This window comes from Lissotriton vulgaris, chromosome 10, assembly GCF_964263255.1.
Source record: "Lissotriton vulgaris chromosome 10, aLisVul1.2, whole genome shotgun sequence".
Classification (NCBI taxonomy): Eukaryota; Metazoa; Chordata; class Amphibia; order Caudata; family Salamandridae; genus Lissotriton; species Lissotriton vulgaris.
In genome coordinates, this window is record NC_141698.1 from 97,323,004 (window position 1) to 97,611,361 (window position 288,358).

The 288,358-nt window shown below is 43.8% G+C and overlaps 1 protein-coding gene across 1 annotated transcript; it reads right to left on the minus strand.

The window, feature by feature from the left end:
- Nucleotides 1-67,185: 67,185 nt before the first annotated feature.
- Nucleotides 67,186-222,241, minus strand: MICALL2 (MICAL like 2). The gene is made up of 17 exons (XM_086940595.1): nucleotides 221,561-222,241; nucleotides 155,238-155,286; nucleotides 145,815-145,956; nucleotides 133,921-134,114; nucleotides 130,841-130,971; nucleotides 127,710-129,644; nucleotides 127,181-127,431; nucleotides 118,424-118,517; nucleotides 108,669-108,856; nucleotides 97,755-97,907; nucleotides 91,405-91,469; nucleotides 87,206-87,329; nucleotides 86,258-86,348; nucleotides 84,662-84,735; nucleotides 81,484-81,598; nucleotides 68,068-68,114; nucleotides 67,186-67,974 (listed from the first exon to the last, which is right to left on the minus strand). The coding sequence occupies exons 1-17, from the start codon at nucleotides 221,701-221,703 to the stop codon at nucleotides 67,862-67,864; spliced, it is 3,909 nt and encodes a 1,302-aa protein (XP_086796721.1). The 5' UTR covers nucleotides 221,704-222,241; the 3' UTR covers nucleotides 67,186-67,861.
- Nucleotides 222,242-288,358: the final 66,117 nt, after the last annotated feature.

Sequence of the window (288,358 nt, forward strand, 5' to 3'; positions counted from 1 at the left end):
CGCTCACTCTATCCGTCTTAATCAGTGTTTTCTGCCCACCTGGGAGATCTAGTTAGCGAGGAACCTGAAACCCTGACCTGATGAAAGAACCAACTCTGAGATATATCAGTGTCAAATGTGAGCAGAGGCTGATGAATGGAGCAGGCTGTGTTCGCCTCTCAGTTACTGTACACAGACCTGGGGTCCCAGAGAGAGTGGCTCAGATCCACCATCTTGGATCTTCTGGCTTTAATGCTGACAGAGACACCAGCCCTGGGTCTCCATTAGAGATAAACGCACAGTGCTTTTTTTCACTATAGTTATTTGTGCTCTAAACCTCCCCCCACAATCTTGCCATCCCCTAGTAACGTTGTGCCATGCCCTGAAGACTTTTTACTTTTCTTGGAGGAGTAAAAAGTTTTCAAAGATCTTCCACAGTCTTCATTAAAATACTGGAGGCTTAGCTAGGTATCTGAAAGTCAAATCGTCCTCAGCCAAAAAGTAGGCCTGGGAGAAATCTTAATTACGCTGGAGTGATCAGTGTCCTTTCAGTAAGCATTACTTCTTGTGATGAGAAATTACCGAAATTACGCAGTTATGCCAGCTTGAGTAATTAAGAGTAATTTGGGGCAAAAATCCTATCGCCGGAGCACAGAAAATATGAACTAAGGGAGAGAGAGCGGCTGCTGTTCATGTCCTGTAGCATTTAGGGCCACATGTATCATGCATTTTACAGGTCACAAACGGCCCAATTCGCCGTTTGCGACTGATAAAATGCATTTTGGTATGTATGAATTCCAATTTGCAATTCGGTAACATGTTACCGAATCTCAAATTGGAATTGCGAATATATACTGATTAAATATTTGGAAGGGGCGTGTTTAGGGCGTCCCTTCCTAATACCGAATCGCAGCAGTATGTAAGAATATTTTGCAACCGAAATGTGGTCACAAAACATTTGTATTTTACCATCTACTTCAAGTAGGTAGTAACCCATTTGCAAATGGGAAGGGGTCCCCAAGGAACCCTTTCTCCCTTCGGTATGGTAGCAAAAACGTTTTATCACACTGCCCGCACTTAAAAAATGAAAAAAAAAATACTTTTCATTTTTGTTTTTTAAATGCAACCCATTTTCCTTTAAGGAAAACATGCAGCATTTAAAAAAAAATGATTGCTGTATTTAAAAGCAATCATGGACATGGTGGTCTGCTGACCCCAGAAGGCCACCATCCCCATGATTTCAGCGATTCCCAATGGGTCCAAAATTGCAACCCACCTCATTAATATTCATGAGGTAGGTCGATTTGCAACCCATTCGGTATCACATTAGGAATAGCGATTACCTAATTGCGATTCGCAGAGAATCGCAATTTGGTAATCGCTTTTTCCACTATTTGAACATGTGGCCCTTAGTGCTATTTTAATGGCGCAAAGTGCATTCTCGGGCCCAGTTGAACACAAAGATGCACTTTGCACTAAGAAAATAGTGCTAAATGCAGGATTACAATCCTCACACAGTAATGCATAATTAGGAGTCATTTTGCAGTCATTACAACTAGAGAGAGTTATGCCAGTTACTCCCACCCCTACCAAAAAACTCAGCTCGCTGGTTACCTATGCTGACTGCTAGGGGGCAACAACATGAATTCACCCTCACAAAGATGGGCATATTTATCAGGCCATAGATAGCAGATCACATTTTCCACCAATAAAAAGCCATACTCGAATATACCAACTGTAAAAATGCCAATATAAGTGCCATGTAGCACTGCACCCACCTTAAAAAGAGGAATATACATATTGATGTGCTGATAGATCTAATATTATTTTTTCCCCTGTGATTGGTCACTAACAAGTACATTGCCACTGGTGTGTCTCATACTCCCAAGTTTAAAGCATTTTTAGAAATATGTCTCTGAAGGCAGAATATTCTCTGAACTGTTCTTATATGTTAATATCATTTGCTAAATGAATCAGTGTCTGTTAAGGAATGGAAGATGGGTGCAATGGTTTACTGCTGTGATTCATACTTAAGGCTAACATGTGGCATGCCAACAACAGAGGAATATAGAAGTGAAAGATCATGGTTTAGAAAAACAACAACATTACCTTGATTTTGAATGATCAAAAAAGGCATCGATTTGTGGGGATTTATTTAGATTGAAATTACGTCTTTTTTCAGAGAATGTAGGGCCATATTATCAAGAACTGCGTTAAAAATTATTGTCGGTTTAGTGGCAGAAAACTGCTGCTAATGCGGAGATAATGGGCTGGATAATATGCCCTTGTGAATTCCCATAAAAGTCCATGCTCTGGTGTGAACATGGGCTTCTATTGGAATTCTCCAGGGCATATTATCAAGCCCATTATCGCCGCTTTAGCAGAATTTTTTTGCCGCTAAACAGGCGATAATTTTCACGCCGTTCTTGATAGTATGCCCCCTGGTCCAAAGCTTTTTGTGCCAGGTAGAATTACACTTTTGTTCACTTGCAGTATTAGTGAAAACAGCGACTGTCAGTATTCCAAAACAATACAGAAAATAGATCAATATTGTTCTTCAGAGAAGCAGTTATGGGAATGTGGAGAACTGCACCTGAAATGCCAAATGAAAGGTGGGAGTTCATCTTCTACTAAGTATGATCCAGGCATCGTTAAAGTGCCTCATCTGATTTACTTTTCACCACCAGCCATCTCAAGGAGTAAATCTGTCCCATTCGTCTTTGACATCCAGACAATTTTGGTCCACCTACTGGTGTTGAACCATTTGTCTGGTTGTATATCCTACCCATTCCCATGATCTGTGTTAGTTTCTCATCTTTCATCGATTATATTTTGTGTAGTGGTGCCCAGATTAATCGGAAGGGGCATGTGAAATTGCAAAGCGCTAGGGACTGGATTTCTTGGTATCTCACTAGGGTATTGCCTTGTGATGTGCCTTATCACTAGTTTTGTTGTTTAGGTCTGACATTAGCCAAGACCTTTTGATTTCAATAAAATTAATTGTATAAAATAGGGGTTTCAGCAACTCTTGCATCCATTGGTCTGTCAGTGTGTCACTCACATTTGTGTTCCACCAACCACAGCATAAAGCATGCGGCATAGGATCACTTCAGGCATTAACTTACCTCTCTGTGAGCGAGGGCACTATGGGCCAGATGTTCGACCATTTTTAGCAGTCACAAATGTACAATCAAGCCGTTTGCAACCATTAAAACTGCTTTTGCTAAGTACTAACCCTATTAGGAGAGTTGGTGACCTATTACCAACTCCCAAAATAGGGTTTGCAAGTCGCTATTAGAAAGGGGGCGTTTCAAGGTAGCTTTTCATTTTTATTTTTGAAATGCACCCCGTTATCCTTTAAGGAAAACTAGGTGCATTACAATAAAACTGCTTTTTTTTAAAAAAAGCAATGACAGGCATGGTGGTCTACTGACCCCTGCAGGCCACCATCCCTGTGAGTTCTGGCCATTCCAATTGGGTCGCAAATTGTCACCTGCCTCGTGAATTTTGATGAGGCAGGAAATTTGCAAACCCATTGGGAATCGCTAAATGTGTCTGAGACACATTAGTATATTTCATTTTGCAAGTCTATAATTGCTAGTCGCAAAGAAACGCAATTAGCGATTCCTGAAAACTATACATCTGGTCCTATGCCTTTGTTCAATGTGCACTTACACACAAAGTGAAGTTTATTGCTTGATTTTAATTAAAACCGTTGCACGTAATTACAGCACTTAAAATGATATAATGTATCAAGTTCCAACAATTAAGACTGTGCAAAGCCAGCCAATTTTGTATAAAAGCCGAATTAATACATATAGTCCTTGCACCCCATATGGCGGTTAAACAGATCAATTGAAAACAGCAAACCAGAACATGGCCGGCTTTCCCCATATTAACATTAAAGAAAGTGTTAAAAACAATACTCTTAAAATGGAAAAAAAAGAAAAGAGAAAGAAATGCTAACTGGTCAACATAAGCCCAATCCGTTACACAACTCACAGAGTTGTGGCAGTAACATGTTTTTAAAAGGGTGATAGTGTGAACTAAGTAGTTTTTGTGCTTTCCTGTTTTTTTAAGAGCTATCCCAGTGGGAGTACCCTTATGTCTAAAAGCTCACCTTTTGCTTTTCATTTGGCCTAGTAAAGATTACAACTGACATTAGGTGAAGGCGAGGTTATAACTAGAGATGCTCCGGGGTAAAGCACTGTTGTGCCTGGAGCCCAACCAGTTGCTCTTTATTAAAAATTATGTTTAACTGTTTTGTGCTTTCCAAATTAACTAAGATAAGGCGCTTGTACCTTGGCTGGTAAGGTGCTAGTGCCCAGTTTTGCCCTCCAAAGACAAGAAATTCAGATGTGCTGGGGCAGCCACCTCTTGCTGTGTCCTGAAGTTAATCTTTAGGCTACCCAGTACCACCCATATCACCTCGCTGTTGAGGTGCTTATATTTTGGATGATAGTAGTGTTTGTGCTCTTTCAAGTTGTCCGATCTTATGCTTATAAAGGGTAAAGTGTGATTGTGTCTATACATTAGCCTATTTCTATTCCTTACAGTTAGGAAAGCATTCTGACCAACTCGGTGTAGGAATGGTTTTCGACCACATTGGATTCAGGAAGTCCAACCGACTGATTACAATGCTTTCATACACCATTCGTTCGGACTTCCATTGACTTAAATGGGAGCTTGTGTTCTAACCGACAACACAGGCTCTCATTGCAAAGCAGGGTGGTTGCAGAAAACCTTGTACCCTGTGGTGGGCAACCCATGGTGACTGCCACACTGTGCATGGTTGGAAACAGGGGACCCATGGGTACCCCCATGGGCCCCAACCTGAGGCCTCCAGGTGAAGGGGGGCCTGCTACAGCACCCAAAAGTCAGATTCCGACTGCAGATCCATGCCGGCAAACCGATTCAGAGTGGTTGTCCGAATCTGACATCATAATTGCTCAGTTGGAAATGCTGTCCATCGAGCTGAATGAGTCAGCTTCGACTGTCTCGGTTTCTCGGAATACTGGCCGGAGCCGAGTTGGAAGGACCGAACCGTTAACTAACATCGTAATCAGTCAGTCGGAAATGGTTCCGAGTTGGTCGGAAACACGAGTTCCGAATCGGATACAGACAAACCGAATGCCGGTCGGAGCCTTTTCAACCGACATCTTAGTCTTTCAACTATTCTGTGTTATCAGGGTTGAGTGACTATAAAGGTCAATCTATCAATCAATCAAGTGTTTGTTAAGCATGACTACTCCCCCGTGAGGGTCTCAAGGCACTGGGGGGGGGGGGGTGTACTCAGGTTCTAGTCCATCAAGGAGGGGGTCTGTCGAAGAGCCAGGTTTTGAGGTTTATTGCAAAGATGGGGAGCGATGTTGTCTGTCTGAGGTGGAGCGGAAGGTTGTTCCAGGCTTTGGCCGAGAAGAAGTAGAAGGAGCGGCCTCCTGATCTGGTCTTTCTGGTGTGGGGGACCACAGCGTAAGAGAGCAGGGCTGATCATAGGGTCCTTTGGGGTGCGTGGAATTTGAATGAATGAATGAAATTAGTTTTATCATGCGCAAACTTTGCCCAATGGGCGTCAAGGCACCTAATTCAAATAATACAGCTCGCAAATCAAACCAGCATTCTCTCATTGGTAGGCTTTGGTAAAGTACCATGTCTTAAGGGCCTTTTTGAACAACTCAATTGAGGGTAGGGTTTTGACCTCAATTGGGAGAGAGTTCCAGAGCTTAGGAGCAGCGTCAGAAAAAGCTCTCGCTCCCCATCTGGCTAGCCTTGGACGGGGCACTACCAGTTGAAATAACCCAGCAGATCGAAGAGATCTGGTTGGGATATAGCGGGTAAGCAGGGACCCAAGTGCATCGTCCGTGCCAGCCGCAAGAGCTCTGTATGTAAGACATAGAATATTAAAAAAGACTCTATGCTGAACAGGGAGCCAATGTAGATCTCTCCTGGCAGTCGTGGCTGAAGATGCCAAAGGAAGGGCCAGAACAAAACGCGCTGTAGCATTCTGCACGATTTGCAGTTGATGGATAAGGCCCTTGTTGGACTCCACATACAGGGAGTTGCAATAGTCGAGCCTGGAGCCAACAAGAGCAACTGCAATCTGCTTACGAGCCTGGAGAGAAAGATAGTTACGGATCCTATTTAGAATCCTGATAACACCCCAGCATGTGGCCACGGTCCTATTTACTTGGAGCGTCATAGAAAGTGAGGTGTCAAAAACCACGCCGAGATTTCTGGCTGATTGGGAGGGAGTGGGGCAGGTGCCAAGAGATGAAGGCCACCACTCGCTCGACCAAACATCTTGGTCTTTCCCAAAGACCAAGACCTCTGGCTTGTCATTTGAGTCGACTGTTCAGGTATGCTGGTCCGGTGTCATCGAGGGCCTTGTGAGCATCGGTGAGTATCTTGAAGGTGACTCTAGCTTTGATTGAGAGCCAGTGGATTGTGCGCAGGTGCTGGGAGATGTGTCAGTGTCTTGGCAGGTTGAGGACCATCCTTGCTGTGGCGTTTTGGATGTTCTGTAGCTTGCGGTGAGGTTTTTGTTTATTCCGGCTCAGAGTGTGTTGCCGTAGTCGAATCTGCTGGTGACCAGGGCGTGAGTGACGGTACTCATGTCTTGGCTGGAAAAGTGCTAGTGCTTTTACTTGACTCCCAATTTTGCACTCCAAGAGATTAGGTGCAAATGTCCCTTGAGCTTCCACCTCTTACCCTTCCTGCCATAGTTGTAAAGTGCTGGTGCTCTGCAAATCTTCTGCTCTTAAGCTTAGGAGAGATAAAGTGCAGTTGTGCCTTGGCGATAGCCTCTTCGATTCCTTACAGTTAGTGTTTGAGCTGCCCTGATCAATCCAGGTCAATTAGCTGTTAAGGTGTTTATGCCTTAGCTGGTATACTGCTAATGCTCCTGCTGTCACACAATTCAGATCCAGAGAAATCGCAGAGGACTTGACTAGAGGATATCCTCCTGAGGCCTGTTGTCTAGAGCTCTCTGGCTGAACTCTTTCAGCTACTAACTAGTATTAGCCATGCTAGCATTGTAGAGTGCTATAATGAGTGGCCATTGGCACAACAATATTATTATGTTTGCAGATCATTCTGCTTCAGCAATAAGATTCTCTGAATGAATCGCAGCCAGTTCATGGGCCCTTTACGACTTTGGCGAGTTCTTTAGACAGCACCCTTTTTTCAATTCTCTGAAGGAAGTTTACCACCGCACAATTCAGTCGATGATCACATGGATTAAAACAGGCTCCCTCTGCCTCTCTGCATGTCCTTAAACCTCTCTCATTCAGTTTCCTGCACAGGAGTGCACGGTAGTCTACCATGGTAGCTTTGCACAGACACAACACATAAATAATGTCCTCCGTTCCTAGGAGGCATAGCCCACAGGTTCCTTGGCCTTCAGTTCTTTCCCAAGGATGATAATGCTTTATAGCAGGCAGTACAACTAGCCTGTATTTTAGAAACTTTTCCTAGATCTGGTTTCCGTAAGTTTAGCCCAGGTGGCTGAGTCTCAGCGCCACGTTCATCATCTCCTTGTGTATGCTTAGCTCTGAGTCTTAGCCATGGAATGCCAGCTGAGAGTCATCCAGCCATGACTGCACCTAGCCAGGCTGTTTTTATCCTCCAAAAGTGACAGTGCTTGAGGGTTAGTCTTTATTATTTTTTTTTATTCCAAATGACTCAGTGATAAGGCCCAGGCAGAAGAAAGGCTGAGGGTCGTTAGAGTCAGATGTAGATAAGCTTTGACAAGGGAGCACGCCCTAGCTTGTATTTCCAGCCAAAATACCATAGGGAGACCTCAAGTGGAAGTTTTAGACCATAACAGCAATTCACGAATGCCGCCTGCCGTGCCAATACTTGCTTCTCTAGACCAAACTCCAATCTGATTTGAGCAGGTGGCATGTATACTGGCAGAGGAAAAATGGACCTTTACATTTTGGTTACTACATTGTCCAAAATGGCGCTGCCCTGACCCCTCAAGGCCTCACTCCCATAGGTCACTGTAGGGTGAACCTTGGCTTGAGCCACTCATAATATAGGACTTAGTGATGGCCTATTCCGCTTCCTGTGCAGGGACCCGAGGCCAACTGCCAGTACATTGCCTCTCTTTTTAATTTCATCCAGTTGGTCAGTGAACCTTCCGTTAGCGTTGACGAGCACGCCAAGATACCTGTAGGCATTACCAGGCTCTATCTTATCTCTGCCCAAGAACTGTGGGCTTCATTTATGAGAAATGACGCATCGCTGCGTGAAAGCAGCGATGCGTCACTTCTCAGTGCGCACTCCTTGCGACATTCCTGATGCGTCATATTTAACGTATGACGCATCATGACGCAAGGAGCTACAGATACGTCAGTATTTCTGACGTATCTGTAAGCGTAAATGTGACGCATTGCTGGATTGTGTCACAAAAGTGACGCAACTCCAGCAATGCGTCCTTTCACATGGGGCAAGCCCCATGTGAAAGGGCCTGCGTCAGTCTTACGCCTGCTGTGAGGCAGGCGCAAGATTTTGACGCAACGGTGTCCTAAAAGTGACGCAGTGAAATCTCATAGATTTCACTGCGTCACTTCTACGACCCTTCATTGCGTCAATACGCCCCCCTTGCATACATTATACCTGGCGCAGGTATAATGTGGCGCAGGGGTTTACAATGTGACGCATCTCACTAGATGCGTCACTTTGTAAATATGGCGCAACAAGGCGCATTTTTTACGCCACTGGTGCGTCACAAAAACTGACGCACCAGCGGCGTAAAAGTGACGCACGGCCTCATAAATGAGGCCCTGTGTGTTTTAAAAAAAAAAAATTCTTGAATTGCTCATGTTTTAGTCTTTTTGCTATTACCAGTCAGGCATTTGGCCTTGGCGTAGGCCAAGGTGGCGTCTAAAAGTCGTTGAAGGCCCACCTTGGTCCTTCTGACCAGTACCAAAATCATCAGCATAGAGTAAAAGCAGTACCCATGTTTAGTTTAACAAAAATTATTCACAAACAGTAATAACACAAAGGTCAGCAGCCAACGTCAGCCCAATTGGCTTTGCCAATACTTGGCTTTTTCTTGATGTCAAATACTTTTTTGCTGTACTTAATTTATAGGCCGTAGTAGAATCCTAAGCACATCCTAAGGTTTTTGACCCTCATGTTCAATACTTATCTTCAACGTTCCCAAAGTCCTGCATGTTCTCTTCTTATCTCTCTTTGGGAATTGCTGAGGACTGCCCAAGTACCAATCAAAACATCTTTGTCTGTCTGTAGGCCCTGTCCGCGTTATCTTCTATGTTTTTTTGCCTTCCTTTCCCTTTTTTTCTTAAGTATGCTCCGACGCTATTGATGGCTGTCAGATCATTAATCTCACAGTTTCAACTCCAAAACTTGAAATGTAGGAACTCAGGGGCATATTACCAAGCAATAGCGATAATTATCGCTATTGCTTGGTAAGAGACAAAAATTTACCGCTGAGCTGCGGCGATTTTTATCGCAGATAAACCTTGGTATTACCAAGGTTTATCGCAAATGCGATAAAAATCGGCCGCAATGCATGAATATCGCTGAAAAGTCAGCGATATTCATGCATTACCGAGCTAATGCTCTTAGCCATGTTATCCACCTCCCAGTGGATAACATGGCTAAGATCTGCTCAGGGCAGGTGTTAGCTTTTGGAGATATTCGCGCTTAGCGCGAATATCTCCATAAGTTGGTAATAGGAGATAGCGATGTTAGCGACTGTTTCCAGTCGCCCACTTTGCATGTCATTAGTGATAAATATCACTGACATGCAAAGTGGGGCCCAAGATGGTCGCTGTCTCCTACTAGCTGTCGCTAACTGGTGTTAGCGACAGCTAGGTAATAGGGAGATAATTTTATCTCCGCTTTCTTGGCTTTTAAAGGCAAAAAAGCGGAGATAAACCCCCTTGATGATATGCCCCCTAATCCAGTAACCTGTTATTCAAGGGATTTGAGGCTAAACAGATTATTTGATACATTACACAAGGACACTCATTTTTGGTAGGTACGGGGGAGATTAAGTGATTTGCCCAGAATCACAGAATGTTGAGCCGACGCTGAGACTCGAACCTTGTTCCCCAAATCTAAAGTCAGCTGCTCTAGCCGTTACACCACATCCTGTGATCCAGTGAAAGGGTAGGAGGTATGGCTGATAGATGAACTGTTGAGGTCGGCATGACTCGCAGCTGGGGAGGGCAGTTGGGGGGTTTGTGCGAGAGTTCGCGCAGGGGTTCGTGCAGGGGGCAGTAATTAAAAAAATTAAATGACTTTCCCGGTCCTGGCCATCTCAGCTCCTGGCCAGTGCCGCAGGAACAGGAAGCCGACAGCTCCCCTCCTCTCCCCTCCCCTAAGCCAAACACAATGCTGCAATGGTAGCGTTGTGATTGGTGGGAATGCTGACCAGCCAGACGTCTATGGGGAAAGACATTTTCTCCATGTAGGTTGCATGCAGCCTGGGGGGAGAGTGCGCATGACTGGTTTGGTCGGACGCAGCGGGCCCACCAAACAGTCAGGGCCCACAGCATTGGGCAAGCCACTCCTCTGTCTGCCCTCGAGCAGACCCACCCACTCACGCGCCTGCCCCCAACCAAACCCTTCTGCTCTCGCAGTGGGAGAAGCAGAAGCATAAAATGGTAGTTTTCTCGCACTGCGAGAAAGGAATTGGGCGACGCTCCTCTGCCCTAATAGTGGAGCCGCCCCTGTAGATGAATGATTCAAGCAAACCATCACATCATCTAGTAGATTCAATTATATTGAATTGCATTTGTATTTATGTCGCGTTTTACCTCTATCAAGGCCTAAAAATATAATGTCGAATGGAACTGCTTTAGCTGTCCCTATTCCAAATTACAGAGATACAGGAAATCTGCTGACAGTTCCACAGAGGGGACTATGATCCACCAATGTCCACATATGAAATGGCTTATCCATTTCCAAACTTTTTCGATGACTGTGACGCCGATTGTAAACTGAATAACCGCAAATATTCCCTAAATAAAGCTGTCAAATGTATCCTGCGATCATGCGAACTTTATATATGTTATGAGCTCTGGGAATATTCAGTATCATGGGTAATGTACGAGAATATGTTTGTAGTCTGATAAAAGATATTGAAACATACAAACGATGGCCACAAAATTTAGAATTGCACTTGTAACTTCCAAAGTCTTTACTGATTAATTTATAACCGTATCAGAAACTGTCACATTGGTCAAGTAGTTTGAGCATTTGCAAGTGCGGTCTCAAAGAACTTGCAGGGCAAAAAAAAGGAAAATTGGAAAATAGCTAACTCACTCATATATAAACACACACTCTCTCACTCTCTTCTCTCTCTCTCTCTCTCTCTCTCTATATTATATATATATATATATATATATATATATATATATATATATATATATATATATATATATATATATATATATATATACATAGAATAAAAATGCTATTTATTACCACTATTCTGAGGGGCCACTATGCAACGAGTTAAATGTGTGCAGTATGGTAAAAACACCTTGAAGGGGCCTCATGACTATTAGGAGAGTTGTTTCCACCTGTAAAGTAAATGTAAGATGGTATGCAATTATTTTATTATCTGAATGTCATGGTACTGAGATAATAAACTGGAATTTCACCTATTCTCTGCAGTAATGAATGTGTGTTTATTAGTAAAGCTGTTCTAATTAACATGAGCCATTAGGCCACGTTTATTTTTACTGCCATGGCATAAATATATTACAGATGTGGTGATAGTACCTCTGTAGTAATAGCTGGGTCTGAGTTTCGATTGGAGAGGATTTGTTTTCTTAAAGCGTTGGTGCAGTTTGAAAAATCTGCACAAAACTTTCCAGTAATAAGTCAATCCAATCTGAGTTCTTAATATAGAGCTGTGTGCAGATCAGTCAAGCATAGAGATAAAAAAATGGAGGGGGTGTTCCAAAAGTGACATTTTCCATGTTAACTCCTCTAGGATTTCTTGCTCCTCGATACAAAAAAGCAGCAGAACAGAATTACCTTTACCTTGGTATATAAAAAAACGTTAGTCAATTTTGTGCCTTTGCTTGGTTTGGTGTAAATCTGTTCAGTGGTTTCGAGAAATAAACATTTAAAAAGTGTTCTGGTCTGGGCATGAAGATGCTACAGTTTAGAAATATCTAGACCGTAAATTCACGATTCTTCTAGTGATTTGTGCCTCCACAGTGGATTCGTGAATCCAGTTAACAAACTAAAGCTCTCCATTGGATGAGGGAGCCTTTTCTTCTGTCGTGCATTGTGAATCCGCCTTTGTGCTTGTGAATGCCTGCACTCTGATTGGCTGGCCATCACAGAAAAATTTGTGTTGCGCCAGTCATTACCAAACATGGTGCACCGAGCACTATGTTGGAAAAAATAAAAACGTCACAAGGGGGAGGAGTGAAGTACCTTATTCCCCAACCCCTTATTGAGGTGTGGGTGGCTTCATATTTATATTGTGGGATTCACAAATCCTATGCTGGATTTGCCAATCCTGTGAAAAAAATGAAACAGAAGAATTCAGTGCAAAACTGCTTTGCTTGGCCAACTGTCGCATGTGGGCATAAGCCACATGCAGAGTTTTGGAAGCAGGATACTGACGCAGTCCAGTCCCTGCTGCTGAGTATTGTGTGCAGCGGGAGATGACCATCTGCACCACAGTGGCATCCTACGACCAATCCCCTCTGTGCATTGCCTGCATCCATATGCAGAGTGGGTTGGCCTCCTACAGAGAATTCTGCGCCTGGTCTGGCCCAAGGCCATGAGTTGTGGCACTTGCCCCTCTATGCACAGCCAAAGCCAATGTGCCAATGTGACCACCCGTGGAGGGCTGAGTGCAGTCTCCATGGCCAGGTTTCACTGTGCAAGGCTGAACGCCAGGCACAGCGAGAGCTAGCTGCTTGTGGTTGGTTGAGCGAAGGGAACTATTAAGTGGGGCATAGGATATAAAAAACAAAATTCACTGAAAAAAAACAAAGGGTAAAATGAATTTATGGGGAGCTTTGGTTCTAACAAATACACCAAAAGTGACGAGACTAATGCTTACAAATAATCTAACCACTGGCAATTGTTTGCAGTAGCATTCCATCTGATCTTTTTTTTCTGCAATTATGCCATTTAGATTAGACCTAGCAATATGCAAATCAGCCTTGATACTCCTCCAGTTGGAACATTCCATCCCAAAGTGCCTGGCAGAACACAAGCAAGCCAAGACCGGCTGGCTCTAATGTGAGATGGCTCGGTGAGCAAAATAATGATGGAATGGAATGTTACCCCAAGTGATTGCCAGTGGTTAAGAGGTGGTGAAGAGGTGTGGGGCAGCAGCTGAGGCAACTGACGCCAGACGCTGGGGATCACGGTTAGATCCCCGGCACCGGCGGCAGGGGTCTGCCCGGCACCATGTGACTCTGGGTAATAGCTTGCTTAATCTTCCCGACGGCCCCCAGCGCCGGGAAACCTACGGGTAGCTGTGCGCTTTACAAATAAAGGATTATTATTATTATTATTGCCAATGATTATATATATTGCACACATTCCTTCCATCACCTTTTGTGTGCTTGATGTAACACCCTAAGTGGGCAAGTTTATGACCAGATGTGGGTCCCTTGCTCACTGTGCCACTAGAACCAATCTACACCTGATTAAAAGGCTCCAACCATGCTGAAATCAGTCATGGATTGCATGTGTTCCATTTCAGAGAATACCTGACTTGGCAGGTCGGACTGGACTGTTTCTAATGGAGCAGAGTCAAGACTTATTTTTATATAGCTGGGATTTTCATATCGCTGGGTCTAATCTAAGGAGGCAGAATGGGCAAAGGAACAATGGGCTGGAATGCTACCTTGAGCAATCGCCAGTGGTTGGACTTATTACAAACATTCCTCCCATTACCTTTTGTGTGTTGGATAACTTTGTTTCTAACACATTAGCCTATTTTTTTTATCTTAGAAATTCTCTTATAAACCCACAATTAAAGTGCAGTTATAGTTAGAAATGAGCACTCTTAATAAACTCGGTTCCATTCCAACATTTAGGAATCTGAAGTATTTTTTATATTTTTAACATAACTGACCTTTGGCCGGGTGGGCCTTAGCGCGCACATACCACCGAGGTTGCTACACACACCACTGTAAATATTGTCACACGCTGGTCCTGACGAATGCCTGATGGAACATTTCACATAGGCTGAAACATGTTGACCAATCTCTCACTAAGATAACAGTGGACCTTTAATTTGTGGCCGTTGTCCTTTCATTTTTTACTCTGACCAATTGGCGAAACTAATGAACCTTTTTTTCGACTCAACTGGCCATTTTAATTTTCACTTCACAATCACAATCACAATACCAGCTCCGCAGTAACCTGGCGTTGAAGCACACCAGGGTGGCACTTGGCCACTCCTGGTGGGGCCCAATGATGAAGCATGTCACCGACTAGGTCGGTGAGTGAGGGCCTTCCTAATAAACGTATTGGGTTTTTTCCGAATAACAAAACAACAATGTGTTAAGAAACCTTTTTGTTGCCTCTATCTTGTAGTCACTCCTTTTTGGTAATTTTTGATGCTCCTCCGTTGTTGATAAGTATCATAATATTCATGCCAATAAATAACTATATCTAAAAGAAAAATGTAATTAAACAAACACATGGTCAAACCATTCAATGATACTACATCCATAGTTGTCTCTGTGAGAGTGGTAAGACTCATATGATACAGAAACTCACCTGTAAGATGATTTATACCATTTGTAATTGCATCATTCTGTAAGGTGAGGTTATGAGCCTTGCATTTGGTATAAGAGTTAGAATTTGCATGGCTTTTGGGTACCCAAAGATTGTGATCCTAACCATAATATGCAAATTGCTGTGTGTTTTTACAGTACCTGAGAGGGCTGCTGATTTTTCCCAGAACAGTTCACAGCTGCCTAGTTGCATGGTTCACAATAACCAACAGAGCATCATTGTACATTCCCAGGAGTACAAAAAGAGCAAGGACAACTGACAGCCCCCAAATCTTGTTGTAAATTGCAGACAAGACTCTCAATATGCTGTCATAAGGCTATAAACGTTCTACCAAATTCGTAGAACCACATGTTTCTCTGGCTCTGCCCACTGGTTTAAAAAACATTGAATAAATGCTGGGCAAAAGAGGGAGGCCAGTATAACAGACAGGATGGTAACAGCTAAAGAAACACACAAAAGGTGATGGGAGGCTGCTTGCAATAAATCTAACAATTGGCGATCGCTCAGGGTAGCACATCGTTCTTTTGCTCACCATGCCATCTCAGTTTGAACCAAGCCATATGCAAATCACAGTAGACCCTGCTCCTCACGGGAACAATTCAGCCCGAACTGTTAAGCCAGTCCTCCCCAAACTGGAAAACAAGCAACCCAGGACCAGTTTCACCCTAGTTACGGTTCAACCTCAGGCCTTTCTGAAAACTAGAGCCAAATGGAAATCCAGAGAAATGCGACCCACGTGGATTCCACTGTCTTTTCCTACCTTGTTTGATGCAAAGCAAGCAAGGGCATTGATGTTTAGAAGGTACATGACTGGAGTATGTCTTGCACTGAAAAGTATGGCATGGCTCATGAGGTATAGAAATACCCAGATTCCCTACCTGTAATTTTCATTACACTGGAGGTATTCTCCACTTTGTCACAGTCCTCACTAATTAGCTTTATCTCCCTTCATGGGCTTAATAACAAGCAGATAGAAAAACTACATGTTACTCACCCCACACAGAGAAAATTAACAAAATGGTCTTTTCCCCCCAAAGTACTACCTGTACATAGCAGCTCTATATGGAAAGGTGGGAAGGGTGTGAAACTGTGACAATGAAAAGTAGGACACAGAGTAATGAAGAATACTGGTAAGTAATCAGTACATTTCCCCCTACTCACTTCATGCTCAACCAAGTCATTACTAAAGAGGATATCAAAAGGAGAAAGCATTTGTCTCGAAAACATGTACACAGAGCCAAACAAACCAAGTGCAATGCACAAAAAGTTTAATACACTTCAGATAATAACATCTTAGTTCAGACGCCCAAGCAAATATACAGCCTAAGTAGAAGAAACTGGAAGCTACACTGAATACAATGGTTGCAAAGGAAGCTGTAGGCACATCCAATTTATAATGTGAAACAGGCTTATGCAGGGAAACCCAAGTAGGTGCTCCACATATATCATAAGTGGAGACTCCCTTACATTCTAAATAGGATGCTGCCATCCCACTGCAAACAACCCTGAACAGAAATAGAAGAGGCACCACAGACTCACTATAAACTGAAGCAATCACTTGATGGAGCCAACCCCTAATTGTGGACACAGTAGGCTTGATGCCCACATGACCTAGGCCATAGGAAATTTTAAAAAGGGCAATTGTCTAAAGAAATGCAACTGTTTGAGTTAAATACACTCTAGCAACTCAATCCATATACAAGGAATGGAAGATATGTACAATCACATCAAAACTCTCAGAGGTATATAGGGCCATATGCATGAACACATTTTCCCATAGACACAGAATGGGTAAAACCCTTTGATACATCTGGCCCTTAGAGGCAACACTGAGACATGGACAGGTGAAAGCGATGCACATGACCTAATTTCAAAAAGAAGGAGAAGATCTTAAAACCAACATCTCATGACAACGAAATCATATGAGACTTCCTACACAAAAGAGCCCCAAGCTACCCAGATACCTGGTTGGGAGATGGCCTTCAGAAAGTCACTAGTCCAAGTCAGAAATTTAAGAGCAACTGCTCAAATGAAGCACTCATCAGATTCTGAAGAACCATGGGAAGAGGAAGGGCGCACAGAATAGTAATTTGGACTCCCCAAGGCTTACTTATATATCCTGCATGCTGCTAATTAGACATGAAAAGAGAAGGATACGTCCAACTGAAAGCCATCTCACAAGAAGTCCAAAAACTTCAAAGGATGACTTCCAAAAGGAGATATATTGCAAGCAACACACCAAGAGCAGGACGCACTCAAATGCTGCATATATACTCATAGGGCCTCATTTACAAGAACTGACGCATCACTGCGATGCGTCAACATTTTTTGCGATTTGCTATATCACTTTTAAACGCCTGGATGTGCCATATTAACGGTATGGTGCACCATGGCGTAAGGATCAGGCAGAGTAAAAAAAATTATGTTGCAGCAAGCGTGTTTTCGCACATTGGGAGCAAAACTGAGGTACAGTTGGTTAGCGGCTCTTAAAGCTATGCTAGCCACCCTAGCACCACGTTTCACTGCGTCAAGCTTAAAAAAACATGCTTTGGAAAAAAAACATTGGCACACTTCACAGAAGGCAGCCATGGATTGGGGAGAACAGAGCAGCAGCTAGGACAACAACCCCAGCAACTCCGGCACCAGACAGGATGTCCAGACAGACTTCCAGGGAACGAGGAAGAGGAAGTGCAACTTGAGTGAGGAGGAGAATTAAATCTTGATCACTGAGGTGCATCAACATCAGCTTTTCGCACCTCAAGATTGGCATTAGGAAAGAATGAAGCCATTTGGAAGTCCATAGTGGCCAAGATCAACAGTGTGGGACAAGCCAAGAGGACAGTCACCAACTTCGAAAAATGCTGGCATGACTATAAGCGCAGATCAAAGGATAAACTTCCCAACAACCTAGTGGAATGTATAACATGAGTCACCAGAACTACAAGTTCCAGAATAAAAGTAAAAAACATGGAATGGAACAACACATCATGCATGGACACATCAACCCTGCCCAACCTGACTGTTACGATGCAGGCCACCTTGCACCATGAGACACTGTGTCCAGATTGGGCCCAGGCACACAAATATGGACTCTAAAGAAATTGAATGGAATGGGCTTGTGAGAGGAGAAACTGCAGACCCGAGAGGGAGGTCAGGTGAGGGACATGTGAATGATTAACACATAGGAACATGCCAAGAGTCATGTGTATGGTAGGCTGCTGGAAACTACATTGCACAGAGCTTGTCCCGACGTGCGGTTTGAGATCACACAGGTGTCCCCACCCTTCGTAGGGACCTGCCAAACTCCTGAAATTACCTAAATTGGATTGGGTGTGGGGTGAATGTAAGTGATGCACACCAGACGACCATGTGTGTTGAAACAAAAGATGGTGTGTGGGCCTGGTGGGCCCCTGGTAGTGCAGTGCATTGTAGGTGCTGCCTCAGCACACTGACCTGCCATTGAGTGTGAATGAATGGGGAGACATGTCATAGCAAATAGGAGAAAAGGGATATGTTTACTGCAATGTAGCCTGTCCAAAACGCTTGTACTGATGTGTCTGAGACTGTCATACTTGTGTCGCAGCTGGGAAGGGATGATAGAGAAGAGACCATTGTGGAAATACATCTTAGAGGTGATGTGACCCTGAGTGAAGATGTAGCACATGGCAGAAGGGAGTCTGAAGGCAAAATGTCTCACCGTGCCACATATGTCAAAGTCGGAGGATGTGAAACGGGTATCTGTAAAAGTATAGGATGAACTAGTCTGCCACCACAAAGGACAGGAGTCAGGGATGATTGGAGGCTAAGGTGGATGGGCTAAGATGTGTGGCAAACATGGGTAGGTACATGTCACCAGCACTACAACCATGTGGACTACAGCTCATTCCTTAGCCCACAAAAACAGCCAGCCATGCGAGTCCAATGGATATGGTAATGCATTTTATTGGTGTTGCAGGCACATCAGAGTCAATGTATTATCTGTGTCCCATCTGTGTGTGGCAGTACATTGAGTGCCTGGCCAAAATCAGGTTTGGCAAATGATGCATACACCCCATACAAGTGAGGGGCCCTGAGTAAAAAGATGTGTGAAACTCTGCAGATGACCTACTTTGTCAATGATAAAATGGGCAGAGTGTCAGGTTTAGCAATCTACCTAGTTTGACTGGGCCCATCCCTTCAGAGTTTCTACACAGTGCACACTGTCAACATATCTGTTGCCAACTGTTGTGATATGAGATCACTTGAGTAAATACAAATAGGAAACCCATGGCAAGTACTTGCCCTCACACATTCCTGCAGTGTAGCAAGGTTGAAAGCTGGATAGAGGTGTGCAGGATAAGTGTGAAAAACGGAACCCATGACCACATGAAAGTACAGTGTGCATGCAAGACAGCACAACAAGGCAGAGTCCTGTGGGCTATTGTATGAAAGGCTGACTGCAGAATCATAACTAATTCATGTACACCCACTTCACCTTCACAGGAGCTGTGGGATGAGTACTGGTCACAGGGAATGCAGGAAGCCTGGGGACTAGGTGCAATGTACACAGTAGGTGTGTCAATATGTCACAACACAATCAGTATAGACATCATGAAAATCACCAAGGCAGAGATGGACTCTCTGTACCTCATATCACACATGCAGGAATGGCAGGGCCAGCAAGCTGTTTAACTGTGTTGTAACATGTGCCTTGACATGGCAGGTCAGCTCTGTCACACAGTGGTTGTGTGAACAATGCAGAGAGATACTGGCATCTGAAAGGCAATTGCACTCCAACTTGACCTCTAAACCTATGAGGAGCAGATGTTGTAAGCATTAATGTTGACCTGACTGGGAGTTAGTAGGTAGTCTGAATGCCATCCAGATTACTCAGGTCACCATCTAACATAAATTCACAACATCATATATCTATTGCATTGCAGAGGATGTACCAACAACTCCTGACCCGCTGCCTGTCCTGGATGAGGATCCTGCCGGCAATGACGCATGCCAACCCTCGACCAAGACACCCTCCTCCAGGAAACCTTTCACTTGTTCGTACACCATCTCTAGTCGCAAGAAGGTGCGACAGCGCCACACTGTCTTGAGAGGATCCGACTATCACCCAGCAAACACCGCCTGCCAGCCCACCCCAGCCTTGGACTTCGAGGACCCCAAGTTGAATTTCAACGTTGTGCGGTAGGAGTCCAGCAAGAGCTGGTAGATACAGTACGGGCTGACATGGAGACTGTGGTGGGCCCCCTTTAGAGAGTTTGTAGGAGCCTCAGTCCCAATAAGGATACCTCGAAGGCCATAAGAGGCAACCATCCTCAGCTCCATGGCTAATGTGGGGTTTTTGCCCACAAATTGGCCTTTCAACAGTTTTCGTCCACTAATGTCAGAATTGTATCGCCTTCACACTAGCGTTAGCGGCAGTTTTTACTACGGCTAACTGAAACTATTGCCATGTAGTGATGTATTGTAAATACATTGCTAACAGAGTGATAGTTTTTGGTGATAGGCCGCGTTAAGAAAACTGCTGCTAACTAACACTAACACTAATTAGCGACAGTATTTGCACATATACCCCTTTGTTTCTAGGCCAAATATCTGCCTGTTATTGAGCCTGAGGTGGTAGGATTGAACCTCACTAGTGGGAAGTTGGTCTAGGAGGAGTGTAGTTCACCAGGGCGTGTTGGTGTCACAGAAATCTGTATTAGACAGAGCAGCAAGAGTTGTGCTTCTTGGTGATTTGAAGTTGCAAGGATGAAGAACGCTCAGTGTGACAACGGTAAAGGGCCATGCGTGAGGGAAGTGATGCTTTCAGATCATGCTGCCGCAAATGGTGCATCAAATGGTGCACGGTTCAGCAAATGGCGCATGGTGCAGCAAATGTAAGCATGGAAGCTCGGCAGGGCCTCTGGATGATGCACTAGAAAGGCAAGAAGTTGCACAGTTTTCTGTAGTTTCAGAAACGTTTACAATAGCATTCATGATAAGCTTTCATTACATGTATAGTACTGAATGTTGTAACATGAATTCTGCATACTAATATATGCGATAAACATTCGATTGAACCAGGGCTCGAGTTGGGGGTACACGCGGGTGGACGGCGTCCCCCCACTCTTTTCACTGGGTGGACACCGTCCCCCCTGCCAAGAAGCTGGGCCCCACAGAAATAAGGTGAACGTGTCCCGGTGTCATTTTGAGACAGCGGCACATGTTGAGAACATGGCGTCATTGATTCATTTGCATATTGTCAGTCCCTCCACTTCTTTTAATAGAACTTGTGCCCTGGATTGAACAATGCACAATTACTAATGGCGCCTGCCTTGTGATGGGAGTGGACCATGCATTCACAGGGGAGGCCTGTCAGACCCAGGGTGACGCTTCTTGCATAAAAATGTTTACTTGCAATTCCAGTCCCCAACACCTGAGAGCTATGAAGCCGTCAAAGACACCAAAAAAGGAGCAGGTAGGAACTTATTTCCAATCATCAATGGGGAACTTTTTCAAACGGGATACAACCTGAGGACGCTGGAGTTAGAGGAGGAAGAACATATCACTTCTTTCTGGCTCATTAAAATTCAAAAGGTGTAATTCGGAATTTGGCCGCTTTGCTCAAAAACAAATTTTGTGAATTAAAGTGCAGTAACCACACTGATACAAAGGGTTAAAAGGTGAATAATACAACATTATTACTCAAAGTTTGCACTGTTAAAACATTCAACACACTATTTTGGGGCTGTTCTATACTTTTATATTAGGGAATGGAGTCTACAGGTTTTACTCCAAATATTGGCTAGTCCATACAATATGCAATTTTAGAAATGTACAAAAAAGGGTGCAAACTACAGTTGCACAATATGTGCTGCACCCATTAGGGAAGGAGCTAACTTTAAGCAAAATTAGTGCGTTCTATGATCAGATTCGGAAAGCATCGTGAAAGATCATTCTAGCGTTCGTGCCTCAGTCTTTCAGTACAATGTTCTTGAGCTGAAATGTGCTTGTTCCAGTCTGTGATATGGGATCAGCAAGAGTGATGCAAAAAGGAATTGTACTATTTGTGCGTTATGTAATTAATACCATAGCTTTGCGGGTCACGTTTTATTTATCGAGAACCTTGGTCAAAGGTGTACGGTGTATGATGCATCTATTAAAAAATGTCACTAGGTGGCGCCATAACATAATGTACCTCCTTCCCTAAAAGGAAAATGCAGTGGCCACATTTGTAATAACTTCAGCTCAGAAGTTTTAGAGGCACCAATAGTGTTGGCACAGACAGGTATAGCAAATGGGACCTTTAACAGTGCGGTAAATGTTTCCTGGAGACGGATGCCTTCACTTCATCAGGGGCCCAATTCAATCACTTTTTGATAGTCGAGCAGGTAGAATGTATAGTCTGAAAGTGGGAAATGGCCATTATGTCGGATTTTCAGCTGAAATAAGCTTACGAAAGGGGTGGGCTCGCTCGCATAGGGAGATCGAAGACGTGGCCACTGCTAGGGTTGATGTAAAGGTTCTTGGCGGTCCAATAAAAATACATGCGAGTGAGAACTAGCCATATTTTTGAAAATACCTACAATGCTGTATGTAACCCGACCGTGGGATGTAAAAACGACATATGCACAAGGCAACTGTTAAAAGGTTATTTTTTCACTAGTGCAAACTTCTTCCTGGCACTAGTCAGTCAGTGTAAATGACAGTGCAAAATAAAACCACTGTGGAGCAGATTTGATCATTGCAACCTTTGCCATGTAAATGTAAATGTAAAAATTCTGGAAAATATCAGGAAAAGTAAATGAAGTGCTTGTTGCAGTTAAGCTCCATGGGGTTTATTTACAAGCCCATTGTGCCACCGGTGCGTCACTTTTTTTTACACACTGTCAGTGCAGTGTGCTGCTCCATATCTACAAGGCCACCCTGCGTAGCTTTTCGTGACCTTGTAAATACGGCCCCTCTTCATGCAGCACTTTGCGTGAAAGGGGCGTGCCATGGGTGTTGCTGTAGGTGTTCCCCTGCAACCAGAGGCGGTTTCTAGGGGTGGACACAGGGGCTACGTCCTTCCAATTATGTGCAATATGGATGGTAAATGCAGAGCACAATTACCATCCTATTTGCATTATTTTAAAAGCAGTCACTGGCACTGCACTGGTCCGTCTTCCCAGTCCGTTCTCTAAAGTATTCGTCATGCCCTCAAACAGTTTCAATTATACGTGCTGGAAAGTTTGGTATAACTTTTAAAACATAGCTATCCAAGAAGTGTGCAGCACTTAAACGCAAATGCAGAGTATAGCAATATATGTATTCCAGAGAGCAGAACCGTGATGCACATCTCAGAGGTCGTCTGCACGTGCAGTTAAAAACCCAAGACAGCAGTCTTTTGTTTGGAGTAATTTAGGCATTTGTAGCATAATAATTCTAAATTCTGCCCGGTCGAAAATGCTTATTAAAGTAATTAATCACGGCATACGTTCTGTGTCTACAAAGCACGTTACATAAATGAATCGCATCGCTGCGGCGGTTATTTTTCCGCTGTGCGGCTTTTTTCGGAAAGCCGCGTTAGATGACGAGCTCAGCTCGTCATCCGCACACGACCACCATGGCTGATGACGAGCTGAGCTCGTCATCAGCAGCGAAGGGGTTAACAACGTACTTTCTGGACATAGAATATATATTTTCTGAGATGTCATTTATCCTGCACAGATGTATGTTTGATGTCTAGAAAGCAAGCTTCCAATTTAATTGGATAACTTGCTTTCTAGACACAGAAGTATGTGCCAGATCAGAAACATTGTTCTTGTTTGCTTCTTAGTTAGGCCTAAATTAGAATTCTGCCTGCTAATATGATCTGCACTGTGCGCTGCACTCAGAGGCCAAGGACTGGATGACAGTGTAGTCAAACAGCTTTTTGACCCACTGACAATCAAACACAATATGTTTTTTATACAACTGATATTCTGAACTCATGCATGAAACTGAAGAAAATGGAGTTGTGGTGAAAGAAAATATTTGCATTAGATCACAAAATTCAAGTGGGGAATCTGTGATTTATTCAGATTTTATGGTTTCACTTTGTACAAATCAGCCACTAAATAGGTATCTATTGATCTTTCAATGTGTTAGGGCTTTGTTTTGAACCTCTTTCTGCAGTTGTTTTATAGCTCAAACTCGACCCAAAGGCATTGAAGCACTTTACCTGAGCACCAATTATATAACACAAGGTCACATTAATTCGATTGTGTGTGTGTGTGTCAGTGATACCTCGTCCTGAGGCGGAAGCCGGGACTCTGTGTGTACTGTCTGCAGAATTGTTAATTTTAAAATCGTCGCATTTTTAAAAAAAGTACCTCGAAAAATCTGCTATCAGCATTTTATTTACCTGCTCGCCCTGTTGTATCTTGGTGCTTTTAATCACTCTCTATACACAGACTCGCTCTTAAAAATTAGGGGATCTCTTGGCTGCTGATCGCGCTTGATCTCACCCCTCGCAGCTGATTGGACGCTGCTCGGGGGGCCGCCATCTTAGGTGAGGAGCCGGACCAGGGTCAGCATTCCTGTGCTTCGCCCCTCCCGCCCTCCCGCCCTCGATCACTACAAAATGGAGCCCCCATTCTGTCGGCGCAGCGGACGGGCGCAGCGGGCGCGCCGGCGGCGCGCCAAAGGCGAGCCCGTCTTCGCCCGTCCGCGCCCGCCCGGGCCCAGGGGCCACAACCCCTGGCCCCCTTATCACATACCCTGCGAAAACTCTCAGGGATCTGCAGTTTTCCAACTGCCCTTTGCCGCCTGGTGTGTGGGAGCGCACTGCCCTCCTGGAGATCACTAGTAAGCTCTCTGACCCTGGCACCCACTCTGACCATGGTCTAGTTCATTCTTGTCCTATGGCCCCCCCTCTGGCATCTAACAATGACACCCATCTCCGTGTGCTCTACCTTAACACTCGTTCCATGGTGAAGCATCAGCTTGATTTATTCTTGCTGCTCAACATGGATAAACCCGACATTTTGCTCCTAACGGAGACCTGGCTCACGCCGGACTCCCACCCGGATATCCTGGCGACCCTCCCCCCGGACTATTACATCCTCAATGTAAACCGCCCTCTTAGTCGCCCGGGAGGGGGAGTAGCGGCCATCATACACAAGAACCTTAGATTCCTAACTTCCGCTTCACTTACCCTACCAGGGGCAGATAACATAGTTATCAGCGTGGAAACCTCTGGGGGTGTCTTGGCGATTGTACTCCTCTATCGCCCCCCCCAGCCAATGCCATCATTTCCACTGTCCTTCAGTGAGCAAGTAGCCGACCTGCTCACCCACCATTCCCGACTCGCCGTATTCGGCGACTTCAATTACTGGTTTGACGATGACCAAGCCGGTCCCCATGCCATCGAGCTGTTTGAAATCTTGACAAACCTAAATCTGTCCCAACACATCTCTTCCCCAACTCATATCAAGGGCCACATTTTGGACCACATCTGGACTCACAACCTTGTCCTGTCCTGCCCAGTCATCTCCCCCTGCCTCTGGTCTGACCATCACCTGATTGACGTCACTATCTCAATTAAAGGGAAACTTAAGGCTCCTCCCCTCCCCGGGGGACTGAGCCGCAAATGGAATTCTTATGATTCCCAGGGATTTATTGATCACCTGACCAACACCTACCCCACTACCCTCCCCGAACCAGATATTGATTCTATGTCGGATGGGATCACCACCTGGCTGTTATCAGCCAGCGACATATTTGCCCCTCTCACCAAATTTGCTCATACTAGACATGGTAACTCTCATCGCTGGTTCTCAGAGGAACTGAAAGCACAGAAACTCAAACTGCGTCACCTGGAACGAAACTGGAGACGGGGCTACTCTAAGGAGGACCGCACCGAGTTTGTGAGGGCCCGGAATGAATATAAGAACGCTATTACTAAAGCCAAGGCCTCACACATCACGGAAAGAATCGATACAGCTAGTGATAAATCCAAAGAAATCTTTAAAATCTTCAACGATTTCTCATCTGACCACAGAGTACTCCCAACCCAGGCCCCCACCCAGGAAACCTGTAATTCGCTCAATTCTTACTTCATCCAAAAAATTGTAAACATCAAGAATGCTATTCCTCTCTCTACCCCTCTTAGCCTTTCTGACTCCCCCCCTCTTAATCCTTGCTCTTTTATCCAGTTCCCACCAATCACCGCCAGCACTCTCGCTGAGCTTACCACTCGTGTTAAATCCGGATCTCCTAGGGACTGCTGCCCCCCTCAAGTTCTTAGGGCAACTTTCTCTGCTCTGCCTGATTGTATTCTCCCCCTTTTGAATACCTCCCTCAGTTCCGGCTCGGTCCCCAGGGCTTTTAAGGAAGCCATATTGGTCCCCCTCTTAAAGAAGACAGGAGCCGACCCCGCCAATCCTGCCAACTATAGGCCCATTTCTCTTCTGCCTTATATCTCTAAACTTCTCGAGGCCTACGTCACCACCTGCCTCTCGGCATTCGTCGAGAGCTCCGGGTTCTTGGTACCTAACCAGGCAGGCTTCAGACCGGCGCATTCAACCGAAGCAGTCATTCTAAAAGTTCTGGACACCCTTCGGGAGAATGCCGATAGAGGGTCCCCTCAGGCGTTGGTCCTTTTGGACCTCTCGGCCGCCTTCGACACGGTGGATCATGACATCCTTCTCCACCGTGTCAGACAGGCAGGCATCAAGGGACCCGCCTGGGAATGGATCAAGTCCTTCCTCTCGAGCCGTGCCCAAACAGTCCATCTAGGCCCCTTTACCGCCACCCAGGTCCCCACCACCTGTGGAGTCCCCCAGGGCTCCTCTCTGTCTCCATTACTGTTTAATTTATATCTGCGCCCACTTATCCATTCACTGAGCTCTTGGAATTGCACTGTCCTCAATTATGCTGACGACATGCAAATCATTTTCCCATTAGATTCCCAGGATGCTGTATCTAACTTTCAGGGAGCAATGCTGCATATCCAACAATGGATGATCTCCAACCAGCTCAAATTAAACCCTGAGAAGACGGAACTCCTCCTGCCTGGTACCAGCCCTCTACACTGGGGCCCTCACTTCTGGCCTAAGGAGCTCGGCATTCCACCTAAACCTTTGAATTCGGTAAAAAGCCTGGGCGTTACCATCGACACTGATCTCTCCCTTAAAACTCACGTTGGTACCACCATCTCTGCCAGCATGTTCCAGTTACGCAAAATTCGCAAGATTTCCCACTTATTCTCCCACGAATCCCTGGTGCAAATTGTCATCTCCCTTGTCCTTTCCCGCCTGGATTTTTCTAATTCAATCTACTGGGGGCTACCCAAGTTCCTCCTCAATCGTCTCCAGCTGGTGCAGAACCAGGCAGCTAGACTTATCTGCAAAACTCCCAAATGGCAATCCGCCAGGCCTCTCCTGGCCAAGCTGCATTGGTTGCCTATCGAACAGCGAGCTGCTTTTAAAATTGGCTGCCTGGTATACAAGGCCCGGCAGTCCAAGGGCCCTGCCTTTTTAGAATCCCTTCTGAACCCTCATTGTCCGGTTCGTAACCTCCGTTCTGCCCACCTTCATCTCCTCACCACGCCGACGGCCAAACTAAAAAAACTGGGCGGCTGTAGATTCAGCTATCTGGCACCTAAATTATGGAACTCCCTCCCTCTCCACATTAAAACTTCTGGTACCCTACTAAGCTTCCGAAAGAGCCTAAAAACATGGCTCTTTTCAAAACTCATGTAAACTATGACACCCACCTCCAATCTCAATCATAGCGCCAGGAAACCTTTGGTGTCAGTGCGCTCTATAAATACAGCATAAGATAAGATAAGCACATGGGAGATTAAGTGACTTGACCAGAATCACAGGATATTCAGCCAAAGCCAAGAACTGAACCTGGTTCCCCAGTTCCAAAGTCAGCAGGTCTGGCCTTAACACAACATTGTGAGTAGAGGGAGGTTGGCAAGCTGAAGCCAGTTTGAGAACTATATTTGTCATACATTTATCACAGAAATAGTGCTGAAAATTGCACAAAAATACACCCATTTATGGGACACCTTCATGTACATAAACAAGCATTCATGGTGATTTGCTCTTTCTAATGTGCTGCAGAATGAATTAATGATTTCTTCTTGTAGCGCCATTCTAACATCTGGTAATACATGGCATTAGAATGGCACTGTTTTTGGCACTGCCTCAGCTTTGTAAATCTGAGGCAGTGTCAAAAAGCAATGTGTGTTGCGGTGGAACGCCCACATTAACACCCATTGCGTACCCCTTTGCCGCAGAGGACTGCGGCGGAAAGGGGCATATTTGCAAGGTGGCCTTAAGCCACGTTAAGTGACTTACTGCCACCTTGTAAATGGGGGAAATGGCACTACGCCACTGAAACGTCAAAAAAACATGACTCTCCGGTGGTTGTACATATGCCCCCTAGTGCAGCTTTCAATTGAGTTTGGAGGAGGTATCTCCAACATCGGCCTATAAATGGATGAGAGCCAAATGGTTACTCTGCATGGTGAGCACAACCTCCTTGTTTCAATATTTGTGGTCCCTACTAGCCTCCATCCACAGTGACACTCAGCACTATCTTAATACCACCTACAGTGATCTGGGTGTGGAAGAAGTGCTCTCAAGTCATGCCTCTGGGACCTTGACAGACCCGGGATTTGTAGAGGATCAGCACCCAGCTAGTTTTCTACGCAGCCACATGTGCAGTTCAAGGAAAGTCCTAAGCAGTCCGTGGGTGCCTGTTGTCTTTGTTGGTTTACAGCTTAATTCAGCTCAGAATCGATCCCCCTGCCATGGCCTTTGGCGCTCACCGCTCGGCACAAGATGTGGCAATTGGCCACCCACCTATACTCCATAAAGCCGTCAGTTGTGCACAGTGGACACTGGGACAGATCTTGCCATTTGGCCACATAAAGCAACCATCCCCCATGCCCTTAGCCCAATTGTGCACAGCCATTGACAATGCCCATTAGGCACTGGACGCACAGCAGGTCATCGAGCTAGCCTTATGTCAGTGACACCACTGTTCTCGGTCTTCTGCAATATGCAGTGGTCACTGGGTCCTATGTGTAGTCTGTGGGCTTTTCAGCTTTTCCAATATTTTGCAATGGTCGCTGAGCACAGGGAGTGTCCTCCGACTACATCCTTTCTTCAGTCATGGTGGCCTCCAACACCGGCACACATCCTTTGGCCATTCGATGGAGCCACTAGGCACGGGGTGTGGCCTCTGGCCATGTCCTGGACCCAATCATCAATCCCTTGATCCTCAGGATCACTGCATTTGGGCATGTGCCAAAGCCACTGTGGGTAGTGTGTTGCCTCTGGCCACATTCTACATACAGTCTTTCCCCCTGAACTCACTCCTCATCATCTTTGGCCATGCAGGAACCACTTTCCGTGGTTGTGAACACTCAACCAGTGTTCAGCATGTGTGGGAGTTTACGATTAGTAGCTATCCAGTAGAATATGAAGGGTTTTAACGTTTTGTACCCATAACACTGAATGACAAAAATTCTTCATTTCATTTGATTACATTTACCGAATGCTTCTAACTAAACCTTACCTTAAGCGTATCTAAGTTTTTTAAAGTTAATTCCTGTTCCCTTGCGTCCCAACCGTGCTCTGCAAAGCCTTTGGTCCTGATCATTGGTGGTTAACAGTAGTGCACGGCCTTTGCCTACACACAATCTATTCTACACCCAAACTGACTGCACACAGCCTCCGACTGTGTACAGTGGCCATTCAACACACAGCATACCATCCAGTCCCTGTAACTCAACCCCACTGAGCACAGACTTTAGCCATGCTCAGAGGTCACTGAGTGCAGAATGTGGCCTTCTTTTGACAACAAACCCAGGGGCAGATTTATGTTAACTGGCGCATCCCCAGGGATGCGCCAGTTAACGTGCGCCACAGTGGGCCACAGCTCCGCCACCCATGGTGCGCCGCATTTACAATGCGGCGCACCATGGTGCAAAAATGGCACAGATGCGTGACGCATCTGTGCCGGAAAGGTGGCGCATTGCTGGAGTTGTGTTGCAAGCGCAACGCAGCTCCAGCAAGGCTCGGGGGTGCCCCATCTTCACAATGCTGCGTCAAGACCTACACCTGCTTCAAGCAGGCGCAGGGTTTTGACGCAGCATTGGCCTGAAAGTGACTGAGTGAAATCTCATAGATTTCACTCAGCCACTTTCAGGAGGCGTTCCTGCGCAGGAACGCCCCCCTCCCCCAGCGCAGGAACGCCTCCTTATGGCGCAGGGCTTTACAACGTGACGCATCTCTTAGATGCGTCACGTTGTAAATAGGGCGCATTGTTTGTGCCGCCGTTGCGTCAAATAAAGTGATGCAATTGCGGCGCAAAGAGGTGCAAGGTCATCATAAATCTGCCCCCCTTTTGATTATAACCTGTGGCCTTAGACAGTGGAAAATGGACAACTACTGGCACTGACTTTAGACATTCAACTAGGCACTGGGTGCAATCAGAGGATTCCAGCCATACAATGGGCACAATTCCCATGTCCCAAAACCCACTGTGCACTTCCTTAGCCCATGTATGGTAGTCACTAAGCACAGGGAAAAGTCCCTGCCAACACTTGTGTCCAGTCGTACTGCCCCAAACCCGCTGTACGTGGGCTGAGCTGTGTAAAGCAGCTATTAGGATCAGAGCATAATGTCTGACCATGTCTTGCATCCTTTTGACGTTGCCCCAACTCCTGTGGACAGTCTTCAGTTTTACAGAGTGCCCAGAAAAGTCTATTGTGTCATGTCCACCCATGCAGCACACCCCGTCTTCCTGACACCAAGCCAACTGAACATAATGTACTTGCATTGTAATCAAAATTTGCTTACTGTAGCCTCCGGACACAGCTTTCACCCAGCCTCCCTACACCAGAGCCCACTGCACATACCCTGGACTTTGTGCAGTAGCCACTCGGTTCATGGTTGGTCTCTGGCTATGCACTGCCATTCGTTTAATTACGACCCTACTGTATGCACCCTTGTGCTATGCACTATGGCCACCGAGGGGATGATGTGGGCCCTGACCATCCCCACAGCCTCTGATGCCGCTTGCTGCAGATGTGTGCATGGTATTCCCTCCTCTTCTGCCTAGTGACCCTTGCGGCATTAAGCCTTTTTTTTTTAATAATGTAGATCACAATGTAGTTCAAAAACTGATGCCATTTGAAACTGATCTTGATCACTTTTAAGATGGAGCTTTGCATATTGTTTACCATGTTTTAAATCACTCACAATGATCTCCTATGACTGAGGGAGCTGGCTCTGTGCGGGCTGCTGCAGTTGGGAGAGAGGAAACTCAGACAAACACAAGGAGATGATTGACAGAGCTTTGAAACTTTTCAGACACTCACCCCCAGTCACAGATCTGGGTTGAATCCATCATCATTCTTTAGCCCACTCTGCCACCTCAGTTCAGACCCAGCAAATCAGTCTGACCCTGTGCCTCATGGGAACAGTCCAGCCGAACTACCAAGCCAGGTCTTCCCTGAACCAGAAACAAGCATCCTGGGACCGGTTGCTGGGTAACCCCCTTCATCAGCCAGGCTAGCTTCAATTCAGTGGCAAAGTGAACAAGGGACCCACGTCTGGGCACACCCTGCCAACTTAGGGCGAACAAAGCAAACACTAGGAGATGATGGGTGGAGCGCTGAAACTTTTCAGACACTCAACCCCAGTCACAGATCACAGACTGTGCAGGCTGCAGCAACTGGGCGTGTCTGTCAGAGTGCTGAGATGGGAGAAAGGGTTGCATGGGGGCGGAGGGATCGGGTTTTTATTCAGGTATTGTTATTGGACTCTGTGGGGTCACATGGCAGCCCTCATGGTAATATGGTGTTATTATCATTTTATTTTTCCTTTTTGCACTTCTCAGAGAGCAGTGGGCCACGCTCCTCCGCCTTAATGGAAGAGCTGCTGCTGCACATGACTGACCGAGGAGCACAATACCTCTGCACTCCCTAGTGTGCAGTATGTGTAGATAAGTACAAGACTTTGAACTTGACCCTTATGTTCACTGGAAGTGGGTTCATAGCAGAGTAATGGAGTAAATGTGCCTATCCTCCCACGGTGTGTCTCAACCTGGGCTGATGCCGCTTCAGGACACGCTGCTGCTGTGGGTTGTGTGGGCAGTGGCTGGTGCCTTATCCCAGCCTCATCTGAGCATTTCACTGGACTTTATAATTGTGTTCCTTCCTGCATAAAAACAATCAAAAACAAATTACTTTTTGCAACTTGTATGTGTGATGCATTAAGCCTCACACATAAAAGTTACAAGACACCATTTAAAGATTGTCTATGTTCAGGAAGGAAGACCTTCCTGCACGTAAACAGTCTTCCCCTCAATGCAGACACCCTTGCACTATGGTGCGGGGGTGACTGCGTTGGCGCTAGGCTGCTAAATTTGCGTTTCTGAAGTGGCGGAGCACTGCGTTACGCCAAGGAGGCTAACGCCGCGCTTCGCCTCTCCATTGTAATTATGCCCCTACATCTCCCCTTTTGTTAAATAAAAGTACAAATAATACAAAAATACATCACAACTCTTCAATAGGTCTTTTCGGTATTCGAATCAGTCGCACAGATCGTGTCATTTGAGGCTGCGGAGATACCGGAGAAGTGTCAATGATGACAGGGACATTGATACAGTCATTGGGCCACCCAGATTCTCAGGTGGATAAGTCACACCTCTGACATCTGGAGTTGGTGAATGTCGAGGCAGGTTCTTGAAATACGAAGAACCTCAAGTAATGGGCTTTTCAGGATGGTGAGCAGTCGCCATGTGTCCTTTATTAGTCATAACTCTCAGTGGGTCAGCAACAAAAGGAGTATCAGACTTGCATGTCCTTTTCTCCCTTACAGTAACTTGGGGCCGGATTTAGATCTTGGCGGACAGGTTACTCTGTCACAACGGTAATGGATATCCTGTCCGCAAAATAGAAATCCTATTATTTCCTATGCGATTTACATTTCAGCGGATTGGATATCCGTCACCATTGTGATAGAGTAGCCCATCCACAAGATCTAAATCAGGCCCATGGTCTTCTCTTTTGAAGACAGTGCACCGAGCACAGCAGTGTTTATCCGAAAAGGTCTCCTTGTGAGACGAATCAATGGTGCGAAGGTTATCAATGTCAATAGATTTTTCAGTGGTCAATTGTGGCAATTTGGTGCCAACGGCTCTCCCAAACATTAAGTTGGCGGGGCTTTCCCCTGTGGCAGAATGGGGAGCTGACCTGTATGCATGAGTAGACTGAAGAACTGATTTGAGTTCAAGCTTTTCCAGTGCAGCACGCTGAACAGTCTTCTTGAGGGTGCTCATAAATCTTTCGACAACACCGTTCGCCTGTGGCCAGAGAAGTGTGCTTTTCGGATGCTTGACATTTATATGAGTGAAAAAATCTTTAAATTATCAATTATTGAAAGGCAGGGCATAGTAAGATGTAAAAATCGAAGGAACACCCCTGGTTGCAATAATAATTTCTAATCTCTCAATAACTCTGTCATGAGTAGTTGATGACAGATTTTCCACAATTACTAGTAGATGATGTCCATTGTCAAGGGGTCCAAAGAAATCTATTGCAACCTTCTCCTCTGCATGCTTTGGAAGATCAGACATGTTTAACCAATATGGGGCTGTTTTGGATGACAAGCAGTTGCATAATTGATATGCCCTTAACTCATTTTCAACTCTTTCATCAAGATGAGGAAACCACACAGTCCTGCAAAGCTTGTTTAGTAGCAACAACGCCACAGTGTCCCTCATGGGCCAGTTCAATAATGTGTTGTCTCAGACTCTCTGGTATGACAATTGTCGACCCTCATAAGATAAGGCCTTATGGGGTAACTGAAAGTTCTTCCTACAAATTTAGATTCCTTGTATTCAAAGTCATCATGAAGAGGTCAAGTGTGTTTTTCCTATGATTGGTGTGTAATAATGTCTTTGAGTATCAGCAAATCTCTGTCAGTGTTAGTGGCAGCGAGGATGTGATACACTGATATGCCAGCTAGGGCACTGGATTTCACCATGAAGTTAACATAAGTATCAACCGCTTTAGAATTAGTGCCATGACACAGTATTGGTGCATGTGAGAAGTAGCAGGATTTTGATCTTTTCCCCGGACGATGCACAATCGTATAATCATACTATTGCAATTGCAACCCCCACCTTTCAATGCGAGGGGGCATCTTGGCTTTAGGTTTGACGAAAATGGTGAGCAGTGCTTGGTGGTCGGTGACGACTATGAAATGCTTTCCATACAGGAACACATGAAAATGCTCACAAGCTCACACCACAGCAAGACTTTCTTTTTCAGGTTGGGAATAGGCACGTTCTGTTGGCTAGCATAAGTCACAATGTGTCTTGGGGCATTGGGATGTCCAGTGTGCTGAAAAGGATCGCACCCATCCCCACTGGGCTTGCATCAACAACAACCTCCATCTACAATTTCGGAACAAAGTATGCCATTTCAATGGTGTTCTCAACAGCATGCTTGAATTTCTTGAAGCTTTGTTCACATTCATGTAACCATCAAAATGGAACATTTTGGTTTTATTAAGTCTCTCAATGGGGCACTTACAGTGGCAAAGTCACGTATACACCTTTAACAGTAACTTGACATACCAAGGAAGGATTGCAGCATAGTCACAACTTGTGGAGGAGAAGTGGATGACAAGGTGTGTACTTTATTAGAATCCAGTCATTCCCTCATCAGAAATGATATGACCAAAGAACTTGAGTTTGGTTTGATGAAACTTACACTTTGCAGCAAGTGAGACCTGCATCGACAAGTATACAACACACTTGTGTAAGAGCTTTATCACATTTCTTTCATGTGACCCCAAAAACTAATATGATTTAGAAAGGGGGTGGTGATGAACAGAGTGTCTGAGTTAAACAGACCACTCTTACCCAGTCCAAAGATCAGGGCTTGATCCATCACCGTTATTTATCTCACTGCCCCATCCCAGCTCAGAACCTGGCTATATGCAAATCAGTCTGTCCCTGGCCCAGTGCATCATGGGAACAGGGCAGACTAAACTACCAAGCCAATTCTTCACCAGAAAGGAGACAAGCTACCGGGGACCGGTTTCTGGCATTTCAGCCTTCTTCGGCCCGGCTTGCTTGAATCCTGATGGAGCAGTGAGAAAGGGACTCATGTCTGAGTATACCCTGCCACACCTATAGTGGCCAAAAACGATTTAGAAAGGGGGTGGTGATGAACAGAGTGTCTGAGTTAAACAGACCACTCTTACCCAGTCCAAAGATCAGGGCTTGATCCATCACCGTTATTTATCTCACTGCCCCATCCCAGCTCAGAACCTGGCTATATGCAAATCAGTCTGTCCCTGGCCCAGTGCATCATGGGAACAGGGCAGACTAAACTACCAAGCCAATTCTTCACCAGAAAGGAGACAAGCTACCGGGGACCGGTTTCTGGCATTTCAGCCTTCTTCGGCCCGGCTTGCTTGAATCCTGATGGAGCAGTGAGAAAGGGACTCATGTCTGAGTATACCCTGCCACACCTATAGTGGCCAAAAACGATTTAGAAAGGGGGTGGTGATGAACAGAGTGTCTGAGTTAAACAGACCACTCTTACCCAGTCCAAAGATCAGGGCTTGATCCATCACCGTTATTTATCTCACTGCCCCATCCCAGCTCAGAACCTGGCTATATGCAAATCAGTCTGTCCCTGGCCCAGTGCATCATGGGAACAGGGCAGACTAAACTACCAAGCCAATTCTTCACCAGAAAGGAGACAAGCTACCGGGGACCGGTTTCTGACATTTCAGCCTTCTTCGGCCCGGCTTGCTTGAATCCTGATGGAGCAGTGAGAAAGGGACTCATGTCTGAGTATACCCTGCCACACCTATAGTGGCCAAAAACGATTTAGAAAGGGGGTGGTGATGAACAGAGTGTCTGAGTTAAACAGACCACTCTTACCCAGTCCAAAGATCAGGGCTTGATCCATCACCGTTATTTATCTCACTGCCCCATCCCAGCTCAGAACCTGCCTATATGCAAATCAGTCTGTCCCTGGCCCAGTGCATCATGGGAACAGGGCAGACTAAACTACCAAGCCAATTCTTCACCAGAAAGGAGACAAGCTACCGGGGACCGGTTTCTGGCATTTCAGCCTTCTTCGGCCCGGCTTGCTTGAATCCTGATGGAGCAGTGAGAAAGGGACTCATGTCTGAGTATACCCTGCCACACCTATAGTGGCCAAAAACGATTTAGAAAGGGGGTGGTGATGAACAGAGTGTCTGAGTTAAACAGACCACTCTTACCCAGTCCAAAGATCAGGGCTTGATCCATCACCGTTATTTATCTCACTGCCCCATCCCAGCTCAGAACCTGGCTATATGCAAATCAGTCTGTCCCTGGCCCAGTGCATCATGGGAACAGGGCAGACTAAACTACCAAGCCAATTCTTCACCAGAAAGGAGACAAGCTACCGGGGACCGGTTTCTGGCATTTCAGCCTTCTTCGGCCCGGCTTGCTTGAATCCTGATGGAGCAGTGAGAAAGGGACTCATGTCTGAGTATACCCTGCCACACCTATAGTGGCCAAAAACGATTTAGAAAGGGGGTGGTGATGAACAGAGTGTCTGAGTTAAACAGACCACTCTTACCCAGTCCAAAGATCAGGGCTTGATCCATCACCGTTATTTATCTCACTGCCCCATCCCAGCTCAGAACCTGGCTATATGCAAATCAGTCTGTCCCTGGCCCAGTGCATCATGGGAACAGGGCAGACTAAACTACCAAGCCAATTCTTCACCAGAAAGGAGACAAGCTACCGGGGACCGGTTTCTGGCATTTCAGCCTTCTTCGGCCCGGCTTGCTTGAATCCTGATGGAGCAGTGAGAAAGGGACTCATGTCTGAGTATACCCTGCCACACCTATAGTGGCCAAAAACGATTTAGAAAGGGGGTGGTGATGAACAGAGTGTCTGAGTTAAACAGACCACTCTTACCCAGTCCAAAGATCAGGGCTTGATCCATCACCGTTATTTATCTCACTGCCCCATCCCAGCTCAGAACCTGGCTATATGCAAATCAGTCTGTCCCTGGCCCAGTGCATCATGGGAACAGGGCAGACTAAACTACCAAGCCAATTCTTCACCAGAAAGGAGACAAGCTACCGGGGACCGGTTTCTGGCATTTCAGCCTTCTTCGGCCCGGCTTGCTTGAATCCTGATGGAGCAGTGAGAAAGGGACTCATGTCTGAGTATACCCTGCCACACCTATAGTGGCCAAAAACGTTCATTCATGTAACCATCAAAATGGAACATTTTGGTTTTATTAAGTCTCTCAATGGGGCACTTACAGTGGCAAAGTCACGTATACACCTTTAACAGTAACTTGACATACCAAGGAAGGATTGCAGCATAGTCACAACTTGTGGAGGAGAAGTGGATGACAAGGTGTGTACTTTATTAGAATCCAGTCATTCCCTCATCAGAAATGATATGACCAAAGAACTTGAGTTTGGTTTGATGAAACTTACACTTTGCAGCAAGTGAGACCTGCATCGACAAGTATACAACACACTTGTGTAAGAGCTTTATCACATTTCTTTCATGTGACCCCAAAAACTAATATGTCATCACTGTAATTGAAAGCATTTGTGAATGTCCGTATTAAGAGACAAATGACATCCTGAAAGATTTCTGCAGCTGATGACACTCCAAAACTTAACCTTTTATATCTAAATAAACCAATATGAGTTAAAAAGGTAGTAATGTACCTGCAATTTTCATACTGATCAAGTTGGTGTTATCCTTTGTTCACATCAAGGCGGGAAAAGACTTTACCTCTATTCAGCTGCATAATCATGTCAAGTCAAGTCAAGTCAGGAGATTTGTATAGCACGCTACATACCCGGAGGGTCTCAAGGCGCTTGAAGAAGGGTGGGGAATTACTTGTCAAATATCCAAGTTTTAAGTTGCTTTCTGAATGCTAGGTGGTTCTGAGTGAGACGAAGGTGAGTGGGGAGTGAGTTCCAGGTTTTAGCTGCGAGGTAGGAGAAGGATCTACCTCCCATGGTGGTTTTATTGATGCGGGGAACGGTAGCAAGGGCTTGGTTGGAAGATCGTAGCTGGCGAGAGGGGGTGTAGAAGGAAAGTCGTGTGTTGAAGCATTCGGGTCCAAGTTCGTAGAGTGCTTTGTGAGCGTGGGTTAGGAGGCGGAAAGTAATCCTCTTATTGACGGGGAGCCAGTGGAGGTTTTTCAGGTGGCTAGAGATGTGGTCTTTACGCGGGATGTCTAGTATGAGTCTGGCTGATGCGTTCTGGATGCGTTGGAGTTTTTTCTGGAGTTTTGCGGTGATACCGGCGTATAGGGTGTTTCCGTAGTCCAGGCGACTTGTAACCAGTGCATGGGTGACTGTTTCGTCATTCTCTTTCAATCATCTTGTTCGCGTGGCGCATATCAATGCAGATGCGCATGGCTCCTCCACTATCCTTCTTTGGCACTACCACTATGGCTGATATCCAGGGCGTTGGACCCGTGGTCCGCTTAATGATTCACAACACAAAAGTACCAAAGGGTCTAAATATAATGACGTACACTCGCGGTGCGAACTGACACTAGACACATTGCTCCTAAATGTCTACAAAGTAATAGTTATTCTAAAAACCTCAGTAGATGGTCAAGGATACCCATCAGTCACAACTCGGAACCGCCCTTCATCATTTGGGATTCCTTACAGACCCATACACATTGAATCCCTATTCCCAGAGAGAGGAAGACCAAGATGGAAAAAGGTCCCTCCTACTGAGATAGGAGACAAGTATGGCCTGACCACTCTATTGCAAGGGTCATTTTGTGGATGCGGGGTGACCAAAGGTGCAGTGCAACAAAGAAAAAGAATATCTGAAAATAGAAAAGTGTGTTAAAATTGGATGAGGGAGTACTGAACAACTTTATTCTGGTGATACTCGCTCTACCAATATTAAAAATAGTCAAGATAGTTTACTAAAATAACTGTCTAGAAGTGGTACAAGGTCGACATGTTTCAGCAAATAGCGACGTGTTCGTCCTTGCTTTCATCAGGACCCAAAACAAGTATAGCTACTGCAGAAAAAAAGTATATGTGAGGTATATGCACAGTGAAAATTAGGAAAAAAGGTTTCAAGACAAGCACAGAGATCACCTGAATATTCTAGGTGCCACGTCTAGTCTTTTCTCGCAAGTCATGTATTTCACTGAAATATAAAAGACAGGTATTCAGTGCCAGTGCCTGTAAGTCACACATGAATGTACATACAATACTAGGTTACTGCTCATGAACCTTAATATAACGTAACCAACAGGTTACCGTTGCCACTCATTAAAGAAGAAGGCTGTTACTACCCTCCTGGAATACACTTATATTCCACATGAAGGAAAAATTAATCTTACCGAACTTGTAAGAAGTGAAGACCTCACCCCACCTGGCAGCGGCTCAGGGGTAGAGTGAAGCACCGCTCTGTAGTGAGGCAAGTAAACATTAAAAATGAGAACACGCCATTCATTGTCACAGACCCACACTCACACAGTGCTGGACTACCAGCCACCAAATAAAACTTCTTCAGATGGAACACTCTCCATTGTAAAAACTTTATAGATAGATGAGCGAAGAGACAGAAGAGACTTCACCCGCCCCTAAACGCTGTATGCTGTTATCGTTGGCGTGTAGATTGTGTCTGAGCACAATCCAAAATTAGGCGGCTTTGAAAGTGCTTCTATCAGTTTGCAACAGACCCGGTGTTTTTTAACTATTTTTACAGGTCCCGCGTTTGGTTGCTGATTACTGCTAAAGATAATAATGTAGCCCAAGGATACCACTAAAAGCGGGACGATCGTGTCAAAATATGAAAAAAGGGCGTAAGAGCTCACCTGTCCGTCGGTACTTCTATGCCGGCTTCTGGGCCGACTGGGGAGGTACCGGGACTCTGGGCATCTGCGTTATAAAAGGTTTCCCGCTATTGGTGAAACAGGCCATGTGACCTCCGCACCTTGATTGCGATTGGAAGGTCTCTCTGCAAGGTTGTAACTACACCGTTTATTGGATGTTGCTCTTCTAGGTTGACCAATAACCGGTCGCCCACAATAAACAAGAGGTATCTGTACTAGCGCTCTTCACGAGTCAATTCCCATATGCGGTTGAATTTGAATACATGCTGAAAGATGACACGTGTTAAAGGGACGCCTCAAACCACAAATAAATAGTCGATCTGGGGAACTGTTCATGGAAATAGACTCAAGCACAGAGAATGTCTAGAAAAACCAAAGATGAATGAGCTATCGCAATCTAGATGTATTATAAAAACGTCATATATTGAAAAACCATTACTATGCCCTAGAACATGACACAATTGAGACCAGATTAAGACCAGAAAATATATATATTTGGCTACTCTCTAACTACACTAGATGGAAACAGTAGACTACATATACATGTATTTGAGAATCTACTCAGTAAATGTGGGGCACACCATATCTGAGTGTGTACCACGATATAGAGGAAGAAATGTTGTCATATGTGTATTCACAGGGAGGACCATGGTATCTCATCATTCAAACCCACACAGTGTGTATTAAGTCTCAGGAACCACTTTTGTTCTTTTAGTAGGAGTAATCTAGTTACATCCGCTGTATGTTCAGGAATGGACGGTGTTCGAGGACTGTCCACTGAAAAGCAGTGGAGGGGTGGCATGCGTCTAAAAAGTGACTAGTCAGCGTGGTGGCCTGCCTCCTACACCTGATCGTACTTTTATGTTCTGATATCCTGATCCTTATTTTGCGGGTTGTCATCCCCACATATTTCAACCCACAGGGGCATGTAATGAGGCAGATCAGTCTTTCGCTATTACAGTTAGTAAATCTGGTCTGTATCCAGGGTCTTGATGTGCCTTGATCGAATTGATTGATTCGTAACTCGGTTGTTATAGAGCTTGGCCTCAACTTGGCACTCCTGCATACATTAGCAGGACCATCATATTTAGATGTAATTCCTTAAATTTACTTTCTACCTGGACTTCACTTTTGGGACTAACCTTATATAAACATAGGCTGTGTACTGTTCAGCCTGGAGGGATTACCCGCATAAGAGATAACCGAACTTCACCCATGTACAGATATTGTTGAGATTCTGGATGTTGCAATTGACATTTAGATCGGGATTATCATTTTCCAGACCAGAACTTTTGGTCCATCCTACAAGTCTACGAATTTCTATTTGCCCTGATGAAGTTCCTTCAATAGGAACGAAACGCGTTGGCTGTTGTCCTGTGTTTTTATGAAGATTAATAAAGAACTTTTGTAATAGAGTGGCTGAATTGTGACTTCCTCCCTGGTGCTGCCTCCACCTTCGTAGTGAAGAGCGGAAGAAGTTGGCTGAAGATTGAACCCGAAGTGGAAAGAGAGAGAGGAAGATACTTGAGGATGAAAGAGGGGGATACCGAGGCATGCGCGAATCAGAGGAGAGAGAGGTAACAGAGAAGAGAGAAGGAAGACATATGGGAAATGAAGGAAAATGTAGAGCAACACAGCGTTATAGGTCAAATATGTTATTGCACAGTGTTTAATAGTCGTGTTTAGTTTGCTTATTGGAAAACCAAATCTGTCCAAAAAAAACTAAAGTTCCACATCACACAGTTTCAAGTTCTGATTCCCTGATGTGACAAAAGGTAAGCTAAGCTTTATAACATGCATCTTACCCACCTTACTATTCTGTTGATCTCTCACTGTCAGGTAACTACAAATAACACACACCTTAACTGAAATATATACAAAAGTTAAACTAATCAGTGGGAAATGCACTATTTTATGTAATGAAACATTTATTGGTTAATGTGATCACTACAGATGTATACATGTGCAACCAGAGGCCCAAAGAATTGAATCTGTTTGGTGCAGCAAGGATTAGTGACATGTATTTTTAGTGCTAGGAGGTCCCTGAAAGCAATATGAATGTTTAAGTCATTCATTAAAACATGCATTCTACACAGTAACTAAGTGCACAAATAGAAATCAGGTTAGGGATAAAAAGTTTTTCTAAAGCATAGATTTCAATAATATGCGTATTATGTTAATGTTATTCTGACTTATATAGCGCACTATCACCCAAATGGCATTCTGGCGCGGAGTACCCTAGTCTAGCCGTGCACGGAAATTGCATCAAGTGCCTAGCTGATAGAAAGACAACATTATACAGTAGCAGTGAGGAGGATCCAGGTCTTACGTTTTTTTTCTAAATTGCACAAGAGATCTCCCGTCTGGCTGATGCTATATGGTAATGTGTTCCATATTCGGGCAGCTGCCACGCTGAAGGCTCTACCTCCAAGTTTCGTCCTTTTAAATTTGGGTACTATTATTAATTTAGCTGAGGACGAGCTCAGATTTCTGTTAGGGGTATACCAGTTAAACTTTTGCTGCAATGGTTTAGGCCCCAGCCCGTTGATGGCCTTCAAGACTATACACATTGATTTAAACTGAATCCTCTGCATCATGGGGAGCCAGTGAAGTTCCCTTAAAGCCATGGATGCTGATGATCTACAGGGTTTCTTAAGGGCCAGCTTGGCCGCCATTGTCTGACATCTCTGCAGTATCTCAATGAGATATTTCAGGGCCTCCAGCAGCAAGGAATTACAGTAGTCCAGACGGCTTAAGATCACGCTTCTAACTACTTGTGCCCTAGTTGCGTCTGGCAACATTGGGAGAATTTTCCGTAGCACCCTTATCAGGTTAAGACAAGTTCCCGCCAATTTCTTTACTTGAGATTCTAGGTTGCATTGGTCATCTACCACTACTCCCAGATTACAGACCGCTTTGGATGGTGTTAGTGGCTTGTCTGCTGACATAGGCCAGAAGTTTACCGGGAGTGGGCACGGGACTTTCTTAGATGGGCAGCAGACAATCTCGGTTTTCTCTCCGTTAAATTGGAGAGAATTCTCTTTGAGCCAGAATGCAGTATCCTGCATACATGCATGGAAGTTATCCAGGGATGTTGCTTGGCCCCCTTCTAGCGTTGAGCTGAGTGTCATCCGCATAGTTCACCAGGCTAATATTGTGTGATTTAATAATAGCAATCAGGGGACTCATATAGGTGTTCAACAGAATCGGGCTAATTGCTAAGCCCTGCGGAACACCATGCTGGATACTGACAAAGTCTAATTGATACTGATGTAAGGCTACTGCCTGTTGTCTGTTTGCCATATAGGATTGAAACCACTGTAGTGCTGTACTCCTGTACTCTGTACCCCCACATCACTCAGTCTCTTCATGAGGATTTTGCGGTTAACCATATCGAATGCGGCAGTCAGATCTAATAGGATCAGTATGACTTGTTGACCCTTGTCTACTCGCATTCAAAGTTCATCCAGGACAGTCATCAGAGCTGTTTCCGTTCCATGTCCTGGCCTGAAACCAAACGGTACATCTTCTAGTTTGTTATTACATTCCAAGAACTTTGAGAGTGATTTACTGACCAGAGGCTCTATGATTTTCACAGGGTATGGTGGAAGTGAAATTGGTCTGTAGGTTTTTGGGTTCAGGGGGTCGAGAGTGGCTTTTTTCAACAGTGGTGTCACAATTGCTTGTTTCCAGCGCGCTGGTACATGTCCGCTGCTTAGGGACTGTTCGCGAAATTGCTGAAGCGGTGGGAAGAGTTCTGGCTTTAATTCCTTCCAGATTTTATGGGGTAGTGGATCTAATGGGGAGCCTGAGGAAATACTTAAGGCTAGTTTATTAAAATCCTCTTCTGAGGGGATATTAAAATGATCTAGAATCGCTGATCGCTCTCTATCTAGACCTATCTCTTTCTGAGGTGATGGTAGGAAGCCTTTCTGTGCGTTATCCGGGTCTTCCACTTGTTCTGTCACGTCTGATCTACGGCCATCAATAATATTATTAATTGTATCCACAAAGAAGACTGCTAGTTTATCACATAGCTCTTGAGTGACAGTGATCTTACTACTTGTGCAGTCTGGTTTGGAAAGGTCATTTACTATTTTAAAGACACTCTTTGTCCTATAAGTGGCCTTTAATATAACGTCTGCATAGTAATTAGCTTTAGTCATAGTGATTTCTTTTTTGTAATTATTTCTGACTTTTCGTAGGGCGACTTTATCCTCCTCTGAGTATTTTCTCCTCCATCTCTGCTCTGCTTGCTTGCAGCCCTTTTTTAAATCTTTTAGAGTTTCACTAAACCATGGGGCAGACTTACGACAAGGTTTTTTGAAACTTTTCAGAGGGCAACCTGGTCTAACAAGTTATTTATTTGGTCACAAAGCATTGTGTAGTTTTCATCTACCTGTTTATTAGAGTCTAGAAGTCCTAGCTCAGGGCAAATGGACAAGTGTTTTACATTTTCCAAAAATTCCTTCCAGTCTCTTTTCCTACCAATATTGAATTTGTTAGTGGTGGAGGAATTGCATCTAGGTATAAATGCCAAAAAATTGACCAAATAATGATCAGACCAGTCTACAGGCAGAATGTCCCACAGAGAAAATCAGGTCCAATGCATGTCCTCCCTTGTGTGTTGGGTCTGTTACCCACTGTTGCATGTTCAAATTTTCACAGGATTGTAGAAGGTTATTAAACGCAGTATCTAAGCTTCCATTATGCCACAGGTTGAAGTCCCCAGGATTATTAATCTCGCATGAGTGAGTGCCATATTGCCAAAGACATCAATGAGTGCTTGCTGCAGATGACTAACTGAACCTGGGGATCTATAACAGACAATTCCGGTCAGTAAATGTCCTTCATGGTTCTTCAAAGAGAATCCCAGTAAATCTGAGCCCTCCACCTCATCAATATCCAAAGAGGTGACATTCCATTTGTCTTTGAAGATTACCCGAACCCCACCTCCTCTGCCACGTTTCCTGGGCTTATGGAAAGCTTTGTATCCAGGTGGGCAAGATAGCCCTAACTCAAGATCTGAGTCCGGGCGCATCAAAGTTTCTGTTATACATAATATATTGAGATCAAAGTTTTCCAAAGTGAGTTGGATCTCTGGGTGGTGTTTCACCAGGGATCTGCGTTAATCAGGCCACACTTCAGCTTATCCTCCCCCATGTGTTTAGGCTTGGTCATGTCACTTACCGGCTCACCTAAACTCAGGAGTTGTTCGCTAGAGTAGCACAGGCGTCTGTCCCCCTTTATGTTTCTGTCACAACATGCAGCATGGCTGATGCTGTTCATGGTCGATGCGCGGACGGGCGCAGACGGGCTTGCCTTTAGCGTGCCATTGGTGCACCACCGGTGTGCCCGCTGTGCGCGTCCGCTGCGCGCGTCCGCTGCACGTCTGAGCTGTTATCCCGTTTTATGGAGGGTGTTTAGGCAGCTAGACCGCCGACCTCCCTTCCCAGCCGGATATAGCCCTAATCTCCCTCCACGGACTGGGGAGCAGTGGCGTTGCAGTGAACAGCCCTCAATTCGGAGTAAGAACGAGGTACAACACTGTTTAAAAGATATTTGTGTCATTTCAGCACGTGATTCTAAAAATAAGTTCCAAACAATCTTAAGCAATATCGGGGATTTTTAAATCAGTTTCTTAAAAGCATTCTGCAAATTCAATTCGTAAAATGAATAAAAGGTTCCAAGTAATTTAAACAATAATGTGCGCCAGCTAGCCTAAGGTGCGCAATCCTGACCTTACTTAGGCGCGTCCGCCTGAATTGTCCATTCAAAGCATGCACTTCATAGCTCAGCTCTGAACACCCTTAAAGTACCTTCACAAAAAGAACATATCTTGTGATCAGGAAGGTTCGTGACTCCATCAATTAATGCTTTCCAAGCAGCCTTTACATTTGCTGATTAACCAATTGCACACATTTGCATTTATTTCAGGAAGCAGACACCCTGACAAGAAGGCTTATTTATTTTTGACTGTCTGCCCCCTCTCTGAAATGCAGCACAGTAGACTTCCTTCCTTCCACTTCAGTTGGGAAATCTCATTTGTGGAATTAATTGTGTCCTTTACCTGAGAGGCTTAAATTACGAACAAATGCCATCCGTCAAGACATCAGTCATGGACATCGGACGTTAGGGCTAATTTTTGGACAGTCCGTGAAAATTTTGTCAAAGCATAGAATTTTGTCCTGGAAGGATACCCTTGTGGTATAATTACAGAAAGAAATGGTGGCAGTGGAATAATCAAAACAGCCAGCACCTCTGCTATGTTTGCATTAGGGTCTATTTGTAGTTCTTTCTTTTCGAGCGTGCTCTATGTCTTATACCGTGCCACCCACAGTATAATCTCATATATAGCGGACCTCTCCGAATATATTAATCAATCAAAAAACAAAGACAGAGCACACCACTCAGTAGGTAAACAGCCGATTGAGCCCAACCAGCAGAAGTATTTTAATACAAAATTCATAGAGTAGATTCTGTTCAGCAAGCAATCTATGATATGAAGAATCCGGTCCCCGTCGGCGAACACTCGTATCTGTGTCGTCTGGACTAACAACTGATGTCTGTACGTGACCGGTATTTCCAAGCGATTCACATTCTGGACTACCACATCCGGACCCCTCATGTATTGATCTGTCCATTTGGATATCACATTTTGAATATAGACTACACTTCATCTAAATCCTTGAGAAAGTCGCGACTGGCGACGAAACACGTGTCGGCTGTAGCTGTATCAATTTGTAACCAAAGAACAACTGTGATGAAGATTGCTTGCTGAACATAATCTACTCTATGAATTTTGTATTAAAATACTTCTTCTGGTTGGGCTCAATGGGCTGTTTACTTACTGAGTGTTGTGCTCTGTCTTTGTTTTTCCCTTGTGGTATAAAACTGGTATTCAAACACCCTTTCACTATGGTGCAAGGGTGTGTGCATTGGTGCAAGGCAGCCAAAGGTCAGCCAGCACTAGAGGAGAGAGCAACATCACCATATCTTAGTAGATTCAATGCGGTTGTGTTTGCTTGTTTTCATGCAACGCAGAGCAACAACTTTGCTTAATGTGAATCTTTAAAAAATAATTAATCTCCCTTTTTGTTTCTTCAGACTAAGCATTTCTAACATATAATGCCTACCAGTATGAATGACATGTGATTCCTACACTTTGCAGTTCTCATTTTCTTAATTCACATTTCCTATACATTGATTTACTCACTTGTTGACTCATTGTCTCTGTTTGTGATGTAAAGCGCTTTGACAGTCTACATTGGGATTAGTAGCGCTATGAAATAAATAAATATAAGAGAGGGTCAAAGGAGCGAGGGGCACCATTGGAGGGTAGTAGTGAGGGAATAGTGAAGCCGGTGTTCATTGGTGAGGGCCAACACAGACTGTCCCACTGGACACCGCCCTGTCCCAATTGACACACAAAAAGTAGTTTCACTTAAAGAAGGCATTCTTACAGGGTTGAATCATTCTCATCTTTTTCATGAGCTTCTGAGATCAAGATACCTTTCCTTGAGATTGCCATTTCAGGGCAATGACCTAATGTGTCCCAAATTACATGATGTTGCCAACTGCCAACCTACTGACTACATAAACCATAAACCGCTTTCCTGAAATAATTCCCTAATGTGAAAATGAATGGTGCTTTTCAGCAGCTTCTAAATTATCAATTCCAGCTAGGCCCCTCTGGAGCTATTGTGGGGCGCCCCCTGGTGGCGGCTCCATAACACAACCAACAATCACAGGTTATCGCCAGCTCACACCGAGGATGCCCTTTCAGTCTCTGCCTGTGCACACTGCAGGTTTGTTTACAATAATGCATAGGAAAAAGGAAGGCAGCCTTTGTTCGTAGTGGCCACAATAATGAGAGATATGTATGTATGTGGGGGGGGGGGGGTTGGGGGAGGTTTGGGGAAGTGGGAGCAGTGACACAAAAAATTAAGTTGTTTGCAAATTTTTTAAAATTCTGTCCCTGGAATTATTTACAGCTGCAGGCGATGTTAAACTATGTATAGCAAGTGTCCTCATTTACATGCTAATTCAGTTATACCCTCTGGATTGATTTCTCCAATTCATTTTATTCCAGTAACTCTTCTGATATGAATTAAGTGAGCACCTCCAGGAAGGCAGGCACCGGGGATGGGTACCGAGGGAGCGACGGAGGCCATAGCCAGAACATTCCGCGTCCCCGGGCCTGTTTCCTCATCGTTCATATCTGAGGATGTGTCCGCAGCACGCTCTGCCGTGCTGTGCGCGAGCAGCCCGAGGAGCACGCGCTCTGCCCTCGCAGCTTCCGGTCGTCGCTGTGAGGTCACCAGGCCTGCTGTAACATAATAAACAAATTAGTAATACAGGCTTCCGAACTGACAGGCGTAGGAAAGATGGCGAAAAACAGCTGTCAGCAAGCGGGGAGGAGAAAGGGGACTCTTTGTGACCCGTGATCAAGGGAGCAGCAAAATACCCCCACTTCAAACCTAAGCTCTTATCGCACCAAGCAAACGAAGCAAGTCATCACAACCCCCTCCCCAGAAGAGTTCTCTTGTCTCTTCAATCTAAGCATCTATCCATTCATCCTTTCATCCTATCATCCACCTATCTATTTATCTACCATTTCATCTGTACATTCTGTCATCCATTCATTTTTTCATCCATCATTAACAGCCAGATTCATCAAGCCAAAATCGTCTCGCAAAGGGCCAGATTCTGAGAATCTGGCCCTTTGCAAGCGCTATTTTTGCATTTGGGATTCATCATCCCAAATGCAAAAATCGCAATTCTAAAAATCGCGAAATTGCGATTAATTGCATTTAAGGAATCTCAATTTGAGATTCCTTAATGCAATTCATGAAGCATTATAAAATTGCGAATTCGCAATCAGGGGCCGCTATTTACCGCGAAGTCTAACTACGTGGTAAATAGCAAAAACTTAGAAAAATGCACTTTAGTGCATTTTTCTAAGGTGTATGTTACACACACACATGTCCTTTGGACATGTGTGTGCGCAACACCAGTGTACATTACCATTTCAGGGGTGCAACAGGGTCTTTGGACACCCTGGCACCCTTGAAATTGCGGCACATTTGCGTTTCGCTAATTGCTAATCGCAAATAAGGAATGACTCACCATTCATTCCTATGGGCCTTTAGGAATGAATGGGAAAGCCATTCCTTATTTGCGATTAGCAATTAGCGAATCGCTAATAAGGAAGCAGTAGGAATCGCTAAAAATATTGCGATTTCTACATGAATCCCGTTTTGCGAGTCTTTAATAGTGAGTCCTTAAAAATCGCTATTAAGGACTCGCAAAACATGACAATGATGAATCTGGGGGATAGTCTTTCACCATTCCTTTCACCTGCCCATCCATATCAAAACCTATCCCTCCATCTCAGACCTATACATTGAACCCTATCCATTAAACCCATTCGTTCCACCCTTTCACTCATTCATCCTTTCAGTCATTCATCCATCCATCCATCCACCCACATGCTCATTCACCCGTTCACTCTTTCGCTCCATTCATCCATTCACCCTTTCACTCCATCCATCCATCCATCCATCCTCCCTTCCACTCATCCCATCCATACATCCCTTCACTCATTCACTCATTCATCCAACATAATCTACCGTTCTACTCATCCATCAAAAAACCTTTTCCCCCATCCATCCATCCCCCTTTCACTCATCCATCCTCATAATCCATTATACTCATCCATCCAAACACTTTTTCATCCATCCAAACACCTTTTCATACAACCATTCACCCCCTTTCACTCATCCATCCATCATAATACTCCATTATACTCATCCATCCAAACACATTTCATCCATCCATCCTCCCTTTCACTCAACCATACATTCTTTATTTCATCCATCCTCCATTTCATCCATCATCCACCCTCCCTTTTATTCATCTATCCATTTTTTCACTCATCCATCCTTACATCCACTCTTTCACTCAGACCCATCCATCCATCCTTTAATTCACCTTTGTCTGCCAAGTTGCAGACAGAATAGGCCCATCAAGAACTTCGCCCCGCTGTAGCTGCTAAAGTTAGGGGTTAATGAAACCCCAGCATCCATCCTTTTAGTCCTCATCCATCATTCCTTTTGCTCATCCACCCTTTCACTTCACCCTTTTCACTTCACCCATACATCCATTTACCCTTTTACTCAACCATCTATACTTTCACTTATTAGCCATTTACCCTTTCACTTATCAATCCATTCACCTTTTCACTTATCCATCCATCCATCCACCCTTTCATCCATACATCCACCCTCCCTTTCATTCATCCATCCATTTTTTCACTTATCCATCCATCCATCCATCCTCTCTTTCACTCATCCATTCTTAAACTCATTCATCCATCCATCTACCTATCCTTCCTTTCACTCACCCATACATCCACCCTTTTACTCACACACCCATCCATCCATTCGCTTACTCAGCCACCCACCTTTGCACTTTGTGTGCCGAGTTGCAGACAGAAGAGGCCCATCAAGAACTCCAACCCACAGCTGCTAAAGCGAGGGGAAAGGGGGATAGTGGGACAATAAGTCACTGCCGCTTTAATGGGCAGGGGTGGTAATTCTGGCACAATGGGAAAGCAAATGTAGACACAGGGGTCAGCTGTCCCTTGCAAGCCTCACCTGCATTCACATGTAAGGAGGTGAGATTCATAAAAACAAGCAGTATAAAAACCACTCCTTGTCCGGACGGAATAGGAAGCACCCAGTTTTCCCTAAGCCAATCACAACTCTGCAATGCAGCGTTGTGATTGGTTTGAGCGCCGTGGTTCGGCATTCAGACGGGGACTGGGAGCCTGGGCATGTTCTCCAGCCAGTAATACAGCCTGGGTGGAGCACATGCAAAATGCACCTGACTGTTTCGCTGGCCCAAGACAGCGGGCCAAACATTCATGCGCACTTACAGTGTCTACCACTCCTCCCCCTGCTCTGTGAGCACAGCAGCCCTGCCCTGCAAAGCTGTCGCAGCAGGAAAAAATAAAATGATAAGAACATCGAGTTATCATTGTATTTTTCCTTTATTTTCACTGCGAAAAGCAGCGGGGTGGTGATTCTCCGTCTTAGTGAGGAGCTGCCACTGCTCCAGGGCCTGGCCAAATGATCCATCTGACCTTGGCCTATTTAGACTGTAAGATTTTATGTCTTGTGCTATTAGTATGTTACATTTTTCAAGGTGCATCAGGGTTAACATTTGAAGTTATTCTAGTGGTTGTGAGATGTGCTCATGGTGTCTTTGATCCACTGCCAATATGGCTGCTGTGCAGTGGGCAAATTGGTGTGAGTGGAGCTTAAGTGTCTTAAGCCTAGAACGAGTGAGTTTCACAGACAGAACAAGAGAAACAAGACTGACTGAAACCATTTACGTAACACACTTTTCCATAAACAGAGCCCAAACACGGATGACTATTTTATTTTGAAGTGGTTGCAAGGGAGAAGGGACTGCAGTCTGGTGTGGTACAGCAGAGCTCTTTGGCTTTCTTCATTAGGGAATACAGACCTAATGGGAGCTAAGTAAGATTAACAGGGACTTAACCAGTAGTCGGATGCTTGGTAAAGTATAAATTGATGATGGCTGGTTAAAAAAAAGGATCCTCCTTGACGGCAGATTCTTTTAAAAGTTGATCAAACGAAAACCTTCTTTAGTACCATTTGGGAAGAAGATGGTTGGGATGCAGTTGGCTTGCAGTTTCGCCTGGGATGAACCTTAACTCCATGATTTGTGGGACTAACTGAGTATGTCTGGTGTGGGACTCCATATACTAAATCCTCCTAAAGATGCTGTTTTGCTGGAAGAGTGGTTACAAATGGTTGCCGTTTCCTTTGATTAGAGGCAGTAGGTTGATGTTGGGCAGATGTCAAGGGTTTTGGAACTGGAGAGGTTTTTGGGGACAGGATTGGCTTTAATTGATCAGATAATGGTCTAGCAATAAGTACATAGATAAAAATACTGATATGCTGTGGTAGGGTTAACAGGGGCATTTTGGTGTGTGGTTTGGGCATGGGGTAAGAAAGTGGGGTCAATACAAAACGCCACCCAGATTATTCGTTTGGGGAACCAACATAAATGCATTGGTGAGAGGGAGAGCTATCCATCTTATTGGTGAGGTGGTCAGTGTGGGGCCAGTGGCAGCCTGAATTTGATGAACAGTGTTTTACATTGTGGTTGAAAAAATCAGTAGGGAGTGGATGTGAGAGGTGGTGTTTTTCATACTGCAAGGATTTGTGAGATCCAAGACAGGGTTAAACAAATCTTGGGAAAACATTGGGTTAAGCACCCAGTGTATGGCTTAAGAAGGTTGTTTTTGTTTGCCCTACCATTTTGACTGTAGGATTCAATACCCTTTTTTTATGACTTGGGCTGTTGTGCTATTTGAGCTACATGACACTCTGTGGACAGTTAAGTCAGACTTAAAAATGCCTAATGCAGTATTGACTCAATATGTGATTTAACTTTGGCATGCACTCGGAGTATTGGCTGATTGTGTGATTTTTCATGCAAGAAGAGGTGACAGTGTAGTGAGTGGATCGGTGGCTTTCAATGACCCCCCCCCCAACAAGGGAGATGGGCCTTTCACCGTCCACACTGCATATCCTTCCGTCAATGACAATGGAAGCCTAAAGCCTTCCTCTTCTCGGCCTGGCCATTCCGTTCCTACTGTCAACCACTTCACATGCGTGTATTCTTCTACTTGTTGTCTACGGAAAATAGGTTTTTCCTTACCACGTATGATTTTTGGGTGCTGATACGCAACCCGGTGAGATTTTTTCAACGTGGTCATTCTCGACAGTTTGTGTTGAAAAAGCTGCCGCTTGAGTACAAAATCTACTTGAGCGGTAGAAAGAAGCAGTGCTCTCTGGCACGCTGCGTGGTGCCTCTCGTGCTCATTTTACAGTGCAGAACATGCTCCCGGCGCTAAAAATCAACATGAGCAACGCGACGTGCCGAATTCCACCCACTCGTGGAACTCTGCAGAATCTTCTGTGTGAAAGTTGATATTGCACAATGTTTTAAGCTAATCAGCCAACAACTCTCCTAATGCTCTACACATAACTTCATATATGTCAGAAATGGCATAACAAATCATCACTGGAGACATCACATTCGCATCATCATTAACATCGTTCATCACTGAAGATGCTCAATGTCTCCTCTTCCGAGAGTGCACTAGACTCAATGTTTTGTCATCGGTAACAGGCCCTGGGTGCTGGGATTAGCTTCAGTCGGGCCTAACAAAAATGAGAAGGGGTACTAAGCCGAAAGCTCCTTTCAACTATATCCATCCAGCTATGTCCACAGGGAGTGTCAATCAACCCAGGCTCTTACTATGTAGGAAAGTCTACATTGAATTTCTAGTCTCCAGGTTTCCAGGACTTGCTGCTTCTGGTTAGAGAAATTGTCCAAACCCTGTAAGATTTCCAGGAATGATGACCACATTCAATATTAGACAAACACTCTTAGGTGTTAGTTAGTTGTGTCGTACTTTCGTTAATGTGTGTTTTTAAGATAGCGCAGCCAATATGTTTCACCTTACAAAGGCTCCATCAGGGCTGCAAGCATGAAGAACATGTATATGTCACAAATCATGAAACACATGTATGATCTATTGACAAGAAACAAACACTAATACAAAAATTCGTAAACACAACAAAATCTGTCATTGGAAAAACTCATTAAACAACAGTAATGTTCCATGCTACACAAACAGAGGAAAGGTATCTAAAAATGACATCTACTCAGTTGATACTATTGGAAGAGCTAGAAAGCTAACATGTATATACCACTGCAGTACAAAAGGGGGTGGTGATGGACGGAGCATCTGAACCAATCAAACACTCACACCCAGTCAACAGATCTAGGTTTAATCCATCACCGTTCTTTAGTCCACTCTGCCACCCCAGTTCAGACATGGCCACATGCAAATCAGTCTGACCCTGTGCCTCATGGGAACAGTCCAGCCCGAACTGCCAAGCCATGCCTTTCTTGGACCGGAAACAAGCTACAGAGGACCGGTTTCTGGCATTACAGCCGTCTTCAGCCCGGCTTGCTGGAATCCAGTGGCAAAGTGAGCAAGGGACTCACATCTGAGCATACCCTGCCAACTTATGGCGAACAAAGCGGTACAAAAGAGGGTGGTGATGGACGGAGCATCTGAACCAATCAAACACTCACACCCAGTCAACAGATCTGGGTTTAATACATCACCGTTCTTTAGCCCACTCTGCCACCCCAGTTCAGACATGGCCACATGCAAATCAGTCTGACCCTGTGCCTCATGGGAACAGTCCAGCCCGAACTGCCAAGCCATACCTTCCCTGGACCGGAACACGCTACAGAGGACCGGTTTCTGGCATTACAGCCGTCTTCAGTCCGGCTTGCTTGAATCCAGTGGCAAAGTGAGCAAGGGACTCACGTCTGAGCATACCCTGCCAACTTATGGCGAACAAAGAGGTACAAAAGGGGGTGGTGATGGACGGAGCATCTGAACCAATCAAACACTCACACCCAGTCAACAGATCTGGGTTTGATCCATCCCATGAGGCACAGGGTCAGACTGATTTGCATATGGCCATGTCTGAACTGGGGTGGCTCAGTGAGCTAAAGAATGGTGATGGATTAAACCCAGGTCAGTTGACTGGGGGTGAGTGTTTGATTTGCTCAAACACTCCGTCCATCATCCCCTTTTGTATCGCTTTGTTCGCCCTAATTTGGCAGGGTATGCTCAGACGTGAGTCCCTTGCTCACTTTGCCACTGGTTTCAAGATAGCCTGGCTGATGAGGATTATGAATCCAAAACCGGTACCAGGATGCTTGTTTCCGGTCCAGGGAAGATATGGCTAGGCAGTTCGGGCTGGACTGTTCCCACGAGGCACAGGGTCAGACTGATTTGCATATGGCCATGTCTGAACTGGGGTGGAGGAGTGAGCTAAAGAATGGTGATGGATTAAACCCAGATCAGTTGACTGGGGGGGGGGGGGGGGGGGGGGGGGGGTGTTTGATTTGCTCAAACGCTCCGTCCTTCATCCCCTTTGGTATCGCTTTGTTCGCCCTAAGTTTGCCGGGAGCCCAGACGTGTGTCCCTTGCTCACTCTACCACTGGATTCAAGATAGCCTGGCTGATGAGGATTATGAATCCGAAACCGTTCCCAGGATGCTTGTTTCCGGTCCAGAGAAGACATGGCTTGGCAGTTCGGGCTGGATTGTTCCCCATGAGGCACAGGATCAGAATGATTTGCATATGGCCATGTCTGAGCTGGGGTGGTGGAGTGAGCTAAAGAATGGTGACGGATTAAACCCAGATCAGTTGACTAGGGTTGAGTGTTTGATTTGCTCAAATGCTCCGTCCATCATCCCCTTTGGTATCGCTTTACTCAGATGTAGGTCGTGTCTCCCAAAGCGTCTAATGTCATGCTCTGACAATCTCAGATACTAGACTGTCACCTACCGGAAGCAAGGTCTAATAACTGTATGCCATGCTTCGACATAAGTGTGCTTTCTAAAACAACCAACTTGAACCCAGACACTGGACTGTCACCTACCGGAAGTGAGGTCTAGGTATTTGTTCTACTATGTGCCATAATCTGACACAAATGTGCTGCTTAGAACAACCGACTTATACACGGGAAATACTCCAAACATGTTATGTTGTCATCATGTCCATCCAAGTAACTGGACCACTACATACCATACGCACCAGCCAAATATGTCCATGTACAAAGGTTCCCACCAGCAATAAAGGGTGCTGGTCCATTAAAGAATTAAAAATCAGTATACTATTGATTGTTTCTGACCAAATCGGGGGACCCAGTTGTAAGAGGCACTCAAAGGGCAGGTAAAGTGAAACCCAGACAGGTGGTGAGGGACAGGTAATATAGCCTGAAAAAATAGAAAACAGTAGAAAAGCCTAATAAAGATGTAGAGAAACGCAGTGTGGTGCATGACAAAGACACACGTCAACATATCTTCTTGGCAGTTGACATCATTGTTTCAAAACAAAATGACAGATAAATGGCCTGGATGTTACGTCCTTTACAAACAATCCAGTAAATGCCAAACCACTTATCAAGCCAAGGTCTTACAGAAAATAATGTAGTTCATTGTCCAAGTTTAGACCTCTTTGTACTGCTCCAAGTCTACAAATCCATTTGGTTTCAGACTGTTGCAAACATAATTTCTTATCGCCCACTCTTGGGTCTGGACGATCCAATTCAATACCATGGAAGTGGAAGTTGGCTTTGCTTACCCGCTTTTCACAGTCATGTGATACTAATGAGTAAGAGGTATCTTGTGTGATGCATGATCTACGATGTACCTGGATACATGATCTCAGTTGACGTGCCGTGCTCCCTACATCAATTTTAGATCAGACACAAACAATATCAAATACCAAAAACGTTGGCTGGCAATTAATAAAATGGCAAATGTCAGACCTGTGGCAGGTATTGTATGTGAAGCTCTTCTTCTTGTTCATACCTAGATGACAGACATTGCATTACCCACATGTGAGAACCTGTTGGACTTCTCAACCAGGTTCCCAACTCTTGTGTCTTAGGCACTGTGTAACTTGGACAGAGAAGTTCTCTAATGGTCTTACTCCTTTTGTATGTTATGGAGGGTTTAGTATTGATCAATGCCCCTACTCCTAGAAATCCCTTCAGAAGTAGCAGATGTTTGTGTAAGAGCTTGAAAACTCATGGTTCATTCTGGAGTGAGTGGTGATAAAAGATAAACTGTCCTTGGTTTCTGGTTTTACTCTTAACGTGTTGGCTCTTTCTGTACTTCTCGCCCTGTTAACCGCCTTTACCAGATCTAACCACCCGTAGCCCCTTGTTTCTAGTCTGTTTATTGTTTGACTCACATGTTGTTCAAACTAATAGTCCTCACTGCAATTTCTGTGCATTCTGATCATTTCCCCAAAGGGGATTGTGTGTTTTGTGCACGGAGAATGGGTCATGTCATAGATCAAAAGAAGTGCATAAGGAATTGTATTGCTGTTGTCTACTTATCCATAACTGGCAATTTTCAAGAATCTTTTGATTTTGGAGTATTACCATAATGTCCCTTTAAGAGAGTATTTGTACTCAACTCTCTTAGTTTATTACTAGATAGATTATTATGTGTGTTAAGAACCATAACTTCCTTTTAACTAAATATTTCTGGGTGTAGTGCTGGGCATCTTTCCATGCCCTGTGCTCAGGAAATCTGTCCTAAAGACCTACTGAGGATACCTTCAGCAATGCACAGTGGGGTCTAACTATCGGTTCACAGCATACCAGTCAGTCATACCCTGCCCCCAATGCTCCCTTCTTCAGACCTAGCTGCACATTGGGGTGCAACACTCATCATGGTCTACCGGCACTCCATTACCCCCCTACTCACTGGTTATAAGACATGGCCATTTGCCACTCCCTGCATGCAGTGTATTTACTCCAGGATTTAATGAGCATTGTCATCATTTGTGCCTTACAGCCCGTGCCACACCCCTAGTGGGTATTGAGCCCATAGTGTGCCATTTAGCCATACATGACCTATAGTCTTTCCATCCATCCATCCACAGCTAACCCCCGTGGGCAGCCAACCCCACACCAGGCACAGCCTTTGGCCGTGTGCTATGTGGGGTTAGGAACACAACCCATCATGGTAGCGAACTCCGCGGCCCTCTTTTGTTTTTTCACAGCACCTCGGATCTACAGTTCTGCTGGGGAATCACATAGGAGCCATACTGAGTGCTGCAGAGGACGTGTGGCGCCACAAAATAAGATTTTTTTTTCTAGGAACTCAGGGTAGGTCACCCACTACAGCGAGGTGGTCAAGGTTCCCATACCCTGGCCACTCATGCTTTTTTTTATCATTGTTTTTAAGACACAGGGAACAAGTACCCGAGTCCTAACATGGGGGCCACAACATATTCTTTAGGTTGCAGCCAGCCAATAAGTTTCACGTCACGGAATCGCGGATCTCCACAGTCATAGTGTGCAATGTGTTACATTTTGAATCTTAATTTCTCAAAAACTACAGAACAGATTTAGACCAAACTAAAAAAAAGCACGCTTTCTGGGTAGAGTTCTAGCTTCTTTCAAATTTGATATAATTTCATTCAGCCATTTTTTCGCTGTTCAATTTTCCTAGGGAAAATTGCATGGGGAATACGCTTTTTGGTACCACCCTTTTTCTCAGGCCCTGCTAGCCAGATTATACCGAAACTTTCCAGGAAGGAAGGGGCTAAGATGGGTGAGACTTTTTTGGGAAAGTTGCGTAACAATCCAGCAAACTGCGCCAAAGTTATTGCCAAACGAAAAAATCAACTTCCTATGAAAAGATGGTCATAACTATAACCATCCATTGGTGACCACCACAGGTTATATGTGTGACTGTGTGTGTATTATATATATATATATCCTCCAGGAGCACTCTCCGAACCTCCACACTGGCGAACAGAGAGAAACGGACCCGGATAATTATGGCAGGTAAAATGTTTTTATTGTCCTCTCACTCCGTGATGCGTTTTGAGCACCTTGTGCCCTTGTTCACACATAAAAAACACAATCCACCATTACAATTTTAAATGCTAGGTGTCCACCCCCCTGTGTCACATGACAAATGCAATGGAAGAAATACTTTGGTGCAGGCAGATGGCGCGTTATGCACAACTCTACAATGTGATCCCACATAGGAGGAAAACTGTCAGGGTATTCTCGGTTGACACTAATACTTTTATATGTATATGTATATATATATATATATATATATATATATATATATATATATATATATATATATATATATATATATATATATATATATATATTACCTACTGGCGGTTGCCAGTAGGTAGTTATAGTTAGAATTTTTTTCAATGCAAAATCTCAAAATTCTATTGTGAATAACTTTGGCGCCGGTTGACGAATTTGCCTGAAAATTTCCTCAAATTTGCCTCGCGGCGCTCCGGTCCTTCCTTGAAAGTTTGGGGGGGATTCGTCAAGCGGGGGCCGAGATAAAAGGGAGGTCCCAAAACGTGTTTTCCCCATGTTAATTTCCATAGGGCGGTCGACCTCACTTTTAGCCCGAACGGCTGAACGGATTTCCACCAAACTTGGCAAAATTGTAGGGACTGGTAGCCCGATGTGCCTTTGCTATGTCTCAAGATATGTGCTCCAGTGGTTTTTGAGTAATTTAGGTTCAAAAAAATATATATATCTATAGGCGCGCCCCGGTACGCGCACAAAAACAGGGAATGGAAACTGCTCAACAGGAGCAAAAAATAAGATAAAAATTAGGGCTGGGAATGGCAGCAATGGTTCTCCAATGCTCGAACCATGAGCAGAACACTTTGCTCCCCAATGCAAAGTAGCTGATCACAGTATCTGCATTTAAGGACGCCTTTGTTAAATGCAGGCTGAATGTTCGGAATCAGCTCTTGTGATCTCCCCCTCACCGATGTTGTTGGTCCTCCTGTTGATGTAGAGGCCCCATCACTGGGAACCTCTTGTGCCAGAGCCCTGACACTTTCCCGGGCAAAATTCTGGGGGAGCATTGTGGAGTTCCCAAAAGAATATTTCTTAGTGGGGTCACCCAGTGACAGGACTGTATGACAGATCCTGCACTCCATTTTTGGAGCATTGACCTTCTTTTGGTCATCAGGTATGGAAAAAAAAATTCCAGATGAAATGCTCTTTGACCTTCGGCTGAGGAGGCTCTTCATCAATGAAATCATGGAAGTCATCTTCACTGCTGGATGGTCTGGCAGCCATGATTATCCAAGATATCCTAAGGCAGGTCTTTCAGTCACAAAAGTGAAAGAAGAAGTGAAGGAAATGGGTGGGGATTGGGGAAGCGCGCACCGGAGCGCTTCCGGGGGCGCTTACGCGGCGCGAACGTAGGCGCTTCCGGGGGCGCTTACGCGGCGCGCCTAAGTGACGTTTTGATAGTTTCACGGAAATACAAAATTATTTTCATTTCCTTATTCAAAAAAACTGCTTTTATATGAATGGTACTAAATGTCTTGCGTTATTATTTACTTTTCATTCATATTTTTTTACACGAACGCAAGTAGCGCTCTGGGTGTGCTTTCCGGAGAGCTTACCGGTGCGCGCACCCAAAGCGCCCCAGGAAAAAATGATTAAAAAAAATCAAAATGTTAAATATTATTATAAAAAAAAATAATACTCATTAATACACAAAACAGCAAATTTAAAAACAAATCGTAGGTTACAAACTTGATATAGAAAGGAATTAGCATTTAAAAAACCTATGAAATTCACTGAAAAAAAACATAGGTTTCACACCAGTTATAGTTAGGAATTAGCATTTTAAAAACCTATTAAATTCACTGAAAAAACCAAAGGTTTCACACCAGTTCTAGTTAGCTTGAAATTTTACTGACATAAAACCATTGAAATTCCCACGTTATAGTTAGTTGGACTCACTATAACTTGCGCGCCTGCAATGCACTGCTGATGACGTCACATATTACATCACTCATGACATGGTCAGTGACATCACTCATGACATCACTGATGACACCATCCTTGTGACAGAGTGACAGACCTCCTTTCAGTGTAATGTAACCCTTGAAACACATATTCAAAAATAGAAACTAACATTTTCAAAAAATAGAGATACCCATACCAGTTACAACAACCAATTCAGTAATACCACCATCTATATACACATCCACTCATTCACCACACCAACAGTTCTACATAGTCACTCATACATATATTCACTCATCATATTCTACTCACCAACCCATGCAGCCATTTATACACAAAGTGAAACACTGATACATATATTTAAATATTTAAACATTACTCGCTAATAAATGTATTCACTAAAATACACTTAATAAGCCAGTTAACCAATCAATTTTATTTTTAAAAAACATCCATTAAGACACTTATTTAAACATTTATTCTTCCATCGACCTTTACATATACATTTGTAAAACATATTTATTTTTCAGAAACACACACATTCACTGAGAAAGCCAGACTTTCATAACTATTAACAAAGTGGTGTTGATCAAATATTTTTTCTATAAAAAATTCGCTTTTTGATTTTTCATCATAAATGTTTGCAGTAATTGGATTATTTTTGGGTTCTTGCTTGACACTGAACAATTCTTTAGCAGATCAAGCATGGAAAGCAAGACCACTTTTAAACCCCAGTGCAAAGCTGGCAAAGGCTAAGGTGGGATCAGAGGTTTTCAACTCAAAGGAGTGAAGACGTCCGTGGAGAGGTCTAACATGAGGGACGACCATGATCTCTTAAACTGCGTTGCATTAAGAGATGTCTTTAAATTTTAGATGGCTAGGAATGAGAGTTCCTGGCCCCATCAGATTTAGGAGTTCCATTAAACACTGCAGATTAATGGTATTTCACCCTGACATTTCAGCTTCTAAAATCTGCCGAAATCTACAGGTGAAACTTTGGGGCAAAAGAAGGAATTTTCAAGGGAACTAGATGCAGAATTACTGATTGCTCATTTCTCAGGGTATCTCAAGGGATCCACCTGTAATCCCCATTAACTCCATCTGTGATGGCAAAGATCACCACATATTAAGCGAGCACTGGCAAAGTCAATACGCCTGGCCTTAGTTGGCACAATATGTCATTTGCCTAAAAAATACAAAAAAATATAAAACAAACAATTTAAAACCAAGGAGTGGCACAGGAGCCCAGGCACACCAGTCTTGCACAGAAGTACACTCCTTTTTAGGCAGCTGTTCACTAGTGATAAGGATAAGAAAGATTTATGACAATCACAATGCAATGCAGCTAATGGTTGAAGTAGACTAACCAACTACGCAACTACTCCATACTATATGCTATGGTGTTTGAAGCTAAATGTGAATGGGCCACCTAATGAAGGATTGACTGAAAGCCTCTCAATGTATGGAATATATATGTATGTATTGCTATGCGGCAAGTTTGGAAAACGGGAGGCTGACAAGACCGCTAAAGTGGTTGCTGACCACAAAAATAATTAAATGTTTACACGCTCATGCGAGTCAACCGAGTGTGAGAGGTATTGTTGGCTTGGAATATAAAGTTACTGTCTATGACACAGGCCCAGGAGGACTCCCCTGAATGAAGGGGTGATAAGGTGTTTCTATTCTGCTGAGATTGTAATTTGCCTGCATAAGACGTGGAATTGGTAGGCTGTGTAGAACTATTACAGGTTCCTCGTGAGATATCTGTGGAGATATGTTGGTGGGTGGAGGGAGGAGGGGTGTATGAGGAGGGTGCATCCCTCGACCCTTTGTAATAGGGGGTCCTTGTATTAATATAGGATGCGGTGTGCTATATATGCTTTTTTGTGTAACCTATGTACGAACAGTGATGACCACCGCCTGGTTTGTGCCGATATTACACATTTTACTTAGTACTGCTAATAAAGAAATACATTTAAAAAAAGATGTGTGAGCATCTCCCTATTAATCCTATGATGACTGCGCCCATTATTCTGGATCACACATCTAATCAATGGGGTAAGGCAGTCTTGAACTCTTCTGTTCAAGGGTTAGAGGTGAGCCCATACCCCAGTCCCACTTCTGCCGCTTGCTGACAGCGCAAAGAAAAGTAGGCTCAGGGCAAACCAGTGACAGATTCCACGTCTATCTCAGGGAGCTGGTGAGTATGTGCACAATCACCAATGTGGACAAAAAAGTGAGGGTACGCCTTCCACCAAAGTGTGAGAGATCACCATCATGGAGACGGGCATTCCACACAAGAAAATTGTGGAAATGGAGGGATGTGCAACAGGGTGCCTCAGTCCGAACAGAATCGGATTGACCGGCCGGTTTACACTCTGACCGCCGACATTGTAATTCAGCAGTTGGACTGTAAACCCACCATGTTGGTTGGTAATCCTTCGAGAGCGGTCAGAGGCTTACCGACCAAAATGATAATTAGGCCCTATGTTACATACATAACAATCATTTTCGGATTACTTCACCTGTGTGACTTTGCTATTTATCAGACATGAATTTATGCACTCATTAAGCTATCAGTGAATTTGAATCTCCTCTCACTACCAAGGAACAGGAAAGTTATATGGAATCAAATATTTTAGAGTTATAGCCTCCTGGCTGCTTCTTCCTTTAAAAGAACAATCCAATTTGATGAAATTCAGAAAGTCAATTAAGATGTAACTGTTTGTGCTGACCATTTAATCTGGTCTGTCTGTTTCTACATTTTGTGAATCTATGAGATGTCAACAAATTTTATGTCTACAGTGTCTAGAGACATCAGTCCTGCGGTGTTATCACTGTGCAGTAGAAATATTCCCCCAAACAGATACAATATCTTTAATTTTTTCATCCTTCCCCATCCAAGTAAATTCTCCACTGTATGTTACAAGAGAGAATCTCCTTGGTAGGGGCAAGGTGGAAAAATATAAAATAAATAAAAATAAACAGATCTCACAATCTCAGGCTCTAATGCAGTAGCAGAGATACACAGCCTGTAAATGCTTATATACCAATGCTACATTTCTGGTTATGCTGTCCTTTGACGTGTTACATACAAAGCAGGCCTGGCTGCTTGTTAACATGTGATGTTTCATGCATTGAGTGTGTGAGTGGACGAGAGGGCCTGAAAAGACAGGCCTGTTCATGGCTAACATGAACTAGTTAGAATATTTCAGACTTACACAATAAATGGGTTACATTCTACATATTCTTCAGTTGTTTACAATAAAAGTCTTAATAAGGGATTGCTCCACTCTTGGCGGTATTTTAAATTCTACATATTCTTCAGTTGTTTACAATAAAAGGCTTAATAAGGGATTGCTCCACTCTTGGCGGTATTTAGGCATTACAAACTAGTTAGGGATCTGATTCTTGAGTGCAAACGACCTTGTGTAGCTTCTCCAAGGGAAAGCCTAAAATAGCCAGCCGACAGCACCTTCTATGTGCTTCCTGTAGCCATAATGGAGGCGCTGTTTAATTGTTCTGGGTAGGAAGTGCTGGAGCCAAGTAGGGATATCCCCCCCCCCCCCAGGCTCCATAGACCACCATATATTAAAAAAAAGTGTAAAATATACCGGTGTTTTGGCACGGGCAAAAAGATGGAATGGCTGCCAGAGGGATGCCGACGTGATTTTCCTACTTCAGGCCTAGTGGGATCTAGGTATGAGGGAAGCCATATATAATTCCACAATAGAATACCTCTAACAGGCTATTAGTATTTAAATAGTACCATTTGTGCAGGTATGAGTGATAAAATATGATTGGGGTGTTTTGAGGTTTCGCTGTAATAACAATTTTGTATGCTGAGTTTCAATAATTATTATGGTGATTTTTACTCACATTGTTCATAGAATAATAATATATAATACAGGTTTTTATAGATTACGAATACTGATTTGGGGTATGAACCAGGGCATTCAAAAAAACACCTGCTGTTGATGTGCTGATAGTTGCTGGAAGGAGGAAAACATCTGTTGTAGGTTCAAGGAGCCCTGTAATCTATGACAAATGTGGCTTTGAACATGCCCAGTGTTGAAAGAGCTCCAATATTAAGGTCTGTGGTGCAGAGCTCAGCTTTACTGCCCCTAGAGCCAACTCATCAAGGAACATGACAAAATCATCAGTGATAATTGTCACAGTGACAGTCAGTGAGGTTGAAGTGTTCTTCCAAGTTAGATAGGCGTATCTCTTTCAAGTTTTGTATCACAAGACTATCATATTTAATTCTCTACTAGACTTGGGCCACATATTTTGGGACCTTACTGATGTCATGGGATTCCTTAGGGAGCACAGCGCTCCCATTAGTTCACTTCTTTGGGTTACTCTGAAAGATAGAAAAGCATTGATAGCGAAGACTATGTTGATGTTGAAGAGGTCTTGCCTTCAATATCCTCAATGCCTTAACGGTGAAGAGCATCTCTGCATTGAGTAGGTCCCTCAAACACCATCACATTGAGCAAGTAGATGGTATTGCAGTATTTCTTGTTGATCACTTCTGGACTAGATTGGGATGGTCATGTCCCTCTTTGAAGTGCTGGTATGACCTTCCTCTCTGTGGAATATATGGGCAGACCGGCTATCCTGTTGTACTGGGTGGAGTTTCCTTTGTCATCCTACAATGCTATGTGCCTTTCTTTGCTATTTCGAAAGGGGGTGGTGATGGACGGAGCAGCTGAACCAATCAAACACTCACACCCAGTCAACAGATCTGTTGACTGGGTGTGAGTGTTTGATTGGTTCAGATGCTCCGTCCATCACCACCCCCTTTTGTACTGATTTCTTTGCTATTTGGCAAAAGTCAGGCAAATTCTTTGATTGTCTGTGAGGTTCCTCCTCAACATACTTGGAGCTGATATTTGGGAGACTACACAAAACACAGAATAATCTTTTTGTTCCAGTTTTCCAAACAGGGCTGACACTTCCCAAATAGTAAGGATATAGTGCCAGAAAGGAGGTCAATAGTTGACACAAAAAGGAGTGGGAATAAAATATTACTAAAACGCACCATAGTACTTGAAAGACAATAGGAGAATGCACCGGAAATAAACTCGAATAACACCCCCCCTCACCCCTCCCAGATTGATGGTAATCAGGAATGTAATCTTGAGAGTATGAGTAGTTTTTGCATACATCTACCAACGTTTCTCACTTTTATTTAATGAAATGCCTGAGCTGCTTCCATCCCTGTGTGGGAGCAGTTTTCTTTACAGGTCAGCACTTTGCTAATGTCATATACAACCTGTTTCCCTCCCACTCAAGAGAAATGTCAGATTTTAAGAAAAGCCCACATCATTAGCACATATGCGATTTGACAGCTATGAAGAAATAAAGTATGTTTTATTATATCAATAATTAAAAACAGGGAAATATACAAACACGGTTTTAAAAAAAGCATAGGTCTCGTATAATTACTAGATAAACACACTGTGACTGTCACAATCTGCTTTGACATTTTCCTTTCGCTCTTGAGGTCCTTGCCCAGCTGGCGACAGTCACTGCCACCTGGTGGACAAAGATATATCGACACACATTTCTTCACAGTACCTGGTGCACCACCAATCTCCAGAAACAGCCCATGACGGCCATATGCAAGGCCATGCTGCGAGTGCAAAACAAAGACAGCATCCCCCAAAGCCGGTCAGTCAAGCAGGGTGGTGTGATGAAGATAACAACAACAAAAAAAGAATCATTCGACGGGATTCCAATATTGAACTTGGCCACACACCATTACATTTTTGTGAGTGGGTTTGCAAAAACATACGTAAACCTCACCGTCACTTCTGCATCTACAAGCCACTTGCCTTCATGCCATATATTGTAAACCAAACAAAAATCTTCCACTGCTGGAAACTTGAAAAACTTCTATTCAGGCAGCCACTCTTTACAGCAACCAGTAAACTTTAACAGAATAGAGCAAAGCATTTTTTTTCTGGAAAAAAAAGGCTAGTAAACAATGCGATTTTGAGCTTATATACGTGACCATGTGTGCAAAGCTGTTGCAAATGAAAGATTAGCGTTGTAGTTTGTTTTAGCTTAGATGCGGTATGAAATCAGTGAAATGGTATTTAACGAAATGTTGGCTCACCCAACAGGCGCCGACTATAAGTTGCATGGTACAGATGTCCCGATTGGTTAGAATCACTGATTCGAGCCAATCGCTCATTCAGGCCAATAATTGCATCATCGCACCATGCTATTAGCAATTTTTGGCCTGGAATAGGAAATAATAATGTGGACCTGGAACTACTTGGCCCTTTTCTGCATGGTCATCAGTGATTCCTCAGACAAATCCTTTTGCATTTACCACCCGGCTATATGTAGGCATCAAAATGGAGCTGGGAGGTCCATGCAGACCGCAGGCAGGAAACATGACAATGTATGGTCATCTTGGTTGCAGAAACACTGGGACAGAGCGCTAACCCCCACACCATACTTTTTCAGCCAACTTTAATCGCCCCCCAAATAGAATTTTTATCAGATCCGATTTTTTTGTTTGGGTCACTTGAGAAACTTGAATTTTCATGGCAATGTAAAATTATTACGGATGTTGTGATAGAACAATACATTTTACACGAGTAGTAAGACTCTCCCTAAAGAAAACCAGCCCAATGCTCTGCAGAAAACCTCAACACGAATAGATGCCTCTTTCAGTCCTTGTTCTAGGACAACCCCTGGTACGAAGAGCCTTTAGGACAGATCTCCATGCACAGAGGGTACGTGCCCACACCTGGTTAGCAAGCTTAGAGGTCAACTAGGACTTCCATCCACGGAAGGTGGATAAAAAAAATGTGAAATACACGTGTAACATTATAAGCAAACAATTACTTGGTTGTAAATAACTTTGGATTCTGGACACAAAATCTATTTTCTAAACCATACACAGACCCTCAGCAAGTCCTCACTTTAATAAAGGAATTATTAGCTGGAGTGACAATTGAACCATTGTGCACCCATAGTTAACTTATACAAAACAGCGTCTAGATAAAAAATTCTTGGCAACAATTAACCTATAGGGAAAAAAGGTGAGATTCAGAGCTACTGTATTACACAATATTCACCACTACATTTTTACTAGATTTTGATTTTATTATTCCTCGGGTATCCAAAACCTGTTTACAAACATCATAATGTTTCATTATCTTCCCAGACTGCATTGTCACGAAGAAATCTATGAAGGAACATAAAGATATTGGCACGTATAGCTGTGTTTTTGATTGTGAAAAAGAAAGATACTGATTCCAAGAGGCACAGCCCCTAGGTTCTGGCGGAGTGTGTTTTTATAAGTATACACGCTACAGGCGCAAAAAAACGGGTGCAAACTATTTCAAATGTTTTGCCCGACTTTTCTGCAATCAATAACAGCAGTTCGTGAACCCTCCATCTCCAGCACATGTGCACTGTCATAGTCTTCAGTCACGTCAACTAGGCAAATATTCCATTGTCTCTGACATGCTTCCTGTTCTTTGAGGCCACTTCCGGTTTCTTGGCTCATCCTCTGCATGCGCGTCATGTCCTATGTAAGTTGTCGAGCTTGTTTCCTCGCTCTGCTGGTGACACCTCCCACCCAATATTGATTTCTCTTTTTCCAGTGACCAGTGTTTGGATGCCATTTTAAGTTAGACCAGTACAGTGGATTTGTTTTCCTTTACATCGATGCAGGGGGCGTTTACCCTTGCAAGTGCAAGGAGCCAATCCCCTGTCAGCCCAGCATTACCTGTCCTCGCTCAAGGGCGTCAGATTTTCACTCCGAGCTTTTATTTTTATCTTTTGGTTTGAATAAGTTTGAAAGGCGAAATGTTGTTTTCCTCTTGAGCCCCGGCGTGTTGTCCTTCTCTGGAGTGTCTTTCGAAGTATCTGTCGAGAAAAAAATGGCGGAACAGACACTCAGTCTCTTTTGCAAAAGTCAACAATGTAAAGTCTGAATATTTGTAATGAGTGCGTCCTCACCGTGCCTCTGGATCATTTCATTCACCATACGGTCCTCTTCAATCTCTCTGTAAATGAAAGGAAAAAGATTGAACTTTTGTTTGGATACTGAAATCTGTGCCTCATACATGAAGCTTTAGGCTTCATACTCCTGACACTGCTATAAGATATTATTGAAAGGATGCCTAACCCTGAAACAGACCAATACAGGGTCAGAAGACATGGAGAAAAGAAAGCACCAAGGGAAGGGATGGGAACATTTTATAACATGGAAACTCAAAAGGCAGGAAAGCAATTAGATGGAATTAAAGGACCGGAGCAATGAAGAGCAAGGCAGAGAAATGGAAAGAGGTGAAAATCTAAGAAAGAAAATGAAAAAGTTAATGTGAAAATGAAATTCAAAAAGAAAAGAAAGGGAAAAAGATAAGGAAAGGAGAAAAAAGGCTAGGGAGAAAGAATGAAAAAAGGCCTTGACAACTAGTAACCAGGAAATAATGCAAAATGTATTCTTGAGTATTACTGAAACAGACTAGAATGATTCTTGAGTATTACTGAAACCTACTGGAATGATGTGTAGTGCTTATATTATGTTATTGCCAAATATCAATCACATTGTAAGTGTTAACATGCTCCAGGATACGGACCACCTGCTAGGCCCACATATGGCATACAGTAAAGAGTAGATGATATACAACAGCGGTGAAGCCCTTACACAAAAAAGCTGAAATTAGGCAACGGACACGAGTTGCCCAAGTAGGATAACTGCTCATGAACGACATCGTTTCAAAGTTTTAAAGTATGAGCTTAGAAAGAAGAACTTGTGATGCAAGATATTCGGAAGCGAGTCATAAACCTGATTGGTGCTGAGCGACAACTGTGGCTGAAGAAACCTGCTTTAAGGACAGCTAGTGGATTGTGGACCATGAGAAGATTACAGAACTTCTATTTGAGGCGGGATCGTCCTGTACGGACACTCGGATGATGCGTTTTTTTGGTACACTGGTGTCTTACGATCAACAGCATACTTCTCTTTCCCATTACAGCCTCTTTGGCTTCAAGTCAAGTCGATAGCACTTTATTTCGATTAGTAAAAATCATAAAAGCGATCACACAGTTATATTACACACAAAAATATTAAAAACATTAAAATATAGTCATGAATGATACACAGTATTATACATATAACATATATAAAATACATAAAATCAAGTCTTGGTAATAGGCTCATCCAAAAGTTAAAATTCTCTGGCTTCTCCAGTACAGGTTCCATATTTTCACCTCTGGAGTTTTAGGGTTGTATGTCACAATATTGCTGTCCAAATATTGACCTTCAAAACGACTACAACCACTATATCTTCCATCATCATGTTAAGCATGTATTTATTACTCCTAAGTTAACATCCATTCACCTTGTGATGTAGTGCTAACTAAGATCCCTAGAAAGGATGCAAAATAATTGTAGATCGATATTTTCAATCTCAACTACACATATTGAAACAGACGCCACCAGAGGCCAAAACTTTATTTGAGCTGCTTTATACTATACCATGCAGTGCACAGTGGACTTAATACACGTATAAATCCCTTGTATGGGAGCGCTTCATATAATTTTATCCTTTACTGGTCAGAACATTTAGGTCCTGAAATGGGATTGGGCGTTTTCTGAAGGAATTGTTGACTCCAAAGGAGAATCCACCAGTGGAATTCCCTCAGCCATCTGGCTAATATGGTGGAAGAAATAGAGCCGGGGTCTCGCCTAAACTAGCACTTACTCCAGAAATAGTCTGGTTTCACATGCCCACCTGAATCTATCTACGGTCATTAGACAGCATCTCCAAAGTACAATTCCTCTAAATGGTTGGGATTTATTATCTAGTCTAACAGTACAGAAAGGGGTATTTTAGGAAAAGGCCAGAGTTAATTGACGCCAACAATCTTCCAAGAGCATTGGCAAGGCCAATCAGTAATACTCAGGCACCGAGCTACTGGCGTTGCTAATTTTGGTTTACTTGGCATTTCTTATTGTTTAAAATTATCTATAGGTCAGAAATGGCCTTTGCCTTCTTGGAATGGTAAACTATTAATAAAGTATAACAAAAATAACATGAAAGCCAGTGCTGGTGTGCCAACATTCGTGCATATGCTGCGTACACACAGGTGGACAATAAAAACCACTCCAAGATGCCCACCCAGGTGCGTGCATGCATGTGATATCATCTTGGAAAAACAAATATCATTATAAGGTGGCCCCCTATACATATGTATGCGTGCCGACGCACCAGTGACAATCTGTGGATTTTTTTGTTTTTATAGATTATCGATAACAAGGTTGAAATCCATTTTCAAACAGTAAATTAGGAAATAAAGGGCAGGCTAATGGATAGTGAGCACCCCGTTAGCCGAGTGCAGCCCGCGCAAAAACAATTTTAGAAAAACAGGAAGTGGAGTCCAAGAGAAGTAAGGGAGTTCAGAAAGCATTAGATGAGTGGGCACCACGAAGAGAGACTCCAAAGACAGAAACAGAGGTAGAAGGCAATAAAAGCAAGGCGCCCCATGGAGAACTAAAAGAGAAATGAAATGGCAGCCTGAGAAATAAAAGACAATAGTTCCCTCGCGTCAGCAATGAAAGGATATAACTCATCCAATGAGAAACAATGGCAAAGTGGAAATACACCAAGAGCTGATTAAACACCAGAATGTAAGGAAGGGTGTGGATTAGAGAGCGGGAGCACAGGTCAAAATAGACGGGATCTCTTAGGAATGACATTCTCAAACCATTATTTTTCTTTTTTTTTTACAAAAACATATCCTATACTTTTTGTTAAAAAAAGCAGTGCTGAAGTGAGGCTTCCTGTATGGCAGACAGCTAAAAGTGTAACAAGCATTGGCAAAGCCATTAGGTCTTGCCTATGCAAGAGCTATTGGCTTTTCCAATGTATTTTAGTCATCTTGTAACCCACAGTGGCTGCCATTCAGCATGGCTAAAAGTTAGTGGTGTGGCGTGGAGGAGAGGGGCGTGGAGTCCCAGAGTGGAATGGCAAAGAGTGGAGTAGTGTGTTGTGGAGTGACACTGAGTGTCGTGTTTTGAAGTGGCACAGAGTGGAGTAGAGTGATGTACAGTGGACTGGCGTAGAGTGCATTGGTGCAGTGTTGCAGAGTATAGTGGCACAGAGTGCAGTGGCCTAGAGTACAGAGGCCTAGAATTCAGTGGTTCATAGTAGCGTGGCATTGAGTGAGGTGGCGTAGAGTGGTGCAGAATAGAATATAGTGTTGTAAAGTACAGTGACAGAGTTTAGAGGCATAAAGTGGAGTACTGAAAAGTAGAGTAGCATAGAGTGCATTGGCATAGAATGATGTTGTTCAGTGTAGAGTGGCATAGAGTGCAGTGGTGTTGAGTGTCATAGAGTGCATTGGCGTAGAGTAGAGTGCTACAGAGTAGAGTAGAGAGGCGTAGTGTGAAGTGGCATAGAGTTTAGGGGCGTAGAATGGAGTGGTGCAGAGAGTGAAGAGGCAGAGTGAAGTGGTGTGGAGTGTTGTAAACCACCAGTATCCAGCAAGATCGTCAAATAAATCCTCTCACTTTGAAGTCAGAGAAAGAAATGTAAACACTAAAGTCCCTAATACAGAGCCTGACATTTGAAATCTGTCTTTGAATGCCCATCAAATGTGATAGGATAAGAACACGATTCACAGGCCTGTTTACGGAAAGGGCACACGAGGAAGAATACAAGGGGAATGGTGTGAAAAGTCTTTGCTCCCTGGGAGGGACAAACTCACCATGGACACCCTAAAACACAAAGCCAGCAAATAGAAAGCCAGAAAATTAGAGTCACAAACCACAAAGCCAATGGTAAGCAACATGTGGAGTGCTTTACCCAGGGAAGCTTTCCGAATGTCCTCAAGATGTTGCTAGTAAACCAGACAGCTGCACTGTCTAGTAGGCTTTGACCTAAAAAGTATTTGTATTTTTGCCAGACTTCCAACTAAATGAAAAAAATGTAAGCGTGTGCATTTGGCTAATCAGCAAATCTAAAGTCTGCTTGCGAGTAAGAACTGGCTGTAATATTAAATTGGAGTAAGTAGAAGCTTCACGATTATAAGTTTTTTTTGTTTTTTTTTAAAGAGGTAAAGTAAGGGTGTTAGCAGCTGAGTCGGGAGTGCTTCTTTCTAATATAAAGTACGAAAAAAGATTCCCATTAGGTACAGTTTGGTTACGTTATGCTAAAAGTATATATTTTGAAAGTACTTTATTTTAGCTTCAACTCTGAATCCTGTTTCACATTTTCTCCTTCACTGACTGGACTCTAAACTCCCACTGCTTCACATGTACTTTTTTCTAATCCACCGATAGCGCTATGAAGTAGCTGCAGCGCTCCGCGTAAATTAAATAGGAAGGAATGAGGCTTCAAATAAATAGGAAGGAATGAGGCTTCAGTTCTAGATCGAAGCACTCACAGCTTTAGCCGCACCTATGAAGTACAAGTTTACTAAAACGTATTTATTTAATTTTAGGAAATAAAACTGAATATTCAAAATAAAAGGGTAGACTAGGGGATCTCGGGAAATGTACATTTGCAGGCCACCTTCAGGTCATGGAAGCAAATTAAATTATATGATGCTTACATTTTTTTAATATTTAAATTAATTACAAGGAAAGACAACATCTTTTTTTTTTAATCAAGCAAGAAGAATGTTTACTTAAAAACAAGAGAAGTTACTCAAAGACGGAGGCTGGTTCTCCCCGTGTTCAGCAGTCTTCCTGCTTTGCAATTAATAGCGCGCGCTGGCGGAAGTTGAACATGTGCCCCGAGGTCTTTAGTTCCGGGTTCGCGCACCGCGCTTTCCTGCAGTCCTGGCCCTGGTAAAGGCAGCTGATGGTGCCTCTGATACCGGAAGAGGCCCTACGTACCCGGACCCAGCTGGGATTCTCATTCCGTCAGCTGTGGCTCCTGGTGGGTTCCAGATGTTTAACCGCCATGTGTGATGCTCTTTTCACCTTCCTGTTACCCCGGATGCTCCTTAAACCGTGTCTAGCAGGATCGCCGCGCTTTAAATACTTCCTGACGGAGCCGTCTCGGTGACGGATAGAGTTCCCTTTGCAGGTGACAGCGCTGCATTTAGGGCAGGTTTACACTTGACAGTTTATTATCGACAGTTATGCAGCATGTAACCGGGCTTGCTTTTTGAGACTTGGGTAAAACATTTAAAAAAAACATAATTGGCAAAGCAAATCGGTCTGGTGTTCGCTGCCAGGCCTTTGGCTTGTTTAGTTTTGTCCTGGGTTCTGTAAAACTTTATTGTTGTAGAGCTGCTCAGCTCCCTGCTAATATAAAAAACAACTATCTAAAAAGCAAAAATGAGTTTTGGTCTCAAAAACACACATTGCCATGGTAGGCCCTTGCATGGAAGGGAACTACAGATCGTCAAACTGGTCAAGTGTAAGCAGCCTGGCAAGCTATACACACAATTGTCAGTGTTGCATAGATGGCAATAATATGTAGCTAGTAATGTACCTCTCCAAGTACAGCACCCTAAGACAGGTTTCGAACAGCAACCACCCACTCAACATGGCACTGAGCAAACCAGCAGACCAACACCTTCCTCTTCCAAATTTCAAGGATAAGGTTACAGAACAGTCAATCGACTCGCTGCTATGGTTTTGGAGAACCATGCGTTTTTAATTTTCACAGTGGAGTAAGAATGGTGATTTTGCACCTGATGTCATTGTGGTGCAGTATAAATGGCTATGTAGTCCACTGTAAGGATCTAGGCAACAATCTAGATACTAGTCACCCTACTAGTTAAGTTGTGGAGTGACGTGTGACCTCAGAAAGTCTCTCCTCCCAGACCGTGCAAGCTGTCTGGTTGCATTAAACCTAAAGTGGACATACCATGAATTAACAGTGGGTTTAGCTGCGGCGGACATTCCGCCGCGGTGCGGGAAAAAATTACGCGCGCACAGGGGCCATCTGACGCACACGCCCACCGTGACGTCGGATGGCCGCCGGCCGCCCGACGCATGGAAAAGGTTAAAGCCCGCCCAATGTTTACCATTGGTTGGCTTTGTTGTAACTCACATTTACTTGATTCTTATTATAGGACCCGGATCCCCCAGGGTGCTCCCCGCCCGCCCAGACAACCATACAACCCACAGGTAAATCATCCACAGAGATTGAGTGGGTGTAAAAACGGCCATGTTTAATATCCACATTTCATAAACATTACAAAACATTTCATATTCATCCTTAGATAAATAAATGACAAAAAGGGGACGCAGCTCCAGGGAGCGCACAGCCAGTCCGGTGCAGGAGTGGAAGAAGAGACCAGGACCACAGCTCCCAGCACCTAAATAGGTCTTAGTCCCCGCCCTCTTCCTCTCCCCCACCGGATGTGGTCACGCGGTGTTCCACGGAAGTAAAAGGCGGCCGGTCGCCCATTGGGCTAGCCGGCCGCCTACCTGACTAGGGGGCGTAATGGGGCCGGGCCCTAGAGGCGCGCTCCTCGAGCATCGCGCTCGGCAGATGGCATACCTTCTAATTGTTTTGTTCCTCTTTTGAGTATTGCCTCTTTAACAATTTTTATTGGTTCAAGATATACCTTCACTGCTCACTCTTAGGGAACTACCTTTTATTTTTGGGATAAGCCCGCCATGAGAGTGCATATGTTTTCCGGCTCTCTCCCTCGCATGCTTCTCCTCTGGCCAAATATCCACCCCTGTCCTCCGTGTTGTGCTCTCTTCCTCAAGTGTTGCTCTCTACCTCATATATGCATCTCTCCTTCAAACTCAGTGTTGCTCCATCCCATATGTGCTTCATCTCCTACTACGATGTTGCCCTCTCCCTCATCTGTTTCTTTCATGCCCCCACTCCATGTAGTTCTCTTCACCATGTGCTTTTCTCCCACTCTGTTAATGCTGCAATACATCAGCAAACAGCATTTGCAAAGGGGATAGGTCCAAAAGGGGAGACCTATTGGTTTTGCTAATGTTTGTTTTTGCCCAAGTTCATTATTGGAATGTTGTTTTTTTAATGAAACATGATAGAGCAAGTCTTCAGAGTTTTGTTTTCAGTACTCTGGTTCTAGTATAACTATGGCATGATGTGGCGTACAGCTGGCTCCATGCAGAATAGGATAATTGCAAATTTGGGTCATGACTGGTCGCGGCTAGCCTCATATTGTGGCTAACCCGAGGACTGGGGTTGCGAAGTAGCTGAGTGATACTGAAGATAAAGAACCCATGGCTTATTAATAGCATATGCATGTGAGCATGTGAAGACGAAAAGCACACGCTGACTCATTTTGTTGGCAAGCAGCAAGAGGAAAATCTTCTAAAGTTAAGTTTTTTTTCAAGTGTAGAACACAAAACAAACACGAGAGGATGAGATGGGAGGTCGAAGAAACACCATTTCCAGATCTGTGCTGCAAATAAGGGGGTACCTATTGATTATAATGAACCGCTTCTAGCTCCTATGGAATCTTCAAAGCATGGTCTCCAGTATACAACAGTGATGGAAAGAAATGAAACCCACATCTGCAACAGTGTGCAAAAAGGTATAAATCAAAAACAGAATCTCATCAATTGTACAATACTCAAAAAATGATAAAACCAATAGACAGAGGTATGGCTAAAGAACATCAGAAATAAATCCTTGTATGTGTTTAAGTTTTTCCAAACAATCATAGACAGCATCAAATTGGATTAAAAGACAAGTGCTCAAAGTGCAGGATGAACACGCAGTGCTTGTAAAAGTAATGCGGCGGCGCAAAATGGTTACCAATAAAGAAGAAAGACTGTGAAAGGAGTTACAGCTTGGCAATATACATGGATAATTTGGGGGTAACAGTTCATAATTATTCAAGTGTGCATTAAGTAATTATTAACATAATTTTCCACCAGGATACTGACAGCGTTTCAACCTTTCATGATTCAACTGGTCATCATCTGGACAGAGCAATGAGAGCGCACAAAAATAAAAGATTCCTGCTAGTTGAGCACGCAAGCAATGAATTAATCTTGTAAAACACCCACTCTGTAAGGACAGAATTAGAAATGGGTAAACGCTGCGCACATTTTGATAGGGGGGATCCTTCAGGAGACAGGAGTGGAAGCAAAACATATACGGAGCCTCACAAAGGCAAATGCACTAATGAGCAACCTCACACAGAGATAGCCCTGATGGGAAAACTCAGAAAAGGGCAACCTCCAATGAGTGAAAACAAACAGGGATAGTAAACTAGGTGTGACTTCTCATCGGAATATGTTCAAGAGTGTGACTTCATGTAGGGTTATCCTCTCATGTGCAAAGTCCCAGAAGGACGGCCACCAATGCGTTAACTAAAAAGGGAAAGACACCAATGCGAGAACTCCAAAAGGGATAGCCCATAATGTGTGAATTCTAAAAAGGGATAACCCCCAAAATGTGAATACACGAGGCAATAGCTAAAGATGTGTGAATTCTCACAGGGATAGCTGCTAGTGAGTGACTTCACAAAGGGTTACTCCACCCCTCAATGTGTTAACCCCTTTGATGCTGATGACGAGCTCAGCTCGTCATCAGCCACGGGGGCGTGTGCGGATGACTAGCTGAGCTCGTCATCTAACGCGGCTTTTAGAAAAAAGCGTTGTAGCGGAAAAATAACAGCCGCAGCGATGCGGTTAAGTCACCAAAGGACAACTACCAATGTGTAAACTCAGAAAGGGATAGTGACCAATGTGGATAGTGACCAATGTCAGAAGTCGAAAAAAAGATAATACCCAAAGTGTGGACCTTCAAAGGGATAGTAAGTATGTGAGAGTCCACACATGGTTAACCCCGGATGGTTGAACTCACAATGGATAGGCAACAAATGCATGCACTCACAAAGCGATCGCGACTGGTGTGTGAATTATCACACGGATGACCTCCAATACGTGATTTAACATAAAACTAACCCTCAATGAGGAAAGCCACATGATGCGTGATTTTAAGAAAACATAACCCAATGTCAGACCACACAAAGACTACCCAATGTGTAAATTCACGAAAGGATAGCCCCCATCTCTCCGGTGATCTAGAAATATTTAGATGGGGATCGACGCCTTTCTTGTTGAAGTATAGTTTGCACGTTGGATTACAGACATGCATAACTCTTCTCACGAATATTAGTTTCGCAGAATGAATATTTCTTTTCCTGACAAAGCACATCTTAGGTAAGGAAGGGGTTTTCGAATTGGTTATAAATTCATGTTATCATTCGTTCCATACTTTTTATTTTCCAAGTTCGTTGCACACCTATCTAAAAGAAGAATCTTTGACTCGCCATGTCTATGCATAGGAGTTTAAGCAGGTTTGACTGGCTTGGGATGCTGTAGGCTGTTTTTGTTTGAGCCAGCCATGCCTGCTACATGACGTCCTAAGAAGAAATAACCAACTTGTAGGTGGGACTGGCCACTCGTGAATAAGCTGGTTAAATATGGTCTACATTCTCGGAGTCATGTGAAGCTGCGAATGGTGGTACTATAGCTTGCAAGTTTAAAAAAGTTTTTTAGGTCTGGCCTTCACACATTTTGGCTGCCTCAACAGTCTGTTTTATAAAGAACATATATTAAAAATTAATAGCTATATATAAATACAGGGGATTTGGGCCAGCCTTCTTCGTCCAATCCTTCTGTTCAACCGCCATTCACATTTTAACTTCTGCCCATCACACTATACAGCATGGAGAAGGGGGTCCGCCCATAGCAGTCACTGTCTCTCTTCTTTGTGAATGACAGATTATTTCTTGAGCCCATTTGCACATCCACCAACCACTTCGGTGCTAAGGCTAGTGACACAGTACATGGTACCTTTAGACAGTGACATTTTAAATTGTAATTACTTTGACAGTTGTATTGCCAGTTTATGTTGAAAAATAAATAAATAAAGGCTTGCAAAGGCCACAATTATTGGCTTTTTCTCTGCTTGTTATGAAATCCATTCAATGTATGGCACAGATACTGGTTAACACGGGTAAAAACAGGACACCGCACTACCCATTACGTGTGTGACAAACCCACTGCATTAAAAGTACAACTTTTCCGCACGTTTGTTCCACAATCACGTCCACCATAGTCAAACCAGGCAAAGTGAATCAATGTCTAGAATAGTGGAGGACCTATCAAGTTACCTTAGAGAAATAGGCAGGGAAAATCCCGGCCTCCAGTCTCAGATGGGAACAGTAGTAAAAAAAAAAAAAAAAGCATTCCCTCCAGCCAGATCATGCTCCACTAAAGAGCCCTAGTTTTCCTATCAGCTGAGAAGGTTCTCACACTAGTCGTCTCTGTCTGCAACCCTACAGCAATGCCTTCTAGCTGAAAATAATTCAGGAAGTACAGAATGCCTTATCCTTTGCCAGAACAAATACACCAGCCCATCTGGAAGACCCCACTTGGTCCATTGAGAGTGCAAGGATGACAAAATTAAGCCTGATCTGCAAATGCCTAAACGACTCTGTCCCCCAAAAACCTCTTGATCAAGGTTTACCCCCAATCTCTTTCCGACCAAGGCTATTATCAAGAAGATTTCAAAACAAGGCCTATGCACCTACGTAATGTGTAAAATGTATGGTGCTCTCTTGCGTGCAGGGTCGGATTGGTAAAGCGTGCACTCGGGCAACGGCCGAGGGGCCAGTATCCCAATTCCAGCTGTGGGCTGCTTTTTTGGGCAGCCTGAGGGGGTCCGATCTGGGAGGTGCCTGCGTTATTTGGATGCTGCCAGTGGCCCAGTAAGGACCGGAGTGGCCTTTCTGGAGGCAGATGGGCCTCTATTACCTCCCTTTTACCAATGGGGCAGAGGTGTCACTCCTTTTCTCTCGCTGGGCCAGCCCATTAGTGTATGCAGATTGAGCGGGGAAGGGGGCCTGAGCAGAGGTGGTCTCACTTGTTTTCAGGTGTGTTTCACCAGTGTGAACTAATCCCTGCATTTATTTTTTATTTAAGTGAAGTTAAGAAAACAAGCCTCTGTCAGAGACCCCCCTTGCTATAAAACTTGCTGAAGCAGTGTTTTGCAGAATGGCACTATGTAAATGTGGGCCACTTTTTTTTTACCATGCACTTTTTTTTACCAGGCCTATTTTTGATCCCAATCCAAACCTGCTTGTGTGTGTAGCTGCAGTTTCATTTTGCAGCACACTCTGTAATAAATAAGTGCCAAATTGAATGGCGTCTTAGTCTCCTTTTTTCACAGCAAAATGGGTGCGTCAACTTGGACCATGAAACTCACTTTTGTTGATCCAGTGATGGGTTTCACCAACCTTCCTCCTTAATGCCACATATGGAGTTCTGGGTGGTCTCCGTTCCAGTTACATTGTGGACTATCCATTTGCGATTGCACTAAAATATGGCTTTGCATATGTAAATTGGAACATCAGTGGCTTGCTATTAGTGAGTTCACACATCAGAAGCTATCCCGGAGTTGATTCATAAATTGGTGGCTATCTGTTGGCGGATTCACAAGTTGGTGGCAATCCGTCAGAGAATGCACAAATTGGTGGTTATCCTTTTCGGGCCCACATTTCAGAGGCTATCGCTTGATGAATTCACACATTGTGTTTATCCCTCTATGAATTCAAACATTAGAGGCTGACCTATGGTGAGTTCTCATATGGGCAACTATCCTTTGGTGAGTTCACATATCATGGCCATCCCTCTTCCAATTCACAAAGGGTTACCCCTATACTTTGCGAATTTACAAATCACACCTATCCCTTTATCGGGCCTATCCCTTGGTGTATGCACACATAATGGCTATCCTGCTTTGAATTAACACAAGAGGGCTATTATCCCATTGTGAATTCACACTCTGGATCTATCCCGTTGGGCTTATCCCTACGCGAGTGTGCACCTCTGCACCTGGATCTTAAGGCAGCTTTAATTAATTCACCAATTGCTTGCAAAAAACAAAGTTCTGCCAAAGGTCTTTCCTACCATTCCCATTTTGGTTTCATTTCAGAAGACATCTTTAGTGCAGCGGGAAAAATACTTTAGCCCAAATACCTTAATCAAGGCATTTCCTCCCAATCATTAAAGCACATAATCTAGGCACCGGTAACAAAATGGTCAGTGAGTAACTATGAGAAAGATTTAGCTTTAAAGAACGCATGTAAGTGCGCAGAACAGGTATTATCTAAAAACTGAGTCATATGGAATGCTTCTTTGTCAAACAAGGACAGATGGATCTCAAAGAAGTTTATTTATCCCTTAAATGTAACCTGTTTGAGGCTCATCACTGTAGTAAGATCAAATGCTCTGAAAAGAAATGCGCGGAGAGTGTGAATAATTCTAAGTACCGTAACCACCCTGACAGGAAGCACTGAAAGGGAAATCTCCTCCATCAGCAGAAAGGAGTAATATCCCCATAGTCCTCTACACTAAACCCAGGCAAGAGATTGAGCAGTTACCCTCTGATCAAGGCACAAATGGAAGTTCTGTGCATATAAAACAAATTATCACCAGCTAAGGAAAACTGTTCAGGTTTAATGATACCAAGTATGAGGTTAGAAACATGTGTCAGTTGAAATACGAGTTCACCAGCCTAAGACATAGCTCTCAGAAGTGTCCAACTATCACACAAGGGGTTGTCCTGTGTAGGACTAGTCTGTATGACAAACATGTCATACTTAAACAGAAATTAATCTCTGGAGCAAGAAATAGTTCAAGCAATGTTTAATGAAAAAGGGTGAAATCGCCCCTTCTAGAGTGCAATAGCCAAGCTATAATATTCTATGTGATCATTAACATTTTCTCATGAAAAATAGAGTCCGGTACATTAAAAAGCATGAGTCACAACTCACTGTAAGGTTACACGTGATCACCCCTCATTGCGTGAGCTAAAAGATTTACAATCATTCAGGAAAGCCTTGCTTTATACACTTTAGGTGGACTTATTATCACTTCAATTGTGATAGTGCAACTAGCTGTAGCCCTACATGAAATTTTAAATCTGAAAATTCTATCAAATACCGATTCCTTAAATTAGGATTTTGGAACTACTACAGGAAATCCATTTTTACCAGTGGTAATCTACACAAAAGGTTTTCAACATTAGTCTGAAAAAAAGTGTGTACCATCAATATCTTCACATCGTTGTGCATGCTCAAATTAGAGGCATAATGAGGGGCAAGTAGGAAGATTACTTAAAGGGCAGAGGGCAGAAAAGGAGTATAGATAAATCCATGTGTATACATTTTTAACACACTAGGGGCTCTATGTACACTCTTTTGGTCAAAATCTAGTTCAATCCTCCTACGCTGCATGAAACCGACAAAAAAAACATGAGAAGTAAGAAAAGTTCTGTTTGCAGTCCATATCACCAACCTGCTGTCTCCAGCAACTGTCCAACGTGATGAACCATCCAGAAAACAAATAGGAAAAGAAAGGCTGAAGGACAGAAAGCCTAAACGTTGAAAAACATTGCTCACCTCAGTCGATCATCATCCAAGCAGTCGATAATTTCACTTCTGTTGTTGACGATGTTCAAGTACTCCTCCAGCAGTTTCTGTTCACGATCCCGGTCGCGAGGAGTCTTTAATTTATCTGAAGGAAGCAAAAGAAATGTATCCCTTTGTGGTGAGACAAGAGTAACAAGTAACTTAAACTAAAGGAGAGAAGTTACATGTAACTGTACTATGCAGCTTATGGTAGTAAGTGAGGTGGAACTCTTCAAACTCTCACAAACCGGACACCTTTAAAATGGATTGGGAGGGATAAATTGATGACTGATTACATCAACAGCCATAAGTGCTTTCTGTGTCCTCATTTCATGCGTACTACACTGGGCTATATTCCATATTGCTTCTAGTCAACCTAACATTATTGGGCATCTCCACACTAAATTCTTTAAAGTCCTACTTGAAGAAACAAAGAGGCCTTCGATGGTTAATCCCGGTCATCGTATTTTACCAGAGTGTTTTTAAATCTGTATGGCGCTCTGCAGCGGCACTGATATAGCACTTAAATTATTTTCAGGAGAGTACAGGCAAATACTTTCATGTGCTCCTCTGTTCTCAGCAGCAAAGAAAATGGTAAGAAGAACTGACATCAAAGATTAAGCTAAACATTAGCTAGATTAATTGCCTGGCCTGGCCCAGCATCTGATTTGGACCTCACGTACAGCGTGGAGTTTTTCCAAAATGCCTGTAATGTAGCTGTTCTGCAGATTACAGTTAATGGGACGGTAATCTGGAAACAATAAAAGCAGTGCATGTGGTTTCATGCAGCTAAGGCTCAAACATCACGCCTGGAACAAAGCTTCTAAGCGCGCGGAAGTATCAGAACCCAATCATTTAAGCCATTATAGATGTAGTCTCAATCTAAAATCATAACAAGGTAAGAAATGGCAAATGAGAGAACCATGCAACATTTTTGCAAGAAAGATACAATTTCCCAGACCAAGTGTTTTGTGAATTTGAAGTTTTGAAAAGATGCAGCTAGCTAGAAGTTGAAGATGCTTTTCTTGCTATCTCCATTGTCTCCCCTTGTTGGGTAGGGTGATTGAATCCAGGAACAAATCCTACATGCTGCACTGCAAACTCTCTTGGAATTGAACTAAACAAGGTGTCCACGTAAAGTAAAAGATAAACAACGAAGACCACCTTCTGCATTTGTACGTTTCTTGAAAGTTACAGAAGACACTAGAAAGGGAAGCCTAAGCAAGCAGATCTTTCCAACACAAAATAACGTAAGTTTAATACAAGACCATTTCAGAATATAAAAAAGCGCTCATCATTGAAGAAAGCTGGTTGCCCGTTCATCCCTATATTTTGCCTTCCACTTGATAGTATAGACTAAACGAAATGCTTCAAAAAGTCAAATTGGCATTCCATTCTCAGCATTGGTAAGAACAGATACACTCTATTCAGAGGATCGAAACTACTACTTACTGAAGACCCCAAACTGCATTAAATGTTTGAAAGCAAGAAGGGAGCACTGATCCTGAACGATAAAAACCGCACTTAAGCACTCATTACAAGTAGTTAGGAGTAGGATTACTGGATAGGTTTAAATGGTAATACCACTTTACCCAAATGTTACTGGATGTGGTAATATCAGGTCATTTATCACACCAAATATTACTAGGTCCAAGTAGGTGGCATTTGTGAGTGGGGAAAAAGCCAGAAATGTGTGAACAAAACATGCTGCAAATAGCTCATACAAGTGAGTCCCATATTTTATTGCTTGTTCGGTGCCTCATACTTGCAGTGGACAGTAAATAGGGTGACAATGCCTCTTAGAAATACTGGGCCCAGCATTAGCAACCACATTTTACTTGATTTGACAGTCAAGTAGACAATAGTAGTTGAGAAAAGATGGATGAACAAGAACCTTGTCTTCAGTATCAGCATTGTGATTTAGGCCTGCATGGCATGCAGTCAGAGATGTACATCAAAGGAAACCTGCACCTGCCCCACTGATGAAAGACTCCTTTATCCTCAGTGTCCCCTTCAGGGAGTTCTGAAATTGGACTTCTCTCCCACAGGTATAGGATACTTGAAAAGCATAGCATATCCATTTGTTTGGCAGAGGAATGGCTCACGCCTTGATACACAATGGCACCCAAAGACCTAATCTGACTGTATGCATTGATTCATGATGAGGAAGATGGGTGCCCCAATCACTAAATTCAACTGAGAAAAAAAAACAAAGCAACCATCCGTACCGGGTGGTAGGATGACAGAAAGTGGCATGGCCTCCAAGTCTCCACTGGACAGGACAGCAGACAAAACCTAGTTCAGGATAATGAATGCAGGGGACATAACACTTTGGAGGATGCAGGCATGCAGATAAGAGCACTCACAGCTCTGACATGTACATGTATTTTTAATAGTTTTGTTACATAATTTGGTCAGCTCACAGAGAAACTTGACGCAAAAGTAGTGGTTGTCTCACTGCTCTGTATTAGCAACTGTGAGATCTGGTAATGGCACCTCAAGCTAGCAGTGACAGGGGCACATTTCAAGAGGCAAAGTCTTCAAAGTGAATAGCACTGCAGTTAAAGATTTGAGGAACAAATTGGGAATCCTGATGTGACAGGTTTCAACGTCCCTGCTTTACCCAGTGTCTCTGGCCCTGTTTGGTCTCTACGTCCGCAACAGCGGATTCAGCACTGTGCCAGTTTCTGCTTTCAGCCTCAGCATTATGTTTGTGCCAACGTCACTTCAGGCAACAATTGTCCCCATCATGGAACCAGCCTTGTCATCGTTCCTTCAACTGTGTAGATGTCACCTCCTTCACCTTGCATTTGAAGGAAGAGAGCATGACAATAATCGCTAAAAAGAGAGCACCCATCCAACCAGGCCATCTCTGATCAACTCCCACAGAAGCCATTTTTTTAATGGACTGTAGGTGGGTAACCACACACTATGCAATTTTGGGTAGCTGTATATATTCTGTAACTGTGTAATAGTTTTCTTCTAAACCTTTCACAGTCATCTGGCAGACAGACGGAGTTGCTTACAAACTATTTTCTTTAAAAAAAGGCATTTTTTAAAAATAATAAATATCAATTTCTAGAATTAAAGTGCTGATAGTTTACTTATGAAAGAGCTTGTGGGTCGGCCTTGGGACATTTACTGAGAAACATAAAAATGCTTCGCTCACCAGGTTTGCTCATTAGATTACGGAGCTCGCTTTCCACACTCCCTTGCTGGTCTTCAAGCGCCTGTTGTTTGGATCTGAAAAGGCAACAAAAATAAAACATCTTTCTACAATAGTAGACAGGTTCGGTAGTTATGAATTTGAGGTATTACAGTAGATACCATTACATCAGAATATAGAGTTGAATATTTTGTGCGTGGCTCACAAGTTCTGCTATGTTAGCGTCCCAGATTACCCAAAAACCCAAAAAGTTCGCTAGTGTCTTGATGTATGATTTACAATATATACGACAGACTCATAAATCAGCCCAACTCATTGGGCTCCAAAAATGTAGGGACAGAATTTTCAAATATCAAGTCATCTGCCTCTGAATGACCTTCCCATTTCCTGCATCAGCAAGATGGATATTTTAAGTTAAAACTTACGAAAAACTACTCTTTAGGACATACCCACCAATTGCCAAAAGGCATCACTTTAGATCAAGGGGCCTAATTGCCCAATTATATGGGGTTTGTCATAGTGTGATGATATTAGTAACCGGTTTGTCCTTGATGCCAAACACTTTGGGGTCACAGCCAGAACAAAACACTAAGGGCCCCATTACGATATCGGGCGGATTGCCTCCGCCAGGGTGGCGGTGGCCACCGCCACCCAGGCGGAGATTATCCGCCCGACAACCACTCTCGTGTTCCCCTCCGCCTGATTAGGATGGCGGAGGGGACAGCGGCGGACGGAAAGACCGTCCGCCACTTTACCGCCGCGGTCGGTTTGCGACCGCGGCGGTAATAGATTAATATGGTGGCGGTGTGCAATGGACACCGCCAGCCATATTACAATTGCAAAAAGCAGAGGCCTTTCCTTGGCGGCAATGTCGCCACGGAAAGCAATGCGGTGATTGCTGCGGGGGCCCCCGGCAGGGCCCCCAGGTTGGCGCCACTGTCTGGGGGGCACATGGGGGTACCCATGGTACCCCCCCCCCACATTTGCATATGCAAAGCGGCAGGCACCGCGCGATGCCTGCCGCTTTGCATATGCAAATGAAAAAGAGCATTTTTTACATTGTGGCGGGCGGTGCAGAGTGCACCGCCCGCCACAATGCAAACATTACAGGATGTGCCCGCCACTGTGGCGGGCACATCCTAATTCCCCCCACGGGACCCCCGCCCTTATGGCGGGCGGTCCCGTTCTACGATAGGGTGGCGGGCGGACAATGTCCGCCCGTCATCCTAATGGGGCCCAAAGTATTTGGTTCACCGTTTGCTTTCGCTTGAAGCAAAATAGTATACTCATCTTCAAAAAGGGAGGAGATAAGTTCTAGTGGGAAGTTGCAAACTTTGAAACTAAGACATGGCTTCATATGTAGGCCTCTATACTTGACTAATCACAGGTATCAATCACTGCAGTACCAAGGCTTGAGTCGCATGTACCACGGCATATGAACGGAGGAACAGTAAAGCGGCACCCAAGTTGAGCCAACAGCATCTTTCTTGTTTTCCCCAATAAGAGTTCCCAGAAGGCCTTTTCTCTGCGTTCTGAAAATCATAGTGATTGAAGATTATCTTTTAAGCAAAACACAAAGTATAGTTGGATAGCACTTACTTGTACATTAGCTCCGACTCCTGTCGTAACAGAAGCTGCTTCTCGTGGATCAGCTTGAACCACTCCACCATGAGCGCATCTTCTGTTTCATCTACATACAAAACAGAAACCTACTTTGAGACCAGAATACGTACTGCTCCACCACACACTAAGTCGCTTAAAGAAACACAGACATTACAACCAGAGATTGACAGAAACCGCTAAGAAACCACGTAAGCCCGCAGGGTTGGCACATGGCCTCTCCTCATCGCTACGCAGACATTGCTTTTTCTCCAACAGCAGTTTCCATTTGGAATTAAATAGCAATATTTACAATAGAAGAAAACTGAAGTGCAAGCCCCCAACATGCAAAGCGATAATGGCCAAAAAAAGCAACATCTTGATAGCTCCTGATGACATGGGACAAGTGGGCAATTCTGACCTCAGGTTAGTGACAAAGGAAGATCAAACGGCAAATCACACTATAAAGTGAATTGGCAAAGCCCACTGTTACCTGTCCACGCATTTACTATTTAAATCTTTCCCATGGACTGTTTTTCAAAACTATGTTTCACAGGTCCCCAGTTTATCAGCTAGACTACATCTGAAGCATGTTTAAAGCTGATCTGGTAACGAATAATGATTATAAATGATTTGTAAAGGGATCTCCTACCCAAAGATTTGTGACCTGGTGATCCACATATTGCCTTCAGTGTAATGAGTAATTCAGCAGAACTACAATGAGCACATATGACATTAATGACCGGATCAGGCTGAGAATTGCATACATGCTAAACTATTTCCATAAGTAACTGCAGATTACATCTCACAAAATTCTTCTTAGTCCCTGGAAGCCAAGATTAAATGGCTTCATGCTTCGGGCAACACAGATTCCATCTTATCACGTAATGAAGAAGTAGTCCCATTTCAACCAACGTCCTTCAAATTAAAGGCACCAAGACCACTTGCCTCCTTCACATTTGCGCAACTGCTTCTCGAGGTCGACCCCCTTGAGCTCCAGCACGTCCAGCTGCTTCTCGATGTCCCGGAGCTGCTGCTGAATCTCCTCTTCTGGGACATAATCTGGTCGGAACTGGAAAGACGATCACAGAAAACACACCAACTCAGACATTTGTAATCATAGATACATATTTTTTGAGTAGCCTACAAAGAAAGCATCTAAGCAAAGCAGCCCTATTAGTAGCTTTTTTCTGTAAAGTGTAATTACAAATTACTGAACTCAAGTTGTAGAAGGCTGTTAAATTAAAGAGGAACCAATTAAATTGAGCACAAATTAGCGACAGTACCAAATGAGTACAACAAACATATTCAGCAGTGATGTTCTCCACTAACCAGCCTTATTACATACATATTACTGGACCACCGTGTTGTCAGGGTATACATTGGAGTTCCAATTTATCCTAGAAAACTGTTTTAACTGTGTGTAATCATTGCAGATTTGCAGGCATAAACAAATTCTCGGTTATGCTGGTAGCCACCAATATTGAAATACTATTGAAATACTCACTGGTCAACATGGTCCTTAAGCCTGCTCTGAAGAGCCCCTATTGAGCCTCTCTGGTTGGGTGAGTGTTCAGTGTGAATGTTAAGGCAGTAGAGTAGGTAGAGATTATCTTGTAAAATATAAAACATATCACAGAATATCTTGCAGATCTCCTAACCACCCCATGTCCTACAGGGAGGGAAGGCTCTACCCCCAGCAGCATCCTTTATCTCAGTCAGTGGCTGGTGCTGCAGCTCTATGCCAAGCAAGGTTCCTTCTCCTTTGTTCTCAGTGTTGTTGGTTGTCAGCCATGAGCAGAGTTTTGTTTTAGCTAATGGTAATGAAACACCCTTTTCCGCTAATATTGCATTATAGCACTGCTTTTCTATTGGGAAAGTCACAGAATCATAGAAATTATACATTATTTATGTTTGTTTTGTAGATTGCTTCATTGAACTCAGAGAAGGGGTCTCTTGGTGCTACAAAATCATATCACAAGTAACATATGGCGAAACAAAAGACCAAAGTAAACAACTGCAAATCACCAATGTTTGAAGACTTTTCCAAAACTTGAACAGGTCAGACAGCTACCACAACTCAGGTGGCAAATAATTCAATTCCTCGGCTGCAGCTACAGAAAAGGTTTTAAGGTGAAATCTTGGAACTATCAACAATCGTTTGACCTTTAATCTCAAGACACTTGGTTCTTTATAGAAGCTTAAACAAAAATGAAGCAAAGAGCTACATGAGTAATTCAATATTTCGGTATTAACCCGTTAACCGCGGCGGTAATTCCGCCGCGGTGCGGGCGTTTTCGTGCGCGGGTGGAATGCCGTCGGCCAATGGCCGACGGCAGGACTGGGTGAGGTAGTGCTGCCGTCGGCCATTGGCCGACGGCAGCAGGGAAAGGGTTAAACACATAGGTCTGAATACAATTCGGTCTTCACTGGAAGCCAATGTAGGGCAACCAGTGCTGGGGAGATGTGGTCTGAGCCTTATGTGGTGCACCTGTCTAGAAGCAAAATGTGGAGCCTGTGGAAGCTTTTGAATCAGCAGGCCAAGACAGACTCAGTTGCCAAGATAGACTAAGTTGCAGTAGTCAAGACACGCTGGCACAAATGCATTGACAGTTTGCACTTTGTGGGTAAAAATAAACAGATCCGAAATATGTATCAAGGTGCAAAGTTGTAAAGAACAGGTCGACTACTGCATTAACGTGGTACGTGATAGATAAGCAGAGTCTATATTTATATCTAGATTTTTTACACAAGCTGAAAGACCATGCTTGAGGTATCCAGAGTAGGGCCAAAAAGGTTGACCCCAGAACTTTGAGGGCCTGGCAGGACAAAGGATCTCTTTGTTGTCGCTGTTCAGTTTCAAGCAGTTGGACCTCCTCTGTCCCCCAAATGTATACCAGCATCTATGTAGTTGTGTGGCTTATGAATTAACATCACCCTAATTCTTTAACACAATTTCTGTATCATCCATTCTTAAGAAACAAACCACAGCCAAAGGAACAGATCAAGTGAATTAATGGTACCATATATAGATTGAATAACAGAGGAGATAACATTGAGCCCTGAGGAATGCCACAATTCTTGTTTCTAGTATTAGGAATTAATGAAGAGGCAGAGATTTGAGAAGTTGCATATTGCTAGTAAGCCAATAGACAAAGGTTAGATTATCTACTGAGATCCACTATGTCCAGGGGAAAATAGGGGCTGCTTTCTGACATTTTTAACTTAAGTTTATAAAATAATGAGGCATGGCAGAGAGAGAACGAGAGGCTACAACGGCTGCAGTAGACATGTAGAAACAGTACCAGACTATTGAGAAGGTGGGATGCTGCACTTTAGGCAACAGCAGGATCCCTTAACCTTAAGACAAAGAAAAGGGGATGGATTAAAACAGAGGTCAGCGAAGGAGCAAAAGGTGATTAATTAAATTAGTTAAAAACACAGTTTTACTGGCACTGAGGTAAAGGCAAATCTCAGTGAAAAGCAGTAAGGAAGAAAGAAAAAGTACACAACCAGGATTGAGTGATAAGAAAATGAAGGTCTGAAACACCGGTTGTATTTCTAGGTGTTTTCTGAAGCTGTGGTCTATTTATATGTTCTTGCTCATGCCGTAGTCAACCACAGGTTTGACTCATATTTGACCGGGGGATTTACATAATGACTTTCAAAGGTTAACCACAACCCACAACTAGACTCATCAAAAAATGTTCACCTTTGTCTGAAATTGTCATTTTATTGTTTAAAGACTTGCAGCCTGATTCATGAAAGACCCGTTTTGCGAGTCTCTAATAGCGATTCATAAGGAATCGCTATTACAGGCTCGCAAAACGGGATTCATGTAGGAATAGCCAAAAAAAATGCAATTCCTACTTATTCCTTATTTGCGATTAGCAAATTGCTAATCGCAAATAAGGAATAACTCCCCATTCATTCCTATGGGCCAAAAGGCCCATAGGAATGAATGGGGAGTATTCCTTATTTGCGATTAGCAATTAGCTAATCGCAAATAAGATAGCGATTTAAAGGGTGCCAGCGGTGTCCAGAGGACACCCTGTAGCACCCCTTAAATGCTAATATAAACAGGGGTTGCGCACACACATGTCCAAAGGACATGTGTGTGTGCAACATGCAACTCAGAAAAATGCTTTTAAAAGCATTTTTCTGAGTTTTCGCTATTTACCACGAGGTTTGACCTCGCGGTAAATAGCGGCCCGAAACTGCGATTTCGCAATTTGAAAATGGATGATGAATTGCATTTAAGGAATCTCAAATAGAGATTCCTTAAATGTAATTCATCGCAAATTTGCGATATCGCTATTACCGATTTTTGCTTTTGGGATGATGAATCCCAAATGCAAAAATCGCACTCGCAAAGGGCCAGATTCTCAGAATCTGGCCCTTTGCGAGCGCTATTCAGCTTGATGAATCAGGCTGATTGTCTTGGCAGCTTCTGTTATGTGTGGGTCCAAGCAACAACATGCTTCAATCAGTTCAAAATAAGGTAACCTTGAGGAAGTTCGTACTTTCAGTTAACACCAATATATTAATAAATTGCACAGATAAACCAACCTGCATTTGCATCAACTTATTGGCTGCAACGACTGTCTAACAAGGAAACACCTTCCTACAGTGAGCGCTTCTTCCATAAGGCTAGACTGCCAGATTCCCAGTTGCTTGTCAGAATCTGTTGCCCCATTCTTAATAGGTAGGGGATGCTTTCCTACATTGTTTACACGGTAGCCTGAAGCCATCTTGCATATATATCATCCTCACCAGTTCATACAATTAGAGGCGAGACAAGAAAAAAACTGTCTACTTCGAAACATTCGTAGGAGCAAAAAGTACACACTGGCATTAAGTAGGGGAGGACAAGAACTTTCACGGTCACTTTTCTACTTTTGATCCTATGAAGGCGTTCTGCACGATGGTCACTCATTCAACAGTGAAATAGGAGGACTCGATACTGGAGCACATTTTACCGCAACAGATTGTTTTGGGGAATTGTGTCCCAATGAGCCAAAATGCAGCATTTACTTCCAAGGACAAGCTTTGTCATCCACCAGTGGACCTGCTCATACATAGATTTAATTTTACATTTACTCAGAGTATGTGGCAATGACATCAGAGGAACTTAAGCTACTGCTTACCTTCACAGGAGACTTTTCATCATTCAAAGTTTGCTCCTGTGCCCTTCTTTGATTGGTGTCTTTACCTAAAAAAAAACAACAATAATGATAGGTAAATCACAATAAGAACACATACATTTACAAGCTTACTGAATAGCAATCCCTAGGCCCATAACCTGTTCTTGGTACAGTGTCTCAGAGTCAAAAACCTGGACAAAACACTAAAACAGTAACAATCATAAGAAATCCCTTGCAAGATCAGGGCATGTGGCAATTGCAAACCACCCCACACAATCATAGTTTCTCTTCCATGTGTCGTGTCAACACCTCCTATTCCCATATACTTACGCTAGCAATGATGCTGCCATACACATCTAAGGCTGGGCAACCTTTTTAGTTAGCCCACTTACCAATATTTGCACCTGAATATCAAAGGCTTGGACTCCCACACAAATTCTGTATTTTTTCCTACATATAAAACCCAGCAGGGGGAGCAATGGACAGTGAGGCTTTTTACCCAACTGAGGGCGAGAGTAGGTCACTGCAGGGCACCGAAGACTACAAATGAAAAAAAAAAGCTTCCTAATGTTTATGCCAAAACGAATATACTGCCTCCTTTGAAAGAGTCGTATGAAGACAACAGTCTAGTTGATTATGCCAAAAAGGTTGAAGGTTTGGCAAAGGTAGTCAAAATACCTTCTGTGGGAGCTGGAATTGGCAAGGACCTCAAAATACCTACTGTGGAAGCTGGAATTGGCAAAGGTACTCAAAATACCTACTGTGGAAGCTGGAATTGGCAAGGGCCTCAAAATACCTACTGTGGAAGCTGGAATTGGCAAGGGCCTCAAAATACCTACTGTGGAAGCTGGAATTGGCAAGGGCCTCAAAATACCTACTGTGGAAGCTGGAATTTCAGAACCAGTCAGTCCTGAAGGGATGTGACCTACACACAGATCTTAACCCCTTCCACGCTCATGACGAGCTGGGCTCGTCATGGCGTAGCCTCCTCGCACGCTGATGACGAGCCCGGCTCGTCATGTAAAGTGCGTATCACAAAATCTCAGCATGCCAGCAGAATAACGCTAGCGCGCATGAGGTTAAGGTGAATGCACAACTAACTGAGCCATTGTACTACCATTTAACATGTAAATACAAGTGGGTTAAAAACTACTAATCAAACAGAAAATGCAATGAGCTTGTGGAGGGTGCCAAAATGAAGTTTCAACAGATCAGGATTGTGAATATCACCACTTTTGTACTTTTGCAGGTGTACTTTTATCACATCTATTGCTATGGTGATGGAGAACATCTGCATCTCAAATCTGCTGGCATCTCAAATCTGACCGGAGTAGTTTTGTACAGGACTCATGCTGCATGACAGTCTTTTTAAAGCACTGACAATGAAGGAAAGGTGAGTGGTGGGTCTGAGTGGGTGGCTTGTTGGTACCATATTAATGTCTATTGTATGAACAACCGACTGGGTCCTTCTATGCCAAACAATAAATATTCAACGTTGCCACACTTGCCCTCTTTTTTTGGATCCCGTAACTCTTCCAAAGGGCAGACTCTCTTGCAATGGGAAGCCTTAGTTCGCAGCTCACGGACTCTACCCAGGCAGCAGACCGGGGAAGATGGAGAGCGCATCAAGTCCTCTTTCTAAGCCTTGTGTAGTTCTTGATTGGCAGATGTTGGCTTTCATCGCATATAGCTCAACTTGTGGGAGTGGAAGGAGGCGGGATGAAGTGCAACCCAATCACAGCAAGGGAAAGAATGAGAAAGGCAATGAAATAGAGAAGGGGAAGTGAGAAGCGGGGGGAAAAAAGGCTAGAGCTGAAAATGAGCAAAGACCGGGAGCGCCAGGCAAGAAAAGATACAGATGCGCAGAAAGTGAGAGCATCATGGAGTATTAGTATCCAGAAAGAAATAGCCACTGGGGTCGGAAAAAAAAAGATGCAGCGGCATGAAAAAACTCTGTGTAGACCCTTATAAATAACTGCAATGCCATATGTTAGTCCAGTGCTTTTTATATTTAAAGGGACAAACACTATGGACTTGGAGGCCCATCATTATCCTGGGAAAAAAAGAACTACGAACCCCAGAATCGATGATGATGCTGGCCAAATGTGATCGAGAGGACTTGGCGCCATTTGAGCAGCGGCTAGAAACCATATAATAAGCACTCAACCTTTAGTGGAGTCTCTGACAGGGTCTGAAAACATCAAAACCGCTAAACACCTTTATTATAAATGTGCTTATTGCATCTATAATTCATAACTTAATTATTGTATTTTAAAACAGCTCTGTTGCTATATGTTATGATAATGCAGGACTATTGCTTTTGTGACAAAAACACACACATATTCTCTTTATTTAAACTCGTCACAACTCTTCCCTGGCAGCATTAGGAGGCAGCAGGGCAAACTTTAAAAAGCCACGACACAAAACAAACAAACAAGAGCATGAAAAAGCTGAATTTAAATTTGGAAGGCACAACTTTAAACAAGACTCAGATGCTATGCAAAAAGGTGGTTCCTTGGAAACTGCAGATTCCGTTTTCGTAACATGCCAGAGAGCCACAGTCTGGTAACGAAGGGTTGTTATGGAGTCTGACACATCAGCACTTCCTAGAGAATTATAGTTTAAGATTATGTTTTCACAACACAAACCACAGGGAAGGACCACAAAGAGTTTGACTTAACTACCACTCTCTGAAGAGAGGCACATTCCTGAACTAAGCTCTTATTGTGCTGCAGCCAGGGATGCCATGCTGATGAGAGGACACACTCCATTAAAGCAGCTCATAAATATATCACCATGGTGGGGGGGATCGGGTTGCCCGGTTGAAGGCGTAAGCTGAAACACGTAGACGTCCTGTGTTGGCTGTTGCCGCATGTTAAAATACAAGTAAAAACAAAATCAAGCATTCGGGCTAACCGGTGTCTCCCGTGCTATAATTGTGGGGAAAGTGCGGTTGGATGGAGGTGGTGGTTGTGGAGTGTGGAATATGGAATATATATATATATATATATATATATATATATATATATATATATATATATATATATATATATATATATATCCACACAGTTCAGGTTTGCCCAAAGCGGAGAGACCACAGGAGGTTTTCAGTAACGCTTTTAATCTTAAATTGCAGGTTGCAAGCAGACACGGCAACAGTAAAATCACTCCAGAGTTTAAAGAGGCCAGACGCGTTTCAGGACAGTAGCAGTCCTTTCTTCAGTGGCAAGTGATTTGTGGGAGGCTGGGAGCACATTTTTCATCACGCACAAGTCAAATATAAACACCTGCCTGTGAGGGCGTGGCTGTAAGCACAGCCTTCTGGTTGTTGAAGTACGCGATGATTATTTCCAAGTGGGCGTGCTGCCAAAGTCTTCCAAATTACACAGAAATGTTTCCCCAGTGGGTAGGTGTGAGCACTGTGCATTATCTGCCCCGCTTTGTTGCTGCAATTTACAAGCAATCTGGCTTCCTTCCTGAAAGGCGCCAGATCTCCTCCTTCCTGGTTGTAGGTGCAAATGGAACCATCAGGACCCGCACTTCAGCGAGGGGCCATCTCCCCGACCGGGACCGGCCGGAAAACATCCACACAGTTCAGGTTTGCCCAAAGTGGAGAGACCACAGGAGGTTTTCAGTAACGCTTTTAATCTTAAATTGCAGGTTGCAAGCAGACACGGCAACAGTAAAATCACTCCAGAGTTTAAAGAGGCCAGACGCGTTTCAGGACAGTAGCAGTCCTTTCTTCAGTGGCAAGTGATTTGAACCCGCAAATTTTCCAATTGCAACCTGGAGTGGCTCGTTTCTTCTGCGCTATCTGAAGGGATATATATATATATATATATATCTGCAATACCTCGTAGCGCTCCGCCTCTCAGGTGAAAAAACAAGGCATGGACCACTTCTTTGTAGCTTGTAATTTATTCACCCCAACAGCTAGTCATGACGCGTTTTGGCCGTCCCTGCGGCCTTGGTCACATCATATATATATATATATATTTATAGTTAAATAAACACCTATATTTAAATAAATGGTCACATCATATATATATATATATATATATATATATATATAGTTAAATAAACACCTATATTTAAATAAATGTAATGGTTCAGGGAGCATATGTTTATAGCAATTGTGCTAATAAGCACACAGGTATTACTACAGTGCAAATGTCAAATTCCAGTTTATTAACACAGTCCTCAAAAACTGGCACTATACATCGAAACTACTCTCTTACTAGTCAGAGGCATCCTCATTGTGATTTATGGAACACATTTAAATCCTTGTTTTGGTTAAATACTTTTCCTTAAAACCAATACATATGATAAACAAATGCCATGGGACAAACCATGAATGCAGAGCTGAAGAGTGTAATATACTATTTAATGCCACTATTGGGGGAAGGGAGGGGTTTCATGACCAGCTCAAGGTTTGGCCGCGATTGAGTTATAACCCCTCCCACTCTCTGGTACCGTAGCATTTATTGCTTCGCATGAAGAAATCCTGCATTTGGAAAACGGATATTAGGGAACCATGGCGCATAAAGATTACCATATAATTAGCATTATTTAGTCATGTCAAAACAAATGTTTACTCCTGAATGATTGACCTTAGGTGTCATGTTGCTGCATTTCGTGGAGAACTATGATCATTTCTTTATCAAGGAGATTTGGTGTAACCAAAATGATTTATGGAAAGTTGGAATTAAAATCATAATTAGAATAATTGCTAGACTCAATAATTCCTAGACTAGAGGGAGTCCTGCAAATTCTGGTCTGCGTGCTTAGGAATGAATCAATGTCCCTCTGTTGGGCATCAATGTGCATCAAAATGCTTGGGTATAGGGAATATTAAATAATAAGGGGTTCCTAATATCAGGAGCTACTCTACATCCAGGTAACAGTCCCCCAGACGCCCTTTCAGGGTGATGATGGGTCTCTCCTTAGCATCAACTCCCATCCATCCTCAACCGTGCAAGCTACATTCTCTGCACTTCAAGTGTTACTTAATTCCCCTGCTCCTCTTTATTTCAGCTGACAGAAAATGGACACTCCTGACATCACTCTCTTGAGCAAGGCCAATGACTAGATTATTACAGAGTCTCAGCTAGATCCTGGAATTGGAAGTAAAAATGTAAAAAAAGAGGTAATTGAAGACGCTTGCGGTAGGTTACAGGACTTCAAGCTCAATGCGGAAGTCTTTGAGAAGGACTAAAATCGAACACTAAATTCACCCAAACATGAGACACTTCACCTTACAGTACGTGCTCACTCACTTGTGAAGGCTTATATGCCAAACTGAGACATACAGACTGGAAGCTAAAAATACATCAGCAAATGTGTGAAAACCTGTGCCATGTTGCAGCCGGCTAGCTTAGGCTGCATGTCCAACTTATCCACGGTTGGATTGAGGCAGTCCAGGTTCTCCACCACTCCAAGGGCTTATTTTGTTTTTTAATGGGCCCACGTGATTGTCTTAAAGGCATGTTTCAAATCCACTGGTTAAAATCTATAGATTTTAGGGACTTTTCTTAAGTAAACTCATAAAATATTTTAACATTTTAGAGCCTGGAACAGTACCTGGGATCGGTATTTTTCTACTGAAGTAATTCATGTAGACATCTGCATGAAAAAGTTTCTCTGCTCCGTACCAGCTATGTCTAAGGCGGGCGGACTAAGGAGCTCTCATCCCACCCAGCCTTGACAGCAGCCAACTGACCACAATCCTGCATGGATTTTCCTATGCAGAGAAAAACCAAAGGAAATGATGGACGGAGCGTTGACACTACAAGCACTCACCCCCAGTCAACTGATCTGGGTTTAATCCATGGATTTTCCTATGCACCATGCAGCTGAGCCATCACTCAGCACTAGACAGGTAACCACGCTGACTTCAGAATCAATAGCCCTGCAACTACCTAGGGTGATAACCATGCAGATCGTGTCAAGCCACAGGGCCCCCTTGCTTTAAATCCATAACTTATTTTATAGAGATCAAGTGTACTGTTAATGAAGTGGTCATAACACTGAATGAGGCGAGTAAACACGTTTTCCACTAGCTGACCTATCTTCAAAATGTTTCTTCATGGAAATTGTAATGTATGGTTCTTAAAAATTGCTGCCTACTTGTTTGTTCAGCCAATACTATGTGTGTCACCGTGAAATGAAGAGTTGCCATTGTAGCTTGCTTTTCTAAAAAGAAGTTTACTAAAAATTCACAGACATAATAGATATATCTATGAGCAAAGACCAAGGGTATTTTTAACTATATAGAGGCAACTTCCGAATCAGTCCATGTACCAGCAAATATTCACATCCTAAAGTGGAAGCTCAAATTAAAGCGGTAAACCCACCTTGACTGGAAGCCTGCTTGTTCTGGTTGGCGTTATCCTTCGCAGAAGGGATAGTAGGAATGTCCCATTTCTGTTCGGTATGGTGCCAGTCTTTTAATAAGTCGCCTGGAGGGACCAAGCGCTTCTTCATTGGACTTGGAGAAACAGAAGGAACTGCAAACAAATCAAACCCACAGAACTGTTAGCTGTTAAAATACTCTAAAAACCACTACATGAACTATATAGCACGCTTATTTGAGTCCAATCCCTTATTTTATGTTAATTCCACTTAAATTATGATGCTTTTCTCAGGTCTGTAGCTGAAGTTTGGCAAGTTCATCTGAAAACACCATTCAACACAGTCACAAACATCACAGCTTTGACAGGATACATTTAGGGCACAGAGAAATGACAACCAATATACTTAAAGAGCAATGTTCCTAGAGACTTGGGTAGGTGCATGAACGCAAGTGATGTGAGTGCAAGGAGATAGTAGATAGATATATTCTAATTTAAACTTCCTGATTGAAAATGTTCCTTTTATATATTACTTTTCACCTTTGATTGATCTTTTTCGTTTGGAAAAAAGTAATAAATACATTTGCAAAAATTAATCTAACGAAAATCCTTGACTTTTTGAGAAAGGTGTGGGTAACTTTGTTCTTCCAATTTAGATCTTTTTCCGAAAAGTTTCACACCGACTTGTAAAGTGGGGACCAAGAAAAAAGGGGGAACCCAAATTGTTTTTTCCTCCCCCCCCTGAATTTTCCATAGAAGAAATTAGACAATACTGATGAAAAAGGGCTGAACAGAATTACACCAAATTTGACAGAAAGCTAGATCTTTATCCAAATGGATGCTTTTTGTGAAATGGTGTAAATTTGTTTAGTTATTTAATGCTAAATTAAGGTTCAACATTAATAGATATATTGATAGTTGAACCTGCGACACTCCCATGGGAGACATGCAGGATCGCAAGTTGAAAAACTGGAGTGATCTGATAGGTTGTGAGTGCTTTTCTTCCTGTTGGCAGTTTCCCGGTCGCACTGGAGGGAGCAATCTGATTGGTTGGCCGAAACATGAAAGAAAATGTGGCCATTCTGGGTCTTGAGAATTGAAAAAAACATTCAGTCCACGATTTACAAAGAGCCTCTGCACTCGTGGCGGAGGCTTCTCATTCGCTGTGGGATCTCCGCACTGCGGTTTCGCATTGCAGAGATCCTGCCAGAACTGTAGAGATTCCACAGCGACTCAGGAACCTCTGCCCGAGTGCAGAGGTTATTTGTGAATAAGGGGGCCATACGGAGCAAGGTAGGGATTCTTTGACTCCCTCGAACTATGTGGTTGTGGTCCAAGAAGGACCCCCCTCAGGGTTCAAATATAAAAAAAATGAGAGGGGGCACTGTGACCCCATGGGAGTCCCAAAGGATTCTCGCTATGCAAAATGTTGTGATCAATGATGTAATTTCAGTTGTGAAAAGTGATGTTATCAATGATGTCATAGAACATGTCATGAGTGTTGTAATATGTGAGGACATAAGCAGAGCATGACAAGGGCGTGAGTTATACTTATTCCAGTTACCTGAAACTGCTGAATTTCACTGGTTTTTTGAATTTATGTTATTTTTTAACTGACATTTTCACCCAACTATAATGGCACTTTAACCTTTGGTGGTTTTTGTTCAGTGAATTTCTGAGATTTTTTTATAAGTAAGATATTATCTCCAGATCTAACTATAACATCATTTTAGTCTTGGCTTTTCTCAGTGAATTTCAGAGTTTTTTATTAACATAAAGTAAGAATATAAAGAGATGTCAGTTCAATTAAGGCAGACCTACTGGCTTTGACAAAGAGTCACAACAGCACAATATAATAATCTGGCCTACTGGCTTTAGCAAGGAGTTAGTATATCAACATATATGAAGGAGACCTACTGACTTTGTTAAAAAGTCTCCACAATAATTTATCAGTAGCCATATTCCAAAGTAAACCTTATTAATACACACCTGGCAATGCATATTAGTTTTCTTAAAAATATTTAAAATAAAGCATTTTTGTTTCAAACAACTTTAAATATGTGTATAAGTATTTCTTTAACACTCTACAGACCACAAAATGCAGCCACAGAACCAACCATAAGTGGTACTACACTCCAGATGCAGTTCCAGCTTGGAGTTCTTTAAAAATAATGACATGCTCTCCTGCGATCATGCATTTAATGGCCCTGGAAATTTAAAGTTTTCTTTTTTGAAAAATTCATGAGGGACTGCTGTGCTCCCTGCAGCCCCCACAACACTCCCCAATAAATACGTTTTCGGCCCCAGGGATAGGGTCCCCGATGTCCATGCCGGGGAGGGGGCCCCAAGCAGGTGCCCAATACCAATATTTATCTTTTAAAAAAAGAAGTGCCAATCACCCGGGCCCGGGCCCACTCCAAGGGCTTTAAATTCAAAAGGGCAAAAGCCTGCCCTTATGTTTTTTTGCTTTTTCCATAAATGGTACCTCAGATCTGCAGCACTACCGCAGTATGGCTAAAAAAAAACACTTTTGGCCCCACTCTATATGTTTTTTTTTAAGGAAATGGGGCTGCCAAATATCATTTTTTTTATACGAGTCAGTCAATCCGATCATATCTTTTGATCTGCTGCAGCACTACAGCGTCTCTCTCTCGCTATACATATATATATAGACATGTTGAACCCTAATTTCTCAAAAACTATTGAAGTAATTTACACCAACTCACAAAAATCACGTATCTGAATAAAGACCTGGGGGCCGATTAGGATTGCGGTGATTCTCCATCCTCCGGGCCGGCGGAAGCCACCGCCGGCCCGGAGGAAGCCACCGCCGGCCCGGAGGATGCGGAATCACCGCAGCAGTGCCTCCAAAGACCCCCGCCAGATTAGGATGGCTGGGGGTCCTCGGCGGACGGGAAAACCGTCTGCCGCTTTTACGCCGCAGTCACCTTCCGGCCGTGGCGGAAAAGCTCTAATATGGTGGCGGTGTCTATCAGACACCACCAGCCATATTAGGATGGGGCAGGAAACATGCTTTTCCACACGGCTTTTCCGCCGTGGAAAAGCATGTGGTCTTTTCAGTTTGGGGTCTTGCGGGCCCCCAGGGTGTCAGGGGGTGCATTTACATGTACAAAGCGGCAGGCACCGCGCGGTGCCTGCCGCTTTGTGCATGTAAATGCAATACATGCATTTTCAACCTTGCGGCGGGTGCTGCTTCAAGCAGCACCCGCCGCAAGGTTAAAGGTACGGAATGTGACCGCCAGGGTGGCGGTCACATCCTAATTTGCAGGGAGGGACCGCCGCTGCCCATGCGGACGGTCCCTCTACCTCGGGGGTGGCGGACGGGCGCAGGTCCGTCCGCCATCCTAATGACCCCCCTAGTTACTGCCAAATTTGGTGTAATTCCGTTCAGCAGTTCTTGTTGTTCAATTTTTCTATGGAAAATTGAAACGGGAACATACATTTTGAAACCCATCCTTTTTTAAGGTCCAGGTTGACAGATCACCCCAAAACTTTCAAGGAAGAAGCTAAGATGAATAAACCTTTTTTTTAGAAAGTTTCATGAAGATTTGACAAAAGGCGCCAAAGTTATTACCAAACTAAAAACATTAATTTGCTATGTAAAACTGTTTCTAACTTTAACTACACAGTCGAGAAATTCTTAGGTTATAGTTATACTTTAAAATTATACAATAATGCATACATTTACACATTAACAATAACTCGCCATTCTACCATGCACTGTGTTCCCACAAAAGATTCTATTTGCAATAAGATGAAAATGCTTCTAAATATTATAACTTTACATGGCATAAGTGAGATAATATAAAACAATATAAGCAGTGCACGGAGAAGGCATGTAGTAAGGCTACCGAGTTGAATACACTGTATAAGGAGGTACGCGTGTTATAATAATTTAAATGTGTTACGTAAATTATAAGTATAAGTTTAGAAATTAAAACATTTCTGTACTTTAACTTTTGTTTTAAGCTAAAGATTAAATAAAGTTTTTTATTTGAAGGTGGTGTGTAAATTTAAGGTATAACTTAAGAATTTCTAATGTTTGTGTAATTTAAGTTTGGTTTATATAAAAAGAATGATTTAAGTTTTCCTCACTATATCATAGGCTTAGCCTTTGTTTTTTCATTACATTTCAATGTTAGTTTTATTTTTAATAAAACAGCATTTTGAAAATCGTAGAGTTTACTGTTGTTGAGCTGTGATTAAGTGGAGTGTGGTACGTTACAGTGGAAGGGAGTATCATAAAGTGTACTGTTGTGGGGTAGAGTGGAGTAGAGTAGAGTGCGTAGTACAGTGGAGTGGCATAGAGTTGAGTGGCATACAATGGAGTGGTGTGGAGTGTTGTACAGCGGAGTGCGATACAGTGGAGTGGCGTAGAGTGGCATAATATAGATATGAGTGTGGTAGAGTGTAATAGCGTACAGTAGAGTAGTGTAGAGAGCTGTGCCTTAGAGTGGAGTGGTGTACAGTGGAGTGAGGTTCAGTGTAGTGGCATACAGTACAACAGTGTGGAGTGCCAGAGTGGAATAGCATATAGTGGAGTGCTGTAGAGTGTAGTGGCGTGCAGTGGAATAGCGTGGAGTATAATGGCAAGAGTGGAATTGCGTTCATTGGAATAGCGCAGAGTGGAGCAGAGTAGAGGGGACTAGCATAGAGCGCAGTGCCATAGACTGGAGTGGCATAGAGTGGAGTGGTGCAGTGGAATGGCATAGAGTAGAATGGGGTAGATTAGTGTGATGTATAGTGCAGTGGCAAACAGTGGAGTGACGTACAGTGAAATACTGTATATTAGAGCAGCACACAGTGGAGTGGCATAGTCTGGAATACCATAGACTAGAGTGGTGTACAGTGGAGAGGCATAGAGTAGAGTGGCAACAGTGGAGTCTTCTAGAGTGTACTGGCATAGAGTGGAGTGAGGTACAGTGTAGTGACGTACAGTGGAATGATGTTGAGTGGAGTTACGTACACTGGAGTGGTATACAGTTAAATAGTGTACATTGGAGTGGGGTAGAGTGGAGCAGTATAGAGTGAAATGGCATAGAGTAGAACAGCGTACAGTAGAGTGACAGAGTGGCACAAAATGAAATGGCATACAGTGAAGTGGTGTAGAGTGTAAGAACCTTTAGTGTTCAGTGTAGTGACGTAGAGTGCAATGGCATATAGTGCAATGGCGTAGAGTGGCGTGTTACGTAGTGGAATAGTGTGGTACGGTAGAATCGATTGGCGTAGAGGGCAATGCCATAGAATGGAGTGATATACAGTGTAATAGCGTACAGTGGATAGTCGTACATTGGAGTTGTGTATTGTGGGGTGGCGTATAGTGCAGTGCCATAAAGAGGAATAGCATACACTGCAGTGGTATACACTTAAGTGGCATACAGTGGAGTGGCATAGAGTGGAATAGCGTAGAGTGTAGTTTCGTAGAGTGGAGTTCCATAAGGTGGAACAGCGAACAGTGGAATCTGCAGCAACACAAGTCACCACCAATCCTCCTGGCAACACAGTACTGACATTAGCTAGGTGGTGCCGTCCCGTACTGCCGTGAAATGTAGTTTAGTTCTCCAATACCCACAGAGAAGAAGGAGGGGTCTGTTTGCAAAAATCTCACAATCGTGTATTACGACTTAGAATATCATTATCTTACTTCCTGGAATTACAATTATTATGCGTATTAGTTCTCTTCTCAGATCCTATATAGAGATTCCTTTGCATACTACTAATAGTACTATTATTAGTACCCTTTGTATGTCTTGCCCTAGAGTTACATAGTATTGGTCAGCAGATACTGAAACTATTTTTTTCTTTTGCACACAGGATCAAACTGTGGCCTTAAAATCCATTTCACAAATGACCCACTAAAAGCATTATGTGCTACCTTTGATTTAACTAAGTTATCATCGACTTAATGCTTCAGAATTTTTTTAAGTTCATGAATTGTATTACTATTCCTGGTTGTTAAACATTAACCATGTTGAACTGAGGTTTGTTGTTGCCAAAGACTTGTGGACGACTCTCCATTTGTAGCCTCACAATACATTTTTGGTTTATACCCACTTATGCAGATCCAGTTTTTCACAATGTCAGAAGGTGAACAACCTTGAGTCCAGTGAAAAATGCACAGACAATAGCTTGAACTACACCCAGTGCTTTGTTCAAATCCTTTGCACTAGGCTGAGGTGTCATATCTGTTAATTATGCTTCTTTTAACTAAGAGGAGATGGGTCTTTGGCTCATTGTTGGAGGTCTCATTTAAGGACTGCTATTACAGGAAACCTTTAGCACGCAGTCCTAGGTCTTCACACAAATGAGAACAGAAGCATGTCACTACCTGCACATTATTGTGTCAAGATATTCACAATGATAATGTTTAGGATCTTGGAACCAGCATGAAATACCATCAAAGCAACAAAAACAACTTTGAAGCTAAAACACACTCACATTCAGGATTGTCGACATATTTCTTTTAAAATAGCTTTGTTTTGACTCCAGTATAAATGCATTTTGGCATTATCTGTAGTACAACCAAGATGGGGAAATGAGGACTCAAACAGACTGCCAAAAATGAATTGCCCCAGAAGACTAGTGACTCCAGGAGTAAGGAGCCTATTGGCTATTAACCTACACCCAACAATGCCCCTAAATCTAGCATTTAAGGGGAGCCCCTGGCACCAGAAAATCAGACTCCTGCAGACCTAAGAGGAAGAAGGACACCGAAGAGCTGTGGATAAGCAACTGACTTGGCGCCAACCCTGCTGGCCTGTTTGCTGTTCCCACCAGATTATGCAAAACTCATCTTATCCTGCAGCTGCTGTGCCTCCAAAAGCCTGGGAGGACTGCCTGCCTTCAAGAAAGACCCAGGAACTCCCATGGAGCAGCAGAGCTGCTCCCCTGCATCCTGCAGGCACTTCAAAAGAACTGTGAGGTCACAAACCTGACATAGTAAAGCACCACTGCACCCGTGCCCCCTAGCCCGAGTTGAAGAGGGCCAACGAGCCAGTGTGGTCCCTCGACCCTCCAGAGACCATGCCCACCTTGGCTTTGTCCACAGTGGAATCACCGATGCCGCCTGCAGGCTTTTTTTGAAGGCCCCCTCTACCACAAGTGCCTCTGGTGAGGAAAACCGAAACCTCAGCACACCTCTGTAACCGGCTGCCCTGGCCTGAGGAGCCCCACATCCCTGAGCATCGTCAGACCTGAGCCCTCTTGTTGGTTCAGACTGACTGGTCGTGCAGCCCCAGCTTGCAGCTTTTCAGCAACCCGACTTCTCCATTAAAGTGAATGGGACACCCGACGCCGGAACACATCCCTGCACCCAGGCACCACAGAGCCTCCAGAGTAACCTGTGGGTGTGATGTTGGTCCTTGCCCCATACTTACCTTAAGTCCAGGAAACTGGTCTCGTAAGTCGCTGTTAAGTGCCCGAAAGCAGTACATGTTTTTCCCTCATTGAATAACATTGGTCACCAATGCAGAAAAGCACCTCTGCACCCGGCTGCCCCAGTACCGCCCGAGGTGACCCGTTGTTGCTGCCTTGGACCTTGCCCTATAATTACCTTAAGCTCGGGAGATTGGTTGCGTAAGTTACTCTGAAGTACTTGTATGCAATGTATGTCTTTCCTCCATTACTGCTTCAGAAATTGCTCTGTGTCCATTTTTAAAAACTGCAAAAATTAATCGGCAAAAACTACTTACCTAATTCCGATGATCTTGGCATCTAAATTCATATAAATCATGTTATTTTTATAAAGTGGTGTCGGATTTCTTTATTGAGTGTGGTCTTAGTTACTGCCTTTGTGTGCAATACATGCTTAGCACTATCCTCTGACATGCTTAGCTGCTCGCCCACACTACCGCAAAAGAGAGCATTGGGGTGTCATGTGTGCCTCTGTAATTCCATTGGGGTTTGCCTTAAGTCTTTACACAGTGTACCTGTTTATCATCCACTATATAAAGAGCCAGCTCCCCACACTCACTGATTCACTCAGTGCCACTCATTACGATTCACTCAGTCTCACTCTAGCTTACTCATACTAGCAGAGTCTCACTCAATCTCACTCCAACACACTCAGTGTCACTCATTCTGACTCTGTGTCACTCATGATCAGTCAATCTCACTCATTTTCACTCAGTCTCACTCACCCAGTCTCACTCATTCTCTGACTCACTCACACTGTGGCTCATTCAGTATCGAACACAGTAATACTAAGTTACAGTTACTGTCATTCTCCCTCCCTCTCATTCACTGTCACTTGTATTTACTCTTCCTATCACTCAATCTCATGCACTCTGGCTCACCGATTCATTGACTCTCTGTCACTCACACATTCGGAAATAATCACATATGCACACGTTGTCTCACAGACACACACTCTCACCCTAACATACAAATAATGTAAAAGTTTCTGTTACCTATCTTGCTGCCTGCAGAGGCCCCATTTGGAATCCTGCTACTTCTCTCTAGAGCATGAAACTGACCCTCGAATCTGCACAGTCACAGATTTGAAGTGTCAGTCTCTGCTCTTTCACCCCCACCCGTTCCCAACTCTGTTAGAAGTTGGGAAAGGGTGGGGTGACAGGCTGAGCTAGGTGTAGTGATAGGCACTGCAAGGCTTAAACCTGCAGCACCCGTGGCTACCTTTAGCTGTGACGCATTTGGATGTCACAGATGGGGCGTCACGGAGGCGTGCCAGGGCCCTGAGGCCAGGGCAGAGTGTTTTACTCTCTCTGAGGTCTGGTGTGCTTGTTCCAGCAATCAGACAATATCACAAACAGTCTCAGGCTCTTGATGGATGACTTTTTTTTTACCAAGAGTGAATAATACAGTATTATTTACTCTTGCTATAATAAAAACTGGCCAGAAAGCTAGCAAGGCATAGCCCTGGATTCCATAAGGAGTAGCCACCACTGGGAGTGGGGGCTGGTGTTGTTTGCCTCGGATATCCCGGGATCCGTCCTTCCATTGCTCTGCAAACAGGGCCAAGTACAACCCTTTCAGTCCCTCAGAGGAAGCAATGGCGAGCAATAACAGTCTTCCCAGGGAGGCTAATGTGGGGGTGCAACAAGCTAAGGACTCAACAAACACCCAACAGCGTAATAACGGATTGCCAACCCAGTGCTTGTCGTTATAAAAAAAGGACTTGAATACACAATACTACACACCACAAGATGCAGGTGCTGTGAGTCATTGGCATGGGGCCACACTGAACGTGTGTGTCAGTTCTCCTTTCATGTGTCCTTCTCAGACTGACTTCCAGACTCAGCCTTTGTGTAGAGTGATGTTCCTCACAGCAAGGTTGTCTCCAGATTGGAGGGCAGTTACAAAATACAAAAAGACGGCCTTAAGGAAAGGACCATTCATTCTCTGGACAACAAGGGCTGCAGTCCAACCACCACCTCCACTATCCACCGAATGGCAGGGCTCAAGGAAATAAATCAGCAGCCCTTTGCGGCAAAAAGGACTTAATCAAATTTCCAAGGGAAGCTCTGTCTTCTTTTCTCCCATTTCAGTGCCTAGGTCCCCTCCCCACAGTCTTCGTAATGTCAACAATACACTCCAGTTGTCTGGAAAAGAAGCCTCATCTTAATCTTAAGCATATGGAGTCCACAAGCCTCCTTCATTCTGGTTCACTCACAGACCTTCCTTGTATGTAGAACACAAGCCACACACATACACACAAGCATAGGTGCACTGGGATGTTGGCACTCGGATCCAGGTTAGCTTGTAGCAGATTAGCTAAAAATGAGAAAGCCGGTAGGCTCCCACTTGTGCGACACAGAAAATAAGGTCTGGTTCCAACCACTGATTCACTAAAACAAGGTACGCTACCACCATCAACCTACATGCCAACTTCTGATGTGGATGGTAGCCTGCTGTCCCAAAGCAGAATGAGTTTGGTGCACCCCTCTGAGACTAAAACAGGTCCAGAATCTCACTCTTTTTAAAGGATAAGCGTAGGCCTTCATACACACACTAGATCAGCATGAGGATGGGGCTAAAAATTCAAAAAACAGGATTCCAGATACTCACAGTTGGATACTGAGGGCAGGGGAAACATCTGTACACCAGAGTGGACCTTCCTGCCCGAACAACTGTTTTATAAATCAGCCGTTCAACTAACACAACAGATTACAGCTGTAACTCCCCCCGAGGAGCAATGTGGAAAGTTTTGTATAACACATTCCTTGGGGCAACCACGCAACAATATTATGAATCATAAATGTACAGCAGTTTGTTGTAGGTAAGCCACAAAACTACATTTTGTGCCGAAGGTTGGGAAGGAAATGGTCAGGAAAGCTTGGCCTATCGATCCTTATAATACCCCCGTTGACTATGCATACAAGAATCAACTTTAAAGTTCTCCATACCACACTAGGCTGATTGGGAAAAGAACTGGAAAACCTGCACAAATACCCTGCTATGTGCTGATCAGGATTATATGTGCTTTGTAACTGTACACATGATCTGCCAGCTATCCTTCAAATAGCTTATGACTTATGCACAGATATATAGAACCATTGGAATTCAGGGCCTTCTACTGTGTAATGATTATAACCATAACCCATTGAAAGAAAATCTACTTGTGTTTGAACAATTCATACATCCAAACGAATTTGACTTGCGTAAAGCTAAACCACATGCAAATGATAGTTTCAACTGAAACAAATTGGATAGGTACACTATCTTTCTCTAATGGTTCGCTTGCATAAGTACAGCACACTGAAGTGACGGAAAGGTGTTGTGTGGAGTTCTTTCACTATTTTCTTACTTTTTTTTTTTTAAATCAAGGTACTTTAAGTTTTCAGGTTGAAAACAGTTTTCAGTTTCAGGCATGGTACATAAAGAGAAAGTAACCTTTTCTGCATTCATATTAACTCTTCTCACCAGAGCACAGTTTACCTGTCACGGCGGTGCCCTGCCCAGGAGGGACATTCTTGGATTCTTCAGGTTTGTTCTCCTTCCCAGTTGGGCTTGGGCTGATGTTGATGGTCACCTTCTGGTTCACGATGCTGAAGGTAGGGTTCTTCGGAACAGCAGTGCCAACTGAGTCACTCACGGGCAGCTTGTCTCTTGAATCCGCAGCCCTGCTGGAAGGTGGATAAACCAATAAAAATAATGAAATTGTACAGAATACCTGTGACCGCTTGCCCTGCAGTAGTTCTCTGGTACAATACAACTAGGCTTACCAAAATCTGCTGCAACATTTTCAGATTCCTCCAGCAAATTCTGGCAGGTTAGATCTGCAAAGCATGGACTTAAGAAATCCTCTAAATTGTGCAAAAGAGTAACATTGCTATTTAAATACTCACTTTCTGTGTCATTTAGGAAACAATGCACCATGCAGACAACTTTGGAGAAGGAAATTAGACTTCAAATAATTTTGAATGTTCCCAATTTTTTTCTGTATTCGTTTCTTATGTTTTGCTTTTGGATTATCAGCATGTAAGTTTTGTTGAAAACCACAGTCTTAATTTCAAAATGTTGAAGTGAAAAATATAGGAAGGATTATGCCAGAAATCAGTTTCCTTCTCACTGTAAAGAATCCCCATTCCAACATGACTTTTGTACTCACATCAGAGGGAAGACTGCCAGAAATCACACTGCACCAAAAACAAACTGAAATAGTAGGATGTATTTTTGTTTTTGAAGTTGAAGATTTCAAATAAGCTGAAATTCCTCCATGAAGCAAGACTCTTTATGCTGCTTAACATGCACATATGCACCTAAGCATGCTAACTGAGTCACACAATTTAAAGCTCTGGATGTACACACAGTCGCCCAAGTCTAAATGTTTGGAGCAGATTTACAACCAGATGGCAGAAAACTGTTAGTGTCTTAACCCCTTCACTGCGGCGGCTATTCCGCCGCAGTGCTAAGGGGGCGGGGCGGCCGCGCGGCGGGTCCATGCTGCTGACGGAACCGCTCAGTCACCAGCCGCGGTTGCGCTGTGCTCATGACGGAGCGGTTCCGTCACGGCCCGCCCGCTCAATGGAACGCTTAGTGCAGGCGCGGAATCCACGCCGCGCAGGCCGTGACGGAACCGCTCCGTCATCAGCACAGCGCGACCGCGGCTGATGACAGAGTGGTTCTGTCACCAGCAGGGGAGGAGTTAAAGAGGTCAAGTCAAAGGTGTTGACAAAGGGCATGAACAATAGACTCCTCCTTACATGACAAAGGGTCAACCATTGTGCATAATGCAAAGAATCAAGTTGTCTTGTTTTACAGAGCTTTCTTTTATTCCTTTGGTCAATGCAGCTGTGCATAGCATAAATGGGCAAATTAACAATATGTGGAATTCCAGCACTAAATATGGACTCTGCCTCAAAAAACACATTTTTGAACTAAGAGGCTGCAGAACAAATGAAATAGAATGCCTGAAACTCAAAACACACACGCATAACCCACACATTCCATTTGCTCCTGCTGTAAAAATCAAGAGGAGTCCAGGAGGACCAATAAATCCTTGGTGGAGACGGATGAGAACGGGAACGGTGTCGTTGATTCTCCCATGCTCATCAGTCTCTGGAGGTTGTCCTGGACTCATCATGGCAACTCGCCTCCATTTGGACACACTGCGACTCACCCCATAAAACTAACAGCAAATTTGCTTGAACTCCTTGTGTCATATGCGAATTGCATCGCCGTTGAGCCTACCAGAATTCTTGTGATGGACAATTACCCTGACTCCTCCATGCGGGACCGGTCATACTACCTCATCTTGGAATCCGTCTCAGGCATCAGTTGATATGTCCTGATGATGATCCCATTATTCTGTTAAAGGATCGAAATGTCATTGACTTCGAGTTCCTTGACACAATATCATACTTTTATTATTAATATGTGCTATGGTTCTACCAGGTATGTTCTTTGGCCTAATCACTGAATTGCATTACCATGTGGGGTCCCGCAGGGCTCTGCGCTATCCCCATGCTCTTCAACATATACCTTCAGCCTGGTTGAAACACTGGCAAAACTGAATTGTCAGGTGTTCAACTACGCGGATGACACGCAGTTAATCATGTGGTTTGACAGCTCTTCACAGGCACAGTCCCACGTGCAAAATATTCTCCGGCTAACTATGAATTGGATGACCAATAACTAATTGAAAGTAAACCCTGACAAGTCGGAGGTGCTTGCTATCACTGCAGGGGCTAACCCCTGGTCTAACTCCTTCCGGCCGCAAGAGCTAGGCACTACTTTGACACCGGTGCCAGTTGTGAAGAGCCTGGGCATTAGGCTGGACACCAAGCTAACACTGAATAATCAGGTGACCGCCGTAGTGGGGAGCTGTGTGAGCCTTATGAGGCAACTCCGAAGACTTGTACTCTTGCTGTCATTTTCCACCATGCGCACTGTTGTGTCGGCCCTAATCGTGTCGCTCCTTGATTACGGTAACGCTGTATATTTAGGGCTACCAGACAAACTGTTTGGGAGACTTCAGGTGGTTATGAATGATGCAGCAAGACTAATTGTCAAACTCCCAAGAAGGGCACATGCCATACCCCTGCTACAACAATTGCACTGGCTTCCAATCAAGCAGAGGGTCAGGTTCAAGTGGCTATCCATTGCACATGAAGCCCTCCATGGAGCAGCACCCGGTTACATCAAAGACCGTTTGAAGAAATATATGCCAGGACGATGCCTCCGATCGGCTAAGGCATGTCTGCTGGCATGCCCACGCTTTGATAAAAACACTCTGGGGGTCGAGATTTCTCATTTGTGATTTCTCAGCTTTGGAATAAGCACCCGGATAGCCTGCGGAGGGAAGTTACCTTACTCCCATTTTAGGAAGGGTCTTAAGACCTTTCTTTTCATTTCGTTTGGATAAGCTCATCCGGAGATGCTGAGCTTTGGGAAGCATGTTAGGCGCCAGGATTAGGGTTTGTCTTAGCGCTTAAGAGACCTGCAGGTGATTTGGCGCTCTACAAATAGAAATTAACATAACATAACATAACATAACATTCAGGCCACTACATGCCAATGCCTAAGTTTTGTTCCTCGAATTCTTTGATGTAAACTGTCCCACTTGTATGTCCTGTTTGTACTCTCTACATTAAAAGATTACGTCCACCTGGACATATGAACATAGAGATCCTTGTATTTCTACGTGAATTACAGTTATAATTGAATGTGAATTACAGTTATAATTTTAGGTTGTGAGGGACCATTGTTTCTTGAAAAATGCAATTAGCAGGGAAGCATGGGCATAGAAATGGGACTGCCAACACCTTAACCATTTCACCGTATCAGGGCCTCTTCTATTTCCATGAACCACTATGAAAATTAAAGAGTATTTCTCTCTCTACTGCCCAGTGTGCCTGCTTGTTATGGTGAGTCTACAGGTGGGCCGCCGGGAGAGATGATCAGAGTTTCCGGGTGGTCGTGGCAGCACAAGCAAGGCATACCTTCTCTCCTGCTCATAGCACCTTTCAGACACATTTTGGAAACCGGTACTTATTTTATTTCAAAGTAAGCGCTGCCTTGAAAATATCACAGACGGATACCAGCTCAGAATGTTCAACCACTCATGAACAATTTCAAGGATTGATCACATTTAGACATAATGTTTACAGTCAGGCGATTCATCCAACTCCACTGCGCCATTCCCTCTCTGCGGATACTTTTAAAAAATCAAAGCCAGGCAGGCGGAGGAACAGAGGCAAAAGAAATTAATCCATTCTGGAAAGTGCACAATGCACAATGTAGTTTCACCAAATGCAGAAAGTGCTGTGTCACTTCCACCAAAATTTGCTATAACACTGAAGTGGAAAATGCATGAACTCGTAAATTGGGATAAAGAGCATATTTGGAGTCATGAGCGGGGCAGTTTGATAGCAAAATACCAATTACTAACTGCAGTGATGACTTAAACAATGTGCATTGTTAATACTTCATTGGCCGATTCAGTTTAATAAATGCTTTACTTTAATACATTTCATCAAGGTTACTGGCCAAGACCTCGAGACCAGTGAGTGGTAGGGTGTGGTGTGACTGGGGGAGTGCAGTGCAGAAAAACTAGTACGTGAGAAAATAAAAATAGAAAGAGGTGTTTAAAATTGGATGAGGGAGCATAGAACAAATTTTATTCGGATGATGCTCACTCCGCCAATATTAAAAAGTTGTTAAGACAGTTTGAGAAATGCGCTGTCTAGAAATGGAACCAGGTCGACATGTTTCAGCAATACGTGGACACAGTTGTCCTTGCTTTCTTCAGGACCTTACAACAAATGAATGCTACTGCAAGTATAAAAGAAATAATAAGTGACAACTAAGAAACAAAGTTCACAGACAAGTACTGAGATCACCTGCAGTCTCCAGGTGAAGAGTCTTGTCTTGTTTTTTACAGGTTATGTCGTTCACATAGCTTGTAAGAAGTTAAGACCTCACCCCACCTGGCAGTGGCTCAGGAATAGAGTGAAACACCGCTCTATCCGTCGGTACTTCGAAGCCGGCGTCTGAACCGACTGTTCTATGCTCCCTCATCCAATTTTAAACACACCTTTCTATTTTTATTTTTTCAAGTACTAGTTTTTCTGCACTGCACTCCCCCAGTCACACCACACCCTACCACTCACTGGTCTCGAGGAGTGGTATACCATACTATTGTTTTTTTCAGTGGAAGATATCTATTAACACCTTGGTCTCTTTCTGTCTGAAAAAAACACATCTGTATAGATGGTTTTGGAAAAATCCCAGATGATGAAGGGCGGTTCCGAGTGGTGACTGATGGGTATCTCTGACCCTCTATCGGGTTGTCATTGAATGCCATTCTTTATAGGTCAGCATAGGGGTCGTTTGTTGTTTGTCTGTTTTTCTCACACTATAAACGCACTTTTTTTCTAGACCCTCTGGTACTCTTTTGTTGTTCTGTATCTGTGGGGGCTGTTCCCAGAGTTTGGTCTTTAAATATTCCCCCAGGTCCTACCCTACCGTAGTGTTGTTGTTGTTGTTACTGGCCAAGACCTACTTGATAACCTAACTCTTGTAAGAGGAAAACAGCACAGAAAAAAAACACCAAATGATCTAACCCAGCAAGTAACAAATGACACACTAGGGCTTTAACACTAGAGTATGAGAAGATATTATTGACTTCTAGACAGCCCTGTGAGAGCACTTCTTTTATTGGGATGAATAAGCTATTATTCAGGCAGAAATAAAAAAAGAATGTGTTGTTCATGGTCCCTAGTTAGTCAAGTTCGAGTCTTGTTTTTCGAAAGAAAGAATCCAAGTGCGGAAAAAAAGTATCAGTGGTGTCAGATTCTTCATTCAAATACATCTGGCAAACAAGGATAGAACCACAAGTGAATGCAAAATTGAATGCATGATCAAACATGCAAAAATACCCAAACAGAGTCAAGCAAACATGCCCGCCTGTGCAAGCAGGGACAATACAAAGTTCCAGGCGTACACACTGTACATAAGTCTCAGGTACCTGTGTACAACATACTGTAAAAATGCATGCTAGCAAGCTCAATTTACACTGCCATCACTGGCACACGGCAAACAGATGTGCAAACAGGGATACAAACGTCAAAGCATCTGGTGTAGGAGCAAGTAAATATACCTGACGGATTCTCTTCCTGCTCGCCATTCGGAACCAGCCCTGGACTTTTGGGCAGAAAGGTGAACGTTTAATCTTTCACTGCTAACACATGCTAGTTCATCATGCTTCTGTTTTCTTACATGAATGTGTTTAGTAATGATACAACCCTATTTTCCTTCAGTGAGTGGAACATTAAACTACCATTCATCTATTTGGAAGTCTGTTCAACCTATCCCTCCAGGCTGGTCTCAATCCATTTTATTGCTCCCTGAAGTTTAAGAAGGCATAGAAATAGAGATCAAACTGTAGTTAATGTCTGCATTCTACACCTTGTGATTGGCCGAGTCAACATGAGGGTTTCAGTGCGGGCGATCATTTTGTCTATGATGCTACATATGTAAACAGATGAAGTGAAAGGAAAAACTCTGATAATTTGATTCTGGGCCGTACTTGGCTTTGGAGAGAGAACCCCATTTGGCTGCTATATCAGTGATGCCTGAAAACAGTTTCAGGTGATGAAGTATAGTGAGTTGGTCACTGTATCAAAGAGGGTGGGACACTCCAGCAAGTTTACCGTAGCCAAGCAATATTTATCCACTACATTTTACAGGTCATCCCAGTTCTTCTATATTCTGAATTCTTATCCCCGGCCGGGACAGAATCCAGATCGATAAAGAAGCCGATAGCTTAAAAGTGTAAAGATGGCTTCGGAGCTGAAGCCATGGTCATCTTCTGATTACTTAGCGAGGATGTCATGCAAAAGGCAAATATCTACTATTTCCGACTGGGATCAGTTGTATTTTCTTTTATTAAATGAAGATGTAATGAGGTCTTTTCCAAAGCATGCAGACATGATCTTTCAGCAGAGAAGCATTCATGATGACACCAAGTAGGTGCAAAGTGTTTAGACAAATGTCACAACAGCGTTCTAGTGTTAGCCCTGTGAGTGAGGTGAAAGCTAGATGCCTCTGGAAGAATTATTAAAGAGCTTGCAAGTATGTAGACACTTTTTTCTCTTCAAAATTGAAGCAACCATATCAGATTGTTTGCAAAATACTTTATACTCTAAAAAAGGTCACCAGGTCACTACTGCATTACCAGATGGTTACAGCTTTAAATATTCAACTCATATGGGATAATGCATTAGATCCAGGATTGAACTAAATTCTTGTCCCGGAGAATCCGAGCATCCAGAGATCAAGCGAAGACTATCATCTCTGGCAACAACCACTGTCACGGCATGGTGCTGAAGCCATTATTCCACTTCCCCTCTCAAAACAGGCCCACTTGCATCAGAAAAGCGAACACAGGCATCCGCAAAACGACATCCGAGCAAATTAAGGTAGGGTGCGTCTGCTAGTTTAAATGGTTTAAATTGACATACTCTGTAAAAATTGGGGCTTATCCAGAGTGCCTTATGTTTTGCATAAATTATTGGTTACTCTTAGGCTTCCAAGTGCCACTGCTTCACTCATGCTGAATAGCCTGCTCGTGTATGATCTATGTGGCTCTCTTTTAAAAAGGTTTTTAAGAGATTTTACTATATTCCTGGAGAGATTTGGAGCCATCTTACTAATCCAAACCACTTAGCGTGGTAAATTCTTTGTGGAATCTGAGGATGATGCACTGGTAATCCATTGTTTAAAGACTGAGTGAATACAGACAGCTGAGCAGGCTGAACTATAGAGTTACTGTAGATTGATTTGTTTCACTTGCGTTTATTTATGACTAAGAGGGAAGTTTATGTTTCATTCTTTCTTCTCTTTTGGATAATGTGGATGTCTATATGCTTCCGAGCAGTTTCGTTTCACCAGCCATCTTAACCCCTTCCAGGCTCATGACGAGCTGGGCTCGTCATGGTGTAGCCTCCTCGCACGCTGATGACGAGCCCAGCTCGTCATGTAACATGGGTTTTTAAAAATCTCAGCATAGAAGAAGAATTCCACTAGCACGGATGTGGTTAAAAAAGTGATATTTGTGCATAATGACAAATGCTCTTAAGACAATCAGGCATAATTCATAGAAATCCTAGAAGGAGTATTTGTTTATCTTGATTTCTTAAAACTCTACTTTAAAAAGTGCTAGGATTATTGCTCCATTTTGAAACAAACATGTATTTGTCCATCAGTTTGATTTGGCAACTAAGATAAATAAAGATAAAACTACTCTGCCAACAAGAATTAAAACTCAAATTCTCAGCAAAAGAGTTAGCTTTTCTCCTGCTTCTACACAAAGACCAGAACCCATAGGCAGCCACTGATGGGAAGTGTAACCCAGATAAAGACTGCTCTTGCTGGGGTGTGGTTTTGGAAAAGGTCAGCCATCACACATCTTTACTCAGTGTGACAGATTTGCAGTTAAAGGACAAAGTCCAATGTCAACTCCAAATTTAGTGTCCAGAGCGAACAGTCTGGGATTTATCGGGCAGTCTACAGAAGGGCACAGAAAAAAGCACAGAAGCACCAAAGGTGTTCCAATGCACACAATTACAATAAAATACGTATTTACGTACTTCTCACGACAGCTTCTTACTAAAGCTAATTACCGGACCTAATTGACCGGTTTAGCACAGAAGTCCAAAGTGCAAATCAACAACCATTCACTGTCGCGACGTTCTAATCGATTCACAATCTGTGAGACTGCACTAAGTCAAGGTTTCCCAGGTTTATGATCAGCAGCAGAGGAGGAAGTGGGGCATAAAAATGCATAACAGCATTAGTTAGTACATGCATGTTGTAAATGTGAATTATTTGTGTATTCCCAGTGCTGTTGTTCTATATTGTTCTATAAGGTCACGCAATACTTTGATCTTAGGGGCAAAGTAAATCAGTAACAGATCTGCATTGTTGGCTCCTGTTCCCGTGATGCTGGGAACCTTTTTCCTTCTCGAAGGTGGGTGTAGTGTTTGACTTCACCTGAAGTAAAGTTTAACTTCGCCCAACTACTATTCCCAGCAGGCAGATATACCACCCAAGAGGACAGGATATCGGACTGCGGGGAATAGGTGTCTCTGCTGTCCTGAGAGGCAGGGGAGAGAAAATATTGGCAGCTATCCTTCTCATTGTGCATTAGAAGCATGCAATGGGATGTTTGCGGGTAGGGACTCACTTTAAGAGATAGTAATCTGCTCTCCTGCATCAGGCTCGCAGCCCTAGGCAGCTCCAGAAACATTCCAGCAGGGCCCACATCTCCTTACTTAAAAAAAAAATGACTACCATCTTTGCACTTTATAAAGCCAAAGATGTTATTAAATAAATGAAGTTAACACTTTCGGTATTGCAACTTCGCAGATGAGAGCTGCTATGTTATAACCCTGCCCGTTGACTGGAAAAGGAGCTGGGTTATGTGTCTGTTTCTAGCTGAAAGGAAGTCTTATGTTGTGCTTCCTTACCTCTGGTGAGTTGTGTTCTCTGGGCAGTCTGCATCCATGTGAAGCTTATGAAATAGTGCGATTTAGTTTGTGTATAATTTGAGTTGATTAGTCATTTGGAGAAGATCCATGTATAAAAGTGTATTTCTTTGGAGGTATTGTTGATCTCACTAACCACTAAGGTTGGCAAGAGAATAAAAGAATAAGAAAACTATTACAGTGAGGAACTACCTGCCACATATTGCTAAATATGGTCCCTTCTGCGAACAATCTACACTATGTATTTTTCGTAAAAACATACATTATAAAATTTAAAGTGTCAAAATATTAAGCCAGCATACATATATTCCTGCAAATAGTTTGACCTTTATTTAAAGTCTAAATCCAGGATAATTCTCTTTCCACACATTTGTTTACAATTTTAAATGCACTCCTGCCTAACTAGTGCTGGATAGTGGTATTAGTAGACGTTCAAAATGTTTGTAGGGTGATAGTTATGTAAAGTCGAGATTTCCTCAATGTTTTTGTAAAATGTGTTTCTGCGCTCTATCTTTCCTTTTGCTATTGTGGGAGCGGACAATTCATCTTTAGAGTAGACTACCTATGGGCCCTTGAATCGAGCCTAACAGCACATTTTGTTCTGCGGGGAAGGTTAGTATTGAGCTGCTTTCATAAGGTACATTAGCGGTACACTTTCTACGTTTTTCTTTTAGTGCTTGGACACATGAGGGATAAACTCACCTGTTGGCAATCGGTCCTTTGGTCACCGGCTTTAGCTTCGACCTCCAATCTGCTGGTGCCTCTGTTGCATTTGCATTAGGGCTCAAAGGGCCTACTGAAAAAGAAGAGGCAGATATGTTTTCAATAAACAGGCAAAATAGATGGGCAAGATATGCTCCTTGTCAACCACAACAAAAAACAGCAAAACAAATTGTAATCACAAATCTGGTGTAATGAACATGCATATCCATAATGCTAGACTCTACCCCCTACAATACAAAATTAAAAAATTTCAGATCTGTTGTCTATAGACACATCATTATGCCATATCATTGGGAAGTTCATGTAGCTCGAGGAGATGGAGGGGCTAGTTAGGGGGTGTTGGTGGGCATGCATTACCTAGTTTTGAAATGTCTATTACATCATTAACATTCAGACCCACAAAGTCCTAGAACCACTAATAGTCATTCATTGGGTGGGGTCTCGGAGCAAATTACTGTATATCCTGACTCCTTTCTTCCACAGTAAAATGCAATATCCTCAGTCTTGTGGGAGGAAATCTCACCCCAGTCATTTACTTTCAGGTTTCCTTGTTACAAGGTCCCGGCACCTCTCCAACTTCCCTCCCTGCTCTGAAGCTCATGAACATTGACTTGGAATGAGTTGTTCAAAGTTGTAAGTTATGAGATCTTACAGCTCTCCCATTGAAAAGAACGCCATAAACTCACACACATTTACTTTATGCACTGAGTATCTGCTAAAAACTGCAATAGTTCATATATTTTTCTGAGATAATATTTTAAGATCTTTGAGATGCACGTCCATTTTGAAAAAATAGCGGATTCTAATGGTTTGCCAACTCGAAAGAGCCTTTTATTGTGGCCCTGAAGAACCTCTCCAATCTTGAAGTCCACTGCAGATTCTCCTGGACTTTCATGCACCGCACACACACAGAAAGATGGTGCCTCTACCTTATGCGTTGTGCGTTTTTGCCCCCAACACAGCGAGGTCTAGGTCTGTACAGAGTATGAGTAAGGCACCAGTGTTGTGTGTAGATGGAGAGAGGAGGCAGTACCTCTGAGTAAAGGAAGCTACATGTAAAATAAATGACACTCTACTTCTTCACACGTAAATTACAATAGTCTCCCAAGAATGCATAATATTTTGTGAAGAGGTTGGTACACTCTTGGAGGTGTAAACCAGCAGACCCCAAAATACGAAGAGTCGACATCGGATTGAAGATTTTATATCTATGTCAGACTGACAAGAAAGGACACGATTCTTCTACTAGATGAAAGCAAATAAAAGAAATGTATGGATCCCCCTGCATGACGAAGTAAAATAGAAGTCTTAAACTAAAAGGGAAAAACAGAGGACGATAGATTTATTGCTCAAAAGAATTGTTTTCCGGCACTTGAACTAAGGTCAGTATGTGGATATATACCTGAGAAGAATATGTACTGAATTCTCTCTGACCTTCACTCCCTCTAACCTATTACGTGAACATCTACAGACAACAGGGGGCACTAAAAGAAAGAATATCAGTTTTTATATATTCCAATAATAAGCTACAGAAATTAAAGATAATCAAATTGTCTTTGGGAAAATCAGACTAAACGCTCCATCAGAAAAATTTGAAGTTTATGTTGTACACCAGTTTACATGTAATATACGAATGACGGTCACCTGATGAAGGCCTTTTGGCCGAAACGCGTTGTGTTCCATTCTACTGCATTGCCTTCTTCTAATCTTCCACCGACTGAATATATCGTATAGCACGTTTTTGTATTTTTGTTGATATTGCCTTTTTTGTTAAAATGTGTATTATATGTCATTGAATGTTAACTTATATGAATCATATATGTCTTTTATAAAATAAGTGAGAAAAACATGATAAAGAATTCCCAAAAAAAAGACAAAAAATAAACAAATAGAAATAAAATGATCAAATAATTTTGATACATCACTGTCTCAGCGAATTATTATCTTTTTACTACATATTATTTGAAATATGTTCGGTATAAGGGCGGTATAACTATCATTAGTTTGCTATATATTCTCTTCTTTTCTTAAATGTGGTACATTGACTTCTGCCACAAGGAAGGATGAGGCATCAGCACCTTTGTCCCATATGGTGGACTTGTGAGACTCACCATTAGTGGTCTGCTCACCAGGGGCTGTATTAAGGAAAGTGCCGGGACACTTTGGGATAACAGAAAGGGCCGCAGACGCTTGTGAATCCCTTTCTCTAATACAGATAGTGCTGGCACACATATAGCGTGGCCCCATGCAAATGAGGGAATCCCTTCTCTCTGCGCCTGTGCCATATTATAGACGCTGGAGCAGAGGTAAATAAGCTGTCAGGAAGCGCCCTGTCAGTGCACCCCCTGATATCAGCCCTCTGGAGTGGGGAAAGAGGGTCCTATGGACCCCTCCCCTAACCAGACACCCCTTTGCAGGCAGATGCTGTCACTCACTGCACCCGCTTGCAGGGGGATCTCTCCCCTCTTAAAAGTCCAGGCAGCTGCTGCCTGCACAGTTAAACAATGAGCGGCTGCTTCAAAGCCGCTCTGTTTTTCACTTGAAATGCGCTGCTCCCAGGGCAGCACGACTCCCTGGGGCAGGGCATTCAATGTAATAGGGTGCACTTTCCCTTTTTGCACCCGGCGCACCTGTTTTAAGGTGCTCCATGGCGCAAACAGGGAAAGTGCACCCTATGTGTAAAAGATCCCCTGGTGCTCTCGAGGGATTGCACTATCAGAGAGAGATTGGTGAAGAGGTTTGAGACAGCTGAAAAGTCATTTTCTGAGAGTTCACAGGAGCAACTGTGTATTTAGGTGGAGTAGTAAAAAAACATATGGTGTTCTGAAGTCACATCCCAGTGAGCACACTGAGAAACAGGTCACAGTTCGGTCAAAGCGGGGTTCATTATTCAAGCAGATACAGAGATACTAATACCCTAACAATAGCAGATAATGTTTTTACATTTACCTCTAGCTACTCCACAAAACCCCATCCTCACTGCCCCAGAGACCATCACTCCCAGTCAGGGCCATAAGCCAGATTGAAAAGTCCCAATTTAGAGACTATTCATAGAGGTATTTTGAAATATATAATTTAGAAATCCAATAGTACTATTTGTGTACTCTTATATGCCTTTGTAAATTGGCCCCAAGATTTCTAAAATGGGAATGTTTAGAGAATATTTATGTGCAGTTAGTACGCACAGAAAGGACTGTGCCCTATGTGGACTTTTAATAACAAAGACTTGGTGGTTTTGGGTCCGATTAGCAAAGGTATGTTAGAGTAAGTAAAAGAGAACTGTTCTGGTACTGCTTCACCTTGTGAGTAAGCCCAATTGAGCTTATATCAGGGTATAGCAGATGTTAACCTACCTCAATATGAGGTAACCGTGATATATTTATGCTTTAGGTGGAAGACAAGCAGAGCACCAAACTGAGATAACCACATTAAATCTGGGAAAGAAGAATAAGATCTGGCAACAATGCCAGGCTGGTATTTTCCTAAATCACAAGAAAACAAGATTTGGGTAAAGGAAGACCTCTGCTACGGAAGGTTCTACAGGTGTATCTCCAAAGTCGATGCAACATTCTTCCCCACTGGCTGCCTTTCTCTGCACTTCAGAGTTGTTAATACATAAACTATTCCCAAGGCTGAAGATCAGTGCAGGTTTCAACTGTTGATTTTTATTATTTCTTTTTACACCCTCAATCCCATGAACTAACCTTTAGATACAATTATGAGATTAGGAGGCGGCTGATGGCACGCCCATAAAACATTATATGGGACACCTGAAGATGACCTGACGTTATCCTGTTACATTACATATCTGATATCCCATTAAATTACTCAACATTAAATCAAGATACACCTTTTCAGAGTCACATGATCAGACAGAAAAGTTGTCAAATGGAGATCGAATGTGTGGTTGGGCGAAACACCGAGGTGTATCTCTATGGAAGGCTGGAACGGATTGGAACTGAACGCTGAATACAGAAGTATACAATACTTGAAAGAACATGTCTGGGTTGACTTGTTTCTCTGGGAGCCTTCAGTTTATCAGCTCAATACCTATTGACAAGATGGATGCTCTCTGGGACATGTGGTAACAGGACACAGACCTATCCATGTTCTTCAAATCTTATCTACACTTTATTCCCAACTCTCCCACAATAATATCTGCCCGCTTGACAAGTGTCTTGAATTCTGAACACATACGCAAGTCTGAGCCCAGAAAAGCAAAGCCAATGGTTGGCCAGTAGGACTTCTAATAACCAACTGTGGATTTTTGGGCTCCACTTCAGGAAAAGGATTCTTTTCAATGCTCTAACACTCACTCATCAGACCAGTATTTGATTGACAGGATTGTAGGGTTGTACATTATCAACCCTCTCTTCGCTCTGCCTCAGGGCCGTGCAGCAGTGCCAGAGATTTTGCTACTTTAGGAATGGTTGGCACTCCTTTTCGGTTCACGTTAACAAAGAACAGAACCTGCTCTCATGGCCAGTCTGAGCTATTTCTCAAGACTCCACATTCAGAAAGGCCCTAAAAGCAACTTGTCTCATCTCATTAGTCAGGCAGTTAGTGGAAGTGCCTTAGCAGGTTTAATGCTGGGAGGCACCATGGAGTAGCCATGATCTTTAGAAATCTTTCATTCATTAAGACAGCCGCAATTGTGAGGAGAGCACTGAGCAATAAGCTCAACCTGGTTTTGCAATTGGGACAGCTGGATGGAGAGTGACGACGGTAGGTGCAATACTTCTTTAGTGTTTGCAAAAGCTATGCTGGCACTTTTCTTAATTAGAGCAGGTTTTACAACCGTAATCATTTCCAACTGAAATATTTTCTGTTGACTCACGTTGCCATTTACAGCCATTTTTTTCCTGAGTGAAGAGCTCTGCGGATTGGACCAATCCTTCCTTGAGCTCTATGGTCTAAGAAAAAAAATACTTCACAATGTAGAAGTCAAGGCCGTCGGGAGTCCCCAACCATACAACGTCACCAAATGGATTCCATGTCCATGTCCAGTCTAAAAATGAGCATTTCACTCTTCTGAAACAGGGCAACTGCAGTGTTACTAGACACCTTACGGACCTAGAGGCCTGAGTTTTTTCTTTTACCAAACTGCTATTTGTTGACCCTTCACTCACGCTATCCATACCCATCAGGAGTGTGAATATCTCTGCCGCCGCTTGATTTGAAGGAGCTACCGCAATCCTCCATACTACGTCTCCGTTACCAGCTACTAGATACAAAACCCATTGGTTACTTTGGATACTCTTTGTTCATGAAATTTATTTGGCTGCCTTAAGGGACTCCACCCATAAACCATTTTGCCCTGACGAAGTTCCCAACGGGAACGAAACGCGTTGGCTGAGGCCTTTTAAAGAATCGGATCAATAAAGGAACTTTTTTCAAATATTATAATTCTCTTGGACTCCTACTTTGGTGCACCATCCTTATCCATACCAGTCTAAAAATGAGGCTGTCCATAGACTTCAGGGGCCCTATTGTGCACCGGGCACACTGTCCCACTCAGCCATGCGGCAGACTGAAACCGTGTGCCCTACTACAGCAAATGTGCTGTTCATAGTGCAGGAACAAACTCTCATCTGTACTGTGAACTGGGCCTGAGAGAAAGCCGGCCTGACTGTTTGAGGCACCCTAGCTATAGTAAGGCAGACACCCAGCCTTACTTTCAAAGTGGAACAGTCATTCCCCTGAGGCAGGTGTCTCATCCGACGGCACCTGCCTTCAGGAGGTACCTGAGCTGTGTCCCTGTCGCTTGTTACCCTTTAAAGCAGAGTCTTCAGGATAGAAAATGACTGGGCTCTATCTCACAGATAGCACCGAAAATCAGTCCCCCTCCCAATGGGTTTTTGCCTGGCGCCCATGTCTGCAATATGGCAAAGGTGAAAATGCAATAAGGTTTCCTTATTTGAATAGGTCAATGCCAACATGCAAATTAGGGCACTCACTGTTGCGACTGCACTGGCGCAAGATGTGTGCCAGCCGTATTCATATTACAGAGGGGCTGCGCAAGCATCTGCTGGCCTTCCTGTAATGCAAAAATGCCCCAGTGGCGCAAACCGCAGGGACAAATAGCCATTGTGCCCCTGGCATACTCTGTATAATGCAGGCCTGTGTGTTTTCAAACTAGACATTTCAATTAAAACTATTGAAAAAATGCTGAGCGGTTATACACCAAATTTAGAAAAGCTCAATTGAGCTCGGTGTTTATGCCAAATCTGGTATTATTTTTTTCTGCAGCTCATCCCAGAACTCTCCACTGGAGTTAAAATAGAGAAATGATGGTTTGGAACCCCACACTATCACTTTGATCAATGTGCACAAAACTTTCAAAGATTGAACAAAAGCAAAATAGGCCTTCATTTTGGGAATGCATGCGTGTACACGCACACACACACACACACAAACGCACACACACACTATGAGCAGTCATGACGCTTTATGTACTTTCAGCAGCTAAGAATTTAACAAAGAAGGCTTCTGACAGGTGCACATGACGAGTACAACCACTTCTTTAATCAACAATCGTGCAAACAGTCATCTAAACGCATAAGGGCTGCTTGCCTGTCATGCAGAAGTCAAAAACCAGAGCAGTTAGAAGGACATAGGCTGATAAGTGGGAAAGGAATGACTAGGGGTTGAGTGCAATATTAGCGGGGATGGGGGAGTAAGTCAAGCTCACACTCCAGAGGCCATTGGAGTAGATCAGATTTGACCCTGCCCGCTGCGCTGTGTCAAACTGAGAGAGCATATTAGTTACTTGATCTATACATTTATTACTTTTCTCCAAAAAAAGCATATTCAATGCACTACCCTATTTCTCACCCTATACCTCAATATAGCTTCTACTTCAACTCTCCGACTCATCTCAATATTCTTTATACTACTCTTTCCAATGCACTACCCTATTTCTCACCCAATACCTCTATAAATACATCCTCTACATTCACTCTCCTTCATCCCAAACCCCATACCACTACTATGATCCTCAAAACAGCCCTTTCTAGACTCTCCCCTACTCTACCCCTCCTTGCACCATCTGACACTTCTTTTACTATATCGAGCCCCAAAAACAAGCATTTCTAAACTCTTCCCTCTGACACATCCCTTTTACTCATCCCAAGCATCCTCCTACTGCTATGACCTCCAAAACAAACAAACAAACAAAAATGTTTTAATCCTTCACTCTTTTATCCCTCCACTATCCTTTTCTATCAAAATAACAGAGTAACATTTCCACTTCTCAAATTTAGGAATTAATTGAGGGGACAAGTAATCCTTTAGCAGTTTTGAAAGGATTGTTTTATGGGATTAAGTTTGCTAAAACAAGTTTCCAATTATCCTTTATAACATTTACAAAGACCCCTCTGCTTAGGCATTAAGGGAAAGTAGGAACGCAGGATTTAACTCTAAGTACTCTCTATATTGGTTTAATCGGTTTACTAGTTGAGCAAAGACTACATCCGATAATAGTTGCCTTTCTTACTATGTTTAATATGTCGACACCTCTGAGGCTTCGGAGTCATCTAGAGGTTAGAGCACTTGCACTGGACACCTGCCCAAAACATCAAAAGTGGTAAATGGATTTGGAAAATTGAATTTTAATGGCCAGGTCAAGGGAAGAGGATACAGAGATTACCACATAAGGACACCATATTTTGTCTAGCTTTTGAGACAATCCTATGGAGATTTCAAGAGTCTTATTGGGAGACACAGTGGACGGAATAGCCGGTAAAGGAAAAAAAAGTCACTATCTCTTGTAAGATGTCAAGCTAAACATCCTGGACAGCTGTGGATGCTGATGAGACATTGATAATAGTGGTTGGAATGAATGGGAGAGCATGATAAAAGTCTAAGGTGACTGGTGCTAAAAGAAGACCGTGAAATAGCATAATTAGATGTTTTATCCTAAAATTCTACAAAAACTTAGTACATGTAAAAGATTAACCTTCGCAAGGGGAGAGGATGTAGCTTTGCGGCTAGAGCGATCGACCTCGGAACTGGGAAAATGGGTTCAAATCTCGGCAACGACGCTCAACATCCTGTGATTCTGAGCCAATCACTTAATCTCCCTGTGCCTAACAAAAATGAATGTGTTCATCTATAACGAAACTGGTGCTCATGTTAAAGTGCTCCGATACCCGATGTCTCTGGTCTAGTTCGAGCTATATAAAACTCTAAAAAATATATATTTTTAAAGCCTATTGAAAGACATTCTTCACTACAAAGAAGATCCAGCTATGAGCTTTTTTTCTTTTTACAAAATATCACCTCAGGATACATTTGATAGATTCGATAGATTCGAAACCTTTGAAAAATGTAATGTATAGTATTTACCTTTCAACTTGTACCAGAGCACTTAAACAGAATCCATCTCTACTGGTGACTTGACATCAACCACCTCTATGAACACACAACTACATCTATGTTGGCTCCAAGATCAGAACTAAACAAATGATGCATTGACCGTATCCTTGATCACATGATCACAGAGCCCAATTCTGCAAATGTTCTGGATTCAACGAACCCTTTCTAATCTGTTTTTCGCAGAGAAAGAGACTAACACAAAGGATTCTTTGTGCACAAAGTAGAAAGATTGTGATGTACTAATTAAAAGACAGTCACTGAGCATATACATGGAATGTGGACTGTCACTTGAGTTAGACAGTAACTTGCAGGAGGCAACAGGAATACCACACATGGAACGTGAAATAAGGGGAGGCTGACCTGTTGAAGATGGTGTCTCAGCTTTGTGGCTGGTTCCACTGCTGAATTGATCTGTCCCAGGCAATGGGGGGCTCTTTTCAGAGTTCTTTGAGGAAACTCCGCCTCCTGACACAGTCGTCAAACCTGGATTTGATGGTCGAAGTGGTGCTGATGGCCACAATGGTGTATGTTCCTCTTTTGTTTTGCGTCCGAGTTTCGGAGACTCTCTTTTGGGACTGGTGATGTGTGACTGGGAATCACCTGGGGGGAACCTGCAGTAAAACACAGCACAAGCATGGACAAGTTAAATGTTTCTTTCCAGATCCAGTGTCCACCACGTGGACCCTTACCTAATAGTATCAACATTTGAGTGGTCCATCAGCAACATATAGACTTATTATCAGGTTAAAATCTAAAAACCAATCCAGCCAAAAGGAAAAAACAAAGCAACAGAGAGACAGACCAAAGACTGCTCTGCACATAATAGTCAATTTCTATGGACCTCACACTTATCCCAGGAATTACACAATGGAAATATACAGCTTCCTACCTGCTGGAGAGCTGGGTACTAGTAGTAGTAGCTCCTCCCCCTGGGGTAGCGGATGACGAGGAAGATCCAGGAAGTGCCTTTAGAAGGTGACTCCGTGCTTTGTCTTTTTCACTCATTCCTGTTGTGGACTTGGCAGTAGTTTCACCAGATGTCCCTTTACCCAACACTCCATGATGCGTGTCCTTGAGTGGTTCCTTTCCGGCTGGAGCTTCTTCGCTTGTTGCCCCAGCAACAACCATTGCAGATTGGAAAAACTTTTCTCGTTCTACCTGGGTTTTGGCAGCGGACGTGGTCCAGGGTTTGGAAGGTTGATTATGCTCAGTTTGGACCACAATAGTAACAGCAGGAGACTTTCCCCAAGAAAGTGCACTGGCAGTATTAGTACTATTATTACAGGCCGGAGTAGTGTTTTTATTATTGATGGTGACTGTTGTTCTGTAATTGCTGCTAGGAGTAGTGGCGTCACTGCCTGGGAAACTTGTATTCTTATTACTACTTGATCCATTGGTCGTACTACTGATAGGAGTAATACTGGAAATGCTGGAGGGGACATTGTCCTTTTTGGTGGGGACAGTCGCTGCGCTACTGCTGAAAGGAACACCGAACCCTTTAAAAGGAGCACTGTCTTTAGTACTCGAGACAGTTCCAGTGCTACTGCTCGTAGTGCTGGAGGGAGAGACATGTTTACTGCCAAAAACAGTAGTGTTCGTGCTGCTTGATGGAGCAGTAGTCCTGTTGGACACGGTAGGGGCGAAGCTGTTGGTGCTAGATGGAATAGGAGACTTACTGCTGAACACAGTAGTGGTACTGCTGCCAGAGGGAGCAGGCGATTTACTGCTGAAGGCTGTAGTGTTGGTGTTGGTAGATGGAGTAGTAGACTTACTGTTGGAGACTGTAGTGGTGCTGTTGCTAGATGGAGTGGTAGACTTATTGCTGAAGATAGTAGTATTGCTGCTGCTGCTAGATGGAGCAGCAGACTTGCTGCTGATCGCAGTAGTGGTGCTGCTGATAGAAGGAGCAGACGTCTTAGGCTTGTTGCTGAAGACTGTAGTGAAGCCAATGTTGGATGGAGTAGTAGACTTACTGCTGTACACAGTAGTGGCACTGCTGCTAGAGGGAGTAGTCGACTTATTGGTAAACACATTAGTTGCACTTGTGCTGTTGGGACTAGTCCTGTAACTGCTAGCAGGGGCTGTGTCCTTGCTGCTGAGAGCAACATTGCTGAAACTGCTTGCAGGAGTGATGTTGTAGGGTGCATTGCTATTAACAGCCAGTTTGCCATTTGTGGTAGGCGTAGGAAGAACACTGTTTTTATCACTGTGAGCAGATGGAACACTACTGTAAGGCGTTTTGCTTGCACTGCTGTTTAGAGCGTTTTTGTAGTTATTGGCAGGAGTACTAGTACTGTTCGATGAGGTAGTAATATTGCTGTTGAAAGGTGTGGCACTTCTGTTACCGAGGTTAGTAACAGCGTTGCTGCTCTTAGGGGTGCTATTGTGAAGGTTAAACGGGGAAGGTGTTTTATTGCTGTTGACAGCCGTTGATGTAGTTAAGGCGGGAACGGAGCTACTGATGGTTGAACTACTACTATAGCCAGTGGGCGATGGCACGCTGTAACTGCTCGTAGGAGACTGGACTTTTGGTTGTTGGCCAATTCTCCAAGATTCCTCGGGCAACTTTTGTGTTTCACGTGGTGTAGAGAGAAATCCAGAGTTTGTTGAACCGGTCTTTGGCGTATCCAACCTGTTTGGCTGACTGGAGATTGAAGGCCCTAGTCCTGGCTTGTATTGGTTGGTTACATTTATGGCGTGTCCATTGGCGGTGGTCCCAAGGCCTGTGGTGTTGTTATTTTGGTGGTTGATGCAGATAAAAGTTCCAGGTTCAAGCCCAGATTTATAGGTGCCTGGGTGTAGAGTTCCAGTGCACTGCTTACACCTGCAAATAATTAGTAAAAAAAAAAGTAAGAACAGACAGCACAAAGCTCGTCACAAAAAAAACAAGCTGACTATATACGCTTTCTGAATGCAAGAGTTCATATAAGGCCCCTTACCACAAAATGCAAGCATGGGCGTCATAATATTAGCGCACAATAATCATACCAAAACCTCTATAAAACCATCAAGCAACAAAACACTGCTCTGTATAAAAAATGATAGCAAGACAAACTAAGGAAGTTCAAGTTCTCACAACCAAATTAACTATCATTTAAGCAGATTCACTATTGGTACTCTTGACAAGGCGATATTAATAACAGATTATTATTTTAATATTTCAGAGAGAGGCAAATTAAAATGCTCTCATTTTGTTCTGTAAATAAGGGTAAGACCATGATAAAACTCCAACATTATCCTTTTTTTTACATTTCCTCTTCCCAGGGATTATGCCATTCATTCTCCCTTCCTTCCTTGTCTTACATTTGTGGCTAGACTTACAATGCACAGACACTTCCCCTCTTGTACTCTGTAAATTACTGTGCAAAACCTTCTTATAGCCTGAATTTCTCCTGTCAATAGGAATTTCTAGTGGCCATCAAAACACATTGGGACCGATTCACAAAAGTAATCGGAGACAAAATCCTAACTTTACGACTTTCAGTATTCACAAAAGGCATTTAGTAGTAGTAAAGTTAGGATTCTTAACTTTACTACTACTAAACTGACAAAAATCCTAACTTTACGACTTTTGGTATTCACAAAAGGCATTTAGTAGTAGTAAAGTTAGGAATCCTAACTTTACTACTACTAAATATCTTTTGTGAATACCGAAAGTCGTAAAGTTAGGATTTTGTCTCAAATTAATTTTGTGAATCGGGCCTACAGACTCCAGATGTTACATGTTGTAATATGGAGGCAATCATAGATAGTATGTTCCTACCCCCCCTTTCCCCTTTAGAATATTAGAACATTCCAACAGTTGGCCAGAGAGCTTGCCTTAGAATGTTGAGGTGGTGAACTGTGAGGCGTCAGACTGGCGAAGGGGTGGAGCAGTGGAGACACGTAATAAAGGCAGATCTTCTGGATCCCGTGTTTTGTACTAATCGTAACATTACAGCACCTAAGTCTCTATGACGCCTGATATATACACGCTCTTTGAACTCTCCCTGTGTCCCTTAGGTTCGAATTTTGCCTTACCTGAAGCAGTTCCTGTGGTAGAGCTTCCCGTCCACCAAGTGCCGCTGCACAAGATGAACATGCTTGCCACACATCGCACAGTTGCTGCTAAGAGTGCCGCTGTGGTTGATTCTGTCTGAAAAATCTCTGGTCTACAAATTAAAACAAGAAGAATGTGATGATTTTCTTTTACAAAGGTGCAATATTCTTTTTAACAAGACATAATATTAGGTACAGCCTTTTATCAAATGGTCAGCAGATATCCATGGTAAAGTTGCCCAAGCTTCAACACTGTGCTTAAATTTAACAACCATGGGACTTACCGGTAATCTTCATTACTCCGAGTCCTAGTCTTCCTCACCAGAGTATTACTAATGAGCATTCTGCTCCTACAAAAACTCCAAGCAAAACTTAACATACTAGTCTCCCTATCCCTCCAATATGGCCCCCAGTGGCAACTACCAATCACATAAAAGGATACAAGATCCACACCACGACCTGTAAACTGAAGCCGTATACATGAAACCACAACAAAGGGCCGGGAGAGAAGGGAAACTATACTGTGGCGAGGAAGACTAGGACTCGGAGTAATGAAGATTACCGGTAAGTAACCGGGGCATTACCTCCTCGTCCGTCTTCCTCGCCACAGTAATTACTAATGAGCAGATACCAAAGCAATATCAGCTTAATGGATAGGAAACACAGCCCACACGTGGAAGGCAGTACAACAAGAAAACGTCAGTGACAACAACGGAGAGAGACACCTCTCAAAAAAAACACTAAGGAAAATATCCAGGACCCGATCATGAGCCAAACCATAGCGCACACCCCAAATAGCAAAGGAGACCCAATGCATAGTGAAAGACAACAAAAGCAGAGGGGCGCCCGCACAGCAGGATAAGACCCACAACCCCAAATGAACAACCATTCAGGAACAGGGAAGACAGCACAAGAGCCAACCCAGAAGGAACACAGGCCGGAACACCGAAGAAGAACCAGAGGGCCCATGAAATGGATATAGAAGGAACAGCCACGTTCAACCTGGACGCAACGCCGCCACCAACAACAGAGGAAACCACGGGGGCGAAGCCAACCCGGAACCACCAGAGGCACCAATGCCCCTTCACACCCAAACCTCAGCACAATCGCCGGAATCAGGGGAACCAGAGGAAGGCTGACAACAGGCTCCTCGGCCACTGGAAGGATATCGCATCCATCCTCCAAGCCCATGGAAAAGGCATAAATGCCTAGAAATAACGGAAAGTGCCAAGGACCGAAGAAGCAAACAAGTCCACCATCGGACACTCGAAACACCACAACAATGGCTGGAATATCATCTGAAACAGATAAAAAGAACCCAAGGAGGGAAAGATCCCACACAGACAGTCCGCCAACACATTCCCCCGGTTCAGGAGAGAAACCGCAGACAGTGAGGCCAACCACCACCCCGGCCTGGAACTATGGAGTCAACAGAGTAAACAGAGGGAACAAACAACGTAACCCTCCCTATAGAGGGAAGCAGAACATGACAACATGAGTCTGTCCGGACATGCATCCCTCCCCCCAAAACGGGGCTCAAGAGTCCGCTAAAGCAGGACCCCCGCCCCCAACTTACCTGTAGAACAGGAACATGAACAGCACTCGGAGTAGTGCAGAAACAAAAAAATAGGTTGTGGTGTGGATTTTGTATCCTTTTATGTGATTTGGGGTTGCCACTGGGGGCCATATTGGAGGGATAGGTAGACTAGTATGTTAACTTTTGCTTGGAGTTTCTGTTGGAGCAGAATGCTCATTAATAATTATTGTGGCAAGGAAGACGGGCGAGGAGATAATGCTTTTCTTTAAGAAGTGGAGTAAGGATGGATGTGGGCAGTGATGGCGGGCCTTAACTCCTTCATTTTTTGATCACGGCAGCAGACTTAACAGCATTACTGACCTGAAGCCCCGCCTTCTACCCCTCGACAGCCTCAAAGAGCTTAACAGCCTGGCTAGAATGCAGCATGCATATTGACCAAGAGGGAAAGCCATTGTCCTTTGACTTACATATGTATTGAAATAGAAGAAGGACTGTCAATACACAGTATGTCAGAGGATCACTGTTTTGGCTGTATTCCTACTGATATTTGTGAAAATAAAAGAAGGGTGCACACTGCAAGGGAGGAGACAGACTGGCTGCACCATAAATTAAGTACTGGTGGTACCCACTGGCAACCACCGGTACAAACTAAGTACTGCATCCAACCCTGGAATATGCTTACAAGGTCAGTATCCCACTCCTTTTTAATTGAACTCTTGTTGAGGACAAGATAGTGTGCAGTGTTTTAATTTCTACTGAATAACCTTACAGAAATCAAAAGGTACGTTTATATAACCCCACTGCATGATATCAGTACATACAACATATTAGCGTTACTATCTGACACGCAGAAAAAAAAGGTCACAAAAAATAAACCCCCCCCTCACCCCCCCCGGCTTTGGTGACATTTTGTTGAATCAAGAATACACCTTTCAAAGACAAAAACCCTTAATGTGAAATATTTTATAAACTGTATTGCATTTGTGATGATCTGGCTCAGAGGTACTAAAGCACACCATCTTTCCTTTTTCAAAGAAAGAGTTCTGAAGACACACCTAATTATAGATGTGAAAAGGGGCATTTCTTTGCTATAATGTCACTCAGAACTACAAGCAGCAGCACATACCCAAATTTAGAATCCGATACTCACACAACTGGCTCTCAAGAAGGACCAGACATAACATTATCATTTAAAGTATTTGTTGTTTGTATTAGCCTTCAATTTTCATTTATCTGTTTTGCGGCACTCTAAATAAACATTTTAAAAACAAATCTTTCTGTTACCAAATTTAAGGGTACTCAGTTTACCATCCTTGGCAGGATGGAGGTCTGAGCTGGAAGTGTGAGATTCTAATTCGTGCATCACAAAGCAACAGGTATCATTGATAAGCATTTAACTCACTGAGCCTTGCAGCTGCCTCTATTTCAATGTATTTATTAATCTGAGCACTAGCCTAATATGCAATATCAAAAGTTTTATAGATAGAGAAAGTTGTTGAAATGATGGGAATAAATAGTGTCGTACAGGCGCTTTGATTGGAGTATTTGCTGTCACTGGGCTGTGCTTCTGTACAGAAGTTATAGTCCTGTCCTTAGGCGATGGAAGTGCCTGGGATGATTTGGGAGAAGATGGGGTATTCACTTCAGAAAGTATTTTCTTCTCTTTCGGCTCATCGCTGGATCCTGGTGGAGGGCGTTTGATACCACCCATGCCTCCGACTGTAAGAGAGGGAAAAGAACATGATTTAGGAAGAATACCCGAAACATTGACCAAGGTCAGAGAAGACAAATCAACAGAAGACATCAAGGAAGCAAGAGCTCAACAGACTCAAAATCATTAATGACACTCAAAAATTACAGTATGGGACATGTGAATTGGTGCTGTTGTATTTGTAATCAAAATTAAAATGGTTTAATGTGTCTTTTATTGCGTACATCAGTTTCCACCATAAGCAATTTAGAGAAACCCTAATGAAAGGTGGGATGTATTTTTAAGTGAATTCTGATAATAGAGTTTTTGCTGAGTATTTATTTGTTTAAGCTCAGCTTTGGAAAGCTAGGATGCAGAAAAGCCTGCCCTCCTGGAAAGTAGATCAAGATGCACATCAAGCCCTTGAGCATCTTCTCTCACAGAAGACGGTCCTGAATCAAACACAGATGTGGGAATATAAGAGCTATTAAGGACATCCTCATTACAAATTCTTCAGATTTAGAATTATTTTAAAAAAGAAGGAGGGGCGGGGGCAACACCGTGGCCTAATGTGCAAAAGCCTACTCTGCTTGAAGTGAACTTGGGGGACATGAGAGCAGCGTGTTGGCATTTTACATTTCTTGCTACTGCGACAAGATCTACCAGTAGGTACCTGCCAGTGATCATAGATTTGCACAACTACCTTGTAGTTGATAACGCATTTGCAAACTTGTGTCAGAAACTAGTGATGAAGCAGTGATTTGCAGGCCTCTGAAACAGAGGGGGTCTAGACCTTGCTCCTTCGCCTGCTGAAAGAGTACACTGGATCTGCGTTTGATGTTGCACCCAAACTTCCTCCATTGTCCCACAAATCTGCAGATGTGGTCTATGCGTGCAACCACCAAGTTGCTCTGTTGCACTGCAATTGTTTGTCACAAGGTGTAGCCCCAGCTCCCAAAAGACTATGCCATTTGTGATCAAATTCTGAAAAAAATACTATTATTTTCTAATCTCTTCAAAGATACTCCAAGCATTAGCATTCATTGTTCAATCGCAGAGAAGGTAAGATCTGGTTTGCTTTATGTCAAGGACATTTCTGATCAATAAAAGAAAATCTCTACTCCAAATTTAAACATTTGCATGATCCCAGAACTAAACAAAATCCTAATACTAGATACTGTGGAAGATCTTGATATGTAGCAGATTATTGGTATCCCCAGATGTTGGGGGCTTTGAGGCTGGATGAAATTGTAGGAGAAACATTCTGGTAACAGCTTGCCTTCAGGGGTCAATCAGCCAAGCATAGTAGACTAAATATACCCTTCTTACTGAGATGGGCTGCTACCACCGCCATGTACATGGAGGTACTCCAAGACTCTTTCAAAAGCAGATACTCAACCCTAAATCCTCGATTTCTACGCGTTTGCAATTGAATGAACCAGATGCAATTGATTCAGCGCCCAATGAGCAGAAAGGGCCACGAGCACCATACTATTTTTTTGCTCTACAGTTGTACTACGCTTATAAAACATTTTGTTTCTGGAACACTTAACAAACATTTACGAAAGAGCACTTTAACTATCAAAAACATTTCTATGCATACATTTTGCCACTGGGGTTGGATTTGGGGAGCTCTTTCGCCCCTTACAGATGCTCAAATGTGCAACAGCTGCAGAAAAGAAGCATCTGGGACCTTGATGTCCAGAGGCCTTTATCTGACCTGTTCCAATGGACTCTGGATAGCATGGTCCTTCAGTCAGTGGGTGCGACAGGATGGGCTGAAGGCATAGACTGGGCAACAGACTCTTTCTGTCCTATAACCTTGGGACATGCACCGCCCCATGTTAATCAGGTTAATCATTCACTAGATCAGGTACTCTGTGCACTTTCATGATTGCTTTAATTGTTTATTTCACAATAGCAAGTTGTAAGTCTACCTGGAAATAAAAAGAATTAAGCAGGGCGGTTTTTTGGTGCAAAATAAAACACAGACGCGGATATGAAAGGAAGTGAAGAGCAAGCAAAAGGCTGCGTAAGTTTACAAAGCTGAAGAAAATGGATGTCACTGTAGGAAATAGAAATCCCTAGTCCACCTCTGCAGGGTACATTTGTACACATTTTCGATTCGCCAAGAGGCACGTTGATCTCTTCCACCACCACAGCCGCCAGGTTCCAGTTATTAAATATTAAAAAGATGCACTCCCCACCTTCCCTTCCTCATCACCAACCCAACAACACTCAGGTGATGAGACAGCTGGGTCACTGCAGCAGCAGCAGCTTGTTATTGTGCCTCCCAGAGTACCCACCAAACTCCAAAAGAAGGCTGATTCTGCCACAAATAACAATGTCTAACCTCCTGGACATCTAATTCACTAACCTGGCTGCAGACATCAAGCATGCTTGCACAAGACAACCTTATATCCTGGCACTTCACTCTTTTATCCATCTTAGCTGTGGGCAAGCTCAACTTGGCACCAACCCTAAAGTTTCCTGCCCACCAAAAACTTTCGACTATGCGCGTGTATCAAGGCTTCAGTTCTTCCAAGTTGTCAGAAGCTTACCTGGAATGGTCTCCCCCTTCACCTCTGGCGAAGCCGACACTGCACCAATTCAGGAAGGACCCCAAGACCTGGCTCTTCGAATGACCCCAACGGCGCCTAGAGACACTAATGGGCGAGTAGTGCACTCTACAAAACCCTGATTGATTGATGACAATAATGCCCTTCTTAGTCAGGCCTGAGGCACCCACCTCTCTATTCCTGAGTTCAAGTGCACCATTAACCTCATGCACGCGGGCCGTTTTCCCGCTGTGCGCTGAGTTTTTAAAAAACCCGCGTTACATGACGAGACGAGCGTACGACAGGCGTAACTCATGACGAGCTGAGCTCGTCATGAGCGTCGAAGGGGTTAAAACACTTCTCGTGCATTGAGGGCACTTAAGGAAACCTACGGTTAGCAAATGTGCCCCTGGCATTGCCCTAGCTACTGCTAGCCTCAGGGTTCATGAAGCAGAAGAGATAGTGTTCAAGGCTCTGAAAGCCACATTACTATCTACAGTTTAATGACCTGGCCAATGCCTTGATCATCCGGCAGCCAATAGGAGGCTGTCGGGTGTTGAAGGGGGGGACAGAGGATCATCCTGTGATGCCATCAGTGCTTCAAGGGAGTATGACGTCACTTCCACCACTCACAGAATTTCAAAGAATCACCATTCATGGAATTACAGCTTAAAAACATGCTCAGCTTGCCCTCACCCACGCTTCTTACATAGACAGGGCCACTGGCAGGGGAGGGTCAAATTATATGGCAGGACAGAGTAAATTATGCGGCAAGAGCAGGCAAATTATGCAGTAAAATTTGTGATAGTATTACTTAATTATTTTCTCATTGTTACACTTGTTGACACTGCCTGGGCATTGGTTGCACCTCATTAGTACTAGTTCAACACACAAACATAGCAATGAGCTACAGAAAGGAAGACCAGTCAACCTTTGCAAAGGACCTTACTCTGCGCAGCAGCTCATGCCGCAGAGTTTTTTTGACTAACTTTTGAACCGTTTGAGCTAGAAACTTTTTGGGGTTAAAATCTGTCGATTAGGCGGCAGATGGATAATGTGGCAAATCTACAATTATGCAAAAATCACTGCGCAATCGCATAATTTCAGTGGCTCTGTACATAGATGACTACCTTGGTAATCAAATTAGTTTCCCAACCTACGAGGTTAAATATGCACGCTCAACACATATGCTCTACACTTATGCAGTTGTCTTGTCCGGCCACTCAGAATTGTGAGCCATTTGCTTATTTCTATGTAAGTGGGCCATGACCAGGTTCTCATTTACTGAGAAGTAGAGGTCGGGCAGGGCTTCCAAATCAATATACACAAACACCATATTGGGGGTCCTGGTTATTAATGTAGATTTTGATTATTGCTTCCATCTTGTTTCTTTTTTTATATTTGCTTACGATTTTTATTCAGTGCTACTAACCTCCCAAGAATGGCCTCAGTGTTGTTCTGGGAGTTGGTATATAGAAAGGTATGCAGAGTAAAATATAGCGCCTTGTAGAGGACAGCGCTGAGGACCAGGTAATCAAGAACCTGTAAGTCAATCTGATATGGGAAGGGCCTAGAGTAGATGTCCACCATCAAATATTTCCTAAACGGTTGCGATACCTTATGGTGAAGGACACATTGGGGCCTTCGGGGTCTGACCCGCCAGTTTGCTACTAGAAAAGTCCAGGAAACTACAGTAAGGCAACACGTGGTGCTAAATGAATGCCACATAAGTACAAATATGTGTGGTGTAATTGTGAAAGGGTGCATCAACAGTGGGACCAGAAGGTCATGCTAGAGCCACTAATGAGTCTCCCCTTAGCGTACAGTCCCATCGCCCTGTGCCACCGCCCCCCCTGCTGGCACTCAGCCTAATTTTTACATCCGACGCGACACGCCGGTCTTACAGAGCACCCCATGCCGTGAGGGCCATACCCTGCTAGTTTTGAATAAGCATCAGATATATCGCCAACCCATATGAGCTTTCATCTGGCCCCCGGCTAATATAAATGTGATCCTAATCTCAGATCAGCTGCCTAGATTCTAGGTTCGTCTTCCATATACATTGTATCGTTTCTCATCATGGGGTAATGCATTTATTCAAGGAACCAGCACTACCTATCCTCATTATAGTTTGAAGGGACACGAAGCTCCGATGAAATATATGTTTTTTAGCCAGTTTTTCCTCTCATCTTGAGCATTTCATTGCAAAAGACGGGTCACCTGACGAAGGCTGCCAAGCCGAAACGCGCGTACCATCGTCTTTTTTGTCTTATGCTCAATTGTGTCTATGTTATTTGTTTTTATGAACTATTCTGAATATAATGCTTAGAAATACCAAATTATTATAAAAACATATCAGATTGTACCGAAAAAACGTTTATATTTACACTTTATACAAAAAGAACTATCAGATATAAAAATATGTGTCTTTGAATAATAAAACTAAAAAACTGATCCATGTAGTTGGTGAAAAGACTTTGTTATAGTGGGCTATAAATTATAACTCATCATGTATTTACCAAGTTAGGTTTATTTAATTAATGGTTTACTAGCTATAGACCTTTTCAAACTAGGCACCACACGACACCACACGACTGTACCAGCCTGGTTTCCAAAAGTTGAGAAACCGTAGCCAGGCTGCGTGCAAACAACGCAGGTGAGCTGGAAGAAACTATTTATACACGCTGGCTTCCTGATAAATACACACCCTTTTGGCTGCAGGACAAAGACAGAAGGGTGTTGGAGAGACAAGAGGAAAAAAAAGTCACGCGGGATCAATGAAAGAAAAGAACAGAACTAAGGCGAGGCAGCGAAAAAAAAAAATCAAAGTACTGGTGGAAAAATTGGTGGGTAGGACTGGAGGGAGGTACGGATGTGTGGAGGGATGATAAAAGCCAAAGAGGAAATGGGAGAGGTGCAGACTTTGAGCAACCACAAAACGAAAGTCCAAATCCCGGATCCAGCACACTTCAGTTAGCACCACCAGGAGAAGTGTGGCTCAATGGTTAGAGCGGCAGACCCTGATGCAGAGGTCTGGCCCGGGACCAGGGCTCAATTTCCTCGATCCTGATAATTCTCGCCTCGATGCCTATTCTAATCATGGGTCCCACTCTGCAACTCTGGGCAATAGCTTGCTTAATCTCCACAACGGCCCCAACGGCCCTGGGATGCCTGGCTTCACCTTGTGGGTGCCCAGGAGTGGACATTTCACAGGGAAAAGCCAGGAAGGGTTCCACAGCGTTATGCGTTACAGCGCCAGGACACTCCAGTTGGGGTATTAGTGCGCTTTACAAGTACAAATTACATTACACCACCAGGCACAATGTAGGAAAGGAAACAAGTGCAAAAAAAGATTGTAATGGTGACCTATGCACCAACGTGCAAGGGAAAGCTAAATGCTGGTTGTAAAACAAAGCAGTAAAGTAAAACCATAATAGAAAAGCCAATATTATGTATAAAAATATACACATATGCATACCAGAAGAAAGCCGAGGAAACCTACAGGAAACCAAGCCAGGCCCAATTGAGACATCACGAGAGGAAAGCGCCTTGTTAGCCGGGTAACTAACTTCATAGTGTGTTATATCTATTTGGCGTCTGCATAACAAGAAAGATATTCACAACAAGCGAAGGAACAGCAGATCAGGGGTCAGGCTGACCAGATCTTGGAAGCTGCTGGTCTTGGCAGCTGCTCACTGCTTGCAGAGGTTTGTGGTTCTGGAGCGGCTGCAGGGCTCCGCCTGATGAACACCACTGAAACCACTCATGGATGGAGAGCTCTCCAAGGGACCACGGGACACTCACATGGCGGATTATGACATGGGAGGGCATGGCAAAGCACTCAAACAAAACAAAAAAACAAAAAATGTGTTCTGCCGCCAAAGTAGTTCTCCTACAAATGGATGCACAATTACTACTTTTTAGGGAGGAGAGAAAATTGTAAATGTAAATGTAAATTGATACTTGTATAGCGCACTACTCACCCGCAAGGGTCTCAAGGCGCTTGTACGAATACCGCTGTGGAACCCATCCTGGCTTTCCCTGTGAGGCGTCCACTCCTGGGCACCCCCAAGGTGGAGGCCAGGCATCCTTAGCGTTGTGGAGGCCGTTGTGGAGATTAAGCAAGCTATTGCCCAGAGTTACAGAGTGGGACTTCATGATGGGAATAGGCACCGAGGCGAGAATTTCCAGGTCCGTGGAATTTTGAGCCCAAGACCCGCCGAGGCGGGGAATTGAACCCTGGTCCCGGGCTAGACCTCTGCATCAGGGTCTGCCGCTCTAATCATTGAGCCACACTTCTCCACCTAGTAGTAAGCCTGAAGAGTTGCACCAGCTGCGTATTTCCAGGCATGCCATTGAGAAGGTCAAGTGACGTATTCTTGCGGCATCAATTTCCGTAATGCGTGCGGATTTTACAATTGCAAATTTTTTCTTATTTTGTTCCCCCCCGCCAAGTGAAAAGCGCTATTCTACATGGAGGCAACTACCCTCTCCGTTCCTCCCAGTCTGGAGGTGATCCATGCTCCTTTGCGCTTTGGAAGTGGAGTAACTTCAGCCCTTTGCTGGCGTAAAACTCTGACAATGTCAAGGGTGGGAATGCGTTGGATAAGAGTTTTTTGAAGGCCACAAACTCAGAATCTTGACGGCACTTGCAAGCTTCAAAAGCCCCAGAAAAAGCCGTTTTACTCACCCAGAGGAGAAAACTGTTTGAAGATTATTTCGATAGAGCCCGGGCCATCACAATTCTTAGCAACATCCACCCAAGAAACCTGAAGTATGATGCAGTATTACTGCTCCATAACCATCTAGTGCTCCTGCCCCAAACTGAGCATATGAGCCGAGTCATAGCCTATTTCAAGGGTGTGCATGCCAGCTCGCATAAACAGTGAAATATATATAACTATAATCCTTCAAGTCCCCACTCCCTTGACCCAACACAATGGCACTAGAGACCATGTACTCCTTTGCAGGTATTAACGGGGGTTTATTGAACAGTTTGCACGGAACCCCATTGGGTGACTTCGATTCTTCACAAACGTGCAACGGGGTAAAAGTAAAAAAGAAACCATGTCTGCCCGACACTATATACATCACTGTATATTTGAAAAATATGCTGCATATAGTTTTATGATTACATAAACTCTCAACCTCTAAAAATGATTTTAATTGATAGGTTGTATATATTAAGCATATTCAACATTTATTTACGAATTCATGTATTTAACTTTTGTAAAAACGGGGTCTGTTTTTTACCAGGATGTGATGTAAATTATATATGTTTTCAGTGTCTATGAATGTACACGCCCCCTTTGTGTGTTAATTGTGCGCCCTATTTATTCACTGTCATTGGTTCTGTCTGGCATGTGATGAAAGCTACCGTGTCGTAGCCGAAACGAGTCATGCTGGCAATCACGAGGGAATAAACCACCTTTGAATTTCAAAACTCAGCGCTGTGGAGTGGTCTGTACCTGTGGTTTTCGTTGTTTATAGGAATGCTTTTCCTCATGTAAAGAACGGAGCAGGACTTTGAATCATATATATATCACGCTCACAACTCCTCTGCTTTACCAAAAGATGATGCACTCACGGAGATGCTTTTCAAGTTCTTTTATGGCAGGCAAAAACAAACGCGTTTCGGCGTGACGCCTTCCTCGGTGTTCAATGCACACTGAGTGAGACTGGTTTAAAAGCATTACCAATGGGGCACAAAGTTAAAGAAATGACAAAGCGTCTATGATTGAAAAGACGCCATCTTGGAAAGGTGTTTTTCTAAATCGTTTCATGCTATGTTTACAATATTTACAAAACGAAAACAAAAAATCTCTTGCATTTCATGACTGTACATAGTGAATATTTACAAATCAATCTTGCCGGCACTGTTCCTTTTATTGTATTAACGTAGACCCTCGGAAAAGTAGTTCATTAAGCACGTGTCTGTTACAATTTTGACAACAACGTTAGAGAGAGGACAAAGCGTCTCTGATTAAAAGGACGCCATTTTGGAAGGTATTTTGCTAGTTCGTTTCATACAATGTTTACAATATTTACAAGATGAAAACGAAAAAAAAAAAAACTCTCACATTTCATGACTATACATAGTGAATATCTTCAAGTCAATCTATCTTGCCGCGTATCGGCAGTGTTCCTTTCATTGAATTACAGTAGACCCTCGAAAGGGCAGTTCATTAGGCATGTGTTTTGTTACATATTTGGCCTTTGTTGAACCCATATGTTCTAGAAACAGAGAAAGGACGGTGCGCCTATTCTCTCTCTAGGCGCGTTTTTCACTATTCAATAAGTGAAAACTTTATTGCACTATTTCAATTCACATAGGACGCACCTTCTATGTAAGGTGTGTTGTCCTATTCTTGTCTTACAATAAGTTCTGGATGAACTAAGTTCAATAAAGCTGTGGATCGGCTATACGTCCTTCTGTTTTCAATCTCATACGGGTCAATGTGTCAATTTAACAGAAAACTTCTAATTTGTGTACAAATATATTTACAATTCATGGTGTGTGACTTAGATTGATCATTGCTATAAAATACAGAATTCATATTAATTTGAAATGTCTACACTATATACAGGTACCAAAGATTCAAATATTTCAAATCCCAGATGCAGATTCATGAGCCTAGATGTACGACAAGCTCCTCCCCAATATTCAATCCACCTGGATGTTTAGTCATAAGGTCTATGATATACTGAGATTCTAATCTGCGCAATCTTTTCAGCCGATCCCCCCCTCTGATGTTTATGGGTACAGAGTCTAAAAACCATAGAATTGTAGTTTGCTCCTATCTTTATGATGCAGCTCAGAGAAGTGGCGCGCCACCGGATATGCCATATCTACCTTGTCTATGGCCCTTAAGTGCTCAAGGATTCAGATTTTAAGAGTATGGATCGTGCTCCCTATATACTTCAGCCCACACGGGCACAACAAGCAGTATACCACATAGGGAGTAGTTCAGGTGATTAATTTCTTTATAGATTTTAATTCCTTCATCCCAGGGACTTTGTATCCCAGAACCCTCTTACTATTGATGCACGCTTTGCATTTCCCGCAGGAAAAGAACCCTTTCATTTCTTTCAGGGTATTAATCTTCCCTGGAAGGCCGTTCACAAAAGTTGACTGATCATCTTTCAGTTGCTTATTGATGTATTTGGGTGTTAAATTGGTGCTAATATGCTGTATTTTCAAAGACTTTACTTTACTGATAAAAGCCCTGAATATTAAGATTTGATATGGCGTCGCTGCTTTCTTTACTACAAGAACAAACTCAATACATTATCAATATATACCCTACCCTTGTCCTCTTTGCATCTTGATGAATATCTGAGATTTTTGGTTTTTCATTGTGTTGCTTTTGTGGTCTGTAGTTTGTATATCGCACTGCGTTAAATGCGGATTCTAAATGATTTTGTATGTTTTGTTTAAATCTGGTAGCCAAAATCAATAAAAAAATAAAGTGAGTAAAGTGTACTTAAGGATATGTTTAGAAGAGAGACTTTTAACTTTAATATGTTTAACCGCTTCAGCGCGGCGCAAATTCCTGCGCTGTGCTGAACGTTCAATTGGGCTTATGGAACCATGACGGAACGATTCCGTCATGAGCACAGGCCAACCGACGCTCATGACAGAACCGTTCCGTCATGAGCATGGAAGGGGTTAAATGTAACCACCATAAAATAAAATATAACTTAATTTGGCATGACTTTAAAAGCTCAATGAGAGAAATACTGTTACCAAAAGCAGTAAACATTTGGGAAAGCTTCTGAATTTTGACTGGCTGAATTTTGCTTGGCGCGGCATGCATTCGGAGGCCCATGTCCTCCACATCTACACATTTAACAATAGCCACAAAATAAGCCTTCAGATATGTGTTGTTGAAAGCAAACATGAGCCAAGAAGGAAGGGTCACTTCTCAGAAACATATGAGGCAGAGCAATGGGTTCTCTTTGACAACCCTGGTCTCAGAAAAGTGCTCATCTGAGGGTGGACCTCTGAACCCATTCATCTCTCTGTAGCCTTGAAATAATTAGCGACGTTCGGTTTGTGCAAACCTGCCTCGAGCTCATGTCAGGCACTGTCGAGGTTTGTGTGGTTAATGTTCTGGAAACATCAAAATGCATGCAACACAACCAGGGCACAACCCTGGCCCTCAGGCCTGACACCGGATTCTAGCCAGACAGGACAAACGCGACACGCCACAGCTATGCACCTGTCAGTAGAACCTTTCTGTGACAACTGCATTCCCACCTGCTGCATCAACATTACCTTGACATTTTCACAATAGTGGCGTAACGAAACATGAGGGGGCTCCTCCGCAACGTACAACGTTACAGGGAGCTCCGACAAGGTGCAACACCCCAGACCCCGTCAGGAACTCCCAAGCCAGGGGCTTGTGCACAGTGACCCGGAGGGGGCACCCCCCCCCCCCCCGCGTTCGGCTGGGAATATTGTTACGCAACGGCGTCACCACACCGGCCCGCATGCAACTCTACTCTTCCCATGTAGAACGGTCTACCTCCAATGAAATATGGGCGCACTGAACCTACACCAAGCGCAGAAAAGCATTCAAACACCTTAGCTAAACTCCAAAGGACTCAATCTTGTGAACTTGAGTGGCCAGGTGGTAAATACTGAGGCACGTTGGGCACATCAAGCGGAACCAGGAAGTGACGTATACAAAGTCACCGGAAATGTGCATATAAGAATAATATAATGGACAACAAAGCTTTGGGCCCGATTTAGATTTCGGGGGACGGGTTACTCTGTCACAATGTTGATATATTTGACATCCGCCGAAATATTAATAACAAAATATCCTACAGGATTTATACTTCGGCGGACCACCGTTGTGACTGAATAACCCATCCGCTGAAATCAAAATCAGGCCGTTTGTCTGGAAATAATAATTTTGGCAAAATGTTTAGATTCAGTTGGCAATAAAAATTGCTTCCTGGAATTTTGAACCCAATACATTATGAACCTGATCAACGCCACAACTATACTTCTATGCACAAATATTCATGACTTCGCATTTCTCCCATACAAGAGAGTAGGCAAGGACAGAGCGAAAAACATCAACGAGAAGAAACAGGAGCCTTTGGGCACAGACCAAGAGACAGAACAGAAGAAGGGCACAGTGGCATCAAGTAGGTACTCACTGGGCGAGCGGCCATGGAAGTAGTTATAATACTGCGACACATAGGTCAGAACACTGAGCCTATCTGGCACTTTCAGCGCCACCATATCTTCAGCGTCCAGCAGGGCGGGAATTCCAAGCTGATCTTCGGCAACTCGGAACGCCTGCAATGGAGCAGAAAAAACAAGAATTAGTTGTAGGTGGTCCAGGGGGCATCATCTTGTTCCTAAGGAAATAGGGATAAAGATAGACCCATCAGAAATGCCAATCAGGGGTAACCAATTGTAGCCTCCGATACGCATGTGCTGCTATTTGCCAACCTTCTCGCTGCCCCTGCTACACTGGGTCTCAGGGACCAGGAAAGCAGTGGACTCAAGAGGAAGAAACTGGGTTCTAACAACCATGTTAACATTCAGCAGTTTCCACTCCTTGCCTTGCCTCTGGCTCCGAAGCAGCAAATAGTGGGCGGTGTAAGGGTGAGAAAATGCATCCTCCCTACAATGTCATTGGAGGGTAAAGGGTACATTGAGTCCCTTTTAAGCTCTCTGTACATTTTGGTGAATGATTGCTAAATTCATTCCTATTAATTTCTCGACTTTTTAAAGGCACAACCACCGTCTGCTCCTCAATCCAATGGTTGGAGGAGACGAGGGAAAAAAATGTATCAAACACGCCTAGAACTGGCACAAATATGGTCTTCAATAAGACCATTTGCCATTTACCATCTTCTCACTTAACACAGACGCCTCACATCTTTGGCGGTGATATAATGTACCTCCATTCTCCATCCCTGGTTAGCTTCCACCTTGAGGAAGAGGCTCCCATTCCCATCATCCACTCCAACAGGTGAACTCCTAGGAGGATGGCCTGCCCCACTCATCTCATGCCAATGACTATTTCCGTGTCCAACTGTAAAAAAAAGTGATCTGCTATGGACCTGCTGTCTCCATTTGGAACAATACCTCAGCAACTATCATAGACCATTATCTGGACCTACTTATTCAGATACAGACTAATGAACCCCTCCACAAAACTCCTCATTAAGGAACTCAGGCCACACAACTATTCCATCATCAGGAAAGACACATCGACAAATGTAGAGAAGAATAGGCATCAGTCACATAAAAGTAACCTCGTATGGTACATAATCTCAGACAAAAATTTGAATCCTTTTAACTCTCCCTAGCGGAGGTGATCCTTTCCCTCTTAATTAACCGGAGACTCATCACCACATGCCACCATGCAGGAAATAATTTCACTCTAAGCAATGAACTTACCAAACCGGTTATGTCACACCCACTCCTTTCTGCCAATTTTCCCAGCTGATTTCAATATTAAATGGATTACAACTATAAGCCATACTGCAGTCTCCAATGGATGCAAAAAATCAGATACAACATTGACAAAAATCAATAAAAAAATAAATCACCGGCTCCAAAGGCTCCATTCTAGATCTCAAAACTGCTAAAGAACATTTAGGGTAGGCCAATGCCCCCATCACCATTAACTGGTCTGATGTCTCCCGGGTAGCTTTCCTAATCTTGTAACTAACAACACTCTCAAAATGTCAACAAGTTTTGAGATTTAAAAAAAAATGCCAAAAAGGACTTAATCTCCAAGGTTTCATTCTCTTATTGTTCGAAATTGGGTTGGTGGTTATATGGGCTATTAGGCTGGGTACAGCTCCTCCGTTCCATTCTGCCTGGAAGGCCCATCAAGTCACACCTAAGCTCCCATTGTGTGTGGCTGTATGGGGGAATACACAAAGCCTAAACTGTCACCCACCCCAGACATGTGGTCAGACATAGGCAGCAGGCACAAAATGGCTAAAGTAAGAAAATGGCAACTTTCTAAATGTGGCATTTCCAGAATTGCAATTTAAAATAGGACTTCCCCATCAGTTTGGATTTTAAATTGTGATCCAGAGACACCGAACTTGAAAAGTCTCTCTTCACAACTGTGAAACACATTTATAAAATGTAATAAGGTAATCCCAATTGTATCCTATAAAAGAGATAACCCTTGCTAGAAGTGAAAAATGTATTTAAGTGTTTTTCACTACCAGGACATGTAAAGTGTTAAAGTACATGTCCTGCCTTTTAGATACATTGCACCCTCCCATCTGGGTAGTGAAGGGCCTACCTTAGGGGTGACATATGTATGAAAAGGGAAGTTTTAGGCCTGGCAAAAGGTTTATTTTTCCATGTTGACATGGTATTTTACACTGCATACACAGGCTCTACAATTGCAAGCCTAAGACATGGTTAAGGGCTACTAAAGGGGGTGGCACAATCAGTGCTGCAGGCCCACTAACAGCATTTAATTTACAGGCTGAGAGTACAGTGAGTATCAATTTACTAGGGACTTATAGGTAAATTTAATATGCCAATTGGGGATCAACCACTGTTGCCATGTTTAGGGGGAGAGAGCACAAGCATTTCAGCACTGGTTAGCAGTGGTAATGTGCTCAGAGTCTTAAGGCCAACAAAAACGAATTCAGCAAAAGTGGAGGGTAAAGGCAAAGTTTTCAAGGGCGATCCTACAGAGAGGGCCATTTTCTAGCACTTAGCATTTGACAGGCGATACACATTCCCTCTGTGAGATCTCTACACTGAAAGAGATAGTACATGAGATAGGCCCCTTGTTTGGGAAGATGGTCAATCAGACCAAAAGCACCAACCTTGGCGAACGGCAAACACTAAAAGGAGCTGAAAGATTAAAAGCCAATAAGGAGAATATACAAAAAACAACAGTCCCACAGCCAAAACCTGATGTCAAAACACTGAAATCAAAGGGAAAAAACAGATTAAAAAAATATTTGAAATTATACATCAGCAAACACAATTTGAAATTGCACGATAGCCCGATAGATCAACATGTAAAGAACTTGCCTCTTTTTTGTTTTAGAAAACTAACAAAGAATTTCTCTGCAATTTCGGAAATTTAGGTACACCACTTTTAGACGCCAAAGCCCATGCTTCTGATGATGATCAAATCCCCCCGCATGCTGTTTAGGAATTCTGTACGATGCTGCTCCTGCAGTGGCCTTGTCTAACAAATGCCTTGCTGCACTGTGGGCGGCATCATCCGGGACTGCTTAAAAACACTACATATATACTATTATTAATAAAAAAAATGAAAGAAATAAAAAGTTTTTTGACCCCGAATGTAAAGGAAAACGATTGCCCTGTCGGAGGTCTCCTCTGTGTGCCAAAAATATAAGAATGTAAGGCTTCCCAATAAAGTGGCCACATTCTTATTAACAGTGTATTGAGTGCATAGCAATCAGGGTTCAGACCAGGGCACAGTACCAAATTGGTGACGATTATTTCTGATGACAAGCTTAGAATCTTTTAGAATGGTTATCTATGTCTACTATACTACCCAAATTAGTACAGTTGACCTCAAAATTCTTTGTTTGCTCGAAGAATACAATTGGCATTGGCAGCACTAGATTAAGATGGCTCAGTTCATATGTATTTAAATTAAATCAACAGGTAAAAATTGGCAGCTCCTACTCCTAATACACTAAATTGCTTTAACCCCTCCCCTGCTGATGACGGAACCGCTCCGTCATCAGCTGCGGTGGCGCTGTGTTGATGACGGAGCGGTTCCGTCATGGCCCTGCTGCCGCGCCTGCGCGGCGCGTTCTATTGAGCGGACGGGGCTGTGACGGAACTGCTCCGTCATGAGCACAGCGCAACCGACGCTGGTGACGGAGCGGTTCCGTCACCAGCATGCGCCCGCCGCTCTGCCGCCCTCCCCCCTTAGCACTGCGGCGGAATAGCCGCCGCAGTGAAGGGGTTAATGCATCCCTCCGGGCTCAAACTTCTCTCCTGCCCTCTTTAACTTGCATGCAGAACCAGTGCTTAATTTGTAAAATATTAAGTGCCAGGGCTCTGACCAGGAGGCCACTGCAGCTTGCACCACCCATCGCCCCTGTCAGTGCTGCCAATGCAACTACTAACCATCTCTCTCGCATGTAAATGCGATAGTTCAGCTTATTCCAGGCCCCCAAAGCTAAAGCAATGGCTGGGGAGGAAGGTATTAATAATTTTTTTTATGTATATCGTTTCCCTAAACATCTGTTATACTGCTCATCTCTAAATTACATGAGCAGCTGCTCATCTCTAAATTACATGAGCAGCTGCTCATCTCTAAATTACATGAGCAACGCCACCTTGTGGCAGACTGCCCTGAGTGTGTTGTTGATAATTAGGTGTCGGTGCCGAGCACCGGAAACCAATTAAGGGCCGGTGCTCAGCACCGGAAAGCTCCAGCTCAAATTAAGCACTGTGCAGAACCCACAAAAAAGAGGTAATAATTTAGCACCTCATTCTATCACTATATAGTCCATACACAGAATTAAATTATATATTTATATTATAATTTCTAGAAGAAGTGATTACCTTAAAACCCTGGCTCAAATCATATTGAAATATCATTTTAACTTAAGTTTCTTAAATTCAGCCCTTAAAGGCTAAGGACCGGATTTAGCCCTTGGCGGATGGGTTGATCCGTCACAACTGTGATCCCTTCCGCCCAAATATGTATCTCTTAGGATATAATGAAATTTATATTTCAGGGGGCAGGATATCCATCACCACTGTGAAGGAGTAACCCGAAATATAAATCCTATAGGATATAATGCAATTTATATTTTGGGGGACGGGATATCTGTCACCATTGTGAAGGAGTAACATGTCCGCCAAGAGCTAAATCAATCCCCAAGTTTCTCATCCCAACAATTAACCCCTTCTGTGCTCCAGTTGGTCTCCCTACCCAGTGCTGCGAACAGCCAACGGCCTTCGCAGCCCCGCCCACTCAATAGAACGCCTGCACCGCAGCGGAATTGCTGCCGAGGTTAAGGCGTTAAACAAAGACCAAGCCAGTGCACTAGGCTGTGCAGGCAGGGCAGTGAGGTACAGAACATCAAACAGCTTTCTCAGCTAAATCTCTTCTTCTCCTAACAGATGAAACCCTTCATTTGAATGATCACGGGCAGGCTATACCGAGTCTGTGAGATACCCGCTGTATAAAATCAAACACCGGAATCGCATACTCTCCTGTCAAGAGCTAAAATCAGCAACTGAGGCATTAGGCATATCGCATTCGGCTAATGGGCGCACTATCCTCGCCTGCATTCTTAACCCCTTCGATGCTGATGATGAGCTCAGCTCGTCATCAGCCAAGGGGGGCGTGTGCGGATGACGAGTTGAGCTCGTCATCTAATGCAGCTTTTGCAAAAAAGCCGCGTAGCGCAAAAATAACCGCAGCAGCGATGCGGTTAAGAACCATCTTGCTCCATTGAAAGCAGTGCTAAATGCAGCAACACATCTCGTACCAAACACAAAACAAGCACTGATAATGCCAATTGGTACAGCAGACTTTTACATACAAGAAAAAGAGTAGGCTTGCAAGGTCTTTCTCAGAAAATGTACCAAGGGTCTTAAATACCCTGCCCGCTCAGAAAAGGAAAGCACCCACATTTAACATCTTTGAAAAGTGTCTAAATAAAAAAAACTTGCTTGAAAAGAAGTATCATTAAGAAATATAAAAGTGTCTTTGTAGTACCAAATTGCGGTTTCTTGGGCCCTGTTTGTGTTTTTGAACCCATGTACATTTGTATGATTTAATCTCAGTGGCTTTTTCTCCTCTTTCCGACTACAGTGCTCCAACAGGCCAGTCTGCGCTCACTGCCGCATTCAGAACTACACCCCAGGTACAATACCTCATCTCACGCGATATACGTAGGGCTTCTCCTGATGACTTCTATGCTATGGATTTCACACACCATGGACTATTGTAGTGGTGGTTATGATGACCTCCTTGTCATCTGAGCACACAAGGTTTAATTTGGATAAGTATTATTAATGACTTTATTAAATCCACATTTTCATAAACAAACAGAGTGAATTGTTTTCAGCCCTACAACACTGCTACAGAACTCATTTTCACATCACTACTATGTAAATCTTTGTATACCACCTTACACCACTATTATGTAAAGGTTTATTTTATTCTGTTTCACTTTAAGCATCTTTCCTGGTTCACCTTGTCACCTATTTTATTCCAAGTACTGCATTTCGAAACTGCTGAGTCTAGGTCAGAGCGGTACAAAACAGTAAAAAAAAAAAAAAAAATTAAGGAAAAACACCTTCGGTGGCGTAGAACATTGAAAGAGTCATGAACAGAAGAATTAAACTGTCATAAAAAACCTGGAAAAAAACATACTGTGTGAAAAGAGGCTTTCAGCACTCTGGGACATAAAGTTCCTGCCCTCACAGGGGAAGCTCTTCATCTTACGTCATGCCAAGCGGTCTCGTGAAATTATTGTTGGCAAGAACATTTAGTAGGCCTTCAAGTCAAGCTGCATTACAGAAAGTGCAATAATACACATTTTAAGAAAAACCTCAAGCTCTGGGTGGGAATTTCAACTAGAAGGGCAGTGTTCGACTCCGGAAAAATCATAAAACCGCGTAAACACCATCACTTGGTTCGTCACTGCTGTCCTCTGAAGTTTCTAAAGTTCATTCATTCGACGGAAATTCCAACTTATCATTCAGAATAATTAGCTCAGAGCTGGAAATATTTCATAATCCAATACCGTACAAGGCAAGGCTCACCCAGGACAGGAATCCATGGTTGTGGCTCAATTCCCAAACTGAGTGAAAGAAAGAGTCATACTGTCTTAGAGGGGCAGCTCAGACTAGTTCTAGCAAAGGCGGTCTCTTGCGCGGGACGCGAGATGAACGAGCAATAGTTGGAACGGTTCCAGGCTTTGGAAGTGGTAGAGGCGCTCACGTCAACGCTTCCACCACTGCAAACCAACAGCTGCATGTACAGTCAAACAGAAAAGACCCAATGGAAAAGTCAGACTTCATGAATCATGTCTGACAGCTGAGGGGGATATGGGTACCCACTTCAGGTGCATACTTGGGGGATTCAAATCCAAAGGAAGTGTTAAGACAATGAGACAAAGAACAAAGATTCCCACAAAAACAATGATTAATGAAGGAAAGAATACAGCATAGTAAGGTTACTCACACTTGAAAACCTCAGAGCTAAGGCAACGCACTAATTCCCTATCAACAGTATCCTTTTCAAACTGATCCTGTAGTAGCTGCTTCCTCGTAATGTAATGTAACCAATGTTTATAAAGCGCACTGTGACCCAACGGGTATCCTGGCGCTGTGAGACGAAGGGCCTGTGACAATGGAGAAATTCGCGTGACGATCTACCAATTTTTTTATAAATGGCCCTTCTTATCAGGGCTTGTCCAAAACACGAGTGACTCAAGGCATAGTCCACTGAAGTCGGCTCTGCCTTGGCCTACAGTTACTTCAAGCTTCCTCGTTCATCTCTGCAGCGTAAGTTACTAGGTCTGGACGGTGATGGGTGGCAATAAGCATTTACTTCTGCCTTTACTACCATGGGGCCTTCCTTAGATGTCCTAAGGAGCAGCCCCAGGAGTTGTTATGGCAGACCTTCTGGGTTTAAAGAAACTACACAAAGAAAATGCTTGCCACCCTTGAATACACAGCCTAGTATTTGACTAATACAAATGGCTGAGATGAGTATGACAGAATAGGAAGAATGAAAATAAATGGAGACTGCAAGAATTAATCATTACTTTTATTTGAATTCCTCCCTTTTTATTTACTCCCCGCCCACCAGGAGAAAGTGCAGCTCTTCCTGGGTCTAGACAGCGCTATATAGCCTTCTCAAATCAAATGGACTAAAAACTGGTTTTCCTGATCGTTGAGACTTGAGCAACATGGCTGATGACCGGTGGAGCTGCTAGACAGCTGATGAGGAGATTGGCCCTTGGTTTCCCCCTTGACCGTCACCTACCCAGCCGGACATCGGGCCCAGTTCCTCCTCGTCTCCCCGCTTTTAGTCCTTCCTCCCCTCCCTCCTACGAATTCTTGAAAGATTGTTCATGTGTACGGTAACTTACTATGCTCTTGCATCTGATGTAACTTCTAACGCAACAATCCTAAATGTGAAGCGCTCCGATACCCTCTTGGGTCAAGTTCGCGCTATATAAAACTTTATAAATAAAATTACAATAAATACCCAGTATTCCGGTCCCTGTGCAAGCAGGGGTTAGCGCAGTGGTCGGGAAACAACAATCTGCTCACCATCGGGGCCGCAGAAGGGAAGAAGCGAGCGTTCCCAGAGCAATTTATGTGAAGGTTGAATAAAGTCAATGCAAGTGTGGGGACTACTCACTAAGCCACAAATACGTGTATAGGCACATCCAATATCCAGGTGTGAGGGATGTACGTTGTTACAACGCATGCTTTTACCACGCATGCCTTTACAAATCAGGTTTTTCAACGCAAGTCGTTACAACGACCTTCGTTGGGGGTGCTGGATAGTGAATAATTTAATTTACTATTCCAACTCCAGTCCCCGTGGATAGTAGGGAAGGTGTTGGATAGTGAATTAAACTATTACCTATCCTACAGCGCCCCCCAGCGCAATTCGTTGTAATGACTTGCGTTGAAAAACCTGCGTTGTAAAGGCACTGTGTGGTAAAAGTTGCGTCGTAAAGGATGTTTCCCGGTGTGAGTGACGTATTTTCATGGACCTTCCCATTCTTACTGGGATTTCCACTGGGGCGGTCAACGAAGAGCTTAACAAGGAAAAATATTTTTATTGTGAAGTTAAAATGTTTTAAGAACTTATAGGAATGTGTTTTTGGTAAAACAGCACCAGTTTCATAAGCCTAAACATGGATAATTTCCCAAAATACGGACATTTTGCAGAATGGGTTTATAAAACACAGTTTTACACCAGAATGTATCTGAAAAGCTTTTACAGATGTAATGCTGAGAGTCATAGCCATTAGCAGAGTACCTCTGGACATCGATAGGGATTTATCAGGAAAAGTAAGGAGGCTTTACACTCGGACATAAAGAATCTGATTTACTGTTGGTGCACTAGAATTAAACAGCAATTGAACAGCCGTACCACCCTCCTTGTATATACACTGTACTGTATGTATAAAAAAATCTCTCAATAAAAATTTGTTGAAATAAAAAAAAAAGTAATGTACAAAGCACGGTCAACAGCAGAACACATCATCTGATCTAAACCGCTGTCTGCATTCAATTAAGTGACTCTTTGATGTCTTTTCCTGATATAAATCAACTTTACATGTCTCCAGCAAACTAGCTGTTAAAGCAGATAACACAAAACCAACTCTTCAAAACAAGGAAGGTATTTTGAACTTCAAGGGACCCGTACATCTGTGATCCTTTCATCCCTCTATTTTGAGTGGTTATAGGAGTTCGCTTTTGCTTTGATAACATGACATCGGCTGCCAATGTCGATTTCACCTCACATTACCACCCCGGGGTTGGTTCGACCCGACCTTATCACTAGGTCCATGCCTCGCGGCACCACGGAACGTCACTGGACGGCACGGCTCACTTACCAGGTGGTTGTTTTCGTAAACATTTTCTTTTCGGAGCGATTTGAAGTCTCTGAAAAACAGAATAGCAACAGAGATTATAATCTGGTTATTTCTCCGACTCTTAGATGTTCCGGTCACGTCATGGCCTCCGCTCGGGCCGCAATCCGGCCTCTACACATTCTTCCAACTTTTACACATTTATTTCACCGCCTGAGCTAAGGTGCTGTATATGTGAGTGTGTGTAGAGGCTGAGGTCTGAGGGGTAGAACAGACGGAGAGTGCGCGCGAGTCAGAATTAGGAGCAATAATCGGAGTGGGAGTGTGAAAAGTGAGAAAGAGTGAGTGTGAAAAGTGGGAAAGAGTGCGCGTGTCAGCGAGCATGGAGGAAAACATGCAAAAGGGTAGTCAGACCTGCAGAAACGACCCAAATGTAGAGTAAAAGACATCTCCATCGGAAGGAGAACAAAAGAAACCATTAAGTATAAAATTGGTAACTCTACACCTACAGGCCAGGTTCCATCAAACAGTAACCACTCCAAAACCAAATGTCTGGAATGTAATCAAAGGGTCAATATTTCAAGCGGGGTCACTTTTTGGTCTGCAGCAATCGAGGGCTGCACATGAGATGTGGATTATTCACAATTAAATTAAATAAAAAAAAAAAAAACAAAGGGAGCAAAAAAACAAAAGTGAATCTACAGCTTGAGCAAACCGGAGTGGAACATTTCATGTCCCCAGGAGCCCCAAGGCACACGTCCACGCCCCAAGGCACGCCTCCACCCCCCAAGGCACCCCCCTCCACTCCATAAGGCACCCCCTCCACTCCCCAAGGCAGCCCTCTACCCCCCAGGGCACCACTCCACTCCTGAGGGCACCCCCTCCACTCCGCAAGGCATCATCCTCCACAAGGCATCCCCATCCACTCCCCCAAGGCACCCTCTCTACGCCCCAAGACACAACCTCCACTCCCCAAGGAACCCCTCCTCACCCCACGACACCCCTCCTCACCCCAAGGCACCCCTCCACACCTGAGACACCCCCTCCACTCCCGAGGCACACGCCTCCACGCCCCAAGGCACCCCTCTCCACGCCCCAAGGCACCCCTCTCCACGCCCCAAGGCACCCCTCTCCACTCCCCAAGGCACCCCTCTCCACTCCCCAAGGCACCCCTCTCCACTCCCCAAGGCACCCCCTCCACGCCGAAGGCACCCCTTCCACTCACCAAGGCACCCCCTCCACTCACCAAGGCACCCCTCTCCACTCCCCAAGGCACCCCTCTCCACTCCTGAGGGCACCCCTCTCCACTCCGCAAGGCATCATCCTCCACAAGGCATCCTCATCCACTCCCCCAAGGCACACCCTCCACTCCCCAAGGAACCCCTCCTCACCCCACGACACCCCTCCTCACCCCAAGGCACCCCTCCACACCTGAGACACCCCCTCTACTCCCGAGGCACACGCCTCCACTCCCGAGGCACCCCTCTCCACTCCCCAAGGCACCCCTCTCCACTCCCCAAGGCACCCCTCTCCACTCCTGAGGGCACCCCCTCTACTCCCGAGGCACACGCCTCCACGCCCCAAGGCACCCCTCCACACCTGAGACACCCCCTCTACTCCCGAGGCACACGCCTCCACTCCCGAGGCACCCCCCTCCACCCCACCCTCTCCACTCCCCAAGGCATCATCCTCCACAAGGCACCCTCCTCCAAACCATAGGCATTCCCCTTTACTCCCCCAAGGCAGCCCTCTACCCCCAGGGCACCCCTCCACTCCCCAGGGCACCCCCTCCACTCCCCAGGGCACCCCCTCCACTCCCCAAGGCATCATCCTCCACAAGGCATCCCCCTCCACTCCCCAAGGCATCCCCATTAACTCCTCCAAGGCACCCTCTCTAGGCCCTAAGGCACCCCCTCCTCTCCCCAAGGAACCCCTCCTCGCCCCACGGCACCCCTTCTCACCCCAAGGCACCCCTCCAAACCTGAGACACCCCCTCCACTCCCGAGGCATACGCCTCCACTCCCCAAGGCACCCCTCCACGCCCCAAGGCACCCCTCTCCACTCCCCAAGGCACCCCCTCCACTCCCCAAGGCACCCCCTCCACTCCCCAAGGCACCCCTCCACGCCCCAAGGCACCCCCTCCACTCCCCAAGGCACCCCCTCCACTCCCCAAGGCACCCCTCCACGCCCCAAGGCATTCCCCTCCACTCCCCCAAGGCACCCTCTCTACGCCCCAAGGCTCCCCCCTCCACTCCCCAAGACACCATTCCTCGTCCCAAGGCACTCCTCCTCGCCCCAAGGCACCCCTCCACGCCGGAGACACCCCCATCCACTCCCGAGGCACACGCCTCCACTCCCCAAGGCAAACCTCCACGACCCAAGGCATCCCCTCCACTCACCAAGGCACCCCCTCCACGCCCAAAGGCACCCCCCCCACACCTCCAAGGCACCCTCTCCACGCCCCCAAGGCACCTCTCCACGCCCCCAAGGCACCCCTCCATGCCCCAAGTCACCCCCTCCACGCCCCAAGGCACCCCTCCACGCCCCAAGGTACCCCTCCACGCCCCAAGGCACCCCTCCACGCCCGAGACAACCCCCTCCACGCCAGAGACAACCTCCTCCACTTCCGAGGCACCCCACCACGCCCCCAAGGCACCCCCTCCACGCCCAAGACACCCCCTCCACGCCCCAAGGCACCCCCCACGCCCCCAAGGCACCCCCCACGCCCCCAAGGCACCCTCTCCACGCCCCAAGGCACCCCTCTCCACTCCCCAAGGCACCCCTCTCCACTCCCCAAGGCACCCCTCTCCACTCCCCAAGGCACCCCCTCCACGCCGAAGGCACCCCTTCCACTCCCCAAGGCACCCCCTCCACTCCCCAAGACACCCCTCCTCGCCCCAAGGCACCCCTCCATGCCCCAAGGCACACCCTCCATGCCCCAAGGCACACCCTCCATGCCCCAAGGCACACCCTCCATGCCCCAAGGCACCACTCCATGCCCCAAGGCACACCCTCCAAGCCCCAAGGCACCACTCCATGCCCCAAGGCACCCCTCCATGCCCCAAGGCACCACTCCATGCCCCAAGTCACCCCCTCCACGCCCCAAGGCACCCTTCCATGATCCAAGGCACCCCCCCCAAGCCACGCCTCCACGCACCCCTCCACGGCACCCCTCCAGGCCCCAGGGCACCACTCCACGCTCCAAGCCACGCCTCCAAGGCACCCCTCAAGGCACCCCCTCCACTCCCCAAGGCGCCCCACCCCCACTCCTCAAGGCACCCACTCCCCAAGGCGCCCCCCATTCCCCAACAGCGTATCCAAGAGAATTAAAGGAGCTGCAGTAACCAACTCATGAGAGCAAAACAAACAAAACATATTTCCTAAATGTATTCCTTTCAATCTGTCTTAATCTGGGACGAAGTCCCAGAGTGTTTTGGAAATTCCTTTCGGGGAGGTGGGGGAGGGAGGTGGGGGGTAGAGGAAGTTACAAAACTATAATCTTTCCCACAAGCACGACTAGTTCCGAGAAATGAACAAGTTATTTCAAATGTGTTTTTCTCCACAATTTAAAATTCACAATACAAGTCATAAAACCTGGCAGTCAATGAGACAAACATGGCACTGCATTGCAAAAGCGAACAAGCATTGGCTTTGCCAATGGGTCTTGCATATAGAAGAGCCAATTATTGGCTTTGCAAAATATTTTAGCAATGTTGTAGGCCAGAGTCGTTGGTGTTCAGCATGGCTAAAAGTAGGGTAAAGGAGAGTGGCGTGGAGTGTCATAAAGTGGAGTGTTATGGAGTGGCATTGAGTGGCGTGTAGTAAGTACAGTAGAGTTGAGTGGCGTGAAGAGGAGTGAAGTGGAGTGTACAGCGTTGTGGAGTGTTGTAGAGGAATCAAGTGTCGGAGTGGACGGGCATAGAGTTGAATGGTGTAGAGTGGACCATAGTGTTATAGAGTTTAATAGAGTGTGATAGAGTTGAGTGGCACAGAGTGTCGTGGAGTTGTGTAGAGTGGAGTGGTGGATTGGTTGTTGCGTAGAGTGTTGTAGAGTAAAGAGGTGTACAGCAGATTACAGTGGCACAGAGAGGAATGGAGTAATGTGTCATAGAAAAGAGTGGAATAAAGTGGCATGGAGTGGCATAGGGGGAGTTGCGTAGAGCATCGTAGAGTGGAGTATTGTTACAGAATGGCAAAGAGCGGAGTGGAGTGTCCTAGAGTAGAGTGGAGCAAAGTGGCCTAGAGTGAAGTTGCATAAAGTACAGTGGTGCAGAGTAGACTGACATAAACTGCAGTGGCGTGGAGTGCGTAGGTTTTGAGTAAAGTGGTGCAAAGCACATTGGTGTAGAGTGCAGTAATGTAGAGTGGTGGAGTGCAGTGGCATAGAGTAGAGGGGTTCAGAGTAGATTGCAGTGGCATAGAGTGCAATAACACAGAGTAGAGTGGCGCAGACTAGAGTTGTGCAGCATTGAGAAATGTGCCGTATAGCGCAATGGTGTACAGTTAGGTAGCATGCAGTGGTGTAGAGTGCCTTGGCATCCAGTAGAATGTTCTAGAGTATAGTGAGAGAAGTGAAGGGGTGGAAGTAGTTGGCATAGGTACAGTGGTGTAAGGTGCATTGCTTTTGAGTAAAGTAGTGTAGAGTGAATTGGCACAGAGTGCAGTGGTGTTTAGAGTGGAGTGGCGTTGTGTGAAGGCATATAGTGGAGTGCCTCACAGTGGCATAGAGTGCAGTAGCATAGAGTGCAGTGGCGCAGAGTAGACAGTTTCAGAGTAGTGAAGTGGAGTGGTGCAGGGTAGACTATAGCGGTACAGGGTAGAGTGCAGTGGCATAGTATAATGGCATAGAGTGTAGTGGCGTAAAGTAGAATGGGGTCGAGTAGAGTGGCGTCAAGTTAAGTGGCAGAGCATTGACTGCAGTAGCGTAGAGTGGAGTGGTGCAGAGTGGAATACAATGGCGAAAAGTGCAGTGGTGCCGGGTAGAGTGGAAGGGTATAGAGTAGTGGCATAGAGTGCATTGGCATAAAGTGCAGTGTTGCAGAGTGGAGTGGCACGGAGTGGTGTAGAGTGCAGTGGCTACGAGTTCAGTGGTGCATAGCAGAGTACAGTAGAGTGCACTGCATACAGTAGAGTGATGCAGAGTGCAGAAGAGTGGCTTAGAGTGGTGCTGAGTAAACTGCAGTGGCGTAGAATAAAGTGGCACAGAGTAGAGTGGCAGAGAGTTCAGTGGCAGAGAGTGCAGTGGTGTAGAGTAGTGTGGCACAGAGTGCATTGGTGTAGAGTGCATTGGCCTACAGTGGTACAGATTAAAGTGACGTAGAGTGTAAGGGTGTAGAGTAGAGTGGCGTAGAGTACAGTGGTGTAGAGAATAGTGTCATACAGTGCAGTGGTGCAGAGTAGATTGGCATAGAGGTCAGGGGAGTAGAGTGTATTGGTTTTGACTAAAGTGGTGTAGAATGCAGGGACGTGGTGTCGAGTAGGGCAGAGCGCAGAGGAGTGGAGCAGACTGCAGTGGCAGAGTAGACTGTTTCAGAGTACAGTGAAGTCGCGTAGAATGCAGTGGTGCAGAGTAAATTAGAATCACTTAGAGTAGATTGGCGTAGAGGTCAGTGGCTTAGAGTTCAGTGGCATAGAGTGGCATAAAGTAGAGGGACAGAGAGTGAAGTTGCAGAGTATACTGTTTTAGAGTGCAGAGGTGTATACTAGTGGGACATGAAGTGCATTTGCGTAGAGTGCAGTAGTGCAGAGTAGAGTGAAATAAACAGCAGTGGGTCAGAGCACAGTGGTGCAGAGTACAATAGAGTGCCATGGAGTAAAGTGACACAGAGTAGTATAGAGTGGCATAGAGTGCAGTGACGTACAGTATAGTGGCGTAGAGTGATTTGGTGCAGAGTATATTGGCGTAGAGTGCTTTGGTTTGGTGTAAAGTGCAGTGGTATAGAGTGTAGTGTTGCAGAGTAGGGTGGCACAGAGTGGAGTGGAGCACAGTGGTGAAGAGTGCAGTGGTGCATAGTAGAATAGTGCAGGGTAGAGTACATTGGCATAGAGAAGAGTGGAGTGGTGTAGAGTAAATAGGTGTAGAGTGGAATGATGCAGAGAAGAGGGCAGTGACACCGTGTGGAGCGGAGCAGTGTGGAGTGGTGCAGAGTAGGGTGGAGTGGGTTAACGTGGAGTATGTATGGTGGGGTAACGCACTGTCATTACAGACAACACATCTTCAATTGAAATGACCATTACATTTGCACTCACATACAGTTTAACCCCTTCAGCGCTGCGCGAATTCCGCTGCGGTGCTGAAGGTTCTAAAGAACCTATGGAACCATGACGGAACGGTTCCATCATGAGCACAGGCCAACCGACGCTCATGACGGAACCGTTCCGTCATGAGCATGGAAGGGGTTAACTGATAAAAGTATACAGCACACAAACGGTAATGTGAGGAAATGTCATCATCCAATGTATTGATTTGATTATCAGCACAGTTACTTTACAGACATTTATATTTTGTGTGCTAGAAACAAAAAGAACATTTATACAGCCTTCCTCAAGCAGACCCCCGCTAGCATGATTGTCACATAAAAACTCTCACTTTGAAGTCAAAGAAAGAAAAGTAAACATCAACCTCCGTGGAAGACACAGCCTGACATTTGACCTCTGTCTTCAAGTGCACAGCAAATGTGACAAGATAAGAACAAGATTTAAAGTCCTGTTTACAGAAAGCGAGTTCATGGAAGAATACAGTAAACAAGCATGAGGCAACAGGAAGGAAGAACTCAAGCTGGACAGCCTAAAATAAATACAGCCAGCAAATCGAAAGCCAGAAAATGTGAGTTACAAACCACAAAGCCAATGGTAAGCAACGGGCGGAATGAATTCATAGGTCAACTTTCTGAATGTCACCAAGATGTCTTTAGCAAACCAGACAGCTACGCTTGTCTGGTAGGCTGTGACCAAAAAAAAAAAAGCCTACATTGCAGGTAGTTGGGACTATGGCACAGATTACCGGTTACAACCTAGCCAAAACTCCACAGTGTCTTGACCCTAAAATGCAAAATGTGTTAGTGCGAATCTGTACGGCTATCACTGACACAGATGGTATGCCTCATCCCATATACATAGTTATAGTCATTTCTATCAAAGAAAACTTTTCTTTGGTTAAAAACCAAAGTCAAGAAGTACTGGTGAATCCAAATAAACCCCGATTCGCCAATGCTTGTGGAAATGTGCCGCAAGCGTTGGCATAGCTGAAAGTGGACGAAAGCTTATTGGATTATCTTCTATACTTCCAAGATGGCTGCCAAGTTTCACCTGGAAAGTATCTGTCTCGGCTTGAAAGTAGTTGGGGCATCCGTGGTTAGCAACATCCAGTGGCTCAGCTTGTATGCAGAGTTTCCTTCCCCAACTGATCTATGCCCCTGGGGCTCCTGTTGGCAATGGCAGTGGGGGAGAAACAAAGAGATTTAACCCTAGAGCGGAGTTGCAAAAAATGTCCTATCGATGTTCAATGTCACTCTCCCAGTGATAGAACTCAGGATTACTGTGTTCAGAGTTATTGCATGGAGACTGAACTCAGAAAGAAAATGCACTGAAGCAGATTACTGAAAGGGACACCAAAGTATAAGGAACTAGGGGAGGAGCAATCAAGTCTAGAACTAGAACCACAACGCCATAAGTGTATAATTTCAAACCAGGACCCAGGGTAAAATGAAAAGAGAATAAAGATAGGTTTGGTCTGGTTTCTTTCAGTGGTACACAGGAGTATACCAAAAGAGAGAAATTCACTTATTAAAGAGGACAATAATCCAGGAAGAGACAGCAATAATAATTGGGCATTCTAATGGCAGCAGTGCGGATGGGAAGTCCTGGATAAGAGCCTAGAAAGCTGGGAAACATTTAACTGAAGGATGGCAAAACAAAAAACATAAAAGTGCTAACTAAGACTCAACATGGCATCCCTTCACCATGCACATACGTCAACAAAATAAAATTGGGGACATACACCTCACCATGTCTAAAACACTGAGGGCCCCAGACATATGGGTACCGTCTCACTCAGAATCATAGTGTGATCCACCATTACCTAACTTTCTCTCAGGACTATCCTCCTTATCAAGCTACATTACTCTATTGTAGATTTTACACTAGTACTGGTGAATGGCATGCATTGCTTTTTAGCATATGTGTGACTTATGGGGGTTAGGGGCTGTTGTGTCTTTAAGAGCGATGTTGGTCTTCCTCGGTTTCTTCCCTTTGTACAATTCTGGTTGTGGAAGTGTTGTGTGCCAAATCCTTCCATTATTTTGTCTTCTCGGATAATTATAATGATACTGAAATGTGTCTCCTGCTTCTCTCTACCAAAATGCTAAATAAATGTGTTTAAAACAAGCATTTACAAATGTAATAGGTCTCGCATTTACGCAAGTTTAAGCTATTGGCACTGTAAATGACAATGCGCAAATGAAATGTCGCACTTATGTTTTCTTGTTTGCTTCATTTGGGGGGAGCGGCGGGCAGCTTATTAGACGCACATCATTCAGGCCCTGCCTGATTGCCTAGCTATGGGGGCTGGGTGGGGGGGAAGTGTGGAGGGTGGGGGGGACGGAAGGGGTGGATACAAGAGGGATGGAGAATGGGCACATTGGTTAAGGAAGTCACAGGTGAATTCTGGAAGGGTGAAAAATGAAATAAACAAGTCCTTATCGGGGGGGTTTTGACATAAATTGTAGTGATGAATAAGTTGGCAATTGGATCAATTAACATTTGTGGTCCGAATGATATTGAGAAAAGACAAATGGTCTCCCAAGTGTTAAGATTATTACAGGCTGGCATTGTGTGTCTACAAGAGACCCATGTGGAAGGGAGCCAGAAAGATCTCTTGAAACATTACGGCTACAGGGTAACAGGGGCAACTTTGCAGGGAGCACGTACTGGGGAGTCGCAATCCTAGCTTGTAACCGCAATATCCAGTTTTCTTCCATAAAGGTAGATAGAGCAGGGCGTTGGGTTATTGCTAACTGTAGCTTCCCCGGTTCCTTTAAATTTACGTTATGCTCCCTGTATGGGAGTAATGTGGATGATCCGGCATTACTGGGGTGGGTATCAAATGAATTGGTGCATTGGGAACAGCCAATTGTGGTATGTGGAGATTTTAATATTAATCTTCAAACCGAATGGAAAGTGGGGGAGCCATATGTTGGCAAAAAACCCAAGGTGTATCAGTCCTTATGTAATATGTGTCAGGAGCAATGGGCTGGGTGATGTTTAGGGGGACTTAAGGCCGAAAGATCACGGCTATAGGTACTATTCTGCGCCCCACCAGAAACATGTAAGACTGGACTACTTTTTTGCCTCATCTACAATTATAAAGAAAAGTGTAATTGAAAAAGTTCCCAGATATCTCTTGGACCATAATCCACTAGTCCTGGAGATACAGGGAATAGGGGCTCAGGAGAAATCATGTTCATCATGGACGTTCGGAAGAGCACTATTGGTGGATGAGGTATATGTGGATCATATGAGGAAGTGGATTCCCGAGTTTCTGGAAAAGAATCTTGGGTCGGCCTTCCTGAATATAGTATGGGACACATTAAAAGCAGGGGTACGAGGGAAAACCATGCAATTTGCAATGAGGAAAAATAAAGTCGAGAAAGCTGAGCTTCAGAATCTCCAGATTGGATTGGCGCAGGCCAAATACAATTTAGTTAAGGCTATACAGCAGAAGGACGAAACAGAAACAGCCAGCCTTGAGGTAGCAATAAGTTAAACCTTAATAGGGGAAACACTGTTAAAAAAAGCAGTTGATAAGGCATTAGTGCGTTATGAAGAGATGTATGAATGGAGCGAAAGGGTGGGTCATCTCCTTGCTGTAAGAACAAGGCAGGAACGATCCAAAATGAAATCTGGGCAATCAAGGACCCCACAGAGGGATTGGCAACAGAGGTAGGAGGAATCCTAAAGGCCTTTTGCACTTTTTATCGGACTCTCTACACTGAAGACCTTGGGGGGGGGGGTTGCACAGAGGTTGAACCAGATGGAGCAATATTTGTCCCAACTTGCTGAAGCTCTCTTGATGGGAGAAGATAGGGATAAGTTAGACCCACCGCTTGATGGGGAAGAAATAATAAATGCTCTCGCCAGTTTACCAAAGGGGAAAGCAACAGGGCCAGGTTTGATCCCTACTGAATTCTATAAGGTCTTCCACGAGCAATTGAGGGATGTTATTCAGGCTCTGTTTGCACAAAATATAGTGGAGGCCGATCCACCTGCCTCCTGGGGGATGGCAAAGATTGTAATCTTCCCCAAAAAAACAAACCCATGGATGAGCTAGGGTCTTACCAGCCAATCACCCTTATTAATGGGGACATGAAGATTTACTCTAAAACTTTGGCCTCCCGCTTGGCACCATTGATCCAGAAGATTATATCCCAAAGTCAACACAGGTTTGTCCCTGGTAGAAGTACCGCTGAGCGCGTTCGGCAAATTATTACACTCTTTGACGTGAAACAGGTAGCAGGAAACACTATGGCCGCAATATTTTTGAATGCCGAAAAGGCATTTGATAGGGTCTCCTGGAAATTCCTGTGGGCTACTATGACCTGGAAAGGGATTGGTGATCAGTTTATTCAGGCAGTGAAAGCCTTGTATAAGGACCCGGAGGCAAGAATGCAAGTGAACAGGGGACTGACTGAGGCATTCGAAATAACGAGAGGTACAAGGCAGGGGTGCCCCTGCTCCCCGTTATTGTTTGCCATTTACATCGACCCCTTTCTGAAACATTTGGAACACTCACCGAAAATCCCTCCTCTTTTCGACACTGGGCTTGTAGGAAAAGTTCTTGCATATGCTGACGATGTCGCATTAATTACTACTCAACCTGACATGGCTATGAAAGTAATTGAAATTGAGGCCCAAAAATTTGGCGCAGTGCCCTGAACAGGGATAAAACAACAATTGTGGTTAATAAATATGCCCCAAGCACTGATAAAAGGGTGGTGAAAAAAAAAACTTACTTGGGAGTGGTGACAGATTCCGAGATTGATGAGATAGTTAAAGAAAATCTCGAACCATGCGCTGTAGAGATAAAAAAAACACTCATGCAAATGGATAATTTACATCTAACCCTGATTGGTCGAGTGAATATAATTAAGATGATCGGTTTTCCTAAAGTTTTATACTTTTTAAGAACATTTTTATATTTATCTAAGGAACGTGGGGGTCTGGCGTTACCTAATCTTAGAGTATACTGGTGGTCAGCTTCTATTATGCATTATATACCCTTGTTGAATGCGACCCCCGGGCGGGAAATTACAAGTGGGAGCTATCCATATGTGCATGTAAACTATTACGACGTAAGAGGGTGCCTTTGGAGCCAGATTAATTATGGGTACTACAAACGAGTGCGCTTTAAGATACTCCTGGTGGCTTTTAGGGTATGGTCGGCAGTGCGACGTCTGGTAGGGTTAGGTAAAGTAAGTTATTAAAACACCACTCGTTCTGAACGCAGAGCTACCAGATATCTTTAAAGATCAATACTTCCAGAGATGGATAAACTCCGGTATAACACAGATCGGAAGTCTATTCACACCAGGAGGGTTAAAGTCATTTGATGAATTAAAAGAGGAAATTACTTTATCCAATAGGGATTTATTTAAATACCTAAAGGTAAGGGATTTCTTGTAAAAAAAGGCAGGAGGTATACAGAAGTATGAAAGTTGTGAACTAGCAGAGAGATTAAACCAACCTGAGGGACTGAAGATTGGACAAGTGTATGTATTATTAAATATCCATATGAAAGATGACCTGGGGAAATGTTCAGTAAAGTAGCAAGAGAAGTTGTGAATAACAGATGGAGAGTTTCAAGAAGGATTTTTTAATACTTTAAGCACCCTAATGCCCGCCAATCTCCAGGCCAATTTTATAAAACATGTTTCGAGTTGTATTATACGCCATATCGGATCTCCAAGTGGGTAGAGGGGAAAGGTACTTTTTGCCCAAGGTGTGCACTGCATAAAGCCAGATACATGTGGAAATTACCCCTCAGGAAATAATGCTAGGAATACATAACTTGGGGGTTGAAGAAGGTGGGGCTTTGATTTGTATAGCTATGGCAGTTTATCGAATCGTCATAGCATCGCTATGGCTAGACCCTAACCCACCAACGTTTTATCAGTGGCTAACCCGCTTATTGAAAGTTCACAGTCTTGAGAAAGCTATATATGATCGAAGGGGCATGAAGTCTAGAAACAAAGGAGAGAAGATTTGGAAACACCTTTTTTTCTGGAGGGATCAAGCAGAGGAATAGGCGTCCTTGGATGAGGGACAATTAAGGCATTTGATCCGCTGGGATCTCATATGTATCTTCTGAAATTTGGCATTAAGCTGGCCGTTAGAATTGGGCGCTCAGATGAACCTGCACGTTGGGAATTGTTTTAAAATAATATAAAACCGGGGGGATCTGGGCAGAGGAGGATATGCAAGTTTATATCTCGGTTACCATCAATCAATGCAGGGCTGCATCTGTATCCTAGGAGAAGGTCATTAGATGGTCATTAGAAAAGCCAAAGGGCTGGTAACCACTCTACATTTGCTCGCTCTTAAAATCTGACACTTGCACTTTATTATGTTCACTGCTATGTTGATAAAATGATCTTTTGATTATGGGAAAAAACGGGTGCAATGTAGAAGATAAAATGTAAGCATTAGCACTTTACGACAAGAAGAAGAAAAGTATATGCAATATAGATGACGAATGGCTATGTGCTGCTACCCCCTACCCCCTAGTTATTACTGTGAAAATGCTGGAAAATCGCCATAAAATGTACTAAAACCAATAGAACTGTAAAACTATAGGGATTTTGCCTGGGAATTATTGGATTAGATAAGGGAAAGACTTTGGATAAAGGACTTGTTTAATGGACTGGTGAATTTGGAAAGGATGGAAGTCCCATTAGGTAATCAATTTTGGTGGAGGATGGGTTTAGGGGTGGCACCACCCCGGGGGGGGGGGGGGGGGGTGAGCGGGGGGGGGGGGGTTATGTAAAAAATATGTGTGAGACTTATAGAAGGAATTGTATTTGTCGGTTTTTGTGTATCCTCGGTTTTCTCACTCAATAAAAGTAAATAAATAAATAAAAAGTAAATGAGAATGCATTTTATTTATGTTTTAAAAACCAAAACTTAAATACATAAATAAAAGGCATATAGCCAATAGCTATATGCCTTTAGGCCAATAGCTCAAACTTGCATGAATGCGAGACCGATTGCATTGCAAATGATTTTTTTTCTTTAGGGTATTCTCTGTACCACTGCAAATTAATTCAAAATGTACTGCCTGTTCTACGTGTATTTTGTACCTGAGCATTGGTGTAATAACTTAAAATATGTTTTAAGACTACTCAAATCCCTGGCTTTAGTGATCTGTTGAATCGAAATATTGAGAGAAACTGGACTTCCGCCTCAGAATATATAAGAATAAAGCACCCATTTTGCAAAGGACATTCTTATAAAACATTAATAAATGATTTATCTATAAGTTCGTATAATAGTCTTGTGAAAAAATAACAATGCACCAGTATTTAGTCTTAGCCTGCATAAGTCTGATAAAACGAGCGTTCCATTTCGGTTTGGCCTCCGCATTTACAAGAGCGCTGTTATACCTAGAGATGTGACGTTGCATTTTACAGGAAGTAATCTCTAACAGAACACATGTCCAAGGGAGTCAAAAGAAAAAAGAAACACTAAATTAAAATAAAATTTTAACTGAGCGTGGTGTCCCTAAAGAGGGTAACACTCAGCATGCAAACACAAAAAAAGTGCCCGCCATTGTCCCCATCAGTGTCAATAACAAAAATAGTGCTCACCCACTTATAATGCAGACCGTGGAAAGAGACAAGTAAAAGGTCCAGTCCTTATGGGCGGTAACAAATGGAGGCAAGGCGGTACCAAGAAGGGACTAACAAGCCTCATAATGAATCGGAAGGCAGCGTTTACGAGGACAACGACACAAGCCAATTAAAATTATGGGTGGAGAGTGGGCGGGGCTTCCAGTGCATTCTCTACTACAGCATGCCTCGCAGAGTGAGTAGCGCATGTGCGCTGCCGCTAGGCTCGACCTAAAAAGGGCTAACTAATTGAAGACAACTCTCAGACAAAAAGTCATAGATCCCTAAGCCGAGAATCGCATCCAAAACACAGTCTTGAAATCCTTCTAGAAATCAAAATCTCATACTCCGACACTCTTGAACTCTGCACATGAGACCTAAACTCTTACTGCAGAGGAATAACCTTCATCGTCTTAGTTACACCCCATCCTTAACTCAAGCCAAACTTCAAAACAAAACAGGATCAAATTAAACCACTAGGGGATACCAGGTGAACACCAACAGCCTCCAGGTACACCATACCACCCCAAGGAGTGAACCATGTGCACAATATGTGGAGTGCTGGGCTGCCTGTGCTGACACTGCTGCCCAGCTGCCGGATATGACCCACATGGGCAACTCTTCTAGCGGGAGATACTGCTAACCAACATAGGATGTCAACTACTGCCGCCAACAATAGGAAAGTGTTAAATCTTCTGAGAGGACAAGCATGGCATTCACCCCAAGGTGTCTGGCAGGATCCTGGCCAGTCTGCTTTGCATTACTTTTAAAGACTTGTAACCAGCTGAATGAATGACGGCATCCATGGGTGAGCAGGAAAAATGCAGTGATTGTGAGGGTCACAAGCATATGGTCCCGACACACAGTGAGGCAGAAGCATCCTTAAAACACTCATCGCTTGACATTCGCCAACTAGAGAGCACTCACTATGACAGATAGATACGCTTCTATTCAGGATCAGAAAAACTAGTGCTCTACCACTAACACAAACAATGGTCCAAAACAGCTTTCAAAATCAATCACTTCTGTAAGGAAAAGACAGGAAACCAACTTTAATCTTAATATTAAATCAGTTCAGACTGGAGGATCTTCTGGCAAAGTTCTACCCTCGCCTCAGTAATTGTCCTTGTGATCTATGTAGGGCCCCTCCTTCCAGCTCAATCCTAGTTGGGATCAGTGTCCAAGCATTACATGTATTCCTAGTGAACTCTCAGTTCTGCCTTCTGGCCTTCAGTCTCTTCCCTGGACCTAAGGCTGACCCAATGCTACAGAGAACTATAATGCCAGATCGCGTGCCACCTTGACTCGAGCAAACGCGCAAGATGAAGTAGCAAATATGTGCGATGCTACCTCTCCCTTTTCCATAATTATTCACTTGTATACTAGGTGACACTGAAATACTTGAACAGTCTTACCGTCAGCGATAAAGGGGATGAGTATTGTACACAACCTCTCAATAGAGTTGGCATTGTTAATTCCAATCATATTCAGAAATACTTACAGCCGACACAGGAGCCTAGAACATTGGCCGTGCATAGTTATTGCCGTGGATGAGTTGTACTTCTGGCTTAAGAGGAGGCAGTGTAATGAGAAGACTAACTAACCAAATACAGATAACCGCATGTCTGCCCTTAAATTTCGCGATGTCTTAGGTCATTAAAATATTGCTGTTGTGTTTAATATGACACAGGCACTGTGCTTCTCCTGGTTTTGTAATAAGAAGCAGGGGCTGAGTAATGAATTGTGACTAACTGGCAGTGTAATGTTTGCCAGCCTTAACTCTTGGTCTATACCTTTAGATGGATTGTAAGGTGATTCTGAAATCATTGTGTCACGGTTAGGTCGAATGTGATTATTTGTAATTTCTGCAGGCAGATCTGGGCCAAGGAGCTGGAGGGAAGTGATGTGCTTGTGTTACCCAATAAACTAGTGTTGGACTCTTGGCAGGATGGTGTGTTGACCACATTATTTTAGCGACGAGGATGCAAGAATATGGATGGGGCTCTGCCTTTTGCCATATAGCATGTAGGTTTTGAAGAATGTCAAGTTTTGAAGAGGACAGTGAGATTAAGTGATGGGATAGTGTGGCACAGTGAGAGAGAAGCCCTGCAACTCATCATCAGCCAAGAATTACCAACACTTCACTTCAATTCAAACTTGGAACCCCACAACACGAGCACATGACCCAGCACCTACCAGACCTCCACTGGCTCCCCATCGAGAAGAGAGTTACCTTCAAGCTAATCACCCACACCTACAAATCCCTCCACAACATCGGACCCAAATACCTCAACGAAAGAGTCTCCTTCCACGTACCCAAAAGGAACCTTCGATCTGCTGACCTCACCCTGGCAGAGACTCTACGAATCCGCAAAACCAGAGCAGGCGGAAGAGCATTCTCCTACTTCGCAGCAAAGGCCTGGAAGGAGCTCCCAGTCAAAATCAGACGCTCCACTACTCTGCACACCTTCAGGAAGAGCCCCAAGACCTAGCTCTTTGACTGATCCGGAGCTGCACCTCCCCCCCCCCCCCCCCCCCCCCCCCCAGCGCCTTGAGACCCTCACGGGCGAGTCGAGCACTTTATGAAGCCCTGATTGATTGATTGAATTAGGGGGCATAGCTGAGTGAATCTCCATTTACAGCCCTATCAGCTACCGCAGTCATCTACACGAAGCACTCAGTAGAGGACAAATAAATGAAGTGCAAACACAAAGAGATGATGGACGAAGCGCTGAAACTTTTCAGACACTCACCCCCAGCCACAGATCTCGGTTGAATTCATCATCGTTCTTTAGCTCACTCCGCCACCCCAGTTCAGACACAGCATTATGCAAATCAGATTCGCATATACATGGGGCGCAACAGGCACAATACCGAGCCATAAGAATGGCACCAAAACAAGCAGGATTCCACAAAGCACCCCTGAAATCACCCCCACTGGCTTCCTAAGAAACACTGGGTTCCATTTCAAACCCTCAGGGGCACTAAAAAGACATACATTGGAAAAGGGCCTTAACTATCTGTTACAAAGTTAAATGTACATTGTAAAATAAGTAAATCCAATAGGAGAAGACAAGAATATAACACTATCTAAACTCAGACCGCAGCTGATAAACTTTAGTTCAGAAGCCTCAATTCAGGCCGAGCTGTGGCAAATAAACAGACCCAAACATTGTGAAATTGGTCTTAACTCCCGGAACGCCACAGTTTAAGAAACAGGACCACCAACGACTGTACACATTTTTTGGAAGCGTCTTAAAACAGCACTTGAAAAGACTGACTTAGTCCAGACGTGACTACTTGAGAAGGGGTCGAATGATAATTTGCTGATTAAAACACTGAATAACAGAGGACCAGTGTAGAAGGCTGGTCGCTCTTGTCCGGTCCAAGGCAAAGCCATGTTCATATGTGCAATAGGAGGCTGGTCTGTAAAATGTGCAGTTGCTTCAAAGGACTCCCTCATGGAAAATGCATTCGTATACACAGATTTACATTTGCGTACCGCTTTTTTGTGTGAATACAAATTCTAAAAAGAGTTGCTAGAATAAAGGAATTGTCAGTCTGGAGTGAGTAAATAAGTACTCAGGGCTTACTTACAAGCCTCTTGCGCCTCTGGTGCGTCACTTTTAATATGTGAAAAAGTGACATACCAACGGCGCAAGAGGCTTGTAAGTAAGTCCCTCGGTTTGTGGCAATCCTGTGTCCATGGGTGCTCCATAAGCTCCTTGGGGTTGACTAAGGGCGATACGTAAATGCTACATAAACAAGCAAATCCAGAAGTCAATAAAAGGAAGAGAGAGAAGAGGATCCCTTTTTTTAATTAATTAAATAATTAATTAATTAATTGTGGGTTTGTAATGCGCTAGAATCGACTCCCGAAGGAGTATCTCTGCGCAGTAGACCGCTGGGGAACCAGTCCTGGCTTTCCCTGCGAGATGGTCCCTACTGGGTATCTCCAAGGTGAAACCAGGCATCCCCGGCGTATGTGGGGGGCCGTTGTGGAGATGAGGCAAGCTAATGCCCAGAGTTGCCGAGTGTGATCCCTGGTTAGAGTAGGCACCGAGGTGAGAATTATCGAGTCCGCTGACGCTGGTCCACAACCCTGCCGCGTCGGGAATTGAACCCTGGTCACGGGCCGTCCTCTGCTCTCGGGTCTGCCGCCTCTAACCAGTGAGCCACTCCACACCAGTGAGCCACACCACTCCACTGAGTGGAGGGTGTAAGACCTGCCAATGGCAGAAGACTATTCTTCCCACAAACATGCATGATAATGTTGTAAGGTGATCTTAACATCACCTGGTGAGTGAACCTATGGCTGATGGGAAAGAAAAGCACCGAGGAAGCTCCCCACCCAATCCAGACTAAAGGTGCCCTCTGTGTACTACTGACCTCTGTATAGTCAGGATGTAATACTGGAACTTCGGAACTGCAACTAAAAGTATGGTCTGCATTTGGGATTGAATGTGACACGTGTATTCCATTGCCTATTGGTAGGTGCTTGCTTAGGGAGAATATTCACAGAAGCGTTAACAAGCAGCATCTCGAGGGAGGAGGGATGGATCCTGGACTAGGAAGAGTAGGGGTGGGCGGAATTTGCATAGTCGCGGTACGCAAAGCTCAGCGAAATGATAAAAAACCTCCACGAGCACGCAGAGTTCACGAACACGCAGAATTGCTTGTTCTGCCCGTTCGCAATGCTTTTTTCCTGTTCGTGAACGCTGTTTGCATGCTCGGGGGGAAATATCTTGTGACCACGCATTTTGAAAGCGCGAACAAGCAAAAAAATTCTGCAAAGTCGCAGAATTTTTGGCAATTATATGTTCTCCGTGGAACGCGAAATTACCCCAATTCCGCGAGCGGAGCAGAATTTACCACCCAGGCCTAAGGAAGAGTCCACCCCCACTCTAAGTAGCTGAAGTGGAGCACTCCTCCCTGCCTGACCAAAAGGTATTGACTTTCAGTCACCACTGATGAGCCAAGGGTGAATGATGCATTAGGTTATGAGAATTGAGGAGGATAACCTCATTCATTTTCACTTGCCCATTCCCCCCCCCCCACCCCCATATCCCCCCCCACTCCCCCTTGGCTGTTCGAATGAGCCTGTGGGGCCTGCTAGCGCTTGGATATCCTATCAGCTGATTAAATGCACTTTATCTAAAAGGCCCAGCGGGCCAAGAGCAGCCTCTTGAGTGGCATTGAAGTTCTGAGGCAGAAGTAGCATCACATCGGAGGACAGACTGAGCTTCATGACTCCCACTTCGAGATAGAACTAGGCAGTGGAGGTGCTGGCGGACCGGACACTATCACATCTAGAATACTATCCTGCAAATTCCAGATATTTATAGGAGAAGGACCACTTTAGGTCTTCAGATATTCTGAATGGCCCAGATGAAGTAAAGCTAATGGATTAACTGAAATGAGAGATTTGTAGCCTGAAGAAGATGCAAGTTCTACATGGTTTTTGGGCGAAAAGAATTTCAGCATCAGTGCATGAGCTATTTAGTTTGCATTAACTGAGATGCTGTAGTGCTGCTTCTGTGATCTTGGTAATGTAGGTGTTTAGGCCTTGAGGCACTGGGTAGCTTTTAGTGTTGGGGGGTCAGGGTAGGTTTTAGGGCAGTGGAACGAGTTTGGTGTAGTTTAAGGGACAGCGCGGGGGACAGAGGTGGGGGTAGTGGCAACCTTAGCCACATATCCCCTTTCCATTCATGCCTATACCATGAAATGTTGTGGTAAAGGCATGCATGGTAAAGGAATGCATGCTTGAGACTCATTCGTGGTTGGACTGTGTGGTAAAACCATTTGTGCTTCTATCATACAACCATTTTCATGTACTAATGATTTGTTACTGTCTCCGAAAACACTCATTTGAGGTCCATTTTGCATCTGCTTTTCATGGGGCTATATCGAAAATACAGTTCTTGAGCGATCTTTGGTAACCTCATCAAGAGATGGAACACCTTTTTCAAAATTCTTCTTTGGTGCAGACACATTTTCAACCCATTTCTGGCTATGTCATCGGTAGCCAAACCAAACAAGGAGAAGGCAAATTCACTGCAATCAATAGATTATGGCTGGGAAAGACCACACAGATTTTAAAGGGGCATCCTGACAGTTTCTGTCTTTCCTTTGAGAGCCCAGAACCCTAGATGTAATGAGCAATGTGAAATAGGTCAAGAAGGGGAAGAGAGAGAGAGAGAGAGAGAATGAGTGAGTGAGTGAGTGAGTGAGTATATATATATATATATATATATATATATATCAAGGTGATCAAGGCCGCTTGGACGGCCGAAACGCGTCTTGACGTTGTAAGGGAAATAAAATAATGCTTGCACGAAAGTTGGTCTGCGCCCGTGATTTTGCGCTGTAAAGCGGGTAAACGGTTGCGAGCTGCTGCGGATATATATATATATATATATATATATATATATATATATATATATATATATATATATATATATATATATACACACACACACATACACACACACACACACGCACAGACACACACAAGTATACAGATATAAATAGGCTCGCTCCCATGCTGAGGATGAGAGCAGCTAAGAGGTTTGCCTGATTGGAAAGATGGAACCTAGATGTGAGTGCTGCACATTGTCTTGTTAAGTGCATGGGTTGTGGGCAGCTCACCTCTGCGGTGCCTTTAGAGCTCATAGACACAGTGTAAGAGGCAGGCTCACCACAGATCCAAAGCAGAAAGAGCAGAGTCAGACATCAAGCAGTACTGCAATGACAGAAGCAAGAAAGTTAGTGGACCAAAAAGAGATGTTACAGGAGTAAACCAAGCACAGTACAGAACAGACTATCTGATAAACCAAGCTGTGCCACAGTCAAATGGGGATCATCATGCAGGAGGCACTGGGGTGTTTCATGGTTCAGTGAAGTAACAAAAGAAGCAATGGCAAAGCCAATTGGTGTGGGTTTATTGTGGTGATGCGTCAAGCATCAGGCTCAAGACGGATTTGCATTTATCTGGGTCCAAACTTGAGGTTGCATGGTATGCAAAATAATGATGGATTGGGATGCGGCCTGAGTGATCACCAGTGACTGACATTAATTGAAGTATTCCACCCATCACTGTTTTGTATACTTTTTGAAAAGCATTATCAAAACAGAGTAAATCACATGGAAACCAGCAGGGGCAGAGAGCACTATTGTTGGAAAGTAGTCTCTCAAGCAGGTCAATGCACGCACTTTTGAGAAGGTGGAAGGATACACTAAAACAGCTAGTATCATTAGTTGGGAGATTAATACTCCACTGGATACATAAAGTCTAAATCCAGTGGCTGAAAGAGAGTGGTTGAAGGAAGACAATGGTTGAAAAGGGTCCCACCCCAAGCCCCCCTTACTATATATATTACAAACAATAGGTTTGTTTCTTATCTGTGCTACCAAAACCCAGACCTAAAAAGAGGTGGCTAGTTAGGGACATCATCTTCCACATAGTACTGGAAAGAGTGAAACAAAGTGGAAATGGTTACCAAAAGAAAGATGGTGCAGGGGGGAAGCGAAGAAGGCTGTGATACCACCAATCGGGCAAAACATGAAGGACCAAGGCTCACAGTGAAGGCAGTTGGGTGTTTGAGGACTAATTGTAGGACCAAGAAATACAGGTTGGTTGGACTCGGACAATTCAGAGCTTCAGAAACTTAAACCAGGTAAAGTCGGACAGCAAAAGATATGGTGGATAGCCAGGATTGTCAAAAACGAAGTCTCTGTGGTCCTAATAACTTGGTTAGAAAAGGCTTGACTTTCAGTCTCATGAGGACCAGTGAAGTGAATAGGAAGAGAAGTAGCTACCCCAGTTTAAGCAGTTTAAGAGGAGATTCTGTACGCCAGGAGTTAGGAACTGTGGAAATGGTGGACGGCATCAGTGATCGGAAGGAGCGGGTTTTGTAGTCTGGGAGTATAAGTGGGTCGAACACTGGTGAATAAGGAAGTGAGAAAATAGAAGTTTCATGCCCATCACAGAGTCCAAAGAGAGAACCAAAAACAGAGCAGAAAATTGAATAATGAAAAGACTAAAGTAACTAGGCCATGGTAATCACGTGATCTCTCCAACTGGTGATAGGGGCGTCATGTGGGAGGATGAGTAATTAGGGAGGATAAATGTGAAGTGGAAACAAACTGATGAAATGGGCACATGGGCGCCAGCAAGCTCTGACAAAAGGAGCAAAAACAAGCATTGGCACAGCCAACAGGTCTCCCCTTTGGTTCTTATTGGCTTTGACAATGGTTTTAGACATGCTGCACAGTATCTCCGGATGCTGTGCCACAAAGCTAAGAAATATGTATTTTTTTATAAAAGCCTACATTGGCAAAAGCACTTTTTTCTTTTTGTTTAGAGATCCGAGTTTTATAAGTAATCAATAAGGTAAAAAAAAAAAGCACTGCGTTGAGGGAAGGCAACACAAAGTGTGGAATCCCAGAGGAGAGAAGCAACACGGGGGGCAGATGATGTGACGCAACATGCAGAGACCTTAAACTGAAAGAAAAAAACATCTGAAATAAAAGCAGAGGAAGGTCACAAGTAAGGTTTGATGCTCCAGGGGAGGCGGCAAACACACTAACACAAAAGAAAGCCCACACATGCTAAGCAATGGGCAGTCCCCAAGCCGACACTATGTCTCACAACAGAATGCACGTGTTTTCTAGAAGGCGAGACCTAAAAAACATATTGCTGGCAGCCTAGTGAAGTGGAGATGATGAAGTGGGAAGGAAAGCTTGTAAGATGGAAAGGATCAGTGGAGATTAATCTGAAGGTGCTGGAAAAAGTAAAGAAATGTAAAAAAGAAGGAGGAAGGTTGCATAAGAAAGTAGGGCATCAATGAACGAGTCTCAAAATGAAATGAAAGTAAAAAAATACTTATAAAGGCAAAAAGTCAGATGTTGGTCCCTCGCCTTCTCCCTCCCCCCTAACCCCTTTGCTTCAAGAAAGTAAGATGGAATAGGGATTCATGGGTGAGTAGAGGTTAGATGGGGAGAGGGCTGACCGTCACAAAAACCACTAACAGATGAAGTTCTACTTCTGAGCATTGTACCTGCATGTTTGGTGATTTGGAGGCCATTAACAAAGTGCATATGAAATCAGGAAACTACCCTCTTGGCAGCGGTCACTGAAAAGGAGGTTGGAAAAAGGTTAGTTAATGTTTGTACCTTTAAGATAGGTGAGAAAATGTAAGAGCGCAAGCTAGTCTTGTTGAAGGAAGGACAGGTCCGCTGATGGGGTGCTGGCAGAGGGATGTCACCTGAAGGGATTTAGGCTTGAAAAGACACAAGCCGATGGGCGTAAAGTTTGATCTATCAGATTAATGAAGCTTTACTACCAAACACCGGCCAACCTCGCCACAGGTTTGTTGCACCACCAATCCTCAGATGTCCAGGAAAAATCTCGAGGCGATTAGTACATAGTAATTTACACAGGTTTCCTTCTGAACGCTGAGACATCTTAAAGATTTTGGGGGCCCTGGGCTAAACGTATTTTGGGGGGCCCGGTTCATTACAGCTGCTCCAATCTGTTATGCCCTCTTTGGCGAAGCAACCAGCAGTGCGCAGGCACACCGGGGCAAATTCTAAAAGTGTTTACATCTAATATTCAGGGATAATGACTTTTGTTTTCAATACCAGCACACTAATATCATGGCAAATAATCTTTGTGACTCTCTCCGATTTCTCATAAGTGAGGTGCTGTTTTGAACTAAAAGAACCATTTTTTTATGGATGCTGCATGAAACAAACTCTACATTTCTCTGCAAAATGTCTGCACACATGAAAAAGAAATTAAAAGAAAGTGGTATTTTAAAAAATCTGTTTAAGAATAGAGCGTGAATATCATAAGTACAGCAGGTGCAGTGGCACTGGAGCATGGGGGCTCTCTGCACACTAATGATGGGCTCTGGTTTACTAACTGGTAGCCAGAATGCCCATTTTCCTTGCTTGCACGAGAGCCTGTGGCACGGCGCTGACGTCGCCACGCTGCTTCAGTTCCTGAGGTTTCAGCGCAGCCCGTCACGTGACTTCTCCTTGTCGCTTCCTCGTGCGTGCAGACTCCGGGTTTGCTGACTCGTCTGGAAGCCTTGCACTACTAAACCTACGCCAAGCTCAGCTCTGTCATCTGACTGAACCTGTACACGTCTGTAACCGTAGGGAGAGGGATTGCTTCTACGAGCACGTGAGCGCGCGCACACACCTTATTCACTGCGCACCCCTCCCGGCAGAGAAACACCCAGCAAGGAAGCAGGTCAGGCCGGACTCTTAAAACAAAGGGCGAACAAACACTTAAAATCAAACAGAGGCGCAAACTCAGGCAGCACAAGCCTTTCCGGCTGTTCTCTGTCTTTTGAGCCTATGAAGCAACTTTCCATTAACATGAGCTTTATACAAAAATCCAATAATTGAAATAAGTTCACTGGCATGGTCTGGAGAACTGGGTCCTTGTACAACCTCAACCAGCAGTATATCCACAACCATAAGGGCTACAATGGAGTTTCAAACAATTTCGGGATCGAGGTGGCCACCTACCGCTAATAAAATATGAGCATACGGCCCTGGGATGACAGGAAAGGATCTGTGCCCCTATAGAGCTAGAAATGTGTCATCGTGCACTTCCACAGGCGCAGATAAAGTATAACGCATGCCAGAGAAGCAAGGGGCGTATTACATTCCCCAAAACTGCAATGCCCGCAGCTGGTCATCGTCCCACTTGATATTGCAGTGATGCTCGGGTCAGTTCTGGCCTGCTGGGTTATATGTGGCTCCCTTCCTCAGTACAATTTCCATTCATACCGAATGCGATCTACTAGGTCCTGCTCTTCCTGGTCTGGGGTATACTCATAAAAAGGGCAGCCAGTTTCCTCTTTTTACAGGACAGGTCACAACAGGAGGGCATCACTGCATTCTCTGCTTGTCCCCAGCTTCAGCTGAAACAGTGATACACAGAGTCCTAGTGAGAAGGTCTCTTTGCTTGTGCCACACTGCATCTCTTTAAAGTTCAGACAAATTACAAGTTATGGCCACAAGAAGTACACTTCTAATACTACTTTGAGGACACCGCCTGGGAGCCAGTCCCCACCAAGTCCAAGTTAACTTTATATATTGAATTATCTGTCTAATCCAGCAAAGTGCATTATTGAATGCTTTGTTCGTCAGTTTTTGCAGAACTGGGCCGGCGCAGACACCAACCAGTTGTACCTCGGCCTCTCGTATCCTCCGGGAGCTCCATTTATGGTAGAGAAGCGGATTCACTTACAACTTTTTGCACAGACCAAGATCTGGGGTTGGTCCACGATATCTTCACGAATTTGCCAGATTTCATCAACTGGTCCACCCCCTTCGCTCCGACGAAATGTCGCTGTGCGTTGTCCCCAGAGATAAACGCCCATATATATCTTTTGCATATCAGGCCCCAAGTTGTGGAACGCCCTCCCAGAAGCCTTGAGAAGCTGTCACTTGCTTACAACCTTTCATAGACAGCTGAAGACCTGGTTGTTTTGAGCCCATGAGACTCGGATAGACCCAACCTGCCGTTTAAGCGCTGGGAAACCTCAAGTGGGTAGCTGAGCTCTATATAAAGCTTCTTAATAATAACTAGTTGGTTTGTACACTCCATGGAGAGGCAGCTAAGCCACACCAGACAGAGCCATTCCATCAGAAGGTAGTGTGTATCTCATATTTTGCATAGGGGACCAGGTGATCTGTTGTTCAGCTGGTCTTGGGCCTGGCTGAAAGAAGGGGTCTCCCATGCACACACAGAAACCTATAGGGACTCCAGCCCAAGAGTCCAGATCAGCAGAATGTACATCTTCAAGTTCATATAAAAACAAACTGAAGGAACAATATATTTACAACATACGTTGTCCCCTCCGTACTACACCCTTCACACAACACATGGTCTTTCAGGGACACAGCACCTATCGCACTCAGCGTACCCCATCTTTTTACTTCTATCCCTCGACATAGCTCTTCCTTCTGTTCTACTCCTCCCTCCCACACTCCTCGCTCTCTCACAGCCCTGCTCTCCCTGATAGTGGGCAATAAGGAGGTGGGGAAGAGTGCCTAAGGACACCAGTTGAAGGTGACTTAGCAACTTTTATCAGGAAAGACAAGGAGGCCCCTCCTGACCAGGGGGACAGGTAAAATGTCTCTGACAGTCAAACTAAAATCAGCTGCCATCAATCATCGGCCTCAACCAGTGCCGGGCTTTTAAGGGGCACCAACCCACATTCTGATATGTGTGACACTATAATCCGAGTGAACCCCTGAACTGCAGAGCCTGGTGCTCTGCTTGGGAACTTTAGCATAACCTGGCACGCCTCTAGTGGACCTGCACACTTCAGTTCAGCCAGGTGTGTGCGTTTGTGTGTGTGTGGGGGGAGGGGTTACAAAAAAAATCACAATGCAAGCAAGCAGAGATTTAACAAGGGCTGCTCTACACACTCCCTGGTAGCTGCACAGCCCCAGAGAGTAACATCAGGCTCGGTATGTAGTCCAGTAACTCTGATGATTTGATTAATCTGATGTTCGGGTTTTACTTACAATTCTGCAACTACCAACTTGGCTATGTTGATGAGTAATTACTTTCTTAACTGTGTAGTTTCATTATTTACTCCCAGCATTTAATTCCTCATCACTAAGAGATTTTAGATTCGGTACTTGTGAAACTTTGATTTCTTTCTAGTTGTCATCCCCTCTTGCTGAATTTCACTGCTCTTTTTGGGCTTGAGTGGTAAAGACCTTTTACTGTTTTTTTAGTGTTTTTTTTTAGTTTTGCATATATGGTGCATGTACTCTACTGGTGACTCTAATTTGGCAAAGTCTCTCCTAATTAATTAGGCATATTTTTCATGACTCCATGTCATTATTGTCCCTCAGATTTTGGGAGTTCATTTCACAACTTAACAGTTGAGACTTGTGTTGCCAAACCCACCATTTAGCGACGGTTGTGCTCTGCCACACTACTGACGTGCAAAGGCGCACCCAAAGCGTTGTGTGTGAACATACATTTACATATGCTGGATAATATTGAATGTGTTCCCTGCCTTGGTAAATGTGAACATAGTCCTTGTTTGTGCATTAGATGTATTTGGGGGCTTGACTTATTTATCATAAATGGTCTGCTTGCAGGTGGCTAACCTTATAGCCACCTGTGGAGAAGTGTGGCTCACTGGTTAGAGGAGGCAGACCTGGAAGCAGAGTTCAGCCCGGGACCAGGGTTCAATTCCCGGCTCGGCGATGTCTTGAGTCCTAAAATGTCCACGGACTCGACAATTCTCGCTCCGGTGCCTACTCGATTCACGGGCTCACACTCTGCGACTCTGGGCAATAGCTTGCTTAACCCCTTCGATGCTGATGACGAGCTCAGCTCGTCATCAGCCACGGGGGGCGTGTGCGGATGACGAGCTGAGCTCGTCATCTAACGCAGCTTTTTGAAAAAAGCTGCGTAGTGTAAAAATTACCGCCGCAGCGATGCGGTTAATCTCCACAACGGCCCCTCGCGGTGGGATGCCTGGCTTTCACCCTGTGGATACCTGCCGGGGTTATCTCACAGGGGAATACCAGGACGGGTTCCCTAAGCACGCGCTTAGATACCTGGTCGGTGATTTGCGCTATATAAATACATGTACATTTACATTTACATAGAAGTTCTGTGCTGGTAGAATTAAAAAGATGCGAGAACTGTGGCTTCTGCACGCTTTTTAAAAAACTAATAGGAACATTGCTTTCAGTCCATTGTTGCAGCTTGCATGATCCGAAAGCATTAGCCCCTACTTCGGCCATAGGCACTGCAAGGTACAAAAGGTATATACTATAGAAGATCATGGTAACATGTTGTGGGAAGCAAATCAGCCGACTGGTTTCGAAATGCTGTTGGGTGAATCAAAAGTGAGGCTGTCTGGCATGCACGCGTGCATGCTATTTTACATGACTCGACATACATCATGAATATATAATGTCCAAAGGTGACTACAGTCTAATAATTTAAGGATGTGTGGTGAACAATTTTAGTTTTTTTTTTTGTTTTCTCTTACTTCAGTTGGTTGCCGAAATGTTGGTAATAAGGATCATGTTTGCTGTTCACTTGCTTATATATGAACAGCATAAAATAAATTCTAATACATTTTAAAATACCATTATTTCTGTGCGTACTAATTCTGGGATTCGGAGTGAGGCTCCGCAATATCTCCATCAGATGCATAAGGCTGCCTTACATATTTATATGACAACTAACACCCTTACGTCATGTCTACATACTGAATGAGGAGGGTTGAGCGACACCGGTTGGTTTTCCTTTGAACCACACAAGTCATCATGTCCCTCTAATGTTCAGAAAATGTACTGGGTGTGACCCCATAAAATCTCAGGCTGCCGAACTGGGCCCTTTCACGCCCAAGAATGTATGGAGTATTATCATAAAGACGACGGAATTGAGACATTCTGATAAAGACAGCCAGATCAATAAGTACACATGAAAGAGTTTGGGGTAACAGGGCCTCCGTAAGAGGTACATTTGGAGACCTGCATAAGGTCAGTACGGTCTTCACGCATAGGCACGCTTTGCATATGCCCGGGGGGGCCACAAGCATAGTGGACTCATGCAGACCTGAATTTAACACTATTTTTCCATTAAACATGTTTATTCCTTTGAAGTCCTATTAAACCAATGGAAAATGAAGCTTTCAGATACCCGAATGCAGGAGGCTATCACCAAAGGATGTTGTTGAGCTGATATTAGTATCCAAAAAGGAAGTTGAATTCAAATAAAACCAAGCCAGGATATGGAGCACCGGACATGGTGGAAGATACCAAAGTATCAGAATAGGAGGTGTGGCTGCACTCAGTCAGACAGGGCAGCTTCAGTGTTTATAGTTTCAAGTGTAGTCCCAGTGTGCCTTCATTGTATTCTAGTATTTGCAGCCTTCCATGTCACAGACTTGTATGTGTTCCTAGATTTTAAAGCACATAAGCAATCCCTTTACAGAAGTTTTAGAGTCAATAGCAATCTACAAAAGGTGCCAAGTTGGCAATGTTTGCTTACCTTTGAATGCCTCACAGTAACAGTCAGATACTATCATTCAGAGGTGAGGAAACCCTCTAGCAGTACAAAGGGGTTTCTCCAGCACCAGGGCATGCGTAATATAAATGCTGAAGCTGTCTCGACTCTGCGCAAATGTACCTACTCTTCATATATTTTGTAAGATGGTCGAGCCCAGATGCTGCATGGAGAATGTACTCTTGTTTCGGAATGAAGATGTTTGACAAATACTGTTTTTTTAAAAATAAACTTTATTTATTGATTCTTTTCATTTGTAAAACATTACAAAACATGTAGAAAAAAATTAAAAAAGGGGGAAAAATGGAAAGATAGGGGGGATGGGGAGGGAAATCCCAGGGTAATCGCAATACCAATTAAAAAAAGCAAAAAAATAAGCAAGCACAAAAGATAACAGAGCTAGGTTGGTACATAGGGCAATGTGATACAATCAGTAGGCCAAACATGAAAAGAGCCTCACGCCATTAAGTCTACATGATGAGATAACGTTGGTGGTGGGATTGATTATGGTGACAAATACTGTTTTAACCGCATCGTTGCGGCGGCTTTTCCCGCTGTGTGCGGCGTTTTTAAAAATACCGCGTTACATGACGAGCTCAGCTCGTCATCAGCATACGAGCGCCGTAGCTGATGACGAGCTGAGCTCGTCATCAGCATCGAAGGGGTTAAGCATCCAAGGCAGAGGAGACTGTGAACATGCAATGTGACAGTGACTTTAAATTGGAAATTATTATGAACAACTATCACATGCAATAATGCAAGTAAAGTCTCACTGGGTACCTGTAAGTGAATGCTTAAAAAACCAAAGCTACCTTGTCTGAGGCAACAACACCTTCTCTTTAAACGTATGGAAAAGTATAAAAGTATTGTTATCGAGAAGATTCTTCCAACTACCTCCCAGGGCGGCACTTTCCAAGCAAAGCAAAGCCAGAAGCAAGTAACTGACCACCTGGGCTATCTTATTTCACTGGTATACAGTCAACCAGGAACGCTGGTCAATGGCAACCGTTTACACATTTTTTTTTCTCAGTTTTATATAGCGCAAACAAGGTCCGTAGGTATGAGAGCACTTTACACGAGCACCAGTTGCGTTACACTCAGACAATTACATTTTTTGTTAGGCACATGGGGAGTAAGTGATTTTCCCAGAATCACAGGATGTTGAGCGTCCCTGCCGAGACTCAAACCCAGTTCCCCACCTTCGAAGTCGACCACCCTAGCCATTAGACCACATCCTCTCCCCAGAACACATCAACCTAAATGTCGGTAGAACGTAACAGTAGAGACCAGTGTTGTGTATCGAATGAATAAATATGTTCCTAGTCCTACCTCTCATGGTTGGAAGTGCCTTGTTACCTGGAGAGCGGGTAACCCTATTATCTGTTAAATAATTAAAGCCACTTGTGTGAAGATTCAAAGACCGTGGAAAGCAGAATACCTCCTGTTCAATTCAGCTTGGGAAATATCAACTTACTGAAGTCCAACCACAGTCTGCACTAAATTGCACCACTACTCGCCGAAAAAGCGCTTTGACGCCTCGTCAGGTTTAGTAAGTGCTATAAATATGCAATTACAATACAATACATCACATTATTCTATCTTCTGAGTCTAATAAGTTGGTAGTAATTTCTCCACTCATTTTCCGTAAGTTGTCTAGGCTTACCTGCCCGATGACTTTGTTCCTACTTCCATGGTACCATCATTTACTACTACGCATTTTATGACATATATGCCCCTCCTTCGCTACCCTTGTACAATTGTTCAATATAACCTCCATGTAGCATTTGTCGTGTAATCTGAGATCATGCTTGTTTTTATCCCTACCTGTTGATGTATTTGCATTATTGTCCTTCCTTTCCTTCCGAATGTAAAGCGCTCTGATATCCTATGGGATCTTGTTTGCGCTATATAAAACTTTATAAATAAAAAAAATTTTTAAATGTACTCCAGAACCACAAGTACCCTGGACGTGATCACTCAGGGTGGGTGGAGAAGCTATATACAATATAGCGCCTAGACATAAAAACAAACCTATGGGAGGAACAGAATATGCTGCAAAAGCCAACATGGGTGGGAAGGTTGGAGGGGGTCTGTTAAGGAGGGTAAAGAGGCTACATACATAGTAAATGACACTCTCTCTAGGTTATTTTTCACACACATATAAAGAAAGACCACTGTTTGGTAATAAGTTTCGTGATTTTCCTATTTTTCAGCGTTGTTTACTCTATGTCGGATATGCAATTGCTGACTCAGCCCACATTTTGGGAATCGTGGGGGGTAGAACTGGGAGAAGAAGAAACAAAACCACTTCAGATCTGAGTGGGATGAAGCAAATGTTCCCTTAAATGTCCCTGCAACATCTGGAGTAAATGCTAATAAAGTTCCAGCCCCCTCCCCTGACATTCTCCATAAATGGTCTGGACGCAGATGCGTAAACATATGCAAGCGCGTGGCGGCAGCCCCTTCCTCGAGCAGAACTCCATAAAAGCGGCATACCAAGAGCCTCACGTATGCCGCCGCTCTGTGTGGGTCTAAATTCCTCAAAAGCAACTCGAAGTAGGCCTGGGGTGAAATGGCGCATTGTCATTGGCTACAAAGGGTTTCTGTCAGGCTAATGTTACACATTAGGATTGCAAAACTCGGCGTGCCTCTCTGGAGCTAGAAAGATCTCGGTTTGAACAATGACAGCTTTTACCGACGCTGTCCGTGTGGGGATACCCCTCTTTCTGTATCAGTGGAAGGCCTGCGGTCAGGGTCGAGGCGCCCTTCCATTATGGAACAGTCGTCCTTAACACTTCCTGCCGCGTGCTACAAAGAGAGGTCTGGATCTAACTCTCCAAGGACGGAACCATTACTACAGAGGGGGGGATAATCACCATTCCCAAGTTACATCAGATAAATGTTATTTGGCATACCATTCATTTCACAGAGCCTCCGGGCATCTTAAACAGCAGCCATGCCCGACCAATCAGAGGGAGCAGTGTGAGCATTCCAATGCATGTGGTGGTAAAATGGGCTTTCAAATGCATACGTAGGTCAATCTACACAAGAAGAAATTGCACACAGACTCTACAAGTCGCCGTCAACTGCGCTTTGAAGGCTACGGTTACAAACAACGCGCTCTTTGGCAGGGAAGCGCGCTTCGGTGAAATAGCGTTTTTGACCATATTAACATGAGCAAAGAGTAAGGCTAACTTTTCCACATAATTGTGTATTAAATGCACTAGCCACATAATCCATAATGCCGCATAATTTATAGATTTCACAACAAAAAAGTTTCAAGCTAAAATGGATCAAATGTAGCACAAAAAAAGGGCAAAATGTGATGCCACGCTCCGACAAGTACCCAACGTTAACTAATAAATCACCTTCTAGCTAGCCGTTGCTGGCTTCATGTGGGAACCAGGTATGGTGGCCAGAAATCAAATCAGAAGAAATTAAATGTATGTTGACATTACAAAATGGGGAAACAATATTGCTAGAGAATGTGTGAAATGTGGCACATAATTTGACTTTTCTTGCTGCATTATTGTCCGTCTCCACTGCACATAAATGCAGTGGTCATACAGTTCAGCTGCCTGTAAAACATAATTTCAAGCATTCTGATGGCCTTTAGAACGGATATCCCCCATTCAACTATTCAAAACTATCACTCAACAGGTGGTGGTGCCTACTCTCAGGAGTGAAGGGGAATTCATGCGCTTCCTCCATGGATAAAGCTCCATTTCATGCCAAATTGGATGTGTGTCTGCTACATTCGCATATAAAGATGTTCTCACAGACACCAAATCCCATCTATATGCCTTAGTGGCCCTGGTTCTTGCTGAGGAGAGACCAAATGTCCTCATTGTCGGGGACATCGTTTGAGAGATGAGATGGCAGATGTCGCAGGTGGAAATGTGCTCCACAATCCTCCAGTCGGTCTTAGAAACTTCAGACACTCTTCTGCCATGTGAATCCCCAACAGACAATGGAGTCCAAGCAAGAGAGGAGAATTTGTTCAGCATCTCCACCCTGCGGAAACCATAATGGAACTGATGTATCACACCGATAGTATTTCACCTTTGTTTCGGGTGCCCTGGGTTTCTACAGAGTACAAACATTTTCTGGTTGGCAGGTACTGGTAGTAATTTTTAATATGCTTTGGAGATATCGACCTAAACGCCATCTTTCAAGCCAGCTACCATACCCTTTAAAAAGAGCAGTCTTGTTTACAAACACGCAGTGCCCCACGACTTGCAGCCTTTTCCAGGCATTTCTGATTTTACTGAAATCTCACAATTGAATAAAAATTATTCCCGTTTTTTCTTCCCTGGGCCCGCTCTTTTGGGACTGAAATCAAGCAAGGCCGCAATGAAATCTCACAGCAAGCGGAAATTATTTGAAGTCCTCAGATCCTGATCTTCCACCTTTTGATCGGTATACGGTGGCCGGGCTAGCGCACTACAAAATCTGGCTTCAGCTGCTAATTCTATCCTCCGGGGACAGTGTTGGCCTCCAAAAACATTTTCAAGAACCGACTCATAACAAATGTTGCCGGAAATTCTGGTCAATTCGCAGTGGTTCAACTCAAGATTTATATTGAGATTATGAGATCACACTGACGTAAAAAAAAGTGAAAGAGCAGAAATTTCACGTCCACGCGATGAGCCTCACCCGGAGCTTCGAGCTGGCAGGAGCGGTGAGTAAATAGTTGTTGGCACAAAGAGCAGGACGCCACTGGAGCTTCGCGTTGGCGGGAGACACAGCCGGTTGCAATGAAGAGTAGGATGCCTTGGGAGCTTCATGTTGGCAGGAGATGCGGCCAGTCATTGCTGACGTGAAGAGTCCCATCGAAATCCTGAAGAGTCAGAAATCTCACGATTTTCACCTGTAGTTCAGTCCTTGAGGTTTGGAAGTAGGAGCAGTACACTCTGAGGCCAGCCAATGGTCCAATCTTCGTTCTTCAGACAGCAGGGCAGTCCATCTTCTGAATCCTCTACAGAACCAGAAGTGCTCTGATTGTAGGTTCTGAGGGTGCGGGTTTATACCCAGTGCCGACTTGTCCGCATAGATCCTTCTCTATGTCTACCCCTAAACTATCTCTAGTCAGTTCTGTCCCTTCACCTGGGTTCAGCTCCAAACTGACTAGGCTGAGAGAGGGAAGACAAGCCCAGGAGTCAATCAAAACAAGGGGAGTAGGGAGCACACTGCCCAACATACCACTACAGAATTTGCCCGAATGCACTGTGGCAAATACAGTGCTTGATAACACTCACTTGAGTTGAAAGTCATTCGTTTTCACCATTGCTGGTGCAACCAGTGCTGGGTATCTCTAGACACGTGTTTCTGGATATTTGTACTTCTTCTGCAGAAAGCAGCACCTTAAATTTGGGAGGGCTGGCAATGCTGCTCACAGTTATCCCAGGTTTCTGTACAACTCCCCGAGCACAGGTGCATCCAAATGAGCTTGTTAACCCAACAACTCAGGAAAGCGCCAATGAAAATAAAGGGGTAGGGGACCCACCCTACCACTTTGTTTTGATAGGCCCAGGTATCAGCTCAATTTGCCAGTGAAAGGGCGGGTAGCTTCAGAAGTCAGCAAGGCGGTGGGCACGGCCATCAGGTTACCCTTTGATGCCCAGGAAGGGCTGTATTTGAGGAGTGGTGGGTTTGAGTGGGGTGGGGTAGATTGCAATGGAGTGGGGTGGGGTAGATTATGGTAAAGTGGGGTAGATTGGAGTGGATTAGATAGGGGTTAATTTGAGTAGGGTAGGTATGGGGCAGGGTAAATTGGCCTGAGGTAGATTGGAGTGGAGTGGGGTAGATTGGAGTAGAGTCAAGAGTCAAATAGATCTGAGTGGAGTGGGTTCGACTGAGGTAGACTGGAGTGGGGTGGATTGGAGTAGACTGGGTAGATTTGAGTGGAGTGTGGTGTGGTAGAGTGGAGTTGGGTGGGGTTGATTGGGTTAGATGGAGTGAATTAGATTGGAGTGAATTCGATGGGAGGGGAGTTTGGTAGACTCTGGGTAGAGTGGAGTAGGGTAGATTGTAGTAGGGCAGACTAGTGGAGTGGGGTAGATTGGATCATAGTGGAGTGGATTGGAGTAGAATGTGGTAGAGTTGGGTAGAGCAGGCCAGACTAAAGTGGGGTAGATTGAAGTGTGGTAGATTGGAGTGGGGTGTGGTAGAGTGGAGTGTGGTAGAGTGGAGTGGGATAGGTTGGGTGGAGTGGGGTGAGGTAGACTGGAGTAGATAGTGGTTGATTGTAGCAAAGCGGAGTGAGGTAAATTGGGGTACATTAGAGTGGAGTGGTGAACACTGGAGTGGGGTAGGGCAGAGTCGGGTAAGTGGGGTGGAGGGGTCTAGAGTGGAGTGGCGTGTTGCGTCGTGGAATAATTGAAATGACCATTACATTTGCACCAAGATATAGTTTTACTGCACAAAATGATAATATATGCAAATGTAATCACCTAGTGTACTGTTTTTATCGAATTAAAATATTTCTTTCCACCACACTTCAGTATTACAGAAAACATGTGCTTCATTTGTATTAATTCTGATATATTCTGAAACATCACTACAGTTCATTTTCTTTTGGTGTGGGCTAGGAAAAAAAAACATCCTAGACACTCTCCTCTTACATGTCTTTCAGCAGGATTGTCACATAAATTCACTCACTTTGAAGTCAGACAAGAATAAGATTTAAAGGTCTGTTTACAGAAAGCTAGTTTGTGGAAGAATACAGTAAACAAGGTTTGGAAACGGTAGATACAAACTCGATCTGGACTGCCTAAAACAAATAAAGCCAGCAACTAGAAAGTCATAAACTGTGAGTTACAAACCACAAAGCCAATGGTCAGCAATGGACAGAGTGCATTCTTAGGTCAGCCTTCTGAATATCACCAAGATGATTTTAGCAAACCAGACAGCTGTGCTGTCTGGTAAGCACGGACCTAAAAATGACTTCTGGAAGCGCAGAACTTGACCGGGATAAAGGCAGATGATGCGAGAAATACAGAACTTGACCGGGATAAAGGTAGATGATGCGAGAAATACAGAACTTGTCCGGGATAAAGGCAGATGATGCGAAAAATAATCCAAAGAAAGTTCCTACCACATTCTGAACAAGGCGTAGGGAATGGAAGAAACAAAGCGAAAAAGGGAATAGCGGAAGTGAGATAAAATATTATGAAACCACACCAAGGTGTTAGGAACAAGAGCAACTAAAGAGAAACCGAGAGGCTGCGAGGCTTAAATTGCAGAGAAAACCAATTAGAAAAGGGGATCAAGGTGTATTGTCCCAAATAGGGGTGATGGAAAAGGCGAGAAGAAATATTCCAGAATAGTAAAAGCAATAGCAGAAAAAGAAGAGGAGATGAAGACTGCGGGACATTCAGAAAAAAAAGGAGTGGAGAGAAAAAAACGTAGAGGATGCGATTCTGAAGTTTAGAACTGGACGAGAAAGCTAAGATCACAAGAAGGCAAGTAGTTAGTGCATGGGACCACGTGGAGCTAGGTGGACTAAGGGGTTGTAACAAACCTTAAATCCACAAGTACAGAAAGTTGGGACATAGCAGCCATAGAGCAGAGTGGCTGGACCATGAAAACCCTGTATGTATAACAGGAACACCAACATTTCTCAGTCATATACCAATGCATCACAATTTCTCAAATTGCCCTAAATGATTTTAAAAAACTGGAACATAGAAACCACAATGAAATTGCCTTTTTTTCTACAAATCGGACCCAGCATCGTGACAAGAATACTTTGAAGCACACTGTACCATGCTACCAGGAAACACTGAAAAACACTTGATGCATATATGCACCAAATGGAATTATCCTGATCCAAGCAAGCAGCATAAACTTTGTCACTCAACGTGGGTTCTTAAATACTTTTTTAAAAGGAAAGATGGATTAAAAGGGTAATTCAGACAATATTACCTTTCACGAAAAGTCTACGTAGCTCAATAGGGGAAAGCCGTGCATTCCCCATGCATATGGTTTGCAGTCAAGTGTCAATAAGAAGTTCAGTGTCAACAAGAATTGTAAGCAAAGCCATGAAAGTGACAGAGGTTCTTCATGCTGATTGGCCCCTTTGTGTTAACTAAAAGAATCATGGGAAAAAATATTCCAAAAACTACAGGAAAGTTTACAAAAAATTGCAACAGCCTCTTTAAGTGAGGTGGATCGCCAGAAAAGAAAGCAAGGGTGGAAGAGTCTGTGAACATCCACATAATAGAAGAGCACCCACTTAGACACCACACGAATGTATGCACACCTTTAAATCAAGATGAGGGGTTTTTAGGGACTAAGATATAAAACAGCTCATCACCACATTGCAGGTCAGATGGTGAAAAACAATGTAAAGAAATTCAAGTTTGCCCCTCTCATCAATCCAAGATGTTTGAGAAAAGAGAACGTTGACCATTCACTAATGTAATGTGGGCATAACAGATGTAAACTCCACTGCCAGGTAACAGATAAAAGAACTTGCATTCGGCGATCCTAATAATAATAATAACCTCCAGATATTTACACTGTTAAAGGAGAAACTGAAAAGAGGGAAATTCACCAGAAAAGCGTGAGATAAACCACAGAAGCTTAGAACAAACTAGCCTATGCAAGCCCCAGAGCACAAGTCAACAACACATAATCAAATGCTTCCAAAGAGAACAAAGAGGAATATCTAGGAATCCCAATATTTAACACTTGGTGTGATATATGCATGCCTGCAATCCTTTGCACTATAGGGCATGCTTGTTTTATTTTAATTTCTTTACATATTTCCAGCTTTACTTATAGGCAAATGCAGACCGGTCTGCATAATCTTCCACATTGTCTCCATTCGTACACAACTAAACTGGACGTAATATTCCTAAGAAAAAAATCAAGATGAAGTGCCGTATAAAAAATAAATATAACAAGCAGGATATACAAGCATTTATTGTCTACTATAAGACTGCTATCCTTCTCCCTCGCTGAGCAGGAAATTAAAAAAAGTAGTCCCCACACAATTTAGCACCTGAGTGTAAGGAAACTGTAGTTGGCCAGTGCGCCCAAGCGAAAAATGGAAGTGATGTATGGGGAGCACCCACCAATGAGGAGCCAGCAAAGAACACTTACACAGGAGTGAACCTATGGTAAGCAGCAGGCGAGATTACATGCCTACAGTGAATACAACAGGTCTTGCAGAAAGCGCATGCACACTGACGCTCGACCTAACAAACTGAATACTTGGCAAGTGAAAAAACCACATCAGACCACCAGATCAAAATTAACATTCCAATTACAAAGGCAGGATTGTACTACGAATGATCGTGGTAGGAATTTGCGCGATACGCTAATATCATAAACAGAATATTATAGAAGGACAAAACATCGAAAGGTAGTACAAATAGAAGAAATATAGATTTACCATTCTTCACTCCACCCCTATGCACCTTGAAGATATAGATCACCAAGGTACATATATGTGGAGTATAGAAACTATACACTTACCTTTAGATATTTTGTCCTTTGAAATTGTGGCCTAGATATTTGTTGCCATCGAGATTTCTGCCTCGATATTCTAGGAGTATACCTAAAGGTAGGCAGGCATAACAAATAAACACTGAGCCACCACAAATACCTACAAATCGACTACCTAATTGTCAATATGAGGGGCAAGGAAAGGTGGCATATCACAGGAGAGGTAGTGAAGGGCAAGGGGGTGGTAAAAGTGTAGCATAGTAGGTGGGCGACTGAGATGAGGGGCAGAAGTTGCCACTCTCTTTCTTCCTTCCTCTAGACCCCCTTGCTCCCTATCGCTCAGCATCAGGAATTGATCAATATTTAAACAATTTTATTAAGCTGGTGTATGAGGGTGATACAAATTCAAGGTTACATATTGTAACAAAAGAATGACCTGCACATAAAGACATCCTTTGTCAAGAGTTAAAGTATTTACAAGGTGAAAAGAAAGACCAGACCATAATGAAATTTTCCTTAAAGGGTATCTTAATTTTTTATTTACCCTTGACAAACATAAAAGATAAACTGACATATGTAGGGGGAAAAGATTAGAGTTCTGTTTTAGAAAGGAAAAAGCCATCCATGTCCATATTATGGCACGAGGATATCAGTTTAGCAAAATGAGAGAAGCGATTCTCTGGAAAGCAGACCCTCAGTCACATATGGACACCCCAAACCACCCAGCTGTTCCACCACTGCTTACAGCAGCTGATATAGATATTGAAAAATAAAGGAGGTAACATCAAGGCTGAGAGCATCCCATAAACCGGACCGCGGGAAAACATAATTGAGGGTTTTCAGCATTAGTCCACATATCCCACAAGTGTCCCATATTGCACAATCTTCTAGATAATTTACAGATGTGAACAAACATATGTTTCTAGCTCAAGCTGATCAAAATTTACTTTAAAAGAAGAACACTTCACACTTGGTGAGATACAGAGGCAAACACTTTACAAAGTTTAACTGCTCATTTTCAGCTGTTGATGGCTATCTCCAGTTGTTCAACTGATACTAATGAAGTGAACCTTTTGCCCAGACAGCATTAATTTCTTCAACTAATGGACTAGAGAATGGCTCTTGTTGACAGCCGGCAAGGAACCCTGTCAAATTTAAAAGTAATTTAAACTAGGTTTAAATACCTAACTTTTACTTCATTTTTTGTGTGAACCTATGCTACACAGTAACAGTGGTCATAAAACGGTGCCCCTGTATTCCAGCAGGACAAAATCATTAGCAGTTGGAGAATAACATTTTCAACGCGATCTGGTAAACAAGTATACTTTTATTTCTTAAGAAACTTTTCTACACCGCATATCTTTGGGATTCCTTTTGAATCACCGTGAGTTAAGATGTTAAAATAGAGAGATCACGCTGGAACAGCATGTGGGTCATAAAGCTGCATCATTTGTCAATTCTTAAAACTACAGCATCAAAGCGTGTGCGTTCTTGAAGGAGCCTGATAAGAATAGTATGGTCATGGATGCTGGAATTATGCGGCAGGGCTTACTTAAAATAAGCAGGAAGAAAAGGCAATTTATGTGGCACTATAAGACACATTTATTGATAATATTACCTCAATATATTGACATTTTTACACGTTAACACTATCTGGGCAAATGCTATACCTCATTCATACCAGTCTTCCACATAAATACAGCAATAAACAAAAGAAAAATTACCCAACAACTTTTGCAAAGGGCCTTCCAATGCACAGCAACACATGTTCCTGTGTTTTCAGTAACTTTTGTTCTGACTGAGATTGAAACTATTTTTTTGTTAACGTCTGTAAAGTATGGTGCAGATAATGGATTATGTCGCAGCTCCGGCAAATCCATAATTATGCGGAAAACGCCGCAGGGCAAAATTGCATAATTCCAGTGGCCCGAGTAGGGTTCACGGTAGTGAATGCAGCAGCAAGTTCACGGACAAGACAGCGTTCACGACAAAAGTGCACCACTTGTAGCATGTGCTGAGACTGCAAATAGTCCCACATGCATTATAGTGCAAGCACTCCAAAGGAGGCGGAATGACACACCAAGCAGCCACCAGCATGAGGTGACAGGGGTATACTGCTCTAGGCACAGCCGAATTCAAAGAATTGGCAACAATAAATCTTGCAGACATCTGCGCTGTCAAATCAGACCCAACAACCCAGTTGCCACTCTCTCCCTCCCCCAGAGCATCACCCCCCCACACATACACACACACACATGCTCTCTATTCAGATAATTTAGCTGGTTTATTGGGAATACAAAACAATGTAAGAGTGAAAACTGAAATGTATCTCTTACAAGGGGTGTTTGGGGGAATCAGCAAACTTTTGCTACACAACTGGGCAGTGCCCCCCCCCCCCCCCCCTACACCACCCCCCGGCCCCCCTTGCCAGGCTGTTCAGCACACTGTCCTCAGAGAGGCCCGGGGCCCACAGCTGCCTCCTGTCCTTTGTATTGGAAAGAAAAGGAGCGCATCTTGCCATATGCGTTCTGGCAAGAAAACAACAGGAAGCAGGAAAATAAGGAGATGGGTGGCCTTTGACTTATAAGACTTCAAACTCCAAGAATAGAAAGTTATAATCTGTCCTGTCCCGGCGGCGGCTTCCGGTCGTGCTCGGGAACTCGCGCAGCAACAGATCTGGACGGGGGTGTGTGCTCCGCCGCCTTCCCGCCCGGACATGTTTCCGTCCCACCCCAGAAGCAAAGAGACTGACTGCCAACGGGGAGGAAAAGAACAGGGGGTTTCTGAAACCCACAAACATCTGATCAGGCAGGCAAACACGCTCGTGCCCGCGTGAGACGTCGCACTGAACGGTGCCCATTCATAAAAAGTTTCCACTGGACAAAGATGGAAAAACATAAATAGGGATTTCATAAAAAGCTATGGAGAAAACTCTAGGCATCAAAATTGTAAATACGTAATTGCGAACTCCTGAGAATCACAATTTACAATGCATGAAACTCAACGAGTTTCAGATTGCGATTCCTAGGGGGTCGCAAATCGCTCTACCTCATTAATATTAAGGAGGTAGATCGCAATTGGCAATCCACTAGGAATCGCAAAAATCACCGGAATGGTGGCCTGCTGAGGTCAGCACACCACCATGTCCGTGATTGCTTTTAAATAAAAGAATCTTTTTTTTTTGTAAAGCAGCCAGTTTTCTTTAAAGGAAACGAGATGCTTTACAAAAAGTAAAATGAAAAAGTTTTCTTTTCGTTTTTTTAAGACCAGGCAGTGGTCCATGGGACCACTGCCTGCTCTTAAAAAAAGCTTTTACAGCCATTCACAATGGGGAAGGGGGTCCCTGGGGGGACAACTTCCCATTTGCGAATGGGTTACCACCTATCTGAAGTAGGTGGTAATAAGCAAATGTTTTGCGACCGCATTCACAGTCACAAAACATTCAATGCTTACCGTTAGGATTCAGTATTTGGAAGGGACGCCCTAAAAACGTCCCTTCCAAATACTGATTCGCAAAACCATTTTGCGATTCGGTAATGGGTAACAGGATCGCAAATTGGGGTTTGCTGAATCTGATAAGCATTTTTTGCGTTCGCAAACAGGCCAAATCTGCAAATCGGCCCGTTTGCAAAGGCAAAAATGCTTGATGCATGTGTTCGTAAATGCTTAGGAGAATCCTTTAAACGCTCGCCACCGACATAGGCTGTGACCGGCAGGTGGCAAGATCAACCCTCGGGTAGGCCTGCCCAGGCTTTTATCCTTTCACGGCCGGTGAAAGCCGAGTACCATTAAACCTAATGAGCGCAACACCTGGTATTTTCAGCTACTACAATAAGCCAGAAGAGCAGACAGATTAGTGCATAAACTCGCTGCTGCCCCGTTCATCTCTAGAACTAAGAAATATGAGTACAGGGTGCCTGTTTCGGAGGCCTTTTCATGGCTTTCACTGGATGCCTGCAGCAAACTGCGTCACAAGCAAAGCATGAAACATAAACGCCCACAGTTTTCAAACACAAAAACTAACAATCTCTAGTGCTTGAAGAACATAAAAAAATAAGAATCCCAATACTTGAATCACCAGGTTTAAAAAAAACAACCACCATCAAATGATTCTTCTCTGTTAACACAAGGACTTGTAATGCTTTTCCTTGTCAGAACAAGCAACATTCCTCCCTGGAAGAGTTCAAGATTGACTTAACAAGCAACCTTGAATTAATGTAAACCAATGGTAATGAATGGTGGTGCATTCTATGCCACCATTTTCAGCTCATCTGTGTCATGAAAGAGGGGGACCAGACATATGCAAATCAGCACTGGCCCTGCTTCCATAGAAAAGTCCAGGCAAGCTTCTAGGTCACGTCCCTTTTCAAGAGGAAGAGAAGAAAGCCAGACCAGTTTTGGCCAGTGTCTGCAAGGGGCAAAGAGAGCCCCGGGCATAGCAAGCGAGGGCTTGTTGGATAGAATTGCCCCTAAAAGGGGTAACGAGATTATCTAAATACCAGGTGCACAACTCCTCTGGTTTAACATTCCTACCAACATGGCCACTGTATTGCCCATTGAAATACAGAAGCAGCATGTACTCTGAAAACAGAATAAAACATCCACATTAATGCAAAGCCAAGATACGGGGGGACAGACAGATGGACACAGATAGATATAAAATTCACACTGTGGTCAACAAGTATAAACCGGTCCAGTATGCTCAGCAAGAATGCTTAATGCAGAAAACTTTCAGGTAAAATTGTATTCTGTACTTTATCAGACAACTTGGCTAAAAGCTCAGAGGCTCCCACTGCCAAGCGAAACACGTGTCGGCTGGATCTTTTATTATACAGGTGTAAAAGAAATCCAGGGAGCAGATCGAGGATTAATAAAGCAATTTTTTCAACTTTATTTATGTTTTTCTCGGATACAACAAAAATACTTTTGGCAATACCACACCAACAAATTCTTAAGGGCCCAAAATCCCCCAGCATCCCACACTCATTAAATCTAAGAGACAACAATGTCGAACACATCCTGCATGGCGCATGGCGGCGCAATCTCAGGGAACTATGACTGGTTGCTATAAACCCGCTCGTCAGCTTGAAGCTGATCAGGCACTCTACACCTGCCCAATAACCGCTCTCCACCTTCCACTGCACTGCAGGTTTCAATGCAGAATTACCTTTCTCATTGATAAAGGATAAGATAATTCCCAGGTGAAAGCAGGAAACACAATGACATGGCATAAAACAAACAGGAGCAAAGGGCGTGAGCCACAGCTGGCAAACCGAGGCAACCAGGTAGGCAGGCAGGCGGTAGCATGTAAGACTGCTGAGGTTTGCACTGGCCCAACTACTACCCCAGGAACAGTGCTTCTGTCTTTTATTAGACTTCAGTGTGCCACACAGGCTATAAGGGATGGGTGAATTAGGAGATTAGGGGCCCATGTACTGAGCCAGGGAAAGAGACCCCTTAAATGTTCACAATGCAGGTCATACTTTTCAAACTCGCAAGCACCTTTAGCATATTGAGACATCTGGATTTGCGGGTGCAAACCCTATGGTTTTTCAATTTTTAGGCTTTGCAACTGCAAAATCAGTTCAAACATCAGGATCCTGGATATTCCCTTCGGAGCTTTACATCTGCTACGGCTGGTGTAAAATCTTGTCAAATGGAGCATCAAATGACTGAATTTGTATTGCGTCGCAGAATTTATAGAGCTCTTCGTACCCTTGATGAGGCAGTAGTGTTCAGATTTGCACCAGGTTCGCGGACACGATTTTGGAGTCCATGGTTCGTAGGGAGTGGCTTGTACTCTGCCCCTATATGGAAGGTGTTGGGAGATGTGCTCTAAAATGTCCAGTGAACTAGCAGCTGAACATAAGAATGAGGTGTTGTAGAAAAGTGTGAGATATACACAGTCACATATGCTGAATGCAGATACCTACTTTTATTTTATTAGGAACTATCTTACCCGTCGCGCGTTGCTGCGATCTCAGAAGAAAGGACATTTAAGGAAACTTGTTATGATAACATTTAATTTACATTGTGTCATTTTTATTGAAACTTATTCATTTTAATATGGAAAACATTTTAAAGTGTTGTTTTAATTCTGTTTATTTATTTGAGTGCTTGTGGATGCACGGTATTTTTTGTCTGGTGCGTACACGAATAAATCAGAAGGTTTTCCGACGAGTGAGCTGGCCACATACAGTTGTCCATGCGAGAAGCACGGATTCTCCAAATCTAGTCCACACACTTGCAGTGATTGTCCTTGTGCTTTATTGATGGTCATTGCAAAAGCAAATCGCACTGGAAACTGTAAATGTTCAGTATTGGAAAGATTATGAGGGCCCTGGGGGCCGATATTTAACATATGTTTCTTTTTTTTTGCCAGAAACCTTAGCGGGAGTGTACTCAACAACTTCCCAAAGTTTCATGCCAATCGGATGAATGGTGTAGTAATGCATAAAGGACAAACAGACATACTTTCGTTTTTATATGTATAGATTCCACTTGTCATCCACACAATAGAATGAGCTAGGTTTCTAGCTCCCTGCCAATGTTCGAGGTAATTGTTGATAATTCTTATTTTAACCGGAATCGAGTCCTAGATCCTTGGTCGTCTACACCGAGAAAGAGTTTGCCCTAATTTGAGACTTTTTGAAGAGTGAGTGGATGGAGCAGAATGTGCCAACCTGGAGTACGAGACAGTAAGATGATGCTGATGGAAACATGTTATATGTTTAGCCGCGGTATGCATGTCCCTGCCGTACCACCTTATTGCTTCTTGGGAGGAACCCTCGCAATGTCCCTGTAGGCCAATATAACTCTGAAAATATTGTCTAACACTGCATTTTCTGATACACGGTCTTGAAAGTAACCCTCACACTTTCCCTGCTGGCCAGTTCACCTCCGTTAAAAGGCACTGCATGCAATGTGAGAGGTGGAGGGGTGATGGGTTAAGGGGATGTGGCTGGTTTTCTTTACCCAAGCAAAATCATGTATGCAGACCCTTTCGGCTTGCTAGGTAGATCCGAGACCTGCAATGTTTAAACCCCACCATGGCAGGACACCACATTCCGAACAGAAAAGGTAAGGCTCAGATCAGATGTAATAAACAAATATGTTATGCCAGGAAATGTAATTTCTTTGAGCTGCCGCAGAGATTTAACGTGAACTAGAAAGAACTGCTGCTCACTGCCAAGTACCTCCCAGTTGTCTCTTCTAGTGACCGCAAGTCAGATCCATTGTTGGACCCGGCTTTTCGGGCATCTGTCACTCTGGAACTACAGGATGGACCAACTTGAAAGGACCAATGTTTGGGCCTTTTTGGGGGGAGTTCGGTGTACCATGAATGACCCAAAAAAATAAAAAAGCGAAAGGAAATACGGAAACGATTGAAATAGTAGCCTGTTTGTATCCCTTCAACAGAACAGTGAGAGCTGCAGCAATTTCCATGTCAAACCTTTATAATGACAATAAAAACTGAAAGGTAGCAATATTGGTACCAAACCCTCTCTAATACAGACATTACGGTTGAGCCGACACATCCCTATGTGACTACAACAAGTGATAACTCTACTTTCCCATAATAATACATTATGCTTAAATCGTGAAGTTACATGCCGGCTGCCAACTTTCTTTTCTGATTGCTCACAATCATTCTATTGCTTTGTCTCATTTCTATTGCGCTTTTCTACCCCCAGCTGAGGTACAAAGCAGGTCGGTCGAGGAAGCAGCTATTCTATTTGCGGTCCATGAGGTAAGATGATTGCTGGTTGCAGTTTCACTGGAGAAGAGTGGTTTGACACCAGCGTCAGGTCTGGAGATGGGCTAACACATGAAATGGATTGTGAAGGGAGAGCAAAGGATATACTTGCAAGCCACATACACAAACAGATATATAACTTTTAATAAGTGACATTTGCGTCTTGAAATTGGGAACAGCCAGGTCTTTATTGTTTTTCTTAATTGAGGATGGGTGTTAATGGTCACTATTCATTTTACGAGCAGGTTCCAGAACGTGTATGTCTGTAGAGGGAAGGAACCCCCTTCTAAAGCAGTTTTTATTTTAAAGACGGGATGCTCACGAATGAAGCTATTCTAGATCTGAAACTACTTCTAGGCCTCTTTAGTTGGAGTATCGATTGTATGAAGGGATGTCCTGGTCCATGAATGACCCGGTGATCAGTGGAGAAAGCTCAAACATATTCTTCTTGCAGCCGGGAACCAGCGCAGAGCCTCAACGTCAGGGGTCAGTCGCAATATGACACTGGTGCATTTGAATCCTGTATCACGTGAGGATAGCCTAGGTGAGGGAAGATCTTCTGTAATGCACTCTTTGTACAAAAAGCATCTCTAGATATTTTATTACTTGGCTTTGGAAAGAGAAATAGGACTTCATGGCCACACCATGTTCACCCTGATCATCGCCATCTTGTGGCGGGTGACGGTGCCACCTGCAGGGGTAAAATAGATACAGAGTCATCATTTTCCCAGGTGAGTATTTCCATTTTGGGTGAGTTAAGTTTGAGAATTTTATTCAGAATCCACTCGTCTACTGCTAGGAGACCATTTGCAGAGGCCAGAGGATTTAAGGTCTGAAGGTTTTCAAGTTTTAAGATTATCTGGGTATTGTTGACATAGTAGTAGCAGGTTAGTTTGGATGAGTGGATGAGATCAGGGAGTGAGGTTGAGACACATTACAGAGGAGATTGCGATTGTTGGAGAACATCTACTAGGGAGGTGAATGGCAAACGGCAGAATGAAGGAAAGTAACAGTTTGAGCTTTGGAAAATAGCACTTTATCCAACTGATGACTGTGCCATTGGAGTGTCATTTTGTCTTTACAGTGGTAAGTGGTGGAGTGCATCGTCAAATATGGTCAATACGTCAGAACGGAGTACAACAGCGACTCCGACAGGCTCCAGTGTTCTTGATAGCTAGATTTAAATATTGATTCTGCACTTTCTCCAGAATTTACTCAAGCTGTCTGCAGACCATATTCAGCTACGCGGGCACGTTGCAGGAGAGCGGGTAAGGGGCAAGCCACTCCAAACTCTTCTGCCCATTCGCTTTACTTGATGTTTGCGAAAAGTCCCTTCTTTACTCCCTTTTGTAGAATATGGCGCTGAGACTGTCTGTCAGCCCACTAGCCACCAGCTTGTTGACTCTTTGCTGCATAATCATTAGGCAGCACCGACTTAACATACATACATATAAATATCTATATCTATATATATATATATATTTATTTTTTTTCCCCTTCTTCCTAGTTTTATATAGCCCGAACTGGACCGGAAGGTATTGGAGCGCTTTACATGAGCACCACTTGCATTCATTTTTATTGGACATATTTAATCCCAATGCCATCCTGGACCAGTAAATAAAAAAAATTAACTAAATAGGCGGGTGGCATGCGTGCTGACACATTCATACATTTTCACGCATAAACACACCAGTGGAATGACACAACTGCAAGCAGTGGTCGCGTCATGGTGCCTTTTTTTGTAAAACAATTTGACGATGCTGCAAAGTTTTGGGGGAAAAAAGTCCGACGCTGTAGATCATCGGTAAAAGGAAATGTTCTAAAGTCGACTCTACTGGTTTACCGCTTTGCCAATGCTTGGTTGGGGGTGGCGAGGAGGTGGTGTTAGAAAACGAAAACTAGCAATCCCCAACAAGTTATCTTTTCCCCTGTCCCAGAATAAAAACCTTCACGAGTGCACACGCCTTCTTTGCGCGGCAGTTGAGCAAACACAATGGCTTTCCCAGCTGAAGAAAGCGCCAATGTTTCCATAGAGATGTGTCAGCGATGCGCGGCGCTGGAATGTCCACGCAGCAGGGAAACGAGACCTGGGAAGCCCCGGCTTTGTTTATGGACCCATCACAGTGTGCAAAGCTGCGACACCCTTCACGTGTGGGTGAATGTTGTGTCAAGCCATGACGATACTAAGCGCCACTTGCAACATGTGAAAATCCCCAGCAGATGTGTTAACGTGTGTTTTCCGGGACGCCAAAAAACCTGCTCTGTATTTCACAATTTAGGAAAACGCAGTGATGTGTGGAGCAGGTTAATATTCCTTTCGCTGAAATCAATAAAAAGTGAGCATCTGCTTTAGGTGAAAAATGTAGCAAACGGGGGCAGTTGAAAAAGTTCTTCCGTGAATATTAGGAGCCACGTGACAGCCACAAATTGCTCCTGGCTCGTGAGAATCAAGGTCACGAGAACAGCTTTGGTTTATTTTTAGTTAAATAAAAAAAAAGTTATGGCATTTTTTTCAAGTTTTTACACTTAACATTTTTGGGACAAAACGACTTCCATGGCAAAAAAAATAAGAAGGTAGTTATTTATGTGGGGGAGGGGTGAGGGGGTGTCAAAACATACCCGATTTCGTAAAAAAAAAAATCCAGAACGCAAGATTGAAAATGAGAGAATCGCACGGGATTTTGTAAGGGCTCCTGTCACGGTGAGAGGAGAGGATGGGATGGAAGGGAGAGGGGGTCACAAAGTGAAAGGAATGCCCCTCAGCCCACTTAAGAACAATACTAATGATCTACAGCTGGAAGAAACATTTAAACACTGATGTGCATTGGCGAATGACTCCTTTATCGCTAGGAAAATAAAGCCTCTGAACATAAAATCAATCTATACACAAGGAGACTCGAAAGCTTCGTGTAATTAGGATACTCCGTTTCCAATAAGGGAATTTCCATTCATAAAGCATTGTCAATCATACATTAGTCCAACTGATGCAAGAGGGTGGAACAGAACTACAGTTCCCAGAATGCACAGAATTCTTAAATGGAATGCCAGGATTACAGCTCCCACAATGCACAGTTTTGTTAAATGAATGGTTAGTACTACAGGAACCAGACTGCACTTGTCTTGTAAATGAAAGCTGGAAACCTCATGCCCCAGTGATATTGAGTTATCTGGTCACACTATACAATAAATACATGTAATATTATTAGTACTAGCTAAGAAGCAGCTCTGGCTTCCTACTGTCAGCCCTGGGTGAAGGTACTCCTGTAAAGACCGTGCAGCATCTGTTGTGTCAAGGGTAAACAGGGTAATTGTTGTAAGAGGCGGTGAGAGCAATCCTCCCGTCAGGTTGCATGAAGATTTGGAGAGCTATAAAGCACGGTCAAAATGGTTTCTTGACGCCCCTTCAAGACTTGCACAACATTTGTTTAGTTACTTTGCTTCACATTACTCCAACGAGGCCCTGGAGGCTTTCTTTGCAAGACACTGGGGGGGGGGGGGGGGGGCAGATTTACAAGAAAATGACGCATCTGTCGAGATGCGTCACTTTCCCTGCGCCACCCTGTGAAACTCTTGCGCCACCATGGATACGCCATATTAAGGATTGACAGATACGTCAGAAATTCTGACGCATCTGTTGGGGCAAAAGTCATACATTGCTGGAGTTGTGTCGCAAGCACAAAGCAACACCAGCAATGCATTTTTAGGCCTATTCCCAGGACACTGCGTCACTCCGTTTTGACGCAATGGCGTCCTAGAAGTGACGCCGTGAAATCTTGTAGATTTCAATGTGTCACTTTTAAGAGGCTTTCCTGCGTGGGAACGTCCACCCTGCATACATTTTACCTGATACAGGTACAATGTGACGCAGGGCTTTACAACACAACGCATCTCCCTAGATGCGTCACGTTGTAAATTGGCCGCATTTCTACGCTGCCGCTGCATCACAAAAATGACGTAACAGCGGCGCAAAAGTGTTGCAAGGGGTTTGTAAATTTGCCCCTGGTTGTTTGATGGCTTGGCTGGCACAGGGATTCCAAAGTGATGCTGTCTGCATTGAGGAAGCCCGGCCACATCAGCAAACCTCTGTAAAAGATGGTTCGTTAAGAACCAAACATTGAGAGGATGTCATCATCTGTAAAGAAAGGGCGGTACAGAGAAGGAGTTCCCTCATCTGTTGCTGCCATGTTTGAGGATTTGCCGTTTAAGTTCCACACATTCTCTCACCCTACTGACAGAATTGAGCCCTACTGTACACAGGCCTTCATCAGGACTAAGAAAGGCCACTCACACTCACATTGTAAATAAGTCAACCAAGAAAGGGAATTTCAAGAGGAAGAAAGATGAAACAATTGAGGAAAAGCAGACTGAGAAGCATGAGACCACACAGCCGAGTATGTGAGTAGCAAAAGGCTGACAGAGAAAGCTGAAATAAGGCAACCCTCCACAAATACATAACAGAGAACAGAAAAAGCAAAATGGCTAAGTGAATGTTATCAATAAAATCAACGGCACAAAAACTTCTTGTGAACTTACTGTAGAGTTTTGCAGTGTAGGTGTCCCACAATTGCTAAGAAAGTAATGAGGTGGACATGGAGGGGTTCATTCATTCAATCGGGGTTCTTTCATAGGACGGCTATTCACACGTGAGGGTTTCAAGGCGCTGGGCTGGGATTAAGAGGTATAAGCAAAGCCTCTAGTGGAAAATTAAATTCTAAGCATCAGTCAAGTTCCAGAGGCCTGGAGAAGGTGAGTGGTTACCTGAATAAGGATAAACAAATGGACCCTGGACATTTTCATAGAGTTACCTGTGAAATAACTCCTGGTGGGTAGTTGAGGTGCACCAGGAAGAAGATTGTGTATTGTGTATTACGGATAAGCCAACATGGGGCCCCTGAAAGTAACAAAAGAGTTGGATTCCTGTCTTCAGAAATAGACACACTTAGTTGGTAATCAGGTTGTAGCCAAGTTGGCCAACCTCAATGTTACTGAAGATGCCAAGTGTGTACCAAGTGATGAACTAATGAGGAAGTTATCACAAATTGACCAGAGCACGGACAATATGTTACGATTTACGTGCAGAAGTGGTTATAAGATAAAGCCAGTTGTTAAGATGAACGCTCCCAACTGTGAAAAAACAATATTTGAGTACCTCTGGAGGTTGCAGTAGCGTCAGTAATACTTAACCTATGTATTAAGTAAGGCAGTGGAATAGCTAACTATGTTGTGAAAATTGCTGATGTAACAAAAAAGGGAAAAGCTATAGTAAACAAGTGCTTTCTAGATGGGCGTCAGAACTAGACATCACCTTACACAGGATAGAACACCAAAGAACAGAGAACCAAAGTCCCTGTCAGCCAATGATAATGGGCCTGGCGTACTTTGGGATGAAACTGCGATTCTGAGTTATACGGTAGAGGGGATTCATAGGTAGCAGATATGTAGCTTCAAAACTTACCATAGGCCTCTGGCGATGAAAGCAACCTGGCAGGCAACAGCACATTAACGGCAGAAAACCAATGCATTAACTGGAGGGGCTGAGATTACTAGGAATCTTCCTGAGATAACCATCAGGTCAGGAAGGCAGGGTAAATAAAGTCTCTTATATGAGTCAACGATAGATCAGTGTTTCAGGCCTATTCAATTTAGACTGCTCACAATCTCAGGATAGCAGCCAGGTCACACTACCCCCTCTAGGGGAGTTCTCTTCGCTTCGTGGCTTCTTCAGTAGAAAACAGGTATCTCGGAAGGCATACGGACATGATGTGAGTGTACACTGCACAGACAGCAGGCATCCTTCTTCTGTTGTGCCATCTCCTGGACAGCAGTGCCACGTTTTGAGCACAAATACATTTCTTGGCTCCATGGGCACGCTGTGGCAATCCATTATGCCTCAGCCATCAAGGAACCAAGGTAATGAATGGGAATTGCAGATCCAAAAGGTATAAAAAGCTACGCCTTGATGGATAGTTTTAAGTTTAAGCCCGTAAAATATAAGTAAGACACCCAGTGAACGGAAAGCTACAATATCAGTTAAGAATGGGTATTAAATGGTCAGGACATAGATTCCAAGAATGATCTGCTGGAGGTCTACACAAAAGAGTTACAATGGACAAAGTTCCTACATTGTAGAGATCCAGCTGAGCCCTAGTGCAGAGAAGGCTTCTCAGAACCCAGGCACTACCTCTTTTCAAGATGGAGTCATCTTATGTGATTAGTAAATAATGATCTTTAAACACAGGAAATGAAGTAGGAAGGGCTAGGAACCACAGAACAGGAGCCTATCACTGTTCTAAGAGGGGCCCTTCTCCAAGGTGCTTCAGCAGTTGCCTTCAAACCTCTATCAGAACTCAGATGTCATACCACAAAGGTTGGTATATCACACATAGACGCCCATATTGAGTCTCACTCTCATTGGAAGTCTCAGTCGACACAAGTCAAGGAACGTGTAGAACACACGTGTTTGTGGTCAGGTGGTCCCAGGGAGAATCGCTTCCATTACTCTCTCCTTGGCCAGAATGTTGCCATCTGCCTGAGAACCACCTTGTCACCTGCCTGTGCAAACCTGTGACACATCGACAGAGCACCGTGCTGTGTGCACAATCATGGAGATCGCCCACCATGAGCACATTCAACCACGTATGGTCCCCACCACTAAAAGCCAAGTGTCTAGAGGTGTGCACTATACATGTAAATGTAAATGTAAATGTCTTGTAAAGCGCACTGCTGCCCTGAGGCGTCGTGGCGCTGTAGACCGCTGGGGAACCCGTCCTGGCTATCCCTGTGAGATGGTCCCTACTGGGTATCTCCAAGGTGAAACCAGGCATCCCCGGCGAATGTGGGGGGCCGTTGTAGAGATGACGCAAGCTAATGCCCAGAGTTGCCGAGTGTGATCCCTGGTTAGAGTAGGCACCGAGGCGAGAATGATCGAGTCCGCTGACCCTGGTCCACGACCCTGCCGCGTCGGGAATTGAACCCTGGTCCCGGGCCGTTCTCTGCTTCCGGGTCTGCCGCCTCTAACCAGTAAGCCACACCACTCCACCAAACACCAATGCATATGCCATCGATTGACTACCACATTGCAACTTCTGTCACCGATTCCTACATGTGCGACTCCTTTATCTTCATATAACTACTGTGGTTGCCTTCCCCGTGGGATAGTTGGAAGTTTATCACTATAAGGCGCAAACAATACACTGATAACATAAAGTGTACCAGAACAGAAGCAGTGCTGTACAACAGCGAGGAGTTGGAGACACGCCCCATCAATCCACATAAATTGTGTTATCCTGAGACTGGCTCCTTTCCTGAAGAGAGTGGCCTAGATGTTCAGTTCATGGAGGGAATTTTGTGAGAGAAAAAAGCAGATCAGGATAAAGCAGGAAAACATGTTCATTATGACTGTGTCAGAAAAGACAGCACACCCAACAACTGTGTTTCACCTATTTACTTGCCTCCTTTAGAACACTGCTGCTACATGCAGTAGTATCAAATGGCCTGTGGCAATTAGGATGAAGGCCAATGCAAATCCAGCTTGTATTCTCTGTAGCTGCATTTATCTGGCTTGAATAATGTGTGTCTTCATTACTGAAACACATTAATGTCAGTCGCTCTGCAAAATGACTAGGCAGACTACAAATTACTCTGAACGAGGCCTTCTACTTGATCTATGGGATTAATAGGAAGATATTACATCATAAAGTCCTGCATGGTCCTCCACTGACTGCCATTCATTCACAAGAAAAGCTTAAGTGATGCAGCTTCAAACGCCTCCTGATTGGAGGCCCAGTACATAAGCGTACAGCTGGGCTGGAATTCAACATCCAGTACCAAACCTCTCCTGATGGTCTTTACGATTTGTTCTCCGTATAAGTCGCGAGATGATAGGCCAACCATGTTGCATCTTTCTGTAACTTCCCCTTATTGTAATACAGAGTCTACCTCACGCACCATCACTAGACAGATGATCACAACATGGTTCCCTCATATTTCCTACAAAAGGAATTGTAAGGCCAGTATGGAATCATGAACTAGTTGTGAGAAGTTGGCCCGATATGCAACGTTCGCTATTCTAGCGACCGCTATGTATCGTTCCAACGACCCTTATGGTGTTTGGTTGTAAGTCAACCTATAGACCAGCTATCCTAGTAGCGTGGATACGAGCAGTCTAAGGCTAAAGACTCGAGAGGGCGTGTTAAGCCAGCTGTTTACCACACATGTACCCCTTGAATACCCAGTGAAAGGACACCACACAAGTGTTATGAAAATAAACAGTATATTTATTAAGAATCACAACAGCCCTGTACTCTTTATGAGGACAGGGTACTAAGCACAAACCAAATCTCTTTAGCAAATACTTCAAGTGCACAGTTTAAAACAAGTGTCCGAGGACACGGAAAGGTTAAGGTCTCGGGCGGACCCGATAAGGCAAGTCGGAAGCGAGGGACTCGGGACCCTAGAGTAAGGAGGCTATGCAGGCACCGAAATGCCGAGTTACCTAGCCACGAGGGCTGCGCAAGTCTTACAGGCGTCGGGGTCTTCGCTGACGAGCCAGGAGCCGGAAGAAAGGAGTTGCTGGCCGGCGACCAGTGCTGAATAGTTCGTAGAGATCCAAGCCTGGATCGGAGAGTGATGAAACCTGAAAGCAGAGGGGACCAAGTTCGTACTACTAGCCAGTAGTCAGAGGGTACCAGGAAGGCACCAGTTGGCCGTCACCTCGACCAGGTGAGTGGGCGGCGCTAGGCTCTGCAGTCTCACGGACCAGGAGGCGTTGTCGGCGACCACGGTGGAGGTGCGAGCTGTCCCACGAAGGATGATGCTGTCGGCGTCGCTGGGCCCAGGATGGGGCAACAAGCCTTGGCAGGTCTCAGGGCCACGTGGTGGGCCTAAGATGGCGTCTTGAGTGGACCAGGAGGGTCCGGGGTGCTTCTCGGAAAGATGGAAGCAAGGGCCAGTCTGGAGCAACCAGACCAGCAGTGATGATTCTCGGATGTCGTCACAGAAGGGCACAAGCCAGCGGCGAGTGACCAGACAACGTACTGAGCAGCGAGCAGAAGGGCCCCACGCAGATCGTGGAGATGCTGGGAGACTGCACTTCGGTGCTAGAGCGGCTCAGGGTCGGGGCTTCTCGGACCCCAGAGCACTCACCAGAGAGTTACCTCGATGGTCGTGCTGGTTTTTAAGAGCGTGCAGGTTCTGATGATGGCCGGTCCCTCGAGGTCTCGTCGCACCCACAGATCACAGCTGAGCTGATGACGTGGGTAGAGGTCAGAGGTGCCAGGGAAGCCGGTTCTCGTCGAGCTGGGCCGTCGGATTCCTTGAGGAAGGACTTACAGCAAACCGCAGAGTTCTTAGATGGTGCCCGCTGATGCAGGGTGACTACTCCTTAGCCACAAGGGAGAAATCTTGAGAAGAGTCTTGAAGTCCTTTCGTAGAAAGTATTCTTGATTCAAAGATGATCTAATTTGGAAGGGTCCCCGCTCCTGCCTTTATCCTAAAGAAGGGGGTGGGAACATGACTAGGTCCTGCCCTAAGGGTGGGACCAGGAAGGGGGGTAGTTACGCCCCTCTCCCCCCGCCGGACTTTCCCCAGGCCAGGGCTGTCGCCCCTGGAACTGGTTCTAACCGGCAGATGCGTAGTGAGCACCGGGGTGCCACTCCGCAGTCACCTTCTCGCAAAAGCCCTACCTACCCAGAATACACAAACCCTGTCTGGGACGGTGCGAACACCGCCCTCGACAGGAAACCCTTGGTCCAAGCGCTCCTCGCTGGAAGGACTCCCAGCAGCAGGAGGTCAGACTCGTGTCTGTGGTGGCAGCATCCATTTTGTGGAGCTGAGGCTTTCGTTAACTTTAACCGGGGTTCACAGTTACATACATGTCGTGTCCCTCTAGAAGGGCGGAATGCTAACCTCGTCGCCAGGGTTGGTGAGAGGGCAGCATCCCGATTCGTATGACACCTTACTCGACATGTCTTGATAACGCGACACCGAAGTTACTGATATGGTACGCGTTACCATGGATCAGCCATTGGGTCTTGATCCCGCAAGCTGCAACCGGGCTCGGCTCGGGCCAGAACACAGTTCACACGAGCCCACGCACTCTGCCTTCAGGATTGTCAAGGCCTGCCATAGGAGTGACTGATAGGAACTCGAGTGTCCATTGTATGGTTAGATATAGAGCTACTATACCTAAAGCAAAGGGTGATTACACGACTTCGCCCCAGCTGTCATGCAGCCAGTTGTGTCAAATTTAGGAGGCCAGCCAGGGGTGGCATAATACATGCTGCAGCCCATGGCGGCCCTGGGTACACCTATGCCCTGAGTTACAGGGTCTGATAAGGTGGCCCAGTACCAATTGGTAAATGCACCTAGGGTACATGTCGTAATTTAGAAAGAGAACAGCCAGGCTGTGGGTCTGATTGGCAGGCCCACAGCCAGAGAAAGTCGTGAACCAGTGAAACAAAAGCAAAAAATCTGGGTGATCATAGGATTGCAGACCCTACTCTCCTACATGACCCCCCCCCAAACGTCGGAACAATAAGCTAACCTTGACCAGGTGAGTCTTCTTGTTCTAAGTGGAAATATCTGGAGAGCCCATCGGCATTGCCATGATCAGTACCAGGTCTATGTTCCACTGTAAAGTCCATCCCCTGTAGGGAAATGGACCACCTAAGCAGTTTGGGGTTTTCACCCTTCATCTGATTTAGCCACAAGAGGGGCTTATGGTCGGTCTGAATCTTGAAGTGAGTGCCAAACAAGTATGGCCTCAGCTTCTTCAGGGCCCAAACCACAGCAAAGGCCTCCCTCTCAATAGCTGACCAATTCTTCTCTCTAGGGGTCAGCCTTCTGCTTATAAAAGCAATGGGCTGGTCTTGACCATCAAAATTCAGTTGAGAAAGAACAGCTCCCACACCCAACTCAGAAGCATCTGTTTGGACAATGAATGGTTTGGAGTAGTCCGGACTCTTGAGGATAGGCGCCGTGCACATGGCCTGCTTTAGGTCATCGAATGCTTTTTGACAGCTCGCTGTCCACTGAACCTTTTTTGGCATTTTCTTACTTGTCAGTTCATTTAATGGTGTCACGATGGAACCATAGTTCCTGACAAACTTCCGGTAGTAACCAGTCAGGCCCAAGAAAGCTCGAACCTGAGTCTGGGTGGTTGGAGGAGCCCAGTCCCTGATTGACTGTATCTTGCTCTCCAGTGGCTGAACCTGGCCTCCACCTACAAGGTGTCCCAGGTATACAACCTGTGTCTGCCCTATCTGGCACTTGGTGGCCTTGATAGTGAGGCCTGCTGCTTGCAGGGCCTCTAACGCTTTCCGCAGGTGGACCAGGTGATCCTCCCAGGTGGAGCTAAAGACAGCAATATCGTCTAGATACGCCGCACAGAAGTCATCCAGCCCAGCAAGGACTTGATTCACCAACCTTTGGAAGGTGGCAGGTGCATTCTTCAGACCAAAGGGCATCACCACGAACTGATAATGCCCACCAGGGGTTGAAAATGCGGTTTTAGGCTTGGCGTCCTCAGCTAACCTGATTTGCCAATACCCAGCTGTTAGGTCAAACGTACTTAAGTAGTTGGCCGAGGCCAATCTATCGATAAGCTCGTCTGCCCTCGGTATTGGGTGGGCGTCAGTCTTAGTGACTGCATTGAGACCCCTGTAGTCTACGCAAAACCTCATCTCTCTCTTACCACCCTGGGTGTGAGGTTTCGGCACTAGAACTACGGGACTAGCCCAAGGGCTATCCGAGGGTTCAATGACTCCCAACTCCAACATTTTCTGCACTTCACTCTTGATGCAGTCTCTAACGTGATCAGGCTGCCGGTAGATTTTACTCTTCACGGGCAAGCTGTCACCAGTGTCAACCTCATGGGTGCACCAATCGGTCGGGCTGGGTGTTAGAGAAAACATATGTCTGAACGACTGAAGAACCTGTTTACAGTCGCTCTGTTGACGTTCGGAGAGGCTGCCACAAAAGACAACACCATCTACCGATCCATCGTCAGGATTCTGAGTGAGCAGGTCGGGGAGAGGGTCACTCTCTTCTTCCTGTCCCTCATCTAGGGCCATGAGCAAACTCATGTCCTTCCTGTCGACATATGCTTTTAGCCTGTTGACATGAAGCACCCTGTGGGGGCTCCGGGGAGTTCCCAGGTCGACCAAGTAGGTGACCTCTCCCTTTTTCTCCAGGATGGTGTAGGGCCCGGACCATTTGTCCTTGAGTGCTGCTGGGGCCACTGGCTCCAACACCCACACCTTCTGTCCGGGCTGGTAAACAGTCAAGACAGCCTTTTGGTCATGCCAAGCTTTTTGGAGTTCTTGGCTGGCCTTAAGGTTTTCAGATGCCTTTTCCATGTATTCAGCCATCCGCGAGCGGAGGCCAAGCACATAGTCCACTATGTTGGCTGCAGGCTTTTTGAGAGGTCTCTCCCATCCTTCCTTTACCAAACACAGGGGTCCCCTTACAGGATGCCCGTACAAAAGTTCAAAAGGGCTGTAGCCAACCCCCTTTTGTGGGACTTCTCTGTAGGCGAACAAGAGGCAGGGGATCAGGACGTCCCATCTACGCCGAAGCTTTTCCGGTAGTCCATGAATCATCCCTTTTAGGGTCCTGTTGAATCTCTCAACAAGCCCATTGCATTGTGGATGATAGGGTGTAGTGAACTTGTAGTTGACACCACATTCCTTCCACATAGCAGTTAAGTAGCTCGACATAAAGTTTGCACCTCTGTCGGAGACGACCTCCTTAGGGAAGCCCACTCTGGAGAACACTCCAACTAGGGCTCGTGCCACAACAGGTGCTGTAGTGGTCCTAAGGGGAATAGCTTCAGGATACCTGGTGGCATGATCCACTACCACCAGTATAAACTTGTGCCCTGATGCTGTTGGTGGTTCCATGGGACCGACGATGTCGATCCCCACCCGTTCAAAGGGCACCCCCACCACAGGCATTGGTATAAGGGGGGCCTTTGTCGTGCCACCTGACTTACCACTGGCTTGGCAAGTGACACAGGAGCGGCAAAACTCCTTGGTATCTTCGTTCATGTGAGGCCAGTGAAAGTGTGAGACAAGCCGGTCCCACGTTTTCGTCTGGCCTAAGTGACCTGCTAAGGGAATCTCGTGGGCCAAGGTAAGTAGGAAACCACGCTGAGACAAGGGTACGACCAGCCTCCTGGTCATGCCAGGCTTGGGGTCTCTTGACTCAGTGTACAGGAGTCCATCTTCCCAGTATACCTTGTGGGTACCTGTGGCGTTCCCAGCAGCCTCAGCAGCAGCCTGCTGTCTGAGGGGTTCAAGAGAAGGGCAGTCTAACTGGTCCTTCCCCAGGTCTTCCCTTGAGGGTCCCCCTGAACCCAAGAATTCAACTTGATCAAGTTCGAACTCTCTAGGCTCAGTTTCCCTCAATTCCTGTAGGTCAGCCTCCTCTGAGACTTGATCCACGACCTGGGGCAAGGGGGAAGGCGCGGCCTTAACCCTACTGCTCTTTTTCTTGGGAGGTGTCTGGTCCGTTGTTCCAGGATCCAGCACCTGTTCAGTGGGGCACTTCCTGACCTGTGACCTAGTCACAGCGAACACATGTGCTGGCAAACCTAACATTTCCATGTGAGTCCGGTGCTCCACTTCTGACCATTGTGACGACTCCAAATCATTGCCCAACAAACAATCCACTGGGAGGTCTGGACTAACTACAACCTTCTTTTGGCCAGTTACCCCTCCCCAGGAGAAAGCTACAATTGCCATACTGTGATTGGTAGTGACATTGCTTGCATTGGTCACCAGGAATTCTGTACCTGGCATGATCTGTCCAGGGTCCACAAAGTTAGGCGTCACCATGGTGACGCTGGCACAAGTGTCCCTATAGGCCTGAGCCATTTTTCCATTTATGAAAGGCGTCTGTCGGTATTTGCCCAAAGTATTGGGGCTTACGTCAGGGGACACGTCCACGTCCCCTGTACTGACAAGGACAGCCTGAGTGAGTGTGCCAACTAAGTTGTCACGCCCCTCAGAACCCAGGGTTAACCCTACTAAACCCTTGGGAGGCGCACTACCACTGCTGACTGTACTAGGGGGCACAGGTGCCTTAGGGGCTGCAGTGGCAGGAGTCTGCCCTCCTCCTTTCTTGGTGCACTCACTAAACCAGTGAGATTTACTTTTACAGTACTGGCACCATCTTTTGGATTGGCCTTCTTTCTTCTTTTGGGGAGCCTGACCCCCACCCTCTTTGGGTTGTTGGGGACCTGTCGAAGACTTCTGGTCATTTTGTTCCCCCTTAGAATCTTTACCCTTCTGGTCTGCTTTCTTCTGACCACCTTGATTCTGGCCCTGGTTCTGTTTAACTCTTGTACGAACCCATCTGTCTGCCTTCTTTCCCAATTCTTGGGGAGAGGTCAGATCCGAGTCGACAAGATGCTGATGCAACAACTGGTTCTGACAATTGTTTAAAATTTGCTCTCTCATCATCAAATTATACAATCCTGCGTAATCAGTAACCTTACTGCCCAGCAACCAGCCCTCAAAAGCCTTAGTGGCACAATCGACAAAATCAGACCAATCTTGAGACTGCGTTTTCTGGGTATCCCTGAACAGCACCCTGTACTGCTCAGTGGTTAGGCCGAACCCTTCAACGAGTGTATTCTTCAAGACTTGGTAATTGTTAGCGTCCTCCACCCTTGTGGTGAGGAGCTTGTCTCTTCCTTTTCCTTCAAAGGAGAGCCACAAGATAGCTGCCCACTGACTCTGGGGTACACCTTGCACAGTGCAGGCCCTCTCCAAAGCAGTAATCCATTTGTGGATGTCGTCCCCTTGTTTAAAGGGGGGCACTATCTTCCCAAGGTGTTTCGTATCGAAACTCTTTTCCCTATTACTAGGTACATTGCTGCCACCAGTGGGGACTACCCCACTTAACTGTTGCTCTCTTGCAAAGGCAAGCCTCTCTTTGGCCAGGGCAAGTTCTTCCCTTTCGATCCTTAGATTAGCTGCCCTTTCCTTAGCTTCGTACACTCTCCTCTGAGGGGACGTCATCCCTCTCTGAGACGAGTTGTGAGAGCCATTGGTTTGAAGGGATCTGCCAGAGCCTCTTGACAGAGATCTGGCTCGTCCATTCCCAATGTTAAGCTGACCCGATAGTGGCCCCAGGGGTCCCCCAGTACCGCTATCATGTTTGCTTAAGTTGGACCTGCTTAGTCTGACGACTTCTACCTGTCCCTTATCTGCCTCATCCCCAGAGAGATCCTCATCCTCATCTTCCTCCCCATCTTCGTTCTCAGTTGCGAGGTGGATGAGGTCAGGATCGTCTCGGGTTCCCTCGAGGGGAGGCATGTCTCCTTCTGGATTAGAAGAGCTACGAAGTTTCTCAGCTCTTCTGGCATCATAAGTCTCCAAGAGACCAATCAGAAAGGACGTTGTGGGGTTAGACCCCTGCTGAATCTTCCTAGAGTGACACAGTCGTCTTAACTCCTTGAAGCTCAGCACAGTATATCCTGAAGGGATGACCTGTGGAGGGTCAACTGACACAAGGGGAGACCCAGAGTTTCCTCCTTTGTCCGACATACTGTTTCTAGTGTGGTGTAAGTGATGCACCTACCTACACTATGTGTTTACCTACTGTTCCCTTGCTAAGAGTTGTAGCCAAGGTGTGCTAAGCCTTGAGGAGCTACAACAGCTGGTTCAGTAGAACTCAGAGTATTCTAAGCTTTAGTTATATGTACTAACAGTACTTGTGCGATCTTTCAACAAGATATTCTTAGGATACGTGTGGTAAAACAACAGCAAGCTCAAATCCCAACCGCTGCTCACCAATGTGAGAAGTTGGCCCGATATGCAACGTTCGCTATTCTAGCGACCGCTATGTATCGTTCCAACGACCCTTATGGTGTTTGGTTGTAAGTCAACCTATAGACCAGCTATCCTAGTAGCGTGGATACGAGCAGTCTAAGGCTAAAGACTCGAGAGGGCGTGTTAAGCCAGCTGTTTACCACACATGTACCCCTTGAATACCCAGTGAAAGGACACCACACAAGTGTTATGAAAATAAACAGTATATTTATTAAGAATCACAACAGCCCTGTACTCTTTATGAGGACAGGGTACTAAGCACAAACCAAATCTCTTTAGCAAATACTTCAAGTGCACAGTTTAAAACAAGTGTCCGAGGACACGGAAAGGTTAAGGTCTCGGGCGGACCCGATAAGGCAAGTCGGAAGCGAGGGACTCGGGACCCTAGAGTAAGGAGGCTATGCAGGCACCGAAATGCCGAGTTACCTAGCCACGAGGGCTGCGGCTGCACAAGTCTTACAGGCGTCGGGGTCTTCGCTGACGAGCCAGGAGCCGGAAGAAAGGAGTTGCTGGCCGGCGACCAGTGCTGAATAGTTCGTAGAGATCCAAGCCTGGATCGGAGAGTGATGAAACCTGAAAGCAGAGGGGACCAAGTTCGTACTACTAGCCAGTAGTCAGAGGGTACCAGGAAGGCACCAGTTGGCCGTCACCTCGACCAGGTGAGTGGGCGGCGCTAGGCTCTGCAGTCTCACGGACCAGGAGGCGTTGTCGGCGACCACGGTGGAGGTGCGAGCTGTCCCACGAAGGATGATGCTGTCGGCGTCGCTGGGCCCAGGATGGGGCAACAAGCCTTGGCAGGTCTCAGGGCCACGTGGTGGGCCTAAGATGGCGTCTTGAGTGGACCAGGAGGGTCCGGGGTGCTTCTCGGAAAGATGGAAGCAAGGGCCAGTCTGGAGCAACCAGACCAGCAGTGATGATTCTCGGATGTCGTCACAGAAGGGCACAAGCCAGCGGCGAGTGACCAGACAACGTACTGAGCAGCGAGCAGAAGGGCCCCACGCAGATCGTGGAGATGCTGGGAGACTGCACTTCGGTGCTAGAGCGGCTCAGGGTCGGGGCTTCTCGGACCCCAGAGCACTCACCAGAGAGTTACCTCGATGGTCGTGCTGGTTTTTAAGAGCGTGCAGGTTCTGATGATGGCCGGTCCCTCGAGGTCTCGTCGCACCCACAGATCACAGCTGAGCTGATGACGTGGGTAGAGGTCAGAGGTGCCAGGGAAGCCGGTTCTCGTCGAGCTGGGCCGTCGGATTCCTTGAGGAAGGACTTACAGCAAACCGCAGAGTTCTTAGATGGTGCCCGCTGATGCAGGGTGACTACTCCTTAGCCACAAGGGAGAAATCTTGAGAAGAGTCTTGAAGTCCTTTCGTAGAAAGTATTCTTGATTCAAAGATGATCTAATTTGGAAGGGTCCCCGCTCCTGCCTTTATCCTAAAGAAGGGGGTGGGAACATGACTAGGTCCTGCCCTAAGGGTGGGACCAGGAAGGGGGGTAGTTACGCCCCTCTCCCCCCGCCGGACTTTCCCCAGGCCAGGGCTGTCGCCCCTGGAACTGGTTCTAACCGGCAGATGCGTAGTGAGCATCGGGGTGCCACTCCGCAGTCACCTTCTCGCAAAAGCCCTACCTACCCAGAATACACAAACCCTGTCTGGGACGGTGCGAACACCGCCCTCGACAGGAAACCCTTGGTCCAAGCGCTCCTCGCTGGAAGGACTCCCAGCAGCAGGAGGTCAGACTCGTGTCTGTGGTGGCAGCATTCATTTTGTGGAGCTGAGGCTTTCGTTAACTTTAACCGGGGTTCACAGTTACATACATGTCGTGTCCCTCTAGAAGGGCGGAATGCTAACCTCGTCGCCAGGGTTGGTGAGAGGGCAGCATCCCGATTCGTATGACACCTTACTCGACATGTCTTGATAACGCGACACCGAAGTTACTGATATGGTACGCGTTACCATGGAACAGCCATTGGGTCTTGATCCCGCAAGCTGCAACCGGGCTCGGCTCGGGCCAGAACACAGTTCACACGAGCCCACGCACTCTGCCTTCAGGATTGTCAAGGCCTGCCATAGGAGTGACTGATAGGAACTCGAGTGTCCATTGTATGGTTAGATATAGAGCTACTATACCTAAAGCAAAGGGTGATTACACGACTTCGCCCCAGCTGCCATGCAGCCAGTTGTGTCAAATTTAGGAGGCCAGCCAGGGGTGGCATAATACATGCTGCAGCCCATGGCGTCCCTGGGTACACCTATGCCCTGAGTTACAGGGTCTGATAAGGTGGCCCAGTACCAATTGGTAAATGCACCTAGGGTACATGTCGTAATTTAGAAAGAGAACAGCCAGGCTGTGGGTCTGATTGGCAGGCCCACAGCCAGAGAAAGTCGTGAACCAGTGAAACAAAAGCAAAAAATCTGGGTGATCATAGGATTGCAGACCCTACTCTCCTACACTAGTCCTTTAAGAAATGGAGAACACCCCGTGCCCAATGAATGACCAGAGTAGAGGACTTATCGGCTGAACAATAATATCTAGAATTACTAATGTGTGAAAGGTTGGAGGTTGCCCGTGCGCCCGAAAGGTGGCCACCACCCAGGAATAACTATGAAAAAGAATTTTGGTTCAAATATACAAGGAGTAGAAAAGGGTCTGCATTAACGTGTAGCAACGAGAAATAACTTGTGGTAAAAAAAGAAAGTTAAGCTAGAAAAGAAGCCTCGTGAGCCACTGAAATATGATGCAACCTTGCACATTTGTTCATATTTACTAATAATCCAATGCATGAGTATTTTTAGATTTCTGCACATGGTGTGACTTTGTAAACCAGTTACTGCAATACATTGCGAAGGTTTTTATTAATCATGCAATAAAGATTTACTTACTTACAGTTACTGTGTATCAAAGTACCTTCATATGTGAATGTGTAATAGGCATGTTGGATAGTGAGGAGGAGTGGGTCCACAACACTGTCCCTCTCAGCAATCGTGACTTACACATGCCATCCACCTGGTTCTGCTGCAGCACTCGACAGCAAATCTCAGGGTGAGGCACACCCAGGTGTACCTAATGTCTCAAGGACCAGCCCACGGCAAGTCACACCCAAAGGTCAGGGTGGTTCTTAATCTCCCAAAAATACAACTCTGATGTGACTAAAACTGAACACAATAGTTTTTGACCTGAGGCAAAAACATTTGTTTCACAGAGGATTACTAACCCAACTTCAGTGACAGCTGCTTTTTGCTCTGCAGAGCTTCCAAAGTTCTGCAAAAACACAGCAAAACCACCAAGGTACCCCAAAATTGTCCAATTTGGTACTTTTTACCTCAAACCCCAGAGGTAAAGACTTGGCCACCTGCAACCACAGGTCTAGCAAGATCAGCCTTTTAATGTTATGTACAAACATTCTACAAAGTCAACTACAACAGCAAAGGCCTGGCAGATTCATAGGTTACAGGTGGCCATATTTGAGACCCCTGCCTGAGCACTAGGGTCAAGAAAGAGGACATTTCTGAACACACACGTGTTCCCAATAATCACAGCCCCAAAACCCGAGTCTCTGCGCCTAAAGCCATACAGCATTTCCCAATTCAGCCTGATGCACAAACTGCACTTTCAACAAACATTTTGTACCTAAACCCGCTTTCTAGTAGTGTGGAAAGGCAATCCTCGGTGTAAACAAGACTTTGTTCACGTCAAATGCCAGTCTCAGAAGGACAAAGATTGCATTACAACCAGGAAGGAAAAAATAGGACTAAAGAATGCCCAAGTGGCCCGAGGATATCACAGTTATAAATGACAGGACTTAACAAAGCCTGCAGAATACTTTAATGTTTACTCCTAGGCTCACCAGCCGGTTTGTTTGTGAATGTAAACTACATATGTAGATGGTGGGATTCCGAGACAATGGAAACTCAGCTAATCTCAAACTGACAGACTTATTCTCCACAGTAAACATTAGCTACCTATAGCCACCGTTTCTATTTGCAGCCTCAATTGATAGGGTTAGAAGTAATTGTTGTGTCCCCAAGATACTTTTACGCGCACCAAAAACTTAGAACCACTACACTGAAAAACCGCCACTGTTTAAAATAAAAACACATATCACAATTGTGCAACGTTTGACATGAAAGGTTCTTTTGGCCTCTGGCTACTTGCAGCTGGAGTTCCTGTGCGTTTCCCTCACTTTGCGTGTTTCATGGACCCTCATGGCAACATGAGAGGAAGGGTGGGTAGCTGCAGGGAAGACTAAACAAGCGATAGCATCCAGCCTGGAGTGCCGCTGTGTCAACAAATAAAGAGCTGTTTGCAAAAGTACAAAGGGTGCCCAAGCGGCTCTGACAGCTCTCGCGACGGCTACTCACATGAGCTCGGGTCTGTGCTTGTGCAGGATGGCACAGAACGCCAGGCCGTCCCGGAAAGAGGTGGTCATGTTGGTGATGTTCACATCTGGGTACCCATCGCACTGCTGGCGGCACCACTGCTGCAAAGCCTTGATCGCTGCCATTCTGGGAGGGGGGCTGGTCCACTCACAGGGAAGACAAGATCCAGAGAAATGCACAGGGAATTAAGTCAGCCCCGGGCACGAAGGGGCAACCCGGGCACATGTCAAGATGCAGGCACGAGCGCGACAGTCAGCAAAGCCATTCTTCTGTAGATCCCGGGATCCCTGCGGCGGTGTGTGGGAACTCCAAGGGGGAACTGCAACTTGTGATCTTGGCTACTTTCATCCAATATAAACAAACTATAGGCAATAGGCTGGCGTATCTTCAATGAACTGGCACACGGTTCTGTTAAGGATCTGCCCAGGAACCGGCATGTATGACGGGCTATTGCACTCTTTCCTCTCTTACGATGCCTCTCGTACACGCTGCTCAGCCCCAACCAGGCGGGAGGCTCCCAAACCTGCACTTCAACCCGCGCGTCCGAACCGGAGATCCCAGCGCCTCCGCTGACCCTTCGTGTCTTCACAAACTTCAGGAAAGTGAGAAGCGAAGGGGAGAAGCTTCCCAGGCACTCGACCCGTTAGAGGAATTCCCCTTAGCAACGACTCGCCATCACGTGACGGAGCCAGCCCGCAAGTCCTGTCAAGTCACGTCCTAGCTAGTTTCTGCGTCATCTTTTAGGTACATGCCCGAGCGGGAAGTGTGAGGCTGAACTGTTTGTACTCCGTGAGAATATTATAGGGGGTCCAGGCCGTACAAAGAGGCGCTTTGCTGAGATGAAACTCTGCGAACACTCTAGTCGCTACCCAGGGCTTTAAGTGGCATGAACAAACTGGGGGGGTCTCTCAAAGGGGTGTGGCCAGTGTAATTAGGGGCGTGGCTTTAAACATTTATGCTAAAAATCTGTGCTTAGCATAGTGTGCCGCCCGACTTGTTTTTTGCTTTTTCTGTCATTGCTTCCTGATATGTGATGCAACAAGTAACATCATACCTACAACAAGTAAGGCCTATTGGCTTTGTCAATGGTTATTAGTTGCAGAAGATAAATAAGCTGGAACTATGGCTTGTATATAATATTGACAACGTTTCCAATTAAAGCCCAGGTGACCCTACCACAATGTTGCTGCTCCCGAATTTCAAAAAGAGAAGGGAAATCCAGAGAGAAAATGACTCTTTAAAGGATTTCCCTTACCCTACAACTCACCTGGCATGACGTCATGATGTAACTTCTCCAGTAGTGAGAAGTGAGCAGTGTGAGCAGCCCACATCAAAGTGCCTGCTGTCTCCAAACGGGTCTCTTTCGGGCTGCGCCCTTGCACTTTTTTCCGGACTGCAGTGACAGCAAACTTCTGTCACTGCAGTCCGAAAAAAACGGACCGCCTGTGTCAGGGCTCAAAACAGAGCCCGATAGAGACCCGTTTCGAGGTCCCCTGAAAAAAACTGCAGGTGCTCAGACCCCTTGAGACCCGGCCCACTTAAAGCTCTGGCGCTACCCTAGGTCTTTGGGAAGGGTCTCGAGGGTAGCATCTGAAATTTACTGCGTCTCTTGTGATATTTGGGTAACGTTTAATTCTCCTCGAAATAGCGGAGGAAGCGGGGGCGTGGTTTGGACGCCGAGGGAGATGGCGGCTCTTTAAGTCTCTCCGCCCGTGCCGAAGGACTTGATCTGGATCTGGAGCGCAAATTTACTCCAGCGCTGACAACTACAGAAAAATCGGGCAGCGGAATGTAAGCGGAGCACACAGAGCGCTCAGCTGACGAGCTGCGTGAAGGAGAAGTCCGATTTTGTCGGACTCGAAGCTCCGCTCCGGGTGCTGCCGGGCTCTGGTGAAGGAAGGCGGGAGGAAGGCTACGCGACCAGCCCAGCAGCCCACCGAGGACGCCAGCAGACGGGAACCGAGGCTCCTGCTCGATATGGGAGCAGGTTATTAAAATTCCGGCGGCACACCGGACTATGAAGAGTGCAAAAGAGTAACCGGAGAAGAAGAACCGTGAGTAGATTGGACGCTTGGGGGCACAGTAAACAGCAAACAGCTCGAGCACAGCCACCACTCACACCCTCATAAAATGGCGGCATAACGCATTTTTAGGGAACTGCAGGTCCACCAACAGACTCTGCCCATTTGCTTGCAGCGTTTATGATGGAAAAACATGCAAAATGAATGGGATTAAAAAACAACTGAATATTTAAACCAGTAACTCAGAATAAGCGGAAGGTACCTTTGGTGATGTTTTTGACCCCTGAGGATCTATAGTGTGTGATCCTGTGTGTAAAGACTGACCATGAACCCATGACCATGATCCCAAATCAAAGTAATTGCTTTTGATAATGCTTTTGAACTGCCTTGGATACTGCTAAGGCATCTGGGCTGCCACATTTTTATATGCTGTAGTGGCTGAGTGCTGGCTCAACGTGAAGAATTGATTAACTGATGTCTTGCACTGGGCAAAAGTTAGGAGCTACCACGGAGTGATAATAACTGGCAAAGGCTGTAAAAAAGGTAGTGTCTGAATATATGCTTGGAGGTTGCACCCACTGCAATGCGAATAAGTGCGAGTCCCATTCATCGCATATTACCTATTTAACGTGTGTGGTTGATCCCAAAATGGCGACACAAGCTTTCACCCTGAGATGAGGAATTGCGCCCTCAGCACAGCGACTGAGCTAATCATATAATCGATCAGTTAAGTGATTGCCGGCTCCTGGGTGTCTCGACTTTTTGAGTGGTCATCTGGAAGTACAAATAGGATAAATAGGGACAATTACCGGAGACTGGAAAAGGAAGTGCGCCACAGCGATCAGGCACGAATCAGGGGAACCACTATCCACTGTTCACGATCAGTCGGTCTATACCACGAATGAACATGTCTGACAAAGAGCTTGCAAAAGGCCTGAAGAGGCTTAAGTCTGATCTGGCGTCACCTGGCAAGGGGAAGAAGGATAACCCGGATCCAATAGATTTAATACTTAGCAGACTTGATGAAGTCAGAGATCTGGCGAAAGCAACAAAGGAAGAGGTGGCAGCAATCAGACAAGATAACCGCGACACCAATGCGAAACTTTTGGAGGCGGAAACGAGGATTAGCAAACTTGAGGATATGGAAGTTAAGACCTGCAACGCAGTTAAACGCTTGTGCATAGCAGCAGATCAAACAACACGGAAACTGGCTGAATTGGAGGACCGGAATCGAAGGGGGAATCTACGCATTTTTGGCATTCCGGAAGGTTCAGAGGATCAACTGGGGAACTGCGTAGCTTTTCTTGAATCCTGGTTTACCCAAGCTACAAACATGACGTTTCTACACCCACTAGAATTTGACAGAGCCCATAGAGTCCCGGCCAGGATCTCCAAGGAAGGTAATACCTTGTTTTGCTTGTCTTTTATCCTACAGTTTTTGAATTCTTTAATACAGGCAAGGTCGCTAGATACATGGCTTATTATAGCTGTGATAGTTAACAACGTCTCACGAGTTTTTGCAGTAAATGTTAAGTCTTGTATGCTCCAGATCAAAATTAATATGGATATGTTTTTTGGCGCGGGGAGGCTGCACCGTACTCTCTCTCCAATCGCCATGCCTACTGAATACAGGTGGGGTGGGGAGGGTGGAGGGTTGAGGGGATTGGGGGGTTGGGTATGTGTTACATGTCTTTTATGTTTGATTCTTCTTCTTCTTGCTTGCATTTTCACTATTGCGATGACACTTGATGGTGGTGTGGGTTATAGACTCTATGTTCACTCATATGTCGTTTCTAAGTCTCGGAGAGATGAAAGATTAACATTTTGTAGTTGGTCAAGTGAGGTGACTGTCTCTCTCTGGATGAAACACTGTTTACCTGTTCACAAATAATACTGTGAATACTCCGATGGGGGTATGTAATATGGACAAAATGAAGATATTGTCACTCAATGTTAAAGGTTTGAACCAACCTATCAAAAGACAAAAAATCTTAGACTATGTGCGTAGGTTAAAAGGTGATATTGTATTGCTACAAGAGACAAAGCTGGAAGCTAAGCTGTTTTTTCACATGCGGAATAAGTTTTACAGCGAGGTTGTGGGTGCAGAATCTGTACACAAGAAGAATGGGGTGTTGATCCTTGTTGCGAAGAAATCAAAGGTGGAGGTTTTATCTTCTGAGGCTAGTTTAGATGGGAGGTGGGTTACGGCCAAACTAAGTAAGGATAATACGGAGTTTTATGTTACGAACATATATGCTCCTAACATCAGTGACCTCAAGTTTTGGGAGGAGTTAAATAAACATATGGAAAATATCCCAGATAGTGCTGTTCACATAGTAGGTGGTGACTTTAATCTTCCAAAGGACGCAACACTAGATAGGGACTCCCACTGCCCTTTCAAACCAAACAAATCTCACAGAGCCTTCAATAATCTGTGTGAACGCTTTCATTTAGTGGATGCTTGGAGGCTCCAGAACCCTACAGGGAGGGATTATACTTTTTATTCTACACCACACGACTCATACTCCAGGATTGACTACATCCTTATAACACAGAACGGAGTACCCAGAATAGAATCTACCACCATAGAACCTCGTGTGATGTCGGATCATTCTTGTATATCCCTGTCCATTGCAAATGCCAAATCATCTCCTCGTCAGACGTCTTGGCGCCTGAATGACGAGATTTTGAGCGATGCTCAACACAGATCCACAATACAAGCTGCCATTGAATCTTATCTGCAAATCAATAGAGAAGGGGACACATCTGATCTTATTAGATGGGATGCCATGAAAAGTACAATACGGGGAGTTTGTATCAAGATTAGGGCTGCCATGAATAAAAATTATAACGCGAAATTAGAATCCCTTGAAAGTGAAATTGGAGATCTTGAAAGTAAGCATCTGAGGCTAAGAGACGATATGACCCTCTATGCCCTGGCAAATAAAAAATATGAACACAATAAACTAATTAGTGAAAGGGCGGGAGTTTGGCTAGACAAAGGTAGGAGATTTAAGATTTGTGAATCCAATAAAGCGGGGAAGAGTCTCGCTTCATATTTGAAATTCAAAGTACAAAAGAACTGTATTAACATCCTTAAGGACGCCTCAGGGAACCCACACTCTGAGCCAGACAAGATAGCTGAGGTATTTAGGGTATTCTATGAGGATCTATATGCAAAAAATACGACGGTGGAGGAAGATAAAATTAAGAGCTACTTGGATGAGTGTGATCTTCCAAGATTGTCTGCTGAGGATCAGGTTGGTCTAAATGGCCCGATAAGTGCTGAGGAAGTGGAAAGTGCGATTAAAAAATTAAAAACAGGGAAGGCTCCAGGCCCGGATGGCTTTACAGCAAGATTCTATAAAACATTCCCCACAATATTATCTGGGCCCTTGCTTAACCTGTTCCATGAAATAAATAGTTCTGGGGAAGTAAAAGGCACTCTGGCGGAGGCAACAATTGCAGTACTCCCTAAGGAAGGTAAAGACCCTTCGCTCCCAAAAAACTACAGGCCGATTTCGCTAATTAACATTGACTGTAAGATTCTAGCTATGATACTTTCAGCACGTCTCCAAAAGGTGCTCCCACAACTAGTCCATCCATCTCAAGCGGGCTTTCTAAAGCATAGGTTGTCCAGTGATAACACACGGATTTTAGCCCATGTGTTGGAAAAAGCTAAACTTCTAGAAACCCCTACAGTGGCAATAACGTTAGATGCAGAAAAAGCCTTCGATAAGGTTGACTGGGCCTTTCTGGAAGCAGTCCTCAATAAATTTAGCCTGGGGGAAACATTTACACGGCTAGTTATGTCACTTTATTGCTGCCCCTCGGCACGAGTCAGGGCAGGTGGAGCATTTTCATCTTCCTTTTGCTTAAAACAAGGTACGAGGCAGGGGTGCCCTCTATCACCCTCGTTATTTTTATTGGCAATCGAACCGTTCTAACATCATATAAGGAAAGACCCTAAAATTGCAGGTATACCGTTTGGGGACTGCACGGTCAAATTGACAGCGTATGCGGATGATGTACTTATCCTATCTGAAAAAGCGGATGAAGCAGTATCTGCACTCATGACGGACATTGAAGAATTTTTGAAGGTATCGGGCTACAAGCTCAATAAAGACAAAACAGAGGTCAAACTGCTGAACAATAAAGGTGACAAGGGGATCTTGGGGGACTCTGGTCTTACATGGCAGCCCAAATGCTTCAAGTACCTAGGGTTGGACTTCGATAAGGATTTAATTTCCACCCTAAAAATAAATGAGGAATCGACGTTGAAAAAAATATCTACCCTTCTAGAAAGTTGGTCCCCTAAATTCCTTTCTTGGTGGGGCAGGGCTGAAACACTCAAAATGATGTCGACCCCCTTAGTTAACTACCTGGCCAGTATGCTCCCTATGACGTTCTCTAATACTTTTGTCTCGAAAATAGACCAGATGTTTGGTAACTTCCTGTGGCGGGGCAAGAAGGCCAGGATATCTCTGAAGAAGCTACAACTGGCGAAAGATAAAGGCGGCCTGGGTCTGCCATCGTTCAGGAACTACCAGACAGCCTTTCTTTGTAAGCAAGGTGCTCAATGGTTTATAAAAACATCAACTTACACTCCGGTGTGGATTGACATTGAGAGATCAATAGTGGGCAATGTTCCTCTTGAGTCTTTAATCACCATGGACCTGTCACACTTACCCCACTCAAGATATATAATGTTAAATACCAGAAGGGCCCTCCTTAGACTCGATCAAACACACAAAACCAAATTGACATTTTCTAAATCATCATGCATGTCTCTATGGAGAAACCCCTACCTTAAACATGTAGGTGTGGAACTCTTCTGGGAGTCATGGTCCGGAAAAGGTATTAATCTGGCAGGAGATTTGTATGACAATAACGAACCAATCCCGTTCTCAAACTTGCAGGCAAAGTTTGACCTATCACCAATAGACTTCTATAATTTCTTAAAAGTTAAGGCGACGCTAACTAGCCGTAACTTCTCACCCTACACTCCATGGCTGATAACACATCTCCCACGTATTATGCATACAGGTCACTTCGTTTCCAAGGTGTATAAACTGTTGCTACCGTTGCCCAATAAATCTCACAGGACTGTTGAAGCGAAATGGGAAGCGGAATCAAACTCTACAGGTATAGAGTTCGATTGGGAATTGATTCATAAGTCAGCACTGACCCACAAAGTTTCACCCATCCTGTTCCAGACAAAGTATATGCTCATAAATAGGTCGTTCTGGACCCCGGAAAGGCTGTTTAAATGTAATTTGCGTGACTCTCCGGAGTGCTGGAATTGCCAATCAGGGACTGGGGATCTCCCTCACATGCTATTCAACTGTCCCCTACTGAAAGAATATTGGGAGAAAATATTTGTATGCATCCATCATGTATTTAAGATAATGCCAAAGAAGGAATTTGTATATGTCATTCTAGGGGGTCTGGAACCGCGATTAGCAAATGAGCATGACCGCCAACTTTTGGACTTAATGTTGACATTGGCATGTAAGGTTGTTTTATGCAAGTGGAAATGTGCTAAGGAAGTAAATTTCAAGATTTGGCAGGAATGGCTGTCTTTCCTAAGAGGTGCCACGAATCAAGCATTACAGTCCTCTACGTGGTGTCCATCCAATAAGAAATTGTGGAAATCACTTGATAAATCATCCCTCCATTTTGACCCGCCTTGAAGCAAGACGCCCTTGCAATAATACCTTAGATATATGGGTGTGATCCTAGTCTGTATGTTAGAACTATTCCCATTGCATCCACATGTCAAGTGTTTAACACCTTAATCAACAACCTTGTGACAAGCAAGAGTGATTCTTCTCTTTATTTTTATCATTTGTAGTTTCTGTATTGGCCTGACAACATCTGTAACAATTCACTTTTTGCTGGAAGATTTAATGTAATGTCTTTTGCTTTTGTTTTCTTACCTCAATAAAAATGACTTGAAATAAAAAAAAAAAAAAGAAATAGCGGAGGAAGCTTAATTTCAATCCTAACTAAAGTTCTGAAATAATTTGAAGAAAGTCAAAAAGCCCCCTGAAATTGTAAAATAAATGCCTACATGTTTTGATTAAACATTGATGGGAAGTGCTGCCCTGAGGGCGCATCTGCAAATAAAACCGCAATCACGAGTTCAGCAAGGAAACTGGCTTTCCTGATGGGTTCACAGACTGCAACATAAAATGGTGGATACATCTGTTCATTCTCTGGTCCCAGGTCTGAATCATAATAACTACCTCAGAGTATTAATGAGCCTGTTTGCAGAGTCTACCTTCCAGTGGACTTGTGGTTTGTGTAGAAGTGCCCTTATACCCAAGAAATACTCCTGGAGGACTTTTGGTATATGTAAATCCTTTATTTACACAGAGCGCCGGGGAGACGCGTTATTTGCACTCGGAATCCGCGGCCGACAAAATGGCCGCACTTCCGTTTCCGTTTACGGCGTGCGCCGTGAAAACAACTAGACCGTCACTACATATCTCCCCCCTTTAACGATTCTCAATGAACTGTCCCAGTCTGTACTGTCCTCACATCCCTATATGTGTGTACAAAATCTGAACAGTCTTACTTGGTTTCCATGCTGAAATCTTCATATCTCTTCGGGATCTTTACTGCTCTGCCTGACTTGGTCCTTGTAGATTTCCGTCCTTAGTGTTCACTCAGTGGCCTGTTCGGTCCGCCTTGGCTCCTGGATACTGGGGATTTGGTCACATCAGTTGATCCATCTTCTTCCCTTCGGAGAGAGCCTTCACGGTCATCCTCTCGCCCCCTCACTTCTGCTCCTGGCGTTTCCTCGGTTCCTTCCTGCTTCTGTTCATCGTCACACGCCTCATTGAGTGGACCAACTTCCCCTGGTATCTCCCATTTCAAGATCTTGTTGCATTTCGCCATCCTGTCCTGCGACCACACTTTGCCGTCACTGAGAAGAGCCGATCTTGCGTACGGTTCTATCACTTGTAGGGGTGGCGTGAACTTGCTATCGCCTTTCTTTTTCAACACCGCCAACTTTACTCTCACCCACTCTCCTTTCTCCAAGGCTACTTCTCGGACGCTTCGCCTCCTGTTGTAGTGTTCCGTGTACAGGGCCTGCGCCCTTTCCATGTTTCTTCTCACCACCTCTGGAGACCACTTACTCTGCACTATCAGGTGTTTCCAGGCCATATTATCCTTAGTGAAGGGGTCTCTTCCTCGCAGAATCTTGAATGGGCTGTATCCAGTGCTTGCCGGGGTGATGCGATATGCCCATAGCATCTTCAACAGCTCTTTCTCCCAGTCTTGTCCTGCACTGATAGCAGCCTGGATCGACCCCATTATTACTCGGTTGAATCGTTCGGCGAGACAATTTCCCGCTGGGTGGTATATGGGGGTGTGTTTCACTTCTATACCATTTTGGACCATGAAGGCATCCCATTTGGCTGACACAAATTGAGGTCCGTTGTCGCAGGTGATGACCTTAGGGATCCCTTCCTTCACCAATGTTGACGTCAAAAAGGACAGCACCGCTTCCGTGTCCACCGTCTCTCTCACTTCTACTTCAGGCCATTTAGAATATCGGTCTACCAATACTATGGCATACTTCTGCACCCCTCCCATGTTGAGGATGGGCCCTATAATGTCGATTGATAGCATTTCCCACTGGCTAGCAGGAATGGGGAATTTTCCCAGGGGTGGACGTATCATTGTTTGTGATTTGTCCGCTCTGCTGCACGGTTCACACATCCTCACGTGCCTTTCTACCTGAGTATCCATAGCCGGCCACCAGTATGCTTGTTTTGCTCGGGCCTCTGTTTTCATTATGCCAAGATGTCCCTCATGAAGGATTGTTAACAGATGTTCCACCAATCCTTGGGGAGGGATTACCTTGTCTCCTCTCAGTAAAAACACGGGGTTTTCTCCAATTGAAAATTCTTCTCGCATTTCCCAATATTTTCTCATCTGGCTGTCTAGATGTCTTTTGTCCGGCCACCCATGTATCACATATCCTTTCACCGCTTCCAGGGTTTCATTTTGGTTGTACGCTTCTTCGCATTCTTGTTCGCTGATCACTGGCTCGTGATCTTGCGTTATTGCCACCATGTAACCTTCCCATCCTGAAGGTTCCTGGTCCTCTGCCTTTTCCATGGCGGCTGCTCTACTTAAGAAATCAGCTACTCTGTTCTTGTTCCCAGGAATGTATTCCACTTCGTATACAAAGTCCAGTAGTCTCAAGGTTATCTTCGCAATGCGTGGTGTGGCATGCGCGTGTCCACTGGAGGTGAGGACTTTCACTAGGAATTTATGGTCCGTGCGTAGGAGGAAGCATGAACCCCACAGGAACTGCCTGAATCGTTCCATGGCCCACACTGTTGCTTACATTTCTTTCTCAATTACGCTGAATTTTTCTTCATTGGGTGCCAGCGATCTTTAGGCACAACAGACCGTGGAGATCTCCCCTTCCTTGGACTTTTGCATCAATACTGCCCCTAGGCCCTTCTCGCTCGCATTCGTAGTCAGTATTGACAGGGCTGTTTGGTCAAAACCTTTGAGAGGCACAGCATTGCTGATTTCCCTTTTTAAGGCATCAAACTCTTCTTGTTCTTCTGTCTCCCACTTGAACCCGGTATGCAACAGTTACCACGCATTTTTTACAACGCGGTACCGTTACCACGCTACTTTTACCACGCAGGTCGTTACAACGAAATGCGCTGGGGGGCGCTCCAGGATAGTAAATACTTTAATTTACTATCCAACTCCTTTCCCTAGAGTCCACGGGGACTGGAGTTGGAATAGTAAATTAAATAATTTACTATCCAGCGCCCCTCCACGCAAGCCGTTGTAACGACTTGCGTGGTAAAAGTAGCGTGGTAACGGTACGCGTTGTAAAAGTACGCGTGGTACCGTCATATATCCCTTGAACCCATTTTTTTTCTTTTAGGAGTTGTCTGAGGTGGTGGGTCTTGGATGCAAAATGTGAGATGAACTTGCTGTAGAACTCAGCCATTCCCAGAAATGACCTGATGTCCTCCTTCTTGGTGGGTGTCGGGGCATCTCTTATCGCCGTGACGTTGGCTCTTTTCGGCTCTATCCCCTTTTCGCTGATCTCATGCCCCAGATATGTTACCGATCTTACTCCAAATCTACACTTTTCCCACTCTGCTGTGAGTCCGTTCCTCTCCAATATTGACAGCATAGCATGCAGTTTCTCGTCGTGATCTCTCCTTGACTTCCCCATGATGAGAATGTCGTCTTGGAAGTATTGCACTCCCTCCACTCCTTTTGAAACAACCTGTGCATCAATTTCTGGAACACCGCCGCAGCTGACGCCAGTCCAAACGGCATCCTTACAAACTTGTAGCACCCAAACGGGGTTATGAATGATGTGAGGTGACTACAAGCTGGGTGAAGTGCTATTTGGTGGTACGCCGACGATAGATCCACTGTGGAGAACCACTTTATCCCCTTTGTTTTTGCCAGCATTTCGTTAATTCGGGGTAAGGGGAATTTGTCCACCCATATGTTCTTGTTCAGTTCCCTGAGGTCCACGCACAGGCGCACCTTCCCGTTAGGTTTATGCGCTACCACGAAGGGGGACAACCATTCCGCGCTCTCTATGGCTTCAATTATACCACTCCTTTCTAGACATCCCAACTCCTCTTGCACTGCTTCACGGCTGCGGAACGGGATGTTCCGGACTTTGTGGCTCACCGGACGGGCTCCTTCCTTCAGACATATTTTATGCGTAAACTTGGTCATTTTTCCTATCGTCCCTTTGAAGACTTCCGGGTATTCTCTTCTCCACGCTTCACCTTCGTACCCTTCCTCTGTGTCTGTTAGTAACACTTTTTCCACGCCTCCCGGGTTGAGCTTTATGCCTAAGGCCCCTTGGTCCCTCCATCTTAGCACAGACGGTCCCTTTTCAGCGACGTACAGCTTGCAATCCGCCTGGCGTCCTTTGAACTCGAATAAGAGTGGGCAAAACCCTACCATATGTATCCGCTCTCCCGTGTATGTGACCGGGCGTATATCTGGAGGAACTAAGTTCATTTTTATCTCGTCCCTGAACTCCTTCTCCCACACCTTTCTTTGAACCCCATGCCACGTTTTACCTCATACACAAAATGCATCATGGGAGTTGTAGTTATGTCAGACATGAGGTCATTCAAAAGCTAACATGGTTAATTAAACATGCCAATACCGCATGCCAGCCAGTGTGTTTAAGACAGTGATTTATTTTGAAATAAGTTTGCCAAATGATAAACAGAATTAGGAAAATACAAGACTAACACTGCACTGTTTCACATCACAGATGCAGCGGAGGCAGACTACGAGGATAGTGACTAGCTCGTCATCTCAGAAACACCCGCAGAGATGGATGCAGAGACTCCTGTGGTCCCAGAAAATACACCACCCCACCACCAAAACGCAGGGCACATGTACCCTCACTCGTAGAAATGGAATTCAATCAGACTCCAGCACCCACTACATCCTCCAGCCAACTACGCGTCCCTTCACCAACTCCAACACAGGCACATCTCGAAACAGGACGACGGCGCAAGTCCAGGGCCCGTATTGCGGCACATGATGAGCAGGTCCCAAATGTATATGGCAGCGTGGAGTCTCAGATGCTACGTGTGCAGCGCCTGCAGGGGAGACACTTGGGCACAATCAATATGCAGATCACAAAGCTGGCCAAAAACATAAACACAATGGCAGACAATGTACGCAAACTAACATCAGTGGTTGCTGAGGGGAATCGCCAGACAAACGAGGTTACAGGAGCTCACCCGTGCAGTGCTTGCAGGACAACGCACAAAGCGGAGAAGGCATCACCAGAGCCTGATACTTATGTCTGCGAATACCAGGGCCATCAACAAGCTCTGCAATACCACCGCGCTATTGACACGGCACTCCGTGTCAATGCAGATTGATCTAGGCCATTTCTGTGGGGATATTGCCAGGTCCTTAGGACAAGTCACCACTGTTGTGGAACACATCCAGTCCGGGACTGTGAGTGCCATCAACCTGGAAGGGGAGGAGGGGAGTAAAAAGGCCTCTAGCTTGAGTAGCCTATTGGTGCCAGTGACTACTAACAGAAGGCGCAGTTCGCGCAGCTCAACATCCACAGAATCACGTCAGGGTGATGGTGCAGAGGCAGACGACAGGAGGCTGGGGGTACATGGCAAGAGGCGCTTGCCAGGAATATGCTCCTTTCTGGCCATGGTGGAGTAACCATGGGCAATTTCTACTTGGTGATTGCCCTCCAGTGCTGAGTACACTTTTATTTTGACTTTATAGACCAATGCAATCACCTTCCAAAATTTCTAAACACACTTCTCAAGTTTGACATGTGCTCATGTTAATAAATAGTTATGTTCAGCATTTGTTTGTCATGGCTCATTCTTATCTACCTCAAAAATGATGTTGTGTGATGTGTGCACGTCTCCTCCGACCCTCTGCAGTGTTTGCCACATGCGCCTGTCGGTGTTGTGCTGGTGGTCGCTCATCACCATCCGAGTCACTGTTGTCCATCTCAATGGGAATGCCCCTTCTGGTGGCAATGTTGTGCAGCATGACACATACAGCCACAATCCTGCAGCAGGTCTCGGGGCTATATTGCAATGCACCACCAGTTTTATGAAGGATGCGAAAATGACTTTTGAGTATGCCGAATGTCCGTTCTACCACATACCTTGTGCTTATGTGTGCCGCGTTGTACCTCTGTTCCTGTAGTGTGGCTGGGTTGAGGTATGGTGTCCAGATATATTCACGCAAGGCATATGCGCTGTCACCTAAGGCGTGGAAAGCAAAGGGTTTGCCACAGTAATGCTATTACATTTTGTTTCATGATGTAGCAACTAGATATATGTATGTACCAAGTAGGTGTCCTTCACCAAATTCACCCCTGAGCAGACGCCTGTGGATGCCACTGTGGCGGAATATATTCGAGTCATGTCTGCTCCCTGGAAATTGTGCTGTGATGTCCGTTATTATTGCTTTGCATTGCACACGACCTGCACATTGATGGAGTGGTATGACTTCCTGTTCCGGAAGATGTACTTGTTGGCTTCTGGTGGACAGATGGGGACATGCGTGCAGTCAATGCATCCGATGACATGTGGAAAATGTGCCACCTGGTAGAACTCCAGTTTTGTCTGGTTCAACTCCTGTGGGGTTGTGGGGAAGGTGATGTGGGTGTGAATCAGTGTCAACATGGCGTCAAGAAATTTACGGAAGAAGCGCGAGAGTGCGCTTTGGGATATACCTCCGGCTACGGCTACTACCCCCTGGAAACTGCCTGACGCTAGTAGGTGCAGGCTCCATAGGACCTGTACGTGTGCAGGGATGGCATTGGTCCTACGGGTCTGGTGCTGTAGCAGGGGTTCCAAATCTGCAATGATGTGCATTATCATTGCACTGTTCAACCAGTACTTATCATATATTTCGTCTTCATTTTGGCCCAGCAACGTTATGCGCACTCGGAATACCCTCCTCCTGCGCTGGGCTGCTGCATTGATCCTCATCCTCCTTGCCAGCACGTAGAGGGCTGCCATCGTGAAAGGCTTACGGGGTCTACTGAAGCATTTTCAAAGGGTTTCTAATTGTTTGCACCTGTTTTTTAAAACATTTTTTAAAAACTTTACCTCCTGGTTGAGATTCCCCTTATTCTGCTCTTGCAAAATAGCAATATTCATGGAGTTCGTTAATTGCGATTTTTAATGCATTTATTGCATTGCTTTGCGATTCTTTATTTGCTAATCGTTATTTGCGAGAGCAATTATATGTTTCACTATTATGGTTTCACTATTTTGCTACTCGCTAAATTTGCGAGAGCTTTTTTGCGAGTCTCTTGTTTTTTTGGTATTTTGGTTGATGCATTGGAAAGTTTTGTTTTGCGGTCGCTAACAGCCTATTTTGCATTTTCACAATTTTTGCCATTGCAAATTTGTTTGATGCATGTGACAGATAGTCATTTACAGCACCAGTAGCTCTAACTTTTACAATTGCAAGACCAATTGCCTTGCAACTGCTTGTTATTTCTTTCTGAATGGATCAACACAATGTAACTTATTTATACAAAGTAGCAGCAAGAAAGACTGGTCAGGAATTATTTTGCTTGTGTTTTTTTTTGGATGAGGGATAATGGTAAAATATTGCTTATTCTTCCTTTTGTTTCATCCAGTGTTTTGCACTTGGATTAAATGAGCAGGAATTAGAAGCATGTTTTATGTCTGATCTAATTATTTTATAAACTGTAGAGAATATGGGAATATTAAAATTACTGTTTATCTTTTGGCAGTGTTTAATTCCTTCACTGATTGGTGTAATGACTGGCTCACATTGGGTAAAAACCATTGACACATCAGCTGCCTATTCTAACAAGTCAGTATTGATAGCAGGTCGCCTGTCAAACACCTTTTGAAATTCAATACAGGCGCAGTGAAAGATACCTGTAAAAATAGTGCTGTCACCATCCACGTGGCATAGCAGTGAAAACATGACACACGACTTTCCACATTCCAGCAAAATTCAGAGCTGCAAGGTGTCCCATTGTTATGTGTGATACTTTCACCTAATCGTGGATTTTTACCCAACTACATTTTACTGCTGGGGTTTTTGAGTCCATAGTTACAATGTTAAAAGCAAAGTTCCAAGTCACAGAATTCAATGTGCTGTCTGTCAAAATGTCTGGACTGACTTAAAGAGCGACATTCGCCATAGCAGCACTTGGAAACTATGAATGTCCACACAACAGCATCACCACCTTAATGTAGTCAGGCAAAGAGTGCAGAAAACCAGTGGTGTGCATGCTTAAAGCTAGCAACAGGTGCCTTAGAATGCACAATGAATACATATTAGAATACAAATTAATTTGGTGTTATTCAAAATTCTAAAGGTTTCACGAGGAACTACGCTACTGGCAGAGTTAACCATCCCTAAAATGTCATATTATTCAGTAACGTGTAGGTGAATAAATCTCAACTGTGTCCAGGAATTTGTAAAACATTTCAATTTATCACCCTTACTTTTTAAATCCATTATTAGTCATGTAAACAGGCAGAGTCCTGACAGAGTGAGGATGGGAGGTAATGAGATGTGAGTGAGAGTACAATAGAAATACTTTCTATGCTTAAAATAGTCTAACATATGTCCACTTTACACACTGCCACTGGGATGACTCTACATACCCTGAATTGTCTCCTTTCAGGTAAATATGTGCTTTATAACAACCACTGCAAAAACGTAATTTGTTAACCCTAGAAAAACACATTTAATATGGTTTATTTATGGGGTTATGCAGCTGAAGAAGCACTTGTAATCACAGATTTAACAAGCATTTACAATGCAATGGTCTCGGCATCATTAAAGGTAGAGCTATTGGCATTGCTCATGACATTTCGTTTTTTTTTTAAATAATCAATGGCATTGTCATTTACATTGCTCCCGAACTTCCGGTTACGGGATGTGCATGCTCACGGCTGTCGTGGGGCGGGACTTCCTGGGACTTCCGTCTACTGCGAGAGTAGCGGTGGCAGCAGAAGTCAGGAGTGGCGGCTGATGCGGTAAGTGGGGCAGGGGGGAGGGAGGAGTGTGTGTGTATGTATGTATGTATGTATGTATGTGTGTGTGTGGTGTCCCAAGTGATGTGGTGGTGTCCCAGAGTGATGCCCCCGAGTGATGTGGTGGTGTCCCCAAGTGACGAGTGGTGCCCCTGAGTGATGTGGTGGTGACCCAGAGTGGTGTGGTGGTGTCCCCGAATGAAGTGGTGATGTCCCCGAGTGAAGTGGTGGTGTCCCCGAGTGAAGTGGTGGTGTCCCCGAGTGAAGTGGTGGTGTCCCCGAGTGATGTGGTGGTGTCCCCGAGTGATGTGGTGGTGCCGCCAGAGTGATGTGAAAATCGAACTTCTGATGCACAGACTTGAGAACACAAAGGTATAATGGGGGGAAATTAAACCTTCAAGCCCCAGAATACAACAATTTTGCTGGCTAAAATATTGTGCAATTTTCCAGCACTGCAGTCACCAGGATCATCTGTGAAAGATGTTCAGACAAAACAATATCTAGGACATGTCAACATTACCAGTGGTAGGCTTACAGAAGTAAACCATTGTTTTTCCCGTGGCAGCCACACTTGTAAAAGACCTCTAGGGCTGAGGATTGTTCAGGGGCACGACTGATTTGCTCCTGAAAAGTCGGCAGGCTGTTTCAGATTTAGTAACATCTCCTACCAGTGAATGAATTACAGTTAAAAGGCTGGAGGGGATGCGGTATAACCAGACACATGACACTTCTGAACCTTACCAGGCAACAGAGAAAAGGCAGATTCAGTGGCGCCCCAAGAACCTCATACATCTGACTGATTTCACCTTAGCGCTACTGCAACATATGATGAAAATGAAGAAAACATGCACAAACAACCCAGGCTGCTTGCAGAGAACCTTTCATTCTGAGGAGTCTCTTCATGATATTGTCAGATAACTAATGTTTATTACTGTCCAATTCATCCAACTCTTTTTATTAACCTCAAAAGGATGAAAGGCTGAGTGGACCTGTGACTATAAAGGCCAAAGTTGACCTCTGCAGTGGATGCAAGAGACCTCTGAGCTACCAGCACTGGCTTAATTCAATACATTTGACATAGTAAAATACTGTAACTAAAATACATATTTTAGCCCTTGTTTACTCCATCTGTGAGCCTAGTGCCCATGTACTGTTTTTGCAAACCGTTTTAAGATGGAATTAATAAAGGTAACAACAAGCTACTGATGTAGGGATCAAAAGTTAGGAATTGAAGATTCACACCTTCATTAACCAATAATGCTAAATTTACATACATCTATCTCTCTAAGGGGCAGTATTACAAGTGGGGCAGTAATCAGGAACTTATAATGAAGCCCTAAAGACCAAAACAAACAGGACTGCACGTGAAATTGTGTCGACTATAATTCAGGTTTAAGAAGCGCGGGTACTCAATACATTCCTAACTATCCTCAGATCACTACCTAAAAACATATGTTCATGTTTGAAACACAATTGAAATGGTGTTCTCTGAACAAAGGACAATTGCAGCAGAGTTCCCTGCCCACGTCGTATGAACCAAGTTCAGCAAAAGTGACGCCGAAGTCCTATTCATTTTGACTTGTACAGAGAACAATCTACACGTTAACATTTATTTCCTTATGATGCAGAATGCGTTTCTTGGGTTTGCGAATAATGCAAGAGCCCTTCGGCCTTACCATATAAGCCACAAGCGTGTTACTGGACCATTTGAGAGGACAGCACTTAGAGGTCTCTGACTCAGAAGCAAACAAACGTTCTGAAAGTGAGCACTGTGACCTTAAGGACCTTCCCTAGAAGCGAAGCAATCACTGTTAGACTCAATTGTAAAACGTTCACGAAGTGAATGTTTCACCAAGAAATAAATAATCACCCGGGAATATTGTGCGCAATGCAGGTACAATTCCAAATTGGAGAGGCTCGCGCTTTAATGAAATCGTCGTATTCCGGCCGCCCCGGAAGTCAGGCACGGTCGCCTGTGACGGGGGCGGGGCCACGTCCAGACCGGAAGAGGAGGCAGGCGGAGTCAATGCGTCTCGCGGCCCGGGGATCCTGTGAGCGGTGTGGAGCCCCGGGGCCGCGCTAGCAGGAGGTTGGGCGCCGCGTGCTGAGAGAAGAGTCCCCGACATTGGCCAGGTAAGTTACAAAAGGCTGGGGGGGCTTGGTGCACTTGTGTGTGTGTGTGTGCGCGTGTATGCTTGTGTGTGTGTATGTATGTGTGCGACGGTGAAGGCGGGGGAGGGAGGGGGGGCCTCGGTGCACTTGTGTGTGTGTGTGTGTGCGCGCGCGTGTGTGTATGTGTCAGGTGGGTGTCTCTGTATGTATGTATGTGCGTGCGTGCATGGGCGCTTGTGTGTGTGTATGCGCATGCGTGTGTGGTGCTTGAGCTTCCCAGGAGACAGCGCCTGGCCACAGCGCGCGTTCACGTTTCAAATCGGCTCCAAGGATGCGCGCGGCCGGAACTGTCTCCTGGGAAGCACACTCGCTAACAAAAGATCTCGGCGAGACGCGCTTCCGCGCGTTGAGCCGAGACCTAAAAAGGTATAGAAAACACTGAGAAAATGCCACTGAAATCCATAAAAAATAAACACTGAAAACAGGAAGCCTACATATCTTTGTGTGTACCAACAGACCTGGATCTGGTATTAGGGCAGATTATGAAAGCACTTTTACGTAGCCCTCCTTCTCGGAAGACTTCTGTTGCAATCCTTTCTTTCAAAAGGGCCCAAAAGAGGAACCAGACAACCATAGCCCTTTATCAGTTTTTGAACAGCAACAAACATTTTCTGCAAATTGAGCTTGGCAAAGATCCTCAGTGGGTATAAAGTGAAAGCTTGATAAGCAAGGCCCAGACTGGACATCAGCCTGGAACTGACTCAGTTGGCAAATGCCTCTGATTTTGCATGAGAATTTGAGATCCACTCAGGGATTGTGCAGAATGAAGGCTAAAATGATAAGCAAAACTAATCTGTCAAAATGTTCAGCTACTTGACGATTATATAGGGTAATATGATGGAATGGACAGGTTGGTAAACTTCCATTTCTCATAGGAAGTGGACCAAAGCCCTTACGATACTCACATCCAAATTCATAGACCAACCAGTTGATTTGTTTCTGTAGGGTTAATCAAGCCAAGGTGGGTTCTTCTGCTTTGTATGGTGCTAAATGTCATGGACATCATTTAGGGGTTGCCAGGGGTTACAGGCTGCAACCCTTGGCTTGCTCCTTGTGGCTCCTGGCACAGTCTTTGCGACCCCTGGTCTCAGAGGTAGCAAAATCAGTGCCAACAATACAGGGTTGGCTCCGCATTTATTATTATCTGCCCATTAGTCATTATAATAATAGTGAATAATAGTCTATGTTGTATTCATACTAGTGGGTGAGACTTTGTTTAAGTGAGAGCAAGCATGCATATGTGTAAGCAAGTGTGTATTTATGTGTGCACATGTGCTTGAGTGAGATTCAAGTGACAAGTGGATGAGTGAGATTGTGTGTGACTGAGGCCCAGATTTTCCATTCTTCGATACAAGACAACACTGCACCAAAGTTGCTGCACTACCTTGCATCAAAGGGAGAGAGAAAAAAATACAGGTATCTAAAAAGATATGGTGCACTTTTTCTCTTCCCGTGCGCTGGCGCACTTTTGACAGCCATGTGCCAACGCTCATACCCTTGGCCTGCAGTGCAAGGGTATATGCATTCTTTAAGGTATAGGTTTGTACTAGAAGGGGTCTCTTCCTGTACAAAAATATGCTTTAAGGCTTTTTTCACTTTTTATGTGGGCTTTTCAAACAGCACACATGCAAAGTTGGAATAATGGAGGAATGAAAACAAATTCTCCTTGTTATGCCTGCCTCTAGAAGGCATACTATTTTAGTGCAAATTTCTATCTACCAATGTTTTTAGATATGGATTTGCTTCAAAACCCATTGGTGATTGCATGTGAACTCCTATGCACCACGGATGGAACACCCTTTGATACAAAATAACACAAAGTGGTGCAAAGCGCAATTTTGCAATACTTTAGGATCCTATTCAATGCAAATCCTCAATTATTGTGATGGTAGGGTCATGTGACAAGTCTTCCTGGAAACAATTAGGGTCAGGAGTAATTTGTCACTTCCTTTGAGTTCATTAAGATCAAAGGATATGTGAGGTCACTTCTGCTACCCCTGACATTTTGGTAAATCGACGCCCATGCTAAATGTTGCAATTATGCAGCAAGTATTTGGTTGGTGATGTCAGAATCCCTTTTGGAAGGGGCTTGTGGTTCATGGGTCTGGGAATCCCTGTGGATTCACTCAGATTAGGGTTAGTGATGGAATACATCACTGACAAAATTAAAATCTACTCTCTGGACAGATCACCTTAGTGGGTTCCATAGGGACTCATTAGAAGATATACTAGCTTTTCCTAAACACTTAGGGCCTAGATTTAAAAGGTAAGTTATACTTTTGAGTAAGTTTAAACTTTGCATTAAGTTTACAGCTTTTGGTATTCAAAAACTACAAGTGTAAATCTACTACAAAGTAGTTGGCTTACTCCATTGTGTGGGTGGATAAACCCCATACCTGACCCTCACTAAACCGGTCTTACTCCTCCCTAATCGCATCCCCTTTAGTAGTAAATCTGCCGGTTATTCCCACCCACTCCCCTGTATCCCTCCCACATTAACTATTAAAATCTATACTTACATGTGCAGAGACTCCGTAGTCGGGACAGAGAACACCACACACATAAGTATAGGCAAATGTACATTTTGTAGTCTTACAAAATGGACTACAAAATGAAGTTTAAGGATCAGGCCCCACATGTCCAGTTGTTCACACATGTTAAAGATGCTCTGTTCAAAATAGGTTCTTCACTTCAGAGTCTGTATCTAACCATCAACTGCAATTACAAAGATAAAATACAGAAAAGTGAAATTGAAGTTAACAATTGATGTGCCACAGCGTTGAAAGGATTGGCGTAGTATCTGTTGAGTAGAAATTAAATGGATTGTGAAGAGTGACTGAAAAACAAACACATGGAGCACTGGCTGTTATTGCCACTCACTGAATAAGCTCTAAGAACAGTCATTGGGTTTACCTATGTGTGATTATCTTACAAAGGAAGCGGTATTGTGCACACTCTTGTTCTGCATACAATATAAACAATGGAGGTTTACATTTCTCAAATTATTATTGTATGACGTAATGTCCATACTTGCCAGTAGCGATAACACTTTTTTTGTAAACATCACATACGTATGAACAATTTGCAGTTGCTCAGTTTATCTGTGCTTCTTTGATGGAGAGAAGACATGTATGAGCGTCAAAATTATTTTGAATATTGTATATTGATAGGATTCGCGTATTTTTGTATTGGTATTTTGCAATGCACTTTTTAAATATAGTATCTTTTTTAATTAGAACTAATTGTTCTACCTATGAATGCATACATACTATATGCAGTGGTATAATGTGCTTGAATTATGCCTTTCTATGCTTTTATTTTATTATCGATAAAGTTGAATTTGAACTTTCGGCAGCAGAGCCTGCAATAAATACATTGAAGGAAAGCTTATGGTTAGGATGCAAACCGGCGTCCACTAAAATATGTAAAGCTGGTATTGAGCTTATTCATCTAGAATAAAAAGGCTATATTTGACAGCAACCTTTATGCAATTTCAGCAACTGGCAGCTTATGGTTGGGAACAAAATGGTTGCATTTCTATATGATATTTAAAGAAGTTATCTAAGTGATGAGTAATTCTTGCTTGATGCCTGAATTTGCCTCATTGGTTCCAGAGGATACTTACTGTAATTGAGCCTGTAAAGCTAGTAAAGTGTCTGATTTCTGACCATGTTAAGTCTCTACAAATTGAGTGGTAGGTAGAGTTGCTGTAGGATTTGTCTAGCTCTGAGAGATTTATATACTGTTTGTTTTTATCCATCCTGCCCCTTACAAGTAGATTCTCATACTGAGAAGCTACTATGATGGGCAGGATGGAAAAAACCATGGGAAGTGATATTTAGAAGGGAAGAGAAACCCATAAACATTTTGAAAAAGTATTGACCACATGAAACAGTGTATCCGTACAATTGAACCGCTTGCAATAGCTATAGCTCTGTAGCTACTTAATACAGAAACTGTGCTAATGAAAGGGATTGTGTTTTAACAATTTTTCAAAGCTTTCTTGGTAAGAGTAAACATCCATAATCCATAGGGAAGGTAATGCATAGCTGGTTCACCATCAGACAATTGAAATATTTATTGACAATCCCTTTGGAAGTTTTGGAATTTTAGCCATTTAGAAATGGTGTAATGTGTTTTGTCTCTTATTTTTTTACATTTTCTCCCGGAAAAGCCCAAGACCCATCTTGGCACTCCTATAAGAAGCCAGGCGTGCCGTCCAAGTGCAGTTCAGGGTAGGTAATTATGCCCTTACCCACTTTCAGAGTTCACTAGTCGACACTAGTCACCACAGCGCGTCTGCTCGATTGACGCTCTGATTGTTAACGGGGGCACCGATGGACAAAACGATACGGGCGAAAGCCAACCTAAACAAAGTGTGAAGTGGAGTCTATTGGACAAGATAGAGTGGACACTGTGACAGAAGACCCCCGTAGAACCCCTATGCGGGTTGGAATTATCACCGCATACTAACTAAAAGAGAACAGATCTGGAAATAGCCTTGAAAAAGTCGTTGGGTTACACTCCCAGTCACGACGAAACACGTGTCGGCTGTGTGGAGAACTTCCAGCATTCAAGAATAAATATAATACGTGTATTAAACAAGAACTACGTACTGTGATTGTGTCAAAAGGGTGGCAACGCCTATACATAACTGTATTCTGATATACGTGTGCTAAGGAGTTTTTTCCTCCTCCACATTTGTCCCAAAATACCTTAGCACTCTGTATTTGAGTGGAATATTATTGTTTTTGTCCTGACTAGCCAATTAAAGTCGGATTGATTCTACTGCTTTGGAAACATCTATAAGTCTTACCAGCCCTTTTTGGATATCCATTCGGTCGGGCTTCTTTCTTGCCTGTTTGTCATAGATGCTGATATTGAAGATGTGCTTTTCTTGATTACTCAGTCCCTGTGTTTTTAGGACTGCTCTGCTGTGTATCCCGTCTCATATCCATGTTCTTCACCACTAGAGGCACAGTGATCTCTCCAGGCTGGCCAAATAAAACTCCCTGGCTTCCGTTCCTAGTTCTGTAGCAAAGAGAAGCACTTCCATTCCAGGAGATATCCTACGTGGCAAAAAACTGTCCTTGAATTCTGTGCACCCAAAAATGAAATGCCTGTGTCATCTAGATAAGCTTCAAGGGCTTGTGCATTGCACACAAATCCCTGTTTGGTGAAGCCCCTAAATATATCAAAGACCATTTGAAGCCTTACATACCGGCCCACCATCTTCGCTCCTCACAAGTCAGTCTTCTCGCCTGCCCTCGTGTCACTATGGCGACATTTGGAGGCCGGGCCTTTTCGGTCTGTGTTCCCCAGATGTGGAATAAGCTACCAGATGACATGCGCAGGGAAGATAGACTGCTCCCATTTCGGAGAAGGCTCAAGACGATACTGTTCTTAGAGGCATTTGATCAGGCCTATTAGGATTAATGTCAAGCTCAGTGGCGTAACGGAACTCAGACTGTCGTTCTATGTTGCAGCGCTTAGAGACCTTTGGGTGATTAGCGCTCTATAAATGTAATTTAACATTAACATTAACATGTGTGTGAGCATGGAGAACCATGAAAGTTTAACACCTCAAATCTTTACTCCAACCGAACACCCACAGGTTGATGTATCAGTGGAGAAGTGTGGCTCACTGGTTAGAGCGGCAGACTCTGAAGCAGAGATCGGGCCCGGGACCAGGGTTCAAGTCCCGACGCGTCAGGGTCTTGGGCTCAATGTCTGTGGACTCGATAATTCTCGCCTCGGCGCCTACTCTAATCATGGGTCCCATGCTGCAACTCTGGGCAATAGCTTGCTTAATCTCCACAACGGCCCCTACAACACTGGGAGGCCTGGCTTCACCTTGGGGGTGCCCAGGAGGGGCATGTCACAGGGAGAGCCAGGAAGGGTTCCACAGCGTTATACAGCGCCGGGACGCCCCGTTGGGGCAGCTGTGCGCTTTACAAAATACACTTACATTACATATCAGAGACGGAATGAAACCTCAATTTCATGAGGCAATGTGTCCCTGAGGTAAGGTACCTCCCAATGCATAACAAATACAATTAATTAATTAAGGGGCCTACTTAATAATTGACTTCTAGATCAGTAGAATAAATGTAAACAATTTATTACAAGAGTCAAAAGAATTACAATACAGAGTCGGCATACATTCTTTGCCATGAAGGCCCTCAGCAAATAGAGCGTTACAGAGTAGAGCAAAATCTAGAATATTCTAAGCCCCAGGTGGGTTCAAATCAATTGAGAATAGTAGAATGGGGAAGTCACCTGACTCAACTTCAAAATGTAAGGTTCATATAGGAAATCTTATCAAAGAACAGAATAAAAAGTGCAGATTCATCATGTGAGCCAATGTAAATCATGATCACCAAACCAGAGCGCAGTTTTACTAAATATCCCATTGTTGTAGCAGCTAAGCACTATCCCAGTACATGAATATGGTTTATGCCCACTCCATGCTAATGTTTTATGGAGATAGTAGATCAAACTAGATACATGAACAACAGCAGACTATCATGAATGAATAGGGCACAGTGAGCTAGCCGAAGATCTTTGAAATGTTGCATTATTGAGATCATTCTGTAAAGTTTCATCCGAAACATAAAGAACAATGTCAATTACAATAAACAAACATGAGTCTGCTTGCCTGTGTGCTGCAGGCATAACAAACAGTAAAACATGCAGGGGAAGGCATCCCTTACAAAAAATATGGCTATCAGGTCCACATTGAGGCCCAGTTAACAAGAGTCAGGAAAGCACACTTCTACATGTCATAGGAAATTTGTTTCAGAGGCATTAGCATAATATTAGTGGATACATGTGTAATCAAGAGTAAAACTAAATTTTTCATTTTGTTAATGCACAAAAATATACAGCCACAACATCTTTATTGTCTGTGTGAAGTTCCCTCCTTCTTCCCAACAATTTTCCAGGGCTCAGCTGAATCTGTGGGTTCTGTGTAGGGTTTCTGAGTATGCAGGAAAATTTGGCGCCTGGGCTGGTTGCGGTGTCTAATTGATGACAGAGATTGTAATAGTGTGGCGGTGCTATAGGTCAGAGGAGACCTCTAAAACCTCTGCATGGAGTGGCAAGGGCTCACCCAATGAAAAGAAACACAAGTCCTATGCACACGCTAGGTATACAGTATTGTAATCACATTCATAGCAAATGAACAGAAGCAAATAATGAGACAAGTTGGACAAGTCAGAGGAGTTTCTTCAAGTGAAATATATCATGACCATCCTGGTAGGAAGGAATAGTAACATCAAGGGAAAGAACCAGCCGACACGTGTTTCGTCATGCGGGTGCTGTACCCCTGACTCTTCAGGGCTGTCAGTTGAATGGCAAACAAGGGTTCGGTATGCCGGTGATATTTCCAACCCGACAGTTACCGGTATAATTGAAACCGTATGGATAAGGAACTTCAAGTAAAATGGCACGGTCGACTAAGGCCGTCCATGTGGGTATCTGCGCTGATGCGCTTCCGTCTGGACCGATGGTGTCTTGTGATTCTGGTTGGAGGATGAAGCTGAATCTGGTAAGATTTCTTTTTTAATGTACAAGGTATTACTGGAGTCTATTTGCAGACCCCTGCTCTTTTCTTCTGCCTATCCTGGGTATTGTGTTGTCAGTCTGTTGAAGTGACAATTTACCAATGCCCTTCATTGACATAACCCCTTCAATCTCCCTGTTAGTCAATCCTCGATGCTATCATGGCTTAATAGCTTTAAACCGGCTGTTGATTAAAAAAAAAGTGATGCTTTTGTAGGCGCAATTATGAACTCAATCCATCATATACTCTGTGTACTTTGGCATATTCCTCTATTCAACCACCCACAGCACTAAGGAATAGCAGAGACAACTAAAACCAGCTCCTTCCTCACCAACACCAAGTCACTGTACTTCAGTCATCAAACACATTAATGTATGTATGTATGTATGTATGTATGTATGTATGTATGTATGTATGTATGTATAGCATACTTATATAGCACGTACTGTCACCCAGAGGGTATCCTGGCGCTTGACTCCAAATCACGGCACATACAGAGGAGGATAACACAGCCCTGGGAAAAAGGTGGGACTTCAGACCCTTTTTAAAAAGAGACAATTCATTCAACGTCCTTAGAGAAAGTGGGAGAGCATTCCATAACTTAGCAGCAGTAAAACTGAAGGAACGACCACCCATCCGTGTCCGTAGAATTTGAGGAACTGCCAACAAAAAAGCAGAGGAAGAACGTAAGGGTCTAGCTGCCGAGTACCATTTAAATAAATTCTGAAGTGCAATAGGCCCCAGTCCATGCAGGAGGCCTTAAAGCAAATCCGCTGATTTATGGGCAGCCAATGAAGGTCCCTGAGTGCCAAGGATGACGAAGCAGAGCGCACGCGTGACAGGGTCACCCACATCCTTGTGGAAATGTCCACACACACACTCCTTGTTTACGGTGAACAGAGAATTAAGTTACGTCTCTTAAAAGCCCAATTGGGCTGAAAGTGTCCTTGGGGTGCTTTTTGTCTTGTATAGGGTGAAGCTTAGCACTTTGGCAAACACTGCTTCTTTTAAACCAGGTTTTACTGACCTTCATATGACCAGTCCTTTCATGTGATGGCACAGATGAGAAATGTAAAATTCTGGGAATTATGCAGCTAGTTGTTTTTAGTGGTTTGGAAGTATGTTTTCACAACAACTGTGCTGTTGCCTGGTTAGTCTAGTTGGTACACCACATGAAGCCATTGTGCTCACTGTGCACAGAGTCTAACTAGGTCCAATGAGGCCAAATTGCATCTGGTGTTGCATTAGGTTCTGAGGAAGAGGTGGATAGAAGACGCGTATTTGAAATGATTTGTATTATAATGTTGTTGGGCTTTTTTTACATATAATGTTGTTTGCTCCGTTTCAAAACTTGTCCCTGGGACCAGAAGGCACACAGAAGCTGCCGGGTCCCAATTGTGAATATCTAGTCCTTTTAACTACGCTTTCCTAAGGCATTACTACAGTTGCTCCCAAAACTTAACATCAAGGACACCTCTTTAGGACTTGATGCTTAGTGTACCAAGGCAGAGCGATATAACGTATCCCCAGGGAGGTGATGTGGACTACAAACTCAGAACTCCGGAATGTTCATGCTTTATGTGTTTTATTTAAATCTGTTAATTTGCTTTTCAGGTTATTAGCAAGGTTTGCAGGCAACACTACACAATACAGTTAAATTGTCATTACAGCTCTCTGGGAGTGCATTGTCTCGAGGTACAGCAAGTTGTGTTCAACAAAACATATACCATGTTGAGTGTAATTGACCATACATCAGTCTGCCAGGGTTTGTCAGAATGCATTTACCTGCTCAGGGTGGAAGATGCAGTGTAGACATATCAGCCCCCTAAAAGGGTAGCACATATGTTTCAATAAATAAACCGCTATTCGTACATATAATATAACAACTGACAAAAAGAAACCCTAACTCTCCCCCTGCCCCAGAACAGCCACGCACATTGCGTTCTGGTAGAAGAAATCACATGTCTAGGTAAAACATCAAATTGGGATCTTGGAACATATTATGCATAGAGAGGCGTACCCCCAGTTTGTAGCCGTGTGTTGAAGCGGCCCCTGGTTATCTACTGTCTCTGCCCTGTCCGTCGGCGAGTCTGCTTGAGCATCAGTGGCGATTTGTCGATCAAACAGAATAGTGTTCCAGTTGTTCGCTATGGGATATTTACGCAGCCCTTGGCTGTCTTCCCTATGCAATGCGTTATCTTAGTTAAAGAGAAAACCATATTCTACATGCACACACTGAACAATATTAATAAGGTAAATATGGCTTTGTTGCCTACTACCTTTAAATGGACTGGCAGATAGCAGGTGATGTTTCTCTGTGGACTTGCAATGACACAGAGTTCTGCCCACTCTCTTTGACTGCGAGGCGTGTCCTTATACTCTGCTTCGGGTTCTACAGGATTTGATACCCCAGGATCTCTGTCAGAGCTTCTAGAGTCACTCTATTGGGCAATGTCTTATTTTAATGCAATGTTCCTTCAAATGTAGCCTGTCTCCTGATCCTGGTTTAAACTCTGCAAAGGCCCACCACAGGTGTGGAAAGTTTCACTGTCCCAGCCCATCACTAAAAATGTAGCAATGTTTCATTTCAATGATATTCTCTCCAGTGCTTAAAATCCTGGTTCAGCGGTATAGATTTTCAGTGCCTTTGGCCAATCAGTGGGGCTGGAGCCTCAATGGATCCCTGATTTTGTTTGCGATTGTTTCTTCATTCGGGACCCGCAGTTCCCTGTAGAAACGTAGTTCTGTGTTTTTCCTTAGGGTTTTGTTTATGAGATGGTTCATATCACCAAACAAAGTGATAACCATTTTTCCCACTAGCAGTATTACATTCAACCCATCTGACCTCTTCTTCAACTTGGTACTGTGGTACTCTTGAATTTTCCAGTAGCACTGACTCCACACTAGGTTGCCCCTCATTCATCCTACCTTCCACCAGTCCTTCACTTGCAGCCCATTAGAACCAAAGCCCCTAGAAGAATCCTAGCAGGTCATCCACAAACTAATATTTCTTGGTCCAACACTTACATCTCTAAAAGGATGTCTCAAACAATTCAGACTTGATACCATGAGCCTGACACCTCAAACTAAGAGGGAGAAGGGCCCCTCGTGGTGCACTAAATATATAACTAACACAGTGGTTATTCCGAATGAAGGGTCCTATCACAGAAATATGAGTACTGTTGGCCATGTTATCTTCTTTCAACCAACTCCAGACTCAAACTCCTCTTGCATCCTGTCAATGATCTGTTTCTAACTCCTCTGAATATTAGTGATGACACAGATTCACCAACCTAAGGCTGCATCGCATCAATCAATCAATCAGTACATTTGTAGAGCGTGCTACTCACCCGCGAGGGTCTCAAGGCACTGAAGAAAGGGGGGGGGGTGCCGCTACTGCTCGAATAACCAGGTCTTGAGGTGTTTCCTGAAGGTGAGATGGTCCTGGGTCAGTCGTAGGTGTGCGGGGAGGGAGTTGGCATGGCACAGATATAGCCCTGGGGCTGCACACTCATGTGTAATACAAATTACCTCACTCACACAAGCAATAAACCATAGGCCCCAGACTAGTTGTATCTTACATGAAACCACAGCTTTTTCTAGGCTTAGATAGCATAACAGTGTAATCCTCGTCACTATTTGCATTCATCTGGGCAAAGCCTGCTTCTAATCCCCCAAAATGCTGCAGCTCCAATGGAGGCAGATGATTTGCATGTGAAAGACTTTGATTTGGGAAATAATCCTCTGTTAACATTCACACCAAGGTCAACCATCCCACATTCTGGAAAAAATCCACTCTTCTTTTCCTAATTTGACATTGCACCCAGGTAGGGTCTCAATTGATTTAGGGCCAGATTTAGAATTTGGTTAATGGAGTTTACCCACCATCCCGAGAACCTGCGCCCGCCAAATATAGAGCTGTCTACTAGCCCTGCAGACAAATCTCCACATTGACAGGAACCCATGTTATGGTATTTTCTTGTCAGGGCAGGAACATTTGATAGACCATACCATCAGGCATGACAACCAGCCATCAAACTTTTCAACAACAAACTTCTAGAGCAGGAGTTTGTTTCTGCAAGACAAAAAATTAATGGCCCGCATACCCTTGGTGCAGGAGTCATTATTGTCTTTTTTCTGTCCATTACTCCTAGGTTTCTACTGGTAGTAACAGACAGGAAAAATACTTTACACTGCCCATCATAAATAGGGTAGAAGGTTAAAGTCCTTCCTCTGTGTATTCAATGAACAGAACCAAAGGGGGTGCCATCGATGAAATATAAGGTTCTAAATGAGGCAGACAGATTGAGGGCTTGGCGGACATGTTGCTCTGTCGCTTTTCCGAGCGAGTTCTCTGTCCGTAAAACTTTAAGTCAGGCTCTTAGTTTGTATAGTTGAGCTTTACGGCTCCGTTCATTCAGGCATTCGTTATTGCGTACCTTAAAACCAACAACACTAACGACAACAGCAGAGCGGGCGACTGCACCATCTAAGAGCTTGTAACGCATTACCTGCTTAGACATTAATGGGCAAAACTCATCCTAGCACCAAACAATAAAACAGTTATTGTTAAAGATCCATTTGAACACAGGCCCAGTAATACAATGTGGCTGATGAAGTGCACAGAATATCTACTTGGACCTCACATAGGAAAAGTAAGACAGGCACATCAGATCCAAATTTAATTATCCTAATGCATTGCAGTAGTACTCGATTGTCTGTCTACATATTTTATGTTCTTTTCAGAATGACATGCACTGCATTCTTCTGATCAATACCACCTGCATTACTTACCCACAGCTTGCACTCAGGTCTATTAACTAAATGTATATAGTACAGGATTACCTTTCACTTTCTACATATTTCAAACCACTCTCGCGCTCATGCCCACCTTGAAACCCTGCATAGTAGATATACATGTATGAAATATATTAACAAGAAACATATGAGAAGGTGTCGGTATGTGTCAGGAGGTGAGTGACACGCACTGAAGGTAAATATTTTTTCTTGTGTGTTTGACTTACCAAGTAGTATACCCGCACCCCATTTAAAATCCACAGGGTCATCTAACAAAAACATCTCCAGGTACCAAATTGTTTATCAGGTGCTGGTGTGCACTCATATTGGGTTCACCAAGTGGAAATCTAGACAGTATGAGAAATGATGAATGGTTGTGTGACCACTTCTGTAATATTGAACAGGTGGGCCATATTTTGTGCCCACATGATCTCAAAATTGCATTCTCTTATATGCATGAGGCTGCCACAGGCAAACGAGAGAACACCTTTGCCTCAGTGCTGGAATGCTGATGTGGCATCAGAGACTGGCGCTCTAGCCGGATGCACATTGAATCTATGTCACAAAGGAAGTGATTAACATTTGGTGTGCTCCTCGGGGAGCTTCTCGGCAAGGGGCATGGAGGTGCCATGAATCCTCACAGGAGGGTGCTGTTGGTCAATCCATCTGCCTGCAGGTTGGATGCCAGTTCACTACTCAACATTAGACTATCCAACAGCAGTACAAGATGGACCATCTGTTTGAGACTGCCCATCCATCTTTCACTGTTGACTTATTGGGAAAGCACATTTTAATGTGGTGCAGTCATGTTCAGTGCCAGGTGTACCCAACTTGAAGGTGTGCCTAGAACAGTACATTTTCTTGTACCTAATTAATGTAATAGGCCCCTTCTGGACCCATAATGGATTAGGTAGACATGAGTGTAGTGAACATCCCTTCAGTTGGGGCTACCTATCTCCACAGAGGAATGAAAGGTGTCACCGAATGGTTGAAGCACAGCACATTGAAGCTGAACTCAGACAAGACGGAGGTCCTCATCCTCGGCTCCACCCCCTCAGCCTGGGACGACTCCTGGTGGCCATCATCGCTAGGAACAGCCCCAGAACCCACCGACGATGCACGCAACCTGGGGATCGTCCTAGACTCCACCCTCTCCATGACCAAGCAAGTCAACGCAGTTTCCGCATCCTGCTTCAACACCCTCCGAATGCTCCTCAGAATCTTCAAATGGATCCCCCCTGACACTAGAAGGACCGTCACCCACGCCCTCCTCACCAGCAGACTGAACTACGGGAACGCCCTCTACGCTGGAACAACAACCAAGCTCCTGAAGTGGCTGCAATGCATCCAGAACGCATGACTCATCCTCAACATCCCATGACGCAACCACATCCCACCCCATCTCAGAGACCTGCACTGGCTCCCCGTCAACAAGAGGATCACCTTCAAACTCCTCTTCCACGCACACAAGGCCCTCCACAACGCCGGACCAGCATACCTCAACCACCGACTCAACTTCCACACCCCCACCCGCAACCTCCGCTCTGCCAACCTCGCCACAGTACCTCGCACCCGAAAATCCACCGCCTGCGGCAGATCCTTCTCATACCTTGCTGCCAAGACCTGGAACACTCTCCCTACCCACCTGCGACAGACCCAGGACCTGCCGGCCTTCAGGAGACTCCTCAAGACCTGGCTCTTCGATCAGTAGCAGCCCCCCCCTCAACGCCTTGAGACCCGCACGGGTGTGTAGCGCGCTTTACAAATGATATTGTATTGTATTGTATTGTATCTGCCAGGACTACCACTCTTAAAGCCTCTAATGAGTCTTCCCTGCCAGTTTGCTCAACACTTCTTGACGTTAGCAATGCTGTGCATGAGTGCATCTCCAATTTCGCTGCTTCAATGAAGTCTGGGATTTCCAGCCTTATGGCATGTGGCAGCCAGACCGCCATTTTAATCCTTAGGTGTATATGACTCTATATGGTGCTTGGGGTTGTATGTCAGGTATTGTGTGTCTTTAATATAATTTACATAAAATCTCACCACTTTGGATATGGATTTTCTATAATTAGCTTGAACGTATACATATTTTTGTGTTTATGTGAGGCAATAGTTTGACAAAATTATTCTGGAATTTTGTAATTCAGGGGCTTACTACTAATATGGCTTATAACACCGCTGTACTCATCTGTACAGGACTGCCTTGACATGCATGTCACACGCTGTGTGATGTAGATGGGAGTTATGTAATTGTTTCCAGGTCCGTATACACACATATCCAGTCATTCTAGTCTTCGTCTACGCCCCAACACGATCAGTCCAGATTTTTGGGGCTGGCTCTTAATCGCTCCCATGGGCCCTGGTTCCATTCTTTGGGGTGGAGACTAACCCCGGGCGTAGTTCGCGTAGTCGCGCTACGTGTAGCTACGAGAAGTGCACTTTGCACTAGGCAAGCTATGCAAGCTACGCGAACTGCGAAGTGCGGTAGGGAAAATGCTGTTCGCACTGATTGCACAGTGCCGGATGCTTGTCTGCACTGTGCAATCATTGCAAACGGCATCTTGCACAGTGCAAGCAGTCGTTTTCTGCCGCTCGAGTAGATTTGTACTCAAGCAGCAATTTTCTCAACGCGGACTGGTAGTTTCTCATTGCAAGCGGTCGCGAGCATACGTGACCACTCGTAATGAGAAACCTGATTTTGCTGATCGCAAACGAGGAAAAAGTCTCGCCAGGATCGTCATTTTGCTCACTTGTGGTCGCCAACTCGACGTTGAGGACTGCGAGCAAGCAAAAAAGCCTGCTATGCTACGTGTTTTTGCACTGTGCTACGTGCAATTCGCGTAGTGTGTAGTTGCGCAAACTACACGAGAGTAGCATAGTCCTACGCCCAGGGTTAGTGGAGACTTTAACTGATGACAGCTCCAGTGCTTCCAAGCAACCCTACCGCAATGCCGCAACTCATCTCCATGCGCTCATGCACAATGATTGTCTATCGGCTGTCTGGTGACTAAAACACGCTGACAGCACCGAGGGCACTTGAATCACATCTACTCATGGCACAAGGTCCAGAATCGACTGCTGGCTGCTCACATGCAATGTCCTTACCTGGGCTACGAACATCACTCTTTTACCCTGTACTCTATCTGACCACGCCCGTTCTTCTGGGGATACACCCCTGTTGGCCTGTTTTGGAGCTTTTGCTTGGCAACTAACTACTAATGCCCTCCGGGATTCTTTCTTTCAGGACAAAATCGTGACGGCGATCATCGATTACTATGCCCATAACAATGGCTCTGTAATCTCCCTATCCCTACTGTGAGAAGCCTTTAAAGTGGTAATTCACGGCACCTGTATAGCGAGACATCGGGCATACTCACATGCAACTAGCCACACTAGAAAGCGAGATATGCACCCTTGAACTTGAGTTCTTCTCGGCATGTAATATGCAAACACTTGATGCCTGCAGAGAGAGTAACTATCGGCATGTGATGAGGAAGCTCATCGAGTAAACTGTTACCTCCACTGGGAAGCAGTTGCAAGGTGCTAAGGCGAGGGCGACCGCTCTGGCAGGACGCTGGCAAATCTGCTCCATATGCTATGGGCCAACACCTATGTTGTAGAGCTCATTGACGACCAGCAAGTAAATCATACACAACCTGACAACTTGTAGTTCGTTGCGAGCATATGTTCCTTTATTCAAATTGGATAATTATTCATTCAGCATGAATAGATCCATATTATCTTTTTTTTGCGGTAGTAGAATCTGTTACTGTATATTCCATCCATTAATTTCTCAAACAATCCATTTCACTCTTTTTGTAGAATTTATAAGACTTTATTAAACATGACAGAGACTGCCAACACGTGTTTCACCCTATGTGGCGAATAACGCCAAGGCTTTCTCAAGGCTATACAAATATTCACATCATTATATTTCTGAATTCCAAATGTAATCATTTGCAGTAAATGAACATCCAATTTTTCTTTAAAGAGAGAGTTTCCAAAGAAGTCCTCCATATAATACTGTGTTGGCGGTCTGGCGGTCATTATGGGACCACCGCCACCGTCAATGAAACATCGTCACGTTTGGGGATCTCTTCCCAGACGGTCAATTTCTACCCCCACTTGAAGCTGACGGGCGCCCCTGCCCCATTGCGTTCGATACTCTTCTTTGCCACTAGCTCCACACTGCATGCCGAATGCTGCACGAAAAATTCCCTGAGCCCCCCCCCCCCCACGCTGAATACTCTGGATTACCTGTTAACAAATCCCTCTCCCTGCAAGTTGGTCACTATTTTATACACGACAATGCTGGTGAAGACGCCGGTGTGCATACCTACAGCCCGCACAGCCTGAGAACTCGACACAACTTCTCCCATCTCTGAGGTGCAATGAACTTCTGTTGTGGTCAATCCACAGCCTTGTTACCCAATTACAGACTTCGGCTTAGCCACTTTAAGTTCCTACATAGACTATATTACACACCCGTGCAGCTGCACCACTTGAACCTAGTTGAGGAAGCGCGCTATTTGAGGTGTGCAGCCCCGCAGTCTACATTCCTCCATCTTGCAGGAAATCGCCCAAATGTAGCTAGCTACTGGACCAAGGTTTACAGAGAACTGGCCCACATTACTGGTCACTCGCTGCCAAAGACCCCGTTGGTAGGCCTCTTGGGCTTCGTCAAAGATGTCCACCTGTAATTCGACTGCTCGCTCAATGCTACTGCTTCTGGCTAAACGGCAAGTGGCAATCCACTGGGGCAGATGGCCCACGCCTAAAGAGGTGGACTAACTACGAGATGCTGCATACTGCCAGGAGCAGCTCTCCAACTACTGAGAACTTATGCCAATACAATCCCATTCAAAAGACATCTGGGGACCCCTGGCGCTCCATCTGGGACAGAAGAAAATTAATGGAACTTTTCTTTTTTCGGTCACTCCTTCACAAGAGCTTTGCGATTCTTTAAATCTCTTTTTTACAGACAAAATTACTACTATAAAAAAGAGTATACTTAATCTTCCCGTCCCGGCTCCTTTGGATGACAGCTACTACAACACTACTACATTAGATACATTTCCTCTGATTGACACAAAAATATTGTCTGATCTATTAGTACGTGTTAAATCCGGATCACCCGATGACACCTGTCCGCCACACATATTTAGAGAGGTAGGACTAGCCATTCCCCAAGTTGTGCTCTCATTGTTAAATGAATCACTTATACAAGGCAAGGTCCCTAGTAGTTTTAAGAACGCCCTGCTCTTCCCACTGATTAAAAAACCAGGAGCAGACCCACTTGATCCGATAAATTATAGGCCTATATCCCTTTACCTTACGCATCTAAAATTCTGGAAGCCTATGTCTCCTCATGCCAGTCCAAGTTTATCGAAAAATCTGAATACTTGGAACCAAACCAGACTGGTTTCCGTCCCTGTCATTCGACGGAGACCGTGATCCTGGCTGTCCAAAATACTTTAAGATCCAATGCTGATAGAGGCATTCATCAGACCCTTGTACTCCTTGACTTGTCGGCCGCGTTCGACACGGTTGATTATACCATTCTTGTGAACCGTGTCGAACAGGCCGGCCTGAGGGGACCTGCCTTAAATTGGATCACCTCCTTTATAACAGGACGCTCGCAATCAGTGAGACTTGGCACTTTCACAGCTCCCAAAGTTCCTGCCACATGTGGGGTCCCGCAAGGATCCTCATTATCACCTTTATTATTTAATCTTTACCTCCGCCCATTACTTCACTCTCTAAGGAACTCCAAAGTTACCATCCACAACTATGCGGATGATCTCCAACTTGTCTTCCCTCTTAACACTGCAGACTCTGTGACAGAATTCCAGAACACTATGACACATATACAGAGGTGGGAGAACCTTAACCATCTAAAACTTAACCCAGGCAAGACAGAGCTGATCCTGCCTGGGAAAAGTGAACTGAGCTGGGGCCCATGTTTTTGGCCATCTGACATGGGAGCCCCACCCACAAAATCCCTCTCTGTTAAAAGCCTGGGGGTCACGTTGAGCGCAGATCTCTCTCTGAAAGGACAAGTTGGAACAGTAGTCTCCGCTAGTTTTTTCCAACTTAAAAAAATAAAAAAATAGCCCAGTTCCTGACACAATCTGCTCTTATTCAGGTAGTCATTGCCCTTGTTCTTTCCCGACTGGATTTTTCCAACAGTCTCTATCTGGGACTCCCAGTAGGCCAGTTGAAAAGACTTCAGCTTGTTCAAAATCAAGCAGCTAGGCTGATTTGCAGACAATCTAAATGGCAGCCCATCAGACCTGGCCTGGAAAGATTACATTGGCTACCTGTAAAACAAAGGGTTGAGTTCAATACTGGATGTATTATTTTTAAAGCCTTACAGGACACAGGCCCAAAATTCATCAGGAAACTTGTCTCTAGGTACACCCCTTCATTAAACCTTCGCTCTGCGCACAAAAGTTTTTTGGTTGTCCCTAACTTTAAGAAAAAACGTCTGGGGGGCAACTGTTTTGATCATCTTGCAGCCACCTTTTGGAATTCTCTTCCCCTGCCTGTAAGGCAGAGCCTTGATCTTCTTACTTTCAGACACTCTCTCAAGACTTGGCTTTTTAAACAGGCTTACTGTTAGAGTATTAATCTGTGTTATGTTTTTCTCTGATAGCGCCATGAAGCCTACGGGCGTACGTGCGCTTAATAAATAAATTTTAACATAACATAACATAACTTTATCCACTGCAGGGACCTCGACGGCCACAGAGACTACGCCTCCATCCAACAATAGGCCCAGTTTGGTCGACTGATCGCTCCCTATCTTCAGTCTCCAGATCTATGTACCGTACGACCCTTTCTCTCTATATTACTATTCAATTTTACTGTCCCATCTTTTATAGTGTATCCCCGCCTTCACCTCAAATTCAAGAGAACACGATTTGATGTGTCACACATGTAGACTACCTCCCCCTCCTCACCTTTTCCCTTTACCTGTGGACTGTACCTTGTCGATGCTGTTTCTTTCTGAAATGCCAATAAAGAAATACAAAATGAAAAAGGTTATAACAAATCTCCAAACAATTTCTAAACATATTATACAATATATAGTAAATAATTCAAATTTTGGTATAACAAAATGTATTCAAAATAATCTGAGGAGTTAAGAGATAAAAAGGTAAAAGAATCATTTATTTCAATATTTTCACTAATTATAAAACGTGTAAAAAATATGTCTTTTTACAGAAAGAAACCGTATAAAATATGCAAGCAGACGGTTGTTCTATGCCGTTATACATTGTTTAGAAAAAAACAATATAATTTACATTTTTAGTAAACACATTTTTCTTAAAGTTCTCACGCCACTAACTCTAGAGATTCATTCTGTCTGGAGCAGCACTTACATGATGACAGCATGAAACTTTAGTCGTTGAGGCCAAATGGAAGAGGAAATGGACAAAGCATGAAAACTATTCTCATTATGGGGCGTTACCTTTCCTTTCAGCAGATCAAAGGAAACTGTTAAATGCATTCAAACACATTATGTAAAAATGGGATTTCTGTTATGTCCAGGCCACACCAGCATCACTCTCCAATGCAACACTATTTAGATCCAGGCGTGTTATCATTAAGGGGATGTCGATAGAGTATTTCTTCGAGAAAATTATATCTATGATACTGTCAGGCTGGAGGAAAGAATAGCTGTGTGACCAATTAAGAATTCAGGAGTATACAACAGTAATATGAGTCAAGAATTACTAAAACTTTAATCATCACAGAAGACAACAAGAACTACTTTAGGGTAGAACTGGTAAAAAAAACACTAGGTACTTGCGTGACTTTGTAACCACTTGATGCTGTATTGTTCAACTATGACTCTTATGTACCTGTTGTAAACGTTATCACATAACATGTAAAGCGCTCTGATACTTTCGGGTCTAGCTAGCACTATATAAAACTCAAAATAATAATAGTAACAAAAAGGTCTTAAGAGGTCTTGGAGGAGCAACCTCTAGGAAACAAGGTGCCAGAAGTGGCAAGAAAACTCACAGGAAGCACTCTAACCTGGTATGAAGGCAGAATAGCCATGCCAACCAAGGAGCAGGTACAGGTAGAAGGACTCAGAAAGCAAACAATCGGAAGGGGACAGCTTTAGCAAATCCCCTGAGAAGCACGACTAAATCTGAAAGGGCCACTAGAAGGGTCCCAGCATCCCAACCCTCAACTGCGTAGAGCCTCAAAGAGTTGTGAAAATTCTTAAATGCTTACCGGAGAACCAAAAGTCAAGACTCTCTCTTTTTTATTTAATATAGAAAGGTTGGGACTCAATTTTCTGGTTCAGTTGATTTGCATCAACTACTTATCGGTATTGTCCAATCACTGTTCTATAAGGAGGTTTTAGACTGCTTCGTAACAACTATACTCTAAAGCACCACTCATGAATCAATCTGAGGGCCCAGAGTTCTTTTGAGAAGACCGTCATGATAGTGAACTTAGCATGGACATCTGATTGGCATAGCTGAGTGCGGGCCTGAAGCCCTGAGCTCCAGCAATCCACCAGCCCTTGTTGCCCAAAATGTAGAATTACAGGTATGTGCCACAGTGTCCACCCAGAAGAGGCTGAATCAGGAACCATCCAATGAAAACCTTCAAAGGAAAGACAAAGGAACAGAGAGTACAAGGCGTCCGCGTTCCCCCGATGCAGAGAGAGAAGATCAGCCAAAGCATAACCCTCAGCATGGGAGAATCTCACTGTAAAAGGGACATGTCCCATTTCAGAGCATGGGAAGAAAAATAACAGAAAACCTACATAAGATATTCATAGAAACAACCCTAGATGGAACAAGAGGACCCATGGGATTCAAGCCCCTGTGAAGGGCTCCACAACAACAACTGTAGAGGAAGTTTCATAATATGGAAGTTATTAACTTTCCACTTCTTGGGGAAATATTGAAACCCTTTGTGATTGAATAGTTCTTCAATCAGACACAATGGGGCTTGAACTGTTAACCCTCAGGCTAATAGCATTAGGCCACAAGTGACATTCCAAACATTAAAACAGAGTTGCAAATGCAATTAGAGGTCAGAAGAACTCTGACAGCATAACATCCCCAAACACACCAACAGAATAATAAATAATGAATACAACTAATTGGCAAAGAGTAAGTGGGACTCCAGCCTGCTACTCAGAGACGTCCATAACTGGCTAACCAGCAAAACAGAACAATCCAAATTAAGTGTTCCCCAGTTCTAACATTATTATTATAAAAGCTTACATTCAGTGCTTACTTTGAGATGGTGGTGACAGGTGGGGCCCACTGGCACTTAAGTTTTTTGGTTGAGCACTTATTTTCAAACTTTGATCAAGGGGAAAGGAGGAAGAAGAGAAATACAGAAACCCAGTGAAAAGGGGAGAAAGCAGGGGTGGAAAAGAATCTGAAAAAGTTATGTAAACAGGCAGGGAGTGGCTGGTGTGCATTAAAGTAAGACTACGCAGACTGTATTCGGCAGCCGTAACTTTGATATGGCAGGCAGCAAACTTCTCAATCAATTAATCAATCAAACAATCAGTTTTTATAAAGAGCGGCTACTCACCTGTGAGTATCTAGGCACTTAATTCTCGCTGGGACCAGTCGAAAAGCCAAGCCTAGAGTCCCTTTCTGAAGTCAATGAGGGATGGTGGTGTTCGTTCCAAGCTTTGGCAGTGAGGTAGGAGACGGGATGGCCTTAACTGTGGCTTTGGCGGAGGAGGGAGTGTTTGCGAGGGTGTGGGAGGTGGATCGAAGGTCTTTGGAGGTTCAAGCGGTGGTTGATGTATGCTGGTCCTTGCCCATGGAGGGCTTTGTAGACATGTCTCAGTATCTTGAACTGGCACCTTTTCTGGACGGTGACCCTGTGGAGGTTCCTGAGGTGGGGTGTTGATGTGGGTCCGCTTGGGGAGGTAGAGGATGAGTCTGGCCGCTGAGTTCTGTATTGTCTGGAATCTCTTCAGGAGTTGGGTGGTGAGTCCAGCGGTGAGTGTGTTTTTGTAGTCGAGGCAACTGGTGACAAGGGCTTGGGTGATGGGGTTACTGGTCCTGACAGAGATCCATCGGATGATCTTTCAGGTCATGTGAAGGGTGTGGAAGCAGGCGAATGAGACAGCATTGAGGTCCCGGGCATGACGTATTTTAACTGTTATTGTATGACCTTGTTAAAATGTATCATATAATTTAGTGTTGTTTTTCATCATGTAGGTTTCGAAATGGGTAAAAAAAATCTAATTTGTTACAATCGGGGCACCCAAAATAACTTTTGCCATGGGCCCCCAAAATCCCTAAGATGACACTGCCAACACACATCCATCTGAGCACACATAAAAGCATTGATACAGTACCCCTTGCTACCTCACCAAAATTCAGGTCATTTCAGGTAAATCCCAGCAGTCTTCCATTGCTTCTTTCTTTTCTGATTGTCCAAGGAAATGGGGGGGGGGGGTGCATTTTGTAACCCAGGCTCAAAACAGAGGCATTCAAGCTGATATATAGAGCATCATTTGATATCCTATATCGAGAAGTCGTGGGAGTGGGAGTGGGGAGAAAATTCCTGCTTATTGGTTGTTGACCATTCTAGAAAGTCCGCTGGTTATCGAGAGAATTGATTGAGATGGCTGGTTGTTTGTTGTTCTTATTGTAAATCAATATATATTTATTTTTTTAAAGAATAGTCAAACCATACTCGCATACATATATTTACCTTCTCGATATAGTGCTTGTTAGGACCTTTCGTTTGATATTTGTAGCGAAATATATTTGTTATGAAACCCTGGACAGAGGGCAACAATCTACTAATTCAAGGTGCCAAACCACACTGAGGGGAGGGAGCTCCGTGTTGGCCGATGCAGCACACATCTTCAGCACACATAGAAAGAGCAAAAGCAAGGAGAAATGAAAGTATTTCTCCTCGTTGAGCCAATCGAACACCTGCTTTTTAATGGCGTTAGTTTTTAGCGCTGCCTCAGATTTCCACATCCTTGTAAATCTGCAGCAGCGTCAAAAAGCAATGGGTGTTGTGCGGGAACGCTCACAGTAACACCCATTTCACGCTCCTTTCACACAGATACCTGCGTGAAATCATACCATATAAGCATACCATATTTACAAAGCGGCGTTAAGCCACTCTAAGTATCCGCTTTGTAAATATGGAGTACGGAATGTCGATAAAAGTGACATTGCGGTGGTGCAATCCCCTTGTAAATATGCCCCAAAGTGCTTCAGCGCCTTGACAGGAATAGTAAACACTACATAAATACTGGTGCTATCCCATTGGCTGACAAGCACAACATACTATAGCGCCGTATATGATCTGAAATGTTCTTGAAGTTCAAACAAGTAACCACCGTGCCCTGATTGTGCCCATGGGTCAGACACCCTGATGCAGTGGCATGCACTACTATCTATATCAGAGGGACACAGGCCTCTCATTCTGAGACACGGAGGTGCCATGCTGTCAGCAGCAGCCACGGTAAACCAAACCCCCCTGGGCAGAGCACTTGGTACAGCCCTAGGCGGTGAAAACCATGTCGTCTTCGCAGAGCCAACCCACACAAACAGCTTCCAAAACAAATTAATAAGTGTTATTGTTTATTGTGGCCGAGGTAAAGATAGCAATGAGCGTGGCCCGGAGGGGTGAAGCTGCCCTAAGTTAAACAAGAGATAGCTGGAAGAAGCCTTGCCTTATCTGTAGGCGCTGTCAAGGCCGTGCAGGCACGCGCCGACCAGACCAGCTCCAAGCTAGCCATCTGCTGGGGGAGATAGGCCGCCTCTCCCTGCCACCTTGCATGACTCACTGCCTCGAGACAGGACATGCTCAAGTTTGTTCAACCAACTGCTCGCGAATGCAAAACATGTATTTGCATTTTTTGACTGAAAGGTAGCAGGAAGTTCTTGTGTGTTTTAGGAATTCCTCTGCTTGCAAGCATTAGCTGAACTATCAACGCTTTCAGAAATAAAATATTTTCTAAAAGCCGAATAAGTCGTTTTTGCAAACATTTACATGTCAAAATAAATTAAACAGTGTGTTTCAAAAGACTATACCATGTTATTCTGTACTGGCCTGCTGCAAACACTCCTTTGGTTTTTTTAGGTGCGAATGTTCCTCAAGGAAGTTGCCTACATATATCTATTCCAAGTAAAAACACAAAGGTTAAAGCTAAGCTATAGTTAGTAAAACAATTTTTATTTTTAGTATACAAACCCAAATTATACTAAACAAACATTGCAAATTCTACACTTATAGTTATCTGTTAAATTTATAATTTTATGCACCATTTGCACACCTTTTTATTTTGTATTTGTGACAAACTCAGCTTAAACTACACAAAGCTTAGAAACTTTATTGTTAAAGTTATCTCTTACTTTTATCATTTATGCACCACTTTCAAAATATTATGTCATATTTATAACTCACATTTGTACTTAGGCACCACCGTCAAATTAATAAAACTCACACAGCCCCGTACACGGTCTTGTCACCTCACTGGCCACAATAGATTACCTATACCTCGCCACTGTACAATGTACTGTGATCTGGCAAATCCTATAATTTCACATGTCGAAACTGGGGATATGAATGGAATGTTTCACATGCTACAATTTATGTAATATGCAAGGGTATAGCCAGTAGCGGTAGTGGTGGGAGTAGCTACCGGGCGGCGACGTGGGGAGGGGGAGGGGCAGGGTGGGGGGTAGTTATCTATGGATTACGGAGGATTACAGGTAAGTAAACATATAAATAAATAAAACGAATTTCGTTGCGTGCACTGCATCCCATTTGTGGATGCAGTGCGCACAACTAAATTCGTTTTATTTATTTATATGTTTACTTAACTGTCAAGGAGACACCAGTTGTAGTTGCACAGCAGACCCCTGAGAACTCTGCAGAACTTTCTCTACCTTGGTTCAACTGGTTTAACCTCATAGGAGCGTCGAACGTTCAGCGCCCAGTGCTGAACGTTCAAAGAACGAATGCTGGCCCGTCGGCCAACGGTCATGCGCAGCACTGGCAAGGTAGTGCTCGTGACGACCGTTGGCCGCACTTAAGGGGTAAAACAAGAGCAATAAGTGGGTTGGTGCTCCCCCTGTTATACCGCCAAAGCAGATAGGAGATGTGGTTCCGCTGTCTGCACTTTTAGAACTGGTTTGGGGTGGGTCATATTCTTTCAAGTGTCCTTTACTGGGTGCTCTTCACACACAGCCTTTGTGCCTGAAGTGATGCTCTTCACAGCAGCTTGGAAAACCCACAACAGAGGTGCAAATACTTCAGTATCAGGGCTTTACTTCACTAATGTCATTCTCATTCCATTATTGACCCTTTTTTATTTATTTGGTCATCCTTGTGTGCTTAAACTAGGACTTCAGGATAGAGCAACTCAATGCTAATGGTGCCTTTCGTTTACATCAATAAGAATTGGACAAAAAAAGTTTCTAGACTTGTTACACCCTACATAACACCTAGCTCTTAATACCTGTTAATAAGCACAGAAGCTCTTCTATTAAAATTAATTGTGATGCATATTTAATTTTACATGCAATTTGTTTTATTGCAAGCACATGGCCACCACATGTAGTCAGCAGTATTTTTTATTGTTTTCTTTTTTTGTTTGTTTTTTGTAGCGTATGCTAAAGCATTTGTAAAATTGTACCCATTACTCCAACCTGAGCTTTTGGCTTTGTCAAAGCTTGTTGCTTTTGATGTAACGCCCTAGTTCCCAGGATACCTTGCTTGAATATGCTGTTTAAGCACCCTAGTTCTCAAACTTTTGTAGCATCACTCATTTTAATCTTTTCTGCAACCCATAGTCAACTCAATCGCTGGGCGTGAATCTCATATAATAGCTCCTTGACTACATTTGTTAACCTCTGTCTCCACCCATGATCCCAGAAGGTGTCAGTGGCTGTGCCTTCAGTGGACATTCTTATGTGTAAGATTTCGGTGGCCAACAGATAGTTTATTAAAACAATAAATACAGATAATATTATACATCATGGCTCCTAAGACGTTTCATTGATATGACCAGATGGTGCTAAAGTACCAAAGTTCAGTGGTACCCCATCCCATCCCGCATCAATTCCTCCATTTCTAACACTGCACAGTTGGGTATAAATTATGATGCCACTGGAATTATAAAATTCTGAAGCAACTGCTTGTTGTATTGCATAATTATGGATTTCCTGCATGTGTCACAGAATCCATTATTTGCCTCATAATGTGTAGACTTTAACAAAAACAATTTTGTTCCTTGCTCAAACAGATCAAAATATACTAAAAATGTAGCGGTATACAGTCAAAATATTGAGTTTTTATTATCGATTTGCATTAATATCGATTATAAAAATATAAAATGGACACAATATCGACTGGACAGAATATAGACTACAAAAATATTGAATAGGATAGCATTAATATCGAATTAAAAAATATAAAATGGACATAATATAGACTACAAAAATATAGAATGGACAGAATATAGACTACAAAAATATCGAATTGAGGTAAGTTAATATCAAATTTTTAAGTGTTTTTTATGTTAGTATATGTTTGAAAAGTGTATATTTATCTTTATTATTTATATTAATTAATTATTTTTATGGTATTTAATTTTTGCGTAATATTATTCTGTAGCGGGTTGTGGGTTTATAGGGGAATAGGGTGGGAAGTAATATAATTATAATTAATTAAATATGTTAATTTATTTATTGGTATTTATTTTGAATTAATTGTTAATTAATATTAATAGGTAATTAATCAAAATATAATTGGTAATTATTTTTAATTAATTGATTAATTGATAATTATGTTAATTTTAGTAATTTATTTTCTGTAGCAGGTTGTGGGTTTATAGGGGAATAGGGTGGGAAGTAATCTAATTATAATTAATCAAATATGTTATTTATTTATTGGTATTTATTTTGAATCAATTATTAATTAATTATTAATTGGTAATTAATTAAAATATAATTGGTAATTAATTTAAATTATTAGATTAATTGATAAATATGTTAATTTTAGTAATTAATTTTCAGTAGTGGGTTGTGGGTTTATAGGGGAATTGGGTGGGATGGTATTTAATTATAAATAATTAAATATGTTAATTTATTTATTTGTATTTATTGTGAAATAATTGTTAATTAATTATTAATTGGTAATTAATTAAAATATAATGGTAATTAATTTTAGTTAATTTATTAATTGACAATTATGTTAATTTTATTAATTTCGTTTCTGTAGTGGGTTGTGGGTTTATAGGGGAATAGGGTGGGGAGTAATTTAATTGTAAGTAATTCTATTTTTACATTAATTGTTTTATTTTATCAAAATGTAAATTATTTTCTAATTGTTAAATATTTTATTGTTAATTGGTAAATAATGTGTATTAGTAAGTAATTATTTATAATAATTAATTTTTATTTGCATTTTTTATTGATTAATTAATATATTATATAAAAATGTTAAGTATTTTAATTAATTTGTAATTGGTATTATTATTTATTTTATTTTTATTTATATATGAAGTATTTACTTTCCCTACTGTTGCACTCACTGGAGTGGGAATAGTAAATTTTTACCCTCCTGCTATCCAATGCTTTCCCTACTGTTGCACTCACTGGAGTGGGAATAGTAATTTTTACCCCTACGCTATCCAACGCTTTCCCTACTGTTGCACTCTCTGGAGTGGGAATAGTAATTTGTATCCATACGCTATCCAGCGCTTTCCCTACTGTTGCACTCTCTGGAGTGGGAATAGTAATTTTCACCCCTACGCTATCCAACGCTTTCCCTACTGTTTCACTCTCTGGAGTGGGAATAGTAATTTTTACCCCTACGCTATCCAACGCTTTCCCTGCTGTTGCACTCTCTGGAGTGGGAGTAGTAATTTTTACCCCTACGCTATCCAACGCTTTCCCTACTGTTGCACTCTCTGGAGTGGGAATAGTAATTTTTACACCTACGCTATCCAACGCTTTCCCTACTGTTGCACTCTCTGGAGTGAGAATAGTAATTTTTACCTCTACGCTATCCAACGCTTCCCCTACTGTTGCACTCTCTGGAGTGGGAATAGTAATTTTTACCCGTACGCTATCCAGCGCTTTCCCTACTGTTGCACTCTCTGGAGATGGAATAGTAATTTTTAGCCCTACGCTATCCAACGCTTTCTCTACTGTTGCACTCTCTGGAGTTTGAATAGTCATTTTTACCCCTACGCTATCCAACGCTTTCCCTACTATTGCACTCTTTGGAGTGGGAATAGTAATTTTTACCTCTACGCTATCCAACGCTTTCCCTACTGTTGCACTCTCTGGAGTGGGAATAGTATTTTTTACCCCTACGCTATCCAACGCTTTCCCTACTGTTGCACTCTCTGGAGTGGGAATAGTAATTTTTACCCCTACGCTATCCAACGCTTTCCCTACTGTTGCACTCACTGGAGTGGTAATAGTAAATTTTACCCTTTTCGCTATCCTACGGTAAAAATATTGTAATTTTTGTATTAATATTACGTTTATATATATATATATATATATGTATTAACAAATCAATTTGTATGGTTGTTTTTTACTTACATTAATTGTTTATTAATTTTCAGGTTATTTAAGTATTTTAAGTATGTTTCAGTTCATTATATTTATTATTTCATACATTTTGAATTAATTTAAAGCCTTTAAAAAAATTCGATATTTTGACTAACTATATTTTTTACATCAATATTTTTGATTCGATATTTTTCTACTTACCTATTTGGAGATAGGAGGTCAATATTTTGGCATTCTATATTTTTACCGAGATATTTTGGTAGGTCGATATTTTGGCATTCTATATTATGTCAATGATCCAAATGTAGCAATGTGTTTGCACGCAGTGGAAGGCTCTTCACACAGGTTAACTGGTTATCATTCAATAGCTTATTTCTGTATTTAGTTGTTAAACTGATATGCCGCACAATCTGCCTTTTCATGGTGCAGAATTTAGTCAACCCTGCTGCATTGTTTGGAGCTCCTCTGCCGTATAATTCCAATGGTTCTGATTATGATTCATTTATTCAGCACACTATCACATCTTTTTTGGCCAGTGGCCTTGCCGCTGATGCAAGAAGAGACAATGAGCCCCCAATGCAACGTACTTGGGTAGATGAAGACAATCATTGGAGTGCAGTGGGCCTTTGACCACACCGTACCACTGAAACTGCCGCTGCAATAATGAAAACCTCACTCCTGCGTCTAACAATTGCGTTCCATTGGGTTGCTATAGCAAGGGTGCTGTGGGCCCTAAATGTAAATGTAAATGTTTTTGTACTTGTATAGCGCACAGCTACCCGCAGTGGGTTTCCCGGCGCTTGTACGAATACCGCAAGGGAACCCTTCCTGGCTTTCCCTGTGAAGTGTCCACTCCTGGGCACCCCCATGGTGCAGACCAGGCATCCCTCGCGTTGTGGGGGCCGTTGTGGAGACTAAGCAAACTATTGCCCAGAGTTGCAGCGTGGGACCCATGATCAGAATAAGCACTGAGGCGAGAATATCCGGTCAGGGGAATTAATGAGCCCGAGACCCGCCAGGGCAGGAATCAAACCCTGGTCCCTGGCCAGAGCTCTGCATTGAGGTCTGCCTGCTCTAACCATTGAGCCACACTTCTCCACGGAGAAGGAAAGGAAGCAGGGAGCCCCACCGGTCCCTATTAGGAAGTAAGCAACAGCTGTGGGACCTGTGTACCTCTGAGCCCGGGGTCAATGCACCTGCTGAACTGATGACAGCTATGCCACTTCAATTCATCCGCCATTCACTGCATGTTGTCTCATTTAAAAAAAATATTTTTTAAAGCTTTTTAAATAATGCCTATGACCAGAAGGGGTGGTGTCACCATTGTTGTGTGAATTAGCATTCAAGGAAAGGCACCCAAATTATGAGCACTGGAGATATTCTGTGGGGTGATTAGCTCTTATGGTTGGTTGTTGAAAGGCTACTCTGGCAGCCTGGTTCTCGATGATTGAGCATTGGTGGACTATTCAGTGTTATTTGAACTTATAATGGGACAGGTACTATGTGTAATTTACATTAAAATGAGGAGTTAGATTCACAACATTGAGGGACTTATTACGAGTTAGGTAGTATGACCGCCTTAGGACTGCATCCGCCCCCACCAGCAGCTCACTGCGCTGGCGGTACAAAGACCGCCGTATTATGAGTTGACCATGGGCCAGTGGTGTAGAGGCAGGGATCTTGTTTGTATTTTTTACAAATATATTAATGCCTGTGTGTGCATTTTGACTGCATATGTGTCAGATGCACACATATGCATGATATATGTGGAAAAAACCATTGGCCAATTACTGGGGTTCTGCCCAAATGTGGGCAGTCCTGGCAAAGGGTATATGGTTCTAAACAGACTCACCTGAAGATTGCCGCAAACAGGGTCATAATCTTCGGGGTGAAGATCCTGCTGTGAAGGGGGGGGCCTGGGGAAAGGGATCGGCGTCAGAACCTGCCTGGAAGAAGAAGAAAGGGGTGAGTACGCACCCCAAATCATTTGTCACCGCCACCTTGAAGCAGATAGTTGGACTGCTGCCGGTCCGCTTGTGGAACAAGCAGCTCGTAATATGGACAGCAGTGCAGCTCCCCTGTACCGCCCTATGGTGGATGCTTTTCCCCGACCATGAACCAGGCTCTCGGCGGTCTGCTGCCGGTCCAGTGGCAGGCTTCCCAAAGCAGATCCACCCAAGTCGTAATACAGAAGTCAGACCGCCAAGCTCACCGTGCTCAGACCGTCACCGCCAATACCGCAGCCATCGGACCGCCCAACTCATAATACGGCCCTAAGAGTAAATGAAGGAGTATTAAAATAAGTCTATGATTATGCAAGATTCAGCCCTACTTTTGCTTTTATAAGGTTCCTCAGGGTTACTTATTTAAAGAAAGTACTACCTTTCTTAAATTTGCCGAAAGAAGTCTCCTTCCTCTTTAGCTGTGCCGGGTGTATTGTCCACAGGCAGACCAGCCACTATTCTAGATTTCAAGGACATTCCATTTTTCAATCAGGTGTATTTCTCCGTTCAGAAACCTTTACACTGTGAGAACATTGTGTAGGGATTTTCTCTTTCCCTTTATTACTGTGGTAAAGTCTCTGATTTGGACACTGGGCTTAAATTCTGGTCCCTGCCAAGTACCTGAATTCTGAGTTGTGCCATAATGTTTAACAATACATTTTTTAAAAATGATTTACCTGTAGCAAGCAATAAAATAGGAATACCATATATATTTTAATTGTTTTTAATTGTCGTGTTTTACAAAACCAAAATACCAAATTGCTTGTTTTTCTGGCAATCCACAGCTGATTCTAAGCTTTACAGCTGTTTTGCAGCCAGTCACGAGTACTGAAATTAAATGAAAATTGTGATTGAGAAAATACTGTAATTGCCTTCATGCACTTGAATTAATACCTCTTCGAGGTATACATACCCTAGAATAGACACCAAAGCTTTCATTTACTTAACGTGATTATTCCACTCTGCTAAATTATTTGTTAGCCATATTAGGTCACCATCACCACCAGTCACTAAGCAAGTTGCTTCTAAAGGATCCTCTTTCATTCGTTTCACACTTCAGTTTCCTTCTCAAGGTTTTTCACTGGCTTTTGAACAAAACAAAAAAAACAACCTCAATAGAGAAATAAAAAAAAGATGGGCATACAGTACACTAGGTTCAAAATGTGCTTTTGAATGAACACGTACAGTATATACATTTATAAAACTCTGATGTACAAGAAAATATCGAAACTCTTGTTCAAAAAGAGCGACAGGGTCATTTAGACTCAGGTGCAAAAAAGTATGCAAACACAATTTGCCCATTTATTTTATCACTATAATGTATTAGTTGAGGAGTTCGAATATTTCACAGTCTTCAATACTGTTGGCATTCGGCCATATAAACTAGCGTGCTAAAATTAATAAAAGTTTTGAAACATTATTCCTCTTTTTCGGTGCACAATTATTAATCGTATGCAAAAAAGCATCAGATGCTTGAAGTAAATGTTACTTGGGCTGGGCTATTTTTGCACATATGGGATTCGTGTTGTTGTTCAATGACAGACCGCCTGATGGTTTGTATGGCGGTGAGTCACAGAACAGGCACCACTGAAAATTATGGCGGGCCAGCCAAATAAATAAGGCAGGCCCAGTAGCATCAGCAGGTCCTCACTGCACTGGCATACATTGCATTCAAAATGGCAGAACGACTGGGCGCTCCACCATTGGGAGGCAGCCTTCCCACTGGAAGGGAGTTCGGTGGGCAGGTGATCGAAATATTTTGGCGGAAGTTGGATTACTGTCTTCTTTTGAATCAGGCCCTTATTCTTGCAGTCCTGAGTCTACTGAAGTACAATTGCTCCCCACGAAATTTGCTAACAATGGTATGTTTAACACATGCTAGTCTTAGGGGCCCATTACGAGTCTGGCGGACGACGGACCACCAGAATTGTGGGAGTGCGGCGGTCTCCCGACTGCCCTATGACAATCGGGACGGTCGGACGCCATTGCCCCGCCGCAGCTGGCAAGTAATCAGTGTTGTATGGCGGTGTTGCAGCAGTCAAGAGGCATCAATTTGCTTGGCCGGACCGCTGTGGTCCCGCCAAGCATATTTCGAGTTTCCTCTCCACCATGGTTTTCATGTTGGTTCCTCCTCTGCACCCCAGGGTGCATGCAGGGGGGCAGATGTGCCCCCTGTATGCATGCATCCCAATTCCGACACTGCATGGACGTATCAGTCCATGCCATGCAGGAACTGTTTTTGGCGTTCCCATTCCGGTGCCTATTTTCGGGGCGCCACTTTGGGAACATCCATAACCAAGCCCCCCCAGACATGAGAATAACTCGTAATCTGGCGACCACAGGTTTGGTGGTACGGCGGAGGGGCGGACCCAGAGCCGCACCGCCAAACACGTATCCAGGCCCTTAGTATATATTTTTCTTTATGTCTTCCTTGTATGTATATCAATGAGCCTATTCACTTTTCTAGTCTCTTCACATAAGAAAATCTGTTTGAGAGGACCAGGAGCAGGTTCCATTTCTCAGCATGGCAGGGGGCAAGGGAAAAACCTCCAGCATATCTTCGAATTATTTCAACAATGGTGCTAAATAAACACATCTCATCAGCGCCTTCACCCTCAAATAGCAAAACCAGTCATTTTCTATAGAGTTCATCGGAAATGGGCCAGTGTATAGAAAATAGAAATATCCTCAGTAGTTTCACTCTCTGAGCCTTCTTTAGATTTTAATGGAGCTGGGGATGCACCAGACTTACACAGGCAGAGCCTCCATTGATTCAGCCACTGGAAATCTCTGACCTTGAAACTCAACCGCCTGAAGGCTGCCGGGTCAGAGTGACTGCCGTCCGACCCTATTTGGGACAGGACTACCACTAGTGATGTTCCCTGACTGATAGGGAAAATTTAGACTAGTCACCCTGAGCATGGAGAATATTGAGCATCAAGCCATTTGCATTATGTACTGAGAAAATAAGCTCTTGCATAGGCAATTACATTTTTCAATTCAAAGAAGTTTGTCCAGAAGGCGCTTTAAGCATGAAGATCACTAGACCTTTAACGCTTTGACAGTAGTTGTTGCCGTGGTGGCACCTTTCATAGCACAGTGATCCCCACCAAGGAGGGGGTATTTGTATATAAGGAGGACGGTCTTTTTAGAGGATTGCAGAAGCCATGATCTCTGCCCCCTTGGTAGACTGATGTCCTGTCCACCAGGGTTTCATTAATCCCATTGTTTTTCACTCATTAGCCTCTTCGCTGAGCTCGTCATCAGCTATGACAGTTGTGTGCTGATGACGAGCTGAGCTTGTCATGTAACGCGGCTTTTTGAAAATTGCCGCACACAGCGGGAAAAGTCGCCGCAGCGATGCGGTTAGGGACCGTAGAACCATGGCTTGATTTAAAGAAAAGAAATCACCACATGTGGCTGCCAAGTGGTCAACTTGCTATAAAACCTGAGCAGAGGGTGCAACATCTATGGTTTGAGATGCAATTTCACTTCACAAAAATACCTGGAAAAACTTGAAAAGGATCTGACAGCAACTCACATCCAATTTCATCTACCACTGAGAATCAAGAGTCTTAGGGCTTTGTACAGATGGAGTTGTGTTTTTGGGCTCGCTTGCAAGTGAGCTGTTTGTTATGTTTTGTTACCTATTCTTAACAATATACAGAAAGTGGGCTTCTGTGTTTGGATTACAGCGTGGCACTATAACTCGTCGCATTGACGTATTGTCTCAAAGTAGGACAATTTGGCTGGTGGGATGTTTCATATGTGTAGGTAAATGCCTTCCTGCCGCTGGCACAATAAGACACTTGGGATTTTAAGAGCAATAACAATAGTAGGGAAAATGAAAAGTGCTCGATGTGGAAGAGACACCACTGATAGTAGGTATAAAATGGAAATTAAATTGCCAGAATTATCAGTAGGTCAAAAAAATTTTTTAACTCCAACCTATTGCGCCAGACATTTTTCTTACTTTCCTCTACCTCCGGACTACACAACATGGTAGGTGGAAAAAATAAAACAAGCATTGGCACCTTTTTGCCCTATTGGTTTTACCAGTGTTTGGAGAAAACATTGACTTCAAAATATCGGAAAAAAATATTGTGATTCAAAAATAGTATAATGCAAGAATATAATTGTCAAGAATATTGTGTTTTTAAGTAATATAGGGCATAATTATGATGTCAGGAGAACTGCCACCGACAGGCTGTCGGTAGTTGTCCTCCCGACCGTCACCCCTTCGAACTGACCGCCACATTGTGATGTTTGTTGGACAGGGGACAGACTGCCACCTCCAACAGGATCTTCTGATCCCAATAGGGCGGCGGTCACCAACTCAATCCCTAATGACGATAGTGCAGAGGCAGGCACCTCCGTTCGATTACGGTGTCTATTTCCAGCAGTCTTTTCATGGCTGTCCCACAGCCCAAAAAAATGCTGCCGGAAAGGGACTTTGGGAGCCCGAAACAGGGCCCCATCCCTCATGGGCCACTGCAAAGTGGCCGTGGGGGCACATGTAGTGCCCCCCCACACATCCATGTGCCTTGAGTCATGCACCAGATGGTGCATGGCACACAGTGAATGATGTGCACAAAGTTCTCTTTAAAACTGTGTCTTGTGCTGCTGCTTTTTCCTAGGCCGCAGCAGAAGCAGCAGTGTTAAAGAGCACTTTCCGTCCACCAAAACGGTGGTCCTGTTGTAACTGGGCGATCGGGCTGCCGACTCCTTGTTGGGCGGGCTCCTGACTGCCGGGATAGCGGTCAGCAGTTTGTCTGCCTGATATTGTAATCAGGGCCAAAGTTTTTAAGAATATTGTTGTTTTTAATATTGTTTTCCATAAAATTGCTGTAAAAATATCCTTTTTAAATTATTTTATTGTATTTTAGGTAATTAATTAATTTTATGAGTTACTATTGTTATTAAAGTTCTAAAACATAATTTGTAATTTTCAGTGATTTCGAATTTTTCATTTAATTGTTAATAGTAATTTATAGTGTAGTGGCTAGTTGATGTGTTTATAGGGGCAAAGTGTGGTATGTTAATTAAGTAATACTTATTTAACAGTTAATTATTAATTGGTAATTAGTTATGTAATTCATTATTAAATATGCCAATTGTGTAACTCCGATTTATTTAAATATATTTTAGGCACGGTATGCTAGGCTTCTAGGGTATAGGATGGGAAGCTAATTACGTAATGATTAATTGACAATTAATTGTTAATCAATTATTTAAATTATTATTAATTAAGTTAATTGTATCATACTTATTTATTTTAGTTATATTTTAGGTGTGGGCTGCTAGGTTTGTAAAGGTATAGGGCGGAAAGTTAATTACATAATAATTAGTTAACAATTATTTATTAAATGTTAATTAGTTAATTGATTTTGAATTATGCAACTTATGCCATACTTATTTATTTTAGTTATCTTTTGGGTGGGGGATGGTAGATTTATAGGGGCATGGGGGAGTTAATTGAGTAGTAATTAACAATTATTTATTAATTGATAATTCATTATTTAATTATATATTATGTACATTTCCTAGTACTGATTTATTGTAGTTGTATTTTAGGTGCAGGCTGCTGGATTTACAGGTGTATAGGGTGGGAAGTTACATATTGTAATTTAATTTAATGATTTTTACATTATTTGTTATTTCACTGCGACGTAAAGCAGTTAAGTTATTAATAATTGCGTAATTGTTCTACTGTATAATTTTAGTTTTTACAGATTTTAGTATTTATATGTGTATTACTTGTATTTTTAAATGTTGTGTTTTATTTTTTGGGGATGAGTTGGTTCGGAAGAAAATATGTATTTGGTTTTACAATAATTGCTGTTTATATGTAAATAATTAATTGGTAATTATGTATATAATGTTTATATTTATATGTCTTTTAAAATTTTTAACACTTTATGGTAAGTGTTTGTGACAGTTTATTTGTGCTATGATATTTGGTATTTGAATTGCTTTTTTATGTATTAGTTGAAATTAAATATATTACTAATGATTTTATCTTATTTTTGGTATTGATAGAAGTTGAATTTATTATATGTAATTAGATTATTTCCTTTCTTTCTTATTGTAATTATTTATTTAATATTTACATGTTTTTATTTTTTAATACATACACATGTTATTAATATATATATATATATATATATATTCACTGAAAAAACCATAGGTTTCACACCAGTTATAGTTAGGAATTAGCATTTAAAAAACCTATTAAATTCACTGAAAAAACCATAGGTTTCACACCAGTTATAGTTACCTGGAAATTTTACTGACATAAAACCATTGAAATTCCCACGTTATAGTTAGTTGGACTCACTATAACTTGCGCGTGTAATGCACTGCTGATGACATCACATATTACATCACTCATGACATGGTCAGTGACATCACTCATGACATCACTGATGACACCATCCTTGTGACAGAGTAACAGACCTCCTTTCAGTGTAATGTAACCCTTGAAACACATAGTCAAAAAAAGAAACTAAACATTTTCGAAAAAAAAGAGATATCCATACCAGTTACAACCAATTCAGTATTATCACCATCTATATACACATCCACTCATTCATCAATAGTTCTATATAGTCACTCATACATATACTCACTCATCATATGTAGTGATACACCTATACATCCTGTTACACACCGACAGTCATCAAAAAGCTACTCACACACATACTCACACATGAAAATAAACTATTGAACATCCATTTATTTACATATACAGCTATACACACACTACCACCTTACTTCTAAGGAAACTTACACATACTTACTCTCTTAAACAATCACTTATAGAAACACATACTTATTTAAACAAGAACTCTTTCAATCTCTCACTCTCACATATACTCACTTATATACATCAATACTCACATATACTACATTAGAACAAATGTAGTTAATGATAAAGATACTAGTGTGACAGTCATTCACTCACTAACACACACATATACACACTCATCCACCCATACAGTCCTGCACATATGCTGTCTTCAAAACTGATACAAACAGTGAGTCAGTCACCAACCCATGCAGCCAATTATACACAAAATGAGACACTGATACAAACATTTAAATATTTAAACAATACTCGCTAATATATGTATTCACTAAGATACACTTAATAAGCCAGTTAACCAATCATTTTTTGTTTTTTAAAAACATCCATTAAGACACTTATTTAAACATGTATTCTTCCATCGACCTTTACATATACATATATAAAACATATTTATTTTTCAGAAAGACACACATTCACTGGATGGTGTCATCAGTGATGTCATGAGTGATGTCACTGACCATGTCATGAGTGATGTAATATGTGATGTCATCAGCAGTGCATTACACGCGCAAGTTATAGTGGGTCCAACTAACTATAACGTGGGAATTTCAATGGTTTTATGTCAGTAAAATTTCCAGGTAACTATAACTGGTGTGAAACCTATGGTTTTTTCAGTGAATTTAATAGGTTTTTTAAATGCTAATTCCTAACTATAACTGGTGTGAAACCTATGTTTTTTTCAGTGAATATAGATATAGATATATATATATATATGTATATATGTATATATATATATATTCACTGAAAAAACCATAGGTTTCACACCAGTTATAGTTAGCTGGAAATTTTACTGACATAAAACCAATGAAATTCCCACGTTATAGTTAGTTGGACTCACTATAACTTGCGCGTGCAATGCACTGCTGATGACATCACATATTACATCACTCATGACATGTCAGTCACATCACTCATGACATCACTGATGACACCATCCTTGTGACATAGTGACAGACCTCCTTTCACTGTAATGTAACACTTGAAACACATATTCAAAAATAGAAACTAAATTTATATAAAAAATTGAGATACCCATATCAGTTACAACAACCAATTCAGTAATTCAACTATCTATATACACATCCACTCATTCACCAACAGTTCTATATAGTCACTCATACATATACTCACTCATCATATGAAGTGATACACCTATACATCCTGTTACACACCGACAGTCATCCAAAAGTTACTTACACACATACTCACAGATGCAAATAAACTATTGAACATCCATTTATTTGCATATAGAGCAATACACACACTACCACCTTACTTCTGTTGAAAATTACACATATTTATTCTCTTAAACAATCACTTTTCGAAACACATACTTATTTAAACAGGAACTCTTACAATCTCTTACTCTCACATATACTCACTTATATGCATCAATATTCACATATTCTAGATTAAAACATATGTAGTTACTGTTTAAAACACTAGTGAGACAGTCATTTACTCACTAACATACACATATACACACTATTCAACCATACAGTCCTGTACATATGTAGTCTTCAAAATACATACAAAAAAAGAGTCAGTCACTCATGCATCAATGTTGTAAGTAATTCCAACACTAAACAATACAAACACTCATACTGATACTAATAAAACATCTAATAACCCATGTACATACACATGTACTTACTCACCAACCCATGCAGCTACTTATACACAAAGTGAAACACTAATACATATATTTAAAAATGTGAACATTACTCACTAATATTTATTTTTCAGAAAGACACACATTTACTGGATGGTGTCATCAGTGATGTCATGAGTGATGTGACTGACATGTCATGAGTGATGTAATATGTGACGTCATCAGCAGTGCATTGCACGCGCAAGTTATAGTGAGTCCAACTAACTATAACGTGGGAATTTCATTGGTTTTATGTCAGTAAAATTTCCAGCTAACTATAACTGGTGTGAAACCTATGGTTTTTTCAGTGAATATATATACATATATACATATATATATCTATATCTATATTCACTGAAAAAAACATAGGTTTCACACCAGTTATAGTTAGGAATTAGAATTAAAAAACCTATTAAATTCACTGAAAAAACCATAGGTTTCACACCAGTTATAGTTACCTGGAAATTTTACTGACATAAAACCATTGAAATTCCCACGTTATAGTTAGTTGGACTCACTATAACTTGCGCGTGTAATGCACTGCTGATGACATCACATATTACATCACTCATGACATGGTCAGTGACATCACTCATGACATCACTGATGACACCATCCAGTGAATGTGTGTCTTTCTGACAAACAAATATGTTTTATATATGTACATATAAAGGTCGATGGAAGAATACATGTTTAAATAAGTGTCTTAATGGATGTTTTTAAAAAAAAAAATTGATTGGTTAACTGGATTATTAAGTGTATCTTAGTGAATACATATATTGGCGAGTATTGTTTAAATATTTAAATTTTTGTATCAGTGTTTCATTTTGTGTATAATTGGCTGCATGGGTTGGTGACTGACTCACTGTTTGTATGAGTTTTGAAGACAGCATATGTGCAGGACTGTATGGGTGGATGAGTGTGTATATGTGTGTGTTAGTGAGTGAATGACTGTCACACTAGTATCTTTATCATTAACTACATTTGTTCTAATGTAGTATATGTGAGTATTGATGTATATAAGTGAGTATATGTGAGAGTGAGAGATTGAAAGAGTTCTTGTTTAAATAAGTATGTGTTTCTATAAGTGATTGTTTAAGAGAGTAAGTATGTGTAAGTTTCCTTAGAAGTAAGGTGGTAGTGTGTGTATAGCTGTATATGTAAATAAATGGATGTTCAATAGTTTATTTGCATGTGTGAGTATGTGTGTGAGTAACGTTTTGATGACTGTCGGTGTGTAACAGGATGTATAGGTGTATCACTACATATGATGAGTGAGTATATGTATGAGTGACTATATAGAACTATTGATGAATGAGTGGATGTGTATATAGATGGTGATAATACTGAATTGATTGTAACTGTTATGGATATCTCTTTTTTTCGAAAATGTTTAGTTTCTTTTTTTGACTATGTGTTTCAAGGGCTACATTACACTGTAAGGAGGTCTGTTACTCTGTCACAAGGATGGTGTCATCAGTGATGTCATGAGTGATGTCACTGACCATGTCATGAGTGATGTAATATGTGATGTCATCAGCAGTGCATTACACTCGCAAGTTATAGTGAGTCCAACTAACTATAACGTGGGAATTTCAATGGTTTTATGTCAGTAAAATTTCCAGGTAACTATAACTGGTGTGAAACATATGGTTTTTTCAGTGAATTTAATAGGTTTTTTAAATGCTAATTCCTAACTATAACTGGTGTGAAACCTATGGTTTTTTCAGTGAATTTCATAGGTTTTTTAAATGCTAATTCCTAACTATATATAGGGCCTCAAACCTATGTAACTGTGCATGAGAGCCAGTGAATGTGTGAGTAGCTGTATGGATCATTGTGAACTTGTATCAGGGATTGTATAAGAGAGTAAATATGTGTTAGTATATGTTTGAATAAGTAAGGTGTGTATAACTGTATAGTTGAGGAAATGGAGGTGAGTGATTCTTTGCATGACTGACTAGGTGTTTGAGTAACTCCATGGATGAGTAACAGTGTGTGAGTGTCTGTATACACTGAGTGTATCTAAGGTTATATTAGAGTCTGAAGAGGTTCATCGTATTAGCACAAGAATGATGTCATCAGTGATGTGATCAATGATGTCAAATGAGATGTCATCAGTGATGTCATTTGAGATGTCATCAGTGATGTCATCAGTGATGTCATTTGAGATGTCATCCGTGATTTCATCAGTAATGTCACTGACCATGTCATGAATGATGTAATATTTGACATCATCAGCAGTGGATTGCGGGTGCGCGAAATATATAGTTAGTGCCACTTACTATATATGGGAATTTCATTAGTTTTGTATGATTAAAATATTCACCTAACTATATTTGGTCTCAAACCTATGGTTTTTTCTATGAATTTCAATGGTTTTTTTAATAGCAAATATCAATAGCTGTAAAATAGATACTTCATTAAAATGAATAATGTATTCTATATTTATTTAATAAATTTTTGTTATGTTTACATTTTTTAATTTTTTTTATTTTTGCCCCGGTGCGCTCCCGTTACGCGCACCGGGCAGTGCACCGGTAAGCGCAACTCTGTTTAGCGCCCCGGTGCGCGTAACGGTGAGCGCCCCGTCAGCGCAATTGCCGCGAACGAAAACAACATCGTGACGCGCCGCGTAAGCGTGACGTATCGTGTAACCGCGTGATGCGTTCTTTCGGCACGCTGCGTAAACGCACCCGGAAGCGCTCTGTGGCGCGACCCGGAGCGCGAAACGTAAGCGCAACGGAGCGCGTAACGTAAGCGCGTCGGGACATGTGACCTGAAAATAACACTTTTCATTGGTTCTCAACTTTTTTTTTCTCCAAATGATGAAAGCCCCCTCCTTTTTTCCTCATTCTTACTTTCTTCTTTGAGAGAGCAAGAGCTATTTGTGAGCAGAGAAATGGCTTCAGTAGTAGCTGCAGCCGGTGCATCCCCACCACCACCACCACCACCCAGAAAGGAAGGTCCACCACCCCAGATCCTTCCAGGAGTTGAAGAAGAGGAGGAAGAAGATGATGAGGAGGAACAGCCTAGGAGATTCTTGCGGAAAGAACCTAGGGAAAGGCATGTGAAAGTGCATTTTATATGGGAGTACTTCTCCATCCCTGCTGGGCAAAAAAAAGTGAATGCCCCACATGTCACCTGTTTGATTTGCAACAAAGTCCTCTCCAGGGGCAACCCAAAGAAAAATATTCCTTTGGGAATTATACAATGATCCGCCACATGGAGAGGTGGCATCCTAACAATTTGGCACAGGCTGAGGTACGGGACATGCTTCAAAAGAACAGAGATACTCAGGCCAGCACCTCCACAGGTGAAATTTCGGTTGCAGCACCAGAAGGGCGCGAAATGACGCCAATCATACAAATGAAATTTGGTGGATTAAAGATGGTCTGTATTCATTGTGGAAAGACCATCTGCTACGGGCAACTAAGTATTTCCCTCATTAATGATGCTGTAGACAATCACCACTGCAGCAAGAAAATAAAGCAGTAGCTTTTTTTTATTTTTTGCTCCTGTTGAGCCACTGTTAATTCCCAGTTTTTTGTTTCTTCCCTAAAAAAATATAAAATAGTTCATAAGAACCAAAAAAAACAAAAAATGTTCAGAAAAATAAAAAAAATATAAAACAACAAAAATAAAAAATAACGTTCTTTTCAGAACTACCTTCCAATAATAAAAATTTGCTATCATTTTTTAAACTCTTACATACTTTTTTTCACTTTTGTACGCTCCCCGGTACGCTCCCCGGTGCGCGTACCGGGCGCCCCCCGCAAAAATCGAAAAAAAAGTAATTTTTTTTTTGCCCCGCAGGGCCCTTTTATTGCCCCCACATCAAACCTAGGGGATCAGGGGGGGTCTACTCTGCCCCCTTATGGTCTTTTCCCCCTTTGTTTTTGCCACCTCTTGTGTCTCGATCCTACCGAGACACAAGATGGCGGCCGCTCCGGACTGTTTCGAATGTTTACAGACACCCGTGAGCCAATCAGCTTTCCGCGCGCAAGTCGCGTAGCGCGCTGGTTAGCGCCCCGGTGCGCGTACCGGGGCGCGCTTACAGATATATATATTTTTTTGAACCTAAATTACTCAAAATCCACTGGAGCACATATCTTGAGGCATACCAAAGGCACATCGGGCTACCAGTCCCTACAATTTTGCCAAGTTTGGTAGAAATCCATTCAGCCGTATGAGCTAAAAGTGAGGTCGACCGCCCTAAGGAAATTAACATGGAGAAAACACGTTTTGGGACCCCCCTTTTATCTCGGCCCCCACTTGACAAATCCCCCCCAAACTTTCAGGGAAGGACCGGGGCGCCGCGAGACCATTTTGAGGAAATTTTCAGGCAGATTCGTCAACCGGCGCCAAAGTTATTCCAAATAGAATTTTGAGATTTAACATTGAAAAAAATCAAAAAGAACAATTAATAAACATACAATTTTTAAAAGTGATTCTTTTTTTCCCATAGTACGCTCCCCGGTGCGCTCCCCGGTGCGCGTACCAGGCGCTCCCCCCGCGAAAATCAAAAAAAAAAAATTGCCCCCGCGGGGCCCTTTCATAGCCCCCACATCAAACCTAGGGGGTCAGGGGGGGTCTACCCTGTCCCCTTATGATCAATTCCCCCCTTTGTTTTTGCCACCTCTTGTGACTCGATTTTACCGAGAGACAAGATGGCGGCCGCTACGGACTGTTTCGAATGTTTACAGACAACCGAGAGCCAATCAGCTTTCCGTACGCAAGTCGCGTGGCGCGCCCGGAGCGCTCCCCAGTGCGCGTACCGGGGCGCGCTTATAGATATATATATTGTTTTGAACCTAAATTACTCAAAATCCACTGGAGCACATATCTTAAGACATAGCAAAGGCACATCGGGCTACCAGTCCCTACAATTTTGCCAAGTTTGGTAGAAATCCATTCTGCTGTTCGGGCTAAAAGTGAAATCGACCGCCCTATGGAAATTAACATGGGGAAAACGCGTTTTGGGACTCCCTTTTATCTCGGCCCCCGCTTGATGAATCCCCCCCAAACTTTCAGGGAAGGACCGGAGCTCGAAGAGGCCATTTTGAGGATATTTTCAGGCAGATTCGTCAACCGTCGCCAAATTGATTCCAAATAGAATTTTGAGATTTAACATTGAAAAAAATCCTAACTATAACTACCTACTGGCGACCGCCAGTAGGTAATATATATATATATATATATATATATATATATATATATATATATATATATATATATATAAAGTACTTGACTTCATGCAAACTACATAGATGAATCACCCTATTAATGTAGAAAAAATATTAAACTCGTAATAATTAATTTAATAAAATGAAACATACATATTTAAAATTGACAAATGTATGTATCACTTTAATGAATATGTTTATAATAAGATTGAATTTTTTTTACGCTAATAGGATGGTTCATCTATGCAATTTGTTTGAAGTGAAGTACTTTCTCTATTATTGCTTAGGCAGGAGTAGGAATAGTAAATATAGACCCTACAATGTCCAACACTTTCCCTACTGTTGCGCTAACTGGAGTAGGAATAGTAAACTCTAACCTCTCCAAAGTCCAACACTTTCTCTATTGTTGCGCTGTTTGAAGTGGGAATAGTAAATTTAACCCCTCCGAAGTCCAACATTTTCCCTAATTTTATGCTGACTGGTTTTGGAATAGGAAATTTCACCCCTCTGGAAGTCCAACACTTTCCTTACTGTTGTGCTGTTTGAAACAGGAATTTTAAATGTAACTCCTCTAAAGTGCAACACTTTCCCTAATGTTGCACTGACTGGAGTTGGAATAATAAATGTAACTCCTCCGAAGTCCAATACTTTCCATTCTGTTGCTTAGACTGGAGAGGGAATAGTAAATTTAACCCTTCCAATGTCCTACGCTTTCCCTACTATTGAGCTGACTGGAGTAGAAATAGTAAATCTAACCCCTCCAAATTCCAACACCTTCCCTGCTGTTATAATGACTGGTGAGGGAATAGTACATTTAACCAATCCAAGGTCCAACACTTTAGCTACTGTTTTGCTGATTGGAGTAGGAATAGGCAATATAACCCTCCAAATTCTAGCACTTTCCCTACAATTGCTTAGACTGGAGTAGAATAGTAAATCTGACTCCTGCAATGTCCAACGCTTTCCCTACTATTAAGCTAACTGGAGTAGGAATAGTAAATTTCACCCTTCCGAACACTTTCCCTACTATTGCATTGTATGAAGTGGAAATAGTCAATCTAACCTCTCCAAAGTCCAACACTTTCCCTAGTTTGTGCTGATCACAGTAGGAATATTAAATCTAACCCCTCTGAAGCCCTACACTTTCCCTACTGTTGCATAAACTGGAGAGGGAAAAGTATATCTAATATTCCCATACTCAATACTTTAACTAATGTTAGTTAAATGTATTTTATAGCATTGTTTATTTTATATATTGTACATTATGGGGCCGATTCCGATTTGGGAGAAAAAGCGTCCGTACGTTTCGCATCCGGAGCCCTCCCCGTACGAATCGCACCCGTCCTTCCGAGTCGCGTAGTACGATCCGTATTTCGCGAATCAGGCCGAATCGTCACGATCCGTACGTATAGCAAGGCTGAAACCGTGAACCGTACGACTCGTACACATGCCGTACGACCCGACGAGTACGACCTGGAACGTGTTATGAGGACGCCATTCGTACGGTCCACGTCAGGTAAGGGCGATTCCCAAATTCCCAAATAATACTAAAATTAATACACAAACATTAATTCAATACTTAATCAACAACCTTTAAAAAACAATTATTATTAATAATTATTAATAGTATTTAATATAAAAAAAATATACAAATACTAGAGTAACAATATTAAAACGTACATAAACAATACAACTTTTAAAACTTACCTTATGCGTTGTAATGTTATTTGTTATAAAGGTCAATGCATTGTAAAGGAATTCGGAGTAAAAACATGCGCTATGAAAGTCATTGCCTTGTAATGGCATGCGGGGTAAAAGAAAGCATTGTAAAAAATGTGTTGTAAAGGTTGTTTCTCTCTGTGGACTGTTAGCAAGCCTCTGATAAAAGAGCAGGAGCTCGGAAACGCGTCAAGCTATGGAAATTGATTGGAATGAAATGCTGGTTTGAAAGTAAAGTTCCTGATGAAACATCCGTTGCTGAGTGCGTCTTAAATTTTTGGACAACCCTTTGGGAACATAAATCACAGCAGTCCTGCTGTGGAAGACTGCACCACCAAGAAAAAGGAATTTGGGGCTGGGGGCTATGAACTATTCTAAGCCTGGAAACAGCACAAGGGATATTTTTAAATGCAAACCGAATTGACATTCTGACGCCCACTGGAGGGCAAAGAAAATCTTTTAAATTAAGTTGCAACAAGAACCCAGATCCCACTGGAGGGAAATAATGGTGCATAACACATGCCACAACTTCCAGCATGCCCAAGCACTGAAACTCACTTGGATGGACCACCTGAGGGCAATTTCGTACTAGCATGCAGGGGGTGTGTTACTGCTTCTGTGGGCTGTTAGCAAGCCACTGATGAAAGTTCAGGAGCTCTGAAATGCGTCAGGCTATGGAAAATGTTTGGAATGAAATGCTGGTTTGAAAGTAAAGTTTCTGATGAAACATCCTTTACTGAGTGCCTCTTCAATTTTTGGGCAACACTTTGGGAACATATATATGTTTGTATATATATGGAAAGCAGAGTCAAGGAGGGATTAATCAAATATGTATAGCGCCATACATTTGTTTTAATGGAACATATGATTATTTCTTTTCAGAATGTTGTCATTTTGAGGTCTTTCACATGTGCTGACAAACTAGATCTTTTGTTTTCAACAAACAAACTAAAAAGGGCATAAAGACAACCTATTTCTTACTATTGGCTGGCTTCTTAGTCACTCTCGTTTCCTTGCTTCTCATTGATCAGCGCATCAATTTCACTTTTGTCTTCTTCATGTCATGTGCTTGTCTCTGCAGTGGAGCATGGACTAAGTACTGATTAATTGCTTTATTAGTGCCCTTCGGCTGCTAGTTCTAGATTCGGGTACTTTTTTCTCTCTTGTTTTATTTGCTTTCTAAACCCCTTCTTTCTGCTGTTCATGTAGCCTTTTTGCCCTTTCCTACTGTTCATGTTGCCTTGCCCATGCCATAAAAAGAAGCATGTTGTGGCCAGCGCTCCCTGCGTCTTAGTGCTTTTTTCCCTGCCCCCACCCACACTCCATGTTGCGTCCTGCCATCCCTCCACTCCCACCAGCAATAACAAAAAACACTATGGGCCAGATGCATCAAGCATCCATTTTGCGATTCCTTATTAGCGAAAAATAAGAAATCGCTAATAAGGAATAGCAAAATGGAATGCATCAAGCAATCACTATAAAAATAGCGATTCCTTAGAATTCCTTAATTGCGACTCGCAAATTGCGAGTCGCAATTAATGAATACCTCCCCATTAATTCCTATGGGCCTAGAGGCCCATAGGAATGAATGGGAAGACAATCTCAATTTGCGAATCGCAATTAGCGATTCGCAAATTGAGATTGCGAGTTCAAGGGTGCAGGGGTGTCCAAAGGACACCCTGTTACACCCCTGA

Excerpts from the sequence above, each read along its gene's own strand:
- MICALL2 (XM_086940595.1), bottom strand. The coding sequence starts at position 221,703 with ATGGCAGCGATCAAGGCTTTGCAGCAGTGGTGCCGCCAGCAGTGCGAT. Across the intron at positions 134,115-145,814 it reads CTTCCATGGCCGCTCGCCCA|TCGGAGGCATGGGTGGTATC; the intron begins GTGAGTACCTAC and ends CCTCTCTTACAG. Across the intron at positions 87,330-91,404 it reads ATGAAAAGTCTCCTGTGAAG|TTCCGACCAGATTATGTCCC; the intron begins GTAAGCAGTAGC and ends TCGTCTTTCCAG.